At 40.0% G+C, this 285,800-nt stretch overlaps 3 protein-coding genes across 13 annotated transcripts; 1 reads left to right on the top strand and 2 right to left on the bottom strand.

Moving 5' to 3' along the window:
- Positions 1 to 39,478: 39,478 nt before the first annotated feature.
- TNFRSF11A (TNF receptor superfamily member 11a) lies at positions 39,479 to 65,974 on the bottom strand. Its single transcript, XM_074897870.1, has 10 exons — positions 65,777 to 65,974; positions 53,181 to 53,262; positions 52,586 to 52,711; positions 51,912 to 52,055; positions 50,800 to 50,893; positions 50,347 to 50,441; positions 49,361 to 49,468; positions 47,386 to 47,438; positions 44,857 to 45,724; positions 39,479 to 40,708 (listed from the first exon to the last, which is right to left on the bottom strand). The coding sequence occupies exons 1-10, from the start codon at positions 65,834 to 65,836 to the stop codon at positions 40,329 to 40,331; spliced, it is 2,010 nt and encodes a 669-aa protein (XP_074753971.1). The 5' UTR covers positions 65,837 to 65,974; the 3' UTR covers positions 39,479 to 40,328.
- A 7,712-nt stretch (positions 65,975 to 73,686) lies between these two features.
- RELCH (RAB11 binding and LisH domain, coiled-coil and HEAT repeat containing) lies at positions 73,687 to 155,962 on the bottom strand. Of its 7 annotated transcripts, XM_074899562.1 has the most exons (30): positions 155,372 to 155,962; positions 140,826 to 140,915; positions 132,625 to 132,696; positions 132,461 to 132,516; positions 132,237 to 132,350; positions 130,202 to 130,405; positions 130,022 to 130,113; positions 128,732 to 129,040; positions 124,677 to 124,752; positions 124,210 to 124,305; positions 124,051 to 124,074; positions 114,448 to 114,560; positions 109,794 to 109,884; positions 105,027 to 105,098; positions 104,059 to 104,199; positions 103,216 to 103,380; positions 102,159 to 102,306; positions 98,692 to 98,848; positions 98,001 to 98,124; positions 96,852 to 96,900; positions 96,350 to 96,429; positions 95,398 to 95,504; positions 94,691 to 94,790; positions 90,902 to 90,984; positions 89,915 to 89,978; positions 88,304 to 88,442; positions 87,287 to 87,403; positions 86,561 to 86,649; positions 81,886 to 81,956; positions 73,687 to 75,472 (listed from the first exon to the last, which is right to left on the bottom strand). In XM_074899562.1, exons 1-30 carry the CDS (start codon positions 155,892 to 155,894, stop codon positions 75,352 to 75,354), a joined length of 3,687 nt encoding a protein of 1,228 aa, XP_074755663.1. In that variant the 5' UTR covers positions 155,895 to 155,962; the 3' UTR covers positions 73,687 to 75,351. The 7 variants fall into 7 exon arrangements, with proteins under 7 accessions (XP_074755663.1, XP_074755664.1, XP_074755666.1 ...); XM_074899563.1 differs by lacking the exon at positions 124,051 to 124,074; XM_074899565.1 differs by lacking the exons at positions 90,902 to 90,984; positions 124,051 to 124,074 and adding an exon at positions 90,164 to 90,246.
- Positions 155,963 to 156,282: 320 nt separating this feature from the next.
- PIGN (phosphatidylinositol glycan anchor biosynthesis class N) lies at positions 156,283 to 263,292 on the top strand. 5 transcript variants are annotated; one of them, XM_074897869.1, is made up of 29 exons: positions 156,283 to 156,308; positions 171,697 to 171,951; positions 175,967 to 176,088; positions 177,156 to 177,254; positions 181,927 to 182,033; positions 187,957 to 188,081; positions 189,327 to 189,457; positions 193,261 to 193,377; positions 198,969 to 199,009; positions 200,860 to 200,919; positions 201,964 to 202,056; positions 203,906 to 203,961; positions 218,904 to 218,982; positions 221,312 to 221,491; positions 224,720 to 224,856; positions 225,879 to 225,978; positions 226,105 to 226,197; positions 227,610 to 227,701; positions 232,079 to 232,190; positions 237,866 to 237,974; positions 241,596 to 241,698; positions 244,123 to 244,225; positions 246,381 to 246,467; positions 249,145 to 249,200; positions 249,620 to 249,695; positions 251,037 to 251,070; positions 253,862 to 253,904; positions 255,613 to 255,665; positions 262,888 to 263,292. In XM_074897869.1, the coding sequence occupies exons 2-29, from the start codon at positions 171,725 to 171,727 to the stop codon at positions 262,908 to 262,910; spliced, it is 2,658 nt and encodes an 885-aa protein (XP_074753970.1). In that variant the 5' UTR covers positions 156,283 to 156,308; positions 171,697 to 171,724; the 3' UTR covers positions 262,911 to 263,292. The 5 variants fall into 5 exon arrangements, with proteins under 5 accessions (XP_074753970.1, XP_074753966.1, XP_074753969.1 ...); XM_074897865.1 differs by having other exon boundaries at positions 250,997 to 251,070; XM_074897868.1 differs by lacking the exon at positions 262,888 to 263,292 and adding an exon at positions 256,055 to 256,210.
- Positions 263,293 to 285,800: the final 22,508 nt, after the last annotated feature.

Below are 285,800 nucleotides of genomic sequence, written 5' to 3'. Positions count from 1 at the left end.
GTCTCGCGCTGTGCTGTCCGCCGCGGGCCTGGGCCTGCAGCAGCCGCCACGCCTCAGGCCGGGTGGAGGAGCCGGAGCCGGGGCCCCCGTCCCCCGGTCGCTCTGCGTGCGGCGGCGCCCACCCCCTGAATAGGCGGAGGCTGCTTCCTCCGTGAGGGCCGCGGCCCCACTCCCGCTGGCACTCGGGAGGTGCCGCGCCGCTCGCAGCGGCCGCGGGCGTCTCGAGGCGAGGCAGCCTTCGCTGGCTGGGGCTGCTGCTCGTCTCTCAGTAAGTGGAAAGTGGTCGCGCTTGACCGCGGCTCGCGGGGGCTGAGCTGGGCGGCCCGCCCGGCCCCAGCGGGGCGCTGCGCGGGGCGACCTCGGGGCGACCTCGGGGCGCAGAGTGGTCCCCACCCCCAGCAGGTCGGTGTCAGCGGCCTGACTCGTGGCTCGGCCTCACGTTTGCCTCATGAGAAATGGGAACAGCTCAACAGTTCTCCCGAGAGCAGTCGAGGAGCAAACCTCCTTGTCTTCTAGCTAAAAATCTTCCTGAGATAAGGCCCTGTGTTGGCTGCTGACTAGGCTTTGGTGTGCAGAGCCACGTGGGTTTAGCCACAGCTGGCAGGACTGGGCCCAAATCTGTACCACGCCGGTGGAACAATGCTAATTACAGAAACATGGCTGCTACGGGCTTTTAATGCAACTGAAACTACTACTATTGTAAAATGTGTCATTATTAAATTACTATTGTTATAGTGTCATGTGGCTTTCTACCAGGCAAAGTTTTACAGCAGGGAAGTACAGGGAATATTACAGAAAAGTATGGCAAAATGGCTTGGGGATATTCCCTCAAAAAGCAGCAAGCTTGCTTCATTCTCATTCCCCCTGTTCTGTTCCCAACTGTTGCGATCCATGACGACTAAGAGTCTACAATTATAAGATTAAGCAGTACTCTGAGTAATCAGAAAGTTGCAATGCTCCTTGCTTCGGTTCCCACACATTTACATAAAGACAGTATATTTGAAAACAGAATCAAACCCATGGCTTGCAGAACAACACAGTGAAGTTACAATTATGCAAAGCAGCATCCCTGAACTGCTCGCAGCAACAACATAGAAATTGCCAGTGCTAACTCCCCCTTATCTGTCCGTCCAGAAGCCGATCGTGCTACACTGAAAGAACCTGCTTATTAAACAACTAAGTAAATGTCATGCAGATTATAATAATCTTGTACGCATCACTCAGACTTGCCACAGAGCAGTCCTGAATCGTGGTTGTAGACTAAACCATATCCCGCATTTTTATACATACCCAGCAAACGTATGTATTTTATTTTAAAAAATTCAAGGACTAGCTTGTTAGATGTATGTTAGATTTATGCATTCCCAATTACTGCTTGATCCTCTTCTAGAAATGCAAATGGACCTGAACCTGACTCACTGCAGCTCTCCTCCTTCATTAGCATCACAGTCACTGTCATCATGGCCTCCTCCAGGACGTGTGGCATCAGGATTGGGGTGGAGAGTGGGAAATGGGTCAAGTCTTACCCTTTTATCGTGGACTGCCAGCCGTTCTTTGCTGGTCCCAGGACTGGGAAGGTGAAAAATAGGCACAGGAAGTCTTATAAACCCATTTTATCCTCTTGTTTTATGCTTTTTGCTGGTTATGGCCTGGCTGGACCTGTGAATCGTTCCAGATCCCTACAGTTATTAGTCAGAGCAGCTATCATAATACCCCAGGACAATATTTTCTTACATTGTCATTATGAAGTAGTAATTCTAGAATTACAGCAATTCTTGTCATGAATTTTTTTTTTTTCAAAGAAAAATTATCGTGACTGTCTCAGGGATGTGCCAAGCTGGAATTGTGGAAACACAGAAACAAGACTTGAAATTTCTGTTTAGAAATTTGAACAGATATTTGGTCTGAATAGAATTTGCAGGACCAGAATTGTTAGAAATTATCTGAATGTTAGAAACATTTCCTACTTTTAACAGTATGTGATTTAAATAAAATGTGACATAGTTCCAAACAGATAACACCACAGAGAGTGAAAAATGAATGTAATTTGCGGAGAAAGGGAAGACTGGGGTAACAGAAAGAGAAGGTTCACTGATCCATTAATGAATCCATAAAAGTAAAATAAATGGTACACACATGAGGGTAATAGTTGAAAGTACACTCCCCGAGTCCAGAAAACACTTCAGCCCATCCCTATTTGTGGTAGTTCCCAAGCTGATACTTAGTTTTACAAATAAGTTTAAGAACCGGATTAACTCAGTTCTTCTTAATTTCCCCTTTCTTAATGGTTTAAACTATGATATTCCAGAAAAATAGATTTGAAAGATGTGGAGTCAGGAAAGGAAAGAAAGGAGAAGGAATAGCATAAGAAAGCAAAGAGAAGACAGAGATATTCCAAGTGGACTTAGAAGTATTTCAGTAGCTGAGGGAGGTGCCAGCAAGAAAGAGGACAAAGTGGAAAGAGAACTGAAACTCAAGTGCCCACAGGAAATGAAAGTGAAACTCAGGGGTGTGAATGGAAGGACACTGAGGAAGTGCATGGACACCGACAAACCGGCACAACAGAGGAGGCTACTCTAAAATGTGACTTGCCTAGGGCAACTGCCCTTGAGGTTTATTAATCTGATTTTCTTTAAAAAAAAAGTATAGCTTGCATAGATCTTTAATGACTGTTGGGCCCACGGTTGTGCTGACTTTGGGCGAGCACGGTACAGAGCCTCAGAGGGACAAATAGGTCTGTAATCTCTGAAAGCCAGATGAAGTTGGATGCAACACACAGCAGGCAGAGGAGCAGGCAGGATGGTACTGCCAGCGCACCAGGGGAAGACTGCAGCCAGGGCCTAGTCTCTTACCCCAGGTCAAGGGCCAGAAATGTGCCACGTGAAGCAAGATGCTGTGTCCAAGAGAGTCACCGCTGCCACAGCTGGATTTGCAGTATCACAGGCCTAGTGACCTTTTTGAGTCTTCTTCCACCTGCTGTCTTTTCACCCCTACAGCATAACCCCTGTTCAAATGATCAGAGCCTCCTGAGTGCACAGAGGCTTCATTGCCGGTCTAGAAGTGTTGTCCTTACTGATAGAGCCTTCCTTGAACCTGGTTGCTGCAGGCTGCTGGCTCAGCTTTTACGCCTGGCTGTGACCATCACAGTTTGGATGAATGAGCTGTGGAGAACACCAAGAAACACACAAGCCAAGGAGCCCTCATTTCCTGTGCTTTGTGCGTCACAGCACAGTGTACAGGCAGCCACAATGTGTCTTTTGAGCGTGACAGCCACCCTCACCAAGTTCTTACAAAAAGGACATCGTCATTTTGGGGTTTTTGATCAGCAGGCCTAAAACTTCTCCAGCAATGCTTTTAGAAGGGAGAAAGCCATTAAGAAGAACAAAAAGCATGACACTGGGACACTGAACTGAATGTTGAAGCTAAAGGAGGAACTAACAAAGTAACCTTCAACACTACCAACTTTTTTTTTTTTTTTTAAATGATCCTATTTTTTTCAATATTGACTTATGATCAGGGCAGTCAAAGGTTTTCCGTTAATTTCAGCAACATATAAAACCAGTTTCATGTCTCAGTTCATTTGTTCTTTAACCAACACTAAGGATCTGCTAAACCTGGTTTGTAAAGATGTGAATGAAGTTAATCTGTGGCCCATTTAAAAATCAGATAGGGATGCTGTAGGATGTTTTTATATATATATATATATTTTAGGATATATATATATATATTTCATATAGAGTAGTATATAGATTTCATATATATCAAGTTATCTCTTTTTTTTCATGTTGATACTATTCCCCAGCTACTGGGTCTGCTACTACTGTTTTCACTTGTACAGTGTTTTTACTTTTTAGCTGTAACAAATGCTCAGTGAGGATCTTTGCACGGATTCCCACACTACAAGGTAGAAGATATGTAAATAGGGAAACAAAAAACTTCCTTTCCTTCTTTCCTCCCTTTCCTCCCCGGTCCCAGACTGTAGGAAGATCAACTAACTGCCTCTTTATACAAAGTTGCAAATGTGTTTAATTCAGTCAGGAATACGGACTATTGTCAGGTCTCTCAGCCAGACTCCCAAAGCGTAAGGGAATCATTTCAGGCAATGTCACACAAATGTCACACAAAAAACAACCTGAAAGAAAATATCAGTTCCCTGATAAAGCTTTGGAGCAATTTTGCTGACTCATGATTTGTCATTTATCTCATGAGAGTTGGCATTCTTTTGAGTATTTTACCTTTTGTGAAACAGGAGGTGGTTACCTTTTAGCCCTAAGATCTGAAAGAAAAGGTCTTGAGAACAAGACAACTTGAAATTTGCTAAAAATAAAACCTGACAGATCAATAGGTTGCTATTACTTATTTTTTTATTCTTACTGCTTCGATGGGTTTTGAATACTTGAGCTGGTTTATTCTTTCTTTGGGCCTCTTTTCCAAAAGGAGTTGAACAAGCTTATATTTGAAAACTAAAGATATGTTTAAGAAGTGACATTTTTTCAAGATGCATTTATGGAATGAAGATGGGCATTTTTATTACTTTATATTCAGTATGACTGGTAAAATGCAGATGACCCATAGTCCTAATTATGTTCCTGTGCAGGAATAAACGTATAATTTTAAGCACAGTTTAAATAGTTCAAACATAGTTTTATATTTAAAGTTACTGAAAAATAAGATCAGTGTAGGCAGAGGGTGTGTTCCCAGGATCAACTTCATTATGAAAGACTATTTCTAAAGTCAAAGTTGTTGGTTATTCATTTGCAAAGGTCACCTATCCCAGGCCTCTTTGGCAAGCTTGCCAATAAAGGTACTGTTATGAAACACGGTTGCAAATTTCAGCTCACCGTTCAAGGGAAGATGAACTGAGGCTGCAGTCTTTCTTTTACATAAGTGTCAAAGGTGAATCACTTCTATTTTCAGCTGTATGCAGCTAAGAAATGTATGAAACATGGAAACATTACCAACCTGCTAAGACAGGGGGGCTAGTTCAGCCATGTGCAAATGGAGCAAGTTCCCTACCTGTGTGGCGCTCCAGCCCGTGGTAAGCATGGCAGCCTGTGTCAGTTGCTTTTCTCCATGTAAAATAATAAATAAAGGTTATCTAGAGAATTTAAGGGGATATAAGGATACAGTAGCACTGGGATATTCTTATCCTGTGGATCTTCTTGCCAGCAGTTTCCCTATGCTGATGGAAATTCTCAGTGGGATTTGCCATCACACATCACAGCCTCCACTGATTCAGATCGTGCTGAGTTCAAGCCAGTATCAGTTGTGCGGTACCAGGATACACTGCACCCAGAACTGAAATTTGCACAGCAAGCTACTACCTGATATAGGTGACAATTCAGTTTCAGGAAGGAAAGCAATGGGATTTTCAACACCATTCAGTTTTAGGCTTTCTAATATTCCAGCAAGGAGAGTGGTGAAATGCCCGTGACTCCAGGGAGTTACAGGTGAACCATCGCTGTGTGCTTTCACAATGAGCAGCGCGTGAACTCATGCACGTGGGCAATCTGCACACGCAGCTCAGCTAACACCAGGGCTTAGCTGTCATGGGAAGTCCTACTTAAATAAGACCATTAGACAGAAGACTATTTAAGCATATGCCCAAACCAGCCTCTGTTCTAGTTTGCAATGAAGTACGTCCTTAAGTGCGAGGCAGTGAAATTTAAACACCTACACAAAGAAGAAAAGACTTAGGCCACCTTAAACATCTGATGAAAGTTAATTGAAATCTGTTCTGAAATGAGGGCTTGCAGGAGGAATGTGGGTGTGGCTCAGGCACGCAAGAGCCTAAGTACCAGGCCTGCCTGATATTAGTCATGTACGTGATAATTATGTATGCAGTGAGCACTCAGGAATCAAACACTCCTGAGAGGTTTATCGGCTAGATTATTTCATAATCTCTACTCTTGGGCCAGGAGGAGGAGAAGAGCAACCTGCCAATCAAGCCATAAGGAACCACCGTGTGCAGTGGACATTCTTCAGAGCAAAACACTCGCCAGTACGGACTCAAAGGCACTGGGGAAGAAACGCTACATCCTGACCTTTAAAATCTGCAGTCACAGCCACAAAGACCAAGGGATGCCAGCGTGAGCTGTAGAAGAGTCATGAGTCACTTGTGAGATTTGTGCTGCAGAAGGAACACGTTATCCTTTCGCTCTGCTGGTAGTGCCAGTCTCTTTCTGTCTTAAATGATCCATCTGCTGCTGCCCAAATTAGACATACAGCTCTCACCGTCACTGTGCAAATTGGTTGCAGACAGTGCTTAGAGTGTGACGTTCTCCACAGCTCGAGCCTTGCTTAGCATCTCACCTACAGCCAGGGAAACCCCCTCGTGCCGAGCATGGCTTATGTCCCACCAAAGCCCTCAAAAGAGGTACTGTTGCTGCAACTGCCAGAGTCAGTTTGTCAAGGCCAGGATCCTGTAGGTCTTTGCCAGCAAGCTCGGCTGAAGGACAAAAGGAGAGATCTTCCTCTAGGGTGGGAGTTGCTGTCATGAGCCTGTGGATGAGATGGGGTCCGGTGGAAAATGAACACCTCAGCTTAGTTCTACTGGGGGTGTGAGGGGGTTGGCTGACACTGCTCATTTGCCTTCTGCTCCACTCAATTTGTTTGGCTCAGGGCACGCAACATCACTGTTCAAAAAATGCTCGAGCTTCAGCTGACCTTGGTACGGTGCTGCCATTTGTTTGCATCCAGTGCATGCATTAAGACGAAAACAATGCAGGAGTGCTTACCAGAGCAGGTGTTACACACTGCCATTCAGTTATGTTAAAGTAGGTTGTGAAAATATGTAAATCCAAAGAAGCAACCTTCACTTTACTCATGCTTTCTCCCACTATATATATATATTTATATTGAGGTGCCCATAGTTCAAATTATCTGTCCTTGAAAATTTTACTCTTTGCCCTTTGGGGATGTCCAGTATGTCACACCACTGAGGTGTGAATCCCTGCTTGTAAAGCAGGAGTTCTCCATTTGGCAACTTCTTGAGAATAAAACAAGGAATTGGAAATCTCTTGATGGGTAGGTGTTTCATACTGGAGCTGTTTCTGGCTTTCCACTTCTGAAGAATGAGTAGGTTGCCTTGAAATAATGACATTTGTGGAAGCTCTTTAAGTCTGATGTGTATTTATTAGGACTTTGCGGCATATAAACAGGATGGTTTACAATCTGGGATATATGAAGAAAAGCATCACAAAATTTATTCTGAAAAAAAGTAGTTCACTGATTCAGTCAAGTGGATACCTCCTACAGAAAAAAAAAAAAAAAGAAAAGAAAAAAAGAAACCTACATAAGCTTTTGTTCCTACTGAAATTAATAGCCCCACTTCAGTGGTTTTTAAAGGACCAAGGCATCACATTTGGTGTTTAGTGTCAAAATCTCAAATCCTGGGCAAGCCTGAAGTAGGGAACCATTGTACAGAAAATATCTGGGCACTGAACATCAGCATGGATTCTTGGAGCTACTAGCGCAGCCCAGGGGAGGGCAGCACTGCCCTCAGCTCAGCCAGTCTCCAGCCTCACCCCCTGGGGCATTGCAAACTCCCACAGAAAGGTCCTCCTCTGCCTCTATGGTTTGGTTATTTTGGTGGCAGTGCCCAGTCTCAGGAGCAGCTGTGTTTCTTTTTCATAAGGAAGAAGAGTAATTTTTAAGTGGAGGATACAGGGCATACATATTCCATATGTCAGTGAGTGCTCATCTCATTCCCACTCCAGTTCAACAAGGGCACTCCAGAATATGCTTAACTTGAACTTGCATGTAAAAGTGATGATGCTTGTGCTTTGTTTAGCAGAGGGAGATGTTTCATGTGGTTGAACTTCAAAGCCTTATCCATTTGTCCTCAGTTACAGGCTGTCCTTAATAACTGAAGACAACCAAAGGGTCACAAATTACCCCATTTCACCCTGCCCCCATTTCATCCCTACTTCAAGGGATGTTTTCAACAGGCTATAATTATCATCCACAATCATCTAAGAACTCTTGAAATGATAGTTTATTCATGCCTAGCTTTCTCTAACATGTACTGAAAGAGCAATCAGTATTTGAAAGGGGAATACCCTTCCTTTCCCAGAAATCTGGAGAGTATTGCAGGCTCAGAAGAACTAAAAAGCCTGCCTGAAAAAATAATTGGTAAAAGGCTGGCTTTTAATTAATAAATTTTAAAAATTGTTTGTCAAAAAACCTCTTAGCATCTTCTCAAGTAAGCAATTCAAGATGTACTGACTTTTTCTGCATTTATCCTGTTTTTTGTCCTCTCTGTGTCATTTTATTCACAACCACTCTTCTTCCTTAGATAGTTGCCACTGGATATCAGTGGGCTTCAGATGCCTTTTGATGGTCTTTGAAAGTCTGTTCTTAGCCCAGCTGATGTTTTCTTGCTGTGACCTGTGCCAGATCTTTTAGTCTCTCCAGCTCCAGCCATCCCTTTTGCTCTTGCAACATTGGCCAAACAAGGTTGCTCAGTGTCTTTCCCACAGAGGTCCAAATATTGCCCAGTGCAAGGGAAGACATTATCTGTAGAAGTCAGGCTGCCGCAAGGACAACATGGATGGGGTCTGGGGTGCTTCCACGATGGCTGGAGAAGATGCTTCCAGTGCTGGCTGGCTTGGGACCAGTGTAGACTATTGTGTTTGCCTCAGATCCCCATTCAAGAACTTCCTTTTCTTCTACGCTACACTTGAATCATCCATTTCGGTGATAAACTTATCTGGCCAGTGGCCAAGGCATTGATCGAAGCCTCTGGAAGTAATAATATACATAATAAAACAGTAATTAAGAAATTCTCTCTTGATCAGGGACACATGTTGCTTTCTATATCTTTAATATGCCTGGTGTACTTTGAGACACTAAAAGAACAGCAGACCGTAATACTTCAAGTTTGCCTGAAGATGATGAAAAAGCCCTGATGATAGAAGGCTTAAATTGGAAAGCATTGTGAGCATGCAGTCCACAATGCAGCATTCTTATCTATCTTGACAACCAGCTTTATCACCTTCCAGAGAAAAGGTGGCAAAATCAGTTAAATCAAACGAATTACTGTTGCAGTCTTTTGCAGGATCCCTAAAAAGGCTCTCCAGTTTCTTGGGAAAGGACATTCTGTACCTGCTTTTTAAATCGTTTCAAGAGTTTAACTTTTTACCAATTTAATTACTAATCAGTGTCAGAAGCCAGTTGCAAGATAACTCTGCCCAATTCTTTCTTTCTCTTCCCTTCCCACTTAAAGGCTCTCTGGGGACTGCCCTTCTTCAGTCCTGAACAGTCTGTTTAAATACTTTAAAAAAAAAACCCCAACTTTGAAATGTGAACATCTAGCTTGGGTACGTAGCTTAAATCCGCATCTAATGAATTCCAAGGGGTTCCCAGCTCCCTCAGTTCCTCTGAACATCGCACTCTGACTAATTTAAAAATCCTATTGTCCTAGGAGCTCATGTTTTTTAAGCACTTAGAGGGCATAGTAATGAACGTGAGAGAAAAGCCAAAGGAATGTGACAGAGACATGAATTTCAAACTGCAAGTGCCAAAAAAAAGTGAACACTTCTCTTCCTTTTAAGTAAGCTTGCAACCATAAGAAAAAAAAGAAAATAATTGTCAAAACTGGTTTGAGACATGCAGCTTAACAAGAGGTTTCCTCTTGCTAGATGTCTGGAAATGCTTGGATTTTTCTGTCATCTGCCAAAGTGCTTTACAAACATTGTTTACTTAATCTTAAACTTCTCCTGGGGGACTGCTGGGAAATTACTGCACTCTTTTTCAAGGTGTAGAAATTGAAACAAACATGGTTAAGCCTCATCATTTAGGAATTTATTCCCAGTGGATGTAATCTATTCTGCAGTTCCCTCTTCAGGAGTGATGGCTGGAGGGACCAATTGGAGAGGACAAGAACTAGGAAATTAGAAAGTTTCCAGAGGAAGGGATCTTTAACAGTGAACAGAGATTAAGGAAGAAGAATAGGGAAACTGGAATCATGCTCTGAAGGAAGCAAAGGGCAAGTCACACAGCGCGGCCTGTGGCTGTGGCACTAACCCTCTCCTGCCTCTGTCTTCCTGTCTGTGAAATGGACCTAATACTTAGGCAGATTTCCCCAGAGAGGGGATGAAAGCACCATGAAAACACTGAACAAAGGAGGGCATTTAATGACAGAAGTGAGAAATACAGCTGAACCTCATTGCCTCTGGTTAGCCAAACATCTACCCTTGCCACTGCAAAGACATATATACCTAGTACATGTGTTTTAGCACTGTCAGTTCTCTTGTTTTGTCTTATGCCAAAATATTTGTTTGCAATAAAAAAACTTGCAGGTCGAAAAAGCTCAGCGGCATATCTGAAGAATACACGCTTACCCTGCTGTGCAATGTCATCAGAATAGTAGCAGTTTACTTGTTGACTATAAGACCCGGTGGGCAAGGTCTAATAGCTTGCTTCTCACTGGCTTGTCTCTCGTGTGGCCACCTCAAAGCTTTAGCCCAAGAAGCTTGGCAGAATTGGTCCACAGTGTGCATTTAATTGCAGATTAAAAATACAACTTCAGGAACTTTGCCAATGAGATAATGTGAGACAGCGCTCTTAGGCGCTCAAGTAGATTGATTTATCCCTAAGCAGTATCTGCCCTTTTAAAGATGATGAGAGCAGTCAGAATTTTTGACTTAAAAAAAAAGAAAAAAAGAAAAGCTTTTGAAAATTATCCTGCACTGCATTCAGTGTGAATTAGTGAATGATGTCAGACCTGAAAAGTATTTCTTTTCATAACCATTTATTTGCAATAAATCCTCTGTCAAATTGTATTGTAAGGAGGCAGCAGAAGCAGGGCAAGCAGGGCATTATGCTAGTTCTGCATTCCTAACCTGCATTGCCTGACCCTGTCAACAGTCAACACAGAGATCCATTTCACTGCGCTGTAGCCATATAAAAAGGACCTTAAAACGGAAGATGATCAGAACAAATGAGAACATCCAACAAAATGAATTTGCATTGAAAAATGTTGTTTTGTCAAAGATGAAATGATTTGTAGGGATGCATTAGTTGTGATTAAATTCTTGATGGTGTCTGAAAACTAGCATTACCTTCTTACTGCTGACCAGGACGCAAGCAGAAATAAAACACTGGGATTTTTCAATCTTGCAATAGATGCTTCAACACAATTTTGTTCTGTTGCATAAAAATTGCTTTGAAATCTAATGCAGATGATAACACATTTTCAAATGGTGGGAGGGAATTTGTGTCCTGAGGCTAGCTACAAATTATACTCATGTCTTCTTTAAAGCCCATTTACATGACTACGAGGGTACAAAATTGCTGTTGTATAAATGAGACTAACTCAGAACATGGGGAGTATCATCTCAAATGAAGCTTGCATATACACCCACAGTGTAAGTATTAGATACATTTGCTTTTATAGATGTGGCTTTCTATGCCAAGAAGCCTATAAAGAAGACAAGCATAGGTGTCATCAAGGAACAGCTAATAAAATAAGAACCGCTGAAAGAAATAGACCCTGCCCCATCCTTTGGATCATCATCTTACATATCAGAACTCCTGTCCTTCTGGAAAGTCCATAGAAGTAGCAAATTCTGGATACTGTTTATTCTATAGGTATAATGGCCATGTATATTTTTGGTGGAAAATGCTGCCCATTAGCCTCATGCTGTCTTTAGTATAAGGGAGTGGAAAAGTCTCAAACTTTAAAACCTCAGACCTCACTGGTGGGAAAAGTAGCTGACAGGAAAGCAGGTTACATCCGTTACAAGAGGCAATTTTGAAGAACAGAGTTGAAAAAAGAAAAATGCAAAATGGCCAGGTTTCAGCCACACTGAGACAGACAAGATGGAAAGGCTGTGAAGGAGAAGGTTAGAAGAAAGCATAGGACAAAAAAAGCTGCCAACTAATTTCTAGTGCTCAGGAGAGAGGCTGAGCACCCATCAGCTGTGTAAGGGTGCAGGATGACAGTGTCAGCTCCCAATGTTTTCCTGGTCCCACTGCAAAATGGTTCAGGCTGAGTGAGTGTCCTGGTTTCAGTTGGGATAGAGCTAATTTCTTTTTTTCCTTCCTTCTTAGTAGATAGAATAGTGCTGTGTTTGGAATCAGTGTGGGATTTGATATGAGAAATTATTATGTTGATAATAATTTGATATGAGATTTTAGTATGTTGATAATGTACTGATGTTTTTAGTTGCTGCTAGGAAATCAAGGACTTTCCAACTCCCCATGTCCTGCCCCATGTACACAGGAAGCTGGCGGGGAGCAGAGCCAGAGCAACAGACCCAAACTGGCCAATGGAATATTCCATATCATACACCATCATGATCAGTATATAGATACGGGTTGATCAGGAAGCTCACTCTGGCTTCTGGGATTGTGGTTTCAGGATTCTCTCTTCTCCAGGGTCACTATATAGGAATGGGCTGGGCATTGGTCAGCAGGTGGTGACCAAATGCATTGTGCATTACTCATTTGTATTTCCTATTATTACTATTATTATGATGTTTTATTTCAGTTATTACATTGTTTTTATCTCAACCTACAGATCTCCTTGCCCTTACCCCTCCAACACTCTCCCTCATTCCTTGGGGTGGGGGAGGGTGAGCAAGCAGCTGCTTGGTGTTTGGCTGCTGGCTGGGTTTAAATCATGACAGCGAGCAAAAAGTTACTGTATTTTTTTTTTTCCAACTTGGTAGTTTCAGTTCTGTATCTGTTAATTTTCTGATTTGCTCTTTGAACTGTCTTACTATCAGACAGACTTTGTGCTGGGTCGAAGCAAGTGCCTGGCTGGAGCTGTGCTTGTTCTAGCTCTAACTTAGACCAGCTTAAACTGGCATGGAAGTACACCCAAGATGTTTTCTAAGTCTAGCATAAAATCTGCAGGGTTAGGTCAGAGTTAGATGCTTTAGAGCTATTGCTAGCTGTATACTGGGAATCTCTTCATGGTCAAAACTTGGTCTTTGCACAGACCACCCAGCAGACACCACAGACATATTAGTAATTAGATATCACATTTGAGCTTACTTAAACTAGTAATTGATTTGGCAGAGGCCTCATCCTGTTACACATACTTTGAACTATTCAGTCTCTATTTTCAGTGTTCTTTGCTTAAATCCAAGCAAGTCCAGGGTCTTTTCTGAATCCCAGTCCACCTGTAATACTGAAAGATTAGAGAATTTTAAATTTAATTTCTATTTGTGTTCCCTTTGCAGAGACATTAGTGGAAAAGTGTGGATATATACGACATTTGTATGTGCTAATACACAGGTAAGTTATTCTGCTCTACTCAAAGAGCTGCAAGAGGCAGAGTTACTTGATTTGGGTAAGTTATGAATACATTGCCATTCCAAGAGACATCCATTCCCTTTGGACTAGCACAGTAAAGTTTATTGCATCCTTGTCTGAATAACCATTTTCATCTGCCAGCAGGCAGGGAAGACGCTGCTCCGACACAGTAGTGCTCCAGTGGGACTCAAGAGTAATCGGCTGAAAGCAGGAGCGCTCACTGACATGGAAAGGCTGGTAGGAGAAGTGGTCAGGACAAAGCAACATGGATACGCATCAGTAAAAATGATAAAATATAATAACTGAACAGTTGGGCAGAGGTAATGGATATATCCCATGGAGCTGAAGGGTGAAAAAGTACACAGTACAGAGGGATGGCATACTATCACAAAGTTCTTTGGTCCCAATCATTCGTTTTCACTCATATTTTAAGTGGTGCAATGTGAGCACAAAATGGTTGCTACCACTCACCTTTGCTGTTTTTTAGACTGGTTATTGACTGGTGTAAATGTTAAGTGGTTCCAAAAAATGCACTGCTAATCCACTAACAGCACCCAGAAAAAAGAATTTTATGTCCCTCAAACCCTTTCATCATAAGATCTTATAACAAATTGCAAAGAGCAATATGGTAAAGCTCAGAACATCTAAGCCAGGCAGCTCATGCTGCAGATAGCAAGTTGAAGTATGGAGAGATGTTAAGTATCTGGTTTAAGCTGCAGAGGCTTGAGCACAACTCAGACCAATAACTCCCGACTTAGCTCAGCAAAAGCAGAACCCTGCTTCCCTGACAATAACTTGAAACAGGAAACAAGAAAAGAGAGCCGTTTTGACCAAATTTTAAGCAAAGTCAGCTGGTGTGTAGCTACCTCGCAGTAGGTACTTTATCACATGGCTGGGATGTGCTCTTGGGAATGGGCCTAGGCATTGATCTGGCTGGAGAAGTACTCACTAGGTCGTGCTGATGAGGAAATCCAGACTTGCCAACTAACTATTAAGAGAAATGAGTGGGTTTTTTCCTGTCTTTGAGGAAGAATCCTTCCCTGTCATTTTTAATCAGCCAAATTATAGCTGTCATTGTGTTCTGCAGCTCATTAAATACTAGGAGTCTGCTTCAAATATTATGAGGAAATTAAAGAGACAATCTTGATAAGATCCCTTCTTTCAACCAGAAAAAATACAATTTCTCTTCTACCATGACACTTCACTGAATCAAGCCTTTGTTTCATCCAAGCTCATTTTCCCCCTGTTACACCTTTCTAGTAACATCTAAGGACTTTAATAGAGTGGTGCTGTTCTCAGGAAAAAAAAAAAAAAAAAAAATAAAATCGATAGCCTCTGCTATCAGGCATGCTGACCTCTCACTCCTACAGCCTAGATGGTTGAATACTACACAGCTTTGCCTCAAGATATCTCTCACATAAATATACTTTTGTCAAAGACACACAAGCATGTACTCCTGAACTGGAATTTCCCCTCTCTTGCTGGAGTTTAAGGAGTTTTGATTATAAATGTGGCACGCTCCACTGTTATAATTTTTTCTCTGCATAATGATTTATCCATCTACTGGAGGCAGCTGTCATACAGACTCTAGTTCAAATACAGCATATTACAGAAACAGACTCTACCTTTCATACTGATCATATTTTTTCTTGCTTTGCTCTTGGTCTAAGGAAAATATAGATCCCAAACTACCTAGATTATAAACCATTCATACTAAAGCATACATTTATGTATAAAAAGCACAGGAATAACCAGTGAATAAAAGACTTCCATGTTTGAATTTGACATTAAAGTCTTACTCCAGCCATAACAAGAGTTGGTAATGGATAGATTTCAACTACTCGTAGTCTTCTTAAATATTTAATTACAGAAGGCCTTTGGGATCTCCGTCAAGGGTGTGGATCCCATTGTACTCAGCACAAATCCAGAACAAAAGGATGGCGAGTTTACAGCATGGATATAAGGCCAAATGCAGTGTACAATGAATAGGGAAATACATGGAACCAATGAAATTATATTGATCTTGTGTGGTGTCCTGGTTTCAGCACCCTGCTGGCTTAGCCCTTGTCTTTTTATCAGCACTGTAAAAAAGCAGGTAGGTACCTGCTTTAAGGTAGCTAGTGAAAGCAGTTAATAAAATTGCCTTGTACACGCCTTCAGTAAACTCCATTAAAGTAGGAAAAGTGGCATCAGAGAAAACCAGATAGTATTTGATTCATTAGCTGTTCAGAAAGTGGAGACAGCAGTGTCTAGTGGAGACCAGGTCAAGGGGCTGGCCCTTTTGGTGGGGACAGGGGTGGTGATGTTTAGAGCATGGGCACAGGAGAAGGCAGAGAGAGAGCAAAAGGAGTTCAGAATCAACATCAGGGCAGAAGGCCAAGTGGGAGCAGTTAGAGACGGAAGATGGACAACGTATGGCAATAATATTGAAGGGGATGGAAATAAAATGCTGTGCTGTTTAATTGCAGGAGAAAGACCACAGAGGAGGGAGGTCAGGTGGGGCAGACACTGGAGAGAAACTCAACTCTTGCAGTACATTTGAATCTCAGAAAAGACACACAAGAAGATGCGTGCAAGGACACTAATCAAGGATGAATCTATACTGCATGACATCCTGGGAGCAATACAGCTATGCCTATGTGGGGCACCCTTGCCCACTATATCTCTGAAGCTTTGTCCATGTTCCAAGTACATTTCCAGGGCCTGCTATTAAATACAAACATACTGTTTACTCTCTCTCCCCCTTAGAAATACCAAGTCACCCTGGGAAAATACAATTAACTTTTATAAAATCATCAGCACGCTGCTTGGTAATTTTAGTCCCATCTAAGTCCTGTTATGCAGTTAAAAACTGGGCTACCTACTTCCTGTTAAAGCAGAACAGTCTCCTACCTTGAAAGACACACCACATTCAAGTCCAAGTATAATGGGGCAAACTAATAGGTCTGATGGGGCAGCAAATCTGAGACCTATCTGACACTAGCCACTCAGTTTATCAGTCTTGCAACTGTGCAAAACAGGCTTGTCAATAAAATATGTTTCAATTTAATTTTTCTCCAAGGCAGAAAAATTAGAGACTGAGGGAAAAAAAAATATTTTTTTGGCGCCTGATTGTCTATCTGTTCATTTTCAAAATCTGCTTTTATTTATCCTCTGGTTTTCATTGATCTCTGGTGATAAATGTGCCAGCTGAGAGAACTTAGTTCTTACAGACAGTTTTTCTTCCCTCTGCCAAAAATGATCAGGTTTCCTCTGTGAGCCGTGCTTGGGAGTCTTCAGTCAACTTGAAATATATCTCAATTCAGTGGATTATAACCAAATTAAATACAGCTTTGCTCTGAAATATTTTTTTTAGGGTCTTCGGAATGAATTTGCATTCCTTTACTCCCCAAAACACACAGGTTTATTGACAGCATGTGTTAAGACTCTGAAATTTAACACAAGTTTCTTACTGCACCTTATCATTAATCCCTCCTCTCATCTTTCTCAGCAGAGCAGCTGCCCACCTGCCTGCTCTCTCCTTCCCCTCCTGTTTCCAGACCCAAATTCTCCTCCATCACCCTGCTGGCACAGTCACCTCCACGTGCCCAGTCGTACATGTCCCCAGCATGGGGCAGGGCTGCTCCAAATGCACCTGCAAGGCCCTTACTGGTGCATCACCCCTTGGTGGTTTTCAGCTGGACTTTGCAGGCTCCTGGGCCGCCTCTGGGTTTGCTGCTCAGAGGCCTCCCAGTCCACTGGTGGGAGGTAAAAATTAGCCACTTGCAGGTCTGCAAATGAAAAAATGTGAAAATCCACTGCTTAAAACCAACCCACTTCCTCCTTGCTGCTGTGGGTGAATCCCTTTTCCAAGGCTGTCTACCCCAGTTTATCTCCTCCTGAGCCTCTGTGCACCTTTGAGTATTTTCTGACTGCAAGCATCTCAGTCAGCTCAGTCCCACCCTGAAGAGCTGAAAATCTCTTTTATGGCAAAGGAGTTAATTCAGTAGGAAATCCCAAGGAGCAACTGATTTAAACCTTCTTTAATTAATTGTTTAAACACGGGAAAGTGGGAAAGTGCTTTTTTTTAGCCTGATGCATCTATGTACCCCAAACAGACACTCAGTGGTTGAAATGGCTTGATAGGGCATACAACAGCATGTCACATTTGTAGTGTGAGTACTGGCACTTCTCACGTAAAATGCTGGAATCAGTGAGACTATGTACTAGCGCTTCACCATTTGCATACCAATACTTCAGAGTTTTCACACGGGGAACTTCTGTATTTCCCCTGTGATTAACATATATAAACTGTGGGTACATGCTAGGAAGCAAACACATGTTAAGAACGTGTTTCTACCTGTGCCTGCTTTATGTGGTCTCTGTTTTCTCCCCTATAATGAAACCTCCTAACCTATTTAAATTAGGAGGTTTACATTTTAATGGTTCAAACTGCCCAACATATAAAGCAATGGGTAAGTTGATTGTGCTTCAGTAAGTCAGGAGTTACTTGAGGGTAACTAATTCTGACACAGTCTTTACTACAAAGGAGTTGGTAGCTCAAACCACAAAGGACTTGTAGAGAAATGGTTGCATTTGCAGCTCTATTACCATTATCGTCTAGTTGGTTAGTATTAGCAGTAGCGTAAACCAAATTAATTTAATTTGGTAATGGTGAAATAATGAATCTATAAATAATGCACCTTACGTAAAAATATTTAAAATTTAAAAATGGTATGATATTTTTACCTTTCCTGAAATTCCTGTCAGTACAGAAATTCAATTTTAACATACTGGTGAAAACCCAGCAAAAAAAGCAGTACAATTATTATTAACAGGTTAGTAAAAAATTTCTATGACACCACCAAATGTTTCACTTTTAGGTGGGAAACATGTTCAACTCACAACTTGACTGTCTGCTTCTGGCTGTTTAACACCAGCAATCTAAATATCCTTTGGTGGGGCTAAAAGGGCTTTTTGTATGCAAATTTTCACGGTTCAATTCACTAAGAAACTGAAAGTGATTTATAGCACATGCAGCCATGGGCACTTGAGCATCACACATCTCACTGGGGCAAGTTGAAGCCTGAAGCCTCAGCACTGGCAGAGCCGGACACGGAAGGGGTCTCTCGCCCCTTGGCTAGCAGGACCTACGAGCAGGGTGCCCCAATCCCGGCCTCATGGCAAGCGGTGGGAGGGCTGCTGCTCCCGAGGAGGAGGACATGGGACCAGACGGCGGTTGTTTAGCTTGGCTGTCCTCGCCTCCCACGGCGGCCGCTCTCTCTGGCAGCATCCAGTCGTTCCCACAGTAAGCCTGGTCTTAGCCTGGGATGCTTGTGTTCAGTTATTACTTTGGACATAGCTGAAGTTTTCCTGAGGAGCTCAAGCCACAGCACGGGAAGCACATATTTCAGTTTGCAGCCTGGGCCAGAGCGGAGCAGGATTTCTCTGGCAGGAGGAAGGCGGCAGTCGTTACACCTCAGGCCCGTCTCCTGGCTGGATGGTGAGGGGTGGTGGCAGGGGAGGTGCGAGATCTCTGCACAGAAACCCACAGGAATCTCCTCATGGAAAGCTTTCGGCTGCCTGAGACTCTGGATTCTAGCCAGGTCCCCTGGAAGTGAAAACAACTACTTAACAGTTTCATAGCCTTCTTTATGTTTATTTGTAAAGCATTCTGCAACAGGTGAGTTAACATTAACCCTGTTTCAGAGAGAGCAGAAGCAGAGGTGTCCAAAGGCAACCAGCAAATTAGTGGCAAAAAATGTAAAGAGAAGCCAGGACTTCTCATTCAAAGGCTGTGTTCAGAAAAAGAAATTAATTAAATCCATGAAAGGTAAGAAAAGTGCATTTGTCTGTAAAAATGTTTTCATAGGATCACTTTTTGAGCTGTGACTCCAGCTGATGTTGTTTAAGTCAGTGAGCAGACAGCAGCTTCGCAGTGAGCTCTCCTTCCCTGAGGAACCACCTTGGGAAGAGCCATTTGGACAGAGGGAGACGTGGCTTGTATGCTAACAACCTGACTTCATTTCTTATTTGAGGGTGACTCAAGCCTTCAGAGGTCTATACCAATTAGCTCCTAACTTGTTAATGATGTGGTAAGTCACCACATCTTCATTCTGTCCAAGAGATATAGAAGACAAATTAATGGCTTGCTTTATTGTTCCTTGAAGAAAAATAAGAGTATTTTGTTCCATTTTTAAAAAATGCAGTCTCTTAAGTTTTATAAAATTTAAATAATGGGTGGACTTATGTCCTTGCTCAAAGTCCCATAAAAACCAGCACTACACACATACACCAAAAAACCTGCAAAATGGTGCAGAAACCAACACAACACAAAGTATCAGCAATGGTTCTGAATCACCCAGGGAAATGCTTGTCAGAATCACTCCTAGAATAAGAGTCTGTGGCTGCTCCACTCTTTTTATTACCAGAGAAGAGTTTGATGGCAGTAGAGCAAATCACATTTTTATTATTTGTTACACAGGTCCCCTGTGGCGCAGCTTTATGTAGCCATCATTGTTCATTTACATGCGGAGATACCACATTGCCAAACTCAACTGCACCCTCACAATATCAGCAATATGCCTGGAGAACTGAAGCAATAATTTCATTAGCTCAGCCAGCAGAGGGAACTGCTAATCAGCACTAATTGCTCACACAGGCCTAACGCATATCCTACCAAGTTTCATAAATACCCGGTGAAGTTATGTACTTCACGTTGCCTACCCTGTGTCAGACTGCAAATCACCCAGCCTATTCCAGCACCCTTATCTCCCTACCCAACGCTTCCCCAGGCTTTTATCTCCCCTCACCTTGACCTTACGGCTTTCTCCTGGAAGGAGGACAAGCTCTGAAGCCAGTTTTGCACAATGGCATTTTTGTGTCTTCCTGATCAATTGAGTACTCGGTTAAGTTCAAATCCCGGCTAAAACACGCAAAGTCTTTTTCCCCTTCATCTTCCCCTCTAGTTCTGCTCACGTCCCAGATGTATTCTGCCAAACAGCAGTCGTATAAAGCAAAGGTTAAGTCAGGCAGCTCATATTTAGTCACAGTTCAGCAAAGCCAGAGGCGGGTTTAACCCGCAGTGACTGGCTGCGAGCTTGTGCTGCAGTGCCACAGACCCAACGCTGCAGCTGGTGCCCCTGCAGGTACCGCTCCTCTGGAGCCCCTCTTGTAATCCCTCCCTGCTTCCCACAGAGGAAACACACATACAAGGTGCAAAATACTCTTGCTGTTAGTGCTGCTTGTTAACAGTCACTTCAGAAGCACTGTAGTTATCAACAGCTAGCAAAGCTCTGGTTTGTTTGCATCCCCCTCCCGGCCTCACCCCAGGCTGAGCCAATGCACTTCACATCTTCCAACATAAAATACCTCCCAGCGATATCAACTTGATTCCAAGAGGGCAAACCAAAGCAATTCCTTATGCCATTTGTGAAAACAACCCAACCTGCTTTATCCATCGCTCATCCTGGTGTTTTATCTCCCTTCAAGGGCTAAAACAAAAGGTGCTTGCAATACCTCCTCCCTGCCGACAGCCGCGGCTCCTGTTCTGGCAGGAGCAGCCCCACCAGTACACTCACACCAGCTAGAGCGGGACATGAAAAATCCTCCACCGAACTTGGGCAGATCCAGCAGCTTGAGAGCAAGGAAGGCATGTGGAAGAAACCTCATTAAGCAGCTTCTGATGATCTCAGATCTTGGAGTTCACCAAGCAATAAGAGGAGCTAAAGGCAGCTCTCTATACCAGCCACCTACGGACTACCAACATCAAATGGCCAACAAGCAGCTGGAGTGCCGGCTGTCAGCCACACCTCAGTTACAGAGGCCATATAGAAACTCCTATGGCAGCTCCCTGATACCTCATTTCCTGCAACCTGAATAGCATAAGAAAAGGCTTGGGGAGCTGAAGACCTGGCCTGCTTCATTCACATAAAGTCAGCAGGGGAGTCTCGTTTGGAGGAATATAATGAATTAAACTGGAAGAGGTCCAGGATTCAAGTTACACTAATTATGGGTTTAAAATTAATGTAACACTAAACACCTGCTTCCTTCAATCCTGAGAAAGGTGCCTTAGAAGAGTGTTATGTCTAATCTGTGCTTTAACAACCTTGTGAGGAAGGTGCTTTTACTATGTGAAATTAATTGCTTAGAAGCCCTCCCTGGGCCTTTACATGGAAATCCGAGCCTTTGAAAAAATGAGGGAGTGAAAAGACAACAGCTGTAAGGTGAAACTCATGAAAGAATAAAGGCAGCACCTTGCAGAATTAATTTTTCTTTTCCCTGTAATACATCCATGGTTAGCTTAGCAATTTTCCATCTGTTTAACCCTTCCTTTTCCCTTAACATTTATTTACATGTCTCAGCTATTCCTTTTCCAGCTTGGACTATTTTTCTTTTCCATGTTTAAAACAAAAACAATTTAGGTACACAAAAGCTCAGAGCTGATGAACCTCACCCAGCCTGCCCCCTTCTTGCACTCGTCAAGGGAGCTTCTCTCCCTTTTGGGGTCCCTGTGTGGTCCTCCTCCAGGTACCCTCTGGCTAGGCACAGCTGGCATCAGCTAAGCAGCAGCCCTGCCCATGCATGCCACCTGGGAGGAGAAGAAGAGCCACCCACACAGCACTGTAGCTGGAGAAAAATTGTTTAGGAGGCTGCATGCACCAAAAAGCCCTTCAAGGGTTTCTGGGGACACCTTTGACCACAGTCTGGTGATGCAGCTCCCACCCATCATGTGGCAAAGTGCATGCTCTTCTCCTATGTGACCTGGCATGCCTCTCTGTCCCTCACATGGCCTCATGAAAGGTCAGGGAGGGGACACATGTTCCTGCACACCAGTCTTTAAAAGTTGTGTGACCTGCACACAGTCGTAACACCTGAGAAATCATTTCACTTTGGGACTAGTTTACAGCTTGTAAATAACACTCACCCAGGGTAGTTATCCTAGAACAGTTATTCTGGGACATATGCAGTCATTGTCATTCTTATTTCTTGCAGCAGCTTGTGCTTCCCACATTTCTGATGCCTCCCATGTGCTGTACCACACCTGCGGGGAGAGCTGTCCTGGTCTTTCAACTTTTTGGGCACCTGCAGCAGCTGCCATTTTATAAAGGAAAATAACGAAACATAAGAAATTTTACTTTCTCTTTGCTGGCTCAGAGTGATCCTTAATCAGGTGGGAACAGGGATTAGGTGTCTAATATTCTGAGTTTGACAAACTTAGCCCTGAAAACAGGAGTATTGTTGATGTCTTAGGAGTCACCATGTTCCCCATGGGGCTGTACTTAGAAAGTGGAAACCGTCTGACTGACCTGCAAACATTCTCTTACTCTGGAAAAATGAGATAAATCCTCCTTGTTCTGCAAATGGATTTTTCCCAAACCGAATAAAATCAGGTCATTACTCCCAGCTCTGCGCTAACTGTAAACAGCCCTTGCGCCCCACTGCTGCATCCTCAATATGTTGTGGCCCCAGAAGTACATTCTTGATAAAAAGGTCAAGCAGTCCCCCAGCCATTGCTGCAGGGGAAGGGGAGCAGGGAATCGCTCCCTCCCACCCCAGATGCTGGGAAGTCAACAGCCCCAAAATGGCTGGGGGAGGAGGGTGGGAACAGGCCATCAGGTTTGATCAGAGGAGGTGGCAAATTACAGAGCTGAGAAGGAAACAGCCCTGAGTGGCTTAACTCAGGCAAAGTAGTTAAAACACTTAATTTTTGCACTTGTTGATGCTATTTCAGTGCCTCCGTCTGTAACATCTGGTTGCCTTAGATACATGAGGTAACTACGGCAACTAGATATTACAGGGAGAGGGATGAGAAATAGATCAACATTACTGAATTTGGCAGGCTCTAAAATAGCTTTTCTCTAAAGTAGAGGCAGGTGCAGAAGGTACAACAGTATTGTGGGGCAGTGAATGTCAAAGGTGGCCCTGGCAGGAGGATACCCTAGCATTAGGCTGTGTAAGCATCTGGGTTCATTGTCCCTTTACATCTGCTTGCAGCAGGATCACTGGCCAGAGAGTATTAGCAATACTTGGGATGCTCAAAGGAGGATGCCCAGAATTTGTATTGGAGCTATTTTCACAGTAAGCCATCCCATCCCCACCTCCCTAACCCCACCCCCACCCCCCCAAAAAAAGGAAGGAGCTGGGAGCTACAAGTTGTCCTCCACAGTTTTCTAACTAAAGGGGGGGGATATAGGAGGTGAAAAGATTGTGGTGACCAGAATCACTGTGAGCCTGAACACACTCACATCCTAAATATCACCACTTTAATAGCACAAGTGACATGATGCCTTGGTGATGTAATGTACTGTAGTTCCACAAAACAGATCAGAAAATTATGCACAGTACTGTGGTGCTTTTCAGAATAATTCATTAATCTGTTAGAAGGTGAGCAGCTTTCAGGCTGTGTATGGTGGTTTGTCATCCTGTAGAAAGTCATTAAAGTGCACTGAAACATCCCAGTGACCTCTTTGCTCTAGACAGTAGGGAGGAGTGGGTGTTCCCAGATTTGAAAGTGAACCATCCAAGACTGCCAGAAAGACATGTTTATGCCCAAAATGTCTGTCTGACTTTTTCTGGCTTGCAGGAAAAGCTGTGTTAATAAATCCGCATGAAAAGCTGGATCCGCATGCTGTCTGAATATCCTTCACCAGGATTATTCCTACATGGAAATTTTCTCTACGTAGCTAGGACAAAGCCTTCATTTCTTATTTGACTCAAAACTACAGACATTTACAGAAGCCAGCACCACTGCTCTATCTGATGCATTTCCTTAAAAATACCTAAGATCAGGGTGTTACAACAGCTAACCAGCCCCAGTTCTGCAAATGAAAGGCATCATTCATTAATCCTGGCAATATTGTCTTCCCAACCACAAAGGACGCTGCCTTATTATATTGATTACATATGAAATCTGAGTGTCTAAACCAGAAGGTCCCCACCTTTTCACCTCAGCATGCTCCTCGAGTGAAGTCTGCTGCACAGACTTTTCTTTTCCTTAGGATGTTTTCCTCATTAAACAGGCTAGTTGGTAACTTACATAATGCCATATTTTTCCCAGCAAATTGCCCTCTTGGAATTCTTTGCTATTTATCTGCAGAGATGTGAACTAGTTAGATGAACAGGAATGAAATTCAGTCTCAGTAAATGTAAAGTAATACACGCTGGAGGAGTAGTGAGAGCATTTGCAAGCACCTTAAGGGCTCTAAATTAACTACCTCAATTTCATAAAGCAACCCAGGTGGCAATACATAGCTCAGTGAAAACTGTTGCTCAATATGCAATCAAAAATGCTGACAAGATATCAGGAATTTTAAAGAATGTACTGCAAGTTGGTTTTTTTGTTTTGTTTTTGTTTTTTAAAAAAGACCATTTCAAATGATCAAGCACTGGGCAGAATCAAGTATAATATTGTCTATTCACTGGTCAAAAGATTTCAGAAAAGGTATCACAAGGGTTTGGAGGAATTTCGTTAAAAAGAGGAAATAAGAAACCTTTCCAATCAACAGGAGATTTGAAGGAGTGAGACTGTAATTCTTTAAGAAGCAGGAAACTAGGAGGGGACCTGAGGGCAATCATGGAAAATGAGAAATTATTTGGAGAAGAGAGATCAGGAGCTTCTCTTTTTCCTTCTTTGTAATACAAATAGGGAATATTCATCAAATTAAAAGCCAGGAAGTGCATGACATATAAAAGGAAATACTTCTACACGGTCTGTGCAATATAAATCCCTGGAAATTGCTGTGGAAACAGTCTAGGAGGTTACTGCCTGGACACCCGTTCCTATTTTGTACCTGTACTGCAGTCCTTTGAAGGATCATGTGCTGGCTCCTTGGTCACCCTATATCACTGGCTGAAACCTTAGCTTAAAACCTGAACGAAAGTGGCCGTGTAGCAAGATGTATGAGGTCTGGCAGCTAGCAGCTGGGGTACGTGCTCCACTCTACTTCAATATGGGGTTGAAAGCCACCAACAGAGGCATAGTAACAAGCACGTGATGATAAAGAGCTGCAGCTGCTGGCTCAGTGAATATAGGTCAGAGCTGCAAAACCTTAATCTACAGAGGAAGTACGAATGTCAAAAACATAATCAGATTCAAGCAGGATTGCAAGTTGTGTGGGTAACCAGAGCCATCAGAGTTCATCTAAATTACCTGATAGAGGATTTATCTCTTTCCATGGAGATGCAAATGGGACTAAGCAGCAAGACCTCCTGAAAACACAGTGGCCTTGTTAGGTATTTTAGAGAAATTGCAAACTTTTTTCACCCAACGGGCAACACACAGCCAGGACCTTTCAACGGTGGTGCAGCAAGCTCACTGCCACTGTCTGCTGTTCAGACACCATTAGCTGGGCAGTGTTTGAAATGAGAGGGTGGGTAGAGGAATGGGGTCACACCACATCAGCTTGGCACAGAGGAGCAAAGTCATTGTTCTGAGGGACACAATCCACCAGAATACTGGTGCATCACTGTATGTTAAACACTGATGTACATGTGAAACATCACTGTGTGTTAAACAGTGATGTATATATGTTAAACAGTGAGCATCACTATGTGTTAAATAGGAAACAGAGAAGAAATCTTAAGCCAGACAGAGATTTCTCAGAAGCCAATTAGCTTTTTACCCGTGAAGAAGTCCTCTTTTGACAATTCAAACCCATCTTTGGATCTTTCTTCCCTGTGAAAGTGTTGGAGGTGATTCCCTCACCATCACCAAATTGCCGTGTTAGTGTTGTGGCAGCTGTGGAGGACAGGCGAAGGCATGGTGCCTGCTGCAGGCAGGAGGGGTAGAGGGGCTGTCACCAAAGCGGATTGTTTGGTAGGGGAGCAAAAATTTCAACTGAGGAGACATTATGACTTTTACTCAGAAAGTAAAATACAGGCTTCAATTTTGTGAGGCCTCTACAAGAGCATTTTTCTTGACATGTGCCAAAATTCATATGTGATCAAGCCACATAAGCAGTGCTGCTTGGTGCAGAACACTTAACGATTTCAACGGGAACATTGTATAATAATATATTTGGGCTGCTTGCAGAATCCAGGAGCCCTGTGCTGCACATAACATCTTTGGTACTGTGTCAGCCTTAATAGGGGATAAGCTGCTCTAATCAGACGTCCATTTAGGAAGGGAAAAGAGACCCTTCAAGTCTTGCTCTTTGCCAACACATGTCTTTCTCACTGTTAATCTGAAAAGTGACACTGATTCTTCTCTCTGTAGCAGCGCTATGATTACTTCATTTATATCTACTGAGGTCTACAGCAAATAGTTTGTGAAAAGAACCATGAATTTTCACAGCTGACTTGAAAACTAGCATGGGGACAGACAGAAGAAAACCTAAGTCTACTTGATTCTTATCAAAACAAGGTAGTGTCCTACTGGGATGAGGGTTTAAGCCCTCTGTGTGAGCTGTCTCTCAAGGAGTAGGGTGAAGTAAGGCCATACCCCTGAGATAAGGCTTTTTTCTTTATGGTGTCATACACAGTGGTTGGACCGCTATACCCACCTGCCCTGGTTTCAGCTGGAATAAAGCTAGTTTTCTTCCTAGTGGCTGGTATGGTGCTGTGGTTTGGATGTAGGATGAGAATAACATTGATAACACACTGATGTTTTAGTTGTTGCTAAGCAGGGTTTATACTAAGTCAAGGACTTTTCAGCTTCTCACAATGCCCTGCCAGCAGAGGCTGGGGGTGCACAAGAAGCTTGGAGGGGACACAGCCAGGACGGCTGATCCACACGAGCCAAAGGGGTATTCCATACCACATGGCATCATGCCCAGTATATAATCTGGGGGCAGCTGGCCGCAGGGTGCCACAGCTCAGGGATTGGCTGGGCATCAGTCAGCAAGTGGTGAGCAATTGTATCGTGCATCACTTGTTTTGTATATTCTATTATTACTGTTGTTGTTATTATTATTATTTTCCTTTCCTTTTCTGTCCTATTAAACTGTCTTTATCTCAACCCACAAGTTCTACTTTTTTCTCCATTTTTGCCCTTCCCCATTTCACTGGGGGAGGGGACTGAGCAAGCGGCTGTGCGTGGTGCTTAACTGCTGGCTGAGGTTAAATCATGACACCACTTTTGGTCATTCCCTGACACTTGGGACATTAAGCCCCACTTTAGTCTACAGAAGCAAAAGAGCAGCCTGGGCTTTGTGCGATGGGGCCCAGTTTTTATAGAACTGGCTTATTGAGACTGGTTTGAACACAAAGAAGCCAACTGATTTTATTTTTTTTTTTTTTTCTTGTTAAGCTATTAGGCATCAGCAACAGAACTGAAAAAAACTCCTAACCATCTCTTTTTGTACAAGGAAGTGTGGTGGTCTGTGGTGACAGCAGCATGGGCTGTGAACAAAACAGCCAGTGCATCAGAGGAGGAGTGAGGCCGTATCTCAGGCAGTGCCTATGTGGAGATGCTCCATCCTCCTCTGTCAGAGGAAGGGAGCCCCTAAATGCTGCGAGGCATGACTGGCTCAGTGAGTGATTTAGATGCTGTTGGTTGGTTTAATGGTGGCTTGCTGTATAGAAAAGAAGTGGAAGAAATAATGTGCTCTAAAACTAAGTGCAGCGTAACCAGGTCACACCTTCACAAGTGTTGCCCAGTGCACTCCTGACTCTTAGAGGACACACCTGGAGACCCAGGCCTGGGCACAGCCACGCAGCTGAGAGGATGTGCTGCCACTTCTCCCTCTGGAGAAGTTTCTCCTCTTTTGGCAGACAGACTTCAGAATGCTGGTCTTTCTACAGGAGCACTGATTCTGAGGGCCACGTCAAACAGGGGCCTGAATAACCACCCGTGACAGCTTTGCTGGGGCTAGAGAAGCCCTTCTGGCTGCCCTCCTGGCTCTCCACATTCCTGAGCTGGACCTTTGCCTTTTCTGACTTTGAGGCATGCTGCTGCATGTGACTTGGCCATCTAATCCACTGTATTTGGGTTTACTTCCTTCCCTGTTTGCTTCTTCTTGCTCCCAATAACTAATTCCTTGTCCTCTGTAGCTGGTGCTCCTCAGCCTTTCATCTTCTTGTCTGTCACGTACCTCATCTCTTCCTCTGTTTCATTTGGGATACCTGATGCCTCTCCCCCTGTCTCACCATTTCTCCTTCTGTCCTGCCAGACTCCTCTGTGGTGACCAAGGATTTAAGGCTCACCAAACTCCCATGAGACACCAAACTCCACACCCTGGGGTGTCAAGGAATTGCAGATTGAGAAAAAATCTTCAGCAAGGAAATATTTCTGGTGCCTTCGGCTTTAAATCTGTATGCATGTAACTTTGGTGAAAACAGAAAAAAAATATTTCAGAATTAATGGATTTTCTTTAGAGTTTAGTACTATGTACTTTATATTTATTATCAATATTACTTACCAGCACCACATCACAACATTCACTCTTTAACCAACAGTATGTAAAGACTCTGCTTTGTTAAAAGCTATTGTAGGCAAAACCAAGTCCTGTCTGTGTTGTTTTCAATTAAGTTTGAATTTAAACACAAATATTCTGTAGTTTTTTAACACTGCATGCGGTAGCTATTAGTGCAATGAAAGTGTACCAGGATATTACTAGGCTGCCAATATTTGCTTTAAAAAATGTAACTTTTTCTAGTTGCTGTGTGACACTTCCATGCTAATTTTGGCTCAATACATAGTGTTTGTTCACAAATCAACAATCTTATATTAATGCTTTCCTTTTTAGGATATATGTATAATCTTCACATATAAGCTAATTTTTATCCATATATTGTATTTTACAGAAATGGCAGTGGGAAACACACACAAGTGTATTCCGTATTTAATACTATAAATATCATTCAGACTCAAAGGTGCAGAGTCTATAGTAGATATTTCATAAATTGAATTATTTTCTTTGTGTTGATTTCATTATACAGAATGCAGTTTTCACTTCAGGCAACTGTGTCCAGGTTAGACTCAACAGGCAAAAGCTACGTCCATATTGTAATTTTCAATACAGTAATTTCCAGGGATTCTTTTTCTCTTTTAAGGAAAGTTTTCTTCCAGAATTTCTATTCTCAAAGGCAGCTCAGAAATGAGAAGACTTCTAGGAAGGGATTTGAAATGGAGGCAACTCTTGCCCCCGTATGACAAGAGTCAGATAAGAAAGCTTTAATACTAGCACAAAACCCTCTTTGACTTCAAAGGTTTAATTTCTAGCTGGCACAGGACCGATAAAACCAATCGTTTCCTCTTCAGATTTTGTTTTCTACTAATTGAATGTCTGTTCTTGTAAAGCATGTTAGTGAGTGGCACACAGAGCTGGCTGTGGCCCAGCTCACCAAGCTCCTGAGTTTATCCATTTGATAAAATACATAATTGTGCGCCCTGTGTGTGCACAGCCCAAGGTCCCACTGACTTTGACAGCTGATAAGATCTCATTTTAAGACCATCAGCATCTGTTCAGAAGTTATTATTCCACCCATTCTGATTTCAGTTATGTTATTTGTTGCGGCCGTTTATCCTCGTTGGCTAAGGATTTCAAAGCAGCTTCAGGGATTTAGATAAATGTTCTGGTTTATGTCCATATTCTTTACATTTCCTTGAAAAATCCCAGTTACCCTATTTATAGACCTTTGTTAAGCTTCTTGACAGCAACCTCTTGGGCTTTTGGCACAAAATTTATACATTTCACTTAAGGATTGATCAATGGGTGAAACAGATTGATAGATATATTTGAAGAGCACAGGAATAATGTACTGCGCATATAGTGGCCCGTAAAGAAGAATTCAGGCTTGAACTGTGGCAGTGGTGACTTAATTTAGGCATTGGGAAGAATTATTTAGTGATACAGTGACACCTAGGACTGTGTTGCTGTAGGATACCGCGGTGTTTCCACCTTGACGTTACTTTAAAGGGCAGGTTAGGTTACACAATGTTTTACGTCTAGTTTCAGGCTGGCTCTCCGGGGCCTCTCTGACTCTGCGGTTCGGCAGGTCTCATAGCGAATTCCTGTGCGGTGGTTTGGCGGGGCGAGGCGAGGCGGCCGCTGCCGAAGGCCGCACCGGCGGAGGCGCAGCCTCAGCGCAGGGGGCCCTTGGGCCCAGCGCCCTGCACCTGCCCTGCCCTGGCTCGGCCCGGCCCGGCCCGGCCCGGCCCGCCTGCAGGTGCTGTTCAGCGGCGAGGCAGCGCCGTGCCTGGCGCGGACCGGAGGCTGGGGTGGAAGCGCCCGGCCGCCCCACCTGCCTCCCGCTCCTCCCGTCCCGTCCCTCCCGCGGCGGGCAGCTGCCGCCGGCGCCGCGCAGGCCCGTGGCGGGGGCGCCCCCTAGCGGCGCCGTGCGGGCGGTCGGGCCGCGGGAGGCGGGCGGGCAGTGCCGGCGGGCCGCGCGGCCTGCGGAGGCTGCGGGCCGGCGAAGGGAAGGCGGGCTGCGGGCCGCGGTGCGCGGGCTACAGCGTGAGAACGGCGGGACCCTCACACCTGCACCACAGAGCCTGTCTGTTGGGCTGTCGTCAGAAGAGACGGAGTTCTGTGGTTTGGGTTTTTTTTTTTTTCCTTTCTTCACACCGTTCTCCTGCCTCCCAAACTGACATAACCGTGCCTTAGGGATGGAGGCTGGGGAAGCGGAGGGGGCCAGGGCTAGCCTAGAAACCTCTCATGCCAGGGCACCGGGGCAGACTGGTGCCAGCACTCTGGTGGCAGCAGTGACTCCAGGTCTGGGTTGTTTCCAAATAGCAGCTTCCCAGGTGGGCAGAGGAAGGTCGCAAAGACTGGGGCTCAACGGGCACACCACAAGGTACTGCCTTGTCTGCCCTGAGCCGCAAGACTCAGTGGTGGCACCTTTGTACGCTACAAGGCCAGCTAAAGCAATGGGCATCACCACAGTGCTTCAGGAGGGATTGCTTGGTTGATCCCAAGCTTGAGGAGTTACCTAAATACTCGGCGCAGTCCGATTTCACATGTATACACCTCTACATGGCTGCTAAAGGTGTTACGTGCATCTACCCCAATGGCCAGAAGTAATCTGCTTATTTCTATACAGCACAGTCAGGTTAAAAGCATTTTCTCTGATCTCACACACAGTCAGAAGTCCACAACCATACATGATACTGGCACAGCTCAGGGTAGCCAGCATCCACAAAGGCATTTTTCATACACACTGGCTGCACGGAATACATACCACACTGGGACTTAAAAGTTTCCATTTTGATCACATTACTCAAACATGAGAATTAGTCACCCACCATACTGAAAACCGTGACCTTTGTATTTACACCAAAAAAGGAATGATAAGCTTAGGAGAGGGAAAGAAAACTAGAGAGGAAAAAAACTAAGTACCCCAAGCCCAAGCATGTCTTTGCTGTTTGAAACATAGTCAGCTGCTGTTACTGAGACGAGAGCTAATGAAGTTGTTGCTGTGTTTGGGATTGTTTAGTGTATCTGCATGAACTCCAAGAGACTCATGTCAGCGGTACTGCAATCCATGCAGCGGGCATATTCTGGTCACAATAAATCAGGGCAAAGCTTTGGGTGTCTGTCCATTCAGTAAAGGAACCGCTTGCACGTTTTATTTAGAAATACACTCCATTTTCACTTTAGGGCAATCCTGCCCTTCAGCCATCTCTGGCAAAAGAAAAAAAAAAAGTGCTGTGAGAGAGCAAAATGGTGGCATGGAAGAGTGCTTACTCTCAAAGTCACTGCTCAGCAAAACATGGAGATCCAAAAGCAAACAAGTCTTCAAGACTTTTAAAAATGGTGAACAGAACAGAATTCTTGACTGTGTTTTTCCTCATGTTCAGTCTCTTTCTAAAGAAGAACAAAAATATTTAACTGATTTCTAGTATTTTTCATCAACAAAGCACCAGCTGCAGAATTTACTACAGAGCAGATAAAAGTATATAGTGTGGTAGACCCAAATGGGACCTGACAAAGAACATGACTTTGAAGAGAACAGACTTAATGTGCATCAACATTTAAATATAGCAGGCTGACCTGACTGACAAAACCTAAGCATTGAAGTGGATTTATGTGCTTCTCTTTCATATTTGGAGCATCGTTTCAGACAAAGGGGACAAACCCCTTGCAATGATTATTTGTGTAATGAAGATGATGAACTGGACAGGCTTCTAACGTATCCACAAAGTGTTGCCTATCCAGCAGACAAGTTGGATCCATGGGGCGAGCATGAAAAGAACAGGGCTTGCAGGAGACATTTATGAGCAGCCTGCTGAGACGATCATTAGAGGCGCTTGCATCCATCCCGTTCTACGATACATTCAAAGGGTGTTCTCAGAAGGAAATTTGGCTGTGCACCAGCGGGCAGCTGCATTTTTAAGTGGACACCCCTGTTAAAGAAACATTTTCTGTGTTATAGCATGAGCTCTACCATCTGTTGTCTAGCTCATTTATCGCCAGCTAAGCTTGCAAAAAACCCCAATGAGGAACTGAAATGATGCAAAAAGCAAATGTCCTTGGGGAAACAGTGTTTTTTATTTCCCACAGGGAGCACGAACTTCTGTGCTTTAGAAGCGCCTACAACATTGAAAGAGAGAGAAATAAACTGATCAAAACCAAAGAGAATAAAGAAAGAAAGCAAGCTGCTTCATAGAGGCTAAATAATTGAGATCTGTAATGGCAGGCCTGCATGCTGAAAAACATGTTCTAAATCCTCATTTATGGTGCTTCAAATAATTGAGACTTGGTTTAAATAGCCTGCCATTAAAATCTGGTGAAGATCAATAGGAACAGGCTGTTAGGTCAGCCGTTTCTGCATTTGAAATGGTTGGTCCTTATGTGCTGCCTTCTGATTTGTCTCTTCTGTGGCTACCAATGGCCAATTTCACTTCATTTTGTATATACTGATTTTTTGGTTTTGAGAGAGACACACAGGGCTGATTTCATCTGATGGAAACCCTGGATCACTTGCCAGCTGCTTCTTCCCCTGTGGGAGGGAGGGGACCCAGTTGTCACAGGGTTACACCTTGTGCTGGGCACTGGGCGTAGTAGAGCCTCCAGGATGCTGCTGCCCACCTTGCCTCCACCAGAGGGGCAGGGGTCCCCTCCAGCAGCAGCAAGTTGCCATCTTGTCCCCCCATTCCCACAGGGCAGTGAGAAGAGGGAGCATGGCTCTTTCAGCCTCTCCTCTCTTTACCAGCTCCAGGTCTTGCCTCTCACCCTCCCCTTCCTACGGGTGGGAAATTTGAAGGCCCATCCTCAGGCACATTATCCTCAGGCTTTCAGACCTATAACCAGACACAACAGTGGGAAACTCGCTGAAACATTGTTTGTTTCTGTCATTTCAGAAGACTGGCTGAGGAAATAGCTGTATCAGAAGAAAAGCAACAGCTTATAAGCTTTTGAGAAAAGACATAAAAGGTAGAAGAGGAGGAGGGGTTATGCTCTCTGTAAAAGAGTGATTTGAGGACACGGGCAAGAGGACAGGTCAGCTGAGTGCTTTTGGGTCAAAATCAGAGGTGTCACCATCAAGGGAGTGCTTGTGGTGGGTGTCCTGGATAGATGACCTGACAGGCAAAGAGAAACAGATGAAATCTTCAGACCACTTGAAGAACCCACAACAGCAGCCTTGGCCGCAGTGGTAAGATCATAGAGTTTAACATCCTAAGGAGTGTGAAGAAAGCAAGTAGAAGAATAAAGCCCCAGAACTTCATAAGAGCAGATTTTAACCTGCTCAGGGAGCTGTTAGGAGGTATCCCAGAAGAGTCTGCCTTGGCAAAAGCCAAAGGTGTTCAGGAGTATTGGGAGATTTTCAGAGACAGCCTTCTCCAAGCACAAGAGCAGTCCATCCATCTAAGCAGGAAAAGGAGCCAGCACAGCAAGAAACCAGCCTGGTTAAGCAGTGAGCTACTGAGAGAACTGAGGTGCAAAAAAAGGAACATGAGAGAGATGGAAAAGGGAACAGGCTTCCAAAGGAGAATATAGAAATACCTCTCGGGCACGCAGAGATGCAGAGAGAAAGGCTAAACCCTGCTGGAGCTCAAACTGGCAAGAGATGTCAAGAGTAGCAAGAAAGTACTTAACATACTGTATGCTTGTTAGCAAGCAGAAGGACAAGGAAAAGGTAGGTCCACCACTGAGTGGGGTTGGCAAGTTGGTTATAAATGACAGAGGAAAACCTGAAGATTTTCCTTCATACTTTCTTTGCCTTGATCTTCACAAGTAAGGTCAGCATCCCAAGTCTCTATGGAAATGATGATGAAGCAAACAATGAACTGCTGACAGTGGGAGAGGGCTGAGTTAGCTGAGGTATGTGCTGGCGTCTTTCAGTTGTCGTCCTCTCCTTCATGCCTGGAAATAGCTTCCATAGGGACCCGTTCCATAATTTTTCAAGGGACTCAAGTGAGGCTGACTCATCGGTAATTTCCCAAATCTTCTTTTTTTTTCGCCTTTTTGTAGATGGCTGTAATATTTGCCCTTTTCCAGTCAGCTGGGACTTCCCCTGAACTCCATGACCTGTCAAAGATGTTGAAGGTGGCTTTGCAGTCACGTTGGCCAATCCTCTCGACAGCCTTGGATGCATTCTGCCAAGTCCCTTTGACTTGTATATGTCCAGCTTGTACAGGTGGTCCCCAGTGCTCCCGAGCTTCTTTTCCCTCATTGGGAACCTTTCTAACAGTTTCCTGGGAAGCTGAAGCCAGGAGAAATTTTGTGTATGATCATCTGCATATAATGTATAGAAATCTGAGACTGCCAATGGAAACATGATGCAACAGACCTGTCAACTTTGATGCAAGTAAAAGCTAGTGCAATGTCCAAGGATTGATCAAGTAGTCAGGCAGGCTAAGGAATGAGCCAGAAGGGCTATGGTAATCCTCAGCCAAACCAAAGAAACCATAAGCTGGCTAACCAAAAGAAGAATTAAAAAAGCAGTGTTAAAACACATCCCATTGGACACTCTAGCATACTCATCTACCGCAACATGGTTCCTGAATGTTATGCTGTCATTGCCTTGTTCATAAGCCAGAGAGAATTGTAATAATACTTTTTCCCCTATATTTGTGCTCATGTACACTCACATTTTACAAAAAAACCCCACAACAAATGTTTGACAACGTGACAAGAGGACTAGATGGTCTGAAGGCGAGACCAGAGGGCTAACAAACCTTGCTGCAGAGATGACAGAATCACTTGGCAGCCACAACCAGCTTGGATGCCTTGAAGAAGGAAAAACTGGGCAACCAGACTTACCGAAGTGAGAGCAATCGGAATTGCAGGTATATGCCAGGGACTGTCAAGGAGGGGATCCTCATGGAGACCCCCTAGGGTACAAACACTGGGTGACAGCAGAGGCCTTTGAAGGTGTGTGCAAAAACCGTACATTGTCTATCGAGGAGTGCAGCCTTGATTGCTGGGTTTGAAGGCATAACAAAGACTGAAAGTAACATATTCAGCTCAAAGAAATCATCCCATACATGGTGAAAGTGAGGAGGTAAGAAGGTATAAAACCCTCTACAAGAACAGGAAAAAAAGGAAGAGGAGAGAGGAATTTCTCCTGCACCATCTGCTCAGGTAAGGACACTGTGTGTGATCAGCAGCACCACTTAAACAACAGCAGTTCCTCCTCTGGATCTGAGGGGAAGAATGCTGCTTTTTGATTCGCCCCTTACAGCATCTTGCTAACATGGACTCAGCAATCATATGTAAAGTAGTACCTTTTACCACGGAACCAGGTTAAATAAACAAGGTTGTTAAGGAGCTGTTTGTATGTGTTTGGTTTTCTGCTTCAACCTTCCCATTCAACAAGGTGATTGACACTGCAGCACAAAGGCAGAGTAAACTGGCATGGCAGAGCCCTGAGATAAATCATTTATTGTATAGCAACAATTCATTCTTCATTCTGGAAATTACGATAGCACCAGGCAAGAGGAAGAGAGGTTTCACGACTACCTTTTGGTCTGAAATGGGACTCGTTCCTATCAGCACCTGGGATCACAAGCCCCTTGCTTCACCAATGACTGCCACTCCCACAATATTACCAGTTTGATTTTTCCAGATATACGACTGCAACTCAGCCAAGGTGAATGGGAATCGTTTGTATTTAGCATCACGGGGAGCAGGGGGTGGGAATCCTCATATGCTGCCAGGCAGAGCTCTCTGGTGCCCTCATCTCCAAGTGAGAGTGCTGTCAAGCAGCGCTCTGCGGGCAGGTTGCCCTAGCATGTGCCTTTCAGGTCAGCATCAAAGTGTTTCTGATGACTGAAAAGAGCAACAGCCATTTGGAAGGAGGTTTGAAAACCTAGCATGTAAGGTTTGGAGTTGTTCAGTATTCCTTGCAAGAAACCTCACACAGCTTGGTCAAATACACTTCAATTTTCCAGTGACTATTATTAAGTGTCTATTAATAATGTCTATTACATACTCCAGAAATAACTTTTCCACACAAAGAATTTGCAGCCTTTTTCTCATGTCCAATATCATGTGCTGGCAGAAGCGAATTCTCCAATTGTTGTAGATGGTTTTTAAGGGTGGTGGTAAGGGGACATTGCTGCCTAATTTGAATGGGGGTATACTGGGTAAAGCTACCGCTCTGTTAAAGACCTGATTTGCACAAAGACATCCTTCAACAGGGTTCTGTTTTACAATAGACACAGGGGTGTCATTGCTCAGATACCATCAATATGATAAAAGGAAAGGAATCCGGATGGACAAGTAGAAATGACAACATTTTAGTGATGCTATTCGCAGGTATGCTGTAAGCCTTGCAGAGTGATTTCCAATCTCTGTGTGAACACATAGCAAAGTACACAGACTAACTGCATATTTTCTATATTGATCTTTAATGCCCTATTGTTTTCCAGAGAATAAGTAGGGCTGCTCCAGGCCCCTTGAACAAATTATTGCTCCTCGTTTTCCTACGGTTATATGCAGAATTACTGCTGCCTTTCCAAGCCTGAAGTGGCTGAGTTTCAAGAGCACCTAGATTATTTCTCATAGATAAGGCACCTTGTGAATCCTCAGACTGAAAGACTTGTAAAAATACATGCTGTGCTGGAGGAGACTTCAGGAACGAGTTGGAATCAGCACCCAGTTCTCAGCAGTAAAGCATTACCACACCAGATCTACGAGAGCTCCTGTTTGGTTCCACGTGTGTGCATGGATGTGCTTGTGCATTATTGTGGTACATACTGGGGAGGGAAAATACTTTTTGTTAAAACAATTCTACATACAAAAAATGTTACAAAAGCCTAATCAGGAATGGTTTTATATTCACTTTTTTTTTTTTTTTTTTTTTTTTGTCAAAATAAGTACAGGAATATAATAATGTATTTGATTTTTTCCATTAATTCAAATAAATTCTTCACTTTTTCTCAAGTAGATTTTTAAGCTTTTTATTATTATTATTATGTGTATTACAATAGCAGCCAGAAGCCTCCAAATTAGTGCCCAATCCATAGGGCCCCATTGTACAAACCGATGTTAAAAAACAGCCCCAGCTCCAAACTGGCGACAAATGAAATCATGAGGATAAAGAAGTCCCTTTGGGGTCCATGTCTAGGCAGCCAGGCAGAGACCCAGGGAACACAGAGCATGCTAATGAGTGTGATATGGTTTCTTCACTTTTGGGTAGACTCTGGAGGAAGAAAAAGAATCGGATCTGTTGGTGCACTGTGTTTCCCATAAGGGGGTGGCCATAGCACTGAGATCATTATGACCCATTTCTACTTGACTTATGACCCAATCCTTGCTCAGTAGGATCGTGAAATTCAGTGAGTGAAAAATGCGTCCTCACTGAGGGCACATAGTAAAATTCTCATTGTCTTCTCTGAAATCAAGATTTTGAGCCTGCTCTCTGGTGGTGGATACAAACCATAGGAAGAAAGAATCTGCAGAAGGAGAAGGAGGAGGAGACAGACCAGCAGACAGGTAGTTTGCTCACAGCTGATCACAAGAATTCAGTCCCTCCTGCTCTGTAAGTGAGGCTGGTTGAATGCTATCCAGTGAGCCTATGTCCTGGATGAATGCTTTCCAGGAAAGTATGACTGAAAAAATGAAGATGAAATGGGAAAATATCTGTACCACCTTGCATGAAGGTGATGGTTGCTGAAGGAGGCCTTGTCCCTATTGCATAATGCCTAGGGAATACAGAATTAGACTAGAAGAGGCTGGAAAGAGGTTGTAAAGGATCCAGCAGGAAAGACAGAAGAATACCACAGATAAAGAGAGCCTCAGTTATGCATCTTCAAAGAGGCAGAAGTAGCTTGGGCCATCACTGAACAGGACAACCTACCTGCCTGGCCAAGTCTAGGCTGGGATGGTCTACTTTTCTGAAGGCCATCCAGAGGTGAAAGGGAGACTGGTTGCTCATGAGCCCTTTTTGCCAGCCACCCAAGAGTCATGCGCGTTTGTACTGAACTTTACATCCCAGATATATAAATAATGCAGAATTATGGACGAGAACCTCATCATGACACAGTGGTCACCTTGTCAGCTTTACAGGTGCTCTTCATTTGCAGAGCAGTTCTATGGCAAACAGAACAGCTATGCAGTGAACTCCTTGGCTTTAAAATCTCCCTGGGGAGGAGCCTTCCCTACCAGAGACCTTTTCAGTCAGGGCAGATGACATCACAATAGGTAAGAGATCCTTTTGCTGTCTGGCAGGAAACACAGCACTGACCCTCCTGAAGGCTCAGACTGAAGACCGCCTCCTGCAGCACTCACATGTGCAGGACAATGTCAGAAAATTACCCCTTGTCAGAAAACCATGAAAAGTGTTATCTCTTCCTCTTGCGGAGTTCCTTGAGACTCTGTTCCCTTCACCTTTCTCTCCACAGTGGCTGCTGGAGGAGACTGTAGGATACCGGACCCAAACCAAAGCCAGCTGAGTAGCTGAGACTCCCTTCTAACTACAACTACTATTATTCTTTAAATCCAACTGTTTGGTCCCATTGCTTATCAGCTCTCAGTGTGACAGTGCTACACTCTGACTTCAGCTCAGACAGGCTGAGCTCTGAAAATAGCTTCATGCTACCTAAGTAAAGCTCTGCTTACTAATGAAAGTATCAGAGGGAATGACAAAATTATTTGGGCAGATGAAGGAATGTATGTTTGGCCTTGACCAAATTCTCCATCTTTGGGTAATCCCCTCCTTTCCTGTCATTCAGGAAATGTCCACAGTTGGTTACTGTAGACCCTTCCTACACCTGCTAGCAGCTCTGCGCCTTAAACGTCAGTGAAGTTATTCATGCAGCAGTGTGCTAGGCACACATCACTCTCATTTTCAGGGGTTTGAATTCTTCTGGCAAGGTGCAGTAAGGCAGAGGTGAATCAGGGCCCAAAACTATAAATGTTCTTTGCTCAGGATTAATCAGATATGCTTGTAAGGCATATCAGCTCTATTTTGCCTGTTGTTGTGCACTTGGGGTAGTCTTACATCTATTCATACCCACAAGTTAATAAGGGACAGACCAGGATCTGGGCTCTGGCACTGGTTTGAGACTGGAGTGTTCGCTCCCTCGGGGACAGACAGGAAGGGCTGATGCCACCTGCGCAATCCCCATGGGGAGGTGAAGGTCAGCAGCGGCACTAGGCTCAGCGGCAGACGGGGCTGACACTTCCTTCCACCACCAGAGGCATCGAAAAGGCCCAAGACCCAGCAAAATGGGTGTGCAGCTTAGCTGCAAAAAGAAACCCCCGAGGTGGAGCTCAGGGGCCCCTTTCAGTGAGGTTCTCTGCCATGTCGTCCCCTCTCCAGAAGCACCCTGTTCACCCAGTCAGTAACGCTGCCTGTCCTTCTCGCAAAATCCCCAGCCCAAAGGATCTCCTCAACTCTCCTTTGTCGCTTGCCAGGGAGAGGTGCCAGGAAGCGGAGGGCAGGCAGGCAGCCCGCTGCCCCAGAAGGGAGAGGAGAGTGCCCTGTCACTGCTACTGCAATGGGTGCAGCACGCCCAGCTTCACGCCTGCACCTGTCCCCACTGGTAACCTCCTCAGTGAGAGCATCACCACCACCACCGACAACGTGCACCACAAGGGTCCTTTCCAGCTGTAAAATTTCCTAGGAGGCACCAGGGGCAGCCACAGTCTCCGAATCTGTCACGACACTGGGATTTCAGCAGCCCCACGGCAACCCCACACCTCCTTGCATGGGCTGCCCATTGGCACCCCAGCGCGCAGCAAGGACACCGGCTTGCCTCAGTTCAACACCTTTTCCGAGAAGTGTCCCAGCTTCCCCTCTTCCTGCACGGGCTGCAAGGCCTGGCCGCGGCAGGACAGGCCCCGCTCCTGAGCCAGGGGTCCGGTGGGCCACCGCACCCCCCCGCTCCCTGCCGCCGGGCAGGCGCCCTGCAGCACGGCACACTTCTCCTTGTAGTGCTGGGCATTGCCAGCAAAAGTCTCACAGCGGCTGAGGTTTTCCTCCTGCACGGGGCTTCCCACGTTCTCCTCGCTCGGCCCTGAGGCCGTTGGCCCCTCCTGGGAGTTTTGGCTAAGGTAGACAACAATGATGTCGCCCTTGAAATTCATTACTTGTCCACTTGAGATAAAGGTGGAGTTACTGTTTCCAGTCACATTTCCTGGGGAAGGAGGGGAGAGAAAAGAAGACACATGTGATTAATACTTTCCCCTCATGAGATGGATGCTTAGCGCAGTGAACTTAATCCGCTTTACTCTTGGTGGCTTTACTCTTGTTCCATTATTTTTTCCCCGTGACACGAGGTTGCTCTTATAATCAATGCCTTCCACTGGACCTTTTCATTATTTCCATTTTTACCTCCTCAGGACGAAGCCTGTCATCCACGGGGAGCCTGTCTGGAAGGCTTGGAAACATTTTCTCTCTCAGTTGCACTCTGGGAAGCAAGAGAGATTGTGACAATCTCATGCTCCTCTTGATGCCTGATGCACAAGCTGCATCCAAACTGCCTCTACCCATGGTTTGTGAGGAAATGGTCATTATTTCTAATTATGATATATTTTTTCAGGGTCTCAGGCATCACACTGGGTTTTTTTTTCCCCCTTGGTAAACAATCAATCCTACCATGTGGGTGAGGTAGCAGGCTTAGTGAATAAATACTAAAAGACTTAACGTCAGCCATACAGTCACACAGTGTCCAAATGATACGGAGTTTATACAGTTATCTTATATTGTCCCGATCCTCTGTGTAGGTACACTCTGCTACTCACCTAGTGCCCTCATGGACTTACCTGGATATACTGACTCCAGTGAAGAGATAGAGTCTATGTTATAGCAACCTAATGGAGTTATGGTTTCAGTCAGTCTGCCTGTGGTTAGAGGTCTTCCACTATAAATTTAATCTTTCTGCCATCCAAGGACTGGGTCACTGACTCAAGTGACAGCAGGACCAGGCTCTGGGAATTAATAAACTTCCCTCAGAGCAGAAAGAAAATAACTAAGAGCAAACTTTCGACAACAAACAAACTTGTTAAAGTTTGACAATTAAACCAAAGCAACCAACTAAAAAAAAAGGTCTTCCTAGCCTACGAACACAATTTCTATGAAATGTTTTTCCTGCTGTCATTCACTTAATTATTACTTGCAGACTGATTTGACCCTTTTAGACATTTTGTGCCTTCCTCATTACGTTCTCAACACTTGAGACATTCCCATTTTCAGTGCATCTAAGCATGGCCCAGCTGTTTTTCTAGTGGTCACGGATGATGTTTGCACATCAGCAATGGAAACCAGGCTCCAGATTTGCTGAGTTAGGACCTGTGTCTGCTCATAAATGAGTCTGGGTAGCACTTGAGTGACTCTCTAATAGCCCCGCCTCAAACAATCCTGTTTATTTTCGCTAAACCACTGCATTGCTAGCTCTTTGCTTTCCTTCCAGGTGGTGTCAATAAGAGTTTTTTCTCTGGCATTTTTTTTCCTACTGTTTGCTTCCCCCGAGTTCAATTCAGTTCGGCTGTTTGCCATTAACAAAACTGTTAGGCATAATGGGAGTACAAAAATAACTGTTTGACTTTATACAGATTGCCTGTCACTCATAAAAAGTACTGTGGAAAAGTTTACCAGTGCTTAGTATGAGATCAAGAATTTAGAGTGAATTTATGAATCAAGAACTTATGTGACAGTGGGGGGTGGGGGGGAGCAGATTAACACATTTATAAAGTTTAGTTGAATGTGTCTGGCAAATTTTTGTTGCTTTCTGGAGACACCGTGCTGAAACAAAAGGATATTTGAGGCCCAGAAGCACAGAATATGGACACAAGAGCTTCCTGAACTGCACTGAGGGATGTGCTTCCAAAGTGGGAAGTATAAGGGACATCTTCAGAGGATTAGTGAAGGCGTCATTCTCAAACATTTCAGCCTTTTGATCTCTTCAGACTACCTGATAGTATTAGTTACAATGACAGATTAATTTTTCACTAAGGACTGGAACAATGCAGGCATTAATTTTCTCTGAGCCATCTATGGTCTCTAGGTGGTGAAAATGTGTGTCACTGCCGAACCGGGCTGGTTTGCGATCTGGAAGTGAAGGGCTCTGCAAATCCATTCCCAATCGTGAGTCACTTAAGTCTTCCTGCACTAATGCTTTATGCTGTAGCCCTACACATGACTTGAGGGGGTCATGAACTGACACTTCATGTTCGGACTGCCTCTAGGCTTGAGAGGTTTGAAAGAGTACTTGAAGGCTTACCTCCATCTCTGGTGCTGATCCCTGTAAATGACACCTGTCCAGAGGTCTAGTTTGGTCCTCAAGGGTCCTCAAGGAGGGACAGCATTTGCAAGTTCTGTTGTCATTTTGAGTGTTAGGGAACTAAATGATTATCCCTGGCCCTTTTCTTCCCATTTTTTTATCCACCCTCTTTTGTATTGTTCTGTCTTAGCATGACTGTGCGCAAAGCCTTGGTGGCTTTAGTTGCTTTGAGAAGATGTACAGAAAGTTATTTTGCATGCACATTTATTCCATCTGGGCATTTCACAAGGCCCAGCAAAGTGACCAATGCCACTGCAGCTCCACGTGCAGCCACAGTGTGGCCAGGGTGCTTCAGTGTGGAACCTATGGCCAAGCCCTGTCCCACTCCTTGTGCAACCAGGTGCTGCCAGCAGGGCATGGCTATTCTGTGGGCAGAAAAAAGTCTCTGCTAGCAAGCCATATTACCTACAGATTAACTAACCCACACTCTCATACTGTCCATAGCTCAGTCAGTACCTTCTGGCAGTCATGCCTGGAAAATGGCAAATTAGGAACACAGTATCTGTGCTCAGGTTTCACCAGATGGCACTATAGCATGTACATAACCAAAGGCACAGACAAAATTAAAATCTCATATAAAGAATTATGCTGCAGATCTAAGATGGCACTTTCTAGCATGTCTTTTATATCCAAGCTCTATTGTTCCTTAATATTTTCTCTTCCTCTTCGTGTCAGATTTAGAAAGAAAACCAGTACTTTTGCAGTGCCAAATATGACTTGGCTTTCAGTTGCACTTCAGAGTCACCTTCCAACAACAATAAAAAAAGATAATCTGTGTTCTCTTTACTATTGCTGAATTTTGTACAGACCAGGCAGTGAAACTGTGTCAGGATTTCAGGAAACTGAAGAAGCAGAAAGAGTATCTGCTCTCCGAAAGATGAATGCTACACACTTTCAGATTCCCACATGGCATGCATGTTGGGAGAGGATGGGCCTTCAAAAGTGTAGCTTTTGGGCTTTGGCAGACTGACAAGAATGTCTCCGTAAGAAACTTCAAGGCACAATATGGTTTTAAAGGAGGTCAACTTCTTATGACTGCTCTGTGTATTACAGTAATACTTAGATGTCCCAGTCAAAACTAAGGTCTCATTACGCTTGGCAGAGCATCGACATAAATAAAAATAGAGCATCTGACTTTAAGAGATTATAATCTAAAATGACTAATAACACATGACAGGCATATTGCAGACTTTTATACTGAAAAAAAGTCCGAGGGCAGAAGGTTTCATCCAGAAAAGGCTCATAACTTCCCTTCTGCTAGTTTTGCTTCAGTGATCTTTTTTTTTTCACCGCTTTCATTTGACAATTTTGATGTATTTACTCAATTAGTAAATTGGCAACAGTGTTTCAGAGTGGTTTAGGGGACAGAAAACTTGTGTATGGAGAAACAACGTCTGTATAAAATTATTTTTAGGTGAATGCTTATATCCGAGCAAATTAAAACAAAGAGAAAGAGCTAAAAGCAGAAATTTGAACATAATCTCTTAGACCCAGTTGTGGCCACCAGGTTTTAGCTCCAGCTGGAGTTTCACTGACCGTCATGTAAATGGAATGGAATCGGACTTAAACCTAATGGCAAAAATGTGCTGGATGGAAACAGCAGACTGCTGGATGTAATATCATCTGTTTGAGCATTATGCATCCTTTCTTGACTCAGCCTCTAGGTCCCTATACTCTCCTCCTTCTAAGTTTTCTCCAATACACACACTTGCTGTCACCAAAATACTTCACTTGCACAATTGCCTGGCCTCTGCAGTGACAGCCAGAAGATGGGTTCTGCATTGCTGGCTACATCAGGGCAGGACAAAGGTCCTTCACAGTGCTCATACTATTTGCAGAATTCACTACAAACCAAATGTTCTTACTACTTCAGTTTTGTTTTTCAGATTAACTTCAGGGCAATTAAGCGAAAAGGTATCATTTTATTCTTCTCCCCTTCTCCTAAATCAGACCTGCTGAATTATCCTATACAACTGTGTACAGGTGAAGCCAAATGGGCTTACCAGATGCTGGAGGGAGGTCTGAAGTGCTGCTGTTGTTTGTCCCTGAAGTGCTTCTGTTTGTCCCTGAAGTGCTTCTGTTTGTGTTCTGGTGCTTCATGTTGGTACTATCCAAAGATGCATCTTCTACCCCATGATCACTTGTTAGAGTGCTCTGACCAGCAGAGAGAAAATTCAAGCCACAGGTGCACTGTGCATAGGACTCAGTTTCTGGAGATGTGGAGGCACTGTTGGCCGCAGCACAACAGGGTTTGCTCCACTTTCTGGGAGATTCCCTGTATGAAACGCCACACCTCACACAGATCTTCTCTGAGTCATAGTTTGTTGCAAAACGATCTGTATCTTTGTTGCCTTTTTCCTTCAGGCAACTGTGGGCATGTTGGCAAGATTTCTGAAGAAGTCTGTCTGTGGCAGTGTGTGCCCCATCTATGTTGGAGGAAGAGTGAGAGCCTTGAGAGACTGATACATCCTCTGTGCTCCCAATCCCTGAAAAGTACTGATTTAAGCTGTCGTTCTCCCCTGCCTCCATTGGTTCTGAAAACGATGACACAGTTTTACTGGCAGTCCGACTCAGTAAAGATAAATAATCAGCGGTATTGAGATCCTTATCCATGTATTCATCTTCTGTGGGAACTGTTGGGAAATGGTCATCTTGAGTCTCAGTTACCACAGAGAACTCTTGGAAGCTCCCTCCCACCTCGCATGGTGCTGTGCCAGGGCTCCCATTCCTGCAAGGAGCATGGCCACTGCTGCAGCATGACTTTCCAGGGGCAGGAGAGCCAGTGGGGCCCAGGAGACCCGTGCCTTCAGAGGTCTGGGGGACAGCAGCATTCATGTTGTTCATGGTGACAAATGCATCTCTGGGGGGATCCTGAAAGAAATTAAAAATAAAAACTTGTTTCATTAATAGATGAGCAGAAGGTTATTTTCTAAACAAAGAAGGAACAGGCAGATCTCAGTTATTCCTTGTGTGGACCTGCTGAGATTGAGCAGCACTGATATATTTGAGTCTTGAAGTGTAATTCCATTCTGCAGTGAAACTGTGGCCAGTGATGTTGGGCTCAGCAGGCATTCAGAAAAAAATCTGGTGACTTGGGGAGCAGTAACATTTAATTTTCGGAGACAACTATTCCTAGTTCTTAAGAAGGCACTTAAGAGTTAATAAATCTAGTCGAGTTGCTGGATTCTGCTGTTTCTTATGGACCATAAGTAAGACTACGTAACTGCTTATAAGGGTTTGGAAACCCCCGGTGTGTCTGAAGGGCTGTTGATCCATGAAGGCCTTACTGGGAGCAGAATATTTAATGATTGAAGAAAGAAATTGGGTTGATTCAGAGGGCATAAGACAAGCTAGAAAAAAAAAAAAAAAAAAGAAGTCACATGGGCGAGGTTTCTTTAACTTAGAAAATGTTAGGACAACAAATTCAAAGGCCCATGATATCATATTGCCAGTACTTGTCAAAGTAAAGCTGTATTTTTGGTTGCAGCTCCAAAAAAAAAGGTTGGGAAATACTTCCAGGGTTCCCTTCAGTTCATGCAAGTTGTACTGTGAAGATGGGTATTTAGGAACTGATACCTTTAATTTCTAGTGTCTGTTCAGATCTTCCAGGGTAGAAGAGAGAATGTAAATGCTGCCAGCCACTAATTGCTGTTGAATCACTCCTCTGTCCTGGAGGCGCTGAGGAGCTGCCAATGCAGGAGGTTGCATGAACACTTACAAGACAAAAGAGGAACTGCCTGTTCAAAGAGGTGGGTTGGTTTGGTGTGGGTTTTTTGTAGGAATAGAATTTGAGCCTTTCAACAGCCTTTCAAGAGCTCCTGGATGGGGTGGTGGGGAGAGCATGCACCTGGAACACCTCAGTCCCTGTCCATGGTGTGAAGGAGGCAGTGCACATGAACTTGAACTTGTGCTCCTACCTCAGTGTTTCAAGCATGGGATCTGGTGTTCTTCCAGAGCAAAACCTCTTGTAAGGTTGTACTTTTTTCACATCCAAATGGACAGGAAGGATTCCTGCGAGCACTAGAATTAAGGTGTCTCAGAGCCAGTTTCTTTAGCTGATGGCTCTGTGCTCAATGCCTTGCAAGTCTGGCATTCTTGGCATTGCCCCAAATCCAGGTTTCTCACCCCTGTGAACACTCTGGTATGTAAAAAGGTGTAAACTCAACTGAAGCTTATCCTGCTCTTAGGATTTAGAAAGGCTCTGTCTTAGGCAGAGTCTCAGGTGTTCAGCAACCAGTGGGCTCATGTTTAACTTTCTCCTCATAAATACTTAATCATCACAGAGACTTTTACTGCTGTTAAAACTGGCTGAAACCAGAGAGCAGGTTCAGAGGCTATTTGAGAACAGTGATTTCATATGCCTCACATTTACAGAAAACCAGACTGAAAAAGCCAAAGCTGCGAGCATTTTTTGAGGAACTCAAAACTTGTTTTCTAGCCAAACATTAACATGGAGACTGTTTCAGGAAGGGTGTCAGGAATGCCACAAGGAAAACACAAAACAGAGAGAACACTAGCGTCTTTGACTTTACCTTTGTTCCTTTTATTTGGCTGCATACTTCATTAGCCCAGTTCTGTAGATCTGCTGTAGGGAAAACAAAAAGAGTAGCTGTAACATATGGCAGGCACCGAAGTTAGCCACAGACCTAAACACCCACAGTCATTCACAATCCGCAATATCATATTAAATAAAAACCAGCGAGACTGTTTTTACTGACTGTTCAAGTGTCCCAGAGTCAGTCTAGCTGAGGATTCATTGTAACTGGAACAGGGATATATTTCTGTGGAACAAATGCTTCAAAGCTCCTAAAATAGACCATGGTTAAACTGTGTTCCACATCAAATGGGGTTTCTCTCCTGGTCATATGTCACATCAAGCTATGACTGGCCCAATACCGACCCACTTGCAGCCATACGGTCTATTTCAAGAGAAGTCACATGGATGGCCCAAAGGCCATTCTCAGCCAAGAGTGAGGAGTCTGGAGAGAAGAGGGTAAGCCAGGGGATGGCAGGCTCAAATACAGCGTATTCCACTTAATCAGAGTGTACTTGATAGGGAAATCCACTTGATCGGAGTATTTCCCAAGAAAAAGCTTTAAGTGCAACAATGCTTTATGGTAAAGACTGCCACTTAACAGAGTTAGCAAATCTTGTTTTTTGTTTATACTTCCATGAAACTTTGTAGGGCTCCGTTCTCATGTACTCTTGAAGCTTAAGCTGATTTTGTATATCTCAAGATAGATGAGCTATGTAGCCACTGCCAGTTCCCAGCAATGACTCTGTTCCTCTGATGTTGAGTCTGCACATTTACCACCAGTTCCCCCCCACCCCCCTCCACCCCTAGCAGGCAGAGCTTCCTCCTGAGCCTGCAAGCCTCTGGGGCTCTGGTTAGCAGGATTTATCACACTAAGGCAATGAAGGACTGTCACTGCAGAGCAGCAGAGCAATAGAAATGTCAAATAAAGAACATTATTTGTTCTAACCTGCTTTGTTCTAGCTCCTAACCTGCTTTGCATCATAAGTATTTGGTTTGCAAGGAGAGTCACCATTTCCTCCAGCCCATCCCAGGAATTCCAGATTTAGCACAACCCATGTTTAGTGTGGCAGAGGCAGCCCATTTCTAAAACACAAGCTGAAATATACTTTACAAGAGAGGGTTGCTGTCTTCCCTTCCACTGCTCCTAAAACATTTCATAAATTGCTAGGGCTTGGGAAAGGAGATGATGAAGAAACACCACCAGGAAAAGCTTTCCAAGTTTACGGGGTGGAAATAAAAAATGAAAAGAACAATATGGGTAAGTCCTTAACCAAGGAGATCTAGGTCTTAACACAGAGTAGAGTAACTGTTGAAGGTATTTCCGTTGTATTGATAATATATTCAGCATACCACTGTTATCCAGTATGTCTTTGCTAGAATTTTTCTATTTTTCTACTTTTACCGTTTATTCTATTACCTTCTAGTATTTCTTCCATACCTCATCAGAACTTCAGCCTTCAGCTGAAAACATTGCCTCCATCAAGTTTTCAAATACACATCATATTTTAACTGTCCAGATGTAGGTTTTAGGGGTGGAGGGAAAGTGGGAGGAAGGAAATAAAGGGTGGTGAAAGCCCCTTATGTCCATCCCTGCTTCCCTTCAGGCCAGGGGTCTGCTGTACCACCCGGGGCAGAGCAGCCACACTGCTATAAAAGCCCCCAGTGCCTGCCCCACTTCATCCACACTACGACTGCGTCCACTCTGAGGGCAATCGCCCACCATCAGGGCCGCAGGGGATACCAAACGATGTGCATTATGTGTAAGTGTAATACGCTGCCTGCCTAGAGGAAAGGAATTTGAAGCCTGGCTTTGAGCTAGCTAAAGCATATCCTTACAGACAGATAGAGGGATAGCACAGAACTTCCAGAATAACTCTTCGGTTTCCTAATCTGGTGGTTACCCATGAAATCAGAGTGCACAGAGCGCCATGCAGTTGTCACATTCATGAATATCATTAGCTATCACGTACCTGTCAGCTTTTTTCCCTTATTCTTGTAGTATATGATGAAGATGACAATGCCAATTAGTGCCACAAAAAACAAGATGACAATCAACAAATATAAGATCCTGTTTGTTCCTGCAGGATGTAAAAAAGATGGTGCCATCAACATACAGCTTGTACTTGGCAGTACTTGCTCATTTTGCCTGCATTTCCACAGGAGAGGGGTTTTTTTTTCCTTCCTATTTTATTTTCAGTTTCTCTAATAAGGACAAAAGCTCATGTAGTTCAGAACTACACTCATGTAGTTCTGCAACAAACAGCCTTACTGAAGGTACCCGGTGCTGAGACGTATCCATAAAAATCTTGGTGTCAGAGAGTTGTGATCCAGTCATGCTTCTCTGAAAGTTCCCTTGCAAGCTGCCAGCAGCCCACAGGCTGTGCTTGCTCTTCCTCAGGGGATGGAGGACATACATCTCATGGACACTACAGAATTCAGCTGGCAAAATCTGTCCTTTATCTCAGGTTATGAAGAATCACTGCATGCCAGGCAAGCAGCCACCCTGGTACCATATCCACACTGGAGAAGGAAATGGGCAGTGGGCAAGAAGGGAGAGCTACATTCAGTTGAGACTGTATCCATTGCTGTAAAATAAGCATGGAGAGAAGCTGCTAGCCTTTACACGGATAATGCGTATGTGGAAATCAGCAGGCTGAAAAAATTAAAGCACTGTAAATGCGATGGAGGTCATGGGTATAACAGCAATGCTGCTTGCCATGCAGTTTCAGTGTGAGGTGTAAAGCTCTGCTGAGTAGCAGACATAGGCTCTAGAGCCACCAGGCTTAAAGTAATCTTTAAAGGTGGGATTTTCCAAGAGTGCTGCTTGGTCTACAGCTGTTCCCCCTAGAGACATCATCCACAACAGGAATAGAGTTAAGCCAGCCAAAAACCCTAGTAACACGTCCCGCCTCCTCCCTGCTACTTTCTCACAGATAATCTGTACAAGGACACATACTGTCTTCCGATGGCTCAGGCATCTTCCGTTCTACACAAACTGCATCTGACTTGTCAGTCCCAGGCATGATTTCTGCCATCCCTAGAGCTGTACAGCTAAAAAAGAAAGACAAAAAGGCTAGGTTCTCAAAGAGGAACTTTGTCGTGGCTCCTACATTTGTGCAGAGTAGTAATGTACATTTCTCCCACATTTCTCCACCCTCAAGGACCTCAGATACATTCTTTATTTTCAGTTGTCTCAGCTCAGCAGTTCTGTTGTTACTGCTCTCTCTTGCTCCCCCGCAAGGAGAATTCAAGTTTCAGGGTGAGAATGCCTTTATGGCTGCACAGCCAACAGAGATGGTCTGTGCGCTCTCTACAGACAGCCTGAGACACCCCACAGAAAGATACTTTCACCCAAGCTTTTCCCTGCCTTCTGGCTGTCATGGTCCTTTTACAAGACACAGGGACTTACTTGGTCCAGGATTTACACTCGTCAGTGGATGAAGCAACCTTTGAGAAGTAACCTCTGGCACATGGTATACACATTGTGTCCTTGTCTTGTTGCACTGTGTGTAGTAAAGGAAGAAAAACTTCATAGCTGAGTTCCCATGGGTTCCTTTCCGGTGAGGGGAAGGTCAGTATGGTCCCCATCCCCCTGCTCCACCCCCCACCCCCCCCAATCCCCTTGAAAGCTTCCCTGAAGAGAGTAGGATCTTAGATTATATTAGAGTAGCAATGACAGTCACACGTAAGAAAAAAAAAAAAAGTATGCTAGTCTCACCTGAGCACTTCTTTACATGATCAACATGACAAATGACCGGGAGCCATTTGCAGTTATTGTAAAATAACACACAGCTATTATATCCTTCCCCTTCCACTAACTTCCTCGTGTCGACGCTATGCCATAGACAGCGACGCTAACTGGCACTGTTACTTCTGTGAAGCCACAGTAAACAAAATGCTGTACCAGGATTTGCTAGACTGGAGAAAAAGCAGCACCACTGTGCTCCAAGCCTATCCAGCATTTCATCCTCCATTACTTTATTATGTGCTGCTTTTTTGGGATTCCTCATGCTTGGCACAGCTGTTCCTGGTGTTCATTACAACTCTGACCTTGACTGTCTATTTTCCAACCACAAAACACCTGCATTTTGATTTCAATCAGACTTAAGACTAAATTAAATGTCTGTAATAAATCTTGGCATTACAAGTCATCTAAAACAGAATACCTGTGCTACCTGAAAGGTGTTATCACTTTTAACTTGTTCACAGCATTATAAAATGGCAAAGCAAAGTCACAGGACAAAAACCTATTTCAAATCAGACATGAGGAACAATCCCCACTGGACTGCTTCTCTGAATACTGGAGCAATGCATGACCCAGTGACTCACAGTCAGACACCTCAGCAAACATTAGAAATGCACTGAACACCTTGCGACTATTGCCATGTCCACGTGATATCTTGCAAAAGTCACTTGATCTAAGATAGTATTTAAACTACAGAGGTAGATGCCTTCAAAATGCAAGTAGTCCAGGAATATTATATGCAGTAGTAATGACAACATCCCCTTTCTGTATCTTACCAGGATGCTGGGCTCCGAATCCTGGAGCACATACGGAATTTCGCTGACAGCAGTCGCAGTCTTCATTCCAGTGGTAGCCCATCGTACAAGCACACTGCCGCTGAAATGTGCTGTTCCCTGGGTTCACTTCTCTCAAAGCTTTCCCTAAAAGAGAAAGCAGATGGGAGTAAAAATCTCTCTAAAAAGAAGCTTCAAGTTTATGAGCCTCCTGATCTACCTATTTGCTTTGCCTGAATGCCTGATGCAAAACCATTCATGTTAGAAGAAATGTTCTTTTTCAAGAAGCATGGGAGACTCTTGATCAGCACGGTGCTCCTCACTGATGGCACGCTTGAGCAATACTTCTTATAGCTGCTGTACTTTTCCTTGTAGACCTTTTGCAAGGGTGAGACAAATGTCTTAGGGGAAGTGAATGCACAGCATGCTGAGCAAAAGGACAACCTTTAAGGTCCAACTCACAGGATTGAATGGCTCCAGTGAAGATAATCATTATCAGCTGCATGGAGACTATAGTCTCCCAGCACGGAAACTCTGCTGTCTGGGGACCTCCCTCTCCACCAGGCTCTTCTTCAAGCCCAGCCTCCAGTATCAGGTACCTGAACACCTAGATCCACTTTCCTATCTTCGTGCTTCCCTAATTTGGATCAAAGGGTTCTTCAGTATGAACAGCTCACCTTGATCACATATTTTATGTAGTAAGCATTTATCTTCTTCATTCCAGACATCCATATACTCGTTTGGGCCACACGGCTGGCACACACTATCAGAAATACCAGTGCATCTAGCAGACATATACTTTCCTGTGAATGAGAGAAGGACAAGTAGGTTGTTTGAAAGCTACACACAAGTTGTCTAAGGAGCTTAGGGAAAACAACAGGTTGGACTAACACTGCTGTACTGCTGTGGACAATCATTTCTGCCTGCCACCTTTTTGGTTGCTCAGTCTGGCCCCCATTCAGTGCGGCACTGAAACATCCATGTAGCTCATGCCCTGGGAGCAGTCCTATCTACCCGCATGAGAATCAGGCCGCTTTCTGTCTCCCACAGTGGTTAAGTGCTATCCCAACACAACAGCTGCCAAGGCTTTTGCTGAGGTCAGCAGGACCACTCCTGCACTAGGAGGCACTCCTAAGCCTGAAATCATGCACCTGCGAGGGTATGTGCCAACAGATCAGCAGAGTCACAAGAGCAAGCTGCCTTACTGACACACAGAACTGTTTCTAATGAGCTTTTCAGTTATGAAGCTGGTACAGCCCAGTGCCCACATACCTGGCTCACACTTTGTGCAGCACCGTCCAGAGTATTCATAGTGTTGTTCGCTTTCACACGGTGGAGTGATTTGTAGTGACAACTGGGCCAGAGAAGGAGAGAAAGGACATGAGAACCAATATAACTGGAGAGCTTCAGACCTACCTAGTCACAGTGCTGGCAGAGAGGAGGAAACTTTTCTTCTGTACAGCATTTTGGATAGCTAAGCAGTAAAAATTACCCAACATCTATGACTTCAAAGGAGCTTTGTAGACATGCTAAGAACATGTACTTGATGCTGTACACACAGTCAGGTAATAAATAAATAACACAATCTTGCAATTTGTCATGAACTTTTGGCCTGCTGTACAACCTTTTCTTACGGCACTCCATTATTTGAAATCTATGACTTTAAAACAATTGTTAAGAAAAAAATTGGCATAGAGATACTTCTGTAGTCTCTTCCACAGATATGACCTCAGACCAAGACCTGAACAACTGACAGTTTTAATGTATAGCATTAAACAAACAAGTAAGGTGAATGATTTATACTCTGGAAAAAGAAGAAGTTCCCAGCTTCCCACTGGGATACACAATACTCCTGGCTAGCCCCAGGAAATACTGGACTTGAATTTTGCAGCTTTTTATGGCTCCCACCACATCGTGCAGAGATGGTCCCATGGAACTGAGGCAGCTATCCAGAGAGGTGATACAATTAAGCCAAGAGCTTTTTGCTTTTCAAAGAAGAAACCAAAATCAACAGAAGCCACCTCCCGCAACCACCTGAAGCAGTTCCATGAGAGGGCACCTGCAAAGCAGGTAGGAGTGTTGCCTTTAGCTCTGATGGGCCTCTGAAACCCCTCTCAGCTGCCTGCACACACAGTGGTCATACCCACAGCCCAGCACATGTGGCTCCTTTGGCCAGGCTTTGGGGCATGGCTTGTGCTGGGGATCCTGGCCAGCCAAGCACTGTGCCCAGCCCCTTGCTGACCCTGCTTTGGCTGCCTGAGAGTCTCCCAGCAGCTATCCTCCAGACAACTCAACACCTTTCAACCAGTTGTTGATCTTGCAATAGATAAGATGATCCAAAATCTGGCCCATAGCAAGGAACACCTCATTATTGGATACAGTTGTTAAAAATCTCATTTACTTGGAAAAAGCTGCAGTAAAGCTTCTGCTGCTGGTTAAAGGGAGCTTTTGCCATCTAATAGCATATGACAGCCCTGTGCCTACTGATGCTGGTTTCCATTCCTCTCCTTAGTGTTCTCGCCTTGTTTCCTCCAAGTCTTTACTTCTCCTCTTCACTCTTCTTCTAGTTTCAACAATAGAATAGAAAGTATTTTTCCCTAAGCACCTTGTTCTCTTCTAATGCTGGGAAGGGTCTTGTGACTTGAAGACAAAAAAGGTTGAACTTTTTCTTTAAAATGTCACCTTTTGGCCTGGAATTTGAGCCATGGGTTGGTGCATGACTAGTGTTTATCAAAACTGTGCTAGCTGTGTCTAGAACAGAATAACTACTTCAAGTCAGAGGTCCTGAGTTTCTGTATTTTTGCAGGTTATAAACCACTTATAGCTATTTTTAAAAATCATTACAACAATCCAAGGCCAAATTAAGAGTCCAGTCTTGCAAGAAATCCGTTGTCCCATATATTTCCTTCTCTCTTTGCACTCATTAGCAGTACCTTTCTTGTGATTAGATTATATGTTTTTTTGGAACAAACATTGCATTACGTGTTTGTGCAGCACCTCCCAGGATATCATTCAGCGCTGGTGAGATGAGAGGCGATCTAGGAAATGGAAAGCCTGGCCAGCCTGGCAGCTGAACAGTGACACCGCTCAGTGTCCCAGGGGAAATGCTGAAGACACTTCTGTAATTGAAGGAGCTCATTTTTTACTTCAGGCAGCATCTGCCAGAACACTAAGCTGGCCAGCATGGGATTGAGGTGACGTTGCAGGACCAAGCAAACAGAAAGAAGGTCTAGAGAGACTGATTCCCTATTCCCAGCCATCCGAAAAGGCAATAAAAGTAAGGACACCAACAACAGGTCCAGTCACTTGCTTTTTGTCACAGAATGTTCTCTTCTTCCTTGTTTCCCCAGTTTGATAGTTCCTCTTTAGAAGACTAAAAAATTACTGAAGTGTCAAACAAGGGCAAAGTCATCCTTTTTAAGGAAGGATATGCAAATCTGCTAAAAAGCATTCAGCTAAAGGGTCAGGAATAATTTCTGAGAATCACAACTCAGCCTGAGGAGAAGCAGCAATCCCCTGGTGCCAAGGCTAGGGGACCAGGCTAGTTGCTTGGCCACTTTTTGAAAATTGTTTCATACCTCCATGCTTTACCGTATAAAGAGGGCTATTGTTACAATACAACTCACAGCTGCATAAATCTACGCTCTATGTCAATAAGTAGTCTCTCCTGTGACCGTGTCCTTCCCCTTTTCACACAAGCCAATGCATTCACAGAACTGTGATACTCCCTCCTGGATTTATGCTCAGCAGCATAAAGACAAAGCTCTTGGCATTCATGTGCTAACCCTCACGTGAGCCCAGCCTCCTCACGAAGGCGAGGGATTTTGGCCTAGTAAGGACTGGCTGGACCTGCCAAGCATGAAAGCTGGGGGGAGAGAGGACAGGAAGGGAAACAAAATCAACCTGGGATTTTGTTAGGGTGGGAGTCGAACTCAGGCCCTCTTGCTAACATAGCCCCACTGAAGTCAGACAACCCTTGTTTAATCCTCTGCCAGGGGACCATGTGTTGTCTCATTACCAAACTGTGCATCTGCTTCACTTGGGGGCTGAGAAGTACTCATGCTCCTGGCAGCACGATGACCGGATCTTCGCCATCATCAGCACATTCCCGCCAGTGTCCTTCTGAGACAGGGAAGTGCAATTCATTTGCAGATGAGGAACTCGCACACAGAGGCCAACTGGTTTTACAGAGGTGACAGGAAACCAAACCAAGTCTCCCAAGTCTCAAATTTGCCCTGTAACCCCTGGAACATCCTTCCTCTCATGGGGTGCTGGCCTATGGGTCAGAGTGATTTGGACATTACTGAGCTCTTATCTAGAGAGAGAAGGGGCCTTGATGAATGAGAAGGTATCAACCTCCTCCGAAGTGATTAAATAAGACAAAACCCAGCCTGGTCATTACTTTGATGGTCTCACTATTGATGAAGCTGCCCATTAAATCCCACTACCACATGCAATTGAGTGTTTCAAAGAGCTCTAGATATCCTGTGTAAATTTAACTTGTCACTTTAAGAGCATGCAAAGCACACAGATTTGCATCAGTTCCTAAAAATCAGCCAGCTTTCCTGCTTGATTAACATTACTTCAGAACCAGTATCTGTGACAAGGGAAGAGTCCAGGGAAAAAAAGTCAAACCTCCTGCAGGCTTGGTGGATCCAGTTCGATAAAGCACACCAACACCCATTTACCTTTAAGCACGTGAGTAGCACCATTGACGTCTTTGGAAAAACACGCATGCTCATGTCAAGGTTTGCAGGAGATGTGTTTTGGTGTTGAGCTGCATGCAGTCTTTTCAGCTTTTTTTTTTTTTTTTTGAAAAGGACACTAAGCAAGAGTGTGCTTGTGCTTGTAGGGTCGGAGAGCTGCAATGACTCAGAGCTACAAAGCACCACTGTGTTACTCAGACCTTGAAAAAACACACACACAGGTGCTTCTGAAGGGGGAACCAGCACCATTCAGATTCCTGTCCTCAGGCTTAAGGAAATATTTATTCTTGGTGCCATTGAGCAATCGGATGGCAGCAGAAGCTGTGTGTCATGGATGCTAAAATTACTTTCTCGCTCAGATGAATATTCAGACAGACATTTCAGAGAAGATAGAGTTGCATGGGCCTCTTTCCTTCAAAAGAAAAAATCTGGAAGAACAAGCTCGGGGGTTTCCACAGTCTTTTTCCCATGCCACTTCTGAACAAAAACCTGAGGCCTCAATGAGGATTGTTCATTAGCAATGATCTTAGTTTTGCAAAAATTGAGATGTAAAGGGACATGTCAAGGGGTAACTGTCTTAAGATGACACCTTAAGACACTTAGTTGTTTCTGGAGAGTATTCAAGTCATCTATCATCGTTTCACTGAGCAAAGCACTTATTTTTCTCTATTTAGTATTACACAACCAAAGTACCTATGGGAGAGACAATTACGGTCTGTCTTGCTTTGCACACCAGTTGTTCTTTATACTTTGGAGTCTGAGTTTATTCAAATCACTTGCTTTTGAGGTCCTTAGATTTGCCTGCTGTAGAACTATAATATTTCTGTGGGTTTTAGACTTTATTTGCCTTCATCAAGAGGACTGAGCTTTGACCAATTGTTTTCTGATCTGAAATAGCCCCTGCAAGCACAGCACCCTGGTATCCAGCTAGGACAACCTCTGCAGTCATCTGCTGCTTTTTCTCCTTCAAATACGAGCCACTCCCTCTCCTCTCACAGGTACTGACTGTGTGTCCACAGCCTTCCAGGTTCCTACCTGATCTGGGTCAGCAAAACCCAGATTTCTTCAGCTTGTTGCCGGTTTCAGAGGCTTGCTTAAAAAATTATTTAAGAATAAAAAAAGAATATAGCTCTCAAATGGGCACTGCTCCATGGCTGGTGCACCCAGGTACTCTATTGACAGGTACTCTATTGAGGCGCATAATAGTAACGTGCACAACAAATGACTCTAGAAATTTTTACAGTTGTGCATTTATAAGGGGAAAGAGGAGTCTTACGTTATAGACTTAAGCATAATCGCATGGATGCTGAGTGCAACAGTCCCTTCATAGACAGTCTCCACAGTTGATAAAAACTCAATCAAAGCAGCACACAAGTCACAGCTTTGCAATTCCAGTTATTCGCTTGCAGGTCTGTAATTCATCATGAAAATCTTAGATTGTGAATGAAATGCTTTTGGTGATGTCAACTTTCCAGTGACCAGTAAACCACATCACAGAACTACCACCACGTGGTCAAATATAGCCGGGAAATGGCAGCAGCTAAAAACTAAATATTATTTCACTCTTAAAAATAGGTCCTTGAAACCCTGCTAGAGCCTGAATACCTAAAGAAGCCAGAAAGAACATGAGGGATAAAACCGATAATAAATAGGTCAAGAGAAAACTGCAACTTGCAGCCAGAAAGCAGGCAAACAGCAGTAAAAGCCTCATCCTGACTACTCCCCTTGCCCCCCTGTTTTAGAGCGCAGCAAAAGGCAAACACCTGAGCAACTGGTGCTGCTCCGCCAACGGGAAGGACCGTTCATCAATCTCAAACCCAACAGAGTTATTTCTAGCCGGCAGACTACGCAAAGGAGAAGTGCTGCACTGACCACTCTTGCAGCAGGGCGGTGGGGGTAAGGCAGGCAGGAACCTCAGGTACATCAGATGAGAGATGACGGAGGTGATGGCAGGGCTGAAATGACTACTGACTAAAACTGTGAATTTGGCCAGCTTTCTTCTGTGGACTCAAAACTCACCACCACGTGCACAGTGTTTGTCATTCAAAAACTAAGTCTTCTTCATACAACAGTCAGAAGGGTACACTTAACATTTTCTTTGATTGGGTGGTCAGTAGCCTCTACATGTTGCCAGGAGTTTGGTGCAAAACCTCGTGCTTTAACCTACATGTCCTCATTGCCATAGCAATTCAAAGACTAACAAAGCTGCTAGGTAGAATATTTTAAAGATGAATCAGAGGGTAAAAACCCAAAAGCTAACCAAACCAAAATATTTCACAAAAAGGCTTGACAGCAAGACAATAGTCCATAACAAGCAGAAATAAAAACTGCAGAATAATGAGATTACTAAAGCTAATACCTAGACATGCTTGTGAAAAGGCCTGCAAAGGCAAATCTCTTCTAGATTAAGCAGGTGCAACAGCAGCACTCCATAGGAAAGTTTAGCAGTCTCACCACTCCAGGTACACTCTCAGTGACTCACCATGAGTAGCTCTACATCCATTCCTGCTTAATTAAACTAATAATAATAAAAAAGCACTAAATACACAATCATTTATGGGGAGCATGCTCCTCTCTCATTTTAGTTCAGTAGATTATTTTTCTATGTTTCATCAACTGAAGCAGAGTCTTAATGAAGAAATGACCATGAGAGATTAGGATTTCAGTGGGGACTTTCTACGTTTAAAAATCTGTATGTTTATGTACTCTTGCCTTCCAGCATGCCATCACAGTGGAACATAATGTATTAATCTCTTATGGAGTGAGGTGAGATCCTGCAATCCTAGCTGAGCTGCCAGGAAGAATGAGAAAGCCTGTAGAGAAAGAGGGGAAGCCTGCTTTTACCGCCTCATGCTCTGCTTTGGCTTCCTCTCCTGGGTTTTAACATTGCACATGGAACAAATGCTGAACATTCTGCAGGCAGAAACATGAAGGATAGTGGTAGGGCTGTAGCCGTTACTTTGGATGATGGTCATATAACACCCACAGACCATTCTGTGTGAGTTGATTGGATCTGCACCTTCTCCATCATGAAGGAATTGCTGCCGTCATTAAAGGTCTCAGGACTAGCCTGAGAATTGGTTCATTTACTCTTTAGGTGTCACCACAAGGATTCAGCTCTGCTGGGGACCATGGGCCAGTCAAGTCAGTGTAAATATTCCTCCCCGATTTGAATGGGCTTTGGCTTGTTTCTGTAAGCAGCCTGTTTTACATGTGGTACTGCAGGGGAGGATTTTTTTTCCTGTGAGAGCAGATTCAAGGAATCTTCTCATCCTTGCTACCAAACAAGAAAAGTTACTGAAGAACATGATGCTCATAAGGCAAAACTATTTGCCATGGCAAAATAACATGCTCAAAATAGATTCCCTTGCGTGCTACATAAGCAATTTTTACAACTTCATATGAACCTAGTAGCACATTTTTCCCTATCTGTATTCCAGATTAATGGGTTGCCTAACAAAACTTCACAGTATTTTTTTTTCCACACAAGATTTTTTTTCACTTCCCTCCACTTTGACCACTGACTAAATATATTCTGCACCCATCTGCAGTCACAAATGTTGTTCTTTGTCATTCTTGAACAGATTCTATATACTTTTTTTTCTTTTGGAGTAGCCACAAAGTGGTGAGGGTGAATGACCTCATTTTTTTTTTTTCCCTCCTTGGCTAATTGGCTCTTGCAGGGTGGATTAAACCGGCCAGCTTGGCTCTTTTACCGAACACAGCCTTTCCTGGTCTCTTTTATCTAGATTTTAAGAGGGGAGCAAGCCAGTGGATTCTGCAGAGCCAAGAGGCAGCTCCAGGTCTCAGCTCTGTCTTCCCATTGTGCTGCCATCCTCTGCCACAGCCCCTGCTCCAGCCTCTCCTTCGGGAACATCGCAGGGAAGAGGCAGGGAGCCACCACAGAAACATTTAGCCAAGCAGTGTGGGGAACGTGACTCTGACACCGGGATGCTGGTGGGGCCATTGGCAGAAAAGGACCCAGAGAATAAGGGTGAGTGTTGGATGCTGCAGCCTGTACAACTGTAGCTGGCCACAGGGGGATGTATCTGCTCCCTTCCTGGGCCCGCATGGGCAGACCTCCCCGTGATGTTGGTGGGAAATGGATGAGGCTCTATCCTGTGGTGATTAATGACTATTGGGCTTTGTTTGCAGCCATGACATCCTAAGCGCTGTACAAACACCGAAGAAAGCCAAGCCCTTGGCCCAGAGGACTCACGCCCTGAAAAGACAAACAAAACAGGTAACCACGGGAAGCACTGTGAAGAGCAACTGAGGTGGCTGCATAGGTATGGGACAAAAACCAGGATGTCCTGGAGTGCCAGGCATAAGTTCAGTGCTGCTCCTCCGGTGTGGTGCTGAGCCCTCCACAAGGCACCACATCACAAATATGATTGCACGCTGTGGTGACACACAAACAAATGAAAATCGGGAAACTTGCATTTCCCCAGAGCTGAAGCGTCACACCAAACGCTGTTGCTGTGGAGCAGACACAACAGCAGACTGCCCTGGGTGCCAGCACAGCCTGCAGAGCAGGATTGCCTCCTGCAGCCTACCCTGCGACTTTCAGCCGTTGCTGCTCGTGGAGGCCCAACAACACTCTTTCTTCTAGTACATGAACTTTGGACCATTTTCAAAGAAGAGTAAGTCATAAAAAGGGGCAAGTTCTTGCAGGCAGGCTATTGTGTTGTACAGACTGAGGCCTACCCAAGTCCATAGTGCAACCTGGTTAAACAGCACTTAATTTTCACATTGCATTTATAACACACAAATATTTGCCTTTGCACTTTCCGTCAGTAATAATGAACGATTCTCAGAGCAGCTGCTTCTCTGTGTAGGCAACACCGACCAATCCATCCTTGAACCAGAGGGTGAGCAAGCCGCAGCAGACGCCAGTGCCACCTGGCAAGTTGAGTTTCCACTGAAAGGAAGAGGGCAGCCTGTGCAAGGAGCATGGCTGCAGCTGAGAACGTGATGAACCAGCCATCTCTGTTTCCCTCTTCTCCCCACTGCCTGCCTCCAGTAAGCTAATCCAGCATCTGAAGGAACCACCTCCTCCAAGCGTCCAGCAGCCTTCACACCGCAGAGCAGCCCCTCGCAGCATGGGGTGCGGGATGGAAGGAGGTCTGAGTTCTGTGGTCACAGCACGTGGTGGCAGAAACCCTCCTGGCTCTGGTCGCCACAAGCACCTCCTGGAGACCCAGTCATACAGAGAGGAAGATGGCAGGGAGAAGCAGGAGGAGGACAGCCTTGCAACAGAGGTTACCTTTCTGTTGTGTCTATGCCTGTACCTAGTAGAGCAGGGTCTTCCATCACTTGAACTCCAAGGGACAGACAGATAAACATAGCAAAGTGACTCAAATAGCGCTAAGGTATAAATGCCACAGGGCACCACTTTGAGGGTTTAATGATTTTCTACGCTGCAGTTATGCATGCATCCCTTTTACTGGCTGCACTGGTTCTTGCAAAGTGGTCAAATTACACCCCACTTTTCTGAGGGTGCTTGGGATGTGACTAACAAACAGATCCTCAGGGCCACACTTACTCTCTTCTGCTTGACCTGCATTTTTTTCCTTCTGGCACAGTATGAAGAAAGCCTTGTGCCATAAATGACATCGGTCAGTACCCTCGAGATGGCTGATAAGCTTTGAATTCTACTGACTTGTGAAATGTGGTAAAGGTTTGTTTTGGTCCCGTTTGTGGGAAAGAAGAAATTAGATCAGGAAGATGATGCTTAAAGTGAAAAGAGAAGCAGCAGAGGTTTCTCAAATTGTGGAGTGGTTTAGTTTTATATGTATTATATTCCTTTTATATGAGGTGCTATAAGATTTTTCACATGTTCTGTGGGAAGCTGAAAAGCAATGAAAAACTCTTCCAGTTTCCCTTGCAGGAACCATTCCTGCAAGGGCATTTTGACAAGTGATTTAACTGAATTACAGTAACTTTGAAACCCATGCTGTTAACAACGGAATAAATATAGGAGGTTAGATTAGATATTGCAGAAGCTTTGCTCTACTGAGTAATTCCTTTGGCCCTGATCAGAGCAGGAATACTGGACCAGGAAAGCCCATAATATAACACAGCATGGACGTTTTATGCTCTTTTATCCCTTCTCATTATGACTGTGTATTTTAGAAAGTTAAAAGATAATCTATTACTTTGGCCAAAATTTTTCTATAATACAAAAAAATCCACATGCCTGCAGTGAGCAAACTTTCCTTATAAAGTAAATATTACGGAGCAGTGGAAGAACCCATCCCCTTGCCACAGAAGGGAAGAAGAGTCCTTGGCGTTAAACCAGGCAACTGGTTTATTGTGTATTTGCAAATGTACATTCTCACAAGCTTTAACTCCCATCTGACAGAAACATTTATGCTCTTCACTGGTGTTAAGCAAGAAAAGGGATGTGACTATTCTGTACAAAGAAGCAGAGCAGATCACACCTCAGAAAGAAAAATACCATGTCCTCTGACAGGCGCCCAAGACAATCACTTGGAAAGATCATCTTGTGGCTGAAGCACAAGACAAAGAGGGCTGAGGGCTGCTCCCAGCAGTTCTGCTCCATGCTCGGTGTGTGACCTAGAGCAAGTCACGAATTCTCTGTTCCTGTTTCCTCTTTGGTGAAAATGATGACGGTGATCATGACTGTTCTCAGCAGAATTATGACTGCTCATTAACTTACATTTCCAAGTGTTTCTCATTCTTTGCAGGAAATACACTGCAAGTATCACTGCCCTACCACCACCCCACCATATTACCAACTCTAAACTAACACAAGTGCATGACAAACTTCAGCCCTACCATACTTATTCCCACAATTTCTTCCATCACAAACCAGTACTCTTATAAGAAACCACTGTTCAAATCAGTCAAATAAAGGAGAACATGAAAGGCTGTCTGGAAGCAGCATCTCTCCAGTCTTGCCTTGCTTTCACATTCTTGACTTGGTGGGTCCCGCTCACTGTTGCAGACAGGATATTAGCTTAAGGGGCTCTTTAACAATGTATGTAAATTTACACTACAACTTTCCTGGGGAACCCCTACTATATTTTGTATAGTGCTATAATGTATTTACTATAATGTAAATTTACACTACAACTTTCCTGGAGGCCCCCTACTATATTTTGTACTGCTACTTGTCTAAAGCATTGACTATGGAAAGCTGCACCCTGTTCAACCACTTAGACTCAGAATTAAGCACATGTTGAATGAAGTGGAAAGACTTTACACATCAGCCCTAAATAACTCCAAGTTCCCTGTTTTGCATCCTTTGAAAGGCTATGAATTGAGAGGTGAGAAATAATGAGGTGCTCCTCCTGGCTCCTACATCAGGGTACCCAAAATATGCTGGGAGCTATAGCATGGAAAGCTGAATTTCCAAGGTTTGGTCAAGAGTTCAGCAGGTTCCAGGCAATTAGGAGATTCCAAAGGGAAAAACTGTCCCAAACCCAAAAGGCACCAGAAGAAAACAAATACATAATGGTTAGTGACCTAAAGCAAAGGTAAAAGAACACTGAGGTCTGCTCATCATGTGGCATTGATCACAGTCTTAAACACCAGGGCAAAAGAAAAGAGTCAGATACAGAGGACACTGCTGAATGGGACAAAGCACCTGAAAGCTAAGATATAAACATTACTTTTGAAATACGCAGGCTTATTCATATACATATGGAGGACACCTGGAAAGTAGCAATTTAAGAGAAGCCTAAGGAGTGAGGGTGGACAAGAATGAAACATACATTTTAGCGGGGAAAAAAGGCCTGTGTGGTTTTAGGCAGCATATTTAGGACCAGGGATCCAAAGGAAAGGCTCTCAAGGACTATGCGGTCAGACATTAAATTGTAAGCTGTAGACAGCAGAGGGTTTTTTGTTTTATCCTTTTTTTTTTTTTTTTTCCTTGAAGCTGCACCTTGCTCTCAGGGAACCCAGCCATGGCCCAGTTATAGCACTACTTTGAGGGAAGCACTTCAAATGACACAACTAATCAAGAATAATGACCCAGAGAAATACTAGAAGTTGAAATGAAAGAAAAACAAATGGTAGCTAGGCTGCCAAACACTGATTAATGGAATAAATAAAGTGCCTGTAGCGTGGGACTTGCAAACAGCCTGCCAGTCTAGAAGGGTCTAAATAACCTGAAGGGAGAGGAATAATTTTAAGCTGTATAATTAGAAAAAGCAAAGCAAGATTCTGCAAATTTAAACCACTGGAGAAAACCCAGTGTATGCCATTCACAAGGCTCAGCAAGAGCTGTCTGTACAAAGTCATCTTTCTGAAAACAGGGGAAGATCAGCAATGATCCCAACCATAAAACATGCTGACCATTAGCCACCTGGCATTGCATGAAGCTGCGAAAAGAGCACGCTCTGTTTGCAGACAACCACAGAGCCCAACCACACTCAGATCTTTCCCCCGAGAGGGGGAAACCTTTGGGAGCAGGTGACCTGGGAATGGGGTTTGGTTCCCAGCTCTGTCATGAGCAGCACGTGAACCTCCAAACGAGTCACGCAGCCAGTCTGGGCCTCAGTCTTGCATACATGGACCTGGCGCCACAACATTGTCCCACCTCCCGGCCCCGCTCTTGTAGGTTGCCTACATGCTGGATGGTGGATCAGTCAGGGTGAGGGGGGCTGCACCCCTCCGGGAAGGCCTAAAAGCTGGAGGTGGGCTGTGAAGACCATACACGCTCGTCCCATCTCTGAGGGACAAGTGTGCTCACGCTCTCTTGAATAAATCTGTTCAGTAGGGTGGAGTCTGCCTTATTTTTACTCTACATGCAAATTATATGCCTCAACAACCTCACTGCAAATATTTTCTGGTTTCTCACACCCTGCCCTGGGCAGGAGCAGGCTGTTTTCCCTGTAGATCCTCTGGCTTTTTTTGGAGTTTGGGCTATTCTGATTTTAAAGAAGTGAGAGAAGGTTGTGAGATAGGACGAGTTGCAGGGGAAAAACAAAACAAAAACCAAACAACCAGAGGACAAAAAAGGCAGGCAAAGCTCTTCTGCTAAACCGGGCTCTGCCAGTGCCGGCGGTGCAAGATGCCACGGGCTACAACTTCGGTGCCTCCTCTGAGCCCCATGCGAAGAAACAAACCTCCCCGGGTGAGATGCGACACCCACCTTCCCCCTCCTCCAGCTCAGCCCTGGCAGCGCAGCCTTACCTGTTTGCCAGCGGCAGTGAGGCAGAGGAGAAGGAGCCAGCAGCCTGACGGGACGGGCATGTCTGGGTGTCCGTCTCTGCCGCCTCCTGTGGCTCCTTTTCCTGCCACTGATGAGAAACTAGATCCTTCCAGCCAAGCCCCCGCGCCCCGGCAGCAGAGCGAGGCACATTTGAGCTAGCTACTTCTCTTTCTTCCTTTCCTTCCTCTCAGCTACACGAGGGGAGAAGAGAGAAGAAGAAGAGAAAAAAAAAAAAAAAAAGCGCCTATCTGTAGTTCCCACAGCATTTCCTCAGACTTGACATGCAGGGTTTTTTTTCCCCTCTTCTTGTCCCTCCCTTTCCTTTCTCCACCCCTTTTTACAAGAAAGTTTAGTCACCATGCCCACGTCCCTCCTCCTGCCGATGGGGACTGCCTTCCCGGTCCTTCTTGGCAGGGCCATCCATCCACCTGCCTCCCACCCTCTGCACCCTCCCTTCCCAGCCCTCCTCTTACCTGGTGCCATCCCTCTGTGTGCATCTGCCCCGTAATCACTGCCTTCTCCTCACCACCGCTGGATATTGCCTTACGCTGTCAGAGGACAGCTTGGACCTCGGCCAGCCTCCCACCCTCCTCTCTGATCCGACCTCCTGCCGGCACCTGCCCCCGGCACTGGGGAGAGGCTCCCGTCACGTCACGCCCCATCCCATTCCCTATCCCATCTCTGTTCCCATGCAACAGCACTCTGGGTGCCAGCCTCGGCATTTTGGCACAGCTCGAAGCCCCCCACAAGTACTTTGCTTTGGCTGACGGCGGGTGGGATTGCTGCCAGGGGAAAGAAAAGCGGAAGATGGGAATCAGGAGCTCTTCAAAAACGCCCCACGCTGTGCACGGGGTTGGTACTTGCGACCCGACTTGGGACAGTTTGAGGTGGCTTCTTGACCCCCAAAACAGACTCATCGCCAACACCGCTAACCCAGCAGCAACTGCCCTGCCCAACAAAAGAGCAGCTGCAGCTGATGGCATGCTGTTTGAAACCGGGCACAGCCCGCAACGCCCCTCATCTCGCAAAGGGAGTGGGAATCCTCTGCTGTGGGGCAGGAGGGCAGTGATGACCTATGGGGAGCTGGGAATCTGGCAGATCCGTGTCGTTACAGCACCTTCTCTGCCTCCCCGCGCTCACATGCTGCTGTGAAATAAGCTGGGAGCGTGCTTCGGACTTGAGCAAATAAGGAAGTTGTTCTTTCCCTTGTGTATTTAGATTTAACCCTTGACCAGAAAAAAATAAAAGTTGCTCTATGTTTGCAAATAAGTAAACAAATGCAAACAGAAAAGATGAAGAGGATATTAAAAAAAAATCCTTTACCTGTGCTGCTGTGGTCTGATTTCTGCTCAGAGGAGCGATCCTCAGAGCCAGGAGCACTGAGGACAGAAATGGCTGCCGGCTTTCTCTCCTGTATGTGTGGAGGGCCTGCCGGCATGGCAAAATGAATTTATGACCTTCACCTCTACGTCGTTTCCAGGGACCATAAAGCCAGACCTTTTTAATCTTTCTAAAGTTCCTTTCAACACTTAACACCCTCAATATCCTCTGCAAACACTGGGCCCTGCCCGATCTGTGCTCAAACAGGCCTCCGTGCCCACATTTCCCTGCCTGGTCTCCAGCATGATGTGGCTGTTTGGGTACTGGTGGCCCTTCCATGGGTTTGATGCTCCACAACGTGCCTGGCTTAGGGCCAGCAGCTGCTCCTGCTGCCCATTTGCCTCAAGAAGACCTAGGGCAAGGGACATACTGATGGGTTTTAGCAAGCTATAGAGCTCACAACTGCAGTGTCAGAGCCCTGTTGACCTGCCAGAGGAGTCAGTGTCTCACCACGCTTGGCCTGGACAGGCTATAGCTCTACTACCAAACAGAAACTGAGTCAGGGGTGAGGGGTGGGAGGGATGGCTGCAGCACCCAGCTTGCCTGATAGGCAACATGTGTAAAGCCGACTTCACCAGGGTCTTTGCAAGGTAAGGTGTGATGCAAGGGTAACGTACGTGCTGGGCTGCTGGTGGCGGTGCTATTCCCTGTCAGACCTGGAGGGAGCCTGCTGAGATGGTGGAGCAGAGCGGAGTTGGAGATCCTGCCAGAGCCACGTCCACCTACCACCAAAAACTCTCAGCCCTGTGCTGGCTGGAGTGTTTTAAAATGTTCGTATTTAAGGTACAAGGAAATGTTTCTTTTTAAACAGAACAATCTGTTAAGTTTCTTCCCCTTTTCACATTTAGCGCAATAGCAAGGCTATAGGCTGTGTTTATTTATCAGCTGCTCATTCTAACCACAGATTTACAGGAGCAAGCTCACACTGTCATGAGCAGTTAGACATGTTACCAGCTCACTCTGAAGGTGTTGAGTAAAGGCATTGAAGGTAGTGATTAAAGCCAAGCCCTGTTCAGCTCAGAGAAACTTCAGACGGTTCAGTATTGCACGTTAGCTTGATTACTTTTGTATTCTCACCCCTGGATCCTGCCTGAAGTATTTCTAGTTCTCTCATTTTCTACCAACTATGTGAAAACAGCCTCTTTTTGAAAGCTCAGACATTTTCCTCTGAGTTAAATTTTATGTTTCTGAGCCAAAACCCACAGAAGCCACTACTGGGTGCTTTACAGTCTTAATTATGTATTGCAGTAGATCGTTAGAAATTGAAATGTGAATGCTCGAAAATATGAACTAGAGAATGCATAGGAGGAAGCACTGTCAATGCTCTTATATTTATCACATATATCATTCTATGTAGCAAAAGTAAAAAATAAATTTTACACCAAAACTGGCATGTCACTTTTTTCTTTTATAGGAAAGATTTTTTTTTTTTCTATTACAGAAAGGTTTTCTGCTACCTTTGCAAAACACGTATTTTGAGTAAAACCAAAATGCTTGAAATCTGAGTGTCAAACTTACGGTAATGTTCGGGTGCCTCCTGTTTCTGTTCATCCCTGTGGTATGCAAGCCTGAACTGGACTGGCCTTTGGGATGCTCTTTCTAGAGGAGAAATGGAAAACCATGTGCAGCCTTAGAGGTGTGACAGAATCAAAATACTCCCCTGGATAATATCAGGATCCCTTCCCTGGTGAAGCCCCCCCATGGAAAACAAACTGTGAGCACAGCTGACTGCTTAGCAGGTCTGCAGTCAGTATGGATCCCTTCTTACCTCCTTCGTAGAGAGAGAAGAGTGGAAATTACATACTAAATAATATTTTTAAAGAAGTACAGCATTCAGTGTAATACTGCCAGTTTTGAAACTGTCTGAAAATGAAACCACTTCAGCACAAGTGTAAAAATGCCTCTTTTCCAGGAGCTAGGATAACAGCAACTAACTCCCAAGCAATCCCTGAATTTGACTTCCATCTTTCCAAAACTTTCAACCCACAGAGTAAAATAAGGAATGGTTTGGTGGATACACCAGATGACTGGGCATCCGACCAGCACCTCATGTTCACATCCTGAGCTATTCCTTCACTTCATCCATGACGCTGAGCTCCCCTGTCCCTTACATGCACAAGGGCCGCAGCTCCTCGTGATGCCCCATCTCCCCGGGAGGGAGAACTAGGAGGCTGAGTATTAACCCTGGGTCCTTGAAACAATGTGAAGGAAACCTGTGCAGAGAAGCAAAACTGAAAGGCACACATATGCCTTTTCATATCAATCAGAAAGGCTGTGAAGGTGCTCCCATTCCCCAGCTTTCCACATCCTGTCTAGGGATGGGACATGAGATGAAGGGTTTTGCTGGATCAGTATCAATGTTTTTCTTCCACTAGATGTACAGTTTGGTTGCGGTTTTGGGCTCTGAGCTTTGTAAATATGAGCACCTGTGTGTCAGCAGGTGAGAGAAACCCAGTGTATGTACAAAGTTAAGGGCATTAGGAAAGAGCCCTCTAAATCAGGGGAGTGCTGGTGGGTTACAGTGCAGCTTATGGAGTATCAGCAACCCATGCACATAGTCCGTCATGAGGCCAGGGAGAAAGGCTGCCTCCAGCTGCCTCATCACCCACCACAAGGAGAGGGCCCTACTAGATCATCCAGTATATGGAGCTTTCTATACTGAGCTAAAGAAAAAAAAGGTAGAAAAATATCTGCACACTTTTAGCATAGGGGTCTCTAATTTCAGTTGAGGTCTCTAGTTATAAAAATTAACCCGTTAAAAAAACAATTTTATTATCTACCTAAAACAAAACAAATCACAAAACCATGCCATCAACTTGAAACTGTTTTCTTCCTGTGAAATGCAAGTTTCCACAGCAGATTATTGCCCAATCTCTTTGAGATTTTCAAACACTCAAATATTTTTCATGACAGAGCAACTACAATGAAGCTCCTTAGTCACACTGGTGTGGTTTACACAACATACCTTTTACAATCCCACAAAAATGTACCAGTGCTGAATGCCTGTCAGAAACCTGAAGTTTGCAGCATCCAAAAAAAAAAAAATCTCACAACCAGCCACCACTAACATGTCAAATATTTGAAGTACACGCAAGCACACACTGAACTGATAGGTTATCACCAATCACTGTGGCAATAACAATGCCTACATACTTCTGGAAAGAAACACAAAGTTGTGGTGAAATTTTAACTTTGAATATTTGTTCATGCTTATAAGGCATACCAACCTGATGACCTCCAGGACTTTGGTCATATATTCATCTTTAGGACAAGAGCAACACAGGCACGAACTGGGGAGCTTGCTCTGTCCTGCCCAGAGATGAGTCTTCTAAGGCTAGCAAACACCCACCAACCCCACAGCATAAGGACTGAGACTGTGAGTCCTTTGAAACACCATGCAACACCCCACTACCAGTTCCACTGAGTCACCCTGTCATTTTATCTAACAGCACACGTAACAGCCTGGAACTCTGAAAACTCACCTGAATATTGCGATGACTCATGCCTGGATCAGTAATGTGCATTCATCCCTCAGCAAAGGATCAAATCTAAATGATACCTTACTGCCTATTAAACACTACAGCTGCTTCTTCCCCATTCCCACTTCCTAATCCCCTCGTAGCATATTTAAAGGGAAGGTGTCACAGACCTAGCAGAATAACACAGAGGATTCTACAAGGCACATGCCACAGCAGCTGTAACTTTAGGAGGACTCCATCATACTGCCCCCACCTCAGCTGCAACTGGAGCTGAAGAAGTTTCTCAGGTTTGGGGGAATGGGAAAAATCTCCATTAAAGTGCAGGGCAAAGAGCGATAGCACAAGACCACAGCCAAAATAATTTTGGGGCACAGTAAGAAGCACATGCAATACCAGTGCTGGGAGAGGAACCTGACAGAGCACTGTCATGGCATTGGCCCTTTATGCCAATTGGTGAGTCACCTTTTCAAGTCACTGACTTCTACAGTGGAACTGCTCATGCTCGAAGTTTCTAGGAACTAGAAATCTTCAGGCTAAGGAAGCCTTTCACTACATTGCAAGTTCAAGTTCAGCACGTAGTGCAGATGCCTCCAAAGATACAGGCTGTTTACCATTGACTTGCCTGTCTGTTATAAATGACACAAAAGCAGAAACATCTTCTCTTACAGCTTACCTATAAGCATGAAACCTGACCAGCCTGAAACCCAAGGGCAGAACACTTTTGAAACAGCTTCTCTAGAAAATGATTACTCATTCATGGTTACTCACTGAGATTAGTTAACACATAATACATTAGCATACAGCACTAAAATCCAGGACTTGGTTAGCACTCCTCTACACCTTTGCTGACCAATTTAATAGCCTAAGCCAAATTAGCTACATATCTGAATGTGTTTGCTAGAAATATTAGCCAAATGCACTCAGTAAACCACTAAACCACTTTCCTTGAATTCTTGTTGCCTGGCACCATACTGCAATTCATTAACATTTACACCTGATGCATGAAATTCTGTGATTCAAGATCAATACCATGCCAATCAACTTGTTATATCAGCATCTTAGTGATTTTCTACCCCATGAAGCTTTACTGGTACTTTGTAGTTAAATATCAACATCAGTAAGTTTCACATGGGAAATGACAAAATATTTTGAATGCATGATGTGCACCTTTTGAAACAGCACCAAAATGCAGAGCCACTTGCTCCTGGAACAGAAAAATGACATTAACACTGTCACAACACAGAAAACAGAAATATTCCACACTTCTGCTTTTTATGCACCATTTGAATCATCTTATCATCCATATGTAGCAATGAATTCCCACAATGTATTACAAAATCTCCTTGCTCTTCACTACTTTTTAAGGGATATTTTTTTTCAATCTTAACATTTTAATGTGTAAACATCAGCTTCCTCATCTTCTCTAGTCACTAATTCATTCACAAACTTTTAGTTGTCCTAATGAGAACATACTTTTACACACAGCAATAGCAACATTTTTTCTTTTCTTGGTGGGAAAGAGGAGTGGAAGAGACTGACAGAAGAATGTGCAACTCTTCTTAAAGATCTCCCTTTATTCACCTTGGTGAGAAGGGAAATAATAATTTGCCTCATTTACAATTTTGGAAAATAATTCATTTCAGAACAAAAGAAATGCATAATATCAGTCAGCCTTACGCTTCGTCTACAGAAAATGTATTTAGAGCACGAACAGTCATTTGGGCAGCCAGGTACCTTCAGCCCACTGATTGTCTTCGCTTAAGAGCACAAGTCGATCCTTTAAAAAAAGATACTAAGATTCTGAAATTACAGTAGGGGCAGCATGAGACCTTCAACATATCCCCTATTTAAATCCAACAAGTTGGAAAAGTTCAAACAGAGATAATAAAGCCAATTTCAGGGGGTTTGTATTTTTCTTAACAGAATCCTTATTTTGGAAAAATCATAAGCAATTGAAGACAACCCTTTGGGAATTAATTGCTTTCCATGCTGGATATCCAGCTGTCTTATTTTAATAATGTATTTTCTCCCAAAAGGTTTACTTAACTTGTTTTGCGTAACAACAGAAGAAAAAAAATTAATTTAAAATACTTTGGTTATTCTTTTCTTTAAAGATTTCTCACTTTTGTTTGTTTTTTTTTTTTTTTTTCCACTCCTGAATGACAGTGCCATAGCTAGGAGGAAAAAGAAAACCCACACAGAACAGCTTCTTGCCATCTTCTTGAAAATTTGTCAACATTTGGTAAACCAATAAATAAACAAGCTCCTGCAACCAACACATACTAACAGAGACCTGAAATCTAGGAGACAAAACTCCTGAAGACAACCCACGTAAGGCTTGTTGCCTACACAGATTTTTTTTCCCCTCAGCAGTTACCATGATAGGGAGCTGGTATTCCTGGCATTCTCACTCAAATTCCTCCTGGGATCAACAACGTAAAGTAAAATACTGACTAGCAAGAGCTAAACTTTGTGAGAGGCTACACAGACTGGATCTAGCTGGGCAAAGATGCTACATTTATACTAACAAATGAGAGTCTTATCCCACAATCATCTGAAGTTAAATTGCTATCACAGTTTTTTGGCTTGTGGCAATTAGCAGGTTTCCAAACACTGGCTGAAGTTCAGTGTGGGCTAGGAGCCACTCTCACAGGCAGCCTGAAGGCAGCTGCCCTGCTTTGGCAAGTAGGAGTTTAACCATAAAGAACTCGTTTTGGTATCATGACTACAGAACTATCTCTGGCACTGCAACTACTGGAACAGATATAGAAAAAAAAATCTTTTTAAAAAGTTTGATACAGGAGATGAGACCCTGCATGAAAATTGCAATAAAGTCACATGACTAGAAGCCAGAGTGTAAGAGACACACCAAGATGCGAAATTTAGCAAGTTCAGTCCACCATCTGTTATGTAAAAAAAAAAAATAGTTAAGACTAAAGAATTTCTGTGCATTAGATCTCTCTCCTGTAATGGCTGTTTTGATGCAATAATCTTTTTCAGAGAAGACTAGAAGTAACAAGACAAGGCAGGTATACAAAACTTTTTATTGACAACAGAACAATAGAGAGGAACGTCACCACTTCCCATTCCTCAGGAATGTCTCCATTTCACAGTCAGTCTGCTAAAAGTATACTTTCATGGCAAAAAGCAACAGGAAGGCATGGAGCTGTCTGTAATCTCAAGAAAAATGTTTCATCAGTGCAGTGTAAAGGGACCGACAGCGTGCAAGTGTGCAGCAGGCCCTGTCACAACACAAACATGGCAGGCAACAGTATATGCAGAGCCAACAGGCACACACACGAAGCAGTTAGAAGTCTGAAATGATCTCCATTACTTCCACCTAAGGGCAATACCTGAACTGCTCCTTCATCCGTATTCTGTTTGAGAAATGAATGCTTTCTTCCCTCACTCCTTTTGCTTCCCCTGTCCTCGAAGATGTTAATACTTCCAACTGAATGGTACCGTGTCAGAGAAGGCCTGAGCTTTTTTGTTTTGCCACCTCATACCAGTTCATGCATGCACTTGAGTTTAGTTTCAGAAGCTTACATTGACATAAAATAGGGGAAAAAAAAGTGTGCTGCATAAGAATAAAAGGATTTGGTAGTTAATGCTTCCTTGCTAACAAAATATTTGGTAGTTGTTGAAGATACTCCTTGTAATGTCATTTTTATAAAGTACGTATGCAGTCTACTTAACATGGTAAAGAAACTGCATGTCAAACTCTCTTAACATAATTTTAAATACTATGAAATTAAGCTTGAACTGAGATTCAATCTAAACAACAAAATATCTTATTTTTAGCTTTCACAGTACACAGAACTGCACACTGAGTGCAAGATGAAAGCACTTTCTCCTGTGTAAGTTTCCTCTGTCTACAGAGCTGTACTGGGACCCCTGTGCCAATACATCTATTAACATTTATTAATTTATCATGTTTTTCCTTTACTTAGTGGATGTGTAGACTGGTTGTTAAAGTGCTTTAAAACAAAAGAAAAACCCCAACAAAAGAACACATCCCTCAAAAAACCACAACAGATGTGAGAATTTTATCTGAAGGACTTTGTACAGCATTTACAATGTCAGCATAAAGCATCTGGAACATGAGCATTCCCTGCAGACTGATGCAGTGCAAGCAGTCTCATACATAAAGATACTGCAATTCCTCTAGATTCAAGATGCACAATACTTACAAAAACAACCCTAGAAGCACAGACAAATGCTGGTGGCTCTTCCTCTTCTTCTTAGAAACATAATAAAAAAATCTGCATTACTCTTTCATAATTTAAATACATAAGTAATCTCCACTTTTATTACTTCATGACAATGACTTCAAATTTACATTATTTTAAGTACCGTCATAATAGCTCCATGTATAATACAGATATTTGCTGATATCCTGTCAGAAAATAAAAAAAAAAACCCTTCCACTATATAAAAAAAAACTATGCTGGAGAGACAAGAACACAGAACAGGGACTTGGTACAGACTATGATTTCAGTTTTATATCAATCACAGTTAACCCAAAATTAACAGATACACAGCGATATTCAAAAGCAGTGCAAATATCTTTGGAGGTTAGAATAAAATTTTACTACAAGAACGTAAGACAGAAGAAATTAAAAGGCAAGTACTTCAAGTACAGGAATCAGTCTCTGTGAGGTCCATCTTAGTGTTAGCTGGGAGTTCCTTTTCCCATCTTACTTCTTCCTCTGAAAGACATTAGCCAACATTGCACCTGATGTAGTCAGCTGGCCCATTTTGTTCAAAAACTTGGTCTTTGTATCTTCACTCACAAGGCTTGCTGCAATTGACATTGAGCTAGGAAAGTAAAAAATTTAGTGACTATAAAGAAAAAAGAACACTGCACTGTTATTTAATAAACAACTGAACTGTCTTTGGATTTTAGAAGTTTTGACATCACAAAAGACAGGTCCATCAAGATTTGAAGAAACATTACCACTAAGCCCAAATATACACTGTTAAATTACCATGTCCTCAAAGTCCTAATAAATATTGTAAGATATTTTTGTGCACACTACTTTTTACTATCTTTGGAAGTCACATTGGCATTTGTTAGTTATTTGGCAATTGCTCCAGTGACGAGTACTTCCGTGAAAGACTGGCTTTACCTTTTCACAGAAATGTCAATCCGTATGTTTATTTAGTATAAGAACAACAGTACTAGTTCAGACCAAGAATCTATCTAGCCCAAGTATCCTGCCTGCAACAGCAATCATTAGCAGACATGCAGGGAAGAGTAAAAGCAAGGTAAGCACAAACCAGTGACCTCTCTCCTTAATTTCCAACTCTTATTTTCCAACTATTTCCACCTGAGCAGAGTTTAAAATTGGCATGGTCTGTCAATCTAGTAACTGCCAATGGACCCCCCTGTAAATTTCTTGTAAACCCCACCCTGGAGCACTGAGTCCTACTAGGTCTACTCCTCACTGGGTGAAGAGCTTTCTCCTTCTTGTTGTTGTGAACGTGACTCCTGCTACCTTCACTTGAGCGCTCCTACTTCATATGGAGTAGAGAAGACAATGGAGAGTCCACAGTCTTTCCCATAAACTGGATTAGAAGGAGCAACCCAATTAATGCTGAACCGACAAGATGCTACAGCTTTGAACAACACATTAAGAAATGATCCCCATGCTGCAAAATTCACTCTTTGGTTTTGTTTTTTGTTTGTTTGTTTTTTTTGTTTTTTTTTTTTTAAATTTACAACACATCACTGAGCTCAACTTCAGATATACATAACTGTTCAGGAGTAATTTGTCTCAAGACACAGTCCAACAAGGCAAATGTATGATAACGGGAATATTAATAAATATTCCATACTTTCTATATTTGTATTTAAAATGGCAAACATATTTTTAAACATCAGACAGGGCCAACTTTACAAAACATTTCCAGTGAAATACTCCCATGTAAGCTCAGTGTGGACTCTGCCATTCAGAATTAGATCACAAGAACTGTCTTACTGGCACAGACCAGCTTTCACAAACTGACTTTTTAGTCTGCAAGATTATAAAAAGTTGGTAGACACTTTGGTATCAAGGCAGGTCAAGTTGAAGTTAAGTCCAAATTGCTTCAACAGAACTTAAATTATTTCTTCAAAACATAGCAGGGATGCATTCGGTATTTTTTACCATTTCATACCACAAAGACGGGTACTTGGCAGTAATGAATTCTGGTTCTTTTTTGAAGAGAGTACTTGAAAAAACGAAAGGGAAGCTTCTCACTAAGGCCATGCTGTGGCTTTACAGACAGCTTAATTGCATTGTAACTACATCCTCTCAAATGCATCCCCTATCCCTTCTACTTTTTAAGGTGTCTTCTCACTCTGTTCTGCCTTTCCACAGTGCCTAATGGACCTAGATCCTTGAAGGGGCCTCAGGTATGCCTCACATAGCATACCTGAGAGTATCACAAACCATACTCTTATGTAATTTTTTCAGTACATCTCCTGTTAATGGAACAGGTTATTCAAATCAATTGTTTCTCTTTAAATCTTACAATTACTTGGTATTTCCTGAAAGCTCTGCGAAGTTACTCATTAACTAATATTTAGTGTTTAAGCATAATTTTATTGAAAGTACAATGTCTGAATTTTTAGTAAAGTTAGAAATTTTGAAAATTGTTCTCAGGTTATATCTCTTTTTTAGACAACATCTGATTAAAACTGACATTATTTTAAAAATAATAATCTTTTGATTCTATTTAGCAGTCAGTGATGACATATAGCTGTTTTGAAATTATTTATAATATTTTAAAGTGAAGTATTTCTTTCACAAAGCCAGACATCTTTGGCTTGATTAAACATCTCCAATCAACTAAGGAATCGTGTATTTCCAGTTGATAAAACTTAGCAGGTAAGTTACTACTACTGTAAGATGGATTTCTTGTGAAATTTCCCTTGATTTCATGATAAAGCAAGGGCACATAAATTATGTAAATAACAGTTTATACTTGCAATCAGCTGGCTAACAGCAAGAAGATATTCCAGCCTATGATGTATCCTAGAGTTGTGTGTAACTAGGGAAAATTATTTGGGAAATTCAGTACATTCCAAACATTAGCAACATTAATAAAATGAAATTGCTCACATCAGAAAAGAAAGCCTAGGAACTGGTGACAAACATGTAGTTTTAAGCAAACTGTGCTGTCATTATTCTAATGATCCTGAATAAGCTTGAGGAAAACCAGGAAATGTTCAAGTGACTTTCAAAACATTTTGGGGGGGTAGCAGGCATCTGATGTTAAAAAGAATGAACTGGAGTGTCTAGAAATTCATGTTTTCTAATACTATGTACTGTAAATAGAAAGATAATCCACAGCACTCGACATACTTAGAAGTTTAAATATGCCTCAAAAGTACTTCTATTACTATTCAAATTGAACGTTTAAACATAATAGTAGAACCAATATGAAATCAAATAATTTCAGTCTCATGTCTGTAAAAAATAATCAAGAGAACCCAACAAGGCAATAACATATCTTATTTGAAACAAGCAGTCCTATAGAAAAGTCCTTGCATTTACTCACTATTTAAAAACCAAAAGAGAAACCAATCCACAAACAAAAACGATGTGCAAACATCAAATGTGTCTAGATGATTTACATGCTGCACAGAATTCTGCAAGTTTTATGGGGAAGCTTTAGGACAAAACAAACATTCATGATGGACATTTTATAAAAAACCAGTTTGTAACATAAGTTGTTACACAAGATTGAAATACCTTGTTAATTGCTAAAGAAAATGTTAACAAAAGTGGCTATCCAGTATGTAAAAAGAGGAAGTTTAATCTTTTTTATAAAACTATTTCTGTGACCCCGTACTATTTGACCAACCTTTTCTAACAGTAAGAGGCAAAGACAAGATAACTAACAACATCTTATGACTGGTTTTGTATCCAGTTTAATTTTTGTGCATGCATCCTCATGTTGTGAACAAAATGAAGTAATTTAACTCCTAGTTGTATTTATATTTTTGTCAAATATATATTTAACACTGAAATTAGGAACCGAAATTGGAAAAGGTTTAGCAAGAAAAAGGAGATATTAATGTATATGAAAAAGCTAATTTCTTCAGTGGTAAAATATCTCGTGTTAATTTTTTGCAATCATAGCCTGATTTTGTAAAACAAAGGGGAAGGCTAATTAAAGAATGAAGCAACACACTGGGAAGAATTACCCTTTTTAAGTCTCATTTTTCAGCAGCTGCATTCCAAAAGAAAATACACTGGATACTTTATCATGTTTGGATTTATTTGTTTCTGTAATAGCTTAATAGGACTAACTGTGATTTTGAAATATTTTCATAAGAGGGATTTTAAGTAATACAGACCTCTTCCAGTTAGGTTACCATGTCTGTACTGATATAAGCTAAAGCAAGGTAAGTCTATACCCTACTAAAAGTTGATCACTCAAACTGTAGCCACGCAGAGAACGGCTTTGATGAACTAGGTATGTTAAGACATTCGAGAGGCAAAATTACACGTTTTTAAAAGAAAAAAAAAAATTTAATCCTGTCCAACTGAAGAGCACCACTTGAAAATTAGGAAGAGTTCAGCCAAGGAATTAGGTTTCACAGTTCAGTTAATACACGTAGAATAATAAAAAACATTTAGGTAAAGGTTAATGTTCTTTAAAGAGACTGGTTTGATACTGTTTACATTTGCTGCATTCTGGAAGAGGAAAAGAAATATTTTGGAACACATCTGCCTGAGAAGGAATTAATTTCATATTTTCTAATGATTTCTCCTAAAAGGCTGTCAAGTTGCTCAAGAAGTGATAAATTACTTCAAAAAAATTTTCAGACATGAAAGTCTTATCTTACACATTGAGATACATACACTGCTTTCATTTTTTTCTTTACATATTCAAATTCTGATGTGGTGGCTTTTTTTATTGCACAAAGAATGAAAATTAAGAAAGAATAAAAGAACATTAGTTAGTCTGTAGATTAAAAAAAAAAAAAAAAAAGAGTCCTTAAAACCCAGGCAGGGGAAACATTTGCAAAGTAATAGATGCCCGTGTATGCAACTGATTCTAATTAAGCAAATTGTTAGTCAAAATATTAAGTCACTGCTTATGTGGAGGGATGTCCTCACACAGGTTGGTTGGTAAGCGTCTACAGCAATTGCTTAGCATCAGATCTGCAAAGAGTCTGTCTATTAATTCTGCCTTATCACAATTACCTATTGGGTATCTACTGCACAAGGTACATAGTACAGGGAAGACCTTGATAAAACTAATGCTTACTTGCAAAAAGTAGGATGGGTCTAATGAAGCAACTAGCAAGTTTCTGTCTTGCCAAGAATCACTATAAGTAGGTTGTTTTCTGAGGAAATAGCTGGCTTAATTGCCAAGCTTTAATATAGCTGAAGGCAAGCTAAGCATTCACCATTCTTTAAAAATAAAAAGCAAATACACATATGCTGAAGAACCTAAACAATACAGGAAGGGGATGGGCATTCGGAGTATGGCTACTGGGGGACACAGAGGTACGCATGACACAAAGCTCTATTTAAGAAAAGGCAGAGAGGATAAGGGCAAAAGTACAAAGCTTGAGGAAGTAACACAGTGAAGCTCAGGGAAAATATGGCATGAGCAAATGCATGTTTTTGCTTCTTAACTGACTGGCTATTTATGTTGCAAACAAGGAATATGCTTGTGGAGTGATTAAGTCAAATAAACCTGCTCTTATTTTGTGGATAACTAATATGTCAAAGAAACGGTTATTTCATCATGAAAACAGCCACTCAACTGGAATACACTTAGTCAGTACAGTCCCTACTTCATAATATTGCTACATGAACAGGGAAGAGGAAAAAAGGTGACCAATGGTGCATTCTTCAAATCTTAAAAAGTTTTGTATTTCCTCTCCCTGAGACAGGACTTCTATATGACTAGACAGAATGACTTACCTTATTAGAAAAGATACACTATGGATTGTGATTTGTTGTAGAACCTGGACATTCTTAGTCTTAAAATTATTTCACTTCCAAAGTCTAAAGTTCATTTCTAGTACGCTTTTAAGAGTTGACCTGATGGTAATGTCTCAAATTGATTCCTTTCTTACTACACTCTGTTATCAACTATACCAATAAACAGGCTACTTACCCCTAGTAAAGCCCGAGATATTTTATTTGATGCACGAGAGACTAACTCTTTTTCCACACCATGTCTCTTCTGTTTAATTCTTGTACACCTTTCCTATTTCAGTTGCTCTCAAACTACCAGTTGCTTCCAGGATTTTGCCTGAGCTCTTTCAATAGGTAAATTCTATCAATTTGGTACAGATATGGAAGCATGACATAAACAAGTTTGAGTTAATTGTCTTGGATTACCATGGCAAGCTATCAGGACTGTGGACAGATTCTCTTTTTCAGATACCTATTGTTTCTTCTCGAACTTTTCCTGGCAACACTGCTAAGGATTTATTAAGTCATAATAACCCATGAGAAGGTATCTGCTGGTATGCCATTCAAGGCAACAAGCAAGCAAAAGAACACAAACACCTCATCATAACGACGTTTAGCTTTCCAAATCTGTGGGTCTGTTAGCTTCTTTTGTTACCAGGAGAGACACACACACATGAGATACCATCTCTACCACATGTGGTGAATTGATGCACATATACCATGTATCTGAAGTCTCACTGGAGAGCTGGGTTTACTGTGTATTTCTAGAATGGGTGTTTTACTTAAGTGCAATATAGGTGGCATTTACCCGAAGCCAACATATTTACTAAGCAGTATATTCACATAGGTAGGTCAATTTATACACTGGAGAAACTGTTCTTGTGTGCATTAATCACACTCAAGCAAAGACAGCAGCCTGGAGCAGGTCATTACCACAACCAGAAGCCTGCAGGCCACTCCCATAAAAGAGGGTTTCAAGGTGCGTGCCACATGTGTTGGTTTAAGCACTTAGGCCAAGCACTCCCTGCTTTCCTTCTCAGACTCAGGACAGAAATTAAATTAAATGGATAAAAAATTAAGAACAAAGTAACATAGGAAAACAAGAACATCATTGCTGTGATACAAATAAATATGTGTTGTCCTGTGTTTTACAACCACAAACTGAATTAAAGTTCCTAAAATCTGCTTTCAAATACAGAGTATGTCAGTGCGGGATTACTGGTCACAAGCCTTGGACGCCATTATGGAATACACTCTTCAGAACATTACTCTGGAGGCACAGAAAAAGAGAAGTGGAAGTCTTACCCCTGCGGTTCTTGGACGGTCTTATTTTCCACTTTCTGTTCGCACTCTTTTATCATGGAGCTTAAAATAACCTAAGACACATAAGGAAGAGATATACATGACTTTTTTTTTTTTAGGTTAACAATTCATAGGAAATCTACTCCACAAATGACATTAGCAGAACTGTTTAAGAAGTTTCTCTGTTGTTTTTCATGGGCATTTAAATTCCAGCTATTTTATAGTGCCTTGTGACTAGAAACAACAAAACCATTCAAAATACTTTAAGGAAGAAAATGCTTTTGAAATAGTTACAGAAGTTCAAGACTCCCTCCTGCTTCCCCTAGCTTTTTAAAATAGAGCTAAAGCAAACCCACTTCTGTGACATATCTTATCTTTTTTCAAACAATATTGTTATTTATTAGCAATTAACTTTGACATACATTCAACTTCCCTATCTTTTCCTTTAGAGAGCTTTCAAGTACCTTTTAAAATTTGTATCTTTACCAACATTATTCATGAAAGAAAAAGCAGGAAAAGAAGAAAAAGTGTGATGGCATCCTGAGACATTATGGAAAGGAAGTACCAAAGCAAACTTGGTATCATTTCACTGTTGTCTTCCAGGATTTCTGTGAATCAAGGCTTTTTTTTCTTTACTTAAGCAGTTGCACTGTTAAAGGTTTCTGCAGAATATTTAAGACTAAAAACACCCCCACATTGACATTTTACATTTCTCCAGCATACCAAAAATAAAGGAAAGTTTCCTAATAGCAGACTTTGAAAGAAATCATACAATTAATTGGACAGATATATAACTCCCTGCCCTGCCTGCAACAGTAGTGTTTTAACACATTAAGGCAAAAGCATTTGAAACACTTAGGCAAAACAGTTGCAATGCAGAGTATGAAACTATAAACATATATATACATAACCGTACCCACTGCATAAATGTAAACTTTCTCCGCTCACAGCTCAGGAGAAACTAAACTTAAAATCTCAAATCTACAGCAGTTCAAATTAGTAGTATCTTACCAGAATCTGCATATATACAATAAAGGAAAAAAACTAATTTCAATCTTTAAAACACAGATCAGTCACTACTGTTTACTACCAAGTGATTACTATTTTTAAATGTATTTATATACATAAAAAAGCTGGTTTCTGTCAAATCCCTACTAGACAGCTGCAATAAATGAAACCATTTATTAACCTAATAAAATGTGGTCCAGTCTGTAGATCTGTGCCACTGTTCACTCTACATCTCCAAAAGTATTACTTCAACACTTGAAACAGTTTGGGTAGCAGGTGTTATATACTCTTGGAATGTTTCAGAAAGCAGCATTCAAACCTGCATGAGTAACAGCACTACAACTCTTACTGCTAAATTTGCTGTCCTTCATTTGCATAAAATATGATGCAAATAAACTCAAAGAGTACAGAGGTACAAGAGAAATGCATTCTAAATTTGAGTGAAAAAGCAAGCTTTTCTTTCTGTAACAAAACTGAAATTTCTAAGCACAGCGGCCATAATTTTTGTTATGTATCTGTGCACTGGAGTAGAGTACTTCTACTGCTTTGTACATCTGTACAAATATCAACGATATGAAGTCTTTATCAAGGCAGAGAATAATTCAGCAAGGACCCAGATTCGTTTGAATACTGGCATGGAGCCCCCAGCCATTGCACAGCTCCTTCCAGTAAGACTGCATAATTCTTGGATGAAGTAGAACCATTCAGTCTGCCCAGGGAGGTGGTGGAGTCCCCATCCCTGGAGGTGTTTAAGAGTCGGGTCGACATAGCGCTGAGGGATATGGTGTAGTTGGGAACTGTCAGTGCTAGGTTAATAGTTGGACTGGATGATCTTCAAGGTCCTTTCCAACCTAGATGACTGTAATTCTTCCCTCTTCCCCACATCAATTTGTCTTAAAGTTCAGGGTGAAACAGAGTTAAGGTATAAATATAGTATCCATATGGCAATTTTACATGATGATATTGCACATACTGCTTACATTTATTCCTTTGCGTTCTCTTTTTTTTTGGTCGTAGACTGACTATGAAATCATTTAGACCTCCTTTAAGAGAAATATTTTAAAGATGTAACTCTAAATACAGAGACATTTACGAGTCATAACATGTGCTTAAGTACTATAAACAATACTGCAGATGGACTAAATATTTTTATCAAGTACTTATATCTCACTATCATGGAACTCAAAATCCAATTATTTTGAAAAGAAATAGAAGGCAAGTGGAGAAGGGGGAAGAAGGGACTCGACATGGAATTAGAGAACTGGCAAAGTATCGGAAATGTCTGCACAAGGGGAAATGCTTATTTTAAAGATGAGAGGGTCTGGCTTAAATGCCAAACTTGCACTTTTCTTTATAAGAATTAAAGGTAAGCAAATATGAGGGATAACTGGTAAATGCTACCTGACAGGATCATAAGTCAATTCTACAAATGTTACATTTTCAAGATCAGCATAAACTCTACTGATGTTAGAGCCACAAGAGCTAAGGCTCTGTGAATGAAAAAATGTGTTTTTGTAACTGGTATGCCATTTGAATCATGAATAACACCACTGTGACCAAAACAAAGAGAAAATGGTTAATTCTGTTTATGCAAATAAACAGTAAATCACATTTACTTCAGAAAACATAATTTTAAGACAGAAGGCTTTAAAGACAGACATTAGAACTAAATGGGCCTCAGGTCTCTATCACGGTGCCTACAAATATCCTGTTGTAGCAAGCAGCTGATTAAGCACCAGATTTCCATTTCTACAGAAAAAGTTGTAGTGAGGTTTCTAACCCACTGGAGCAGAGAGTAAATATTTTTAAATTGATCTTTCTCTCTGGATAAAAAATAAAGCATTTGGCAGCATGCTTGAAGCCAATTAATCACAGTGATGTAGACTGTGGTAAAAGCAGATTGAGAGCTGCCTTTATTTATTTATAATCCTATTTAAGCCCTCAGTTCCTTCTCTGGCCACAAGACTAAACTCAATCAAATAAACTCTTGTTCTAATTCAGGGCATCTTTTGAACTGACTATGCCTTAAACCTTAGAAGTTGCACTACTATACAAAAATGAAATATTAGTACATATATCAATTATCCTATTAGTGAATTTTGAATAGGAGAGAACATGGAAAATTAAACTAAATCCAACTTTTGCCTACTGCAGCTTTCAGATATATTCTTAGACTTCCCAAAACACAATACATCTCCCAGCAATCTCTGAATACAGAGTATCATTGCCAAATCTCCTTCAATGCTGCCTGTGGTAAGGAAGTGTAATTCTGTTGCCTCTGACTGATGCTCAGGTCACTACTGTCCTTCCTGACTCAGCCGTCTGGAGTCAGATTCTTTCCTTTTAGGTCTGAATGCTCCTCAAATTAATTCACCTCCAGTTCCACATACTGTAAATTACATAAAACAATATAATAATATACAGAAAACAGAAGAATGATACTATAGCCCATTAGACTGAAAATATAACTAGGAGAAGGGACTTTGTTATAAAATGTAAGAACTTAGAATTTCTAGAGAATATAGTCATCTCAGTTAAGTCACTTTCACAAACATAAGGGAAGTAATTAGTTTTCTTAAGTACAATGTAATCCATGAAAATGCAGTGTCAACCTTTCAAAACCAGAAAGATGTTCCTTTGGACATTTTGATTAAATCTCTTCCTCTATCACTTGAAATGTCCATACTGTCAAGATTTTCCCAACATGCACCTAAACTACATCTCTTGTTTTCAGCTACTGACTTAGTGTCTACATGTTTCAATCTCTGTTAGCGTTCATCCTTTTCAAGTATTTACAAAAAACTGCATAGACATATGTCCAAGATTTTCAGGTTTCTCAAGTCAGCTTCTGCTAACTCTTCTTTTGGAACTTTCTGTAAGCTCCTTCTACCACAGGAGATTCTGTTAGCTCCACGTTGTCCTGCCTGCTTATTATAATCTGCTTTTTACAATTCAAAGAATGGTTGAGACCAGCAGAGACTTCTAGAGGTCTCTGGTCCAACCTCCTGCTCAAAAAGGGCCATCTGGAGCCAGTAGCCCAGGACTGTGTCCAGATGGCTTCTGAGTATCTCCAAGGGTGGAGACTCCACAACCTCTGTGGGCAACCTCTGCCAGTGCTCAGTCACCTTCACAGTGAAAAAGTGTTTCCTTATGTTCAAAGGGAACCTCCTGTGTTTCAGTTTGTGCCCGTGGTCCCGTCACTGGGCACCACTGAGAAGAGCCTGGTTCCCTCCCTTCAAGTATTTATAGATCCCTCCCAAGCCTTCTTTTCTCCAAGCTGAACAGTCCCAGCTCTCTGACGCTCCTGTAAGAGATGCTCTAGTCCCTTCATGGCCCTTTGCTGGACTCTCTCCAGTATGTCCATGCTTCTGTCATGGTGACCCCAGAACTGGACATAGTACTCCAGATACGAAGTGCATCCCACATATTTCGGGACTATACTTTCCTCATTCTTGCCTACCATTTTTCTCCTGCATTCCACCAATTTTCATCTGCATTCAAGCCATTCTTTTTTTTAAATCATGTGACTTATTCCTTATTAGAAACCCCCTCAATGCTACATTTTCCTACCACTTAGGAGTAACTTTCCTTAACTTTAGATTTTAAATACCATTACATTTCAGCTTTTGCTGCCACCTGCATCTCATACTCAGTAAGTATCACTGCTCACCTCATGCTCCGGTGAGAGATGTTCCATGTCAGTTCGTAAACACTTAAGTCCTGGTAAAAAGTGATTGACCATTAAATCCTCTGAAATAACTAAAAACCAAGTTGTTAAGGTATTATAAGGATTGTCTTCTGAAATTATACAATTCTGTTTGCTGTCTTCTTATAATGTTATCCTACTGAACACAGGGACTAGCAAAACCCAAGAAAATAGAACAGCATTTGGCAAAAAAAGAAAAAACATCTTAAACATATTTAACAATATATTTCATACATCTGAACCGTTCTTTTCACATTTTTTCTTAATTAATTATTATGACATGTGTCTTCCCGAGCAACTGCTACGCATACTGAAGCCCTGCTTCCCAGAAAGTGGCTGGACATTGCTTGCTGATGGGAAATAGAGAATAAATCTTTTGTTTTCCTTTGCTTCTGCTCACAGTCTTTGCTTTATTAAACTGCCTTTATCTTGACCCACAAGTTTTTTTTCCATCTTATTTTCTCTCTGTCCCATCCTGCTGAGGAGGGGAGTGACAGAACAGCTTGGTGGGCACCTGGTGTCCAGCCAAGGTCAACTCAACACACCCACCTTCTGAAAAAACCTCTTTATACTGAGCAGACCATGTTTTATAACACCCATTCAAAGATAAACTTAGTTACCTCTCAAGTATTAATCTTCTCCCCACACCAGAGAATTAACAGCTAAACTTCCCCTATAAAAAAAGGATACAACAACAGGAAAGAGCACTGTAGGCTTCAAACAGGTGGGTAGCAATATCTAGCCTCTTCGAATCCACAGACTGCTGGTTGTTCACCAAGGCTAACTTGTGCAAGTGTGGAATAACAACTGTAAAAGTAAACAGTGGAATAAGTATTCGAAACTGCTGTCCATAGACTTGCTTAGCATTAAACAGTTGCTAAATGGTAACTGCAGGCATCTGAAGGATCACACATCAGTGTGGAGTAAGAACTGCAAATAACAGCTTTTAATGGAACCGCCCTTGTGGATTTAACTGACCCACTCAAACTTGAAATAAAACTGTGGTAACACCACCTAAAATAATAAAAAAAATAAATTGCAACATTATTACTCTCCTGCTGCTAAAGCTGTCTAAAATATGCTTGTGTTTTATAAATACAGCTGATAAGCTAGTGACAAAATGTATGCATGTTATGAGAAATCTTCACTGACTTCAGAGGAAGCCTAATAAGTTTAGGCTGCTAAACTCCACGCCTGCAGCTGGGAGGCATGATAGCTCCTCATGTTTTGTTTACACGTATCTTTAAGACAGATGAGCAAAGTCAATTGTTAGACTATGTGCTTTACATTTCAGGGCCATAAAAAAAGCTGTTTTGTTAATCTGGGATAGACTTACATTTAAGATGTGTGGAATACTTGAAATTTATATGGCAGCAGGGAATGAAGCAATGGGGGAGGGGGAGGCGAGAAAGGCATTTTACACGACAAGTAATTAAAAAAAAGATAACTCAAATTTGCTCTGCAGCAAAGTGACCAGTCCCCTCTGGCTCCAAAATCACTCATCACCATGTGCTGGTGTTCTATACACACAATGTTAGGTAAAGATCATATTAGCAAAGTCTTAAATACTGGGAGATATTAAACTCTGAAAACAGGAGTTTTCATCAAATTTTTTGTAAAGAAAAAAAAAAAATTCAATATAACAAGCATACTATTAGCTTTGGGACAGAAATAGGAAGACTGCATCTTCCCACTGATGCAACTTACATTCATCTCTAAATCTGGGCTCAGCATTAGGTCCAACTCTTCCGAATGTTTTTATGATTTCTGTATGTAGAGAATGTTGGTCTTGATATTGAGGGTCCTCCAGGAAAGATGCCAGCTGCATTTTTACTCTTTCCAGAAGCTTAAATATTCCCAGAGAAATAAAAATTACACAAAAGAATGAAGAAACTGTTATGGTCAGTTCAGAGCATGTCTATAGTCTTCCATATTTCAGATGATAAACCTTGGATCTTCTGTTAATTTACAATGGTTGTAAACTCTCTGGTGCAGCTATACATTTTAAAGACTGTTAACAGTGTTTTAATCTGATCTATCTTTAACTATAGACAGGTGGTTCCATGTAACTGATCTTTCCTCCTGAGGTTTACTCAGTTTTGATACTCCCATTTTACCCGCTATTAAAATTTCCCTCTTATTATTAATATTTTTGGAGTTTCCCTGTTTAATTAGATCTGAATTCATGGTTGGTTTTTTTTTTTGTAAAATATCTCAGTTAGTATGCTGAAAAATTTTCTGCTGAAGACAGATGCAAAAGTAAACACCATAAAAGTAAAAATCAATGAAATTAAAAAGATTTCTTCAACTACATGCTAGAAAACCTGAAAATACAAATTTATCTAAGATAACATAAGTATTTAATTTGCATTCAAAGTTGTAAAAATAAAATTTTCTGATACAGTTTGGAAGGCGGTATCACCTCTGTACTCTAGGGCAACGGATACAGTAATTTTTGTGTGGTAACAAAACAGTATTCTTCCCAAACTGATTATAGGCATGCATTCCAAGCTACAAAATTGTAACTTATCCATCTTCCAAGTACTTGTGAGTCATCACTGACTTCTTACTCACATTTCCTCAAACACATTCTTTTAGAATATGTTGAAATTACAGGAAGAATGCAAGCTCTGCAAAAAGTTGTGAGGACCTGAAATCTGATTGTACAGTTACTGTATAAAACAAAATGCAGTATTTCTACTGTTTACAGCAGAATCCTGGGTGTCTTTTTCAGAATTCTGATCTATTACCAAAGTTTCATCATTTAAAAAACAAGGAGAAATTGCATATCTGTATTATCCTGAAGGATTATTTCAGTTATGTCATTATAATGTCTTTTAATGCCATCTTGGACACCATGGGCTAAACCAGCAGATAAAACAGGAAGAGACTTGTGCCCTTATAAAGTAGTTTGAAGCCAAGAAGGATATCCTAAAGCATCTAAAATGGCACAATATACTTATGTGAAGATAACTGAATCCCACCATGACTTTTTGGTTAGCATCTTAAAATAAAGCTAATTTTATTTGGAAATAATGGACTCTGATTTCTCAGCTGTACTGGAGAATGTTTTAAAAAACATTTTGAGCGTAGGATTTCCCATCTTCTATGACAGGCCTCCCCCTCTACACACCTGTTTTTCTTTGTTTTGCAAAACTGGAAAGCATTTTGGAAGAGGATATAACAAAGGAAAAATAATTTCTAAACTTTTTTTTCCCCTCCAAGTTTATTAATAAATTACTATATTTCTGGATTTATTCAAAACAATCACCCTCTTCTTATGATACAAAAACAACAGCCTGACAACAGGTGTCTTACCTCTCTCTGAGTAACAGTTTCCATGATGGTCCCAAAAGCAGGAATTGTTGCAATCCTTACAGAACTACAACAGAAAAACAAGAGTTTTTAAGACGTATTAAAAATTAAGAATATAATTAATTAAATATAAAGCAAACTTTAAAAATTAGTACTTTACGTTACATTAGTTTCTAGCAATGACAAAACAAAAAAAAGCAGACCAGGAAAAAGACAGACAGGATTAACTCAAGGTCTCAATCTGAAACTCACAATTCAGGATCACTGGACAAGGTAACAAGAGCCGGAGCAACCCGCTTGTCAACTAAGGCTTCACTCATGCCTCGAAGAGTCAGCTGTAAACCAGTCAACATGCAATAAAAAATGGTTTGGTAAACTTAAAGAACTGGGTTAGCTGTGACTGAGGATGGGCAGGCAGACTCTTGGGGTTTTTCTTGGTTTAGTCACCCACGCAAGACATTAAAACGATTAAGACAGCATTCATGCTCTAACATTTATTAGTAACAACCTGTTAGTGAGATTAGCAAAGCATCCCTCCTCAGCTTGAAAGAAATATCACATCGTGTCCAGGAAATTAAGTACTATGGTTGTCTTTCAGAAGTTACATACAGTCAAAACTGTTTTGCATTTCAGTAATGTAGATGATACTTAATTTTGCAGTAGTAAAGCTGATAGCAATACAGAACATATTAATATACAGCTTTCTGCTAGAAATGATGTAAGCAAATTTCAAAACTGAGAACGTGACTAAATATAAAAAAACCCCATAAAATTGAAATTACATTTTTCTATTGAAAGTTTATTCATTTTATCTAGTATATTGTAGCTGTTGCAGCAAACCTTTTTATTTACAAATAAGCAATTTAAAAGTTATATTTGTTTAAAAGTAATTCAATTTTTGTTCTGCTAGAGTAAGAGACAGAACTGATGGTTATTTCTTCCTAAGTATTAAGAGGGATGCTAAGTATATAAGACAGTCAGGAAACTTACATTTCAGGGTCACTGGAGAGAGTAATGAGAGCAGGAACAACTCTCTGAGCTACCAGAGTTTCATGTACCCCCTTCACCAACAGCTGAATGATCGGAGCAGGGGGGTATCACAGGTGATGCACGGAAAGAGCGAGCACAGTATCATGGGAAGAAGAACGGCACAACCAAGAGAGAGAAAGAAAAAACACAAAAAGCAAACCAAAATTAGAAGCTAAGCAAATACTGCTACACTAGTGCTTCATATATGCAACGGCATGAAGAAAGCTGAAGTGGTCTGGCAATCAGCACAAACCTGACAAATTCAACAGTATGGTGATGTTTTCCCTATTTTCAGCTATTTTAAAACTTGAACTCTCTAATGTTTAGCAAGTAATTATGTATTATAATTCAAATATTAATATAATTATGTATTATAATTATACATATAATTATGTATAATTAAATACGAAAACAATGCCAATTTGAGTTTAACAGTTTAATCTAAATGCTATTCCTAACTCAGTGGAATGGTATTTATTATGGAGCTGTCACATGCAAAATAGATGTCTCCAGCTAGGCCAAATGCATGTAGTTTTGCCCCACTGAATGCTACATTTCAGACCTTTTACAATGTGACAAACAGCACCTTCTCAGATGCCACTAAGCTTTCCTCAAAGTCATTCAGGCCTATTTTAGATCTAACCGCCATCCAAGCAGCATGTATGCGAAACTCCTCAAGTTTCCCTTGGTGGTCTATGCAGGTAGAAAATGGAGAATCCTTGGATTATCCATGAAATGTATTTCACCAAGTCTTTTTGCAAACTAAGGAAGAGATATATTTGTTGCAATACATTCCAACTGTTAAAAACTGAGATTGCAGTGAAATTTATTACCCAGAAATATGTGGAAATTGTTTGAATTTAGATGTTCCCAAGTGATTTTTTTTTTTACATTACTTATGTAGCTATACATAAGCATACATTTGCTGCATATGTAGCAGATGCCTTTTACATATTCTCTACATATGAAAACCTACTAATTTAAAAAAATTACACATTCTAAACTTCCTCCATATTCAGCAAAGCAGGTTTTTTCTGTCTGCATTAATAAAAAAGGGAAATCCTTGATATTTACATTTTGTATCTCATGTAAGGAAGTCCGCATATATTTGCTGGTTTTAGGAAATAAACATAAAAAGATTAACAGTAGTTTCTGTGAGAAATTTTAAATGTGTTTTTAAAATTTAGCTATATTCTAGTTACTCAAATTACATCATGAACACAAATTAAATTCTATGGTTTCCCCCTCAGCAGTGTAACAAGAGAACACGTAAGATCCATAGGCCATGGGGAAACCAGTAGCTATCAGTATATCGTGCAGTACTAAAAAGCAGACAGCATTTACACCCTCTAACTAGAAAAGGTTTTACATTCTGCTATTTGTTTGAGCACTCCTGCTTTACCAACTCTAAATTTAAAACAAAGTAAGTTGTGAAAGATTGGAAGGAACCCAACTTCAGTTTCTTTATCCTTCTAATCTTAATTTGAGAAAAGTCTTGAAGTAATATAGTGCTTAAAAAAAAAATGTTTGGGATTTGTATAATTAGCAAACAATTTAGAATGATCTCAGCTGTGTGGGCTGCCACACTTCTAATTATGGCAAAGCATGGTAAACAGAATTGTCTTACAGAAAATAAAACATGCTTTATAATTCGAGTGTTGTTCTGAAGATAAGTGTTCCTAGCCTTGAACCTAAACAGACCAACAAAGCTTATAACTCAACTATGTGCTTCATGTTCAAACCAGCAGCGATCAAATCCGTTTGCATCAACATTCAAATGGAAGGCTACTGACTGAAAAACATTAACGCAGAAGCAACAGAAACAGCTGGATGGGCAAAGCCATGTAGCAGTACGTAAGGTTACAGTGAGACACACAATGCAAATTTTTATCCTGTTTTGATTTCTCTAGATCAACGTGTGAACATTAGTTATGCATACTACATCTTAAAATTGGTAGCACAAAGCTTCCTGGCCCCAAAGGAAAGAAGAGGTAGAATGGCTGCAAATCACTTCAGAGTCCTTCCAATCCTTAACAGACTGTAAAGCTTTGGTAATGCAACCTAGCAGGGCCAAATCACAGCAGTCTCTGTGCTGCTCAGAATCTTCACAGTTCTTATATAGCTGTCCTGTACTGACATACTCTTTATCCTATTATGTAATTGCTGGACTTTGCCATGCAGCAGCCTCTGAGATGTCAGAAATTCCTTGAATGAAGGAGTCTTCTAAAAGTAAAACTATGACCACCTCTTCACATAGGTGACTTCCCAAATTTACATACTGTCATGTATAAATATGCATGCTATGGCTATCAAGGAAATGGCTACATGATACCATTTTCAGGGGAGAAGAGTGTCTGCAACAAAGCTGCCTATGCTTTAGTAAAAATTGAAGTATACTAGGAACAAGCAGTCAAATAGCATACAAGACTGCCAGAAAATAATCAATATTCAGTTGAATTTGAAAAGAAACTCAGCCTGTTGCAGCTGAGGTCTTTCATTAATAAGCTGAGGCTTATTTTACAAAAAGCTTTATTATTACAAATATAAAATTAAGCAATGTTCCTGTTCGATCAAAAAAGTCCCAAAGACTCAGAAATATTTTAAGGGTGACCAAAAACTGCCAGGAAGAAAAAACAAAAAACAACAACAACAACAAAAAGACAAGGTTGGATGTTTTCAACTGAAGTCTTGGGATATGTCTTAAAGTGGTGGTTTAGTGCTTTATCTGCAATGACTTGCAGAGTTGCAGTAAAGAACACTAATGATTATGCCAAGTGCTCTTTTGTCAGAGGCAGACTTGAGATTTGTTTTTGCAAATGGATACAAGGTGGCAGGTTCAGCTAGGGGTACACCGCAAAGCTATCTAAATGAGTCAAACATGGCAGAAACAAGTAAACAAAAAGAAAAATGGACTGTGATAGTGTGATTACAGATATGTCTTTCTAACATGCAATGAGAAAATTAATCTCTTTGTTCAGCAAGTGGAGTATGTCCCAGAGTTTTTGTATATGCCTTTTAAAATTAATACTCAATGAAACAAAGGCATGATGTAGAAACAAAAGCAAAATTCTTAGTTAAATGTAGCAGTCTTTATCCTGAACAAATTTATACATGTTCACAGAAAGATGAAGCTGTCACTAAGTGTCAAGTACAGTAATAAAAAATTATTTTAATTTTTACAAAAAAACCCCATAATTGGATAAATTTAGGTTTTTACCACCATCTTTGCCACCAATGAAAACTAGTTTGAATTACAATGCAAGTGCATTGTACGGGCATGCACAAAAAGTATTGAAAACCAGTAACCTGTGAATCAGGCTACTGATGATTTGTTGACTAGCAAAAGCAAATATTAAAAGTCAGTTTATGTTTATCTACAGACCTAAGCAAACACATTTGATAATTTATTTAATTCTGGTTTGAACACAGTTGAGCAATGAAATGCATAGTCATAATCTGCAAATATTTTTCAGCATGCAAGAATTAGAATGCAACAATCAAATCAGCAGCAGATCACAGAACGCATATGCAGTTACTACAGAAACATCTTGCAAGTGGCAAATGACAAATTGCTTAAAGATGTGCCGTTGAACAGAGAACAGATACAGAAACAACTGCACAACTTCCTGCTCCATCACACAGTACACAACTTACATAAGTCATTTATAATTTTTAAGAATGCTGCAACATTATAATTTTTAAAAATATGCACTAGTTTTATAAAGGTGTAACAGTTTGGATAACTCTTACCTCAAACATTCTAGCAGCTGTACATCGAACAAGAGCAGAAGTATGGACAACTCCATACCATAAGACAGTTAAGAGCAGCTCATGATAAGCTGGGTTTGCACTAAAAGAAAACAGTTGGGCAATCAAAAAACCAACCCCCCCAAAAAAACCTCCAACCCCAAAACTCCCAAACCCTGAATATGTTCTTTGCCTACAAAATGTAGTCTCAGGAATCCATTGCTCAACAAATCTAAAACTCTGACATTTATCCTTTCTGAAGGATACATAACTTCCATCTCATTCTGAAGGACATGCAACATGTTGCTGTCTAGAAAACAGGTCGCATTTTGAAGTTCATTTAAAAAAAAACCTCCCACAACTTTAAGGATATAATTTTCAGTAAATTATGACACTGAACTGAATGCAAGTACATATGTAGAACACATCATAATAGCATGGAAAATACAAAAAGAATTTCTGTTTAATCTTCAATTACTGATTTTTGCAGGGGTTTTTTGTTTGGTTTTTGGTGTTTCTTTTTTACAGAAGTTTTTTACCACTACATTTTTATTCTAAAGAGTTTAAATTTTGTGAAACACCAAGGAAAAAAGCAAGCATGCCTTTTATTTACCTGAAGCATCACAATTAATATTACAGCCAGACTAGCAGCTTTTAATAAAAACTTCTAATGAATTTAGACCTAGTCAACTCCAAGGTACAGTCTTTACCCCAGTTCCACAAAGGAAGCTTTCAGGCTATCAAGAGGAGCATGGGATAGTGAAAGCATGGTCATTACATCTTCTAAGAATCCAACTAACAGCTTGCGGTCTTCTTCCTGAAAGAGCATACAATGTCAAATGTAGCATAAGTATTGCTGCAGTTGTGATGAGCTACAGCTAAAGAAGAGACGAACTATGAATGAGAGCAAACTACATTTAGCCTTTAACAGTCTTCTTACAAACTTCAAAAATGTGGTTTAAGAACAAGAACCTTTCACAGCAAACACAAGAAGAGGCGGTATTTCATCAACAAAGCACATACTTGTGCATAAATGACGCAAACGGTTTTACTGAAGAAAATTTTAAGAGAAGTACTTCAGCACTTTCATGGTTCCTGACAGTTTGTGATTACTCACAGTCCGCCAAACATTTGTGAGATGCAGTATTTATTTTCTCCTGTAAGATACATATATGCCAGTCCATAACTGCTGGTTACTGGAGAATTAGGTAGTATTAATTATGGAGTGTTTATTTTAGTACTAGGTAATACTAAAATTTTAAGACTCCAACTGTGCCCAAATGGCAATTTACCTGCTCATGCAGTTCAGTATATTTGGCAAAATTATGTTTGCAGGGGTCACAGCTGAATGGCCTAGAACCCATTTATGGAATAACAGTAATATTTTTGATAAAGGCACATGGCAGCTGTCAATGTCTGAGAGTTAGCAGTGGTGAAGGTGCAGATGTAATTTTAACATTTACTGAATGCAGGTTTTAACACTGATGACTATCATCTAAATGTAGGAGACAATCTAACAAGAAAATTTTGCCTTTAAATATGTTAACAGTTGCGTGTTTCTTTACTTATCTTCAAAGCACAAGAACACTATAAGGAGTTTTGGGTACAATACATTTTATGTATTATTACGCATTTAACAAAGAAACAGAAAAACAAACCTACCTGAATGTAACACGTAAGGACCCCTGTTGCATAGATGGGAACTGTGGCTTTTGTTAGCACTCCATTACCTGCTGTGGAATCTAATGAAACACAGTGATGAATTAGTTTTTATATATACATATAATACATATACGTGTATGTGTAATATAAATACTATGTATTTTTTTATATATTTACATAAGGTGGACTTACATGTGTATATTATAAGTATTTTATATATTCACCTTTATCTATATATACATGAAGAATTTATATACATATATATGCATATATAGACTGCCACACATGCTAAAATATTGCTTAAGTGGTATTTGGATTTGAGATTTTATTTGTACTTTACACACACACACAATCTCCAACTTCAGAATGCTCCACGCAGATCAAGACTTCAGAAAGAAGATAAATTTGAGAACTGCAGTCTGAAAATGCTACTTGAACAGATTGACAGTTTTTTTCCAGTTGTGGTTAAGATCAATTTTTATTCGAGTAAAAAGCTACTTACCTATGTTTTCCTCAGACAGTCTTAAGATTTCCTGGAACTGTGGTTTTACCTATACAAATGATGATGAATCCCATGTAAGAAAACCTGTTACCAGTGTCAATTAACTTAGGAAAAAATTAAAATTAAAAAACCCCACAACATGAAAAGGAAATCTTGAAGGTACAGAAAGAAAAAAACCTTCAAAAAGCATAGCCAGCTTTTATGAAAATTGAAAGTATGACATAACAGAGTAAAAATTTCTACTGAGTACCCACACCGTGGTAACAGTATTTAGCGCTCCTGATACCAACAGTTGAAGTCTCTTGGCAATATGCTTAGTTGGGCTTTAGGGTTTATGGCTTTACCAAGCTGTATTTAAAAAAAAAAAAAAAAAAAAAAAAAAAAAAAAGAGTTGTTTGTTTTATATTTTTGCTGTCCATGAAGTGCTCTCTTCCAAAATACAGCTGTGACAATCAGTATCAGAACAATTTTATAGAATCAAGGGTTCTAAAGATAACTTACAAAAGGGGCTTTCAAACACCAGAGGCTGGTTTTAATCTTGTCTTCTCTGGAGGCCGCACATAATGCTAACCCTGTTTTGTAATTTTATCTTTGGGTAATCCTCTTGTGTTTTATGTTTTTCCTTTAAAATATTTTGGCATTATACTCAGAAGTTATTTTATTGAGAAAATGATATATTTCCTTGATAAAAATGTTTAGATATCATCTCTAGAAAATATTTCGAGAAGCAAAAGCGTACATTTTAAATTTCCAATCAAGGACAGGCTGAAGTCTTCCTTATGCCACAAACACTGAACAGTATGCATTCTGAAGAAAGCAAACTGCTAGGTTGCTATCATTAGGATGATGTCTCCCACTCTCTATGCCATTCACAAAGCAAATAATGAAGAATACAGTTTAAAAAAAAAAAAAAAAAAAAAATCTTTCCTTGTTGGGCAAGATGAAGCCATTCCAAAATGGCCAAAAACAGAAATCAAAAGGATGCAAACAGGGGCTTAAAGATAGCAGGTTTAAACGTACTTACGGAAAAACAGTGTGACATGCAAATATCAGCGGTCACATAAAGTGTGGGTATTCAGACAGCGTAAAAAGGCAGAATGTATATTATCATGGTACTCTTTCTGTAGAATATTTAAAGTTATATCTTACCTTAGTGTTTGTAAAAATTTTCCCAAATGTCCTACAAAGTCTCCAGAAAAATCTAGAGAACTCATGGACACAGGCAGTTGATGCTACATTGATCTTGCCAACTATCTCTATAAGCTGTGGTAGCCTAAAAATCAGAAAACAAAAGGATATTAAACACTGCTCTGAATTTTTGCTTCTCTCCTGTTGTGTTTGTATAGATTTATATATATTGCTTATATTCATAAATATATACATACACACAGAGCACTACTGGTTTTAACAAAATCATCTACATGTTCTGTACAATTCCTGACCCTTGAAGAAAGCAAGGGTTTAAGTGTGTAGTCTGTATTTTTTCAACCATCCATTACTGCAGAACAGCGTATTTCATGAGATATTCAGAATACAACAATCTTCACTTCAACAGAGAACTGACTATACTAGTGCAAAGATGAAAGAAACATTTTTTTTGAGCAAGTAGTTATGTACACATTCTGCTAGATATTTGATATTTTTGGAATAAAAAAAAAAATCACAGTAAATTCATTATTAAAATGTCAAAAAAATTTCTATCTGTTCCTTTTTAATAATTCTTAAACACAATCATAATTAAAATTCTTATGTTTAATAATTGTTAAACATAATCATGCCTAAGAAATATTAAATTTGATACATTTTAAAATTAGGAATGATAAACTATAAATTAACTCACAGTTGATTGACTACCCATAGCAAAGTCTCCCAGCCTGTGGTACCCTCATGTTCTAGCTGATAGTCGTACAGTTGCAACAATACTGCTAACTGTTCGCGGCTTCCAATGATGATGGCCACATCCTGAAGAGGCGACACGGGTCGAGGAAATCTCGTGACTGTAACAGCAGAGAACAAGTGATCATGAATGAAAGAAGATTAAAGTATCTTAGAGGTGAGTTCAGTAAGATAGCTAAGGAAGTCTGAAACTCTTTGGTGCCTTCTGTGTAAGGTTATCAAACTGTTTTTTAAAAATCACTAAGTTAAATCCATCTCTAAAGAGAGATTACATAACTCTCACTTAAAAAGATAAAACACTGGTGCAGGGAGATTATGGAATTATTTCCACCATGACATCACCACGGGCAAATCTTGCCTGACCAACCTAGTGGCCTTCTATGATGGAATGACTACATGAGTTAACAAGGCAAGAGCTATGGATGCCATCTATCTGTACTTCTGTAACACCTGTGACATGGTCCCTCCTCACAACATCCTTCTCTCTAAACTGGAGATATGGATTTGATAGATGGGACTTTTTGCTAGACGAGGAACTAGATGGGTGGTCAGATCCAGAGAGTAGTGGTCAATGGTTCAGTGTTCAGATGGAGTCCCTCTGGGGTCTGTGTACCCTCATAGTCAATGCACCCCCAGTAAATTTACTGATGACACTGAGTGGTGTGGTTGACACACCCAAGGGACAGGATGCCATTCAGAGGGACCTGGACAAGCTCAAGAAGTGGGCCCATGTGAACTTCATGAGGTTCAACAAGGCTAAGCACAATGTCCTGCACCTGTGTTGGGGCAACCACCAGTATCAGTACAGGCTGGGAGATGAAGGGCTTGAGAGCAGCCCTGAGGAGGAGGACTTGGGGGTACTAGTGGACAGAAAAACTGAACATGAGCCAGCAATGTGCGCTCGCAGCCCAGAAAGCCAACCATACCCTGGGCTGCATCAAGAGAAGTGTGACCAGCAGGTCAAGGGAGTTGATCTTCCCCCTCTACTCTGCTCTTGTGAGACCCACCAAGCACAGCATTCAGCTCTGGAGTCCTCTGTACAAGAACAACATAGACCTGTTGGATCAGGACCAGAGGAGGGCCACAAAAATTATTAGAGGGCTGGAACACCTCTCCTGTTGAGGACAGACTGAGAAAGTTTGGGTGTTCAGCCTGGAGAAGAGAAGGCTCCAAGGAGACCTTATCGGACCTTTCACATTATTGGAAGGGGGCTTATAAGAAAGATGGTGACAGATTTTTTCATAGGGCCTCTTGCAATAGGACAAGGGGTAACGGTTTTAAACCAAAAAAGGTAGATTCAGATTAGATATAAGGAAGAAATTTTTTGCGATGAGGGTGGTGAGACACTGTAACTGGTTGCCTAGAGAGGTGGTGGATGTCCCAACCCTGGAAACATTCAAGATCAGTTTGGATGGGCTTCACTGATTTAGTGAAGATATCCCTGCTCATTGCAGGAGAGTTGGATTAGACCTTTAAAGGTCCCTTCCAACTCCAACTATTCTATGATCCCAAAGAACACACCACAGATTTATAGTAGAGTGACTTGCAGGCAAGGTTTCCTGACTTTTATTGTTAAACTTTAATCATCTAACTGCTCCAGCCTTTATATATGAAGTATATATTTTTGATACACTGCACTCCCTCCCTCAACTCCTTAATTATCTGAATCATCAAGGGAGGAATTTACATGTAAAAAGTAAAACCTTGAAACATTTTAGACCATTAAAATACCTGGGGATTGAAAGTCTGCTAAATCAATTGCTTTTATTATTCTTAATGCATGTCCAGCATACTTGAAATTATTAATCAATGAGCAACAAGAACATCATATTTTCTATTGCAAAATTCAAGAAAGCAAACTTGAAGTTCCTGCAGTGCTACTGAATTAGAGAAAAGTACATTATTTTTTCCTCCACTTTTGAGGAAAAAGAAACTCTCAGACTGGGCTGAAGCCCGACATTTTTGAACTCCTTATTTAAGTAGTAGCCACTCAGGTAAAAAGTGCTCATCTTCAGATGACTCAAGTCAGCTGCATGAGTTTTACCATGGCGTGTTTAACTTTTTCACATTAATATTGTACAACAGCATACCACTAGCTACTTTCCAAATTCTCCTTTCAAGTTTCTTTGCATCTTGACACACAGCACTTACGAGTATGTATCAGGTATTACCAATAATATCTTTTAAAAGTGTAATATTCTGCAGACTAGGATTGCTGATCTAAGTGTAACTTCAGTATTTAGGCCATTCAGTCTTCTCAGTTATTACATAAATACATAACAGATAGTAAAGCTCCTGCACTAGGTTGTATTTTTCCCACTTCACTGACTTTTTTTTTTATTTGTTAGAATTGACTGAAGCTGAGGCCAGCCTTCTTGAGCTATTATTTGCTATTAGTGTAAATCAATTCTTCAGAAACCTTTAGGAAGTCCAATTAAGGATTGCTTTGCTTTCTCAAAAGCTTATTTTAAGTAGGGAGAAATAACGAGAGATGAAAAAACTTTTTGTGTGATGATCAGGTCTCTCAACCATAGAAATGGGTGGGAAAAGACAGCATTACTTAAGGAATTGGTATGGGAGACCAATATGAAAAAACATTTAAGAGGCAAATCATAAGGCAAAACCGCATTTTTTTCACAATTTATGTTGTGTATTAGGACAAGAAAGTATTTCATTGCAACACTCTCACTGGATTACAAAAAGCTGTCACTGGGCGTAAAGCAGCCATTTTGCCTGTAACACTGCTAAGTAAATATAGAAAAAAATCCAAAAGGATACTATGTGGTTGTCCTTTATTCTACTGGCAATCATTTCACAAATACTCATGACTTAGATATTTCTTCTGCATCAGTGAGCAGATATTTGTAGTTAGTTAAATATCTGATAGGGGTTCATGTCAGACTGATTTCTTTCATAGGAATGAAGTAGAAGTAGAGGGAGAAAAAGATGTTTTCCCAAAAAGGGAAAAACAGAGCAAAGAAAAAAGTCATGACAAGTCACGACAAAACTTTCTATGCTGGAATCTGCCTTAAAAAAATAAATTCTCTCTGTCAACTCAACAACATTAAAGAAAGGAAATTCACAACATGACAGAGGTTCCCCTGAGGTTCCTCTGTACTTGCTATATATGAAAATACAACATAAAGAACAGGTGGGGAAAAAAAAAGGCTTTGGGACATAAACTAGAATATTTATTGTACAGTGTGCTATAAAAAAATTCCAAAGTTTACACGTAGGTTCTGCAACTTCTCTTCTGTTTATGTAGTAACCTTAAATACACACAAATCCCAAGTAAATGTGGACTGTGGACTATTTTCTGACATTCTTCCTTTGCAGTAATAGTCATTTGAGATTTGTCACCAAATGATACTTGTTTAATTCCTGATATGTGGAATTTTTATAATAATTTACCTTCTATTTGTGGTACTTCTCCCTGAAGTTTAGCCTTGCTTGTAAAAGGTGCATTCTGTAGCACCAGTGCAAACAGTGAAGGAATCAATGACTGTAGCGCAGACAGATACATGTGGAGCTTATGTTCATCCAAGCCATGTTCTCCTTCCTGAAACAAACAGGACATTTACTTATAGTTTTTGGTTCGGATGATGTGTTGCTTGGGCATGTGTTCTCTGGCAAGAGATCAACACATCTGTGACGAGCTTCTACACAGAAACATTAATTTATACAGTAATTTATCCTGATCACAAGCTTACTTTGTGTCAGCATTTAAATGCTCTTGTCACCCTTAAGTCACTCGCTTCTGCTCAAAAGATACAAGCAATACAGCCTTTGGCTTTTAGTGGTTCATGTCGATAAACATACAAATATTAATTTCATAAACATTTTCAGCACATTTTGGAAATAAGACTCCTTGGTCTTAGGGACCAATACATCTAAAAACTGAATAAACTAGTCATACTCTGAAAATAAGCACCTTGGTTAAGTGTATTACATCATTATGAGATGTGTGGTTTTCCAGAACTTACCAGATATTTACCAAATCAAGCATGCAAACTGGCTCATAACTGCAAACCACTTGACTAAACCATTCAATTCTACCTTTTTGGTTTGTTTAATAAATAATGCACTTTATTAAAAAACACACTGTGTGACATTTTAAAACAATTTAAAAATATGGCAAATGCACTCAGAATAATACACGTTATCTGGTCACAGACTCAAGCATTTTCTGAACAGCACTTTGATTATTGGGCTATAAAGTAAAACACTGTTAAAGAAGCATCTGGGATTTTTTTGTGGGTTTTTTAGGGTTTTGGCAGTGGTATTTTTTCCTTTCTTCCACAGGACAAGTAAAAGTTATGGACTTATAACGAAAATCTCCAGAAAACTTTTCCCCCACAGAACATGAAGTATCTATTATTTACATTTCTGTAGTTAAAAAAAAAAAAGTCTGCATATGTAATAAAGATACAAAGAAAACTCTCCAATGTAGAAAGAGCTGAACACATACCCTGAGCAATTTTTCAATTTTATTAAGCAGTGTAGGTATAAGATGAAATTGTAAATTTCCCAGTTCTGTTGTCCAGGCAGCATAAGCAGGTAAAAATACCTGATGTGTTGCACTAACTACACGTTCTGAAGGATCTCCTAAAGCTGAAAGCAGAAGTTCAAAGCCCTGGCAAAATAAAGAATATAATTACTTTTCCTGCCATACACAGTTTTCTCCACAAAACATTCAGTCTAGAAAAAAATTATGATCCATTTTAAAAATTTTACACTAATAAAAATGAAACAACATAGTACATGAAGGCTTTTCCACATATATTCCCAGCCAACCTACAAAGATAAACAGTAGGTTGCCCAATGACCCTGCTAGTATTTCTCTACAGTCAAGTTATCAGAATGAATACAAACACATTTTACACTCCACCTTCAAAAACTCAAAGAAAGGATTAGAAGTTCTGCATTTTCACTTATCTGAAACACTATTCAGCAGTATTAAGTTGCACTACAAGTAGGCTTTGTTGTAGTAGATGAATCTTTGTTAGCAAGTGATGATATCGAATTGGCTAATAGTATCAGATAGCCAATGAAGTGGTATGTTCCTGAAGGCGAATTATGAATTATTAGAGAAGCTTTTGTATGGAACTTATACCTGAGATTCTAATGATACTTTTATGTATGTTTTCTTTTTGGTCTTGGTGGTACAATACAATGAACGTTCATATAAACAATCAAAATTTTTATAAGTATTTGAAAAGATTTAATAAAAGTAGATGAAATTATGCATCCCTCATTCATTAAATAAGTACAGAAGACACTTCATACATACAAAACTCAAACGAAATTATACCTGTTGGTATTTGTCTGGATCATCAATATATCCCATAATGATGCCAAGGCTTTTGATCACAGCTTCTCGTACCAGATCTGCCTTATCTTCCATTAGCATTTGCTGCAGCATGGAAAGGACTAAAGAACTACGAATTTCTTTCTGTTTGGAAACAAGAAAAAATACTTCTTAAATGCAGTGAAACAAGAAATGTGAGTTTATAGCAATTTTTGTAAATAATCTGCACTTCTATTAGTGTTTACAAACAAAATCCCTTCCTCCAACCATGGATCCTTTTGAATATTACGCATTTAGTTTCCACAACAGAAGATGAATGGTTATAAAATGTCAGTAGTCTCATGAGAGAGCCTTTTGTCCTACTAAGCACAGAACTCAGGTCCTTCAATTTGTATGGAAACATGTGCTAAAAATAACTAAAAGCAAAAGAACTACTATAGGCCTAAACTTTAAACAGTCTTTAATCACTCCATTGCTAAATTGGAGGAGCAGGTTTTTAATTTGGATTATTTGCATCCTTCTCTGAAATTTCTAATTCTAGTTTATCACTGACTTATTAGTCAGTTTATCACTGACTAATTTTGCTGCTTTTGACTGGCAGCACTCTTCATGTAACATTCCAGTGTCTGAAGAACTCTATTATTGGGTGCCATTTTTTTCTGAGATTATTTCCTTAATTGGTCCTATCTTTACTTCATCTGCATTGAAAGAAAGGATTTTCTCATAACATACTGTTCTTAAAGACATTTTATAGCTAGACTGACCTGTATTCCTTTACAGTAAATAAACTACCTCCTTAATGTCATTTATTGGATCTCACATGTATGATATAAAGTAGAAGACAATGTGATTGTCAATACATAAGATGTATCCTTGAGAATATTCATAATTATAAAGGTCATTCATACTATGCAACAAATTTTGACCTTGCTTTCATTAGGAAAGTATTTAGGATCACTATTAATACTTACTGGAAGGTAAGGTGCTAGAGCTCCACAGGATTCTGCTACCAGTAGCCGTCTCTCTGGGTATTTGTGGTTGATCTGGTAAAAAGAAACAAATTGGCTATTTGCTTTGCAGTAACCAGTATTCAAAATGTGGTTAGAATGAACAGCAGCAGAGCAGTATGTCTGCACCTCTTAGATAAACATTGACTGTGCCTGTAGAAGTTGCATATGGGTACTAAGCACCCTCAAATTCTTGTGCTGAGGCATAAAGACAGGGCAGATAGAGCCTTCACTAGTTGTCCTATAAAATACAGGTTATAATAAGAGAAAAATCTGAGAAGTATTTATGTATGTGAAACAGAACGGTGGAAAGCAGTGTATGGGTAACTTCTGAGCTGGCATGTCATGAAATATTTTGTCTTATGTAGCCCTTCAGGAGTGCCGTTTCTCTGAGAACGACACAAGTGCCCTCTAGTGCTCTGAGCCAACCAGTGTAGCACAGCTGCCCAGATCCTGCTGAGCAACTGGGGGTCAAAAAAAGGCACATGGACTAAGTTAAGAAGCATTTGCATGTTAAAGTTCTGCTCTCAAGTCCAGCATAAACATGTTGTGTCTGTCTTTGAAGTGTGACTGAAAACAGCTCCACGAACCTCTCGATCCTGTGTTGTCTACCTCTCTTTTCAAAGGCCACTAAAAAACTGTGCCTTACAAATTTGATACTGACAATTCTGAACCAAGCCTGCATCCTGGAGGAGTCAGATTTAATGATTATCCAATGAAACTCATTATATGTTTCAATACACTTTGTGAATTAAAAAAGTTAGGGTAAAATGATGAGAGGGAAAAGTGAATAGCTTGTTCCTGTCAGATAAAATAGGATATACATGTGGTAAGACTATTTCTTTCCTGCTATGCAGCATATAGCCTTGGTAAGACAACCATCTGACCACGAAAAAAGACCAAGGTACTCACTGCCTTCTTTGTCTCAGTCTTTACTGGGAAGACTTGTCTTGAGCAATCTCAAGTCCCTAAAACCCATGGGAAAATCTGGAGCAAGAGGACTTAAAGGTAGAGAATTACCAGGTTAGGAAACATTTAAACAAACTGGACATTTGTGGGCCCTGATGGGGATGAACCCATCAGTGCTGGGGGAGTTGGCAGATGTCATTGCAAGACCACTTGTGACAAAGAAATGTTGTGTCAATTGGTGAGGTTCCTGAGGACTGGAAAAAAGCAAATGCCACTGCTATCTTCACAGTGCAGTCTGTCTCACATCAGTTCCTGGGAAAGTGTTGAAACAACTAATTCTGGAAAACATGAGGGACAAAAAGGTGGCTGGGAACAGCCAGCATGTATTTATACAGGAAAAACCATGCATGACCAACTTGAGAGCTCTCCCAAGATGACTGGCTCAGTGGACAAGGGGAGAGCAATTAATATTGTTTATCTTGACTTCAGCAAGACTTCTGATACTGTTTCCCATAACATACTGATTCACAAACTGATGAAGCCTGGGCTAAGTAAGGACAGTGAGGTGGATGGAAAACTGGCTGAACTAATCACAGGCTCAAACAGTTGCAGCTGGGTGTCAGTCCCCAGTGGTGCACCTCAAAGTTGATTCTGGGGCCAACAATGAAGATGTATAACATCTTCATTAACGACCTGGATGACAAGACAGAATGCACCTCAACAAGTATGCAGATGATGCAAAACTGGAAGGAGCAGTTGATATACCCAGATGGGTGCACTGCCATACAGAGGCAGCTGGAGGCTGGAGAAACAGGCAGACAGGATCCTTATGAAGTTCAAGACAGGGGCGTGCAAAGTCCTGAACCTGAGCAGACATAATTCCCACACAGCAGGACAGACTAGAGGCCAAGTGGCTGGAAAGCAGCTTAGCAGAGAAGGACCTGGAGGGCCTGACAGATACCAAGCAAAGTCAGCAATGCACTCCTTGCAGCAAGGGAGAGCAATGGTATCCTGGGCAGCCCCAGGAGAAGCATCACCAGCAGGTATGTCATTAGCCCTCTTTACTCAGCACTGCTGAGACCACATCCAGAGTGCTGTGTACAGTTCTGGGCTTCCCAGCCACAGACACAAAGACATACTGGAGCAAGTCCAGTGGAGAGAGGTGAGGATGATTAAAAGATAAGAGTATATGATATATTGGGGGAGGCTGAGAGAGCTGGGATTGTTTGGTCTTAAGAAGAATGTGCTTGGGAGCTATCTTAACCATATGTATAAATATCTGTAACTATCTGCAGAGAGGGAAAGAACACAGAGGTGCCCAATGAAAGGACAAGAGGAAATGGGACATAAACTGATATACAGGCAATTTACTGGGAGGGTGGCCAAACCTTGTAACACATTGCCCAGAGACGTTATGGAGCCTCCATACTCAGACATATTCAAAACCGGACTGGACCTGACCTTGAGCAACTTGCTCTAGCTAACTCTGTTTTAAGCAGGGAGCTTGAACTACAAGATGTTCAAAGGTCCCTTCCAACCTCAGTCATTCTATGATTCTCTCAATTGTACTCACCTAGGAGAAACTACAGGTGAAGACATAGTAATAAGTCAACTTTGCACAACTTCTTACCTCAACTTTATTTCCACAGCACACTGAACAATGGTACCTGACCAATGATGTACTCTTATCTTCAACTTTCTCACTGTTCTGATCTCAAACAACCAAGAACTCTCTCAAGAATGAAGAGTGGCAAAGATCATTTGTAAGAGACTTAAATGAAGAAACCACAAGCCTCAGGACTAAACTGAAATCTCAAGCATGGGAGAATGTTCTTTGAGTGTGTCTATCATTACTTTGCATTCATTCATCAGTAGGGCACCTGTAATACTTTTTGGAAGCATTGATGAGAAACAATATGGGCATGCAACAGGCTGCTTTAATACCTATAGTATCTTTGACTTATGTGCCATCTTTCCAAATGCAATTTCCCTACTGGTAACAGAGATACACTTTGCCTTCTGGAACTCTGCCTACCTGAAAGAAACAGCAAAGTCTAGTTTCAACTGGTTTAGGTAGACTGGCAAGGCAATCTAAATATCACCCCTGATATTGCAAAGACATACTGACACACTGGAGGAAAAAAGAGAAATTTCTACAAAGTTTGTGGTCAGGGAAGAGTATTAGCACTTAGAAACTTAAACATAACTGTAAACTGTTTATTACCATTTCTTTTCCTTTAAGAAGCAGGAGTACAATTTTGGAAGTGGATTAACTGTTCACTAGTTCCGAGGGAACTTTTAGCATTCACAGAGCCTTGAGCTGAACTCAGATGACGCAGCTATCTAGTTCTACCTGCGAAGAGCAGGTAGAAATATCTCAAAGAATAGTCTGATAACTCTAAGCTCCAGAATATGTGAATGAAAATGCTGAATATTTCGAGGGCCCAGTCCTTTGCATCTGTAAATAGATTTTGGGTGGAGACCAACTGCATGAACACTTCCCTGATCAAAGCATCTACTGAGAAAAGGTGGAAAGCTATGTGTGTTCTTGAGTTCCTTCTACAAACTCAGTCTTGTGACAATGAGATTCCGCTGGTATATTTGCCAGAAAAAATAATGACCTGGTTTCAGTGTCATAAAAAGTCTGGCAAACTGCATTAAATAAAGGCATGATGACATATGGCTTGGCAGCCTGATATGCTGTACTGTTACAGTTGGACTTGTTTCTCTTTTGCATCAGCAATTACCAAGAAACTGCTATGATGAAGATGTGCTCCTACTGAGGTGAGACTGTTTTTTTAAACACTGTTCAAATGTCATGAAAAGGACTATGAAAACAAAACATGGTTTGTTTTGTGTTCAACTACTATTGCCATGAGTCCTTCATTTAATCAATAGATACATCGGTCATACATATAAGCATAAATGCTGCATATAATATGTACTGCTGCCATCAGAAAGCATTAAGACTATTAAAGCTCGGACTTTATTGTGAAACACAGATGGCTGCATTATACAAGAAACAGTAGACAATTATCAGACCAGAAAGACTGTGCCATCAAAGTAAGCATTACCACTCTATCAAGGCTTAGTTATTCACTGTCTTTTAGGCAATGATGAATTCCCTCTTCTTCATTATGGTAGGAAAATGCCATGAATTTTCACCTGAACTCATATTGTTCTGTTTCTATGCCTCAGATGAAACAGTAAGAGTTTCAGTTTGGTTGTTCAGTTATTTCTCTAAATTTAGAATATCTGTCAAAGAGGTCACTGATTCTAGAATTCACATCTAAGCTTCAGGCTGATCTTACAGTTGTAAAATCATGCCCATCTACAGGGGACTGACTTCTGATTACTTTGATCTTTAATTTTCTCTTTATGGGTTTCAACTAGCTGAAATGCAGACACTGTTTCAGGGACTTAATACAACATAAAAATCAGCAAATGAAATCTCTGAATAAAAATGGATTTCCAATAGGAAATTACAGCACAAATTATAAAGACACCTACCTGGCAAAAGGTTAGGCAACACTGATGATGAACATGTGCATATCTACTTTTCAATACTACAAACATATGCAAGTATATGCAGGTAACCACAATCTCTAGATAGTCTTTGACAAATTTTTTGCTTCCAAGTTCTTTTTAATGTTATATAATGTAATGAGGACAAAGAACATCCAAATACCTTTCTGAAAAATACTTCGAACTGCCATTCACTGAAAAATGAAACTAGAAAAACCTCCCTCTCAAACAGATAAAACTTGACATTTACAAATTTTTAACTAATTTTCCAGAGAAAAGAACAAAATTATCAGTTACCTGTTCCCAACACTGTGGTAAAAGCTCAGCTTCTACACGTGTTGGTCCAACGTGTCGGGCAAATGCCACACACCCAGTCAGTATCATCTGTCTGAAAACATAAATTTAATCTGTTTATAAAGTTCTATAATATATAAAATATATTTAAGTTAGGAAACAGATACTGTCAGGTAACAGGTAATTGCCTACTGTCAAAATTTCACACCATACACACTGTCTTAAAGGCTAAAAATTAAATTGAAAGCCACTGGTGTCCCAACAGATGACTTTTAAAATAGATGGACTAGATGACTTTTAAAGGTCCCTCCCAACCCAAACTATTCTATGATTCTATCTTGTTTTCTTTTTAATACACTTTTTCCAGAAATTTGCAGATCCCAAATCCCATGAACCAGAGCCTGAGAATCTCTGATTTGCTAATGTCTGAGATTGGGACTCTCTGACTAAATCTCTCATTTAATCCTTATTAATGAATGCTATGATTCATCATGCAGTAAAAAGATCTAAATTAGTTAACGCTACCATACTACCACAGTGTTTCAGTCAAGTATGCATACTGCTTGCTTTTATTTGGAAGCCTTCATGACATTTAATGAACTTCATTCAAAACAACAACTTAATTCTTTCATGACATGGTTTTGCAACATTATAACTGCAAGTTACTGTAATCTCTCCCAAAATACTGGAGTTTTGTCAGAAATATTCTAAAGCCTACTCTAAAAAGGAAGCAATTAATCAATCAGCAGTATCTATGATCACTTGAGTCATTTGTAGTTATATTCTTGCATTTTTTAACTTTCCTCAAAGACTGCAAGAAATCACTGTTGTTCCATTAACTTCACAATCACAGAGATATATTTAAAACTTCATTAAAATTGTATTTAGCTGTCATTTGTGATCTTCTAACTTTTATTTAATAAGTGTTTATCTTGCTAACATTTTGTACTTCTATTTCTCCTGTTAATAGGACTGGAATGATACCTACTTTGCATGCAATATATACCACTTCTATTTTAGCGCCTACATCAACACTTAAATAACCAGCTTCAAACAATAATACACGGACATAAGACACTCATTTTATCACCTCCACAGTAAGATTAGGACACCACTGAGAATATGTTTATTACTACTTTGTGGAAAGTAAGCCAGAATTGTTACCATTTTAGTGTCGTGTCTAAACTCCTAAATATTTACTGCAGCTAATAGTATGCCCTTAAGGTTGAAAGGCAGAGAATCTGCTAGTTATTTCTTAACTAGTTATACAATATACTCCAGCAAAAAAAAAGACACAATTTCAGAATCTTTTCAAGGAGAAATAATCTATTAAAATTCTTTTTTTCCCAGCATTCTTTAGGCCAACAATCACACAAGCTCTTTGGTTTTGTGTTCTGTGTGGTTTTTTCCTCTCTACCACATAAAGAGAACTAGACCTTTGACCAAGGTAAGAAGCTTGAGGGAAAACAAAAATGTATGATTAGATAAGACTCAAGAAATCAACAGATGATATGTGATAGCAATACAGAGACAAAAGGCTGTGATAATTCTGACAAAACATCAAACAAAACAGTTACTCAAATGCTTGTCTTTGGTTGTACACACTGCACCTAATCACAGACTTGGGCAATACCTTTATAAGATATTAAAAAAGCAAAGAGCAGGATACAGTAATCACTTGAAATAATCTGCATTAGAAATGGGGAAAACCAAAATATGTATTTGTTTTCTTTAAATCAAACCTCCTCAAAAATTAGGAGTTCCATGAAATATCAAGATTAACTCGGATTTCCTTCTGCCTTGCATATGAAGTAGGGAACTAAGATATTGCAAAAATATTAAAAAATAATGTTATAAATATTTTACTGTAATAATTTTTAAAGTATATGACAACAGTCAGTATTTCGGGGGAAGGAAAGATTCTAAGAATCTCAACAATAGGTCATTGAAGCAAAAAATGTTAACACTAAGCTGTTACAAAACTTGAAGTCTATGCTGGATATAGCAAAAACTTTTCTACTTATTGTCATAATGATCTCTCCAGGTTATGCACTTATGATCAGTTAGGCAAGTACATAAAGCCAATCAGTACAATTCAGAGCAGCACTAGTTTGCTGCATCAGTACAGAAACCAAAGTGAAATCAAGAATCAGACTAGAGGAACAAGGCAGAAGTTAAATTTTGTCTGTTCTCCTCTTAACACCTCTAAACTCTTTCTAGAGGTTTTCGAAAGAGACTGCACGTGTTGGTAAGCAATTCAATCTTACACTGCAAAGTTCAAGGTTCTTTTGTCACTCCTAAAGATTATAATAAAAACTTACTTACTAGTGTTTTCTTTATTATGTCAGCAAATTACATGTGTTCTGTAAGAGGTGGCATCATATGATCAATGAAGTGTCACACTAAATACACTAAGCTTAATGGATTTTAGCTTATCATTAAGAATGCTGCTTCTAGGTACATTACTTGGAAATCATCAAGAGTTTTGAACTATGTTTTGACCTTGTTCTAGAAGACCCCAATATTAATCTGACTTATCGCTCCTTAGCTTCCAAAACCAACACAACTGTCCAAAAAGATGTTTAAGTAAAGCTAACACACATGTATTCCTTTGCAGAAGAGAATACGATAGACATTTTGAAAAGTTGAATAGTACATTAATGAACAAAGCCTTGAGGATAAAAGTGGCCTTGTTAAATATGACGTTAGTATACAAGACTATGGTAATATGCTATATCTGCATGTACCAAAGAGCCTCTCACATGGGCAAGAAACACAATACAGGGTTTCCACCTAATTGTTACCATACTTTACAAGGTCAAATATTTAAAGTAAAATACTTATTTTAATGTGTTCAGTAATAGAAATCTAATGTCACATCTCCATCTCTTGCATTTAACAAATTAAAAAAGTCAACTCGTTATCAACTGCTACTTTAATGTATAATGTAGGCCTGTACAGTATAGCAGAAGATAAATAAGAAATAATTAATACCATTGTTCTGGTTACTAAACCTGAATGTCTTTGCTTACTTCATACTGCACAAGACTGCTAAAATATTAAACTTATTTAAATAAAAAACAAGCATGCATAAAATACTTCATGCAAATAAAAAGTATAAAAAAGTCTAACAAGTATAAAACACTGACTGAAATTCTGAATAGGTATTTTCTATCTAATTTGTGTTCAGAATGTCTTTTATTTGACAGAATTTTACTTATTCTTCAGTCAGATGTTATGGCACCTCTAAAAAGATTATGATTTTTATGTGTGTAAATGTATATTATGTATATACATGTTTTGTCCTGGAAGTTATGGCAGAATATTCTTCCCACATTTCTGATGAAGATGAGTTGGTTTTAGATATAAATCTCTAACTCACAACAAAGAATGAACAACTTCAAGGAAAAAGAAGCTTAGATTTTCTTCTTTCTTAGCTGATGAAAAAGACACACGGAACTGCAGCTAAACAGGCATATGGACAATCTATTTGATAGGCCACCAATCCTGTAACAAAACTACAAGAGAATACAAGTGAGATGTAACTTCCTTTCCCTCTCAACCACAAAATTATTTTACCTTCTCAATCTGTATGGGACACTCAAAATATTTCAGATAATGGCAGATGTTTCAGAAGCAGATTTCTAATGAATCTGAAGTTTAACAAGGACTATATTTTTGTAATTTCAATCTGCATGGTGCCACTGTGCTACAAGCTGCTTTTATTTGTTTATGTATTTTTTTGTATCCAAGCCCATCTCTTCCAACTGTACCTCATCTCTAAATTTTACCATGGGAAAAAGACACTGGAAGACATCTGTTTCAGAGAATCTTCAAAAAAAAATGCTTTCCACCTATTTCATAAAGCCTATTCTGTCTGAAGACAGAACAGATCAATGATAGATACAGATGCTTTATGAAACACCTGTATCGAAAATAAAGGAAGAGCTATAGATCAGGTATGAAAAAATCTTTCCACAGTTAAGAGAAGGAAACATACCAGCTAAGGTACTGTCTTTCAACCTTAAGGGTATTCTTACCAAGAATGGTACAAGGCAGATCTCCTGAATACTACGGAAGAACTAAATTTAGAAAACAAAATAAAAAGTGGACTTTGTTTGAAAGTCTTAACCAAAATAAAGCAAAGGTCTTAACACTTGTCAGAACTAAATCACTGCTTCAGTCTTCTAAAATTTTTATTGCTACCATAGTACTGAATCGTAAGTAGGAAGATTTTCTCATGCTATTTTCCCACACTAAACACGGTAGTTAACTTTAAAACATACAGATCACTAAGACAAACTAAGACAGAAGCTTAAAAAAGCTGTTTTATTTTCTATATCAACCATTGCTAAGACTTATGATCTTAAAGCCCTTTTAATAAAGCATTTCAGTTCATCTTTAAAGAAAAAAGGAACTGATATGTTACACTGCAGCTTACCAAGAACATTCTTACATTTCAGCCACTAGAAAGTACAGGTCACAGAAATGGAAAGTCCTGAATTCCACATAAATTTTTCAACACTGTATCAGCAAAACATAAGCTTAAGTGTAACTTGGTTAAAATCATCGAGTAATATCCAGTTTCTACTAGTTCTGTTTCTTTGACAAAGAAAAAAGTTCCTTCTTATCCCGCAACACACAAACACAAACACACCTTTGCTCATCATCCGGTCGTTTGATCAAATTGAACAGTATGTGTAGAAGCTGATCTCTCTCTTTGGGTTCAGGATGGAGGCAGGCTGTACACAGTATGAGTGGGATCAATTCCTAAAAAGTTGTGGGTAGGGGAAAACCAAACAAAGTAAAAACGCTTTGGGCATATATTCATTAATGGCAAAAGAAACTAAGAAGATAAATCTAGCCACATAACATCAAAACAGTTAGAGAAGATGTTTTAGAGACTTGATCTCTTAAGTGACCTGAAAAAAGTGAAGGTCTACAAAAGTTAGAAGTATTTTCCTGCTAGGAAAGATCAAGGGAGAACCAGCACATAAAATAAAATGCTCTTCAAAGATTACAATGAACATATGCAGGTCACCTGTAACCAGAATTAGAGGACAATCATGGTTTAAATTGCCTTCACTACCTACTGAACTGCAGCAAGCTCCACAGACATCTATGGAACAAAGTTCCTAGAGAAAAAGCTATTTCTGATGCCATGGAGTTAAAGATTAAAATTTTCAATTAAGCATGCCCACAGTTTTGTGCATAGGTTTAAATAAGCACTGAGAAACATATATTGGTAAAGGTGACCGCACACAGATACCCTCTATTTTGTGTTGACTGAGAACTGTATGGTTTTTTTAAAGGTTTGTCGGGGGGGTTTTCAATAAAGAGGCAATATCTGAAGCTAAATTTTCTTTATAGAGCAACTGAATTCCCTTACAGAACATACTACCAAGAAAATACTATGTAAAACATTAACTGAAAGAAAACATAAGGCTGTTCACAAAAGGGAAGACCTCCTCCTTTCTAATTATGCCTTCAAAGCTCATGGTATTCATTCCCAGAAGAAACAAATGTTTCTAAAACATGGACTGGAAGTCCCTTTCCTTGACCTTGTTGATGTGAGTCTTTACTCCAACCAAATTTGGAAGCCACATAATTTCTAGGCTATTTAATATCTTAGAGATAGAAACATCACACTGGGAGATCCAGGGAAAAGAACAAGACAAACCTAGGTGTCTGCAGAGAAAACATAGGCAAGTAATCTGGAGACTTTCTCTCCCACCTGCTGCATACTTTTGAACCACTTTTATCATACAAACTTTTTGTGAATTAATAAACAGTGACAAACAAGCAGATGACAGTGGGAAACACCCCTAAAGTTACTGAGAAAGATTATAAAAAAACCTGGAAAAAGCTATAGTTATTTGTAAAAATTTTGCAGGGAGGTGCCAATTTCTTCTTGCAGACATTCAAAGTGACCTATTCATGATGTTCTTGCAACTAAGTCTATTAAACAAGGTGGACATGAGGAAACAACAGTAAAGACGCCCTCACAGCTCAACTTGTATTTCCCTAAACAGCAAGTGCTATGTTTATGTTAAACACCAAATGATACTGTATGTTAAGAGGATTGCCTAAGGTAGTCCTGATAAGCTTTTATTTTCATTTTACAAGAACCCTACTCAGTGTGCTATTTTTCACCCCTGAAGATGACCGAGACACAACCTAAAATGTATTTTAACATTCTGAAAGGTATGTTCTCAATATTCAACCCAATTATAGGGCAAATTAGGTATTTTATGATGAGACAGAGGAATGAATGTGGAAATATCCTATCCACTGTTTAAAAAATCTGAAGTACAGAAGGAAAAGTGAAAAAGAAATTTGGAACAATTTGGAGATTTACAATTGTCAATATTTTAAAGGGATCCAGTTTTTGGGTTTGTTTTTATAAGTGTAGCACAACACAAAATAACATGAATTGAAAACCTGTATTAAAGAAACTTTACAAAGTACAGCACATGAAGAGCTAAGTAACTTCCTTCAGCTGAAAGCTCCTTTCCTTCTAGAATTTCCATGTTAAATTATATTTTTTGTATACCTAACATTCAGGTTTTGCCCAGTTAAGGTTCTAAGAAGGCAGGGGGCTTAACTTATTTAACTTTTTTGTACTTCACAGAAGCATCTTCTCTCCTGCAAACACTGTTTTAACTCCAAAAGATCTGAAGAAAATATTGAAACAATAAAAAAAACCCCTCTACTCTAAATACCACTAGTTATTCATTAAGCCAAGATCTTTTAAAGAAGAAATCCAATTGCAATTTGTAGATACACAACATAATTACTAACTCCATCATAAAGAATACAGCTCATGGAAAAAACTTTGAATCCAAAAAAACCGCTGTGTTACTTTACTGAGATCTAACTTTCTGAAATCTACTCTAAGTTCACATTATCCAACTGCTCTTGCAATTATTCTTAAGTACTCCTTATAAAGAATTTAAAAAAAAACCCCACAAACAAACCCATTAAATAGGACATGTATATATATATTTTTTTTTAAGACCTGGGTTTTTTGTTTCAGTTGTTGAAACCACCACACTGACTTCACTTTCCTAGTGTGTTTGAGCACCTACTCAAAAATCTCAACTGCTCACTCAGAACTACCACTAGGTTTTAAAACAGTGGCATGAGTGCTTTTTTTTTTAAGCTTCTTTTCAAATTTAAGGAAGTTAAAGTTATCTTTTTCCAGCTGAGTCTGCATGAAAGGAACACACCTCCAAATATTTACCTAGATACTACTACCTTGTCTGTGAAAAGCTAATGAGTTACCTAACACCATTGACATGGGGCAGATACAAGGCTGGTTCTTTACCTTGCAGAAAGATGGTTATTATAGCTGATGGAATTAGCTGTATTTTCTTGTCCATTGGTCACATTCTTTCATGCATACTATGGGAGAAGAGAGTGTTCTCTGCATCGCTGCACCAGTGCTTCTACAGTTCCTTCTATTAAGGGGAGTGGAGAAACAGTGAGAAGTCTTGAACAGTGTTTTTATGTGCTGCCTATAGACTTAATGGACAGGAAGGTAAAACTGCAGGTGAAAGGGACTTTGTGGGACAAGAATAACAAACCTGCTTGCATAGATGGACAAAACAGTCAAGTGAATTCTCCCAAAGACTTAGAAAGGGCTAGATTCTTCTAAGGATATTCAGGATGATTAAGAACAAAAACCAACCTAAAGGCAGGTTCAAGCTCATTCTTTCCTGTTGGCTAAGGGCCATGCCTTAAGATGTAGACTTAATAAATCCCAGATTTTTCATTCTCAAGACAGTAAAGAAATGTTGTAGTAAGTGGTAATTTTCCATTAAGACACAATAATATTAGCATTTGGCTGTTTAAATTCAAGAGGAAAGTTCATAACATTGTTATGGAGACTGGATATAATTATCAATAATCAAGGAGAGGACTTCCAGTGCTATCTGAAACACTCTGCCTTCCTTGGGAAGGAATACCACTTGTACTGACAGTCATAAAGCAGGAACATGCATTTTTTAAAAACCAACAAACTCCCCATTTTATTTGGGATCCTTCCTAGACATTCTATTTACCCCCACGTCCCTCTTTTCCCTTTTGCCTCTGCCTTAGGAAAACTGATTAGTTCCTGTTGGTGTTAGTCAGTAATACCAGGAGGAGACACTTCCAGAACTGCAGTACTGTTTTCCCATTAGATGCCAAGCAGACTGCCATTACAACATTGTCAGCACTTGCAACTTGAAATAAAACATCATGTATCAGAGGTCTCACCTCTGCTACTGAAAAGGCAAGTTCTTATCTGCAGCAGTTTGTACCTGTGAGCTACCCAGATGCAGAATAGAAAGAAAAAAGTTATTTGGTTTTTACTGTGAGATAAGCTACACAATGGTGAGTGATGGACAAGGTTATAAAGCTGACCTAATGCACTGCACAGAAGAACTGAAACGGCCCATCTTCACCCTGTTCTACTTCTGTTATAACTGTCCACATTGGTCTCTCCAAAGAAAACCTCACTTCTTCACCACAGTACCTTTGGACAACTTCTCCCTAACTTACAACAATATGTTCTATCTTTGAACAGGATTCACTATTTGAGCCGATTCAAGTTCTCAATAAAGTCAACATTTACATGGGCATATGGAGCTGCTCTTCATTATGGTCAAAAGAAGGTGGCTTTTGAATGATAAATAGTACCACCTCAACTATATGCAAAATAGTTCCTTGTACATATTTAAAGTATTAAAACAAATTACTAAAGCTTTTTTTTCCTAAATGCACCCTATTGCAAGCATTTGTCTGTTTTGCTGACAATTTTCTTACAAGGCAGTGAGGAATTTTCTATCTGTGTTGTTGCCCTCTTTTTTTTTTGTTTAACATTCTGACAAAACTCTTCTTCATCTCAGATTTTCTCACTAATTACTGTCTTCTTGTTGGAGTGCTCATAACCAAAATAATTACTTCAAAAAATAAACTTAGTGTTAAGTGTGAAGACTGGTTACTTCAGTAGCTTAGGACAGTTATCTTTATTATTTCAAATATTACTGCAATAATATGGCAAACAGGTGACAACATAATACATAAACCAGGATGACATTATGCTCCATTTTGTAAATGTGTCCCTTTTCTCTAATAGTTAGTGCTTATATTGTGAACCAATACTATATTAAAATTGTGCTGTAACTTAGCCTCTGACAACTAGTAAATAAAATAATCTTCAGTAGCAACTGAAATAGCTGCAGGTACTAACAAACTACTGATACAGACTCTCTTGCAGAAGAATGTATCTGAAGTTCAGAATTCACCCTTTTAGTTTTAAAATGAAAAAGATATTTCATCATAGTACTAATACATGACTCAGAACTTTGAGCTTATTATCTTATTAATATTAAAATTACCACCATAATTACATTTCACAGGATGAAACTATTATTCCAGGATCCAAATTAAGCCTCTTGTAGATCCCAAAGGGATGCTTTTACATAAGAATTAATGCAGATATAAGTGTGAAAAAACCTTTGTACTTTTTTTTCCTACTGTTTATTTGGAAACTTGTATATGACACTACTGTAATAAAACTAATAACAATTGGCAATTTAATTAATAAATATTATATTCAACTCCTTTCATCCATGAATCATGTTATGTTTAACTACACCATGTTGAAAGAAATCAGTTTTCAGACTAGATGAAAATATTTACTCTCCAAGATGGAGCTTTCATTATAAGAAAACTACACTAGTCCCTCATATCTAGAGAAGGGAAATAAACCACAAAATCATCTAGGTAGGAAAAGACCTTGAAGATCATCCAGTCCAACCATTAACCCAACACTGACAGTTCCCAACTACACCATATCCCTCAGCGCAATGTCAACTCGACTCTCAAACACCTCCAGGGATGGGGACTCCACCACCTCCCTGGGCAGCCCATTCCAACGCCTAACAACCCATTATGGAAATAAATGCTTCCTAATATCCAGTCTAAACCTTCCCTGGCGCAACTTGAGGCCATTCCCTCTTGTCCTGTCACTTATTACTTGGTTAAAGAGACTCATCCCCAGCTCTCTGCACCCTCCTTTCAGGTAGCTGTAGAGGGTGATGAGGTCTTCCCTCAGCCTCCTCTTCTCCAGACTAAACACCCCCAGTTCCCTCAGCCGCTCCTCATACGACCTGTGCTCCAGACTCTGCACCAGCTTCGTTGCCCTTCTCTGGACACACTTGAGTCATTCAATGTCCTTTTTGTAGTGAGGGGCCCAAAACTGAACACAGGAATCGAGGGGCGGCCTCACCAGTGCCAAGTACAGGGGTAAGATCCCTTCCCTGTCCCTGCTGGCCACGCTATTGCTGACACAAGCCAGGATGTCATTGGCCTTCTTGGCCACCTGAGCACACTGCTGGCTCCTGTTCAGCTGGCTGTCAATCAACCCCCCCAGGTCCCTCTCTGACTGGCAGCTCTCCAGCCACTCCTCCCCAAGCCTGTAGCGCTGCTGGGGGTTGTTGTGGCCCAAGGGCAGCCCCCGGCATTTGGCCTTATGGAAACTCCTCCAGTTGGCCTCAGCCCATGGCTCCAGCCTGTCCAGGTCTCTCTGCAGAGCCTCCCTACCCTCGAGCAGATCAACACTCCCACCCAACTGGGTGTCATCAGCTAAAGGCCTTATGGTTGTCTCATGTGGGATGGGGACAACTCCACCCCCAAACAAAAAAGCCCCCCAAACCAAAACCCTGTGTAAACCAGAAGAGAACCAGCAGACAGACTAGTCAACTCTATCTCTGTTTTTCAGAAACAATCTATAGAAGCCTTCTGCAATCTAAATCTTATAGAGTAACAGAAAATATTTTAATTGTTCATTTATATTTTTCTGTTCACCCCTATTCTGTGAAATAGAAAGTTATTTAGAAAATACTGATAGCTGACAATTTTCATGCCCAGAAACTCAAACTTATAATACCTTTATCCTTATCCAATCAGAATGACATCTGTTTGACACAGCCACTGGAAACAGCCATTTAAATATAATGCCAAGCATTCTTTCACATTTTTTAAGACAGACAATATTTTATGTCTTTTTGAAGCATAAGACTGAGGTGAAAATCTGTAACAAGATATTCAGCTCTACCATGTTTTAAGAGGCAGCTACCTAGAAAAAATGACAGAGAATGAAAGTGCCTTGGTGATGTTTATGTGTAGTTATTACATGCTAACTTCAACAACTTTTCTAGAAGAAAATAATACTATAGATTTAGAGTTGAAAATGGCACCCGTTCAGAGCTTGCAAACACAGCATTACTTTTGCTTTAACTTTACACAGAAATAAAAGCAAAACTCTATTCTTAACATATTGAATTCTGTATAAATGACAGCTTCTCAGTATACAAATCTAGTGGTGCACATTTAGTAAACCACTACTGTCATGGTTTTGCTAAGTTTGCATAACACAAACGAAAGTTACAGAAACTAACCCTAGAATAGGTGAGATAAAAACTATAAATAATTATGGCAAAGTGTTTCTTGATTAAGAACAAGAGTAACAAGATCCTGATGTTAAGCCAAAAAGTTTACTCTGGCTCCAATTCTGCGACTACATACCGCAGAGTATGGAAGTTGTACATTCAAATAACGTTACTCCTGTTACCTGACAAAACTATATTGATTTTTACATCATATAAAGGTTGAGAAATCAGTATTCCACTGGTTAGTCATCATAAAAATTTTAAGAGACTGCTTTTCTCTAATTACAGTTTAGTCAAAGGAATCTTCTTATGGTATACCTCTTGACAAACAGAAGGTGTTTTGTTTTTTTTTAAAATCTTAAATGTGTTTTGTTTTTAAGTGGTAAAAACACAATCGAGGAAGCAGATTCCAATGCAGATGAAATTGCATGAAGTCCAGCTGCTCATATGCGAAGCGTTATCACAGGCTGCATGCCCAGCCAAAGGGGTTTTTTTTGAAGAACCTGTTTTTATCATTTTGTAACGGTTCATTCAAATTACTATTGAGCTTGCAGTATCTCCTTTGTTTGTGAGTGCATTCACACACAAATCTAAACATTGACATACACATTTTCAAGCAGTTAAGATAACCTAGACACTGGCAATAAAACTAAAATTAAATTTGTGTGTTGATACATGGAATTTTACTAACTATAAACTGCTTTCAGACAAGTATCCTATATTACGCATTATTGATTTTACCCAGTTGAACTGCTCTTCTAGAAACAACTAAAACGGTTTCCTCAGCCACCCTATGCAATACTGTATTTTTTCTTCTTTCTTATCTTCCATCTGAACCTAAACTACAGACGTTGAAGAACAATTAAAGCTTCAGCAATACACAAAAATAACCATTTCAAAAACGCATCAGGTGTTCTGACACTAACTGGTCACTTGGATGTTAACTGGAATATCTACTAGACCACTTATTACTAAGTCAGGCAGGCTGCTACTGACACTGAGAGGGCTAAAAGCATTGGTGAAATGGCTTCTGAATCTCTGGTAAAGGACAAAACCAACTGAGATATCGTCAACCTCCACAAATCCAGTTTCTCCAAAATGAAAATATATAACACAATATTTTCAGTTTAAGATTTTGCAACCAATTTCAACATGATTGATGTTTAAAGAACAAAGATGGGTACTTTAGGGGATCATCACAAAATTATGTTTAATTTTCATGTCCAACACACTGACAGTGTAATATCTTAAACATTACCACTGTATCTTTTCAGAGTAGTGATCACTTTGCTTTATAACCTGAGCCTGTTACATATCTTTCTAAATCAGTGATCTTTTGGTATATTTTTATACCACTTCTCTGTAAATTTTTGCTAAGACTCTCTCGTGATAAAGTTGGTTTTGGACAAAACCCAAAGTTGTACCTTGCTGAAGGGAGCCTAGTTCTTAGGTTAGCTTTTCATAATACTGATATTAATAGATACTAACAGATGGTCTACCCAAGCTTTCCTTCAAGTTCCACAACTACCATCTAAAAGAACATTACAATAGTTACAGCAACGGGTGGTAACTGAGAAAAGCTATTTTAAAGCAAACTTCAGTTCTTGGAAAATTAAACATCCCATGCAATCCAGTTACACAATTCTCACTTGTGGCTTTTTCAATCAAACTGAAACAGATGTTTTAAGGCAAAAACACATGTAAAAATGTAACTTCAACTGTAAAACAAAGTAAGTAGGAAATAGCCTAAAAGGTCACAAAAATATTAAATGCATTACACAGATTATGCTACAAGCTGTGAAAATAAGCCAAAATACCACAACCTGCCAAGCAGAGGGAAGGAAAGGAATAAATAAGAAATCAGAAATTAAGCACTGATCCAGGAATATTCAGAGAATTATTCTGAAAGACTATTAACAGAACCATTTGTAGAGCACCCAGTTAATACCCCCACCCCCTTGAAAAAAACCCAAAGTTTTTATAAAGTTTGAGGCTTTCAAAATGTAGTACATCTCAAACTCACCATGTCAACTGCTGATCATTACTCCTATATTATACAATTTTAGATTATAGGATCAGTACAAATTTCTTGAGGATTTTTCAAAGCCTTAAAATGAATTTATGCAAAATGCACTAAGTCTACCATACTGTAGGTCCCCTTAACACGGACTAAAACTTACTCAACAAGCTGTGCTGCTTCAAACCTTGAATTTCTGTGTCAGCTATAAAGCCATTGAACTTTTGTTCGATATATTTTCTTAGTTTTATTTTTTTTACACATTTGATACTGTGCAGTATTTACAAGAAAGCAATAGAAAACCAGTCATTGTTTTTCCATCTTCAGTTACAGTCTTCCTTTTCTACACTATATAGTATGAAAGATTATGCAAAACATCATCTTCATTTACATTCAAAATAAACATTGTATTTTCATAATTTAGCTTCATTTTAAATTTAAGAGAAACAAACAAGCAAGACTGCTAGTTTTCTTATGAATGGGTGTTTTTGATCATCTTTGTCTTGGCTGATAATGGAGCTTCTAAAAAAGGAAGGTAGAATAAATTTTTTGGTTCAAGTACATAGTGTTGCAAAAGAACCTGAACATTAATCCTTATTAAAACAAGTAGATAAACTAAATTTAATGTTTGAACTTATATCCTCTGCTCTGTATAACACACATTAACCATGGTCTTTGCTAACAAAAGCATCTGCGCTACCACAAACAGATGGACCTACAGTAACAATTAGTCTTGCTGAATGCTAATGGGTGCCTTAAGCAAAGGAAGAAGTATTAGGGTACCATGCAGATTTACTCAACTCACCTGAGAGAGGTGTAAAACCATTTTCTAGGAGCAGAGATGCATGCACAAAAGTAAGAACATGATTGCAAGTAACAGACTTTCATTAAATTAGACACATCTTCAAAATGAACAGGAAAACATCCTGGCAAAAATAAAAAGTAGAATTTCAGGGTTCCTCACCTCTCGCTTTGCAAGCAGCACATTAGGAACAATATGAGGCAGGCAGCGTCCCAACATTAACATAACACTTTTTTCACTGTCTGCAATCCGAGATACCTAGAAAACCAAGTTGTTTTTTTTTAAATGAAGCACAGGAACAGAAAAGTATCCTTTCAAAGGAATTGCAGCAGACTGTTTACTTACCAGAAAATATTTAATTAACTCACACACAGTAAGCCGTAAGTTTTTGATCTGGCAGTAGCTTCAAAAGCATGAACCCACTTATAGAGACTCAAAACTTCCCAGTAATTACATATCTATTACCAGGTTTCATATTGAAGCTAAAATCTGAAAGCATATCCTTATTTCTCAAGTTTCATGCACATAAAGTTAGCTCTCCGTATATGTTAACAAGTCTTGTTTCAAAGCAATTATTGCTGCCATGTGGTATAAAGGATCTTCTCGTTTATGTCAACTGAGAAATATACCTCTGATCCCAAACGGCTGTCTGCTGACATCCGACAGAAAGACAGTAGTGCTTGATGGAAAGCTGGTGACAATTTCCTGAAATATTGTCAATAAGGGAGGGGGGGAAAAGCATAGATCAGAAACATTAAATGACATTCAAAAAGCATGTTTTTAAGTGAAGCATACTGCAGAAGTTTTTGTTTAAAATTACCTTTGACTTCTGGGGTGTTTAGTTTGTAGCAAGAAAAAAGGGGGGGTCCTAATTAAAAAGTTACTTTTAGTTCTGAAAAATGTAACATCTTTCAAACTGCTGCATGGACAAAAATAGGACTAAGGCCTGAAGAAAAGGAAGCTTTAGCAATACAAGAGGAAGCATACAATTATGCAACCCGGGTGGGGGGTGTGAAAACCACAAGAAACAGTATTTTTGCTTAATGCTCTGATTCTGCACATTGCATAAAAACATTTGTGTAGTCAGTCACTTACAATCTTCAGGATTAAACAGAGGTTCCTCAAGTGCCACTTTGGGATCTAAACATTTGATTCAAATACATAGCAAGAACCTCAAAACTAACCTTAAATTGCTCCCTAATCCCAAATTGTAGATGTGTATCTATAGAAGCACAGTCTCATGGCCATGCACAGCACCAGCCAACACAGCCTAGCTACTCAGAGCCTTAAGTATACGCATAACCCTGGTAAGAGTTTAAACAACCTTTAAGGAGGATAATTTGATAACTCCTATTTAAGGAGGATAATTTGACAGAAATATTCTCAGAAACCTATTACTGGACTGACCATTACATAAAACAGGCAAGCAGCAGCAGTTCTATTTTTCCTGGTAATGACAACTCCCTCTGCCTTATTTGAGGCATTTATTTAGATGCTATTCTAACACTGCCTCGTCCACTATGCTTGAAGAGGAAAAAGAACATTGGTCTTCCAAAACATGCATAGAAAACATCTCACCTTGTGTCATCATCTGTTGTTTGAATCCTCTAATGACAATGTATGAGTTTAAGGGAGGATGCAATTCCTATTTCTAATGTAGAAGGTGGTATATCACCTTTCAACTCTTAAAAATGTTATTTTGTGCAGCTGAGCACTCAAAATCCTATGCACATGCAATTATGTGTACAGACATTGTTGGAAAAGAGCTCTGTTTAACAACATGTTATTCCTTATTCTGTAAAAGTATCCCTGAATGACAGATTTACAGACTCGATACTCGAGGCTTTAAGGTTTATTTACACCAGGAGAACAGGAACAAGCATTGCAAAGCAACAGCTTAACATTAGGAGAGTGGCAAGGCCAGCCCTTGGCCCAGGCAGTCCTTCACCTCAGCGTTTGTCCTGCAGAATGTCAGATCCTTCCCTGCTTGAAATCTTAATTAAAATCCTACATAAGGGCAAAGTTCTATCCCCATTTTGCAGAGACTGAAAACTAAGTATGACAATATGTCACTGAATTTCCCTGTGGGTTAATTAATGGCAAGCTTTGGGCAGCATGGATACCAGTACGATCGCTGGCTATATTTAGAGTCAAGAAAGCTTCTCCTTGATGAAGTCTAGTAAAATCCTTGATGGCTATGCTGAATAGAAATGATGACAGACTCAGGCATCTTGCACACAAGTCAGTGGAAAGTCTTTTCAAGGGCCAACAGAAGACAATAGTGAAGATGTTCAAATATAAGAAAGTATGATGAACAAAACCCCAAGCACTACTATTCCATATAACACTGGGACAAAGGAGTCAATTTACTGAAAAAGTCAGGAATGACTACTATATACAGAAAACACCTTGTATTTAGTGCAAACTACCAAACACCTAAAATGAGTTGAATAAATACATGTGGCACAGTCTATTTAAACTGCTGCTAGTGCTTTCTCCTGCAATCTGTTAAATGGGGCATTTTTCCAATGATGGCCATGTCCTCATTTGCGGGCATGGAGGCACAGCTGCTCTGAGTGCAGTCACACAAAGCAGGCTCACTTGCTCTTCTATCCTCTCTTCCCATCTGGGCAAGATTTATGCCAAGAATTCACTCCCTAGCTACAGTAGCAACCATCTTGTCTTCGAGGATAGAGTCTTAGTTTTTAATATCTCTTAATATGTTCTGAATAGATTGTAGTAATTGTCTTCTACAAATAATCACACCTGGACTTAAATAAATATCCAGCACTTCTATCTGCTTCTCCCAGAGATCCCAAAATACTTAACAAATAATTTAATTATTAAAAATTTTACTGTATTATTACAAACCATATGCATAATCCAGGCAGAAATTTAGTGATATGGATCTATAAAACACTCTATCAAATACGGTTTCCTTTGACCCTTCATTGACATGTTAAACCCAAAACTCAGTACAAAAACAGCTACATATTACACATGCATTACTTATTTCTGCAGTGAACTGCATTTGAGGGGAGTTCTGAAGTTAACTCAATGGGGATTTCAAGGCTTTATTCAACTACTTTAAAAATCAATACATGTACAGTGATATTTAAGAGATCTGTGAGCGGCGAAACAAATTCTGTTTCTGTCATAAACTGCACTGGAGATTCTCATAGTTCCTTCTTCACCCACTGATCTCATTCTATTTTGATACCCATCTTCACTATCCCCAAACCCTCAATTCATGCACTTAATGCCTCTCCGCACTCCCAATTACTCTGAACAAAAAGAAACTTGCCACAAGCTACAGATGAAAGTAGGTAGACAAGTTTATAGCAATCAGTGTACAATAGGTGTAAGTTTTGATTATTACCTAGTCTATATATTCAGCTAAGATGTGAAATAAAAAAAGTAATCTGAAAAGCTGAAATGGAACCACTGCAAATTTTCCAGAAAAATCTAAGCCGAGTTTTACTTTCCTGTTCAACACTAGTATTTTCATTTAGAAGAGAGTCAATCTGTAGTAAGACTCTAAGGTACTGTATTCAGAAATCTTTCCTCTTGTTCAATTCTGAAGTTAAGATATCACTGAAAAAGCATCCCTGCCCCCGGGAACCAATGCAAGAAGTTTAGAAAATCCAGAGAAAACAGGATACCTTGGGTTTGCAAGAAAAGTTAATTATGAGCAGGGGTAGCAACTCTTTTTTTTTCTTCTTTTTCTTCTCACCCCCTGCAGCTTGTATTGATTTTCCATCTCCACAGAATATCACACATAGGTTTCTAATTGGTACTTTCAGATGGAAAATAATTCTAGAAACATATTACTGTATCAACACGATCAAAGGAACACTACGGGAACTGACAAAATACAAAGCAGAATGGCTACCTGCTCGACTAGGAATAGCAACAGGAAGTTCATAAGGTGAGCTACTTGGGCATCTCTGTCCACAATGGTAATTTCAGAAGTTGTACCTACCCTCATTAAGCTTGTGGTCTGTGTTACTCCTGATGGCTACACAGTGATTTATCTATTATTTAATGAACATGTTACTTCCCCTCTTCACTATAATGCTTAAAAAGACTATGTGGATTGAAGCAGCTTTCTCAAGAACACGCAGACACACAAATTCAGTCTCCATTTAATAACACATGAACGCCCTATTTTAAGTAAAAGAATCAGTTACCCAGTGAAAACTTGCCCCAAATTCAAAACTCAAAGCAGAATGTCATCAGGTACCCTTTCTGATACTCTAAGAGAGCGATACACATCTACATAGGAACTAAAAAAATTCCCAATCACTCTTCAAGCAGAAGAGATTTCATTATGAAATTTAAATTTAAAAGAGAATGGAAATACCCTGTCTTCCCATTTACCTTTTTGATTTTAGCTTTTTTATGTTGTACGGAACAGAACTGGTTTTAGAAACAAGTAGGAGGTGAAAAGAAACCCTTGAATTTAATACTAAAAATGTAGGTTTGTCAAATGTACTCCTTCCTAAAAAGATAAGGAACAAAATTAAGATATCAGCACTGTACCCTAAAGGTATGCTAAGTCTTCTATTTGCATTCAAAACACAAATTATCTATGAATTCTGCAGAGTTTTACTGTTAGAAAAATGTCTATCCACTTTAAGAAAATTTTCAATTAAAGCATTCCAGATTAAAATTTAACACTAACCTATTAGGTCTATCAAAGTGGACTGCAGTTTTAGTTGATGGAGCACAAGACGACAGTTTCTGTGTTTCTTTACAGGGCACAGAATTTAGTGTATCATCTTTAGAAGTCCTTGAATCCACTTCAGCTGATAAAGAAAGGCTTGTCTCCTCAGTGTTTCCATGTTTATTGTCATTCTCAGAGCTCTTGATATCCAAGTACCGTCCATTGTCCTCTGAGACTGTGAGAGGCACTTGTTTTAAAGAAGGATGGGACGCTACACCATAAACCGTTGACACAGCAAAATTCTCATTCTTGAGAAAATCTATTTCACTAAAAAAGGAAAAACAAGGAATGAAATATTTTTGTATTATATTTTCGTGATAAGGAATCATGCTGGAATCACAAGACTGAAGCATAGAAATACGGACAACATACTGAAGAACTCCCTCTTCAACTCCAGTATGTTAAAAAATTCCTTTAATGTCACACAAGCTGTTCAGATGAGCACTGGTTTAACAGAGTTCTTTAGTCAATAATTAGTAGTAGGAAAAATTTTGCACTCTGAGTGAATCAATGAAATAAGTGAATAACAATAGTGTTACCTGCTTCTGACTGAAATCTGAGCACTGAGACACAAATGATCACAAGACAAAACTATCTGGGTTGCAAAACTTAAATACTATAGTGGTGAATTAACATCTATTACCCCACCTGGCTTTGAAATGGTAACTATGCAAGTCCATAAAGCCACTTAAAAATTATGCACTTCCACATAAGTTGTATTGGTACATCTCTTAAAAGGAATGACATCTTACAGAATCATGTCTTGTCCAAACTTTTAAAGTCTCTTTTTTTGTTGCTGTTAAAGAAACTGTCATTTCTACTAGTCTTGCTTTGTAGAAGGAAAAACTGTGTTGAAATAAGTATTAAAACAAACATTTTTAACAGTGTTTGCAAGCTGTGCACACCACAGTACTAAGGAGTGGAATAAAGCTGACTAAGGAGAAAGTCTCACACAGAACACACAAGAACTGATTCTGTTTTCAAAGAAGTAAATGAAGAAGTTGCATTGAAAGAACAAAACTGATTACAAAATTAGATTATGTAGATAATAGAAAGGAAATAGTCAGTTTGAAGTCCATTCTTTTTTCTAAATCAAATACCACTTACTGAAAAGGAAAGACTGCCCTGCTCTAAAGAACTCCTAGTAATTTTGTAAGTCTAAGTTTTTATGTTTTCATACATGTGCTTAAAAAACATAGAGAAGTTACTAACATTTATCAGCAGCTGAGTAGATTGATAAGTACATACCTCTCAAGTCTTTGGATTTGTTCCATCAAAGACCATTTCTCACTGTTTAACACACTAATTTGATCTTCTAATTTTTGCACTATTAAACATTGCTAAACACAAGATAGAAAAAAAGTTTAGTACAATAAAGTTAAGCAGTATTGCAAACAGCTGAAACATTTCTTCTGTACAGTCTCTTACTTCTATTGGCTGTGGTGTTGTTTCAAATACAGGGATGCTCCCAAGTACAGGAGTAGCAGCGTCTAACTCATCATCTTCTACACCAACTGATACATCCACCACATCTCTTGCAGTAACATGATGGTTTCCAAAGTCACGATAGAGTTGTAACAGGTCAGGAGGTTTTGGAATGTTCAATCCTACATCATCCCAAAGTTCAAAATCCTTCAAAGGAATAAGAGAAACTAAAATGTACAATATTTTTTATTTTTGTTTCTCTTCCTCATTTGACTGCAGGTCATACAACAAAAAAATAACCACGTCAAGAATACTCTGTAGTAAAAGGAGATGAAAGTTTAAAACAAATATCGAAAAACAGAAGTAGAAAAAAAGATCCATTTCATGACCTAAAGCAGTTTCACCCTAAAGGCAGCTTAGGTAATGTACTAAAGAAAGGACCTCCCAAAAACATAGATTGCTGCTTTTTTTCTTCCTAGGACATGAACACTTCTTAAAATCAGATATAATGTTGATCAAATTCTAGCAGAAGCCAGTACAACTGATAGAAGGCTTCTACTGATAGGGGTATCGTTCTGTTTGTATCTCATTCACAAGTACAGCTGTAATTTTCCAGAAGCAGACAGTCGAATAGCTCCATAGGTGACTGACAGACAAGATGCCTATTCTCAGTGAAATCTGGACCCAACTGTATTAATTGTGTAGATGCATAAACAATACTGGGGCCTCCTGTCTTAAACCATCACTATATGTCCCGCCTTTTCCAGTGACATGTTACCATACTATTATTACAAGACTATTCTGTGCCTGTATATATAAATAAGCATGTGCACTGTTACACAAGAATTGTGATGTTCTCTTTAACAGCATTACATTTCAATTTTTTTTTTTCATTTTTTTTCCTACTGTTCACAATTTGCTACATACACCTATCTGAAGAAAGATTATTTTCTGAAAGAATAATGCAAATAATCTAGAAAAAAAAAAAGTGTTCTGTAAGTTAACTGTAGTATGTTTATGTTTACTTTTCAGAATTAATGACTTCCCTGGGTTTTTTTGCTAATTGTCTCACAACATAAAACATTTTCAGTTGACAACACATAAAAAAATCTATTATTTATCTTTTTTGGGGGCTGTATCCTCACAAGTACTTGTATGAAACCTAGCACTGTTAAATCCTAAGTGGATGATCCAAAAATTTTATTTAACAACCCATTTTCTTTACAGATTAGGACATGAATTGCAGAAAAAAAATGTAGGAGGGCTAGTTATACGTAGAACTGGTTGAAATTCAGTATTTAACATTGAATTCAATACTTAATTCTTCTGGCAACATACCAGAATTGGGTGTTGATGTTACCGGGTGTTTTGTTTACCCAGTAACAGCAGAATGTAATTAGAACCTTCCAAAAATATGAAGACATTTTTTCTATGAAATGCAAGTCAGAGTCATAAAACTGATCATCTTGAGAAAAATGCATCAAAGCACATGCTTTGTTTGGAAAAATCTAAGTTAACACCTCATTACAGAGAGCTTCTCCAAGACTGTATTCAATGTCACAGTATAGTCAAGTACACTCATGCAAATATATATGCCCAGGAGATGACAAACAATGAGTATATTGTACATCCTGTATAAATCAACTGAGTATGATTTAAGGAAAGTATTATGTTGAAAATTTTACATCATACAGATCCCTGAGTTCAACTGAAACGGTGTCCATCAGAACCCAGGAAAGTGTCTAAGTACACATAACTCACAGTATTTTAATTCTTGTTTTGCTTCCTTTCAAGAATGCAAGCATTCTGTCTCCTTCCTACAAATTTGGGAAAATACTCCTAAAACTGCTGCGTTTTCAAACTATGCTTTACATATGAAAATGCTAACTAACATGTTTTACTCTTAGAATACTCACATGTATGAAGTAAACTACATGCACAGGAAATATAATTTAAATTTATCTGAGTTTATTACAAGATCACAGCATGGAAAGCAGGCATGTAAAACAAAAAAAAAACCCCAACAAGAAAACTTTACCTGATCATGATTTTCATCTGAAAATGTTATTGATGTAAGCTTGTAACTATTCTTCAATAAAAATTCATTAACTAGGAAGTTTAGAGCTCTTTTCTCAAGAGGTCTTATTGGCTCCTGGAAAAAAAGAAAACAATAAACTACATCTTTGGTTCATCTTCCTTCCAACTGCAGAAGCATATCCATCTTAAAGTCCATGCAAAGCTCAGTTATCACCAGCCACCTACCTGAATTTCAGGACTTGATTTATAATTTTTTCGTTCCTGCAAAGGAACTTCATTTTCTGGGGAGGAAAAAAAAGTAACTAAATTTTACTCTTTCACATAGGATGAGCTCAGCTACTTCTACATTGTTCAAAGTAGAGACTTAAGAAAAGGTTTATGTACACCACCTGCAGCCTGAGTCAGGTTGGCTCGGAGGGCCTGTATGGTCTCCTTGGCTTTCCGTAGTTCAAACTCCAGGACTGGACAGGGATTTGGATTAAACACACAACAGGCATCCAACCAAGGCAAGGGAAACAAAAATAAAATATAAAAAGCAAGGATGGGTGTGAAAAAAAATATACAGTTTGTATTAAACAGAAAGCATGCAATCTTTATGGAACTTATGAACACATGCAGCAGAGTTGGTCTGAAAGCAAACTGGTGAACATTTTCCATAGTTTCACTGGCCTTAAATTAGCTAAATCAAAATTTCAAGCTGTCTGACAAGGACTCGCTGTAGGATTTTGGGGTTGTTTTGGTTTTGGGGTTTTTTTTGCTTGCTTTTAACTTTGCATATTACTGGGAAACACTTGTTAGTTCTTCCCCACTCTTACAATCAGCTGATACTGTCAATTGTTTTGTTTTCTTGGGGCAATGGGAGTATGTGATCAATCAAAGAACAGATCTAAATGAAGCAAATACATGCTGGCAGCAGAGGAAGCTGTCTCCATGTAGCAAAGCTTAAACCCTGGAGTGAATGTACTGTCCCATTGAGACTACTGATTTTTTTTTTTTAAATAAAAATATACACCGAAATTTTAATAGTTTAAGTGGCAGAACTTGAAACATAATTTATTTTACTACCAAGAATCTCATTTTAAATCTCTACTTTAAAATAATGGAGTTTTAGGAATACCCTAGAGTTGATTAAGATTTTTAATTTAGTTGGATACATTTAAGAGATGCACAAGACCAGAAAAAAAGGCAAAATACACAGATCTCCTGTAGTACTTAGAGAACCTTGAAACAAAACTGTCTTGGCTCCATTATTCTTAAAAGTTTCCAGTGATTCTAGACTATACAACACTTTCAGTGATCTACAGTCAGCTTTAGAGATTCAAAAATATGTAATCCTAGCTGCCGTTATCATCCACTCCACATCCTCACCCTCCTAGTCACCCTCCTCTCATGTTTCAATGTTTCTTCCAAAAAGGGCCAGCAGTACTTTGTTTCCAGTGGAATTTCATGTGTTTTGATGTTGGGGTCATACACATACCACGGCTTCAAATTTTAAAACCCTGTACCTCTGTAAAACAGTAAATGTTCTTTTCACAGCCATTTACAGTTAGAGCATTTAAGGGAGCCTATTCAACAAACTACCAGATAATTACACGCATTTATTAATTCTCAGATTAATCTAACCACTTATATTACACAGTTACCAGAAAATAATCTTGTACTCAACTAGAAGAGATGAGAACAAACCAGCTATCTTACTTAAGTCTTAAAACTATTCCAAACAGATTAGATTATCTAATGTTTACTTTATTCCCATGCAAAACTAAAAAAGCTGTAGCTGCTTTTAATAAGAAAAGATTAATGAGATTTTTAATTGTTGCCTGTCAATAATTTAACATGGAATTTTGAAATAATTTTAAGGACAATGCATGTCAGAAACACTGCATTGGCTTTTGCTTGCAAGTAATGCTACTGAAGACTGCAAATAAAACGGTTTCCTCCTTTGAACATCTGTTAATAAGAATCTTTTGATAATTAGCATGCATGGAAAAAAGATTCACTCAGTTTGCATTTATCCATAAAAACTGAAGGAGTAACTACAGTACACCACATTTGCTACATGAAAGTAACTTGTTTGATGCACAGAATTTTACTGCAGCAATACAAAAGCGCAACTGAGGATATAATGATTAAAATATGTAAAATCTCTCTAGTATTCAGCAATGCTGATCTGCAAATACTTCTGTGCAACAAAGTTAGAAAATGCTCTTGTAGTAAAGTATCTAATAATTTTAGCACTTCCTTGCATTTGAGTTACTAATTCACAGTTACGATACTAAGTTGTAAGCTACTAATTTGTAAGTTTTTGAAAATTGTAAAGAATTCAAATTAAGTAATTCTGATGGAAATAACTATGTGTTAACATTTTATTCTTGCAAAATATTTCCAAAGACCAGAACAGTTGCAGATCAGGAGTGCCCTGCACTAGAATGATAGAAATTAAAAAAAAAAAAAAAAAAAAAAAAAAAAAAAAAAAAAAAGGTTATAAAACCAACACAAACTAGAAAAACTCAGGAATCCCATTAAGGAAAATAGGAATAAGACATGTCTGAGGGCGTAGAAAGCCAAAAAACTCATGTCAGACAAACCCATGTCAGACGGCAAGAATTAATTTTTAGTGAACTGTCATGATGCTGAAAATTATTTGAAGCCATTAGGACTTTACCCATTCAAACTTAAAAGTAAATTACTCTGCTGCATGTTTCTCTGTATACAGTGGAAGATTCTAAACACAGTATATTTGAAAAGTTGTCACTTCACAGCATGTCACAACAGCCACAATTCTACTACAACACAGCACTGTCACAGTTGTAAGCTCATCTCCTAGTCTTACTAATGCCACCATACAAACCTTGATCCATCTAAGTCAGTCACAAATTTAGTTTTTATTTGAAGTTTGTTTTTAGTTTTTTAAATATAAGCATAAATATTTGTAAATATTTACAACATTTTCAATCAAATTTTAAATTATGATTAAAAGCTCTTTATTTCAGCAGCTATACCGAAATGTAATCTTCTGCCAAAGTATGTAAAAATTTTAAGCTCTGCATGTGTACTAATGAAATCAACACTGAAAATTCCCATTCCTTGATATGTCATTCTCTTAAATAAAAAGATGCAACTTCTAACCCCTTTCTTTGTAACCAATGTCAAGTACTGACTTTTAAAATAAATGACCTGATCTCTCTTTCCACCCCTCCTTCTCTTGTAAAGCTTACGTACCTTAGAGAAGTTAAGCCTTCAGAAGCATTGATAAAGCCAGCTAAAGTTTAACTTCAGGCTTGACTGAACTGACAACATGTACAGCTCATTCTAGTACTTGGAGTAAGGAGCTGACACTCCTCAAGACGATGCAATAAGAGTACTGCTGCAGACAGCCTAGGAAAAGTATGAACCAAATTGATTCTCCTCTACAACAGGAAAGCAGGGAATAGAAATTTAGAGCTCTGAGGTTGATTAATCTTCCTACAAGGAAAGGCCACTTCAGAAGAATCTCTTCTGCCTTAGGGGAGAAAACTCTTGCTTTTGCTTTTTATGAGGAACTAAAATCACTACACAGATATCAATCGGAAAAAAAAGTTAAACTTACTTAAAAAGCTGAATCTTTCAAGCAAGCAACTAACCATTAGACCAATATTTTCAGATTAGCAATTTTTAAATGTTTCAGTTTCCATGCAGCTAATCTAATACACTTTAAAAGGGAACTGCCTATCAAGAGTGGGTAGCTTGCCTGCTCAGCTTTGAAACTTTAAAATGAAGCTTTCTCAAGGATCTTACTCTATTCAGTCACATCTGTTAGTGACTTATAAGTTACTGAACCATAGCCTGAGAAGTTAGCTGTAAAGAACAACCTGCAATTTGGGATATTGAACAAGTTGAGAGCTATACGAACAGCAGTCTTGTCAGGCCAAGGCCAAAAAGTTGAAGAATTAACTAGTGCTTCTAAAAATTTTCATTACTTGTTTTTGTATAAGCAGTATTTTCCCGTTATACTAGAATTCTACATATGAATTATATTGTCAGACTTCTGCATATTTCATTATGAAGTACTTCAGACAACAGTAGAAAGGTAGTTTAATGTTGTGAAGCCACTATATAGCATTCTGGCATTTTCTTTTAGAAACAGTTCTTCTCTGAAGTATCAAGGGACCCTGTGCTTACCTAGCTTTCCTCAAATTTGGACACACTGTTACAAGTTCTGTTGTTTGTTTCTTAACTGTCATTTTCAATTCTTCCTCCTTGCAAAATAAATGTAGACCTCTAGATGTCCTAAATTATGCCCTCTAAAATATGTATGACATCCCAATACATTTGATAGATTGGTGCACACATTTTGAGTTAATCAGAAGAAATTTAAATTCTCTGACTGCAGTTAACACTGAAGCCACTATCACAATATACTTCAAGACCTGAGGTTTCCTAATTCCCCACTTCCATGATACAAGTTCTAAGAAGAAAATAAGTTACCATATTTACAGTGTAAAACACTTCAGGACCTGAACTGGAAAGTTTGTATGACAGCATGAGATATGCCTATTAAGCTACAAAAATTATGATCGCCGTGAGAGATCATGAACAAGGTTAACAGAGAACTTGTTACCATTCTAATAGTGGGAAGCCAACACTTGACTCAGCCTCATTAATGCCTTTAAACTAATGCGACAGGACCAGCTGCAGAGAGACTTGAACTACAACAGACTCATATTCAGGTCCAACCCTTGGAGACTATCAACCTGGAAGGAAATTAAGTAGCCTTACAAATGCTTAACAAGATTTAAGACAGGAAATGGGAAGACAAAACCGGACCCACTTCCAGGATGAATAAATTGAACACAGAATGTTAGCAAGCAATTGTATTACAGATGCTTTTTGTGTTTAGTTTTTGTTTTGGGTTTTTTTGGGTTTTAAGATTCTCCTCTGATTTTGACTGCACACAAGTAATAGTACTTACTAAAACGCAAACAAATAGGCTCTATAAAAAAGCAGAAACTGCAAACCTAAGTCTAGATAAATGAAATCCTCAAAAATAATCAAGTGGTTTTTCAACTCATCTCTTTCCTTCAAATGCTGACAGGGACAGTGTTTATTCTGCTAATCAGAGATACATAGTCTAGCCAGAAATCAATGTTAATGCACGGAGATCTAAGAACACAAACGAGAATTAATTTTATTATAACTGAAAATAGTAGTTGTCAAAGGCAGATTAGCAATACTAAATATTTTGAATTATGGAAAGTAGGGGGTTTAGATCACAAACAAACGTGTGCACACAGTCAGTTTAAGTTGTGGGAGAAGATTCAGATCCTTGGACTGAATGTCAGATGAACTATTTACACCAAATGTTGTGGGTATTTGACTTCAAGCTAGGCATACTCTTATTATACAGGAATTGAACGGGTTTTACATTTTCTGGTTGTTTTATGAAAATGAATATTTAGAGGAGGTTTACTAAGCCTAATAAATCCTTCAGTACCGACTTTATCCTAGCAGTAACTGTTTCAGCAATACATACATGGATTTAGATTCAAGACTTAACGAGTCTTAAAAGAACAGGTTGTTTCCGTCTAGCAAACTGCAGGCTCTAAGGATGCATATATTTTTTGAAACTCTTCACAGATTACAAATGTATTACCCAATTTGTTACAGAGCGCTCTATATTTATGTTAAGATCAAGTAGAAAAGGAAGAAAATTGCAGTTAGTTTTGTCATGCTCATTCACATCCTGGCTGGCTTTTGTAACCTGCATCCTCTCAGTCAAGCTGCCTATAACATCATAGAAGAGACTCACTTAGTTTCCTTCGATCAGATTTCCCAAGAGACAAGTTCACACACAGTCTTCAAAACATGTTTCTTTCTAGGCCAAATTTTGATTCTAATGACAGATGAAATGAACTGGGCTAACAGATTTAAAATACTGAAATCCATTTCAAACAAAAGTCTTCATAGTTATTTCCAGGAATTTTTGGATTGGTAAAATTAAAAAAATATGGCAGCTAAGTCTAACACCATCCACAATGGCAAAACAGAAATATGATGGCTTTGGGTGGTATACATGCACACTTTTTGATTCAATGCTTTTTAACTTTGTTGTGATATAAAACTATTCATAACTGATCATGTTATAACTTCAGTTTTAAAGTTCTTCTGATTCAGGACCAGCTTCTTTTAGTTACAGATGTGCATTTATTTCCTATCCTTCATTTGACATTTGACTAGGGAAATTGATATGGAAATCATGTGTACTGTCCAAACAGTAAAAACCAAAGATAACTGCATGAGAAAGGCATTTATAAAAAGAAACTGTACAAACCTCACTTGGAGAACTATCAAAAGAAAAATATGACTATCAGATCATGGCCTCAAGCTTTCAAAACAGATTACAATTTTAGCTCCTAAGCATCAAAGCTCTTCACTGAGAAGAAAGAATATGTGAAGAAATAAGCGGGATGGATTTCCAGTTATGTTTCAAAGTGCATTTGCAGCTAAGAACTGCTTCAAAAGCACAAGTTATAAACCAGAGTTTGTTCAAAAAAGGAACTGGATATGAAAAATTTTTGAAACATCTACTGACATTATTTTTTATGTGCAGATTAAATACCAGTTTTCTGAATTTTATTGCTCAGGTAGATGGTTTTAAACAGAATTGAAGCAAAATATTTTAAGCAATTACTACTGAAACAGAATTTTAAATATAAATAGGGTATTTTGGAAAACTTAAAGTCTTTACAAACATCCAGAAATAATATCCAGTCCTGCTTTGTTCAAGTTCTTACATTACTTTTTACCAACTCTTCAAAAAACCTCTCTAAAGGAATGCAGAAACTTAATATAAATATCCTGCCATATAATTTGCTTGTCTGTTACGTATGACAGTGGTCCATTAATATACTGTACTCTTCAAAAATCTATCCATTTTATGATGCACTTAATTAAATTTAATATTAGGATGTGTTCATTTCATACTGGAAGTAATCAGTATTTTGTTAATGTTCTGTCAGAGGATTAATGGATCTACCGGATGTCAATTCTGACTGGTCTAGACTGTCTATAAGCATCTCTAATCCAATTCAGTTACTAAAGACAACTCCAAGCAAAGATCAAACTAGTTCTCTCAGTAATACTATTTACAAGAAATATTGACTAGAAACAGGAAAAAAACTACAAAGATGATGAAAAAATTAAGTATTTGGAATTTGCTTGTTTCTTCCATGTATTCCAGGACACAATTTAGAAGTACTTAGGTTCCTTAAACACACTTTGTTTAGAAGATTAGCTGTGTATTTACAACTATTGTCTCCTTGAAACTGACTATGTATATTGAAAAAGACAGATAATAAGAATCTGGAAGTTTCCATACAAATCAAAGAACAGTAAGCACCTACAGTTTCAGACCAGAGCACCAAAAAACCCTAATTTGATTCATGTTCAATGAATTGAATCCAGTCCTTTACCTCAGAAACACTGGCTGGATAAGAAAAATGCAATTTTCCCAACACTTCTGTTTCTTCTCTCTGGGTCGATACTGTTTGCCATTTCAGAGTGACAGAGAGGAAATATCAGAATCAAGATCCCTTACAGAACTGTTTCAACAGCCTTTTCTTTGCTTAAGAATGTGACAATGTTTCTGCTAGGATGAAGCATGGTGGTTAAGAGCAGAGACAACAGTGTGGACCAAAGACATAGCAGCTTGCATCATTTTAGGTTTCATAAAGCTAAACAATGTGAACAAAGGTCAGCATGGACAACCTTCATGTGCTCATGATATTGAACAGTATTAATCAGCAAGAAGTAAACATAATTCTGGAGCAGATTCTAGAGAGCTTTTATGGTTCCTTTATAGAAGTTCTGAATAACCTTATCTGAAAAAAGCCTGGATTATAGAATCATGGCTGACGTGCAAAAGAGATTATTATAATAATTTCTAATATAATAGAAAAGCAGCCTCTGCGTTTGGTGAGCTAATCATAAATCCTGAAATGCCACAGGCTCCTAAGTTGAGAACAACTGTAAGAGGCAAAAACCCCTACCACTTCTTTGAAAGAACCTTATAAAATCAAGAAATTAAATGAGAAGAAAAGCGCTACAATTAAGATTTGTAGCAAAGATGATTTATGGAACTGAGAAAATGCCAAATTTGCTCGGGGTTTGGTAATGCTTCTTTGACCTACACATAAGATATACTTAAGAGATGACTCACTACAGATCTTTGTATCAGAAAGCTATCACCATGTAGTACTCTGTGACTACTACATAGAATATTTTAGCGTATGTTTCAGCTAAACAGCAGTCATCAGTAGGCAATATCAAGATACTGTTCTATTGTCAAAAACTGGGCACAATTTTCAAGTATACTGCTTGGTTCCACCTTGGTGATATCTGGAATCATACAGAAGTACACCTGCCTGAATATTTATAGTAATTATAGTAGAAATGTCTGAAACATGATTATATCATTAAGTGCCTAGTTAAACCACAATAGTGAAGTCCTGCCATCTTCATGAATGTTCATTTAAATATACTTATGCTAGAAACAACCAGTCAAATGGTAAACTTAGCATTCTATGATTCCTAAATCATACAAAACACTTACCTGCTACTCTTTCATCTGTTTCCCTATTGCCATCATCAGAGTATCTTGCAAAATCTAAGGAATCAAGAGTACTGATGCTTCCGGCACGATCTTAAAGGAAAGAAAAAAATAAAGAAAAATTAGAAAAAATTCTGAAGAGTTGACTGGCTTTCATGGAGAAAGTCAAAACATCTTCTCAATTCAGAAATTATAAATCAAAGACCAAGTAAGTGTTCTGCAAGGCTGAAATTTTACTGCATTTTCTAAAAGTAAAGAGTATGTCAGTAAATTGGAAAAAAAACCCCCAACCAAACAAAAAAACAAACCAGCATTACAGCAAGTGCATAACAGACAGTGCAAAAAATTCAGCCTTGCTCCCCCTCAAAAGGCAGCGTTTCTACCCTGTCCACAGCAGATGAGGAACAGTGCAGCGTAGTGCTTCCCCTTTTCTGCAAGAGCCAGGGACCTTTGCTTGGACATACAGGTGAGCATAGACACGAAACCAGATACAAACAGTTCTGCAATAATTTTCAAGCAGTTCTGTTCCCATGTTATGGAAACCTGTAACTGTACCAAATACACTACTTCCCTTCCCCTTATTTAGTATTTGAAGGCATGCTAACATGACCAAATACATTTCTGCATATCTCCTGATCTAGCCACTAACTTCAGTACATGCCCATTTAATACAACATTTACTACAGAATGCATTACCTAGCAAAATTAAAGCAAAGCAAGAACAGTTCATGCTATCACAGATGTGATATTCACACTCTAGAATTAAATTGTTAATCAAAAAGCCATTCAAGAAATTCAGCAACCAGCATGTTTTGATCTGACCTTGACATTTTTCATTTCAAGGGGAGGAAAAAAAAAAAAAAAGGCAATTTTGATAATTTCAAGTCTGTTGAAGCACACATTCACCTTTTTATTAGAAAAATGTGCAAAGAAATTTTTCAGTGACAGAACTCAAAATAAATATAACACATTCCAAACACAATTGAACATGCAGAAATTATATTAAGTAACTTAGAAATTAATTTCAAAAGGAGGGGAAAGATACCATGTACGACTTCAGAAATAATTTTAATTACATTAGAGCTGTTCTCACATTAACAAAGAACAAATTTCATAGGGCTGTCAAAAAAACCCCTCATAACTGTCAGTGGAAATAGAAGCAATTTCATCACTTGTCAGTCAAATTCTGTCATGACTAACATCACAAAAAATATTTAAATCCCCTCCAATTCTGCACTATGTCAAAACCAACAACAACAAAAAGAATCTATTAATGAGTTTCTTTTTTGTACGTTTGAACCTATGTTGTCCATTAAGGTCTTGCGACACCCTCTCTACATACAGGTCCGCACAAGACTGAAAGAACAACACCTGGATTGAGACCGATTAAAGCATCAACACTCACCTGAAAAGCTACAGATAATACTAAATTTGCCTACTCCAGAAGAGTTACACAGTACCAAAACTAAGGTGTCTGGCAACCCTAACTGGTCTTGAGTGACATAAAGTATATGATAGTATACAGTTTATATTTAATAACTTTTTTTTTCTTTCCCATGACTATGCTTTGTCATGCAGGCAATGAAACAGACTGTTGCTCCTCAATGAGTCTCTATTCAGTATTTAATTTCGAAACTCTCTGTTCATTGGCAAATTTTGGTCTTACCTATTGCATTATTTCTAGACATTAATCTGATCTAATAATTCTCTCTAGGCTGTTCTATAGCACTTAGCAGCTTAGTACAAACTCTATTTTTACAGTGTCTTTGCAAAATGGACCATTGTGAAAATAAACCAGATTTTATATACATGGAATCACATTTAGAGTGTTCAAAAGTAAATGTGAATTTTGCACGCACAGCATGAAAGTCTTCAGAGCTGACTTTTCAGAACACCTAATACCTTGTTCAGTAAGTACTGCTCTAATATATTTCATTGGGAGCTGCAAGATTATTTTTTGAAACCAAACTCAAGACTCAGGTTAAGGAGACAGATAACATTCAAATAGAGATCTCAATGAAAATCTACTTAAGTGATGGTCTTATATATAGCATTGCTATGGCAAAAGTAGAAACCCAACCCAGTTTCCTCCTGCAGTCTTTGCCATGTTCACTGATCAATTTTCTACTTCTGTTATGAAGTAGGTAACATCAGACAAACAATGCTCAAAATTTCAGGTTAAGTCAACCGCATCATAAATACTGGTGTCCAAGGCCATAAGCAACAAACGATTTTTCATGTAACTAGTGGCACGCTTTAGAGGCAAAGGCTCTCCCCTCACAACTGATTAAACAAATCCAGGCATAAAACACAAACTTACTTGCCAAAGCAGCCAGAAGCTTCTTGAAAAAAACAGTTGTCTGGGGAAAAGCATGGAGTAATCCAAGTTTGTATCAGGATGTACACAACAGAAGCCATTTAAAATCATACCAGCAGCTATAAATACCACAGTTCACAACTCCCAATCAGTGAATATCAATCAGCTTTACAACTTTAATGGTCCTTACACAAACTAAATAAAACCAAGGGGTTTTACAATTTTAATATCCAGAAACTGCCTTAAGCGTCACATCTACATGCACTGCAGCGATCTGTAGGGTTGAAACTTGTACATTCACCATTCAGATTTCCGCTTATCATTACAGTGTTCATGATAACAGCAAACATCTGACACACTCTCTAATACAGGTTGACATTATAAACAGACACAAATATCTGGATTCAGACTGATTAAACCAAATAAGACCTGCTGAGCAACACCAGCCTCGTGGACTGTTTCCGCTACCATTACTCCCCTTCCCCAGTAATGCTGATCCTCCTTCCCATTACAAAAGTTCCTGCCCCAGTTATCATTATCCCCCAAGCATGCTGTTATTACTAAACCAAGCCAATCTGGGTGCTTAGAAGTCATGATGTCCACAATGTTCAATATGAAGGTAAGGTATAAAATTAAAACTGTCTTTATGTATCACATTGGTGAAACCTGAATCTACACAGAGAACTGAGTACAGCTATCTAAATAAATGCTGAAGGAAATAAAACAGTAATGGACAACCGTATACGCACAGTATCTTGGCTGAAGAGTATATTCTCAATTGATTATCCCACTAGATGATGCATATTGCAGAAGTCAATCAAGTGGGGAAATTACAGTTTCCATAACACAACTCAAACGGTTAGCTTGAATAATCCAACAAGACTTCTATCACAACCTTGCTATAGGATAATGCCTTTAAAATATGTGGTGTGGCTACAGAAATGGTTCCTGCTGTTAAGGTAAGACACCACCAGTGCTGGAGCGCTACAGCTGAGAGTTGTCCTGGCCAACCTGGCTCTACAGGCATCAATGAATCATCAGTGCTAAGGTTATATACCCTGTCAAGTCCCAGCTATAGGAAAAGCCCACTCACAGACACTGTTGCACTGCCACAGCTCCCATGGTAGCAGGTGTTTCAAGCAGCAGGAAGGGAGGTGATGAGGGAGCTGCTCCCTCTGCCTTCGGTGCTGCTCCATCTCCTAGTTTCTGCCACCCACCTGGAAAGACAGGATTCCACCACAGCCAGGCAGCATGAGGTTCAAATGGCAGCTCCACCCCCTTGCACTCATACTGCAGAGATTGCGGTGCCACATGGCGCTTGCCTGTCCTGGCTACACCACAGTCTCTGCTCCCAGGAGCATACAAAGACCAAGAATTCCATCCTTATCCTTGAAATTCAAGAAGTAATAATGATCCTACGCTTGTACAATACAAATTCACTCTGCATCTCTTAAGTGTTCACTTATAGTGAAAAATATCTGTAAACCTGAAACGAGGCTGTTGCCAAATTTAACCTGGTGACCAAAATAGTTGGCTAACCCCATTTTAAACTGATCAGAGAAGTACTTGGCTACTGGAAATCTGGGGTTGATTTGCACTCATATGGAATGAGATACAGTGCTAAGTGAATCCCTCCCAATCAAGATCTGACCAGCTTATGGAATATCCAAGATATTCCACATATTGGGTCAAAATCTTTTCCTGTTTAAGCCAGGCTTTACACAAATTACATGGTTATATGTAGGAAGAAACAGCCATAGGCACACAGCTCTCACACATCATAGGCAGATACAACCTTTTGTGGAAATAGCAAAGTCCAAAGTCCACTAGGTTGGATAATAACTTATGCCTACCATGGTATTACAGAACCATCATCTAGATTCTTCAGGAATCCATCCTCCCACATCACTATTTGGAGAAGAAAAAAACACCACTTGGGATTAAAAAAAGAAAACAAAAACCACTCTTTGAAGACATTATACCTGATAATTTCATATAGTTCTACTTGTCATTCACTGTAGCCTTACCAAATAGAAACATGCAAGATACCACAGACTTGGGAAAAACTGTTATGGATTGTTCATGCTACTGGATACAACAAGATTTATAAAGAGAATTCTGAATATTTATCCAAGCAAACCCAGAAGCTTTGCTTCCAGAAGCATGGATGATTTTTTTTTTACTTTACAGAAAGTTAAAATGTTTTAACAGTGGTGTTAGAAGTACCACACAAAGAACTTGATCCACCAGAAATAATTTTATTTGACAATAATACACTCTCTTCACTATATTAAATTTTCACTAGATAGGATTTCACTAGGGAGAAACCTTAACAAGGCCTCTCAGTCCAGTCTCAGGTACAACTCTACTTACAAACCATCTGAGGTTACTGCCTTCTAGCTTCTCCTGAATAAAAACAGATGTTGAAAGTTACATAAGTTAGTGACTGATGCCATCAAAAATTATTTCTTAGCATGATCCTCTTGATGGCTATTTCAAGAAAAAAACCCAATAGGACTCCAAGATGCAACTCTCTGCAGTAGAAGTCATCCTCCATTCTTAAACTGATAATTGAAAATTTTTGTACAACAAAATTATTAAAATAGGTAATTGCTAAGGTTTAATTTTCTTATGAATTAAAAAAACCCCACATGATAATTCAACCATCAGACATGCTACACTTTAATATAAGGCAGTATATCAGACTCCAAATGTTATGAACTAGCCTACAATGAAAGTAGTTGGGGATTGTGAACATCAGAAAACCATGTAATTCCAGTTGTATGTGAGAGAATTCAAGCAAAATTTTCTAGTTCTGAGGTACTTTTTCTGATCTATGAAAACTGAGAAGCTAAAAAAGCCCCCTACTTAAGTGTTTTTTCAACCTACAAGACATGGACTATTACTGAGACAAGCTTTAAGATAACAGTGATGTAGTTCCATGTAACTTTAGAAAATATACATTGTCTTTCCCGATTAATTGTGCTATTGTTATGAGTCAAGCTCTCCCTCCTCCCAACATACACGTACAACCCTTCTTGAATCGAGGAAGCTCTGATGGAAAATTTTCCATCCAAAAGAAAATTATGTCATAAGGAGATCAAATCTGAAACTTTAAGGGGTCTGCAAATCAAAGGCTGGAAAAAAACTTCATAAACATCTGAAAAGAACAACAGTAAAACATATTTTATAGGGTACAGCTTATCTTTAAATTTAGGACATGCAACTTAATTTTTAAGTTCAAAGAGATACAGGCAAGCAGCAAGTACTCAGATAACAGCTGCTGATTGAGAAGTTTCCTTAGAAACTACTCAGGTCTGCCACTTTTTTCTCTGTGCTACAGGTACAGTAAAAGAACTGTTGAAGTTCAGTCAAAAGGAAATGCAAGTGTATAAATACATATTTTAGATCTGTTCCTGTTGGCAGTAAAGAATCAGGAAACTAGGTATTTTACCTATGTTAAATATTCAAGACCTAGAGTAAACCAGCCCTTATGGCCACTCAACAGATGCCCTGCTTTCTTCTAGAGATACTGGTCTAGAAAAACATGTCCATGAAAAAAATTTGCATTTTCAGCTGTTCTGCACAATAACACAGGCACAAAACAGGAGAGGCCAAGGAACTGGGGTTAGAGACTGTGTGGGAGAAAGAATAAACTTCCTCTTTTATTTACTTGCACATGCTTAAGCCCCACATCAGTACTGAACTGCACATATGCATATGTGAATAAATCGACTTGCAAGAGGAATAGCATTCACATGTGGAATAATGTAAAAACCTGAAGAGCTGTAATGGAGTCCTTCTGACATTAAATCAAAGAATCAGACATCATTAAAACACTTTAACAAGTGATCATCAATTCACAGTTTGTGGCTTCATTATGTAGCAGCTGAAATAGGTATGTTGTGCAATACATATGAATAAATGAATTAAACTGTTTAATACCCCATAAATGACACTGCAAATTTCTTTAAGCCTTACTAAATTTCACAAGACAACTCTGGAGCAATATTACTTTGACAAATCTTAAATGGCTGCTGCATTTAAAACTTCTGCTACGTTACAACTTGTTCCAAGCTTACCAATGCTGGATCACCCAGCCAAGCAGAACTTGATCCAATGCAGCAGATACCTGATCTAGCATAAAACCTTTATGGTAGAAACAGACTTATGTAATAACTGTTAACAGATTTGAACTTACAGAGTAAATTGTACCAGATCAACACATTCCACATCGCTGTGGTAACTCTGAGATGGAACTAAGAGTCTTTAAATAATTAATTGCATCAGGCACTAAACTGTAAGCACCTATCAACCTTATTTTGCAACTGCAAGTGCCTCTTTTGCTCTCTCCCAGACGTTCTTACACAATGAGACCTGCTGAATTTTCTAAGTCAGTATGTTTCGAAAAGAAGTCCTCAGAACCATCATCAAATGAAAAGGAAACTAAGTTAAACTACTAGAATAAAATTAACTTTCAAGCTATCGGAGCAATCGACTTACGAACTACCTAGAACAGACATTCAAGATGATCAGATAATACTAGTCCATAATGGGCAATCCAAACCACATTGAAAACAGAAGATCAATGCATTTACCTACTTCATATTACTAACAAGCTATGAAAACTCATAGAATATATGAGGGTAAAAACTCTAAAGCTACTTGGAGAAAACTAACCTATGCTTGTTGGCCAAGAACAGCAGGAAAAAAAAAAAAAAAGAAAAACAAACCCAATCACCAGATACGTAAAGCAGACACTTTGCAGATACATTGCAGTAAAAAAATATAACCCTCACTCCCATGAGAGGCACACAGCAGAAGCTTAAGAGAAAGATGAAACTACAGGTAGAAAATAGATAGATCTTGCACCCTAGCACAGAAATGACATGCTCACACCGAGTGAATTGGGTTAAGAGCTGATTTCATGGGGAGCAATACGATAACATACTAGTTAGTGGGGGACTTAATGCACAGACAGGCTCAGGCAGCATCCAAATTAGTCATGTCTGAATAATTAAGCTGGCCCCGCACAAAGCCATATGAATGTTGCTGCAGTGAACACTGAGGTCCAGGGGCATTATGAGGAAAGCATCAAACCCAGCCTGGCTTCCTCCATATGTGCTGTGGTGTGCTTGAGCTACCAGAGCTTTCCAATACAAAAAAGCTAAGGGAGAAGCATGGCACAGAGGTACTTCTTCCAGCTCAAGACCACCGCTGGGTTCAGCAGAAATCAGAAAGCATTAACAGCATCAAATTAACTCCATATGCTCTATGTTGCAGCACTGCATTTCCCGAAGTGTATCAATTAACTTGCATTACAAGGATTTTTCCATTCTCCACAGTAATGTGGCTTTCTGTTATACTATCTGCCATCAAGCAAAATTATTCAATCTAGTCCTCAAGTGGCTGCCTTTGCTGAGGGACTACTTAAGTTGTATAGATAATACCCACCTTAATTCTCAACCATTGTGTTTCTCAGTTTTCTTCATATTTCTATTCTAGTGTGTTCCCTTTTCCCTGATTTCTATATTTATCTCAGGACAGTAGTAAATTTTCCAGTTAAGTTTTAACAATGTGTGTCCACATAGATTCTGTAAAGAACTAAAAGAATATTTAAAGAAAAAAAAAAACCCCACCTATCAACTAGAGACTGAAGCATCTCTCCTATGAGACAAGACTGAGAGAGCTGGGGCTGTTAAGCCTAGAGAAGGGCAGGCTCAGGAAGCATCTCATAAATGTGTATAAATACCTGAAGGGAGGGTGCAAAGAGAATGGAGCCAGGCTCTTCTTAGCAGTGCCCAGTGATGGGACCAGAGGCAATGGGCACAAACTGAAACACAGGAGGTTCCCTCCAAACATCAGGTAACACTTTTTCTACTGTGAGGGTGACTGACCACTGGCACAGGTTTCCCAGAGTGGTGGTGATGTCTCCCTCCTTGGAAATATTTAAAAGCTGTGTGGACATGGTCCTGGGCAACTGGCTGTAGTGGCTGTGTAGGTGGTCCTGCTAGTGCAGGGGGACTGGACCAGAGACCTCCAAAGGACCCCGGCAAACCTCAACCATGCTGTGATTCTGTGATCATTTTTGCCATGATTTCTCTTATTCCAGCAGTTTTACCAAATGACAAAACAGTTGATACTCTCTCCTCCAACACCAAACTAAGATAAAAAAGTACTTGTTACATAAATAAAAAAATTTATTCTGTGAGTTTTTACGTAACAGTATTTCCTTCAATTCAACAGGAAAGTAATCAGTTGCATCACCACCACGCAGCATTATATTGCAGGAAGGGAGGAAGTAAATTGCCTCTCCCCTATGGTGCACCAGGGGAAAGAGTTCAGTATTTCTCAAGGGCTTTTCCAGCTTGGTTTGCCTTAAAAAAAACTTTACAATTTTTTTTTTTTTTTTTTTTTTTACTTTCGTCCAATAAACTCAACATATTTTGTGCCATGTCTCAGGCATATGTATCATAAATAAAAATACAAGGTCTACAACCTTTTACTGAATCAAAGTTTCAGTCTATGCTAGAGGAGAATTCAATTCAGTTTCTCAAACCAGCATCTTTACAATACACTAGAAAACCAAATACAAACAATACATTGAAGACAGAGAGTTACAACTGTGAATGCACAACAGCATATTGTTTTATGACTTATCTTTATATACTGAAAGAGATTTTTGATGCTATATTTTAAATAGTTCCACGTATATAAACTAACTCAGAATTTGTAACAAATCTCATTTAATTTGAAAGTATGAGAACTTCCTAAAAGATTTTTTCCCTATTTTCATTAATTCTGAGTTTATAGAACATAAAAGTCCAGTATTTACAAATTTTAAATTAACAGAAATGATGGACTGCACACAGTTTCCAACACAGCTGATAATCAGTATCTACTTGATCAGGACTTGCCCACAAATACTAGACAAATCTTTTTATATCAGGTCATGAATCTTGCATAAAATTCCTAGCAAGCGCTTTCGCAGCTAAACAGAATTTACAAGTCACATATTCCGTCAAGAAAAAGATAATTCTCAGAGGAAGAAAAGCCACAGGAAACTCTATATAACTTACATGGAATTGAAATTATCTACAGGGGAGCTTAAAGAAGCTTCCAATGGTTAGTTCTGAAACGCAAAGCTCTAGCTAATCTTATTGCTGTTTCCCTTTTTCTCTTCCCCCTCACACACACACAAAAAATCTATCCTTTCCCTAACAGCAAAACTCTCAGAAGGAAATGTATGCTGCTTCAGCACAAAATCTGCTCACTTTGCTGAAGCTTTTGACCAAGACATGGTTAAACTCACGTATAACTGAACTAGCTGCAGGGCCTATATATAGGGTTCACTTCTGCCTTCCCCAACAAAGAAAAGTTACAGAACAAACTCAGGGCTAAAGCAGCTAAATTCCTCACAGCATACCTGTAAACCTCCTAAGAGAACAAAAACACACAAATAAGTTACCACAAGGTAAAATATAATGTGGACATATGGTACACTTGCTACTCTGTGATAAATTGGTATTTGTTTGCCTTGTACTAATGGCTACTAGTTTGTCCTTCTTTGCCCATCAATGTCACGCTTATTTTCATGCTACCTTATCTTGCTACTTCTTTGTGTAGTTATACCCTTATGGGATGAACCTGTCTTCTGAACTACCTACCATTACATCCCAAATCACCCCAACACAGATATCAGGCAAAGCTTAAACTATCCACTCATCCATCAGAAACAGCTTCCAGCAGACCCCGTTTCACTCATTTGACAAGTCTCGGTAGCTTGCAGAAGTCCTAAACCAAGAAACTCCTATGTTACAAAGAGCACCTCACAGAAAATTTTACAGAAATACCAGTGTCAGTAAAATGGATGGGGGTTTAAAGCAGTCACAACTGGAGAAAGTTCACGTGGATTCTCTATCAATAAAGCTAGCATCAGAGCACTATGAAACCTCCCAGGTTTCATCCAGGTATTACTGTTTTCTGGCAGGTCTGCAGGGAACTTGGCTCCCATTTCCTTCAGCATCACATATAAACCTCTTATTCTTTCAAGTGTTTTCTGTATCTCTTTTAAAGAGACAACATTCAGTATCTCCCATCTGCTGACAACAGCAGCTTTGATTATATATTTATCCACACCTTTCCTTCCTGTCCTTGCTGAGGAGCACATTTCCCAAATCAGGTAGCAGAACCACTGTCTCACCCACAAGTCATCATTCCACCTCACAACATCTGGAGAGGTAGCCAACAAGACTGTATATTTTTGCTTACTTCCATAAAATAACAAAGTAAAGACTTGAGCTGACAACAACAAAACACCTACCAACCAAAGAAATAGTCATTAGAAGTTATTTGTCTTCCTCCCAATCTCCTATCTTATTTAAACTGCCATTTAAGCTGAGATACAATGAACTGGTTTGAGGTAGCCCTGTTCTGCTATATATTCAGAAATAACTAGAAGCAAATAATATTCTGAAAAACATAAGCGTAACATAAATGTTCAAACCGCTTCTTCATGATTTTCATTAGAACTATTTCAAATTTTGAGAATCTTGAGCTTTTGTAGCCATAAACAAAAATTAAATTGCAGATTTTAAGACTAAAGTTAGTTCTAACAGTGTGAACTACATCCTTTCAGGATAAGGCATTCGCCAAGCATAGCAATCAGAGGGCATCATATGTCAATCGGATTAAAAAAAAAAGATTTCTTCACCCACTATGCCCAAGCTTGAGTTATGGTCATATGTATATATGGGAAAACATCTGAGGTTCAGGAACAGGGATGAGACATTTGAGACACAGTTTTATTACTAAATTTCAATTGCCTCAATTTGTACTGTACTTTCTTATGCAAAGGTGATAGGGAAGGGGACACATTTAGATTTAATATGTAGGTGCTAACCAAAGCCTTGTAAAAGATCTGGAATACCATATGAAGGAGGGATTTCCAAATCATACCACTCACATGAGCAGCATTAGCAAAGTGGCATCAAAACGGTCTAGCAGATGTGGAGCTACTGATATTGAAACCAGTGGAAGAAGCTGTCGTAGAAGTTTGGGAAGATCTAGCAGAGATAGCAGACATGAAGGATGACTGTACACAAGTGCTGTGCCTATAAAGAAACACTGCTGACTCCTTTACAAAGTGGATTTGCTTCAAACTAGAAGAGCAAAGTTGATAAACACAATATACTTTTTTATATTTGTCATTACAGTATAATTAATCTCTGTTTGCAGCTGCTGGAAAATGGGTGTTTTTGCAAAAAACTAAGAAATCCTAGTCATCTGACTATCATTTGCTTTTGTAACTAAGTGCTCTGAAGCATGGTTCAAAGACAAAACTGCTTCTAAGTCACTAGCTGACCACATGATGCTAATTGTTTAAATCCTGACACTTCATCAAAATCTCTTTATAGCAGTCTATAAAGAGAAAGATAAGAAAAAAACAAAGGAAATTCCATCATGTACTCATAGTTTAGCTTGCCTAAAAGGATTCTGAGAAATGCCAGTGAATGCTTGCACTGAAATTCTCCCATTCTGTATGAAAGCTTTCCATCGCTCTGTGAAAATTCTCAGGCAGCATTCCAAACATACTTCACATTCAATAAGAATTGCCAGTCACGCTTTTTCTGCATCCATTCAAATTATCAAAAACCTCAGTGTAAAACCATAGAACTTGATCTAACTTGGGGGCAGGGAGGAGCAGGTGCAAAGCTAGTGCTGAGAAAAAATTCCAACTTTAGTTATCAACAGAAATAAAAAGCTTTCTTTTTTAAAACTGACCACATTAAGAATTTTTTTTCACTGAGGCATAAAATTCAAGTGGCCTTGAGATGACAATCATGCCAAACTCTGCTGCTCTCTACACCAGTAGTTTCTAAATAGAAAACTATTTGTTTATTCTCAAATACTTTTCAGCATGTTAAAGCAAGAGAAGGTACCTGCACTACTCCCATGTACATCCTCTGCAAACCTCCATGTGATGATCCAAAAATGAGGGCAGAACAGACTGGACCTCTCAACAAAACTGAACTTTCTGACTAACTCACGAAACTGTTCAGACTCATTGTTGGATCTGACCTGTGGCTTAGTCCTCTACCTAAATCCAGTAATACCACATGCTTAAGAGGAAAGTGAGAAGAACTCTTGCAAAGACCATATAATTTTCAGCCCATTAGAGTCTTCTGCAATCTATTTTTTAACATTTGGAAATTGGGAGACTATCAGCTCCTGTTGACCAGAATCAGGCCGAACAGCACTGTCACAATTGCTGGCTCAATGCTAGGCTCCAGACAGCAAGGAAGTCTGATGGTAATAAGTTAAGAAAATCTACTTGAGCTATATAAAACCACATTTTTTCTGCATTGTTCTGCATCTGTCACTTTTCAATGTCAATGTGAACTGCCTTTTGAACCACCGCTGAGACAAAAAAATCCATTGAAAAGCACACTCCAACATGTTGTAGGCAACAGATTTCAAGACACTTACACTTAACCTTTAACCTAAGGTCTAGTGTGACAATTATAGCACACCTCAGTATTACTGAACTGCTTCAAAATAAGTTTCAGTCCCCCCTCCTCTCTCCCTTCCCCCTTTTTTTAATAGTGATGTTCCATTGCCATCTATCATTCAGCAGGTCAGCAAAATAATCATTAATATGTTCTCACAGAAGTGTACACTGGTCTAAGATTGCAAGAGGTCATTTTTTTTGCATGCATAACACAGTTACACAGGCTGATGTTGTTCTAATTCTACTGTGTACATGAACAATAACTGGAAACAATATATCATGTTAACATATGTTAACAAAATGTTTAATCAATCCAATGAATTGACTGGAATCCCCAAGGAGCTGCTTTTAATGAAACAGAAATTTATATCACTTAGAGGCCTTGAAGCACAAATTTTTCCAACATTCACCAATCTTATCATGAAGAAGACTACACTAAAGCTCTCAGCAGGACAAAGCCAATTATGAAATTCTAAGTATGCATGAACAATGTAATCAGAATATAAACAACACAGCAGGATTTTTTTAAAAATGCATACCATTTTAAAAAGATACTGAAAAGCAATATCAAGTTGAAAGTTTAGATGTCTCCTATTATCCCAGCCATCTAGATAGCATTAGTTATTTCTGAATTTTAAGTCTAACTGCATGTCTTAGCAACATCAGAAACTTTTTAGAAAAAAACAAAAATATGGAACTATTTACAAAATGCCTTTAGGTGTCTTAAAATACAAATAAATACGTTTTTCAACAGTCTGCTAACCACAACTCCTTTCAATACCTTCCCATGAGTTCATTAAGTCCTCAAAAGTCAGGTGGCTGGGCAGCTTCTTCCTCTCAAAGCCACTTCCAGAAGCTACCTCCTTTTTAGAACTCTACATTTCTTGACAGTAACATTGATAAGACACACAAGTAATTTTATTTTAAGCCATCTGCTCTACTATTAAAACTCAAAAGCTTTTAAGGCCAGCTACGTGATGATTTTCCAAATATCTGCACTGCTTTTTCTCCCAAAAGTTATACTAACCCCGTATATTTAACACTCCCCAACTCCAAATTCCAAAATGCCCCAAAGACTGCAGGCGCTTGGTAAACATGCAAGCATTAATTATAGGAAACACTGTATTAGTTGCGTGTGACCTGTGAAACTCAGCCCTATCCCTGGATGACTTCACCACTCCAGAGCATCAGCAGAAACAACATGCTGGCTTCTGACATCCCGTTTTTGACAATTTTTTACTTCAAATGTCATAGCCACAGCTTACACCCAACTCTTTCTCCTAGCAGCATACGACATCTCTTGACAGTAGGTGCTAAAAAAGGCACAAAAAACCCCAAGGCAGCTGAAAATTAAGACTGAAATCTCCATTCCTCTCATTTCTTCTGCATTTGGCACATACATGACCTTCACGGGAAAACTGATGCTCCAAAAGGTACGGGAGCGGGACCGAGTTATCACCGCTCCTGGCACCCCATCTTCTCAGCCACCGGCTGCTCCGTTCCTACAACATTCCCCAGTCCCGCATGCAGGTTACAGAAAGCGAGACGCGCCGCAGAACGCCCTTCCCGGTCATCCAGCTTCCCTACCGACACGCACGGGCAAGGGCCGCACCGTGAGGCATCCCCGCCCAGCCCAGCGGCGGCTGCCACCGCTCCCCAGAGCCCCCCCGGCACTGCCCGCCCCCGGCCCGGCCCCCGCTCCCCCGAGCCAGGGTCACTTACTGAGCTGGCCGGAGCCGGGTTCCCTGCCGCCCGCTCCCGCGAGCACGCTGCCGCTCAGGCCGCCCAGGGCCCCGCCGGCGGGCGGCGTGCCGCTCTGCCGCTCGAAGTTGCCCGGGTTGGAGAAGAAATCGCGGAGCCGAGGCAGCTCCCGGCCGCTCTCCAGCAGCTCCGTGTGCAGCTCCAGCGCCGTCAGCAAGAACTGGTCCCGCAGCAGCTGGGCCGCGATCGCGTCCATCGCCACCCGCGGCGGCTCCCCCGCGCCGGGGCTGGCGCCGGCCCCGCCGCCCGCCCCCGCCCCGCCGCCGGCATCGCCCGGCGCCGCCGCACGCAAGCCCGGCAGCTCCTCGGGGCTCCCCGCGGCTGCCACCGCCGCCTCTTGCTGCTGCTGCAGCGGGGGGTACGCCGGACCGCCCGGCTCGTTGCTGCTGCTGCTGCCACCGCCGGGCCTGGACTCCTCGGGCTCGTCCTCCTCAGAGTCGCTGAGGAAGGGGTTCACGCTGCTGCCCCCGCCCGCCGCCGCCATCTTACAGCACGACACGGTGCGACTGCGGCCAAGGCGCTACCTCGGCAAAGGCTGCGCGGAACCGCCACCGCCGCTTCTGCCGGGGCCGGGGCTGAGGCCGGGGCCGCTGCCAGCCCTCTTCGCTGCTGCGGGTGCCGGCGGCAACAGCACCTCCCTCCCCGCCGCCGCCCCCTCCGCCACCTCCCACCGGCCCCACTACCGCTTCCGGATCGAACTCTCGCGAGAGCTCCCCCGGCCAACGGCGAGCAGCGCCGCCGCACCCGGGCCCGCCCCCTGCGCGCGGGAGCCGGGCGGCAGCTGCGGGCGGGGCCTGAGGGAGGCGGCGGGGCGTGGCCAGGGCGCGGGGGGCGGGACCGGGGCGCGGGACCGGCGCGGCGGAAGCGGAAGTTGCCGTGGTGGCGGCAGGGGCGATGAGTGAGTCCTGGCGCGTGCGCGCTGGCCGCTCCCCGCGGGGACGCGGGGGGCCGCTGCCGGGTCGGTTTCGCGGGCTTGCGCCGGTTCCCCGGTTGTGGGGGTGGGCATAGGCGTGCGCCCCTCGGCCTTTGGGGTCTCGCGGCGGCCGCACAGCCGGAGGTGTCAGGGCGCTGTTCCGGGGAGGAGGAGGAGGGGTGCGGGGCCCGGCTCCGGGGCCCGGGCTCTGAGGCTCCTGTCGGCTGGCTCGGTGCCCTGGTTGCGTTGGCCGGGACAGTGTGGGGTCCCCGGGCCGGGCGGGTGCTCGGGCGGCCTGAGCCCCGCCGCCCCAGTGGGCGTGAGCCATAGTCCAGCATCAGGTGTGCCTGATAGGCGTTAAGCTAAGGAGGGCGCGACTGCAGGTGGTAGTAAGTTGTGTACTTGGAAGTGTGATGCGGTCACTTTTAAAATGATGATGTAAAGGTGTTACTTTGTGCGTGACCTGGTAAGAAACTCGAAGTCAGTGTAGCAACATTTGGTGTTTGCTACTGAAAGAAGTTCAGTTCACTAGAAATGATAAAGAGCGGGGTCAGCCTTGGTTTCTGTTCTGTTTGTTTGAAAATAATGCCCCGTTCTCATTAACAGGAGCTCTCTTTGTCTCACTAGGGGTTATTTGCTTTACTGAAAGCAACATTGGGGCTGAAATGCAGTAATAAAATAGTAATATTTTGCAGTGATACTGAAATCTAGAAACAATATTCAATACTGAAATTGCAAACTATTCTGTTCATATCATAATACTATGCTATAGAAGACTCATGCTTTCCTTGTGACTTTAAGTTGCATAAATTTTTGTAAAAAATTTTGCGTTCTGTTGTATAATAAACTTTGAGGGTTTTTTACTAATTTACAGTTTTATGTTGTCGTTATACAGAACGAATTGTGGAGTGTGAACTGGTTGTAGCATAAAGTAAAATGGTGGTATATTGAAAGTGCTTTAAAATTCGACTCAGACCCCAATAAAAATATTTTACTTTTGGTGTTCCGGTACAATTAAGAGCCCTTAAAGAAATCTTTTACTTTTTCCTTTATTCTTTGGAGAGTTAAAGCATGTTAAGTATCAACTTGATAATAGTTGATATGCCGGTGTTGTGCCTCTTCCCTTAAAATGGAGGGAAAAACTTACAGATGTCCTGTGGCAGCCTCTAGCGGCGATCGTCAGTGTTTACATGTGACTCGAAGTCGTTCAAAGAGCGTTCAAACGCTAAATTCTGCCTTTCCTTTAAGGCACTCGTTTCTGCCGGCTTCTGTGTGCTGTTACAGTAAGGACTAACTCTTTTCACTCTTCCTCGCCTGAAATAAAGTAAAAGTAGTCTTCGGTTTCAGTACTTAAAAAAAGGGTTTTTTGGATTGCTGAAACTGAAATATTTACAGATGTCACTCAGTTGCTCCAAAATAGTTTATGGGTGGCTGGAATAAAGTTAACACAACTGAAATGTGTATTCCAGAGCTGAGGACTGTAGGGAGAGAAACGTATTTTTAACAATATGCTTAAGAACAGTTACTTACAGTATACTAAAGGGGTATTGTTTTGAGAGACCTGAGAAGAAAACTGGACAAGGAAGGTATCAAACCCTGAAGAAAGTGTCCTTCCTTGAAGGAAACTACCTTGGTAGTTTGTGCTTAAAGACCTCTGCCATTTCTCTGGAACTGTGTCTCCCAGTTTTTAGGGCATGTTTTTTAACAAGAATAGCTTATATCAGTAGTTAATAGTTACTTGCATGTTAAGTACAGATGTAACTTTACCCAGAGAAACTGATTTTTAAAAATGTTTGTTAAATTGGAATTTGAAGTAAAATGAGTACAGCAGTGTGAAGGGGCTCCTCCAAATATTTTCAGTCTCACCAAAAATGTGATGATGTCCCATGAAGACAGATGAGGGCCTAAATTAAATAGAACAAACCCCCAAAATCCCTTTGAATCAAAGTTTGGCTGTGTTTTTCTATCTCTAAAATTGTTGTTTTGAAGCATTACTGTGAACAATGGCTATTTGGAAGCCCACCATCAAAAATACAGTGAGCAAACACACTCAGAGCCTAAGGAGTATTTCAAAAAACTTGTTCAAGATTGGTGTGTGTATTATGTTTTTGTGAGAAAATGCTGTACAGTTGGGTGAGGAGACATAATTTGGGGATAAAAGATACGGCCTTTTATGACACCACAAACACTAGAATAATGAATTGCTTGGGCTTCATTCTCCCTAGTCTGGAAGATAGAGTGTGTTGTCTGGAAATACAGTCTGCACAGAAAGCTGCTATAGAGGGTAATAGACCACTCAAAGATGGTGTGTCTTGCCATCCCTCACCAGGGTAAAGGACAGTGTAGATGGGGAAGGGAAACAATGCACTAAAGCAGAGCATGAAAATGATCATTGTAAAGTCATTCTTGACCTCTGAGGTCTAAAGGTACTAAATTCTGATTAAAAGGTGTTTTGGCTGAATTTGTGCCTTTTATTGAATCTTTGTGGAGGTCAAGACTTGGGCTGTTTTTTAATGCCTGACATTGAAAAGGTCTTGTTTATTCCCATTGCTGCAGAAGCATTGACCAACCTGCAGAGATGTTGCTGTGCTGACTCCATGCTCCTGCTCTGTGCTTTTGAGGGTTGCCTGATTCACCTGATTCATCTTCAATTTAGTATTTGTACAGTTTTGTGAAACCCCCCTTGTTTTCCTTATACAGCCTGCTGTTCTTTAATCATGTTCAAATGTAAGGGGGAAATATGATAGAGGTTTGAGATGACCTGTAGAGGAAGTCATGCAATAAACTATGGTGTTAGTGAAAGGAGTACAAGGCGTGTGAGATGCAGACTTCGGAGACAAAGTTAGGAGTCGGAGGACCTGCTTTGAACATGCTGACTTAGCACTGTTGTTGGGAGGAAGTGCAGTCTTGTCCTGGTGCCAACTCAGAGGTTTGTTTCAGGAATTATACTGGGGAACTAAACTACAGCAAAGTTAGCTTTGCTCTTCCTTTTTTTTTTGCTGAGGTTTTTGGTTGATTTAATTCTCTGGTCTTGTTTTGCTGATTAAGGATACCAATTAAACTCAGACACCAGAGTGAAAAGAGTAGGTGTGTTTTACTAGTGGTAACAGTGTAATACAGAAAGCATGCAGTAAGAAAAAAACAGAATAGTGCACTTAAAGCAGCAAACAGGAAAATACAGGGTCATTACTACACAAGAGAGAGAGAATAGAGATTAAGAAAACTACATCACCACTTGCATATATTATCATCATCCAGACCCGCAGTGGCTGGGGAGCCCCAGTTACAGCGAGGGTTTGGAGAGCCTGTCCCGGCATGTGGGAAATCCTACGCGGTGCGTCCACCCATAGGTGAGGCACCCAAAGTCACTGTGAGCGGGTCCAGCCTTATACACCAGAGATCGACAAACCAGAATAGCTGGCACCTTTGTTTTGAGCAGAAAATTTCTGGTTTCATTCTCCTGTTGGATTCCACCCAAAGCCTGGCCAGGGCTCAGGGGGGGAAACCAAGGGAGTTTCTAACAAGGCCAGATACTTGGGTTCTCAGCCTTGAACAAGGATAAACAAGGGAAGCTGGATACATTCTCTACTCTCTACTGATTATATTTTGTCTAAGCTGCATCTTTCACTAGCGAGTTTACATACTTTGTTAATGATTACATAACAAGCTAGCAGCTTCGGCTTGGGGCCTGTTGTTCAGGCTTCAGTACTTCAATGCTTTAGCACTTTTTACATCAGCATAAGTGGGTTGTTATAACTTAGTATGATACCTACTAGCACAATGGTTTTCAGTTATAAAATATACAGGATTCATCTTTAGGTCAACTCTGGCTTGGGCTTGTTGTCCAAGCCTTAGCACTTCAGCTTGGCTAGACTGTTGTTGTGCAGATGGCTGTGCCAATCCAAGGAGGAGGTTTGACATGGGAATAGAGGATAGGAGCAGAGGAGGGCAGGACAGTTCTCTGCAGCTGTACTGGCTTAGTTGTCCTTGCAGTATTTGTGATTGAAGACCTCTTGTTTTTCTAGCTGCTACTCACATGTCAGCTACTTTTGTAGCAAAGCCTGATAAAATGTATTTCCCTTGCTAGTCTTAAATATTTTGGAAAAACATGCTTTTTATTACAAGCAAATTTGTATGGATACAGGATACAGGTGAGTAACTGCTACACGGAAGTGACTTTTCCTGTCATCTCAAAACTAGATGGTTGTGTCCTCCCTGAGAGCAGATACTAAGATAGGTGGACTTTGCCTTTGCGTTCTTGACGTAAAACTATATTTGGTGTCTCTCTCATAATAGTAATTGTATAATCTTTGTAATCTTCTACCTGTCCATGTTGTATTGCTCCCCTCTCTTTGCTGGCAGAGAGATCAGGAAACTACAAATGATTCTTCATTTGTGGGGGGAAGACATAATATGAGAACTAGAGAGATGTTGCCTGCTCTCCAGGTTTCTGGGTCTCTTGTCTAACAGTTTTTGTCTTTCTCCCTGAGCTCTTAAACTATTGCTTTTTTTTTTTTTTTTTTTTTCCAAAAGTGATGGGGAGCTTTAATTTTAAATCAGCCGTGCTCCACATTGCAAAGACGCAGAATACTAGTTGTTTCCGGGAAGCATTTCCTGTTTCTGTTAGTTATTAGAGTCAGTCAGCAGCTGAAAAATAAAGGTGTCATATAGAAATGAAAGTGACTTTGTTTTAAAAACAAATACAACAGGGTTTCAACAGAGAATGTTTACAAGTTGATATAAATTGTAATGAATGCTAATTACTTTCTTAGCGATTGCTGTAGAAACAAAAATAATTTTGTTCTAAAGTGAATGGAAGTATTTTGGGCTTCAGTAACTGGTAATTTGAGTGGGGTTTGTGTCTTACGCATGCTTAGGAAAATGCTTTCTGTGTGAACACCTTGCAACTATGGCTGCTAGTGGAAGAGTTAAGGAGGAGGTGACTCCGTTGCATAAAGATTTCTTACTAGACCTCAGAGTATCCTTGGACAAATACTGTGTATACTTACATTACTAGAGAAGTTGAATGCTCTCTTGAAGGTGATGTAATCCATCCTTTTAGTGGTTTTCTGCACTTTACAACTTGACAGTCTGAGCAACCTGACCTGTGGAAGGTGTCCCTGCCCATGGCAGGGGGGTTGGAACTGGATGATCTTTAAGGTCCCTTCCAACCCAAACCATTCTATGAACTGCATTTTTTAAAATAGTTTGTTTCATTTAGTGATTGAAGATACTGTGGATATTTTCCCCCTTGTGCTTATTTCCTTATGACAAAGCAGTACTTCCTGACACCGTGTTTTCAGGGTGGGGTTTCCCAGGGACTTGGTCTGTCATGGTGCTGAGCACTGGGTCGCACCCGCGAGCACGATCAGATCTTCGTGGGTCCCGGGAGCGGTGCAGGACCCTGGAGAGCGCCCGCCTGCCGCGGGTGGGAGTGGGGTGGGGCTGCGTGTCCCTGTCCCGGGAGAGCAATGGCCATCGCTCCCCTCTGCGCTCACAGGTTCCTCGTCTCAGCTCTGCTCACTGATGAGTTGTGTTGTATAACGCGTCTCCCATTTGGATTGTTTTCCTTAGGTATGTTCACCTCGGGTTTTAAATGAGTTTTTGTTCTCAGCGGGAAACTTAGCTTACCTCTGTCTGTGTCAACTTTTCTCTGAACTGAAGTTGGGTAGGTAAAGATATATAAAATATCAATTATGCTAGCCAGTTGAACAGTATTCAGTGGAATACATTATATTCAACTGACTAGCATAATTAAATAGCACTTTTGAACACAAAAGCTCCAAAGTCCTTTTTTCAAAAAGTGTTTTTGAAAGGGTGGGAACCTACAAATTGATCATTTGATTTCTCTATTCTTTTCTTTGAAAGTATTGCTGTGTGCTTTGAAGGTTGTTTTATAGTCCTTTTTTTCCTTCGAACTGAAGCTGATGGCAAATTGGCATTCAGAGGCTTATGTGCAAGATTCAACAGATGTGGCTTGTTGATGCTTGACATAATTCTTGTTTATCTGTAATGGTTGGTATTGGTAAGAAAATGTGACTTAATAAAAGACAAACAACTTCTGTCAGCTTTTTTAAACCTTTCTTATACTAGCTTCTATGGAACATATTTTAAGCACTGTTTGGTTTTTTGTCAGAGGGTGTTTTCTTCTCTGTGTGTATACAGAATACATTTGCAGCCTGGTTCTGCAAAGCTCAATGCATCTGAAAGTTGTTCTTTTTCCATCCTTTTCCCTGTGTGCTCTATGTTAATATTTATTGTATGACTTCAAAGAGTTTGATCCTTGTCCCTTTTATTGCTAAAGGGAAGAACTGTGTTGCTTGTATCGCTGCATGTGCTTTATTGCAAATCTCTTTAAAAATCTCTCAGGGGGCCTTCAGGCTTGGTTTGTCAGGGAGGGCTCCAATGAGACAACAAGACTGCTGTGGCAATCTGTCTTCCATGCACTTGTGTTCTCTTAAGTGCCACTTGTCCCTTGACACTAGCAGGCATGGAATTCAGTGGGCTGGGTTCTGTTAGACACTCAGGCTGATGTTCTTTCCCCAAAAGTATTCCACAAAACTTGTAATATGAAAAATCTGTCTACAAGATCTCTAAATGGGCAAGAAAAAACAATGACAGAAAAAAAAGTCCTTAGTTTTTGCAAGAAAGAGAAAGTCAAGTAATGCATGATATTCGTGGCAGCAAAAAAAAAAATTAAACAGTTCATATTGAGATGGAAATATTATGTTAACCTGTAGAACAGTGGTGCTTGAAGAAGACTTGCTGCTAGAGTATTGCTGAATGACTCAGAAGTCAGGAAATACCCAATAAGATTTACAAATACCTTTTGAAAAGAGACATAGGTCCCCAAAATGCTTCTTGCCCAGTGAAATAGCTGATTCACAGCAAAACCACTCAGGGTTTATTGTTGGGTTTTGCTTTTTCTGAGTTCTGAATTTCTAGCTGTCTGCATACTGAGCAGATATAATACTGAATTTCTACTCTTCATTTTTTTTTTCCACTTGTCTAGCAAGTGTTACCAAAGGGTGATGCTCTTGTTTTCTCTGGCATGCCTCAAAGCAGTCATCATTTCTTAAAGAACTACCTTTGTTCTCTTTGTCAATGGTATCCTGTTGTCAGTGTTGTTCTTGAATATGTTTTTGTGCCTGGGAGAATTGTGGATATGATTTTCCGTGTTTACAGGATAGTTCAGAGAAAAATGTGTAGGCTGACATTGGGGTAACTGATTTTGCAGTATGTTCAAGTATTAGGACACTTCATGCTTTGTTGGTGCCTTGCAGGCCATAGTCAGATTTCCCCTTGAAAAGTTTTGACAGAAGAGACTTTTCTAGGCAGGCAAAGTAATTTTGGTTTTCAACTGATGTTAAAAAAAAATGTAAATATTCTTTGAGCTCTTTGCCTCAGGTTTGGATGTTCTTTACTGAACCACATTTAAAATTTAAAACAGATGTCATTTGTTATTATCCCTAAAATGCTCAGTTAAGATGTTGAATATAATATAATTTTAAACAGATGGTTTGAATTAAAAAAGCCACTTTGGTGCAAGAGCAAGTGGAGGTACTGTAGTTGCAGTTCCATTGTCTGGCAGAGCATGTTATGCCTCAATAGAGATAGAAAATGAAATTTTGGAAAGGAGTAAAAGGGACTTTATCATTATCCCACTTCTGTTCATAGTATGATTATACGATGAAGTCAAGATGAGGGTTTTGGGTTTCCTATGTTTAAGTGGTGTGTAAAGATATGAGAGAGTGTTATTCTGAGACTGGTAAACCTCTTGTATAAATTAATTTGTGCAGTCAGTAGGTGTATGTGCTGTGACAGCAGAAATTACTTGATTGCGTTTCTTGACTCTTTAAAAATTATCACTAGTAAGAGTATGTTAAGGACTGCTAGTACCATCTTAGATGATGTATCACTGCTATACTATGCAAAATACTGTCAGGCCACACAACTTCCACTTTACTCCCCTGCCCTAAGCAAAAGGATCATTTTTTATGTATGGACAAATTGTACAGTCACCACTTTGACAGTTTAAATTACAAAATACACAACACTGTTTAGCTGAAAAATGTATTAGCCAGAAACATAGCAGACATTCCCATCTATTTCTTTTTTCTGTAAAAGATACTTACTGAGGCCATTGATGCTTATTGAAAATGCATTTCCAATGGATTTTCTTCATCTTAACCAGCAGACTTGACAGTATTAGTGAAGGATGGTGTCTCTAAAAGAAATGAATAATGTACCTTGAGCTTCCTTTCTTGACACTTTATTATCCTTAAAAAAATATTCCTGCCAATGGGGCATATTCCATGTAGTATTTTGTCTGTGTTTTATTGCATATATGAAGAAAGAAAAATATAAATGGAAAATGTTACATTTCTCATGAAGAACTGTTTTGTAATGTGGTACAAGTATGGGTTTCTTTGCTTTATAAATAATGCTGAGAGATTATAACTTCAGAGGAATGCAGTTTAGGTGTAGATTACTTTGGGAAAAATGAGGATTGCACTTAATTATGTCAACCTTCCTGTTAAACGCTGGGGGACCTGATGCAGCTTGGGGCTATGGATGTAGCTTCTGCGGCATGAGTCAAAAAAAAGAAAAAAAATAAAAGTTTTGTCAGCAAGTTATAGATCAACTTGGAGAGGGAAAAACCCATGTGAAATAAACTGTCTGCTTCTTGTCTCTCATGGTTGGGCTTAAGTGGGTCATTGCAGCTGTCTTGCACCCCTGCCACTGTAGCAGTGGTTTAGTCCTCACACTGACATGACTGTTGGTGGGGAACTTGCAGATGATAGCAGGATGTTTTGGTAGTGTTTTGATAGGCGTGACTACAAAGAGAAGGTCTCTTCATCCCACCACCCGCCACCAGCTGGGAGCTGAACTTATCTTTGAGGCTTCTGGGGGGAAAAAAAAAAAAAAAAAAAAAAAGAACAAACCAACCAAAAAACCCTGTTCTAATCTGTTTGAATCATTTTATTCTGGAAAAATAATTGCGGTCAGGAGGTCCTTGCTCCTTTTCTTTCTTTAATCTCCTAGACTTTAAGAAAGGTGTCTGCTGGCTTGCTGGCTCTGCCTTCTTGTCTCTCAGAATGATTGCTCCCCTGCATCTGCTCACTGTCTTCACTGCTAATATACAACATCTAATAAAGTGAGAAGCTCTGAAGTCTGCTGAAGCCCCCCGCCTACCAGGACAGTGCTAATTTTCTACTTGCTCTGTTCACATGCACAACTTGTATTTAACAGGCAGTGAGTAGCTTGGTGGATCTTTAGTATTTTTATGTTAAGGATCTGAAAAGAGTCCTTATTTAAGAATCCACTCAGCTTTATGGTGTTGGCTCCAAATTATTTAAACAAATATCTTACCATGATAGTTTAAATTCTGACATACTGGAGGTTGGACAGTATCATTATTGGCTCTGTATTTAGTTTAGAGGGTGGTGACAGGAAAAAAAATATAGAAAGAATAAATCTGAGTTTGATACCTAGTTTACTAGTTGGGCTGAGTCTGCAGAGGAGGTGAATTGCCTGTCTGAACTGTATTATATAACATGTGCTATGTTTGAATGGGCAGTGAGAAGTGGCATGTGGCAAGTAGGTTGCGTCATGCTCTTCTATTATCTACAAGATTAGAAGCTTTTTTCTCTCCTCTTGGTGTGATAGGCAATGGCTTAACAGAAGTCAAATGATGCAGTCAGGATTTGGGCAAAGCTTGTGACTTGATTTGTGAAAACAAGGACTGTGTGAGGTAGCGTGCTAAGTCACTTGCTAAGAGATTGTCTCAAAATATCAGAGGACACAAAAACGCTGAGATATTCTTAAGTTTTCTTGACAGAAAGATGTAAGATATATTTTCAAGTGGCAGTTTGTTTATCCACTTTTTTGATGGTCAGGCACCTGAGGGCAGAGACATTTTTGTACTAGTAATAAATACTTAGATCTGGCTCCTTGTCCTCCAAACTGAAGAGGGGGGGTGTTTAATACACTTATGTTTTTCTTCTCTTGATGGGCGTGGCTTTTGCTTTTTCTTATAAGATAGTGTTTAATCTACTTTTTTCCTTTTATCCTTGTTATTTCTTTAGCATGCCTCGAGAAGTTTCTGCCTTGAACCATCAAGCACCAGGCTCTACAGAGAAATGTGCTCATCATGACCTTTGTTAACAGAACGGGGAAGAGGAAACTAAGGGGCTCTTTTCTTTTTTTCCTTTGCGTGGTATCCTGTAGAAGCTGGATTTAATTTCTGTCTCATGTGAGATACAGAGAAATAGTACATAGATAAGCATGTTTCCTGCTAGGGCAGATGCATACACAGTGCTGGCTGTGCTTTCTCTGTGCCTAGAAGGCTTGAGAGTAGACACTGTAGGTGAGGGATGTCAGAGCACCCAAATATTACTAGGTGAGCTGCTTTCTCCTCTTCCTAGCCAGAAAAGCATGCCAGAAGGCTGCTGGGCACCAAGGAGTTTGATACTGCTGCTTCTATTTGCAGCTTCTCCTGCTGCTGACAGGCCTGTCAGAACAGCTACGAGATCCTGTTCAGCCTCCTGTTCACACGTTAGACCTGCAGGTTCAGACTGGCTTTGGAACCACCCTGTCAAATGGTGATGCAAAAGCACAAAGGGGGAAGAAAAGAGGAGTGGAAGAGGTCTCTCTATGGCAAAGGACTTGGCTGAGTGAAGATGTGTGCATTTTCAAATTTAGAGGTGCTGTCAACTAGTTCCAGCTGTTCCTTGCACTAGTTATGTGAAGGCTGTGTCGTCTGCTAAGTGACATCCCTCCTTGGACTTGCAGCCTGAGACCTTGTATTGCATCTTTGAGAACAGAGATTATGTAATGATTCCACTTCTCTTGGAAATAGGTGGGGGGGAAAGGTGTAATGCTAGAGCATATCATAGGCAGAAAAACTCAGATGTCCCAGGAGATCTACACTGAGATTTTGCCACAAATCTCATTTTTCCTGTTTCTCTTTTTACTGACTCTTGAAGATTGTGTCCAGATCCTGTAAGAAGAGGATATTTTCAAGATAAATATTTAGCTTTTCCTTTCTGTATTGATGGCCCTTCATGTAAGAGATGACCCCAAGTGTCAATTTACACTTGAAATGAGAGATACTTATCTTTTTCTTCTGTTTGTGCCACAAACACTTGTAGCTGCAATTACACAGCATAAACATTGCTTAGCATTAATCCTCCTTTTCTATGGAGGTCCACTGACAAATCCCAGAGGTCCCTCTGTATTTTACCTTCACTTTCTTCCTTGATGGCTTACCTTTCATGGTTCAGTGATCCATGGTCAATCATTTTTTAATAGTAGGGTTCTGGGGGGTGGATGGCTGCTTCAAGAAGAGATATTTTTTCTCTGTTGCCTTGACATCCTTTAAATTAATGACTTCTCATATCAAGTAGCTAGAAATGCATGGACAAAATTCTCTTGTTCCTCAGCAGAATGAAAGGTAGTAGCCCATCCTGGATTCAAGAAGCTTAAATACCTTCAAATGTGAATTCATGTGACTTTGGCATTCCCTATTAGAAAAGAGGGTTGTCCTCTGATTTGTAGGACATATATTCTAACATTTGAAATCCAAAAGTTTGCATTTAAATGTTGATGTTGATAGTGAAATGCTGGCGGTCTGGCCTTGTCAGCTCTTTTGGCCTTAACATAGGTTGTAGCTGGGGTGACTGCTTTATCTCTCTAGGAGTGGTAAAGAACCCTCATTTTTCTTACCAGTTTATGTGCAAACTGGAGAAGACTTGTGAATGGTACCTCTGTTCTTTTTGATTTCTTTGACTTCCTGTCTTGCTGGCTTTTTTTAGTCAAAAGAACTGTGTGAAGTACCAGTTGAGAAAAATTCAGACAAGAAGTGAACCAGTATCAGCCAAGACCTGTTTCTGCACACCAATGGATCACTTACACAAGCTCTTTCTTAAAATGCAAACTGATTTTTATACAGGAAGGGGCCATTTCATCCTATTGTTCAACTATCCTCCACCCATATCTGTCTTAGACGGTGGTACTTGTACATTCAGAGGAACCTAGTGAAGGCATTTTTTTGGTCAGGGAATACTTCATTAATATCTGAATCTGTTTTCGAGATGTATTTGTCAGGTGTCTAATAAGTAATTTTGTAATTCAGTGAATAAGAGTGACTGACTGTGTTTTCTTGGTTACCTTTTTATCTGCACTAGGGGGGCTCAGAAACTGATCCATACGTATGGTTGTTGCAGTGTCTGTCAGAGGCAGCCAGTGGCTGTCTTCAGTCTTTAGGAAAAAGCTTTCTGTTAATTAACTTGTCCATTTTCATTCATGTTGCCGTACCTTTTAGGCAAACTAATGTTTCCGTATCATGGGTTAAAATAGAAACTTAACTGCATTCAAGGACCCAAGCCTTGCCATTCCCCTGAGCATCATCTCCCTTTGAGAGGACTAATGTGCACAGTTGCGTCATTGTTTTCTGATACAATCTCACTGCTCTGCTTTGTCATATAGCTCCTGCCTGCCCTGTTCATCTGTCAGAAAAGAGGATCTCTACAAAAAATGTCATCCATCCATGTGCCTGCTTGCTTTTCTTTTGCCCTTCTCAGTAGTCAAATACGTATCAGTTGCAGGCTGAGAAAAAATTGACGTCTGCACCAAGGGACATAGCATGTGTTGAGAGGAGCAGACACTGAGTTGGGAATGGACCTGTGGAAAGTTGGGTCCAAAAAAAGCCTCATCTTAGCTGTTTGTCCTACAGGGGTAGAATAGGTGCTTTCGTTTGGAGGTCCCAGAGAAATCCAGACAGTGATAAAGAACTTCCTTTTCCACTGAAAACCAGTTACTGGAAATGTTTTGGCCTTCCATGGTACTTTGGATGTTTGAAGAGGTTGTATTTCACAAATCATCTGTTTTAAACTTTAGTCACTTTGGGCTGACCAAATTTAGTTGTAACTTGGTCAAGATGAAAAGGTGTAGAAGGTCACTGGTGCCTCTCTAGAATTGCTGTAGACTGTATTTAAACCTTATTCTTTGAGTTGGAGCCTTCTCCAGGCTCAGATGAGTGCTTGTTTGCAACAGCTTGCCCAGTGTCTTAGTATTTTGAAAGCAAGACTGCCATTAGGAAAGGTACCAGGAGCCATTCTGGCATTCAGCTGAGATGCAGTCAGGAGCTATTTGTAAGTGTAAATGTGAGAATAAGATGCTCTTAAAGATGTTATGTCACAGTGATGATACACAAAGTCATGCATTAAAGGAGTGATGTAAGCTAAGGAGTGGCTGTGAGGTGTGTGGTAGAAGCAGGTGCACTGAGAGCTGCCTGTCTTGAAGTCATCTGGTGGTGATGAGCAGTTGGAAATGTACCCAGATGAATAGTCTAGTGTAATGTGGTAAAACTGTGGTTGCAAAAAAAGTCTCTCTTTTTAAAAATTAATTCTGTAGATCACTATAGTCTATGACAGCATTAAATTTGAATTGTATTGATTGCACTCCTTTTTCTGCAATCAAGGGCTCAGGCCTGGAGAGAGTTAAAGCAAAGAGAAATAGTTGGTGCTGAAAACAGATTAGGTGACTAATACTTTAAATAGAAAAATTTAGAATATGTTGAGCTGTAGAATTGTAGCACTGGGGGTATACAACAGCGTATCTGAACTAACTGCTTTGTTTAGTAGGGTGTTTAGTCTAATCAGTTTAAGGCGTGTATAGTTTGCTTTCTCTTATCAAACACAACTACATCAGAAAAAAGCGCCCTGTGGAAAATAAATCTGAATAAAATGAGGTCTGGCATTCAACTTAATGGTATTTCTGTGGCTGTGATTTCATGTATTTAAATTCATGCAGGAGCCATGAATACTGAAAAATAAAAAATAAACAAACTGATATTTACAAATATTCCAGGTCTCTTGGAATCTCACTTGTAGACATAACAGCATGTAAGTTCTGATTAATGAAAAGTAGTTTCTCTTTGATCACTTAAGCGTGACTACTATGTGTCTTCTTGAAACATTATATTTATCTCAATCTTGTTCCATGGTTTTCTCACCAAATCTCTAAAATGCGAAAATACTATATTAATGTTTCTGATGCGGACTGGAGTTGTTGCATCTTTGTTTCAGCAGGGAAAGTGAGTGGAATTGGAAGTTATGTTTGTTGCATACAGATCTGAATTTTCTTTGGATTAGTCATAATATATATTAACTTTAAAATCCTATTAGTGTGGGTTTTTTTGGCTGGTTTTCCTGGCCCTTTAAAATATTTATTTTAAACATCTTTTAGAGTTTTGTTCAGAGTTAAGGTTATGTGGTAGTGAAGCCTTTTTTCTTTCTTTGATAAGAATAATAGTCTTAACCATGTAGTGGCTGTCTGTGTCTGTCCAGCTACTGGAATTCTGTAAGTAACAAGATGAACTTATATACTGTCATTTAGAAGCACTAACTAGATTCTGAAATGGAGTTTATTTTAGAGAGGTGTGTGTATTTATAGGGGTAATTGAATATCTGAACCTCCCAGGCTGTTAGGAACATCTCTTTCTAAATTGGGGAGTGGAGGTGGTGTTATGGTTGATCATTAGCTAATATTTAAATAACGAAGTTAGCAGCTTGGGCAGCACTAGTAGTACTTTGTCAGAACTAAGACTCATTCAGGGTCAGATCCCACACTTAGCTGATTTGGATTGCCTGCAGTAGGCATCATATGAACCCTTCAGTACATGTGACAGATGTGTACATTTCCAGTGAACCTGTTAATAAACATATATGTATCCCTAACCTGACTTTAGAGGGTGACAGGGCAGAAAAAGCATTCAAAAAGAGAATATTATTATCCATGAACAATAATCCTTCAACTGGTGTTTTCTGCACTCAGTAGAGCAACTTTGTTCCTTTAAAAGCAGTTGTCTGTTCCTAGTCAGAATATAATGAGCCAGAATTGATAGTAAATGTAGAAGAAGCAACTCTGGGTGGATGTTTGCTGTAGGATGACTTTCCTTAGCTGTCTTTGGCTCGCGTTTGCCTGAATAGACCTCAACACTGTCAGCCAGTAGAGGGTAGTATGTTCATGGAGACATCGCATTCTCAGAGTCTTTATCACAGATGTAGGTAACAAAAAACAGCTGAATATCAGACAAACTGGCTTGATTCAATGGTCTTTTGAAGTCATCTGATACCCCACTAAATACCAGAGGTGAGCTGCTGAGACATAATGACTATCTGAAAGTCTGAATTAGCTGTGCAGTGCCTTTTGACCAAAACATCTGGGAAAAAGCTTGTTGGAAACAGAGACTGATTATGGATCCTGGGTAATAACTGTGGTTATGGTACTCCTGTTCTATAGAAAATGAAATAAATATTGATTCTGATAAGTCTCATCTGCCTAACTTTTTTTTCTTACTCCCTCTCAGCGTTGGACTTTGCCAGCCCACTGTTGCCATGGGTATACCAGTCTTCATACTTGCTGGTCTCCTTGTGCATTGTGTGTTCTTGGTCTCCATTTTTGAAATCTACTTCAGTTCTCCCCTGGTTCACGGTATGACTCCTCAGCAGACTCCGCTGCTGCCTCCGGCAAAACGTCTCGTACTCTTTGTTGCTGATGGTTTGCGGGCAGATTCGCTGTATGAATTGAACAGCAACAATACGCCCCAGGCACCTTACCTGCGGTAAGTCCATCTGAAAACACTACTGATCCAGGAGGTTTCCCTTCTGGAAGCAGCTCTGTGTAATGTTGAAAAGAGAACAAGAGGGACGATGGCAGCTGTGGTGGTTTGGGTACGGCCTTCCCTCTGCCTTTGAAGTAACACTTTTCAGAGTTACACTCTACAGAAATGTGTGAGTTTGTGTTGGTGTCCCTTGTTGTAAGTAAAGCTGCTAAACCATGAACAGAGTAAATTGAGTCAATATTGTCCTCTGAAAACTACAGCTAGCCAGTATCTGAGAGGGGTGTGAACTTTTTCCACATCAGCATGTTATCAATTCTGAAGCCTAACAGAGTCGTTCATTTAAAATGCTTCCTTGATGCTCACTTTAGGAGTAGTAGTTCATTAATGTGCTTGTCTTCTAAGCTACTGATGAAGGTTTTTAAGGAGTGATTAAAAAAGATGGCCTGAATGGATCTAACAGCAGGCTGCCACTTCCTATTTGTTCCACACTTCCTGCATGCATGGCCCTGCTGCCTCCCTTGTGCTCTCTGGTGTGTGTCTGATTGCTTAATAGAATGATTTGGTTTAAGACTGTGAAAAACTAATCCTGTCAAAAGAGTGTTAAGTCATATCCTTGAGTGCTTAAAACTAATTTTCACCAACCTTTCCTGTTTCCTTATAGCAAGATGACTGTTTGATCATAGGACAAATAATTTCTTTGACTAAAAGAAAAGAGATCGTGTTAAATAAGACTACTTTTGTGTAATAGCACTGATTGGGCTTGAATGTCAGAGCAAACATGAATAATCAATCTTCTGAAGCTGTTAGGACATTTGCAGTCTGCTACAGAAATCTGAAGAGCCCTTGCTACAGCACTTGCCAGCTTATAAGAGTTTAATTCTGCCTGCTTCTCTTGTTTTGTAAGGTGCTGTCTGCCACTGGCAGATGTCTGCCACATCAGTGAGTTTTCCATGTTGTCTTTTAGCAGGGGACTCCACACTTTGTCCAGAGCAGTTTCTTCATAGCAGTAAAACTGTTGTCTTTTGCACCATCAACAAGGTGTGACTGCCATAATGGCCCCATCACTAGGAGCAGTGGTGGGTAGTGACTAGGAAAGAGTTATAATGGGTATTTTTGCCATTAAGTGGTTTGAGTTACTCAGTTTCAGCCATTCAGCATTATCATGCCTATCTAGAAATATTATAAAGTTAAACCACATATTAGCTTGTCCAGTGTTGGGAAGTTTGCACATTTGCTGTCTCTGCTTTACCTTGTTTGTTGAGTTATGGGCTTTCTATTTCAAAATCTGTAGAAATAAAACATTGTCACCTGCTGTGAAAGTACATGGGTGAATGGAGGGGAAAGAACTGCCTTGTAATAAGCAAAAATGCTGGCAGGTCATGGAGTGGAATAAAATGCCAGTAAGGGTTTGAAGTGTCATCTGTATTTCTCTCATTGTCTTTTATGCGTATAAATGCATACGTGTGTAAGCATGTGTATGTGAACGATGATGAAAAGAAAAAGCATATGGCATGTTGTGCCTTCTGAAAGGTGGAGGGCCAAGCAGTCCAGGGCATATCTTCAGCTCTATTACATATCGTGATCCAGTTTTGAAGCAGGAGGCTCAGTGTTTTGTCACCAAAACTCTGAGCTACACAGCTTCTGTAAGTTACTTTTGTAAACAGGTCAGAAAGATCAGATGTTGGTTGCTTTAAGTGTTTCTTTTTTTATTCTGCCAAGTTATTTCTGTCTGAGCTTTCCTTTTTCAATAATACTAACCCAAAGTATATCTAGTTTAGTATAAAGTTCACTTTTTTGCACATTCATTCCTAAGTGCCAAAGTGTTTGGTCCCTTATCCACTTTATAATAGCAGGCAATGTAACAGCCAGATTATTTCTCATGCAGGTGGAGCACTTTGGGAACTATTGCATTGTTAATGAGGAAAGATTATCTTTAAATGAGCAAGGACCATTCCTGTAGCAATGTGGTATAAATAGAAACAACATTTTAGTAGGTACATAAAATTAATAATAAATATCCATTAGGCTTAGAGCAGATTGCTGACTGATATATGCCAAGTAACTAGTCTTTCTTTTAGAGATATTCATGAAAAATCTGTTTTTCAGCAGTGTTGCGATAGCTGTGAGGGGACACTAGGTGGTCTGAATTGCTGTGGCGGTGATTTTGGGGGAGATATTTTCTTTCTTGCTTGTTACGTTTCAGCCATATTACTACATCATAGCATTGTTATTATAGGTAGCTAATGTTTATACTGTCAAGGAAATTAATGGCTCTTCTGAGTAAAAGTATTTGATAATTCAAAATAGCTAAATGAATTTTGAACAGATAAAAAACATTATCTGGCTATATTTTTTCTGCCTAGTATGTGTTATTGTTGACTTCAGATTCTGTGATACAGCCCCACAAAAGCAAAGGTAAAGGATTACTTTCCAACTCAAAACAAATCAAATTCTAATGAAATTTCCTACCTGTTGTGACAATGAAGTGTCTGGAGGGCCAAAAGGGTTTTATTTTTGTCTTAACTTACACTTATGCTAGTGCAATACGTGTTGATCAGAGTCTTCAGTGAGAATAAATTAGAAACCACTTTAACAAATACTTAAATCCTTTTCTCAAAGTAGTACTTTTTTCAGTACAACTTGTCTTAAAACCTAGCTGAGATGAGAGCTAGGAATAACATGTTGGAGCGCTGTACCACCTTTTACATTTTTCACTGTAGTATATCAGCTATTCCAAATAGTCCTGTGAGCTTTCAAGTAGACCTGAAAATGTGAAGTCTAAGATGAGTTTAAAAAAAACCCCAAGAAGCAGCCTGTGAATCCTGCAAACTTAGAATAAAGCCTGAAATTTTACGTTGTGGTTTGATTCTTACTTCATTAGTGATAAATATATTTAGAGCTGTGAGCATACCAATCTTGTAATTAATAATTGTAGAAAATCTCTGTTAAAAATAAAGCATGATCTCAGAATCTACTTGAGCTACAACACATCCAATAAGTATAGCAAATTTAGTTGCTTATATTAAGAACACCAAAAATACAATTTACCACTAGATTTGACTCTTAGAAACTTCTTTGAATTTCCTCAGAAGATTCTGCTGCTTTTTTCCTAAACATTATTAGAAGCTATATCTTGGTGTGTTTTGTTTTCTCTTTCTCCTCTTGCTCAACAATGGGCAGTGAATCTTTCTCTTCTTCCAGAAGATGGAGACAAGAAAACAGCATATGGTAGCGCTCACCACCTTCTCTACAACAGGCTCCACCTGTTTGTATCTTCAGCAGACGAATAGTTTATGAGGCTGTTTCTTACACTTGGACTTTGTCCTTTATTTCCTTTGCTTTTTATCTGTTATAACTATTGTATGTGCATTATCTGTAGACAATTTATAATTTATGTATTTCTGTACATGTGGTGAGAAGTTATTCTCCTTCACTTTGGTGTAATTGCAAAAAATACAAGGTTTACATAAATTTTTCTTCGTGTTGATGAAATGATTTGCAGCCTAGATCTATGTGGTTTTTAAATTCTCTTGATGCCAACTTCTGATATTCAACACAGATGAAGGCAGACATGGTCACAAGACCTAATTATGATTGAGCATATTTAATGAGTAAGAGAAGACTGAACTAGACACTTTCAAGCTAAATGGAGGGAACAGTGAAAAGTAGCACCAGGCAGAAACCATCTGTTAGGGGCGAAAAAAGTAAGCTATAGCAGAAAAAAAAAAAAAAAAAGTATGTTAATTCTGAGCGTATTAGAACTCCAGCTAAACTCATTTGCTTGCAGTGCTGATGGGCCACAACAGTAATGTTCACTGTGGGGTGTTATAATATAGAACTACTTGCAGGTTAATGTTCTGCTTGTTTTGCTGCACAGGAGGTGGTAGTGAAAATCTGTTTTAGTCTGGGTTTTTTTGCATTTCCTACCTCATATCTACCTGTCACTTGTTTTATCTGCAATTTGTTACACTTTCAAGAAGTCATAAGTATTAATTGTCTTGTATCCTGTTTTCAGGGGTATTCTAGAGAATAATGGCAGCTGGGGGATCTCTCACACTCGGGTCCCAACAGAATCCAGGCCAGGGCACGTGGCACTTATAGCTGGATTTTATGAAGATGTCAGTGCTGTTGCTAAAGGTATGCTGGTCCTACAGCTTTGAACACTGTCCTCCAAAATAAGGTGTTTCAGTGTTGTGCTGGGCTTCTAGATGACTGTTGATAAATACCTGCATAGTGTCTTGTATACCAAGATTATATGGAAAAGAATAATGTTGGATGGATTTCCCACTCTTGATACTGATATCTATGAAAATAGTTTACTTAATATTTTGTAGCAGGGTAAAATTTAGCACTCAGAGTCTAAAACCAGAAGTGTCTTATGGAGTGACCTCTTCATGTGACAGGGTTTTTAATTACCATTTAGGATGTAACGGGAGATGGCAAAGTAGATGTCGCAAACCAGAAGTGAACTGCAGTGTCTTAGCTGAACCATTGCTAGGCTGAGTTGTAGAATCAGTAGCAAAATAAAGTGAAAACCCCAACTGTGTTTTTTGTCCAGAGCTGGTTGTTATTGCATGCTTGGTGGTTAATAACGTGGAACAAGCTTTCGCATTACTGACTTGATCTTTCGTATGGTCTTCTGCCTTCCCACAGGCTTCCAGGCCTGAACACTTGTAATGTTGTGTGTTGCCATGTGCCCAATCAAAAGGTTCATTCTTCTGCTGACATCTGCTACAAATGCAGGGTTGACAGGAATTGCTGTTAAGAGCATCTCTGTATTTCTGTCATGGAAACAGAAGATCTTGAAGGTTTGTGATGAGGTGGAACGTGACTGCTGGAAATAAGATATATGAGTGTGTAATTTATTGCCTAAAATGCCAAAACCTGAGTTCACACAACAGGGGATTTAGAATTCAGGAGAACTTCAGCTGTTTAGAAGGTAAACCAGCTGTGTGTTTTGTCTGAAGCCCTGCATAATGAGATTGGGTTAGGATTCCAGCTCACTTCCTAATGAATGGGGCCTAATTGCAGATACAGATTGAAATGGAACTAAAACCAAGGCTCTCAAAGTGGAGTTAATTGTCAAATAATCTAAAGGAAACTTTAAAAAAAACCCAAACATTTTGTATGGACTATCAATTTTAGCAGTCAATGAGATCTTCGGGCAATCCCATTTAAATCCCATTTAAATGTTTGCTTAACAGGATGGAAGGAGAATCCAGTGGAATTTGACTCTGTTTTCAATGAAAGTAAATATACTTGGAGCTGGGGAAGCCCTGATATTTTGCCAATGTTTGCAAAAGGTAATGTTTAAATTTTGTGAATCTTTAACACATAGTTAGCAAGTAGTAAAATAGAGACACAGTTTTTGAGTTAGACAAGGTGGTGAATGAAGTATTTCCAGTTTGTGTATTTGTGTATACCTGGTTTCCATTTAAATAGGCCTTACCTAATTCTACCAGCATACTAAAGGAAACACACCCTTAGTTAAAAGGACCTAATAATTTTTATTTGGTTGATGTTTAAAGCTCTTGTTTGCAAGCCTCTAGCTGCGATTTTTCTTCTTCTGCATGCAGCTCCCAATGGGTTGGGTCATAGAACTGCAGCCATGCTTGTTGAGTGTCTTAGTTGGAGAAGTATCTTATTGTGGGCTATCCTGCTTCTACTCCAGAACAGTAATGTATAAAGGGAAGAACTGTATGCAAGTAGGAGCTGCCTGGGACCATTCGTGAAGCTGAGGTCTTTTTCCCATGGTGTGCAGTGTGTTAAAATCTTGTCAGCGCAGTTGGTCTTTGAGCATGCAGAGATTACTGAGCAACACTTCAAACATTTAAAGGATCTCCAAGTTTAATTTCATTTTGTTCTTGGGAGAATGAGGGCATATACACCCTTTTCCATAATCTCAGAATAAAACAGACTGGAGTGAAAAGGGGTCAAGCTAGGGGTGTATGATGCTGTTCTAAGTATTGACATTAACAAATAAAAAAAAAAATATGATAGGCAGGATAGGAGTAAAATCTAATACTGGTTTACAAAAAGTGTACACCATATTTCTTATTATGGTTCTTGAACATTTTCCAAACTCCAGTCTCTTCTGCAGCTTCTCTTGATATTACACACACACACACACACCCCCCTCTTTTCTATCCTTTGCTTGATCCTCATAAATTAATGGTAAGCTTTAAAAATATCTCCTGATAATTTCCCATGACCTCAGATTACAGCTTGTGTTTAGGAATATTTTGATCATGCCTGGGGAGAAGGGATAGGTAGTACCCTTGAACAGATTTTTTACTTTTTTGGAAATATGTTCTTGGGAAAATATTTGGGGAATTCAAGAATTTCCCAGAGCCATGTCCTTCTACTAGTTTTGTTTGAGTAAGAAGATTAAGCAGAGGGCTTGGAAGCAGCCTTGATGTTATCTGGAGGGATGTGCAAGGGTAATACCATACTGTTGCTGTGTTTCTCAATATGGCTTGTTCTGAGTTTCTCAGTATGGCTCATAAACAGTGGAGCTTTCTTTGACAGGGGGAGGGAAATCCCTCCAAATTGAGAAAGGTTTAGTGCAGCACTGTATCTGAGAAGTAGATGCTGTATGGGAAAACAAATCATAGTTTTTCATGATAGAAGGGTAGATCAACTTCTTTTAGTAGAAAAAGGTAGTTCCCCTTTTTCTGAAGAGGAAAAGTTTTATAATACAGAAAGGATTTTATAATACAGAGTTTCCAAAAAGGAGAAATTTTATAGTATGGAAGGAAATGGAATCAAGTGTTTGTTCTTTACAAAAAAGCCAAAAAGGAGATGGGGACCATAGCCTTATTCCTTCTTTCCATGTTGTAAATTAGTGAAGTCACAGGACTCTTCTTGTGTGTATTCTGTAATGCCAAAAAATGTTCAGAATTTTATTAACTGTTTCACTGCTTTCGTTGGATGCGGGAAGAGTATATAACACCTGCTGGTTTTTGGGAAGGAGAGAAAAATCCTGTTTCCTGTCGTTATCTATGTTTGTCAGGTCCTTTTCCTGTCATAAAATAAATATTTCAGTGAACTGGTTGAGGATTCTACAGGAAAGGTAAATAAAACGCTCACAGATCTCTTAAAATATCAAAATAGATATGCATGAAATGTAAATTTGTCAAAGTCTCAATGACTTGTGTGATTAGTGCTTTAATCTGAGAAAATGTCAGAAATACCTTTGGAACTGGTGTGCAATTTACATCATAAGCAGGATTAAAAGGTGTTAATTTCTAACAGTTAAATTTACCTTAAGCTACAGTATGTTAATGTATTTGCTATGGTATTTTTAGATTATGACCTTGAAATTATCTGAAAATAATGTACTTTGAAAATGCTTATTTTATTTCCAGAATGGTCCTTAAAATTTTGAGGTTTTCTTCTAGACTTGCCAGAATTTGAGGTTTGACTTGAACAGTCCAGTCCTATACTGTTTTGTCATGGGTCTAGGTTGGACTATAAGTCAGAGTATTAAATGCCATGCTGAAAAAGTTGCTGAGGCTGTCGCTTCTGTAAAGGAAAGTAGATACTAGTCCTTTGCAGTCAGATTGCCATTTGTTCCACAGATTTCCTTTCTCTCTCTTGGAAACTAGCAGCAAGGCTAGGGTCATTGTTTAGCTTGAGTATGAAGAAGAGTATCATCAAGACCATGAGGACAACTGGGACAAACCTTGGTCAGGGTTATTCTGGACAGGCAGATGTCTCAGTCTCCTCTCTTAGTTACTTGTTCCTACAGTGTACCAAAAATAATTTCTCACATTCCTCACCTGCCTGTGTTTGATGACAGCTCTCTGATGCCCACACTCTGTTGGCTCACTGTCTGACTGTCCTTGTGCCTTCATTCTTTTTTCCCCTTTTTTGTGCCTTCAAAATTTGCTAGCAAAAGTCTCCTGCTGGTCTGAGCTGTGACCCATGAAAGGCTTGTCATACGCAGGACCTGCCCTGCTATCAGAGCAACAGCTTTGCTTTCTGCAGGATGTAAATCTTATTGTAAGATGGTGATAACTTGATCCCTGATCCTAATATCTGAATATTGATGATGAGGGTGGGGTAATGTGCCAGACAAGTCTGAATAGGAACAGGTGGTGTCTGGTGTGGGGGTTTCACACCTCCAGTTACTTCCCTTAGTGTAATGGCAGCACCAAACCCAGTAGAGCTCTGTGTCGCTTCTAAGGGACACTCTTATTTCTAGCTTCCTTCTACTTCTCTATTCCACCTTCGCTTCCTCATCCCAGACTTAGAGGAAGTATTGGGCTTACTGTTGCTTGCAACCTCTTAAACAAAAGAAATAGGGTAATATTTTGTACCATTTTGCATAGTAGGGTTTCTTATTTTAAAAAAACCCAATCGATTATTTTATAAGGTGTGTAAGCACTCCAAAACTTTCCGAGTATGACTTCATTTTGCCACTGTTTCTCTTTATGGCAATGCAGTGTTGAGTGGGTGGGTTTTTTGTTCTGGTAGAAATTAGAAATGGGTAGTAGATGTGTTCCTTTGCTCAGTCTGCAAACTGCATGCTTTTATTTGGCTTCTTTGGCATGGCACCTCTCAAAGATGGGTCTTCTTGGGTTTGCTATGGCACTGTGGAAAAACAGTACAGCAGTCTACCCTTTTAGACCATCAGTCATCCTGATAATGATGGCCAGGGCTTATTTCTTCTTTTGAACTCATCCACCAATTGGAACTCCTGAATTCATTTTTTAATGCCTGGGAGTATTTTCTTCATTTTCTTTTAGACTGTGAGAACTGCAGCGAGTGTTCTGGGTTATAAGTAGTAGTAGTACATCTCCTGGGGGGCAGGGGGGAGCTGCACCAGAAAATCTGTGCCAGCTTTCATCTTCCTGGCCTGAAATACCTGCATCCATTCTGTGGGTTTGGACATAATCTTGGTTAAACAGCTCACTTATACTGGGATGTTAGTTCATTCACAAGCCTGGAAGCTTACAAAACTACATGATATAATTGTGACATCCAATAAATTGGTTATATTCTCTCTGGCCATCAACTGATTGAAGAACACTTTCCCTTCTGGGAGTTTACGTAGTCACAGTAGAAATAGCATCCCTGAGCTGTAACAGCTCAGCCATTGACTGAATTATTTCATTAAACCCCACCTAACTTCAGATCTTTCCAGGACTTCAGAAGTTTACTTTCTTTTAGGTCTTCATCTTTTCCTTCCCCCCCCCTTCTCTGCTTTTCTCTCTTGATAGTGAATACATAATGAAATTGTCCAGATGCTGTGTTTTCACTTCTGCGGCCCTCGTGTTGTCTTTTATGCCTGAATATAGTCCACTAGTTCTCCCTTTTATAGTTTGAATCTGTTTTAAAGATACAGACTTTCAATATTGTCTTTTTGAAGTTGTCCACTTGGCTTTTAATACTAAATTAAAAGTTGCCTCCTAGTATTGATGTACAGTAACTAAGTACATCCCTCCTGTGGCCTTCCTTATATGTGATACATGATATTTCCTGTGTAAAAGGCCTCACTGGTGAGGCATTGTCTTGTAAGATCCAGTTTAACAACCAAAAGCTAAGTACATTTTCTTTAACAATCCTTCACCCCCAAAAAAACCGACGTGTCTTCAAAGATGGCTCTTAATGTGTAGCTTTCTCTGTTAGTGAAATCCCTGTTTCAAAAATAAATTCTGTTTAATTTGCTTTAACTAGGATTTGTTCTACTCCTATCTGCTTTTTCATACTTTTATTTCCTCACCTGAGCATACTGAATAACATTGCTTCTCATTCCTCTGAGATGCTGATAAGATAATGAGTTATCCAGACATCAAAAAAACATAAATTATGGGGAGGTTTAAAATAAGGAGAAAACTTCTTTGACTTCTCTCAGGGTTGTCATTCTTGATAGGTTTTTTCTCCTATTCATTAATATTAATGTATTTTTGACGATGAGAAAAGGAAGAAAACTTCCCTTTGTCTCCCATTCCATCTACATTGTTTTTGCAGGTGCTACTGGAGATCACGTTTATACATTTTGTTACACGGCAGAAAGTGAAGACTTCGGAGCACAAGATGCAGCTGAGCTTGACGTGTGGGTTTTTGATCATGTTAAGGTGAGCAGAGAATCTTTTAATGATACCTGTGTATAAAAAGCACAGCTGGATGTTAATTTTGTAGAAGTAGAAAGTAAGACATTTTTGAAAGACCTATCGCTTGGAGTCAAAATTGCTTGAATTGATTATCGTGGCTAGTGTAATGGAAGTTTAGAGGAAGTATTTGTCATTCGATGTTAATAGGAAAAACCTAACACTAGTAAAAGGACCCTTTAAAAACATTCTTGACTTTGTCTTAAATTTTCATATAATCTGAAGCCCATTTTAGAGTACTACAGACACTTTAAAGTCTTGAATGTGATTAGTTAAGGATTTTATAGCATGGCAGAAATGGTGAGTCTTCATTATGAGAAAGAAATGGACAGTATTATTGAGTTAGTTTTTGTCAGGCTTATACCCACTGTAATATGCAGTGTGGCTTGTTCTGATGCAAGTAGCTGGCTCCTGATTATCTACTGTGGTTCATGCCGTGCTGTGATTGCCAGAGAGTCACCATTGGGGGGGGGGGGGGGCAGTAAGGGGGAGCAGAGGCAGTTTAGGCCCTGAAGCAGTGTAACTTGTTCAGGTGGTGCTCTGCTCAGCTGACTTGGGATGGTTCTGGTTCACGACTGTTGTTTTCTGTGACGCTGTCACTGTAGGTATTAATAGTCCAAGGCACATATTTTCTGATTATTCATTAATTTCTATATTCCTGTTATTCCATGTTACCTCACTTGTCCTGGATTAAGAAATACTGATAGTGGGTTTTGGTGTAAAAATATCTGTATCAGTGGAGCAATTAGGTTAGTTACTTACTGGATCTTGCAACAATGCTTATGGAGTTTAAGACTTAATAAAACTTCTTCTACAAGATCTCTATGGTAACCAGCATAAATCAAATCAACCCAAAAATAAAGCCAAATAAATCAGTAAACCAAATCAGCATCTATATTAGAGAGCCAAGGGTAGGTTTGCTTTGAACAGCAACACAGGCTGGAAAATTTCATTTTAGTTCACTAATTATCAAAGGAGGTGATTTTCTGAGTTTGCAGGTGAAAAGATGTTTTTCAAATGGCCATTCTTTCCCTGAATATGCACTTGTGCCAAGTTGCGTGTTGTAATGCATATGAATAATACAAATCAAATGAGACTGTCAATTACACTTGAATAGCTGTTGTCTTAAAGTTGCACCCTGTTGTCATTTGGAGCTGCACAGGTATGTGAGGGTGGTACTATCTTTCTTTTGCTTCAAAACACTTAATGACACGTCTTCTTTCAAACTGTGATATGTTTAATATATATGTCATTACTCATTACTTTTTCCTTGGAACCAGCACCATTATTTTAAAGACTTACTTTTGCCCATCTAAATTTCATACTGTGAATGGATAGGACCTGACTGACTAATGTAAAACACTCATTTCATTAATAATCTCTTCAATTACACATCAGTGATTGTTTCAGAAACGTGAAACTTGAGGCTGACTGAAACTGAGGTCACTCTGCTATTACAACTCAAACAATTCAGCTATGCTAGTGAGATTATATATAACAATGACAATTTGCTGAAATCTAAATTCTTTGCCTATGTTTTTTGAGTTTTATCTCATTTAGCAACATAGCTTTTAACTCTTATGTTGGGCAAGGTGGTCCCTGAATTTCTGCCTCTTTAGGAAGTTGAAGACACTAACGTGCACTCCCTCTCTACTGTGTAGTCGGCAGGTCTCAAGCATCACGAGGGCCACTTGTGGCTGCCTCTGCCCTGAAAAAGATGGGGATAAAATGGAGAATGGTTAGCTAACGTTAGGGCTACTAATGCTGTCACCCTGAAATTGCTTGTTCTCTTAAAAAGCACTAACTAACAGTAACACAGTTGGTCAGGAAATGTGAAAGTCTGACTCGTTTTTATTTGTATAAATCAGAGGCAGATTGCTTAAATCATGAGTGGAGGAAAAAATGTATGATACTTGATAGTTCCTGTCATGTCTGCTTGTGGTACAAGGTGATCTAGCCTTTTCTTGGGACAGAGAAAACTGAGTATAGACTAGACTGGATGGGGTTTTTAATCTGCATCTGGGTTAAAATTTGGTAATTTTAATGTGTGGTAATAACTTGGGAGTGGCTTGGAGGTCCAAATAGGTATGGAGTTGATTGTGGTTTTTCTCTTCCTGGGTTTTGGGTGGTGGTTGTTGTTTTTTTTTTTTTTTTAGAAGCCTTCAAAAATAATTAAAGGACTGAGTATAATTTAGTGTGATGTGGCCCATTGATTCTCAGTTAAATAACCGCTACCTAAATCATAGCTTGAGCCTGTGCTAGAGAAAAATTAGGGAGCAAAGTCCTGGGAGTCTAGGTTAACTAACAGGAAAAAAAAAAATCTTTTTAATGAATTTCTGATTTTGTAAGTATTTTGTGGAAAACGGTTTTATAAGATTGAACTCTTTTTTTACGGTAAAATGAATAAAATTCCCAGATCTCCATCAGTCTTGGAGATGAGTCCCAGTAATGATCTAACCACAATTTATTATGACCACAGGGTAGGATATGCTCAAGATATTCAGTTGATGTCTCCTGACTTAAATGGACATGTAGGTGCAAATGGCAAACGTTTCTTTCTTTCCTTTTTTTTTCTCCCTTTTCTCATTTTGAGCACAGTACTTCAATCTTCCTTTGGCCTTTTTCTGCTGGAAGAAGGCCAGACCAAGCCTTCAGTCTGTCCTTTCTGTGTAGGGTGGGAGCTGGAGTCTTGGAGTCTAGAACTGAATGATGTTAAAGTTTGAAGCTCTGCAAGTGTCATGACCCGATGTTGATTTCTGCCAGTGGATTTCAATACAGATAGCTCTGCTCTAAATAGCAGTATGATGGTTGAGATTTATTTTAAATGTGTAGCAGTCTTGTGCATGAGCATGCTCAACTGATACAAACCTGTCTTATATGTTTAACCTACCCTTCTGTGTTCATTTTACATCTAAAAAACTGGTGTAACTGTTTAAACTCTAGCATCAGCACAAATCAGTGTGCACAGTTTTAATCAGCCATTTTAATTAACTTGTCCTGGATTTATGTATGAAGGAGCTTTGTGAAAGGAGAGAGTTTGTCTGGTCTCTTTTTCTCTGTCCATCCATGCTGTCAACAATAGTTTTTTCAGCTCTATTAAAGGATCATGCTTCCCTGGAGGGCTCTGGGGGAGCAAACAGTCCCCAACAACTTATGTTAAACATTTATGGAGTCCATATTTTGTTCAGACATCATTAAATCATGTATTTGCTAGATTTCCTGGATAGTTTTTTTTAATTCTTTGCTTTCTCCTATCCAAGGAGGGATATGATGCTAAAAGATTTCACGTAGTTGTAACCAAACTTGTCTTGTAATACTAAATGAAAATTACATTATAATTAACTGTACGGTTTACTCTGAATGTTTTAACAGGAAACTTAATGCTGATCTTACTAAATTGCATATGAGTTGTAGCCAGGGTATTATTTGTTGTTAGTTACTTGAAAATCGTAGAAAATTTGCCAGAATCCTAGAAGAAGAAGCTTGGAAGCAAGCTGTAGTGGTCAATTCCAACTCCCTGTGTGAAGGAGGTCCAGTTAGAGCAGGCTGCTCAGGCCTTGCCCAGTCAGGTTTTGAGCACCTTCAAGGGCAGAAATTCAACAGCCTCTTGACCTGTTCCACTATCTAGCTATAGTTATGTTTTTAAAAATAATTTTTAAAATTCTTTTTATCTTACTGGAATTTCCCACATTTCAAATTGTGAGTTTCCCCTTTTCCCATCACCAAGCTCTCTGAGCAGTATGGCACAATCTTGTCTTCACCCTCCCAGTAGATGGTTGTAGACAGCAGTGAAATCCATCCTTAGGTGCCTTTTCTTGAGGCTGGAGAAACCGAGTTCTCACAGCACTTTGTTGTTTACTCCCATCCCTGAAACTTCTTGATGTCATTTGGCTTAAGTATACAAGGGAGGTAGTATTACTGAATAAAGCAAATAAAAGGGAAACAACAAAAAAAATAGACAGATAGTTAACATATAGTGGTGGCTTGGAAACTGGTGTTGAGTGGTGGTAGGTCTCAAGTTTTGTGAATATTGAGTACCAAAAAAAGGCCTTTAGCAGGCTACAAGGAGATACAAGGATAGTGCTGGGCAAACAGTTCAGCAACCATGAGGGCAGGGTGAAGTGGGTTTTGCTCCTAGTGTTTGGTGTCCTGCTTACCAACTTACCACCTTTATCAGACTAAGGAACTACTTGTGGTGAACTTCCTATTTGGTTTTTTTCAGTATACTATTTTTAAAAAATGTTCCATCAGGCAAAGTTTGGTATTTGCTCTGAGAAAAGATGCCACATCTTAGGTTACACTCATCTTCCTTTTGTCATCTCATTCTTAATTAGGCAGAGGTTGGGCAAGCTCTGCTGGCTGTTCCTGCTCTGGGTTACAAGGTGTCTGGGGCTGGGAGAGTGGGGTGGTTTTGGAACGTCATGGGGACTTGTCTGGTGGGAGGGAAGCTCAGGCCTTGCCTTCCTCACAGTGGCTTCTTTTGCTTAATCAGTCTGTGATAGAAAAATATCTGCTTTCTAATACCAATCTACATTTTAGGATTTAATTTTCAGAGTTTCCTGTTTGTTTTGATGTGTTTTTTCCTATTTAATTAAAAATAAGAAAACAGAATTATACTATATAGTGCAAATTACTGGTGTGCTCTGGAAAGCTTCTTCAGTCTGTGGTCAAATATGTGCAGATAGATGGACCCCTGTGAGAAATGGAAATCTCCATTAAAAAAATAATTATATTGCTATGGAATGTAATCAGATTTTGTTCTTGTGTCTTTATTTAAAATATCTCTGGACTTTGGTCATGGTTTTGTTTGGACAAGAGCTGAAGCTGAGAGCGTGCAAATATTAGTCCATGTGGCTTGTCGATATTCAGGGAGAAAAAAAGGTGATATTGCTTACTGCTGTGGTTTCCTGACATGGCATACTGTGATACTCTTGCTGCCAGTTTGGTCTTCCTCTGGCTACAGTGTCTTGTGTTTACACAAGGTGTGAACTTTAGTTTTTAAGAGCTCCACCACTGTCACAGGTGTGTGGTGGAGTGCTGAAATGCTTCACTGGCTCTACCAGCATTTTGCCTGGAGTCTTGTTTGAAATTCAAAGATACTTTTGTTTATATTAGTGTACTGAAAGGTTCTCTGGATGCTCTTTGAACTAAAACCCTACCCAGCTTTGTTTCCTTGGGCAGTGCTGTTACTAAGGGGATCATGTTGGAATAGCTGTCTGCCTGCATTTTGCATTGCTGTAATGTGACCATATGAGCCATCTCAAGACTCATTCAATCTGAAGGAAAAATTCCCCCTGGCATCTGCTTCAGGGATGCTGAAGTAGGACATGTGCAAGGTAGAAATACATTATTTAGTTCAGGTGTTTGCAAAGCATGTCTTGTTTTGTTGTGTTTTAATTTAGTTTCTGCAAACAAATTGTAGCTTAATATCTCAGTTCTGCAGAACCTTCTTCCAAAGCAAGAATATTTGAGACCTTTGCTTCCAGCTTGAAATCAATAAATCAATGGAAATTTAAAGCCATAAGTGGTGCTTAGGCATGGTTCATCATTGAGATTATACAGGAGCCAAAGCAGGGATCTGGTATTTCTTCCTAAAGAAACTCAAAAGGCCAAAGAAAACAAACCAAAAAAACCCAAAACAAAACCCCAAACAACAAAGACCCCCCCCAGCTTGAGGAGTGTTGCCTTAGATAAGCTGAAACTTTGGACTGACTATACTGATGGTAGTTATCCTTCAAGTAAATTGGGAAGTAATTAATTTTTCTCTTTTGTAACTCTAATAACTGCTAGTGTTTTGACATGAAAACAGCTGCAGTTTAGTTTTGATAGGCTGCCTATCATCTTTTTCCATTGTACTTGGATTAATATCTTAATGGCTTATTCCATACAGAGCTTCTTTAATTCTTCCAGAAGTAATCAAACATTGTTCTCTGCACTGAATGAAGACAAAGTGGTTCTGTTCCTGCATTTGCTAGGCATAGACACAAATGGACACGCTCATCGGCCAAACTCAAGGTAATTGAGAGATTTTAAGCATATCTTTATTGTAGTTTTAAATGCATACAATAACTTTTTAATGGTACTATTTATCAAGCCTGAAACAAGACTTATAGTCTTGAGGGTTTCTAAAGTAGGTCATACATGTCACCATGGTTACTTATATTCTGAATTTTGTGGGGTGTTTTTTTTTAAGGTTTTCTCAAAGAAGTGACGGATTTTTGCTGTATACAGTGTGCCTGGTTATACTCCTGTAGTCCAGTCTGATTTTTAGCAGATCATCTTAGTTGTAGTCAGCACATAATCTAGAGGATATGTAGGAAATTGCAGTTTTAGATATAAAATGGAAACAGTTCTCAGATTCCCTGTGGCCAAAGTGGTATGGTTGAATTTATACACAACAGTAATTTTAGAAATAATGGCTGCAAATTCCAGCATTGTTTTAGATTTTCTTAGGACACTTGAACAAAGAGAAGAGTTTTGATTAACAGTACTAGTCACCAGTTCATCTTGAAGTGTGTTATTTGAGAACTTTCTTTTCGTTTCTTCGTGTGCTTTGAATGTATTTATGAATAAGGATATTATGTCTTTATCCTTGCATACTTTCAAAACCCTTGCTCTTATTTCCTACATCATTCCAAAGTTCATACTTGCTGTATGTCTCTTTTTATTATGATTTTTTTGAAGATAGAGTTTTAAAACTGACTTTAGCAACACCAACAAATAGAAAATTAGTTGGCTGAAAGTTAATTATGGTTACTTTTTCTAAAAATATACAAATTTTGGTTTAGCCTCTGTTCCACAAAACTCTGGGATCTGTGCTGATGTGTGAATCATCTCAAAACAGTCCCTGCATGCTGAGATCTTTTTGTTGTTTAGTTACTGTCTTAAAGAAATTTTTTAAACTTAGAACTTAAGGTGTTTGAGTTTTCCAGAAATCCTTAGTTTTGGCATTCTCGATAGCTGTGGGTGGTTAAATTATAATCTTCAATCAAGGATAGATATGATTTAAAATATAAATAAATATCCATTTGAGTCTGTAGTCTCAGGAACCTTCAAACCGTGCTGTGAAAATTTAGTATCTCAGGTAAGACTTAGAGGAGGAGAGATTTTACATCTAGGATGCCTTTTGTTAGTTTGAGGTTCTGTAGAGGATAAAGCTGTCTAATCAAAGGACTGGGTATTATGACCATGGATAACTTGCTTTATACCAAGTGTGAGAGCCACCTCAAATCTGACAACATTTTTTTCTTATTTTTCTAGGGAATACAAGGAGAATATTAAAAAAGTTGATGAGGGTGTAAAAGAAATAGCTTCGATGATTGACAATTTCTATGGAAATGATGGGAAAACTGCATTTATTCTAACTTCTGACCATGGAATGACAGATTGGGGTGAGTCTTTTTAAACACTGAGTCAGCTGAGTTTATGAGTAACTGTCCCATTAGAGGCTTAGGAGACCCTGCTTTGATTTGGTATCTTAAGTGTTGCTTGTATAGGAAACCTGTGCAAATCAGGAAATGGTTAATTGTCTGCAGGGGCCCTCATCAGCCCTGTGACAGCTAAGTTGCATATCTGGACAGAAAAAAGAAAATTAATAGGGTAAAGTTTAACTCTCTTAGTGGCTGCTAGTAGGAATAAAAAGACCTGAATACCAGTTCTGTTAGAGCCTCCCTCCAGAAAACTAGCCCAAGCAGGAGGAGATTGTGTTATTTGGCTGCCAACAGCAAGACTGGCCTTGTTCCCACCCATGTTGGAGATACAATTTTCACTTTGGTGCTCTGTAGCACCTGGAAAAGGTGGCAAATCTGTCCAGGAGCTGTTGAAAAAATTTTTGGGGGATATAATGTTGCTTGTTTTCACCTTTTAGGCACAGCAGAAAGGATGGGACTGCTGTGTGATCTTTATAGAGGAGGCTGGTGCTGGTGACTATGTGGAGCAGCTGAGAGTACAGAAAGGAGAGTGCAGCAGGTGGTGACCAGGCTGGAACTCACAGAGGCCACTTCTGAAGGGCATGGCCACAGTGGCCAAATGACTTGAGACAGTTTTGCCATAACAAGATTAAGGGCAGATGAGGAGTTTATGGTGGTGAACTCGTTTAGATGGGGTTTTTCTCTTTCTCTGTTTTTTTCAAGAATTTTAAGAACACTCCTGTCCTGGTGTGCAGCCAATGAAAGTGATAAATCTCTCTTCCAATACTCTGTGTGTGTGCAGTATCACATCCTAACTGTGATACTTTTGAACCAAGGATGCTTCAGTCGTGGTCTTGGCAAAATTCAGCATCTTATTCTTTATGTGGAATCCTAAACTTTTTAAGTGGAAGGGATGCAGACTTTTTCTGTCATCAGAGATGACAGAAATACTTGCCTGCCTATTCAAAATGAGCCTGATTACCATCTGCTCATTTGCAAAATAGTCTGTTTTGAATATTATTTACTGTTAAGCTGACTGACACAATAAAATTTTAATTCTGGCATGTATTTTTTTTGTCTGTTTCAATAAATCGCTTGATAATTTTTTATAAGGGAGGTTCATATATTTTATTTATATATATGTGGTGTATAATCATAGGGGCCTCAGGAGGTCCAGCCACCTACTCAAAACAGGATTAACTTTGGGATCAGACACAGTTGCTTGAGCTTTATCCAGCAGGGCCTTTACAACCTCAAAGGATGGAACTTACACGACGTTCCGCTGCTTGCCTGCATTCACGGAGGGGAAGAGGTTTTCTTTATCTGCAATCTGAACCTCATTTGTTTCAACTTATGCCTCTTCTCTCTCATCCTTCCACCATACACTGCAGTGAGACCCTGGCTCCATTCTCTCAAACCCCTTCGCAGTGGGGTACAGGCAGGATGTTCTGTTAAGACTGCCCGAAAGCCATTTCTTCCCCAGGCTGAACAGGTCCCTCCCTCTCCTCACAGGAAAAGTGCTCCCCTGACCAATTTGGGGGTTCCCCACTGAGATGATTCCAGATGGTTGAAGTCTTTCTTGTACTGGAGGTGCCCAAAACTGGATCCAGTGTTTAAAGATTGTCTCACAGGTACTGAGTAGAGGAGGATAATCCCTTTCCTAGACCATGCTCCTGTTAACACAGCCTGGGGTGCTGTTGGCCTTCCTTACTGACAGAGTGTGCTGCTGGGGTGTTCTCATTATGTTCTAAATCCTTTGAAGGGGAAATAAAAAGTGATAGGAGTAACTCTTCAGGCTTTGAGAACCACTGGTCTGTCATAGTTTTGTCATCTCTTGTCTTGAAGAAAAAGTTTAATCTTCTGCCAGAAGTCTTAGTAACTTTGAAGTTGACATTACTGAGTCCAAGAGCAAACCCAGAGATGATGCTCAGGCCCATAGCCCAAGGTCTGAAGGCTAGTTCAGTAGCTTTTTATTTGAGCTTGTAGTATCAGCAACTGCTGCAGTCTTTCAGTGGTTATTTGCAGAATGATATATGCACCAGTTTTAAATTAAAAATTCATAGGGCAGTGGGGTACCTATTAGGGAAGAGACCATGTTCTGAACTTGACATAATGAAAGAAACTGTGGTTTGTGGCAAAGACCAATAAAATCACTTGCTTTCTCAGTCTGACTCCATGATTTTGATTTAAGCAGATCTCAGGTGGAACTGCTGACCGCCAGCATGGGTGGTCCCTCATGTTGTCCACCTGTACCTGCTGCCATCCTGTACCACACAGTAACACAAGTACTGCTGTGTGGTACACTTAACCAGACAACAGAAAACTAAAGAACAGCAGCCTTTCCTGCCCTTTCCCCTATTTGGATGTTGCTGAGGTGTAGAGCCGGGAACTCACCCAGCTGAAAATCAGATTCCCCCCCATTATAATTCAGATCAGGCTGAAATCTGGTTTTTATAACAGGAGGAGGGTGGGTACAGCTGCCTCTCTCAGCTTTATCTGCCTTGAAGTATTCATGGAGACAGAGTCTCAGTAAAATGCTGATGGAGCTGGTGACTCCACTAAAATGAAAGCTCACCAAAATTTGTACTTTCCTTCTGTAATAAAAAGAAGTAACTGATATCTGGAAGGTGGAGGAAGCACTCTCTCTATCTGCTCTTGTCCCAGGCTCTGGCAAAGAGCACTTGTTACTGCTTTTGAGCCCAGATAGTGCCTTTCAAGGGATTTCTGAACATCGGAAATCTTACTCCCAGACTTGTATGTTAAGTTTAGGACAGTTTAAAGGAAGCAAGGCTGTCTCTTCAGCTCTGCCATGGTGATTGTTGTACAGCCTCAATGCTATTCCCAATTTCATACCCAATTTTATAGTGGTTGGTTTTTTTTTTTAAAAAAGCTCTTCCTAAAGCAATGTGTTATTCTCTATCCTTCATAATTCTTAAAATATATATATACACACACAGAGGGAAGAGTGTATGTCTACAGATGCAAGGAAAGTGTATAATCTTGTAGACCATGCAGTGACCAGCATAGAGTTTGTGTAACAATGACATTTAGACTGGGTTGTCTCATTGCTGTGGTACCTCACCCACAGAGTTCAATGATTAACATTTTAACATCTGCTTCGGTGCAGCTTCTGTTGAGGTGTCACAGTTTCAAAGCTTCTTCCTTTTGGTGGCTGATCTATTAATCTGGAGGCAATTAATTTCCCTGGGAAGGAAGTCATGTTTTATCAATTTTTAAGGAGTGTGCTACCAGGCTTTAAAACCTTAAAAATGAGCTTCTGTCACTGGGACAGTGATAACAGTTGCAGTGCGTATTGTCTCCTGGTTTTGAGATGGAAGTCTAATCTTTATTTGGGGTTCAGAGATCAGTTCTATATGATTTTTTGGGCACACACCTAATTTTACACAGATCAGCCATCCTTGGTTTCCAGGGGATGCTCAGGATAGGCCCATGTTTTGAGCAGGTAACTCCACTACACCTTGAGGCTTTCAAATATTTTGGCTTTAGTTTCTGTATGTTAACAGTTTGCGGTTTTTAATATGCCGTTATATCTTGATAGGCTTGACTTAAGTGGTACTGATTGCCCAACTTGCAACTTGAATTTAGCCTTTATTGTTAGCGGCATAAAAATAAGTTATGAAGCTGAAATAGATTCCCTGTAGCAGGATTTTAGTATGTATACTGCAACAAGAACTTAGTATATGTGTGCAATGCATATATAGGTTTTGTTTGTTTTTATACCGTGTGTCTAAAAATTTACACTTTTTTGCTTTGGTTTATCTTAGGAACCCATGGAGCTGGTCATCCCTCAGAAACTTTAACACCACTGATTGTTTGGGGTGCCGGGGTGAATTATCCACAGAAAGTCACATCCCAGTTCTTCGAAGACAATTTTTTGAAAGGTAGGTAAAACATAAAACTTAGGTGCAAGATTTTGGTGGAAAGGGTGATGTTTTATCGTCACACCTGTTGATCTTCACTGACTTCTGTTCCATTACAGTAAATATAACTTTTTTTGTGTGGTGTGGAAAGAAAAGGTGACATGGAGAATATTGCAAAATTGGCTAGATAATATCAGAGTCAGTTTTCTTTCCTAATCATGGAATTGAAGACTTTGTGGGTACAAAAGTCTTCAATTTTAGGAGGCTACTCACACTCCTAAAATTTAGTGCCAGAGGAGACTTAATTCTTAGGAAGACTCCCAGGGGTTAAAAGCTATTTGTGCAGAAACATAAGAAGTTGGCATGTCCTAAGACTTTTCTAGCTTCACAGTACAACCCTGGGGACTTTCCAGGGGCTGTCTTGTCTTGGTTGCATCCTTGTAGCTGTTGTGGAAATGTAAAGTCTTTCTCAATGAAAAACTATGACTCTTTACTGTTGTTTTCCCCCTTTGTAATTTATTTAAGAAGAGTAAACTTCTTTAAAAATAATTAATTTTTAGTATTTCAAATATATAGTGTAACAAATACTGGGTTTCTGAAATATCAGTGGATTTCTAGAACTGTGTGATCAAATTATGCAAGCTCTTCTCTTTCATGTGCCCCATTCTTGTAGCCTGCTCTGTTTCATAATCTCTCACGTTGAATCTCTCACGTTGTTACTCGCTATCAATGAGGTAGTGACTTTATTGAATTGTTTGTCAAACTACATTAGAGAAGAGAAAATAGGCAAAAATTACTTCAACCCTGATCTTGAGAAGGTAACAAACAGGACTTCTCAGATACAGACCATGCTAACATTCACTCTTTGTGCTTAACTGCTGCTATAAAACTGTGACATCTCTAATAAAATGGAAAATTATTTGTAGAATAAAAAATAGAAAACAGTAAAATCAACTGATTTTGGTGTCTGTGATGGCTGATCTGCTAGATTTCTAAGGACACTTGATGTTTCTAAGGGTTGATCTGTAATAGTTGATTTTTACAGCTGTCAGTTGCCTTGATTCTAATCAGCTTTAGTACAAACCTTAGTGTTTGACTTCAAGTAATGATAAAAATGGTGTGAGAGCATTTCAAAAAAAGTGAGTATTGAGCTGACTTCCAGGTACACAGTAGGGAAAGCCTTTTGGCTGTCATCTGTTACCAAATGTATATTTTCTTAAAGGAGGGAATATGTCTGCACCCTGCGGTGCCTGCTTCATATTTTCCTACTGATGATTTAAAAAAAGCCCAAACTAACAACCAGACAAAAAATAAAACACCCCAAAGCAAACATCAGAAACTCCTCCCTTTGTTCTGGACTTGCTCTGCAGCTTTCCAGCTGGTGAGCATGTTGTTGGTCTGTTTAGACACTATCTTTACAGGTTCTTAATTGCCAGGAGAGTTGAATCTCTCTGAGTATCTTGGGAATTTGAATCTCTATTTGAGTAATAAGTATCTTCTTAAAAAGCGACTATTTTCTCTATGGTAGTACATTATAGCTTCTAGTAGTCTATATTCCTTAAAAGTACAGAAAAAAATTGTTGAATTGGAACTTTGCACTTTTGAGTCAATACAGTTCAGCTACTCCATTAAATTACAATCCCAGATATTTTCACAAAGACAACATATGAAAAGAAAGATGCTTAAAAGAGGTCTCTTGAAAAGTTCTGAATTTGCCTTTCCTCCTTCGTACAAATGCAGCTGAGACTGTGTTCAGGAGAGGAGAATTTTTCAGAATTTCAGTGTCACTGATGTATGCTGGTGTCCGACTTACATTTGTGATTGCATGCACCAGTGTTCAAGTTCTTATATCTATTGACAACCCTTCCTAATTTCTCTGAGTTAAGAGTTCATGGAAACAGCAGAATATTTCTAATGCTGACAAACTTCTTATGCTCTGTTCAGTACAAGTAGGCTTTAAGCAGCTTAGTCAATTTTCTCTCTTCTCATCATTGACATTGAGGGTCAGTACCCCCAGAGGCAGTGCCAACAGGCAGGACTTATTGTTTCTGATCTGTCATAGAAAGTTTAAGACACTTCTTATACAGCTGGAAGGGCACAGTGTGTGCTCTGGGATGACAGCCTTCTCAGTCCCTTCACCCGTGCCCTGCCTTCCCTCAGGCCTGGCCATGCAATCACCTTGGAAACATTTGTGATGGCAGCCCTGCATCCTGTGGACATGTAGTATTATTACCCGTTTGGCCATTGGCTTGACCATTCTTCAGAAAGAAAGAGAATATAGAGCTGCTTTTCTGCTCCTCAGCACATGCTGTGGATGGTCTTGGGCACAAGTCCAGAGGAGCTTGTAAGTGAAGGCACAGCCTTCTGCAGCAGGATGTGGGATGGTTGTTTTCACTGATACAGGTCCCTGTTTTGGAGCCTGCTTTGCCATGACTGAGGGATCTCAGTGTACCCCTTCACTGCTTTTGCTTCTGTGAGGTTTTGTTTTTGTTTTGGTTTTTTGATTCATGTAGCCTTATCCTCAGCCTGTCCTTGAACCGATGCTTTCCTGGGCTGTTCACATCTGTCAGCCCGGTAGGCTGCAGTAAAAGCACAGCAGCATAAAGGGGAAAAAAGTCCTATCAAGCAGGTGGAAACCTGTGCTGAGCACTATACTGGAAACCTAAACAGTGAGCTAGAATCATAAATCAATGTGGGCAGCACATACACCCCAGGTGCCTCACTCCCAGGAGTACAGCCCAGACCGGCTGGTCTGCAGGTGTGTCCCAGTCCTCAGGAGCTCATGGGCTCAGTGTCTTATGGCTCCTGGTCCAAGGCAGGTGTCTTCATCTCTGCCTTTTGGGAATGTCTGAGTAGGGGAAGCAGAGGTGTAAAAGCTTTTAACAAAGCTAGTGTTTCTCTAGCAGAGTGTCCTGGTTTCATCTGAAATAAAGTTAATTTTCTTCCTAGTAGCTGGTATAGTGCTGTGTTTTGGATTTAGGATGAGAATAATGTTGATCATAAAATCATAGAGTGGGTTGGGTTGGAAGTGTCTCCACTTGGACATTGAGCCATTCACTGCAACTCTTTTAATGTGACCATCCAGCCAATTCCTTATCCACTGTCTATTAAATCCACGTCTCTCCAATTTAGAGACAAGGATGGCGTGTGAGACAGCTTCAGATGTCCAGGTAGATGATGTCAGTTGCTCTTCCCTTATCCATCAGCACTGTAACCCCCATTGTTGGAGGCTACCACATTTGTCAGGCATGATTTGCCCTTAGTGGAGCCATGTTTACTGTCACCGATCACCTCCTTATTTGCCCTGTGATAATACACTGATGTTTTAGTTGTTGCTAAGCAGGGTTTACACTAAGTCAAGAACTTTTCAGCTTCTCACACTGCCCTGCCAGCGGAGGCTTGGGGGTGCATGAGCGGCTGAGAGGGGACACAGCAAGGACAGCTGACCCAAATGTGCTAAAGCGGTATTCCATACCATATGATGTTGTGCTCAGTATATAAAGTGGGGGGATCTGGCTGGAGGGTACCACACCTAGGGGATTGGCTGGGCATCGTTCAGCAAGTGGTGAGCAATTGTATTGTACATCAGTTCTTTTGTACATTATCTTAGTAGTATTGTTATTTTCCCTTCCTTTTCTGTGCTATTAAACTGCCTTTATTTCAACTCATGAGTTTTAACTTTTTTTTTTTTTTTTTTTCTGATTCTCTCCTCTATCCCACTGTGGGGTGAGTAAGGGAGCAACTGTTTGGTGCTTAATTGCCAGCTGGGGTTAAACCATGACACAGAGCTACAGTTTCTTCCTATCTTAAGCACACTGAGTGTGTGTGTAAAGAATTTTCCAACATTTTTCACTGGAAAATGTTATTTAACGAAAAACAAACAAGCATTTATATAATACAAATACGGGTGAGTCTCTATATCTCTAGAAATAGAAACCCATTTCCTTTTCTGGGAAGCAAAAGAAGCAAAGTTGTTCATTTTAGTGTAAGTTTAACACAATTCATGATTAATGCTGGTAATACTTCCCCTGTTGTTGCCATGGGAACTTGCTGTAACAGTATGTCTTGCTGCTGTTAAGGTACATGGCTGCTCTTCTGTGTGCTCCTGGGACCAAATAACAGCGGACTTGTATTCAAACCCCTGAAGCTAGCAGTGGTATGAACTGATTGCTGAAGATAAGTTTGGTACATGCAATGCTGCAAATATGGATATTTCCTGTCCTCAGGCTGTTTTCAGCTGAGACAGGTTTGGGTCTCGCACAGACAGTGTGCATCGAAAACTGGAGAAAGGGTCGTATGGTGTAGGATTTGAATGCCTGTTTGGAGAAAATAAATGCGGTTGAGCGATGGTTTATGGGTATTTTTCATGAAGCCTGTTTCTGGTGCATTTAAACTTCCACTTCACATAAAGCTAAAGGATACTTTTGGGCAATGTGGCTACAACATCAGTGGTCTGAGGTGATAGGTGGTCTTCTGCTTCTGTCTGTGGTGTTTCTGCTGTGTTATTTCAGCAAGCAACCTTAGCAGGGAGGTGACTAGCCCAGGTAGATCTCTGTCTACTGAGGAAAGTGGCTGTGCTCCCATTGCTAACATTGATTCCTAAGTTGAGGGTAGGTGGTCCCAACGTCTTTACTGCTGTATTTGACATGTGTTCTAGGTAGGTCATTGACGGTATTTGAAGTACTGTATCAGCAAGTCTGTTTCAGCCCCTATCATGTTTTACTGTGTATCTGATTTCTTTTAAGCTTGAATTTAAAAAAAAAAAAAAAAAAAAGCTGTGTGTCATCTTTTCTGGGTGTTTGGGGTGGGTTTTTTTTGTTGTGGTGTTTTTTTTTTTCCTCTCATATTATTGCTGTTGGTAGGGGGCAGCAAATTTAAACATTAGGACAAGAAGACATGGAAAAAAAAAAAAACAACAAACCCTACTAAGTCTGGTTTTAAATAACTCTCTACCCTCAAAAAAGTCAATTTCCTCTTTATTTCCTTAGAGGCTAATGGAGATCAGGAAAATACAGTTTTCAGCCAGCTTTTCATATGGTGCACCACAGCTTTAGGAGCTTGTACATTTGACTCTGTCTCTGCCTTCATTGTAGTTGTTCTAATTGCAAAATCATTGAACTTTTCCTCTGAGTTCACTCTTGGCCAGTATTGCTTATGGCAGACATGAAGTATGTTTGTACCACTCTGTACCAGGATATTTGGGACCTTGGGTTAACCTTTTTTTTAAAAACTGCGGAGGAGATTTAACAGCCTGTCCTCTGAACCTGAGTTTTAAACTTTTAATTAGCACAGGAGGTAATACATCACTTTCTATACTGTGCTGAAAAAAATAAAAACCTTGGACATTCTTCAGCTGATATGGGTCACAATTGCAGGCAGCAGTTTATCCTGATGGATAAAAGAAAATGTGAGCTGAAATAAATGCGTTTTCTTGGTATTGCATGTTGAGTTCCATCTGTAAGCCCTCTTGAGCTAGCATCCTAAAACCAAATCATAATTTTCTTTAGTAACAATACTTTACAGAAAATGGCAACAAGACATTAAATGTCAACTGAATTATCCCTTTCAGATCTGCGTAGATTAGCTGTTCATGTGTTGTTTTTTTGTTGCAGAATGGAAACTGGAGAACTTGAAGAGGCTGGATGTCAATCAGGTATCAAATATACCTAATTTAATAGCACATAAATTTTCACCTTAAATTATGAGGTTTGTGTGATTTAAAATAATGTATAGAATTTGAATGAATGATCACACTGACGTAGCGTTTCCCTGCAATGTATTACTTAAAAGTTTGAGTTGCAGGAACTGCACCCATACTGAACATAATACAAAAAAGTTTAAATTGCTTGTTAACATGTGGCAGCTACATACAATTTCTGAAGATGCATTATCACACCATTTTTAGTTAAGTAATCATATGCCATTGTAGAAAGAATACAGTACAATATGCCAGGTACCCAAAAGTAACTTGAATAGCATCTCATATGTTTTCAGAGTGGGATTTGGTTTTGCAAACCTTTAGAACTAACTTGTGATGCTTCCCCTTTACTTTCTGCTTTGAAAATGTTCTGGAGCTGAGCTTACACCTCCTTGGTATCTCCTGTGAAGGTGCCCAGCAAAACACAAGGCATGGTCTGATGACCATGTTTTCTAAGTCTGTGAGCATCTGCTGTATGCTTTTTGCTACGCTTTAGTCGTGTATGTTGAGCTTAGTTTTTCAGAGATATCTATTTCAAAGTCTCTATTCTGACACTTTTTTCAGAAGATGTTGTCATTACTGAATCAAAACCAATTCTTGCTATAGTGTTAAACTCTGTTTTTTTCAACAAGGTCTGTGATTATGGCCTAGACACTTAGCAATTTAGACAATTTGTACTGTAAGGGAAGAAGAAAATGTGAATGATTTAAGTCTTGATGGTAAATTAGCCAAGGTTTTTTAAATCATGATGATAAGACGTGTACATATGTGCACCTGAAGCTTGTTTGCTTCTTACTTCCTATTATCCTATGAAACCCAATATATGAATAACAGACTCCAAACCTGTTCATACAAGGGAAATAAACTCGTGCTAGAAGGTTGAAGTTGGGAGTATTCTTGATCAACTGCCTTCAGCAAAGCCTTGGTACAAAATTAGAGATCAATTTTTCTCTCAAGGTTGGCAGGAGTTACAGGAATGTTATTTTGAGACTGTATAGAAGAGTCTCTATGTTGCTTTGTTCTGGGTAATGGAGTCCCCAAAGACAGAGCTTTTGTCCTGTTGTACATGTGGGAGGTAAAAATAACAAACTAGACTTCTGTTTGCTTTAACACTGCATGTATATTATCCTCTATAAATAATGGTTTGGAGTCTGCTTCAGGTCTGAGGCTGGAGCAGTACCTGTGGTTTCAGTGTAGTTTCTTCAGATTTATGCTGGAGAAACAAAGAATTTTGATGCATAGTTTTATATTAAAGGAAAATATAAACCTAATGAGAGGCAGTGTTTATCATCGCAAGTAGGTGTAGATTGAAGGGCCACCTTGAGGGCTGACTGGACACAAATAAAAGTGCAGAATGTCCCTCTGAAGGGGAGAAGGTGAGCAACTGGCACTGTGGAAACATGGGATAAGAAGTACTGTGAAGAGCCGTATACTCAATGTACTGCTTAAAACTTTAAATATGAAATTAATTCTTCTTGTGGTATAGTCATAAAAAGTGGTATGCCACTCGAGTGCAGTGAAAGAGGTACTGAATTCCTGTTAATAAATACTGTGGAGGTTTATATTTGCTTTTTAAACTAAATGTATTTTTGAAGCTTTATCAGTAGCGGAGCCTCACATTTTGAATCTTATCATGCCATGAATGGAAACTAAAAAAAAACATATTATAAAGGAGAGTTGTATGTTATAACTTCACAGTATCGTACCATTTACTTTTGCAAATGCTGATACATTAAAATTAAACTGAATTTATTAGCTCTAGAGGCCAGAGTTATATTAAAATGGGAATGCTTCTGTTTCCACAGGCTGATATAGCACCACTGATGGCTTCCCTTATTGGTGTACCTTTTCCCCTAAATTCTGTGGTAAGAACTACAAATGTCTTTCCATATTGTGGAACTCTACTCACCATAGAGGAAGAGGTGTTGGGGACAAGACTTTGAGGCATTTGAAGGGAAAGATTATAGTTTTGGAAAAGCGCTATAGGTTATAAGACTGCTTGTAGTTTTAGCATTATGTGTATGTGTCTTCAGTTTAGAGTATAAACTCAATCTTTTTATATATTGAATAGTGCTTTCAATTGGAAAGGCAGCTGATCCTTTTATAATCTTTATACTCTTGAGCTACATAAAAAATTTTTGTTACTTTTTTTTGGGAATGGTAAAAATGCAATATGGTTTGCATAACACTTGATTTTGTTCATGAAAGCTGAGATTGTAAACAAGCTGGTTCCTGAAATTTAATGTTTAATTATTTCTTGTTTTAACTAATGTACTTTCTTCAGATGGTATCTTTTGCTCTAATTTAGTGAACAGTGACTGCCCTCACTGTGTGATGGCTTTTTCTTTGAATTTCTTTCATATACTATTACATAGTCCAAAGGTTCTCTCATAAATGTCTAATTGACAATTAGCATTACATTAGTGTGCATTCATGCTGGTTGTTTCACATTTAAAGCACCTATTTACAGCACATTTTTTCAAAATATTTCTTTTTGGAGACTCTGCTCCAAATTCTGTCCCCGTGTCCTGCACTCATTGCTAAAGCTGCCCAACATAGGGTGGCATGGGAACTTTGGTACTGGGTAAGTCAGGCCCAGGTAAGGCTTTGGATGGAAGACTTTTAGGTATTTCAAAATGTCTTCTGATTAGTGGTTGAGGTTGTATTAGTATATAGTTCAATAACAACTTTTGTTATTTACCTTTTTTGCATTCCTGTAGGAGCTGGGATATTATAAACAGTCCATGTGATGTTAAGAAATTATGTGCGAAGAGTATTTTCAGAGGAGTTACAGTAGTTATTTCAGCAGTAATTTGAAGTATTCTTACTGCTTATTTGGCCTGTGATTCAGTTAGAGAAATTCCTGTTTCTCTGTTTGTTTAATGTATATATGTATTTTTCTTCCTCAGGGAACTCTGCCTCTGGAATATCTGAACAACAGTGCTCATTTCAAAGCTGAGAGCATGTTTACCAATGCTGTTCAGATTCTTGAGCAATTTAAGGTAACTAAACATATGGTAAAGAAAGGTATTTCTTTGAATAATAGTTGTTGCTATGTGTGAAATAATTATAATAGGATATGTGCTGTATATAGCATGCTGTAATTCAAAGGACTAAAATGAATGCACATATTGGGCAATGTTGATTGTGAGCTGAAGGAATTTGAAAGACTTTAATAAACACCTTTTTTATAAGGAGAACAAGTAACTTTTTTCTTGATTCTTTTGATGTTTATCAATATTAATGTAAACCTACTTGCACTATGCAGGTAGAATCTGAGTTCTGATACCCAGAAAGGGAAATCTTGCCTTTGCAACAGGGGCTGGGAGACAAGGCTCTAAGTCAGGATCAGTACACAAACAGACCAAAAAGGTAACAGGCACCTGTCCATTAAAGAAATGAAATTAGTAGCCTAATTAACTTTTAGCTAATGCTGTCATATCTGTGGTTTTGCTCTGCAAGTGTTCATCTCTGGTTTCTCTGTCTTAATTCATCTAATATCAGATATTATCGTATTATGAGAACACATATGTGGTCCCAACAGAAAAGAGTTATGTTTCACTAGATGCTTTTCAACTGTGGAATAAGAAACAGTCCCAAAAGCAAAAGTCCCAGTTTTGGCAAGACGCATGAATGCTCTGAGGGAAAATTATCTTTTCTATAGACAGGAAGCTGAAAGAACTTGTTGCCCTGTCAGGAAATGTGTGTGATGATGGTGGAACAAGGCCTCAGAGTACCTTCAGGAGATTAGCACCATCAGCACCTTTTGTCCCTTGAATGCCAGGTTCCCAAATGCAGTTTGTGTGGATACCAGGTTGTCAGTGTCAGCAGAAGAGTCACTTCTAAATCTATGGCGGAAAGCTGTCATGCATCAGGGGAAGTGACTGGCTGGCTAGCTATGAAGTTGAAGCATGCTGGTATAACCTCCACAGTTGGAGGACCTGTGCACTAGAATTAAGCATGTAACTCAGCTCAATTGATATCTTAGGCATTATTTTAAAAAAGTTCTGGTCCTTCTTTTCTTTGTGTTTATTTTTATTTTGTCATCCTCTAGTGTTAAAGTATCTGTTTTCTTGTTGCCTGGCTTGTTTGTAACATTGTTTTGGAGGGATTGTGTGTGAATTTCCTTTGCATTTCTCTGCTGAAGCAGAAGTAGCACATTGGCTTAGACATGCCAAGTGGGTTTTTACTTTTCCCCTGATGGACTGACTAGACCACAGTTTGTACTCCCTGGAGAGGATGTTGCCTTGGATGGCTAGGATGAGACATGCAGGTTGCTACTTCGAGTTGTCAGATTTTGGGAGCAGTACACTTAGAAAGTTCCTATCTGCACTTTATGCCGACAGTCAAGTTTGAGTCAGGCTGCTGCAGGTGACCTTTAAGATGTTTTGAAGGGCCTTGGGCAAGTGTCTGCATCAAAACCTATTTTTATGCATGTGCAGGTTAATTGATCTAACAACATTGCCTCGGCAGTGTTGCTGCAGTGTACTAGTTCCCGTCTGGCATAAACAGTACCAGTTTCATCCAGGAGAATTGTCCCTGAAGTCTGGTAACACTTCTAGCTGTATCTTCCCTTCATCCTGCAAATTGTAGAAGTCCTTCTGTGAAAAATCACTGGCTGGGTAGTGGTTTGTTTTACCTACTTTAGAGCAGGTATGGGTTTCTAGGAATTCAAAGGAGTTACACATATGGGAGTATAACACCCAGGTTTTTGGACAATATATTGACAGTGTGATTTCATTCCTTTTCCAAAGTCTTAGAACTCTTCTGTGATTTTTAGTTTAATTCCTGATACAATTTTTAGTCTTGTTGCAACTTGCATATAATGGTTTAATGATTTTTTTAATACAGGTTAAGATGAGTCATAAGAAGGAAACTACACTGTCATTTCTGTTCACACCATTCAAGTAAGTGTCTGTAAAAGCTATATATATATTTTATCTGATTGTTTCTCTTATCCCTTTGGTGTTTCAGTGAGATGCAAGAGCAGAAATTCACTCTCTTCGGTCTTTTTTTTAAATGATAGTGTTTATCTGACTATGAAACTTTGCACTAGAACTCTATGCAATTCTATTTAAAAATTCTGATTAGAAGTAGATTTTTTAAAAAATCTGTTCCTTACATTTAGTTTTCTGTTAAGGATTATTTGGCTAAATTTTTTGGCACTAGAGTTCTATATAGACTACACGGTAATTTTCACATTCTTTTAGCATTACTTGGGAGATGTAAGTCCATATAAGGTCAGGAAATACAATCTGTTCTTGTTTATATGTATATAAAAGTTGAACTAAGAATTATTTCTTCTGTAATTTAAATTCTAGTGCAACAAAACACCTTGCATCCAGGAGAGAAGCTCAAAATCTTTAGAATTTGTGCTGCCTAGTGTTAGTGTTTCCAGGGCTGTGAAGGAGTCCCTGTAGTGATTTGTGTATCTGCAAGCTCTGTGTTCTACTGTATAGAGCAGTTACTGACCCGTTCACCCTTCAGTCTTATCCAGTTAAAGCTGCTTTTTCCTTTTTCTTTCCCCCGTGAAAGGTTTTTGAAAGCTTTGCTATGGGTGCACGTGATACTGTTCAGTTCAGCTTTCAGTTTGTGGAGGGCTCCAAAAACGATTTGTCACCAGGAGCAGTTGTTTTCCTTTGGGAAATAAAACTGATGTTAATTAAGATCTTTAAATCATAGGAGCGGTAAAAAGTACTTGAATCTCTTCCTGTGAAGTACGTTTAATCGTTAAGTAAGATTGCTGTCTTTCTGAACAGATTTACTGTGTTGTTTTATCCCACTAGCTTCTTAAAAGGGAAAGGTTCAAGATAGTCTCTGAGACATGAGTCAGGTCAATCTTGGGTACATAATGAATGTTTTAGATCAAATTCTGATTAAGAATGGCAGGTGCATTATCAAAGAATTTACTGGTCTGTATGGAACAAAAATGCCATATGGAAAGGATGGTCAGTCTTCTTTGATCCTGTGGAGAACGCTTTTAGTCTGATTTCACAGCTCCTGTATAAATTTTACTTTTCCCCGAGAAATAAGACCGATTCTGTAAAACAGCATGTGTTTTCCTTAATGCTAAACTTATCTTTAAAGGAACTAGGTGTTATTGATTGTCTTGTGGACCAGTGTCTCTTTTTTTATATGTTGGATTGTTTCAAGTGGAAATGCCTCAGACATCACTTTGAAAATATGACTAAAACTTGGTATGAACATGGTGCTACTTTGGTATGGTCCATTGCAAAGATAAATTTATTTTATTTTCTTTAGGTATTCTTAAAACTTGTCTGAATCAGAATTTGGGTTAGTGGCCTTTCCAGGAAAGGTTTTTGTATGAGACCAAAAGAATTCCTTGGCTGTGTGAATTACCTTACAAAATGTGTCTATGCTTGCATGTTGTCTGGGTAGAGACTTTCATTGGTTCCTCAAGATTATATTATTTATCTTTACTCTAGGAAAAAAGCAAAAGACTCATACCACAGATGGTCACACATTAATGCAAATACTCATCCACAGTGTGCTGGAGGAGTTTGGCCAGGTTCTAGTCTTCACCATTCTCCTTGACCTTCAAAACTTGGCCCATGTCTAGGAAACTACCAAGGGGCCTTGTCCAGCCAGTTACTAATAGTTGGGATGAAGTGGTTGAATACCAGTTTATTTTTAGGCAGACTAGTAACTTCCTAGTGCTCCAGCTTGCAGAAACTGAAGGAAAACCTGAAGTAGTTTTAGACATGACCTGTTTACAGATCTGTTCCCTCCCTCATGAGAAGGTGACTGACTGTGTGTGAGCAGTGAACACAAGCCTGAGCTTCAGCTGCAGGTCACAATCTGATGCATTAGTGTAAGGCAGTCCTCATCAGTTCTTCAAACACATTTGTCTTGAATCAGAGTGAGATACTGAGGGAAAGGCATGTACCCCGTTCTGCTGACTTTGTGGCACTGGCTTTTTGGTGGTAGATAAAAGGGTATGGAACAGTCCAGTTACTCTACCTTTTTCAAGAGAAGTTAAAAAGGCAAAGTTGGGGATAGCTTACTCATGTATCTGAAGCAAGAGATCTCTTGGTATACTGTGCTACATTTCAGAGGAATTGGTAATGGTATGGCAGTTCCATTTCTGCACAGCTGTATACTATTTGGACTTGTCAGACTAGGTTCAGTGGAAGGTTTGCCCACTAATTTGTGTCAATCTATGGTTAGCATTGTCCACTGCTGCAGCTGAGCATGGTTCTGTGCTGTGTTTCTGCTAGGCACTACTGTCCTTTAAGACAAGAATAGCTTATTCCACCACTGTTCACTGAGTTGAGTTGTTGAACAAAGGAGTTATATCCTTTTTTTAATCCTTCTGGTGCCTGAAAACTGTAACTTGAAGCTCAGAAAGTGTGTGCTCCAGCATAATGCTTTATTCCTTCCTTGTTTATTGGAGATTAGTGAAGAGTAATTCATGTCTGAATTCCTTTGGGACTGTCCAATTTACGTAGAAATTGAAAATGTAAATATTCTGTTCTGGAATATTACAGATTTTTTGTATATTTCAACATCCTGATAACGTGAAAATGAACAAAGATATCTCTTAAGAATTACCTTTCTTAAACTGTTTAAATTAAACGATGCAGTTGAATGAAGTCTGTATAACAGAAAGATAGCTATGAGTTACAGAAGAAACCTGAATCTAAAATTTCAGATTGAGACATTCTGGTTTCAGCGTTGATACAATTACTACTGAAGATGTATTTATCTGGGAGAGAGGGGAATATGTTCACAAATACTGTGTTCTGCAGAAACTACACCTTAACCTCAGCTTAATTTTTCAGCCAGAAATATAATTTAAAAGTTTGGTTTAATGTCTTGTGGGGAAAATCCTATTTCTGCGCTTGATTTTCAAACATTTCCTGACTAGGAAACTGTTCATGACTTTCAGATACAATGACTTAAAACCTACCGTTTAGTGGTATGTTGAGTGTATTGCACCAAAAGCATTAAACTAGTTTGTATATATATATATATTACAAACCTATTCTTATTCATTATTTACACAACATTGGCAACAGTGAAAGTTTCTTGAATTGATGCAAGGCTCCTGATTTCCACAGGGAATTTCATCCCTAGTAGAAGTGTGGCTGGCACAGTAGGCAAGGAATGATAGAGGCCATTAGAAATGTGCCCTTTCCTACCTGGATCTAAATTGCATCTCTCTCTGAAATCCACCTGTCAAGTGTATAGTGATGAGGGGGATGGAGCTCATCATTGTGTTATGTGATGGAAACTTCAATAGTGTCTATCTGACCAGATCTGAGGCAGGTTAGAATGTGGGTAGCTGTATCTATTAGTAAGGCTGTGTCTGGCTGCCAGTAATACCATTTTCATTTTGTCAAAGTACCTTCATCAAGGAACAAATCTGTGTAAAAGCGTGTCTTGATGCTCCCTGTGAAACTGTTGGGAATGCTTTTCAGAAAAAGCTCAGCTGCAAGAGCTCTGCTGATTCTGTCAGGCAAGGTGCACAGCCTGTGCCCAGGGGAATGAATATGCAAGAGCAGAAGAGTATCCCTTGCTTGTATGCAAGTTACCTGCAAGGCTGATATTGAATAATTTTTTAGAATACTTATCTGCAATTCCAGTGGGGTACCTGGAGGGATTCATTGTCTGAAATGAGTTTCCTTCCCACTTCCTTCCACGCCCGACCTTTTTTCCTAGCTATGAAAGACTTTTCAAAAATTATTTGCTTACCAAAATCAGAGTGTTTTCTTATCATGATTCTGTAGTACAATGCTTTGACCTTTATGTGTAAGAAATTCAGGTACCACGATGCCAGATGCTTTGGGGAAAGAGTGAGGGAGGACAAATCTAAAGATTGCCGACAGAGGAAAACTGATGTCCATGTGTGGTGGTTTAGGCCCTGCCGGGACCCAAGACCACGTTGCTGTTGTCCTCCCCCACCCTCGGACTGGACAGGGCAGGGAGTGAGATACAAACCCCAGGGTTGAGATAAGGAAAAATTTAATACAACAGTGTTACAAATAATAAACTGAACAACAACGATAGCGATAGCAATAACAATAAGCAGTAATAACAATGAACAGGACAAGAGATATACAGAGATATACCACAAGGATACAGCGGTACCGTCAGGGACAAAAGCAATCCCAGAAACTGCCCAGACCTGATGTCAGCATGGTATCAAATAACCTGGCTGGAGCTCCCTCCCCACTGCTGGGGAAACTTAGCCCTATCCTGGCTGAACCAGGACACCAGGGTAGTGAGCTATCTTATTAGCTTTCTGACCATTTGATGTACCTTAAGGCAACTGCAGAGCTGGCACAGTTCGAAGGGAGTGTGCCAAGGGGCCAGATGCTACTGTTGGAAGAGCATTCCTAAAGCTGGCATCTCTGGGCTGTGAAAGTAATCCTACAGGGAGTAGCAGGAGGACCACTGTAGTGAGGTGAGTAAATGGGACATCAGTTGCTGCGCGAAAATCCTCTTAACCAATTAATGCAATTTGATTATCCCGACAGGTACTTAGAGATTCAAGATATTAAATTACAGAAAAGCACAGGAGCGCTTTTTGTGTATGCCTGGTATATACAGTGCTTTCAGGGAAGACTGCTTCCAGCTGTTCAGGATCTGGTGCCTCACAGTAAGATGGCAAGAGCAGTAGTTTAAGAACCATATACAAAAACCAAGAGATGAGCAGCTGAATTATAATTAGTGCATGTTTTCCCCTAGCTGTGCTTTTTTCTTGAATGTCTTGAGCAGTTTTATCTATATGGGTTTTTTTAACAGGAAACAGCTTAAGTAGCTTAAAGCCAAGTTTGTATCCTCTCATATATGAAAAAATCCCATACCATCTTAATGCTGCATTTTTAAAGTCACTTAATTGTTTGAATACTACATTTTAATCATCCCAAATACATATTTTTGTGTGTATAATCAGGTTATAACTTGCATGGTTATACAGAAAATCACTGCATTTTTCATGTGCAGTGTACGACTATTTAAAAATGTGCCTCTCCCTCACTTTCCCTGCGAAAATGTAATTCTTTCCCTTTTCTCTACACTCCAATATGAACTGAGATATAACTCCCTTAAACATTTGCATGGATTTGATGCAAGGAAGTATCAATCCTGTCGACTGAGTCTTTCCACCTAATTGTGCATCATGTATTTGTCATGGTGACAGAAAAGAAAATATTTATTTTGTAATGTAGAGTGTCTTTGAAGATGTACAGCAACTTCAAAGAAAAGTCATATGCACAAATACCTCTCCTTTCTTCCTTTCTCCGATGACTGGAGATGCAGCACTACATTGTTCCCTCTGTCTGATGGCTTTTCAAAACTTAAATAATAGGTATTTCCACATAATTGACATTTGGAGGAAAGTGAAATAAGTGATTGCTCCTTCACCATTAAATGGAACAGGGTCCCATAAGATGTCAGTAAACACAGTACATCCTTTGAAGCATCTTGTTCTTGTTTTGTTTAAATGTCATTCATTTAAATAAATGTTAGTATGTGAGATATTTGTGATACATGTGATAATGCATTACAGAAGGAAACATAAAGGATTGAATGTGAGGAGGAAGGGGTGAAGCTATTGCAGTAGGGAAGGGTATTTCTAACAGTGATTACTCTCCCTGTTCATTTGTCTGAATACTTTGATTTTCAGAGGAACCTTGATTTAGCAGAGGGCACTGATTTATCAGGGAAGATATTTCAGGCCCTTTATCATGTGGTCAAGAGTGAGGGACAGCACCTTCTGTCAACTTGTAGCAAACCCTGGAAAGACAGCCATTTTTTTCCATTCCCCATTTTGTCCCTGCTGTGTTACCAGGTGGGAATCTAGGCATCAGCCTGCTTCTGGGGCAGCTGGTCATGTAGGCCCGTATGGACACCTTTAGCCTGTTGGTGTTGGGGAGGGAGACTGGCAGGCTTTGCCCCTGTGGCTTTCAGAACCTGTGTATATCTATTGGAACAAAAAATACAAATGCAGTGCTTTAGAGACAAAAGTGCTCAACTAGAAATAGTGGTTTCGTATTATCTTGTAAAAAAAAAAAAACCAAACCCAACCTGATTGAATAGTAGATGTATCATCTCTTTCAGGAGAGATCAATGCCTGTGCTATAAAACGTGTTTTCTTTGGCAAAAATGTCAGCTTCTCTTTCACTGAATGGGCTGTGTCTGAAGCACTCTGTTAAATGCTACTCGGGGAGGATGCAATCCTCTTAGAAAGCAGGCGTCCTGCTGGTTTCGGGATTCAGCAGTGCACTCAGGAGCTTTTAGTTTGTACATGAAAAGGTTACTGGCAGTGGCTTCTGCATAGGAGGACGATGCGTAATTGGATTTACTATCAAGTAGGAAGTAGGTAAGGTCTTTAGAAGGAGCTAAGAGGCTAATGTATAAGATAAAATATCACAAGATTTGTGTGTATTTCTCTGTTTCCTTTTGGCCTTTCCTTGGAACTTATTATGCGTCAGGCAATGAGGATGAGGGAGGGGGTACAGGCAGCTGGTGGGATGGGATGGGCAGAGGATGTTCTGCACCAGGGTGTGAGGTAAGAGAGACCGTTCAGGGCTCTTTCTGGATCTCAGTCAGAAAGGCCTGATATCAAAAGAAGAATACAGAGAGCAAGTAGATCATACATCCTTTCAGATGCGGGGTACCCTACATTTGTGCGGCATCAGATGGAGCCTGGATGGGTTTTCGCATGGTGCTGCATAGATACTGTCTGTGGAGAGATTCCCTCTTTTTGATCATTCAAGCTATTATTTGTTTTTCTTGTGAGTAATCAACTCTAGTCTACTGTCAAACAGAATGGAAGTTCACATGAGAACTTTTTGCTGCACTTCTAGGTAAAGATGAGATCAGGCAGACAGTGTAATTGGTGCAGAGTGGGAGCAGCGTGGAGGCTTCTTGGTTGCTACAAGCTGGTTGGGTTTGTCCTGCGGCCAAGGATTTGCACAGCCTGGAGCCATGCTGGACAGGCAGCAGGCCTGGGCCTACTCACGTTAAATGTCACATGAATCACTGACTTCTTGGTGTATAGTAGTCTCCTGGTAGAGATCAGTATGGGAGGTGGCCTGCCCAAATGTATTTCGGTGGCCATGGGGCCTCGATATTGAGTACCTGCCCAAACACAGCAGATGCTGCCTGCTCTGGATGCAGCTGTTTGGGAAATGATAGCTACAGTTTAGGTTTGGCACATAGGATCATGGAGCAGAAGAGGACCTGTGTCACAACACTACATATCCACGGCACTGAAGATATCTAGGTCCAGATCGGTGTATGACATAAATCTATTTCACATTTTGCAGAGGTGAGGACTGACTTACAGCATAGGTAGAGAGTTGTTATTTAGGGTCAGCATGTGTCCCCTGCAGTACTGAAATAGAAATGGTACATTTAAAAACGGTGCATTTACTTTTTTCAGGGATCTCCTTCTTCCCTATTGAGCAGTTTCCCTTTACAAGGCTGCTGCATCATGTCCTGCTGGCTCTTCCAAGGAAAGCCCGCACCCCTGCTATTATAGATTCCTGCTTCCAGTTTCTCAGACCGCTTCAGAGCATGGCCTCTTCCCTCCTGGCCTCTGGTTGTCCACAGTTCTTGCCGTAGTCGTTTGCATGCAAAATCTGCTGTGTGCAGCCCAGTTATCTTAATTGTTTCTCTGTTCAGTGAATTGGCAGCTGGCAGTTAGCTTACCCAATTCTTTTTCTCTCATCTCTGCTGTCTAAAGGATTTGCATAAATATCCTAAGGCACTCTGCTGTTGAATATATGAATATGCTGCATCAGGAACACTGATTTGTGGAAATTAAAAGGCTTTTTTAATTCCTAGGATTTGACAGTCCAGGATTAGACCATTAGCAGTCATACCACTTCCTGTGGTTTCACTGATGTCCCACTGTCTCCTCCTTTGCATGTTTGTAAATCTGAATACAAAAGCATATATGTACTGGTAGCTTTTTGCAATGTGTCAGTAAAGATGGTTTTTGCTATCTTTGGCCCGTGGAAGTATGTCTCCTCCCTTCATTTCATTATGCTTTAAGGAATAAAAACCTCAGAACTTAAGAGCCTCTTGACTTTCTTACTCATTTTCTTTTTCTTGGAGTGCCTGATGCATGCAGCAGTGCTTTTTAATGCTTCTTAAAAGACAAAAAGTTGCAAAGATAACCAAGTACAACCCTAAAGCTAGATTGACTGATTTACAATCTAACACATTAGTCAGAAAATCCAGAAACACCAAAACCTACTTGAAATTTAGACACTCCGAGACAAACTCCTGGCAGTGGAACAGCAGGAGAAAAGAGAGCAGATCAAGACAGGAGAGGGGAATATTGAGGGACCTGAGCTTTAAGAAGCCCTAATAAACCTTTTAGTGTAGGTTTATGTGGAGTACCTTTTCTTTAAAACAGCACATCTTTAGCACACTAATAACATTGCTGTAATTTTTTTATCTGTAAACCACATGCATCTTGCTTCTGAAGCTTCATAGGACTTGCCTGTTTTATTAGCTTACCTGAAAATAGTTAAAAAGTCAAAATTCAGGCCATCTAAACAGATTAAGGATCACAGAGTTACTTGCCAAATTGTTTATTCTTTGAAACTTCATGTTTCAATCAAAATCAAAACATTTGCAAAGGCCTGTCTCTATATCTCATGCTATGTACTTTCAGTCTGTCTTTGGCAGGTACAGTAAAGCAATTATTTCAAGTAAGCACATTTAAAGAACTGGAATTGAACACATTTTGAAAATGGGAAAAATCAGCTTCTGGATAGTAAAATTCATGTAAATAAGTAATTTGGTAAAGTCCATAGAACTGTAACGCATCTTTTTCCTGATCATTGCCCGTAGTAGCGTCATGTACGCCATACTGCACAGCAAGTTCAGCAGAAAGTAAACATCATGGTACCAGACTGATCTTTTGAAGTATTTATTTGGTCAATTTTTCCACCTTTTGCTAAATGAACTCATGACTTTGCATCACTTGCCATTCACTTTCTTTCTGATGAGTCTCTGCTGTTGATAGAGAAGTGTGAAGGTTTTATAGTGGGCATTTCATTCTGCTCCTGCAAGGCTGCACACCATACCTTGAAAAGAAACAATAGAACCATATAGTTGGGCTAGTTTGTGATTGCATGATTGTTAATATTAAGTCTCTGCACTCATGGGTTGCTAACTGGGGTGAATTTGATGTGGAGCACTAAGCATGCCATCAAGTTTCTGCTAAATTAGTAGTGTTCAATGCAAGATCTGTATCTCTATTTTCCCATTACCCATGTGATGCTTTCTGAGGTGCCATCTCTGTTGTACAGTGGGAATGTTTGAAGGTAGCTCTCATGGGAGACTGACTATTTTTGAAGCCTGTTGCTACTCTGAAAAAGGCTTTGAGAAAGTGTTCATTTCTTGTATACCTTTTGAATAGCAGCTGTGCAAAAACACCAGACCAGTCTGACATCTGCACTTTCAAGATGCCATTTTGCCAGCAGCAGTGATGTGGATCAAAGTAGTAATAGTGGGTCCTAGAAGTACTATTTCAGCTGATTGCAGAATTGCTGAACTGGAAGCTATCTTTCCTCCTTAGCATGGCCCTCTCACAGAGGAATGGGTGGCAACAGAGTTTGAACATAGTCAGCTGCTTCTGTTGCTGGCAATTTTCTCCCATGGTGAGAGCGGAGAGGCACTGGTGCCTGTCCCCTTCAGTGTCCAGCTGGCAGGAGGACAGGGGTGGGTAGCAGAAGCCTGAGCTGCTTTGTGGGATGGTCCTAGTGGAGGAGTTTCATGGCGAGAGGGACAAGGTTAATGTGGATGACTTCTTTCAGGTTGCAAGTTAATGAGATGGTAGGGTACTTTCTGGAGAAGAGGATAAGAACCTGTGATTTCTCAGCCTTTTGGCAGAAGAGGTTGCTGAAGTTGTTTGAACAGTGGCAGTCTGCCTCTTTTACTGCTAACAATTTTGGAGTTAGAAATTCCATAGACATGCAAGTGAGAAGGTCTACCTTATGTGGTGTTCAGGAGAAGGTAACCGATACAAAATCCTAGCAGGTTTTATTCAGATGGCCTTCTCCATCTTGGGGCTATCATGAGATTCAAGGGATGCATATCCTTATTCTCCAGCTTTTTTAGTTTTCCATCAACAGGAGGAGTTGGTCCTTTTCTCCCTGTCCCCCAAAACAGCCACCACGAAAAGTTATAAGACTGAAGTCTGCTGAGCAGCTACTCCTGATTTGCTGATGGATATGGGCCATAGAAATGGGATTGCTGTGTCTTCTCCAACACCACTCTCAAAGGGTTGTAGGATGCACAGTAATTTTTTTTTTCTGATGGAGGGAGTGAAAATGCAGTAATAGAAGGGTGTAGATGTACATGAGCACGTACGTGACATTTGTGTGTGAAGCAGCTGAAATAAATTTGTTTTCACCTGACAGTGAGCTAAGCGAAGATCCCAGCCTTTCTTTTTATATGCTGCATCTGCAGGTCTGTGATGCTTCCTTGACTTTATTATTAAATCTGCACCATTTTAAATGTTAAGCTACTACAGATCGTAAGGGTTTACTCTTTATAGCAGAATTGTAGAAAATTTACTGTACAATAAAATGACCAAAAATCATTACCCAAATAATCAGGCATAATAAAATTAACAAACTAGCAGTGGTGGATACAGATGTATTTGCAAAACATCTCCTTCTCTTCCAAGATTTTTATTTCATGGTTTGACTGCAGCATGCTACCTATGCCATTGGGGATGCTAATTACTGTAGTGTGATGATAAACAAGAATCATTGGCCAAAGAGATGTCCCTTTGACATTGCTGTGGTGAAAGTACTTCATCACAATCTTGTTAGTGCTGTCAATTAGCTTATATGAAGTGTGAATGATGTGTTGGAAGGATTAATTTTGCCAGGTATACTTATGACAAGGGTAGCTAACATCTCAGAAGGGATAGTTTATAAGCACTTGCATGATTACCCCAATTGTTTTATTTCATAATTAATTACGTTTATTCATGGATGAAGCTGTGATTTCCATCTGGAATTAGAAAGTTAATATCTGTTAGCCATTGTGAAAAATAAAATTACTCTTCTAGAACCACCATTGTTTTCTCCAAAGAATGGAATCTTAATGCATGTGTGTTTATAATGTATGTGACCACAGAGTTCATGGGTTTTCTTTTAAGTTAAACCTCATAGTAGTACACTTTATAGTGCATATGTTTTACAAGACTTCCAAGAAAAGATTAGGAGAACAGAGTTGAGTCCACTGACTGAATTATTTTTGTGTGTGTTTGTTAATTAATAGGACAGGTATTTTTGTGTTATGGAAAAAGACTTTTGGTTTTACTAGTCAAGACTATTCCATGTTGAATTTGGTAGAATTGGATTTTTGTGATGGGTAGCTAGGAAGAACATATACATACACACCTTAGTTTTCTTTCAGAGTTCAGAATCTTTCTAATAATGATCAGTAAATTCACTTCATTATTATTAATATTAATTGCACGGCTGTGTGCATTAAGTGACCTCCGGAATACGTTGACACACTAGTAGTGCCTCTGGCACGCTGCATAGTAAAAACAGGGAAATAACGCTGATCAGTTTATTCTTTTCTAATACTATCTGTCTTGTTTTCAAAACCTTTTAAATAGTTTAAGTTAAAATTAAGTGATGCTAAGGATAGTTCAGTATTTAACTTCTCAGATTTAAATTTTCCTTGTGGCTTTGTTGTTTGGTGAGTCTTCTAGGTTTTATAGAATCACCATTTCTAAAGTTCCTGGCTTCTTTCTGTAGGTTACTTTCCTCTTCTGTTCAAGGTTCAGCTTTGTCTTTTTATGCTTTCTGCTACATCTAGCAAGGGGCTCCTTTTAAATCTTCCTTCTATCCTGTCGGCTTTAGGAAGTGAATCAGGGTCCTCAATAGATGATAAACTGCTTATGGTGAACTATACCTGTTCCTTAACTGAGAGGTAATCAGTTTATTTGGTAACACTTCTTTCTAGTCTGGTGTGAGATGCAAAAATTCTCTGATCACTTATTTGAGCTTTTGCTTAATACAGAGGCAGAAAATATTTTAAGATGACAATCAACCCTTGCATTCAGGATGGAGCTTGCATTTTGATACAGTTATATATGAACGGTCCTTAGTTTTTGGTGGAATTCATAAACTTTACAAAAACAATCTGTAGACAATTATAAATTCAGCATCTTGAAAAGCATGCATGTGGAAGTAAGGTAAAATGTGTGGTATGATTGCTATTGAAAATTAACAATGCACCTGCTAATGGTAGTCCCGTTTGACACAATAATTACCTTCTGCGTTTGACTTACTAAAGCTTTACTGTTTTAAAACCCAATTTATTCTGTTACACCATCCATGTACAGAGATCCCAGGTGCTGTCATCTAAGAATGAATAGGTAAAGACTATTGTTCATTAATAATAAAGTGATTCATTGTGAGTAAAAAGATAATTAAGGGGTTTATAGCTAAATGACTGAAGATATAAAGTGAAAGATAATTTTAGCTTATTAAAAATCTGCATTGAATATGACAAGGATAAAATCCACAGAAAATAGTATGTGTAAAACAGTAAAAATGAGACAGTGAACACAAGAACATCTTGGATATATTTAAGTCCTAAATAAAGCTGCTTAATATTTTTAAAATCCTTGCCTAAAAGCTAAGATAACTTTTTTCCTCCTATTAATCTCCACGCATGGTGAAAACTCCCACCTTGGTTTGGTGCTTTGCTCCCTTTCCCCTGCCAAAAAACTTAACAAAACTTGAGGGTTATAGATTTCCTTGAGGCAGTACTTGGTTCGCCTACCTGAAGAATTGATTCTAACTCAAGTCATCATCAGCTTTTGTGCACGCTTGCTGGCTGCATGCTGGTAGCCTTCAGCCTGTGGAGTTATAAAGCTGGCTTTCACAGGGATGTGTCATTAAGGTACAGGAATAGCCAACATTTTCTCTGCTATTTTTCAACTCTTGTTTTCTAAAATCCTCTTTTCTCCTTCAAAGTTAAGGTGATCAGTTAGCATCACCTTGTCATCATCTTTTCCTCCCTTATTCCTTTTCCACAGGACCTGTATGTTCCTATATGCTTATAGATGTCATCCTTCATAGAATCATCTAGGTTGGGAAAGACCTTGAAGATCATCCAGTCCAACCATTAACCTAACCCTGACAGTTCCCAGCTACACCATATCCCTCAGCGCTATGTTAACCCGACTCTTAAACACCTCCAGGGATGGGGACTCCACCACTGCAATGGGCAGCCCATTCCAACACCTAACAACCCCTTCTGGAAAGAAATGCTTCCTAATATCCAGTCTAAACCTTCCCTGGTGCAACTGGAGGTCATTCCCTCATGTCCTGTTGCTTGTTACTTGGTTAAAGAGACTCATCCCCAGCTCTCTGCAACCTCCTTTCAGGTAGCTGTAGAGGGCAATTCAATTATTTTCTAGATTGAAAGGAGTCCAACATTTTTTAACACAGTTATTTCATTTACTTTTCTTAAAAGTAAGATACATTTATCCAGTGTTTTAGAAGTGTTCTGCACAATACTGCTGTGCTCTAAAGTCAAGGAAACAGTATCAAAATATACCAGGATGTTATTAGTAATAAAAATTCAGATTGCTCAGGCACAGAATCCTTTTAATATATTTCAGGGCTCAAAAGATGATATGTATGTATTGTTGATGATGTATCAACAGCTTATGGTTTATAGACAGAAGTGGTTCCCAAGTGTTTGGGAGCTGCAGGGATGAGCATTTCTGTGCAGCTGTTACAAAAGATCAAGACCTGCCCCTGTGGTTCAGCTGGGTGACCACACAGGTGATTGCTGCTGATTTAAACAGCAGGAGTGAGACCCCAGGGCTGGTCCTGTTTTGGCACAGCCTGAAACACAGAGTTAGTGGTTGGATATGAGGCATGTGAAGGAGCACATGCAAGGGAGGGAGGTGTGCAGCTAGGCTATTGTGTGCTGGGGATACTGAGGAGATGATGCTGTGCCACAGCAATGTTGTGGAAGATGAGACAGAAAACTGCTGCATGTGTGCATTAGCTATCAGAAACTTGTGACCCATGATAGTTTGCCTGTGGTGCCTAGAGTGACAGTGACTGTGTTGTGGCTTATAACTTGCCCAGGGTAAGGCTAAGATCTTTTGACCTGCTGCCATCCTTAACTTGGAAAAAAAATGGTACAGGAAAAATGGCTCCTTCCCCCTTCATCTGGTGGAGGTTGCTTGACTGGCTTGTTTCTCCATGTTGCCACTGTCTGTAAGGGGGAAAAAATGTAGCGATTATTTAGGTTGATGATAAAATTCATTGAAATCAGAGATTTTTATCACTGATCTCAGTGTAGCCAGGTAACTGCATTATGCCCTGCTCTGGGGAATCTGCTAACAGCTCCCTGTGTAGCAGGAGACAAGCTCTTACTTTTCAGAGAGGAGATTGTTAGGCATCATCTACTATTAGTGTGGAACCTGAACAATTTTTCCTGTGCTGACAGGCATATATCAAAACCGTTACATTGCTCAATTCTTGTATGTGCAGTGCTTCTTGTCCAGAGCAATGGTCAATAATAATGCACAAGGGAGATAATTTCCAGCAGTATTAGATGGAAACACCTACATAAAAGAAAAGTCTCTTAACGCAGAGATCTTGGGTTAAGTTAGCAGCGGTGTTGACACAAGTGTGAAGATGAATGTAGAAGAATGGATTAGTTTGTTACCTAATTACATCTAATGAAGTTCAGAATATTTTGGTATGTTTCATTCCAGAGTAATTTTTTTTATTACAAAGGTAATTTTTTTCTGCCTCTTCCTCTGCTCGTGAAAAGAAGAAACATTATATCTCTTTATATTGTTGTACAGACCACTTTCTGATTCTGAACAGATCAACTTTTTAAAGAAAGCAAGACTATATATACAGCAGCAGAAGTACGATGAAGCGGTAAGTCTGTTTTGCTATATGTCTTCTGGAAACTTTTTACAGGAACTTCTATTATATGTAAATATTTAGATTTGTTTAACTTGAAATGAAACTGGGAAATAAAACTTTTTTCCTTCCTTATAATGCACATCTCACTAACACAAACAAAATCCCACTGTAAGTCTCCAAAATTTTGCATTTTGATGTCAGTTCTAATGAATAATACTGACTGGCTGTATTTTTTCTCATACTTCTTAAACTGTTTGTTACCATTTCAGAGTATACTAACACACTGTGTGGTTTTATTTTCCACTGTAAAAAAGGGTAAACTGAGAAAAAAAACCTGAGGAATGTAGTTCTTGTTCACACTTCTTAGGCTGATAGTTGCATGAGAAAAAGAATTATGATGTCTTGCTCCACCATAGATCCTGCTTTGTTTTGTTCTTTTACCTGAACCAGCTGTTCATGTTTTTAATTTCACATTTCAGTTTGTCAGAGACTAGGAGCCATATGTGGAACCATTCTGTGCTTCCCAGTTCCAGTATTACTTTTCTAAACGTTTGCTACCACTCACTGTGCGACAGGGTACTCAAGGGGTGCAGTTCTCCAGTGCTTGTATTCTGACATTTACAGAAATAATTTGTAGAGTGAAATGATACAAAGTCTTTTATTTTAATGGGTGTAGTTTGGTCATTGACTTTTGTGTTAAAAAGTACATGACAAAGTTGGATATGTAAGATTACATTAACCTGCCAGATGCATAGAAGAATAGTTCCATTATATGTTAGGGTTCAGCTCTTCTTTTTCCCTAGTATGTTTCTCAGGGTAATAATTAACTATTTTGTGCACAGGACAGCTGAATCTATTTTATACCTTGTGCCTTTTTATTTACCTCATTGTAAATTGGAAATAGCTCAATTTAAATCAATGGATCTATTTTGCTGTGGGAGCAGGTTTTCTTTTTTGGTTCCTAATACTACTACTTGGCTGTCACACATTCACTTATAGGAGACATTTTATACATTTCAGCAGTAGAACTTGTGAGTTTGTGTTGCTGGTTATATATACATTTTACCCCTTGTTCACTTGAGTGCCCCAGGTGTTCAAGTTCACTTTTGATCACTAAAGCATTGGGCTTGTGCCTGGGCCCTGGTTATCATCAGCTTCCTATATTGCAGTGCAGAAAGGTCAGTACCAGCTGCTAGAGTATAGATGGTTCTTTGCCTTATCAACTCTGCAGCTCTTTGTATTTCAAATGTGCATTAATAATTGTATCCTCAGGAATTATGTGATTTTGGGTGAGTTTGCCCATTGTCAGACTCGTGATTTCTTAAGTAGTTGACATAGGTTTTTCTGTTGATTGTTGTTATTAAGTCCCAGTTGGATACCTGGACATAGAAAGAAGCATCGTCATATATGCTCAACTTATTACACTCTTCCTTCCAGATCTTCTAATCACCAGAGAATCTTCTGTGATCACAAATTACACAGCTGAGCTTCCCATCTTTTGGTAAACCCCAGGGGTCAGCACACCTCTGTGTAAGGAGTGTCACTCACGGTGGGAAGAACCAGTCTTTATCATGGTGTCTCCCCAGTGGAAGTACTGAGTAAGGGGACCTGTGATTAGACTGGGTATAACCCTTCTTCTGTCAAAATGATTTGTATCCTGAGAGCCCCATGCAGCTGCTTTGTGAATGAAACTGGGGCTCCAGTTCACTCTCTGAATTCACCTCTAGGCAAACATAGTGATTTAAAACTATTAGAGGGTCTATCTCTAACCAGAAGTAAATTTTCAGCATTAATTGCGGTAAAGTCACAATGCAAAGTGCTAGGAGTATCAGGTACTATTGAAGTGAAGGACATCAGACCCCAGGAAGGGGGGCATATCAGGCTGTGAAGAGTGACCATGTCTAAGTGCATCAGTAATCCTCCTCCTATGTGAATGTTGTGCCTTCAGAAGCACATGACTGTTTTTTGGGGGGTCACTTATACTGGAATATATATATATATATATATGGTCAAATGCTCATGGGAAAAACAAGTGGCATGTTTGGTAGAAGTTGGTGTTCAACTTGTGCTATCTGTGTAGCTTTCACCATCTGACCACTGTTGTGGCTGGGGGGGTGGCAAAGGAGCCAAATGATGGTTGACTTTATGTCCAACAGGAATCCAAAGCAGTGTGTACTCCAACAGTTGGCGCTGGCCAGAACACTCTACCTAAGTGCAGAGAGGACACATATGCCAAAAGTGGCAGAGCTGCTTAAGCTCCAGTTGCTGTCAGTTAGATCGATTTGTGGAATTGAGCTTACACTATTCTAAACTGTTACTTATATGTTTTGTCTGCCTCTAGGTATCTCTGTGCAAAACCCTGATTAACCTTGCTTTGGAAGGCTTGTCTTATTACCATACTTATGATAGATTATTCTTGGGTCTAAGTATTGCGGTGAGTTTTGTGGGCTGGACAGCTTATGTGATTTTGGTGATTATCAAGACCTATACCAATTTAACCAAGACTATCCAGGCTAATAAGGTAGGTTGGAAATATGCAATTATTTTTTTCTATCAGTTTTTAGCATTATATATATATGTTCAGTCTCTCTGTGTGGAACAAATTGCACGCCTTCTAATTCCTTTGACTACACAGGGAAACTGGCAAGCTGTGGACTTTTCTAGCTACTGTAATCCTGCATAGTGTTACTGTTTGGTCTGTTTATTAGGATCAGCATCATATAAGCCACGTGGTCTGAGTATGCAATACTGTACTTTCTCAGTTTCTTCCTTCCTGCAACTATGCATTTTACCAGATGCTAATGCAAGTGTAGGCAAACCTAGTGATTTAAAACTATTAGAGGGTCTGTCTCTAACCGGAAGTAAATTTTCAGCATTAATTGTCGTAAAGTCAGCATTCTGTTGTAAATACTTGTTTGGAAGAATACAGACTTCAGGCTTCCATTTTGATTTTTGTTCTTTACTGTAAGGCCAAAAAAAATTATCTTGTAAATTGTTGTTCCTGTCTCTTTGTCAATGTGATATCAGTTTTCAGAAGCTGTGCAGTCCAATCATGGAGTTTTTAAAATGTATAACTTGTTTGAATAGAAAGGTGAGCTATGGTTTCCCAGATTGTTTTGCTCTCTTGTTCTTTGTGATTTGCAGGGTTGCAGCAGAACACATCAAAGATGAAGGAAGCTATTTTTGACAAGATTATTATGGTTCAATTTTTCACAAAGTACAAAATCCTAGGAAATTCATTTACTTTCAGTCATTCATCAGGAAAAAATACCTCAAAAATACGAACAGGCAAAAAACTAGCTTTTCACTAGAGGATTAAAGCCTTGAGGGGGTAAAGGAAAAAAATCTCCCAAATGTCAAGAATTTGTTTCAGAATAAAAGGAGTTGTTTCATTTGGTAATGTGGATGAGAATGAGCACTCACTTAGCATCTTTACTGCCTTCACTATATTACTCGGAGAAAATTCCTATCATGCTATCTTGAGGTTTTTACTACTGACTGAAATGAGATAGTCTTGGCCTTTAATGAAAATGATCAAACAAAATTGAAATGGAAAATATTCACGAGTGCTGTACTGCATGATTTAGGTTTTCTTTCATCAAATAACTGAGAAGAAATAATCCAAGATTCATGTTATGTTAGATATGAACAAAATTATTACAATAAATAGACTGAGTATTGGGCATATTAATAACTACATTAAGCAAAAACTTCACCTTTTTTGTTGACATCAGATTTTAATTTAGGATATTGATTTTACTTGTTGAAGACAAATTTTATGCTAGCGACACTGGTAGAAGAAGAATTATGTTTCTTAGTTCTTTGTCTAGCGAATTTTTCTTTCCTTAGTTTTAGTAAGAAGCCTTTTTCTGTAGAAACCTTTTGTATTGTTCCTAAATACTTAGGGAATCACAGTGTGAGGCTAATGCTTCATATATGGAAGTTATTTGGTTTACAGCTAATAATGGAGCTACTTAAAGAGTTTTGCTGAGAAACTAATCTACCATTGACAAACAGTCTTCTGCAAAGCACAGCCTTATAAAATGTGAAAGGAGCCTCTGAATAATGAAACTGCATATCCTGTATATATTATCTTTAAAAGTTTTGACTTGTTATGCTACATATAAAAGAACTCTTTTTCTTCCAGAGTAGTGTGTTGTTTCGCTTAGCAAGAAGCCTAACCTTCTAATCTGTTTTTAAACATCCACAGAAAATGCAAATCTGGTTTCCATTTTCAGTGCATGACCAACTATATTGGATTCTATATTTATGTCTCTATATGGAATAAAATGTTGATTGTGTGTACTCAGTGATAAATTATATTGTGTGCATATCATATCTATACATATTCATTCTGTCTATATGCCAGCGAATGTAAAATTTAAAACTAATAAACCAAAATTGCATTAGGTTAGCTTTCTATATGACATTTTTTCTTACTTTAATGGCATATCTTAGCAGAAATTCTATTTTAAAAATCATTTAGAACTTGCATTTGCTGTCAGTTTAGATCAAGACAGTTGTATGTCAACTATGGAGGGGTGGGGAGACCGGGAAAAATGTTAACCTGTTTATGTGAACTACTAATTGCATGTCTTCTCAGCATATTTAACATAGTCATGTATCTGTCTGCATAACTCATTCAAAAAAACTGTCATTCATGTAGAAGAAAACAGTGTCTTCAGTCATTACGTACACAATACATTAAAGACTGCTCAGTCACCAAAGCTGCCTTTGCTATGTCAAGTTGAAATACATAAAGATAAAATTGTTTATTTAAAACTTGTACGTAATCCTCCCTTACCAGTAATTCTGATATCTGAATGTCCCTAAATAAGGAAGAGTAGTTTAATAATCAGGTAAAAGGCAGATACAGAGTGATTGTTTTAATTCTCCTCTTTGCACAAACAAGAGATTGCTTCTATCTGATGATTAAGGACTAGCCTACCTGTCTGAGATTACCCAGTTAAAAAATTTATTTGCTTTCTGATGTTCTTCCTTACAGCTCTCTCAGTCTGAGAATGTGTTTGTTTGAGTACATGGTAGGGAGAATGTTCTAATCTCATAACTTAATTTTTTATTTTTTTTTTAAGGAAAGCCCAAAGCTGACGTTGTAGGTTATGATTAAATACAGTAACAGTTCTGGCTATGCTAGGAACCTTTCAAGTGCTGTGTGACTCTAGTTCTCTGTTGTTTTTTGAAATTATAAGTTCTCTGAGTAAGGCTGTCTCTCCTGTAGAAGACAAGCCTCCTTCAGTAGCTGCCCCTTAGATCCTGAAGTGTTGTGTTTTTTCCAGTAGGAGTTAATGCTTTATATTTTAATTTTAGTTAGTTCTCTTACAAATGTCTCAGGCAAGAGGAGCAAGAGAGAAGTGCTAATGCAATTTTCATTAAACATTTTGACTGTAATGCTATGAACTTGAACTCAAAAGGTTATATTCCAAGTCTGTTTTCAGAATCGACATTTAAGAGAATCTTTTTTTCCAAGACCTTTAACATATCTGACTTTCAATGGATTTCAAGTATCCATTGAACATAAATAACATTGCATGTATTGGGCTTCCTACTGTTTTTTTTTCATCTGGCTGGAAAAAGCATCCAGAACTGTGTACATAGACACAAGGCAGCTTCAGTGACTGTGTTAAAATAACATTTGCTTTACTGTGTAACTAACAAATAGAAAATACTGTGTAGTTTAAACCATTTTATTGCTGCTTCAGGTATGTTTGTCCAACCATTTGTTTTTCAGGAATCTACTGTTCTCTTCTACAGTTTTGCCGTTGTTGGAATGATAATAGCTTTTTTCCTGTTGATTCAAACAAGTCCTTGGACATACTACATATACTGTCTCTTGCCTGTACCAGTATGGTATGCAGTTGTGCGAGAGTAAGTAAATAATACATTTTGAGAAGAATGTTTCATAAAACCAGGTCTGTACTTTCTTTTTGTTGACAATTACGTTTTTCCCATAAATTTCGGAGAAAAAGTTAGATGTAATGTTATTAAACTTCCTGAGACATTCCAGAGGATTCTGGTTTATATGTGACTTGACATATGTTTCCAAATTGATGGATACAGCTGCCAATACTAGAAAATATCTTTTCTATTAGCAAAAATTAATTAATGTTTTTCCAAGACAAAATGTTTTTAGTACTTTCATAACTGTAACAGATGGGTGCTAAAATCTTAAGCAAATACCTGTGGCAGCTGACTTCTTTTGTAAAACAGAACAGGTTGTTTCTTTTCTTCAGTAATTTTGAAATAGTCTCATCCTGCAAAGTGTCAAGTATGCTGAACTCTAGCTGCTTTTGGAGAATGTGTGCTAGTCATGTTGAGGATTGTACTCTGATACTGAAGCAAACTTGTCTTGTTTAGGTCTCCTTTTACTCCAAATCCAAAAATACTTGTTACTTTCTGATTTCTATTATTTACCTAATCTACTGGCAATTTTGTAGATACCAACTCGGTATTATTCGGAGAAAATGAGACCAACTGCAGTTAGATAATGAGCTGCCTCATAAAACACTGGAAAAGCTAACTGGGGATTTTTTTTCTCCCTCTAAAGTTTCTGAATGTTTCATCAGTTATGATGGGCATTAAGCACAGCATAACCAAAAATGTTCATAAACTCAGAGACAATTTGGATAAAGAATAATCTGCAGCTTGTCCAATACAGGCAAAGATGTGCCAGAAATGGGAGGGAAAAAGCTGGAGGGTTTTATTGTAGATTTTATATCAAGTAAAACTGGGCAGAAGGAGCCTCAGGCCATCACCCCCTCTGTTTCTAAACAGCAGTCATGATCAGCAGTACCTGAAACATTTCTTGTGCCTTGACACCATCTTCGTGTAAAAGCCTATGTTATTTCTGGTTTTTAAAAATAATTAACTTGTTCCATCATTTTGAACAGACTTCCTGTTATTCAAGACCTTGCTGCAAATCTCTTGTCACTTCATATCGGTCAGACTATGGGATTCCTCTTGGTTTGTACACTGGGGATTGAAATACTAGTAAGTATTTTATCCATATCTATTAACATGGTGTCTCATTGCTAGCATTTTACCTATTTGAGTAATTGTAAGTTTTATTAATGTGCTTGTTTTTCAGTCTTCTGTTGGATTATTTTTTTTACTTAGGTCTTCAGCTTTTTCTACCGCTCTACGCTTACTATTGGTCTTCTTGTATTTGCTGGCTGGCCAGTGATCACACAGCTGTGGATTCAAGCAAAGGTACTGTATTCCTTTGCCTTAAAAAGAGCATTTTAAATGGCTAACAGCTGATTGTATCTTAGGATGTTGGGACTGGTCTCTTTGGAATGCTCCTTTAGATTCTTGTTCAGTTATGCTCCTATTCTGATCTCTGTCATGAGCAGCATGTAGCAAGGTAAGTGAGTTTAATATGATCTGGATAGATCTGTTATACAAAATAAGTAATAAGGCTGCCTAAGAATTTTGGGGTAGCTAGGAGTTAGCAGTTTTCTGTTAATGATAACTAAAAAATGCTTGCCTTAAAATCATATGCAACACACATAATTTATCAAATTGTCGCAGTGACAGAAGTGTTGACGTGCATGGTTCATTGGTGAAAGTGCCAACATTTAAGTAATATGATCATTTATTGAAAAAAAATTTTGATGAAAACTGAAAAATGCTTGTCAATTCATTATTGTCTGCAGTAAGCTGACATGCATCATTCCTCAGAGGCAGCTTTCTGTTCTCTTTTCCCAGGAAAATACTTGACTTCTGTAGACATGCGTGTGAAGTGGCACAACCTTTAACATAAGACACATTTCTTCCATTAGTTTATTCAAACATCTCTTATTTCACAGGATACCTAAAACCTAGAGTTCTGGAATAACGTTACCTATTTAATTAAAACAACAAAAAAAATTGAGTCAAATTGCTATGTCTTGCTCTGCAAGAACTGTCAAGATAGGGGCTTGTATTTGTTTATTTACTGTTTTTTTAATTGTAATTCAGTAATCAAGTAAATTGCCTTAAAGCTGGATATACACAGATGTTTCGTAGCACTGAAAATTTCCTTTCAGGAACTTAAAGCTGACTAGAGCTTGAAACCCTTAAGTGATATAGCTAGCTCTTAATGTCTTTATTTAGAGTAAAATACCCGGCATAAGTTGGGATTTTTTTCCTCCTAGCAAAGAATTTAGAGAACTGCTTAGGTGATTATGGTGGTTAAATCAAATTACATTCAGATTCAAAGACTGGAAAATGCTACCATATTACTAGAGAATAGGTTATTAGTTAGCTGCTTGCAAACTTCTGATGAGATTAGTTTTATTCCTTTCTTCCGTAAGATTACTCATCATCTTTCTAGCGACTGCAGTGTGGTTGAAGGCCACACTTTGAGAAAGTGCTTTTAAGTATGAGCTTAGCTTTAATTCATATTGTCTTTGATAGGATTTTGACAGCTGTGTAAATGAGATTCTTTTCTGTATTAAATAGAAGTACTATAATACCAATGACCTTGTGCCCTTTTTTCAGTTAATTTTACTCTTGATAGATTCAGGGGGGTTTTGCCTGTGGGAGATGCTAGTAGCTGTTAGTTCAGTATTTTTTTCTGATTAGACAATTGCCTGTCCACATGACCTCCAAAAAATCCCATTTGTTTTCCGTTTTTTTAGACAACAGCATTGATCTGGACTCTTCTGTGTGTGCTCCTGGCAGTATTTCCTTTAATGCCTGTTGTAGGAAGAGAATCAAACATTCCTCTCGTGTAAGAATCTTATGTTGTTCTTTAAACTTTTTATTTCCCTCTTTGATATTCAAAATTTAGGCTGACTTTTGATATATGTGAGGAATTGTATTATTGAAAGTTGGCTGAGACAAGTATTGAAATTCAGAATTTAAATAGCATGATTATAGAGTCCTCAGTTATTCACTAATGTGAATGAAAATAGATTTTTAATTCTTTTGACACATCCATTTGCTTTTTGCCTTATTCTCTAATTTCTTGTCGAGGGAAACATTTCTCACAATACAAAAATTTGCAAATTTTACATGAAAATAAAAGCCATCATTAAAGGAGGACCGTCACTACGGTGCAAACATGGTAAATAGCACTGACGTATGTGAATAAGAACATTTATTCAAAAGCAATTTACTTTAACAGCATCTTTCTGAATTCCTCCATCTAATTTTGAATAATCTGTCTTTGAATAGCACTCTGTACCTAATGATATATTCAGGGAAACAGAACATACGGGACAGGCAGAGATCTTGTCTTCCTCTGTTTCTCCCTTGTCTCTTCTTTTTCCACTTCTGCTTATCTGTTCTTCATTTTCTTTTCTGATGTTGCTTGTGATTTTCTGCAGTTGTTGATTTGCATTTTTTGTAGTTCATCTTTGTCATCTGTCCTTCTCCTCTCGTGAGCGAGTCTTTCATCATACAAACATTCTGTCACATCTGGATGCAATCCAGGTGGTTGGTCTGCAGGTGTTAGGCTTGCGGTATCATTGTAGTTACTGCAGAGAGAAGCTTGAATTGACCCGGGCTGCAACAGCTCCTTCTGCTGTCTGGCAGAAGGTACTGTGCCCCATCAGAGGCAGAGTGCCTGATCCTTGTTAAATGATTCGGTTTGAGCAGTAATGTATGATTGCAGGTAGAATTATAAGCCCAAATATTTCTAAAATTATTGACATTCTCCCTCAATATTTTTCACTGTGATTTAAATCTTATCTGTTGAAAACCCTTCTTAGTCTTGATGCTTGGGCACTGTTGGAAATATTCAAGATAGATTTGCTTTGGCTGTATTACAACCTCTCAGCTGTATATACACATGTATATATTTCTGCTGGTCCAAACTGAGGTTTTTTATTCCTTAGAACATTTAAGCACAGCTTAGAAATCAAAATGGAGTTAAATTACTTTCAGATCTTCTTCCCTGACACCTCTTTATATTCACCTTACCCAGGTGGTACATCTTCCTATTTGTTCTTCTAATGAAACATTGTACCTCTGAAACAGTTTGCATCTGTATGAATCTTATGAAGGGAGTTTTGAAGCTGAAAAGGCTTGAAGCAACAATTAAAAATATATATGTATATGACGCTTCAGTATATTGAAGATAAGGAGATGCTGGGAGAGAAGATACAAGAGGAAGAAATAAGGGTGCTGGTGAGAAATAGGTGCATTTATTAAATCTGTTCCTGAGCAATGACACTGTATGTCAGGTCAGGGCTTCTTCAGTAGTTTAATTAAACTTGTATGGTATGTACAGGGAGCTCCTGATTCAACTCAGTCATAAAAAGGATGCATAGAGGAGGTGAAAGCAGGGTCAGGTGCCTCAGGAAGAATGTAGAGATGCTGTTGGAATATGCAGGATAGGTTAGGAAAGCCAAAGCTCTCATGGAATCGAATCTGGTGAGATGTAAAGTGAAACAAGACACAAGACAGCATACAGCAGAAAAAGGAAGACTAGGGAAAATGTGGTCCTGCTGCTGATTGGAATGGGGACCTGGTGATAAATGGCAAGGAGAAATCTGAGGCCTTCCTTTGCCTCTATCTTTACTGGTAGGACTGACTATCAGAAACCCCAGCCTTCAGACTGCTGAGACCTGTGGGAAAGTCTGGAGCAAGGAAGACAACCTTAGTGGAAGAGGATCAGGTTAGGGAATGCTTCAACAAGTTGGACCTGCATGAGTCTATGGGCCCTGATGGGATACACCTGAAAGAGCTGAGGGAGCTGGCCAATGTCACTGTGATAATCTTTAAAGAGTTGTGGCAATGGCTGGTGGGAGAGGTTTCTGAGGACTGGAAGAAAACAGATGTTCTCACTGCTATCTTCAGAGAAGGGCAAGCGGAGGATCCAGGGGACTACAGGCTGGTCAGCCTCACCTCAATCCCTGAAAAGGTACTCGAGCAACTAATCTGGAAACAAACCTTTTATAAACATGTGAAGGACGAGAAGGTGACTGGGAGTAGTCAGCATGAATTTATGAAGGGGGAATTATGCTTGACGAACCTGGTAGCCTTTTAAGATGAAAAGACTGGCTCAGTGACAACTGGAGAGCAGTGAATGTTGTTTATTTTGACACTAGATCAGTGGACAGTGAGGTGGACTGGAAGCAGACTTAACTGTCAAGTTCAAAGGATTGTGATCAGCAGCACAAAGTCCAGCTGGATGCCAGTCACTAGTGGTGTACTGGGGCCAATACTGGTTTAACATCTTCATTAGTGACCTATGTGATAGGACAGAATTCACTCTCAACAAATTTGTACTTGTTTGTCACCTCAACAAAACTGGGAGAATTGGTTGATGCAACGGACGGATGTGCTGCCCTTCAAAGGAACCTCAACAGGCTGGGGAAATGGGCAGACAGGAAGCTTGTGAAATTCAAAAACGGGAAGTGCAAAATCCTGCATCTGAGCAGAAATAATTTCCATGCACCAGGATAGGCTTGGACCAACTGGTTTAATCATGAGCCAACAATGTGCCCCTTGCAGGAAAGCCAGTGGTATCCTTGGCATCATCAGGATGATGATGAAGAAGGTGATTATTTCTCTCTACTCAGCCTTGACGAGATGCATCTGAAAGCGCTGTGTCCAGTTACGGTCTCTCTGGAAAGAGAGATGTGGACATACTGGACCAGGTCCAGAGAATAATCATTAAAATGAGTAAGGGATTAGAGCATCTGTCACAGGAGAGCGAGCAAGAGCTGGGACTACTTATCCTGGAGGAGAGATTGAGTGAGTTAGAACTGGTTATTCTGGAGAAGACTCGGGAGGATTTTATCAAAGTATGTAAATACCTGTCTGGGGGAGAAGAATAAAGAAGACAGACAAATTCTTCTCAGCATCCAGTGAAGCAAAAAGAAATGGGCAAAAATTCAGATACAGAAAATTCCATCTAAACATAAGAAAAAAGCTTTTTTATGCTGCGAGAGGTCAAGCATTTGAACATGTTCCCCAGAGAGGTAGTGGAGTCTCCATCGGTAGAAGTATTCAACGCCCAGCTAGACATGGCCTTGAGCAGCCTGCTGTAGTTGGCACTGCTTTGAGTAGGGAGTTGGACTGGACTGATCTCCAGAGATAACTTCCAACCTCCATTCTGTGAGTGAGTAGCCAGCAACTGTGTTCCTGTACTGATTAGATCATTACTTGAAAATTGCTATTGAGATATGCCTGTGTAGAATGATTTTACTGAATATGTGAGGTATTTGTACATTTTTGTGTTATGCCTGAGAAAACACAGTGAGTGGAGCAATCACAAATGGGCATTTTTGTCAGTAGTCTCTCAGTCGAGTTGCCAAGGGACAAGTAGAAGCAAGGACTGTGTGGTTTGACTACTTCCATATCAAGGTTGTAGCATGACAGAAAAATACATGCAAAACTTCTGCTGCCTTTACAGTTCCTCTGCTTGTGTGGTGATGGAGACAGTTGGAGGTGATATTAGTATTGATCTTTTAGTGAATCATGTCTATTATTTTGAAACAGCATCATAATTAGCAGATTTATTCAATGTCAAGCAGTATTTTTTCTCTGCGTTTACTTGATGAATGACAATCTTCCTGTTAGTCTTGCTGTTGCATTTAAACAAAGCTATACATTTGATAGTAATGGTGGTGTAATTACCCTGTTAGATGATGAACATGACAAACCTTGAAACCACCAAGTTTAGATCATCAGTCACTGTTACCATTGTGTTCAAATTATTCGGATGTAGTCGGAAGTACCTAAAATAGTGGATAACAGATCAGACATGTGGCCAAAATGCAGATTTTTTTGCCACTGCCATGGAAAAGGCATGACTGTATTTGTGGATGGCAAGCTTGTATTAAAAAAACAAAAACCAAAAACCAAAACAAAACCAACAAACCAACAAACACCCACACTGTGCCCACTGTCGTCATCGTGTGTCCCCGTCCCCCCCCAAAAAAAAAAAAAAAAAAAAAGGAAAACACCAAACCACACTTGATTCTAGGTTGGATTTGGGGGGTTTTTTAAAGTTGGGTGTTGAAATTTCCTCAACATATTAAGTCTGGATACTGTAGTGAATTATTTCATCTTAGTGAAGAACACTTTTATGAAAATTTCCTGAACCTTTTGATGATATTTCCTGGGATTTATTTTGTTCTTTTTTTTCATTTTACAGAATAGCAGCTGGTTTGCTGACTCTCTTGATCTCTTGCTTCTCATTGGCATCTCTCTGTAACAGCAAAAATAAGTACAGAAATAATGAAGATCTGAAAGTACATTTTTATCAGGTCAGTTGCCACTTCTCAGTAATTCTGAATGTTAGAGGGTTTTTACGTGGAAATTTTTACATAATTTCTAAGAACATTTTCCTACCAAGGCCACAATATTCAAGAAGGAAATTATTGTTCCTAAGAGTGTTCTCCTTGACTATTTCAAGAGGACCATGGACTCATGGTAATATGCTTTTTTAAATATCATAATGCTGTGTTCTCAAAAGCTCATCCCGTGCGTATCTATATGTATTGATACAAAGATGCGCATACACATTTTGATGCCCTACTCAGTGAGTTAGAGAGTTTGTCCTGCCTGCAGTCTGTGTATGTAACTTCCAGTGACCTTTGCAAGAATTGCACATGCACCCTAAGGACGGGCTTGCTGGTTCAAGGGGTTCTTTCCAGTTTCTGGCTGTTGAATAACAATGCGAGACTGATACTGAGCTGGTTTTCTGTTGGTTAAATCTTATTTCAGATGAAAAATGAGATTTTTTTTTTTCTTTATACCTTCATGAAATAGGTAGATCTTTTCTTAGTAGGTGCTAATTAAGTTCTAGAGAGCTTTTAAGATTCTAATAATACCTTGCATGTCTGCTGTCGTGTTTAGGGGTTTTTTTTAACTTATTACAAGATAATGATTTTATTTCAGGAGCAGTTTTATTGGTTATGACTTATTATGTGCTGGAGTTTCTTACTGAGCTAAGCAATGTATTCATTGTATCAGTGATATAGGAATGGAGCTCAAATTGTTTAAAAGGAGGAGAGGAAAGAATAATGAATGCTTAAAAGGCCTCTACCTGAGCATGCACACATCGATAATGTAGCGGTATTTTCACTTTTCCAGTTAACATGTGGAAAAGAGATAATCGGTTCCTTCCCTAAGCGTTTAGGACAGATATTTCCAGTATATACTCAGCAGTGGATTTCTCCATTCAGTGCCTGAAAACAACTTGCACTGGATGGAGGAGTGAGAGAGCAGCCAGCTGGGCATCTGGCAGCCAGCTGACACCAACTCACCACACAACTGCTGGAGCACCTCACATGGTGTAACTTTGTGGAGAAGCTCACAAATGATGATGATGATGAAATAGATCTGTAGTCAGAAAGTAATGCCAGGCTACTGTTGAGCTAACTGGAGAATCAGGAAATTCACTTGCAGTCCTGAGATACTTAATTAGATGAAAATGTTCAACCTGATTTTTCAGGGAGTAACGTCTTCGTTTTTCTTCCAACCCCTTTAAGAATATCATGAAGATCCTTAAATGGTTCCTTAATCAGAAGATATTTTACAGTAGTGACATCTAATTACTAGTCTCTATTAGATTTTTGTTTCAGAATCTTACTTGGGATCCACCATTCACACTCTGGGTAAGGAAAGGACTGGGAGGGTAGATTATTCAGATCTAGAGGGGGAGAAGGATATTACAGAGGCACTACACATGTTTCTAAATAAGTAACTTGTTTTGAGGTTAGATTGTGTTTAGTTGCTTTGAAGTGTACAGGAATACAAAGGAAAACATTTGTCGGAAGACTGGTATTTTTAGGCAACATAATTCCCTTGTTCTGCTTTTACTTTTGAGTTGGAGTTTTCAGTGGGGACAGGCAAAGGAGTAATCTTCAAAAATGCTGATTTGGACCATTTTGAACACATGAGTTTAGAGTTACAACTCCCAAGCAGTTTTAAGCATGAGACGAATTGTTTAATCAGATGAAACATACTTATTTTGCAATGACAGTGATCAGGGCACTGACATTCATATACATAAGCACACACCATCAGGTTCCTGCTTTGTATATCTGACAAGGCGTTTCTTAAATAGTTTTTGTATCTCATATGTGGTGTTTGGAGGCAGTCACTGAAGGTTATGCTTTCCTCTGATAACATTGTTCCTTCCTAGACAGGAAACTCAGATTGGTTGTTTGATGTTTCTTCATTTTGGGGAATGAGAAGATAAATTAATTTGCTACAGATGTTTCTTCTTTGTGTGCCACTTTTCTACAAGTATTGACTGAAGTGGAAGGGAAAATATGGCGTCCCTTCCTCATACACTTTATAGTTTATCTTGGGAATTCCCTTAGCCACTCTGCTAACATCTTTTATTGGTTCAGCTCTGGCTAAAGCCTTTAAATTACACAATGGAGAAGGAATAGCTGGTGTTTCTAGGTTTTCTTCTTTTAGCAAAAAGCCTACTGATCTGGCCAAACTTCTCTGATCAGGATCCCAACTCCCTTGTTTCCTTTTGATTCCTTTTCCTCTTTGTTTTGGTAGTGTCTGTGCAAGAAACTTTTTAAAATCTTTCATTTCACCTCACCTCAGATTTTTGCATCTGCTTATTTGGGATGAGATCCATTTTCATATAAGAAATAAGATAATATTTCCCAAAGGTTTGAGTAGTTTTTATTTGCCTGAGTTGTTCTTCACAAGTTGATTTCAGTTGACATCTGAATAAAGAGACTTCGCTTTTCAGTTCTCCTCCTGCTTCAGAAAGAGGGATTTAACATAGCCTAGTCTTTTTTTTGTGCTTATGGTTATTTTTTTTTCTTTTCTGAAGACAACTTTCTTCTCCAAGTGAGCTTCATCTTCCATCTGGGAATTAGCCTGTAGTGAAGATATCATGCCTGTTAGCGAACAAAGCTTGTTCCATTACATTCATTGCTCTCCTTGCGGTCAAAAAGAAATCTGAGTTGGCAGAGACCATCAGAGTAGGCAGAAAACCCATCAGTTTGTGTGTAGTCTTCCACAGAAGAGATAATTCCCTGAACTATGTATTTTTGTGTTGGTTTCTCCGTGGATGGGACAGAGTGTACACCTTAGCAAATGAGTATGAACTACATACCTGTATGGGTTAGAGAGGCCATTTACAGGCCTGTCATTTATTCACTGGGTTTTGTACCTACATGCTGTAGATTTCCAACATGGGTATTAGACTCAAAGAAACAAAAAAGTCCCAGACAACCGAACAGCATGATCAAAGAAAGTTTTCAGCAAAAGTGAATCAATACAGAATTTTAAAATGTAAAAATGCAAGCTTGAGTAACTTCTTATGGCTACATTTACATTTCTGTTACAAAAACTTCAGTTATGTTTAGACCTAATTTTGAAGTTTTGGTATATGTCACTGTTTGAGGCAAAAGATACTAATTACACCCTCACAATTTCTAAAAATTGCCAAGAGTTTCTCAGGTTTTCTCTTGATATTGTTAAACCAGGAATAATTTTTTTGCTGTATTTTGTTTGCTGTGGCAAGAAGAGAATTGTCTTTTGGTAATGCTACTTCTGTCTTCTGGTAAGGTGGGTGTCAGTCTCTTTTCCCAAGTAGCAAGTGATATGCCAAGAGGAAATGGCCTCAAGTTGCACCAGGGGAGGTTTAGATTGGATGTTAGGAAAAATTTCTTCATCCACAGGGTTATCAAGCATTGGAACAGGCTGACCTGGGAAGTGGTTGAGTCACCATCCCTGCAAGTATTTAAAAGCTGTGTACATGTGGTGCTTAGGGTCATGGTTTAGTGTTGGAATTGGCAGTGTTAGGTTAATGGCTGGACTCGATCTTCAGGGTCTTTTCCAACCTAAATGATTCAGTGATCTTTGAGAAGTCACTAAGACCAGGAATGGTGAAAACAGGACTATTTATAATCTATCAGCTACACTACTACAGTGGTTACCGTACAACTTAAATTTTTTTGCTGTAGAGAATACCAGTTTCTCTTTGCCAGTGGTTTCATAGGTGGAGCCCAGTTTCTGCTTCACTACCAAAAACACTACTGTTTCCATTGGTTGATAATATTGGGCTACATTATTATTCTAGGAGGCTTGAATTTCACGTGGGTCCAAGGTGGTCAGTTTATTAGTTTTCTTTAAATTAGGAGGAGAAATAAACAGTAGGAATCCATGTCATATTGGTGGAACTTGGGGACAGGAGTGTTTTCAACTAGTCTTGTACAGTGTCCAGCTGATGGTACTGGTTCTCCTACATTCTCTCTATGAATTGTTATCATGTTAGATACTTAGAGATCCCAGACAGAGCTGCTGGTGAAGAGGTGTTGGGACTGCAGATGTCACCCTTAATTTCCTCTTTCGAGCTGCAACCTGTGGATGAGTGTTTCTCAGAGGCCTACTCTCAAGCCATTCAAGAATAATCTCTGAACTTCAAGGAAGGTTGTGAAGGTGGAAAGAAGACAGATTCTTAGCTTTAGACCTCAATTTGTGTCTCCAAGTTGCTTCTGTGCTGTTCCACAGTCCTGGAGGTGCTGGTGAAAGCTGAGAGCAGTTTGAACATTACTTAAACTGTTAACACAGGAGTCTCAAAAGCAGATGCTGAGCCCTTCCCTAGACACTGGGATAGATCTAGCAGCAGTAAATTGGGTTTACTAACGTGCCCAGGTCATCACAAGTCTTCCAAGGCACAAGATACATTATGGGATATGACACAAAGTGAGTGCAAAATGACTTCACAAATAGCTAGGGGCTAGCAGAGGGATTACCAGAGCTCATGACACTAAAAGAAGTTGAAAAGATATATCAAAGGGGAGAGATCTGGCCTGAATACAGCAAAAGCATCACAAATAAACATCAGAGGTCTGAAGGGGCCAATTCCCTGAGCTTTTGGAGGGTTAATGCTTTGACCTAGATTATTGATTTCACACAGCAATGCAAGTTACATGTTCCTGTGGCCTGAAATTAAATAGAAGCAGCAGATACTGAGCACAGATAAAACCAGGCTAAAAAAGGATGCTGATGCCAAGTGTATCCTCTGTAGGTACCACTCTAGCTATCACTGTGTCTGGCAGGGGAATGGCAGCTATTCATATGGTAAAAAATGATGGATGTGAACACTGCGTAGTTGCTTTGCGCTAAAAAAGCCACAACAGCAATTATATCTTGTAATGCAGTTCAAAAGCACATGTTTGCAAAGTACTGTGCATGCTTGATTTGCCTTTTAGTGGAACTGTGGAGTTGTGAATAAATAGCAGTAATTGAAAGCTTGGCTCAAACGTTTTCTTGGATAATTGTCATCTTTCAAAAATAACTGACTCATGGGGTAATTTTCCTAAGGACTTTTGCACCTACTTGATTGACTCAGTGGTGTCTCTGGAATTAGTCAAGAAAAAAATCCCTTTTCAGCTTCACTGCTTCTCCAAGGCAGAAGGCTCTGCTTGAGGTGGTTCGGACAGTTTTGTTTTAACAGTCTGCTAAGATTGCAGCTTCTTTCCATCTTTTAAATCCACCTCCATTCTGCTCTGTTGCTGCTGTCTCTTCTTACAGGAGCTGCACTGCCCATGCAAAGCTCTTTCCTTAAGTGTCCTTCCCTTGCACCCTGTACCTGATCCTGCAGCAAAGCCAGATCTTCTGCTAGTTCTTTATGGATGCTGTTTGAGGACAAGTGTGCCTTAAAAAACTGGGGGCATATATTTTCTGTGGTTTGCATGAGTGTTTAAGGAGTTACTCTTGACAATGGGCATATCATGTCAAATCAGTGATCCAGGCCACTTGTTTAAACTATTTTAAAATAGCACAAATAAATAATAAGAATTTAAAAAAATAGAAGGAAGTTTTAAAAAGCAGACTTCCTGTTCTTATGATGATTCAGATGAGGTGTTTATGCAGCTCTAAAGTATATTTACATATTTAGTATGGGATGGCAGAGATCCATGCATTAATTATGTTTGATTGTCTGATTTCTTCATTCTAGATGTTGAGTGTTGCACTTTCAACATATGTTGTGAGCAGCACCCATGACAGTCTCAAGAACAAACAAGGACTGCCCATATTAAATCAAATTATTAGCTGGATGACTCTAGGTAAGAACATGTTTCCTCCCAAACTTGTATGCTGATAGTTTGTGAGATTTGGGGGTGGGGGCGGTGACACTTTTTTATCAACATCTTACTTTTGCACATATTCCGTTATTTGACTCCTAATAGTTCTTCCATGTGTTCACTATTATTTCCTAAGTGAGGGTTTTAGAGGAATGTCTTCTAAAGTATTACTGCTTTGTAGGTGTATAGTCAAATGCAAACAGCTTTGATTCACAAGTAGCTTTATCTTTTGTTTTGAATATTCTGAATATCTTGAAGACCCCTTTTAGGGGTATAATGGTATAAATTCCCCTTTTGTTTCACTTGGAGCCAGATGAGGGTGATCTAAGATGTTCTGCAAGCAATCCAGTTAAGCATAGGGAAGTGAGAAAAGGCGGTTGCTATATTTCAGTAGAAACAGAAGTTGCAGCTGACAGCGGAGACCCTTAGGGTATGGAAGTGCTTTTCAGAGCTGCCTTGCAAGATACCTGTGAACTAATGATGCTAAAGTATGTTTGATATCTGTTAGAACCTAATTATTAAAGAAAAAAAACAATTTACAAGTCGATGGATTTTTCATCACTCTAAAATTTTAATTTTAGGATGATTAAACAGAGCAAATGTAATTATCACTGGGGTTGTGGAATACAATAAAGCAATACCTTTCATATTTGAGCTATAAAGTAATTTCTGTAGGGCTCTATTAGAAAACGTTAAGCGTTGTTAATCCCCAAGTGATCCGGGATGTGGGATTTGGTTTAGAACTAAACATATCCCACAGCAGCTATTAAGCAAGAGCAGGAATTTAAACATAGATTAACAGAAGAATTATGACTCTTGCTATCTAGATGCTGGATGTCTTGTACTGGTGACGTTGTTTTATCTTAAGCAGATCTTGTCAGTTTTAGCAGTCCTGCTTCTGTCTGAGCAAATGGATTCACAATTAATACAACTAATTGTGATCAGTGTGTGTGTGTGTGTGTGAGGAATGCTCTCTTTGTAAGGTATTTTTCTTTGGAGCATTTTTCTTTCCATCATGCTTTCCTAACTCTTCATAGCGTGCTAAGCTAAGTGGGGATCTCTGTGTGGATTAATTCGTTGCAGTTGTAAACTCGATGCAATCAATGATGTCCTGCTTGGCTTACTGGAGCAGGAATTAAGGGTAGAGGTTATCTTTCTTTCCCGTGTAAGGGTGAGACAAAAACATTTTTCATCTAAGAGGTGATTTGGGCAGTCAGAGAGGTCTAGAGTTATGAGGAAAAAGTATTAGAAATTCTCTTTGCTGTGCGTGATGTTTCTATGATAAAAATCTAACTGTGAAGTAAACTGTATGTACCCAAAAAGTCTACTTGCTGCCACGGCAATATTGAGTATTTCAGCAAAGTCTTTCAGACTGGAAGTAATCGTTTTAAGTGAATATGATATACAAGGTAGGAGCTCTATGTGCTTGCTAAAGTTGCTCTGCATAATTAAACACAGAACTAAGCAGATAAAAAGCTAAGGCATCTGACAACAGGTCCTCAATACTCCTGTTGGAGAGAAATGCCTTGTCACCACCATAACCACAACTAGCATCTGCCTTGTCACTAATGTGTACTACAGATGTGGCACTGTAAGAATAAAGGTGCCAAGGTCTACTGTGGCTTTTCAGAGTTAGTGACGTTACAGGTGGTCAGACTTCATCTTTTTGCTTAGTTGGGGAAGAATGGCACATTACTTACTGAACTCTCATTTTGCACCTCTGTGTGTATTTATATAACCTGAAACACAGTTATCAGTATTTATTCATAATAATACTGATATGATTATTATTATCATGTCAGTGTGATAATGAGACAGGCCTGTGTCCATCTGGCTTTAGCTGTTAACACTGTATGGTTCATGCAGTAACACAGAGGTAAAACCAGGAGGCATAAAGTTAATTAGCTGCTTCCCATGTTCTTCAGAACCATCTTTATGTTAACAGATATCTTTAAATTCATGTATATTCTGTTTTAAAGTTTTCATCAGTGAAATCTATCATAGCAACTTGCTAAATTTTGAGGAATTTGGTGTCAGAACTGTGTGCAGGGGACACATACAGAGATTTGTATAGGTCATCCAGAAACCTGCAGGTCTTTTGATGGTTAGTATCTGTTGTGTTGCGTCAGAGATGGAAGGGAAAGGCTAATTATCACCCACCAGTCACTCATCTGTTCTACTCTGTGATTGCGCTCAGAGTGTGATACATATCTGATGTGTTGAGTGTCATTCACAGAGGCTAGTTCCCGCACTGAATTTCTTTCCAGCTGTTCTGATTTGCAGTGAGGTCCCTGGAGTTCCTCCCTGACTCAGGCCTTCTTTAAGTATAGAAAACTACAAGTGATGCTAAAGGACTGGAGCACCCTTGAATTGAAGTCACTTATTCTATAATTACAGCAGTGGCCAAAGCTAAAAGCCAGGAAATAAAACATACTGACCCACAGGTTTCAGAGACAGCCTCATCTCTCTTTCATTGATACGTTTACTATAAATTCTAATGTATACTATGACGAGAAGCACAGGCGAGCGCTTTCCATACATTATAGTTTTATTTCTGTTCCTTCATAAAGTGATTAATTAAGACTGACTGTTGATGTAGTCTTTGAGTCAGTAATATGAAGGCATTATACCACAATGAAGAATCACGTCAGTGTTACTTGTCAGTGCACTTCTTTATTAAACACATAAAATTTTCATTCTAAAAAAATCAGGTTTAAAGATTAAATCACAGCAGTGCTTTTCCTTCTTCCCCTCCTTCCTTCAAGCACGGGCTACTTTTCCTCTGCTTTGCTTCCTCTTTACTCAATCTTCCAATAGTCCATTTCCTCTCTTCCCAGTTTTCCTCACCTCCTGCAAACTGTTGGGCGCTGTCCTCACTTGAAAAAGTTTCCTGGCTAGAGGAGCCTCTGTAGGGTTATCACAGACTCTGCTAACCAGGGCTGTCTGGGCAACTGGACAATGGACTGCACTAAGGAGTGACATGCAACTCTTAAGATCCCACACCTGCATTGGAGAAATGCATTACAAGTTTAAAACAAGAGGCTTCAATCATATGACAGATAGGTCCCCTGTAGTTCCTTAAATCTTCCTGGTTTAAAACTTTCAAGTGGAGAAGCTAGTAAGCTGATAGTTTCTGTATCTTTACTACCAGTATTTTCAGTTGCACTTTGAAATGTGGCAGGTTTCCTAATCTAATCCAGTGGAGCAGAGGCTCCGTAACTGCAGTCTTTTCACTGCCAGAGGTCCTTGGGGCCATGGTAACTGGTTCTCAGGGTAGTATTAAGGAGTCAAGTTTGACTTTTTTAGAGTGATGCTTCTGCATCATATTAAAGACTTATTAACATCAGTTCATGAGAAATTACAAAGGCTGTGAGGTAGAAAACCAGGGAATTAAAATGTTAGAGAACTAAAATTACTTTTGAGTAATATTAAGCATTCCAAACATTAGGTTTTCTTTAGCAAAAATAACTTCTGAAAATAGAAGGGCATATATGAGCAGTATTGAATTTCTGTACATGAAGTGTCAAGATTTGAAGAGTGTTATCTTGTTACCAAGGATAAAATGTTTTGCATATAGTGACTGACAGATTTCTTTTATTGCAGTTTCTTCCTCCGTGTTGCCATTACTGAGCCCCACGTTCCTCTTTCAGCGACTGTTCAGCATATTGCTCTCCCTGATGTCCACCTACCTGCTCCTCAGCACAGGGTACTTCTTTCTTACTGTATTTGGATTGGTCTTGCATATGAAAATCAAGGGCTAAATGTGAAAATGCTGAATCTCATGAACTTTTCTGTTAAAGGTGCAATGTGCGCTTCCAGCTGTAGTCTCACCATTTATGTGTCCTCCTTTAGTTTCCTAAATAAGTTTCAGGGGAACTTCCATATTCCTCCTTGTATTATAAATACAGTTTTGTTGATATTCCTTTCAGCTAGACCAAGCAGTGGCTGGAAGGGTATGTATTTAAACAATCTTGCCCCAAAATAAGAAAGTCTGGTTGGGTTTGTCTTTTGTTGTTTTGGCATCTGCTTTTCTGCATGCAAACAGAAAGAAATAACTTCTCTCCCAGATGCTCAGCACTTGTGTCTTTATGGCTTAAATAACGTGCAACAGGAAACAGGTAGCCTTTGGCTGAGAGAAAATTTTATTCAGTGAGATTTTCATGGAAGTATTTTTTTTTCAAAGGGATGCTAAGTCCCCACAAAGAGTAGGGCTTGCTTCTTTTTGAATAAAAGACAATTCTTTAGAGCTTGTAAATGAAGAAAACACTGTGTCAGCCAACCTTTTTTCTTCCAGACTTGGTAGCTTTTAAGAGCATAATTAATGGGGAGTACAGGAACCATTCTTTCTGCCTCCCTTCCCACTTATCCTCTGGATTTAGTTACACTGGAAGATTAAGTGAAATAAAATATCTTCCAGCAGATATTTTGCAATAGTTGCCTCTTGTGGATAACCTCATTTTAGATGGAGCTTTTTTTTTTTCCCTCTCTAATCTCCTGCCTCCCCTTCCTCCCACTTTCCCTTTAAGATTTTGATCTTAATCTTACTCCTGTCTGAACACACACTTTTCCACTCAACCTTCTTAGCCCATCCTGGCTACTGGATAAAGCATGAATGTTGTTCTCTCTGAGGCTGGTAACCTCCCTCTTTGTGTTTTGGTTCTACACCAGACCACTTAAACGCTGACAGCTCTCTGCTGTCTTCATACAATGTTCAAATAGATGAACAAATATTGGAACAATTCTTTTTTAAACAGAAAAACCCAAACAACTCCAAAACAACCCATCATAGGAAAACCAAGGCACTCAGTGCCAAAGGAATACATTCTTTCTCTCCTCAGTGCTGTGTTATACCATGTAATGATAACCCAGCACATAGCCCAGGTAATTACAGCACCTTTCTAGATGCAGTTAAGTGGGAGTATTGAAGCCAGCTGAAGAGCATGATTGCATACAACCAGTTGTCACTGACTCAGTTGAAGATACTCAATTTGTAGACAAGTGTAGACTATTGTGTGGATTGTAGGTACTTTTGTTACTGACAACCTAACTGTTGTTTTCTTCATGTTTAACTGCTTGTCATTCTGACAATTAAAGCAGAAATGTCTATCCAAAATTTTGCTCTAGTTTGAAACTGCTTTGTAGCTACACAAGTGGGGAGGCACATCAGAAACAATACCAAAATTAACTGCCATGATTTTTTTTATTTTTAGACAAATAAGTTTGTGTCCCAGGAGGAAAAAATATAAAATTGAAAAAATTTACAGTCTTGTCAGTATTAGTGTCAGTATTGTAATTTTATCCTGAAAGAAAAAAAAACCTGAGAGGCACCATGAAATGCAACTGACATGTAGAAGGCAAGGAGAAACTAATATTATCCAATAGCAATCTACACCCATAAATTATCTGGGTGTTTTAATCTCTCATGTAAATACACTCATTGTTTGCTATGTTTGAGTGTTGTAGGAGCCAGCAGTACTCTTCTGATATTAGGAGGGTGTAGATAGAAGAGCTTAGCAGCCTTGGTTGGAGTGTGACGTCACACTGCTATTGCAATGGATTGGTATATAGTAAAGTACATTTCACTGAAGTGAAATGTAATACTCTTTTTATTATAAAGATGCTTCTTTCCTTGGAGGTAGACTGAGATCACCAGAATGAGTTTGTGTGATCAGGTCCTAAAGAGACGCAATCTCTAATTGCTGTCTAGGTTGGACTGTAACCCCTCAGTTCCAAATAGCTCTCATTACAAAATTTTCCATTGTGCAGAAAATGGGTGCCAGATGTGTTTCTTTTTTTCCGTCTTTCTTTGAAATTTTATTCCAGTTTTGTTAAAATTAATCATGTCACAAAGGGCAATCATCCAATGTTGTGGCAGCCATCGGATGAGAAAATGGGTGCAAAGTATGACAACGCTGAAGCAGCCTCTGTTTCTCCTACTTCTACCATTAATTACTGTGTGGCTTTAAACTTCAACCAGTCAACTGTGGGTGCTCCTCAAAAATGGGGAGAGAAGGGGGAAAATGCCACTAGGTGTTTGGTATATCATTTGTGTGAAAAGAAACATGTCAGTATTTGATGTTAAATAGTTGTTAGTGGCTGCAAGTACTGTGATTATTATGTTACTCTTCAGGTATGAAGCTCTGTTTCCACTGGTGCTGTCTGGTTTGATGTTTGTGTGGATAAGTATGGAACAAGAAGCACTGCAGCACTATGGTCTTTCACTCAAACCAAAGGTAACAGTGTCAGATAGCTATAGCACGTTAATTAACTGTTTTATCTTTCCTTTTCCTTGAGAATATAATAAATATTCTGAATGGTTTCATAGAGCAACACTTTGCATTTCTTTAAGTTTGGGAAGCCAGTATCAACTGTTTTATGAAATGAGAATGTGACCTTGTAGGAGAGATTTATAATTTATGTTATTGAAGATATTCTACACCAGAGCCATTTCTAGGAAGGTAGGAAATCAGTTTGACTTAGTGGTACATTCTGTAGGCTACAAAGCTCTGTTCATCAAGCGTAGTGCTAATTCGGCATCAGGTACAGTAGCTCTTTATATATAATGTCACTGTACTTTTTTTATTCTGATGGCAGGGTTATGAGTGCGAGACTGAAAAGAAATAATTTGTTTCCTGAAATGACCCACATGAAATTCCAGAAATCTTAGTTTGACTTTGTCCTTCTACTCTTTCTTCAAGAACAGAGTTTTATTTCTGATTAGGCAGACAGGGAGCCGGAGACTGACTTGGACTACCACCTCCTCGGATTTGCCTGGAGAAGAAGGAGTTATGTAACCAGTGCAACTTCCTTCACCTTAAAATTTAGTATATTGTCAGCAATTTTCAAAGCCCGTGCTGCTCACACTGCTATTTAGCTTTTAGATTAGGTCAAGGGTTAAACAAACTGTGGCTATGCTGTTGATTTGGTTAGATTTGAAGTGCCAGTTGCAGAGTCATCTGGGTGCTTGGAGCCAGGTAGGTGTGCAGCACAGTTCTCTCCCACTCTCCGAAATATGCTGTCCTTGGTGCAGGTCACAGAGAACCTGGGTACATATGCATGGGAGTGGCCAGAGTCACTTGTAAGACAAGTGGCAGTACACATTTTTCCTTCCTTTTGCAGCTCAAAATAATTAGGGAGAGGTGCCGGGAGGTGAAATCTGGGTGAAGGCAGTCACCACAGTGGACCTGGCACATACTGTGGTTTTGTGGTTCTCCTGCAAGGGAGACAGTTCTAAAACTTGAGAGAGATCACGTTTTACCAATTCAAGGCTGAATACCAGAAATGAAAACAGGAATTGCTTTTTATTTATGCTATATATGATATTTTGTGTGAGCATGTTTTGTAGTGTCTTAAGTGATAGAGAAGGAATCTGTATGTAAAAATGTACACTTAGTGCGAGGCTGTGATTGCAACCAGAGGTTTCTAGCACAGCATAGTCATCTGTGGGATGTACTTTCTCTTCCACTCTAGAACCTTGTCTACCTTTTTTCATCTTGTTACAAGTCATCCGTGATACTTGCCTGTCTGATGGTGGTCTGATGTTCTGTTGGTTTTAAAATAAAATTCTATTAAAGCAATAATAAACAGTGATGAACACTCCATTAATAAAAGGTAAATGAAAAGAACATAGGTAAACTGTAATTAAGTTTTCTGTTGTCACTCCCTGTATGTCATTTGACTTTTGGTTTCAGGTGGAAGGAACAATAATGCTTACCCCTGCTTCCCATTTTTAAGTTAGGAAGATCATCTCTAGAATGCCTGTTAATCTATGCCACAAAGTAAATCTTGTATTACAGAACCCATCCTAGTTCTCTGATAATGTGAGATTATTTTTAATTAAAATGTTGTCAGTGTTGAATGTCTATTACTTGAATTTTTTCTTTTCCCCAGTGTAAAGTAGTTCATTGACCTATGAAACTCCGTGAAGACAATTTCTCTTCAGGTCAAGTGATATTGTGCTGAGAACTGAGTGAAGGAGATGAAGAATATTTTAGTATTCTCACTCACAACACAAGTCAACTGAGGATAATTGCAGTCTTTTATTTCTGTGGGTCTTTATCCACATGCTCATGTGAGCAGTGGAAGTGTGTGTAGGAGGAATATTTATGATGAAAAAAGATGATGATAAGTCTAAGGCATAGAAGTTTGCTTTTAGTGTGGATAACAGCGGAAGCTCCACTGTTCATTTCACTTGTACAGTCTTTCTGGCAGATTCATTAAAGTATAATGAAAATATGGGAAAGGTTTGCAGTGCTCATCATAATACTACTTTAATAACAGCTGATAGGGAAGTAGGTTTATTTCTCATTCATTTCAGTAAAAATATGGTGGTTCTATCAAAGTACATCAATTGATATTTCATATTGATTTCTTCTGCTGTCTTTCTAGCTTGCTGTTTTCAACTTCACCTGTGCTACTGATATAACTCAGTTTCGACAGCTCCACCTAGATGATGTCCGCAGGGCTTTCTTCTTTGTATCCTTTTGCAAGTTGCTGTGTCCCAGGGAGAAGATGGGTTTGTTTCAAAAGGCCCCGCAGTCAAAATTTGTAGACTGCAAACAACTTCCTGAAGATAATTCGACCCATGTTGCTCAAAAGAAAATTGGTCTCACACGTTATGTTTTCTGATAAAGTAGTGAAAAATTCAGTATAAACTGCACTGTTTTGGAATCAGGTTCCTTAGCCACTTTGAAAGGTTTGGTCTCTTATGACCACTACGGTTGAGGTAAACTTTCTTCTAAGGACTCATTTTCAGTTTGGGGGGTTTTATTACATTTTGGCTGGAGGGAACTCTTCCAGCTGGTTTGTGAAGGTTGAATAAGGTGATATTAGGGTTACTCTCATTTTGTCATTTTTAGAGTATGGCCAGTGTGTTAGGAAGAAAATGTTAGGGGGCGGGCATTGGCCGTGGCCAGGCAGGTGGGATGAGGAGGAAGGTTCCCTCAGACTCTTAGTGAAACGTGTTCACAGAATCTGGCCTAGAATTATTTATATCGCATATGGTTTCTGCCGTTAGAAATTATATGGGCCTGGGTGGAAAGGGCTGTTTGTTCACTTCATGGCAGTTATTTATTTTGCATTACTGTAAGTGAAACTACAGCTGATTTTTTTTAATACTGTACAAACTTGATAACATTGTAATTTTTCTCTTCTGCATGGGACTGCAGTTAAGTGAGAGGTATTTGGCAGCAAGACTGATGGGTGTGCAAGTGAGAGAGAAATTATGAGTCAGTCTAGAACACAAGGGTTTCTAGTGCAGGTGGGTTATCACAGCTGGAGCTGAGGAGGGAGTTGTCTCAATACTGGTTCATGGAAAAACCAGGCTTTATAGTTCATAGAATAACCAAATATGAGTGGATGATACACTACTGAAATTTGGGACAACATTGTTGTACATTAGGAACCTGCAGCAGAGGAAGTGTGACAGATACTGACCTCATTAAGAAGTCAGTTCAGTGCTAAGGAAGGAGGCAAACCAGTTTGCTAGGTGTTGAACTTTTGTGTTTGCTTTAGAGTATGCCTGAAAAGCAACTGAGGCACTCTGCAGTAAATTTATCAATTTCATTTGCTATTCTGCTATTTTAACAAAAAATAAGCTGACTTCGAGTAAAGCTACTGCTGTACCAGATGCTAAACATTAGCCAAAACAAAAACCAAACAATCCAATTGTATTTTGTACAGCTCCAGCATAGTACTACTTTAATATAACACTTGAATGTAGCGCTGTTTTAATCTCATCTTAATCTAAAACACTTGAATGTATTTTTATTCAACTCCTGAAAAAATACACAATTTCTAGCTCTCATTTGCAGAGACCAGGTATGATACACACCTGCTCAAAAGATGTTATGTTTTTTTTTAATTTAGATGCTATTTAATGTTTAGAAATAGTGGTATTAGAAGAGAAACCTTTTCTAGTAGAGGAGTCATGTTGCAACTACAACCCTGTGAACTGTGTATTTTAAGATTGCCTCAGGGTTCCTATATAGCGTCCAAGTCACTGTGTGCTGAAGGACCTTATAGCTTGACCTTCCAGATGAAGATTCAGATTGCTTATGCTTAACATTCTGATTAGACCTATGTGCTAGTGGCATTTTTTTATTTTATTGCAGAACTGTTGTTCTTATAAATCTTAACTGGCAGAACTGTGCAATGCTGTTAGACCGCTGTGTTACTAAACTTGAAATTATGTGATACTCTTGGGAAGCATAATATCTTTCTTTATGCTGACCTAATCCTTCCAAAATCTAGCATGCAGAATCCCAGCGATTCTGCGGAACAGTTGGTAGCATATTGTTTATGCAGAGACTTAAATGATCCCATGCAGGAGCTGTAACAGGAGAGGAAGGACCAGAGGGAGCTCTGGCAACAGCAGCCATCATCACTGACTAACCCTCTGCCTGATGCAAAAAAGCCATGAGAAAACATTCTTTGACTGAAGAGATGTGAGCCATAATGGGCCCCAATGAGCTCAGGAGGGAGAAGAGTATCTTTCATGGGCTCATATAGCAGCGAGTGTTGTACCTAGATGAAAAGGGTAGGGTTTATTAAAAAACTTCAGCTATACAGATCCTGCCAGAGTTGTCCTCCCTCCCTCAAGTAAGGAAAAAAAATGGGAGTCCTGTGTTGCAATGGATAGAGTCAGCATAACCTTTGGACAAACAAACCTATGGGAGGGATAGCATAGGAACCTCCAGTCTTGTTTCGTAGCCAACTACCTCTTCCACGATCAATTCCTCAATAAAGCCATCTCTCTCTGTGTGTGGTACACATACATCTGTCACTACTTTCTATAAAAAAGTATGTGTGTTTGAATGCACAGCTGGGATGGTGGTCCAGGGGTGTTCCTATCTTGCTAGATAAGGGCCTGGAAAAAACAAGTTGCAGCTTTCTGGCAGGGGCCTCAAAACAGGCTCTAGTATCTTACCCAGGCAGTCCCTGACTTTTAAAGCTAACATAGTCATGTGTGAAATCTTGGGAAGTGCTAGGCAATATTTTATATTTCTTAATGCAGTATAGAATCGTAATAGTGGGTCAGCTTCTTGTAATTTCATGATAGGATTCTGAAAGTGAATGGGAATGAAGGGGGGAAAATGCTGGTTGTGTTTTACTGCAGCCATTTCTGTGGTATATTTTCCTTAAATACCTCTAGGTTTTCTTTATAGTGACAGCCTTTTTTGGCACTGGAAACATAGCTTCTGTTAACAGGTAAATTTTATTCACTGATTTGAGACACAGGGTACAAAAAATTCTTCCTGCACTTGGTGTACTAATTATAAATTTGGTTAGCAAAATCAGGGCAGCAGAATTAAAGAAATAGTCAGTGGAATGATGATAACAATTTATTTCATTTCTGCTCTCTGTAACATGTTCCCTAAGAGTCTGAACTTGTTGGTTACAAGGTCGTCTCAATTTCCACTAAAAGTTATTGGCAGCGTGAGCAGAGAGAGCTCAGCTGCTCACCAACAGCTGACACAAGCTGAGAAAAATCGTAAAGAAAAAAAAGTGAGGTAGGCAGTCCCTGATAATATTTGAGCAATAGAAGAGAAAGTTGTTTCAAAATTTATATATGCACAGTGTAATACAGGGGTAACTAGATGCTCTGTTTTTTTTTCATGTTTCTCTAGTTTTGATCCTGCTTCTGTCTATTGTTTCTTGACTGTGTTTAGTCCCTTCATGATGGGAGGCCTGCTTCTGCTGAAGGTTAGTAATCTTACCTTAGTAAGGTAAGAACAGTTTAATAAATAACATATCATGTACAGGGTTGTTACTTCGCAGTTTACAAAACCATGTATATGTATTTGAGCTTCATCAGCCTTCTAAACCATGTGTGAAGCTTTCAACTTTTGTTGTGTTACCAGAGACGGTTCCTTCTGTTTACCAAAAGAGAGAAGCTAAAGTGCATGGAAGTATAATTTAGCTGAATTAGATCTGTTTATTGTATTAAAACGGAAATTTTAAATGTTGCAAAGACTTACATTATTTTAAAAATTATAAGCTTTCCCTATAGTATAATATCTACAGCAACATTACGGATATATATATTTTTATTAGCTCTATCTACATTACATTAAGTACAGGCTTTGAATGCTCTACTGATTGAGTTGTCATTTTACAATTAATATTATTTTTTAATAGTCTATCAAAAATTGGATTGCACTTATTGTTTGCAGGCAAGATGTGGGAGGTCTCTTCTAATGTTTGAGTAAGAGATCTGCCAGAGGAGTAAAGAGGCAAACAGGAAGGGAAACATAGAATTTATGGGTTAATTGCTAAAATAAGCAGTATTTCCTGCCTCTGCCTTTCTGCTGCTTCTGTCCCAAGGAAAGCAGACTTAAGTTACAGGTGTACTGCATGTTACACTGGAGGACATAAGTCAGTAACGCAAATCTCCTAGATGCAAGAGAACAGGTTTTAGCAATGCATTTACACCACTAATTTAAGGATTACAAGTCAACTTTGGAAAGAGCAAAAGGCAAAATTCATGTTTCTTACTTGTTTGTTTGTTCTTAATTTACTGAACAGTTTACATTTGCTTGGCTTGGTTTTGGAGGGACAGTGTGATCCTTGCCTTACTGAATGCATTCTATCTTCAGACTTTTTTGTGGTTGAGATGAGATCGTCCTATTACACTTGGAGCTCTGCAGCCTGTCCCATGAGACATTGGATCTGAATAGTTCTGTCTTCTAGCCTTGTTGAAGTATTTATCACTAGTGCTAAAATGGATTAATCAAGTGAGGATCATTAATGTGTTTTAATTATGGTTTTCCATATTGCCTCATGGCTTATTTCACTGCAGTTCAGCTACGACCATAGAAGGGGTTTTTTATTCATTTACTAAATGTACTTCCTGCAAAATGAGTTTCTACCCTTTCTTGCCAATATTTTATTTTTGTAACATACACATTCTGTGATAATTTCAAAAGCAGGAGAATGTTTCCACAACTTGCCAGGTTGTTTTGTAAATATGGCTATAAACCAAAAGTAGCTTGTGTTTTAAACAGGTTGTAATCCCCTTTGTTCTGGTATCTTGTGCTTTCGAAGCTGTTCAAGTCACAACACAACTGTCTTCTAAAAGGTACAGTAAATGCTGTTTCTGCATTAGTAAGGGTTTCAAATCTGTTTTGCAAGAATTCAGAATTGTCAAATCTCAATCTAAATTAAAAAAAACCAGTAGATCATATTGTTACTTTTATTTGTTTTATGGTTTGAGTTTTTGTTCAGTGGTTTTTGCAAGCTCAGGAAATCTTTTCTTAGTGATAAATGAGTGTAAATGGAAGTGTTGGCCCTGTCTGAAACAATCAGATATTTAATATTCTTTGTTGACAATACATAGAAGGAGCACTTTTTCCCCCATAATGTAGAAAACTGAGCAGAATTTAAAGTCTGATTTTTTTTTTGTGTTGCAACTCTGCCTCTAGTATAAGATTTTTAAAGTAACCCATTTATACTATAACCAGTTTATAGCTTTATAGTAGTGACCTCATAACAAATGGCATTTAAAAAAAAAAAAAAAAAAGGCTGGATGCCTGTCCATTGCAGTTTAGTGCTTCCTAGGTGTGTTCAGTGTTAGGGTTTTTTTTCAATGACTGCTAGTCCTTTTCCCCATCTCTAAAGACTTTTCAGAGAGAATGTGACACAGGTGCCCAGCCTTGCAGAGTGCTGTATCCAGACTTGAAATACCCTCACACTTTTCACTGTCTCAAAATTATTATTTTTTTAACTGTTAGCCCTCCCTACCCCTTTCAGTGGACCCAGTGCACGTGACTGAATCCTCTCCTCATCAAGTGAGATTACAGATGGTGCTGAGATGGAGAAGGTCCCTGTCAGCCATGCGATTTTGAGTTTGTTACCATGGGATGTTGTATGGGGTTGACAAAAACTCTTGCTGTCTGTGGCGGGGGGACCACATGGACTCTGTCCTGCATATTGCTTAGCTGAGCAGGAGAAAGCTGCCTTTGCTCAGCGTGGTGACCTCTGCCTTTCTCTTTGTTTTCATCCTGCCTGTGCCCTGCCTGTTGTCTCCTTCTACAACACCTCGTGATACTAACAAGGGACAGGGCAGCCTGAAATCTAACTTCTTGTTGGAGGGGTGGCAAAAGGTTCACCATCCCTTTTACCTTCTCTGACTCAGCTGTGGGTGCAGTGTACTTGGGCTGTTCCTGGACCCCCAAGGAAGAGTATTCGTCCTTCTCACTCAGACTTATATGAGAGCAGGTCTGCATTGAGGAATTGGGGTTGCTCAGAAGACCAGCTAACAATTTCCATTTTTAGGGCTCAGGCATCATAAAGGTCAGCATTTCCTAACTTGTGAATGCTTGCCTTGGCAGCACTGGTGATATTGCAAGCTGTTATGGAATGAGCATCTGAGTGTGTGAGAGGGGAAACAATATCAACTTCTTAAACCAGGGGACATGAGTATGTTTGTGCTGCTTTATGAGGCTGTGGTTGTAAGTCCAGCTGGTATTTGTGCCGACTTCATTTAGCTGTGCTCAGGTAACAGTAGCAGTGATACTGCCACAGCATCAGCCTGGGAACGAGACAGAAACCACAAGATGCCCCCAGGATCCCTGGAGAGGTTGTGCTCTGATTGTCAGCCTGTCCTGATGTCTGTGCTGCACTCTTTATTGCTCTTGCTGCCCCTGCTAGATAAATTAAGTTCTCACAGGAGACAGTCTTGTCTTTGCAGTGTATAAACATGCCCCGAAATTAGTGTTGTCCTTCTGTTGTGAAAGGCTTCCTGCAGTTCAGAAGGGCAAAAAGTAGATTTTTGTGATTTGGACAAATTGCTCCTGAACTCCCTGTTTACAGATTAATTTTTTTTACTGTTCATGGGGAATGTTCTGTCAGAGTATGTTCTTGGAGCTTACCTATGAAAACAGGCCTCTAGCTGAGTGCCTCCTAGGCACTACAAGATTGCAACATCCTATCCAAGCCATAGCCAAGTGGAGGAAAGCCTTTCAGTGCATCTGAGTTACAGCTGGTTTGTTGCATCCTTATTTACTAATGAAGCATAGCTGACCTTGGCAATATCAGAAACTTCCTCATCGGGAGTCATTGGGTGGCCCTCCAGTACATGCTCATGTAGCGCTGCAGCAGGACATTTTCCCCAAAAAAGCCTTGTGGATTTATGATGGTAGTACTGATAAATTAACTGTATTCTAGTTAAAGACTTCTCAGTTAATGGGTCAGCTGTTTGCAACATTGCTTCAGTGTCATTAACTTAGAAACTAGTTTTAACCAGTTATGGCAATTGCTTTCATGTAATTTAGGATTTACATAGTTTAATGAAAAGAAGATTAAGTTAATGGGGGAAAAAACTAGCTCTCTGTTCTCTCTTCTTGTTCTTTTTACTGGCCGCAGCATACATTCCAGAAGTAACCTGCTGCCTGACAGGCCCATGGGTTTGGGAGCGTGCTACCAAAATGCTGGGTGTTCTCAGAGCAGTTTATGGGCACCCAGAGGTCAGGAAGTGGGGTGAGCACCATCATTAGCAGCCTGCTACCCACCAGGGTGGTTGTCAGGATAGGACTGGTCGGCTCGGGTGTCTGTGGGCAGGCGCTGTTTGTAAGATGCTCTTGTTCTCTGGTAAATGACTCGTATTAGATTCCTTTGTTGCAAAATTGAAACTCTGTTAATGTGAAATGTCTTTTTCAAGCAGGGTGGGATTACAAATGCCAGATGTTCTAGCCATATATTTTAACTGTTCTCTAATAAACTCAAATCTATCTGACTCATTGAAAGGCAAGTGCAAGAAATCATATCTTATTTTAATTTCTTTATGGGGATTTTAATAAGCTTTGTAACATCTGTGGCCATGAATAAAGGTTGATGGTCTGATTCTCTGTGTTTTTTTCTTTTCTTTGCAGCCTTTTCCTCATTGTTCTTGTTCTTTCAGACATTATGGCTTTGGTAAGTTGTTGTTGCACATTCTCTTCAAATAAGATCAATAAGCAGAGGGGCTCTCCTAACTCCATCTGGAGGGATCTGAATTTGTTTGAGACTTCAAAGTTTTTGTAACTAGGACAGTGAATTGGTTTGAAATCCTAGCATAATTTAGAGATAAAACTCCTCCAATCACCGCTCTTTGAATTTCATGTAATTAATGCTTCTGAAGGAGCAATATTCTCATAATAATAAGAGACAAAAATGAAGTTATTCAGAGTTTTTTAATGTGCTTTCCAATCAAATTCTTAGGAAGAATTTAAATAAGAATATCTGTTTTAGCTGTATGTGAGGTTTAGTTAATTTTTTGAACCTTTTACTCACCCCACCTTCTCTTGAAAAAGAGAGGAAAAGGAGAAATGCATTACCCACCAACTCTGTTAAAGTTGTCAGAATCCAGGAGATTAGCTACATCCAGAGACACTTTGTGCCCTTTGTAATAAGCTGTTAGGAAATGCTGTCTTCAGAAAGCTTGCATCCACAAACCAAGCCAGCTAAAACAACTCAAAGCTGAAAAATATCCCAACATAAATTTTACAGATTAAAAGTATGTTTTTGTTGCCCCCTCAAACTGTCTTCAGCCCAGCAAGCAGTGCCACTGGGTATCACAGGGTAAACAGAAACCTTTCCAAAGCAGCAGATAGAGCTGGTATTCTCACTTTGTACATGCTGGTTTAGTTTCATCCTTTTAGAGTAAGCATTCCTGATGTGATTTCCTTGTACATTGTGGTCTGTTGATCTCACCTGATAGGAAAAACAGTGAGCAAAAAGCCAAATAATGACTAATTTGTCTGTAGAGTAAGACATAGAGAAGGTGTAGTTTTGTGTAGTTTCAAATAAATCTGTGTTACTAATTTAATTTTGGTAACTTCCACAGGAAAAGGATTGAAATACCAGTAAAATCATACTCATAGCATTTCACTAATAAAATCAAACTAGATCAAAATAAGAGTGCAGGCATGTACTGGTGTGTAGCAAGCCTCAGTATATCCAACTTAGATATCTTATATCTCACATATTCTCCTATTTTGGTTTAACTATTTAAAAACAATTGGCAAATATGTACTTGGTGTGCAAAACAAAATATTATCAAAGAGGTTTGATGTGCAGGAGCTGTGTATATGTCAAGAAACGAGAAAGTTGGCAGGAAAAAAGAGAACTGTTTTGTGGTCTTGAATCAATGTAGCCACCAGCTAGAATTTGGGGGATTCACTAATAGACAAGTGCTATCTTCTCCCAACATTATTCCCATTTTACAGCTGGGGAACTGCCAGAGTTGCCCAAAGAAATTTGTGGCAGAATGCCATGAGAACAATATGCAGCCTTCTCTCTGGCACTAGGCATTATCTGGGATCCTGTTATTACAAGCAATAAGGTGACTTGGCTTTTCTTATTGAAAATGTTCTCTGCTGGTAATCTTCTGTTTCTTGCAAGCCCAGTTTGACAGAACTTAGTCCATCTTCAGCTGTTTGTTTCTGATACCATGTTAAATCTATTTCTGGCTGCTAAGACTATTCTTTACTTTGGTACAAATGAGTGTTCCTGAAAAGGTCTTGCCCTTGTTCTACTTGAAGAATTAGAAACTTTGAGTAAACAGCTTGAAAACATGGTTTTTAATTTTGTGTTCCAAATTGTGCAATGTTGATGTACTAATCAAGGTTGTTTTATTTCCTAGCATTTTTTCTTTTTGGTTAAAGATTATGGAAGCTGGCTGGATATTGGAACAAGGTACAGTATTTTTTTGCCTCCATTGCATTTTTAAAAGGCTCATAGGTTAATATTGTTGTTTATCTACTCAGAACACTTGTAATTTTTTCCAATTACTTTACTTAATCTAATGCTTCGGTGGTGTTCCCCGTACTTAAAATGCATGTGCACGCATATGCGCACACATATATACATGTATCCCAAGCTAAAATGTGTCTTAAAATCTGTTCAGAACAACATGGAGTAAGTAATTAATCTAGCATGGCAAGAAACACAGTTAGTAGGATTTGTTTGATTTCTAAAGAATGGTAATTATGCAAAAAATATTTTAATTACTGTTTTGCATTTAATTAGTTGTAATCACTGTTACAATAATAATTCATCAAAATTGTTTATTGTCTTGAATCTAGTTATGCCTCCATATGCAATCCCCAGAACCTTGTGCAAATATCAAGACCCATGCGTTTATCTTCACCTTTACCTTGGGGAAGAGTAAATCTATAGCATTTAAACATAGAAATCACAGCTAAACAAAGAGAATTTCTTTTGCATTGAGTCGTACCAGTCTCCACAACATACATCATGGGGTAGGTTTTTCAACTGTGTCTTATTTGTGAGTAGTCCAGAAATAACAAATACAAGGAATACACATTCCAGATTTACCTTCCATGAGCTGTGGAAATAGATAATATGCTCTAATAAATTTAGTAGGGAATGTGTTGTTAATAATCCAGCCAATCTGGTCACTTGACACTAGTATTTAAACAGAAGTTGAATAATGACTCAGTGTTAATATTCTCTTCAGTCTGTATTTGCTCTGTGCTTTGCTGAGCCCCAACATTCCCTCCAGTGCATGCGTGCATGTACACACATGTGCACATGTTCTGCCTGTTTTCTTTGAAGGTTCCTAATGCGAGGAGATACAGTTAGATCAAACAGTGGAAGCGATGCTTTAACATCACACTTCCTTGCTATGGTCAGTTTATGGTAAATCAGATGGCCTCTCCTTTGATTTGAATTCCTGTGCAGATTAACAAGGATATTAAAGACCTTAGAAAAGCTCTGTTCTGCTGGTCAAGAAGCTAACTGGGTGTTAGCAAGCAAAAATATAAATTACTGCAAGTACCCAAAAACTTCCTCTCTGATATATGTTCTTCATAGCATAGAGATTTACAACGGTGATAGATTGTTGGATCCATTTCAGCTGGAAGTTTGCCTTATCCTGAAGAGTTTAGGGGAGCTCCTTATTCACAACCATAATTCTGCCTCTTCATATGTGTGTTTTGAGCACTGAAGAAAACAATTTAAAAGTACTTTCAAAAGAATAATTTGTGATTAATTTTTAATGTGGTAATGCATAATGCTCAGGCAGCCTTAAATTTGTCATTACTTCACTTTTGAGTGCTTGACTTTGCCACCTACGTTATTTTATTGTATATATGTTTTATGTGTGCGTATGTATGCACATGAGATAAAAATTACTAGGTTGCATAAGAAGAGGTGAAGTCATAGGTGCAGACCTGAAGGTGGTCCTTTTACCTAGTATGAGCAATATTTTGGCACCTGAGCCTTCTTCTCTGAGCAGATTTCTAATGTATGGTCTTCAAGCTTGGCAAAATTAGCAGGCAACAGTAGAAGATTTTTTTTTTTTTTTTCTTGTTCATTCCTGAAAGGGAATATGAGCTTCATGGAGTTTTGGGCAAATCCCCAAAACAGTGGGAGAGCAATGCTAACGTGGCTTTTTCCTGTCTTCCTGTTGCAACTCCAGTGACAGGTCTGTGGCATTCCCACTGCAGTGTTTGTTGTTGCTTTGACAGCAAGGTCTGAAAATATCCCATCTCAGCTGACATTTTAGGTGTTGCCAAAATTTTTGCGAGAATGCTGGGTCAGTTAAGGAAATGATGACTCCTTTTTTTCCAATTGTTTGTGTCTCAACAAAACCTGTGTAGGATTTCATGGAACAAGGAACAAAGAATAGGAGCACCCTTAGGGACAGCTGCTCTCACCTTTTTTTTTTTCTCCTTTTGTTTTTGAGGCACTGATGGGAAGTGTGTGTGTGTGTGTGTGCATGTGCAATTAGCAGGGTTCGTTTTGTGTTACTAGTTACTACATCATTGAAATCACAGGTAGAGGAGCAGTAATTTAATTGCCCAGTGAAGATTAGTTCCTTTAATGTCTTGTCAGAGTCCAGTGGTATATGTGCCACATTTGCAAAGCTTCTGATGTATATTTCCATGTTAATTCTCTTTTGTGGTGATAGCTTTCCATGGATTTTCTAATTACCACGCTTCAAAACTTTTGTGTGTCCTCTCTCTTACTAAGGATGTGCAAGTTCAGTAGGAAACCCTCATTAGGCAATACTTAGATATTTCAATACCATTGCTCAGAAGTTTCATGCGTAAGAGCTGTTTTTAAATCCCTTGTGATAAAAAGACCTTCACTGCTTTTTTATGGTGATGTGGATCTCTGTTATTGTCTGGAAGTAGGGTTTGTTTACTGAACTAACATACTTCCTTTTTTTTTTTTTTTCAATTTCACCCCAACTTCTATCTTTTACATCTCATTCTACCATGCCTTAACCACACTCCATGTCATTTTACTGTGCCTTATATCTGCCTTAACAATGTGATGTCTTTATTCTTCCAGCTATATTCACCATGCCACTTAAGTACTGTCTTTGAATTTAGAGAGATTTCTACTTTTGCCACTCATCCAGATCATTAGTGAAACGCTGAGCAACAACAGGTCCAACATACAGTACTGTATTACCACATTCAGCAGATTATCAATGCACCATTGATTCCCTTCTCTCAGTAAATTATCAATTACCATAAATATTTATGGCTTCTTAGAAAGTTTTAAAGCCCCTTTGCTTAATGGTCATGCCAAAATCAATGTGAACTTGTTTTTCAGAGAGTGCTTTTCATTGTTTTTATATAATAACAGGATAATAATCTTGCAGTGAATGCTGAACTCAGCAGTGTCTTATGCAAGCTTCTGAGGTCTGCTAACCTTACCCTCTACCTATATATCTTGAGGTCACCCTAAGTTGCATCATATGCCCTAGGCAAGCATACCATTACACTTCATAAATATAATTAAGCAGTTTTCCTAGTATTTTTGATGTATTAGTGTATGGTACATGATTATGAGAAGCTTGTTCAGACAGATTATTTTTGAATAACAGACAAATGGAATAGCCAGTTTTTCAGCTTGTCACTAAAATAATTTGTCTATGGCATAAAAGGTATGTTTATCTAGATCTCTATAGATAGGTATAGCCTTTAAAGCCTTTATATCTATACAGGATATCCAATTTGTAAATAGCTGTATATTCAGATAGTCAAGATTTTAGAGTTTATCTTGACTTTAGTTTCTTTATATGTCACTATTATATAGTTTTACACAGACACATACTGTACTATTCCCTCTTTTATAACAGTTGCTGGAAGATAAAGATACAGTCTAAACTGTTCTGCAGTTTCAAAGTTCAGGGGACATAGATAAAGTACAGGAGACTGGTTTTTAGGCTTTAGAATAACAATCAATTTCAGGTTTGGGATGCTGGGGCTCCTAGGTCTGACTGTTAACACCAAGATTTTTTTAACTAGGAAGAAAACAGTGTTTACCAACAATTTCTGAAACAGGAGCTAGGAGCGATGTGCTTTGTAATTTGTTTTGTGTGAAACCGAGGAGAGAGGGTGTGGATCCTGGCTGGAAATGCAGGAGACTTAAAATTCAGAATCTGGATGTGGGGTCTCAGTGTGCTCTTGGGAACAATCCCCACCGTTCAAAGTAGCATGTCGTATAGAAGTAAGGTCCTGAGACTCTTCTGAAGAGTGCTCTTCCAAGTCCTTGCACAAGTTGTTTTTGTTTTACTTGTTTTATTTCTAGTGTTTTAATTGCTATGGTAACTTATTCCATCTTCCTGTCTTCCCAGCTTCTAATCAGGTCTGCCATCTTAGGAATTAGCCTGTCTTGGGAGAAAGGCACATTTTGGAGCAAGATTGATTCCCCCTGCTGCCCTCCCTCATTTTTTACTGATCTTTGATTCTTCTTGTCTTTTATTAATACTTCTCACTGATGTACAGTGTCACAAACAAAGCCAGGAGATGGTAGTACCTCATATGTTCTCCTTTTGGTTCCTTGCCACCAAAACAGATGTCTTCCTCCACGATAATTTTTCCTAGCACCAGCTTGTCTGTTGACCTTGATCCATACATAGGGCACTCACCTTTCCATTGAACAGTGCCACCTTACCTTAGATCATCTGTGATCCCCTACATGGATCTAACTTGCCTGGAGCCTGGAATTTCAGTCCTTTTTCTTACTAGCTCAGGTTTGACTACTGATGGAGTAAACTTACTTTGAGAATTACCTGCTTCACTGTAACTACAGATCCAGTCAAGGGTGCAGTTCTGGGTTTGTACAGGGATCAAGATTTTGCCACTGCTGTTGTGACATATACCTGTAAGAGTCTTGCTTTGTTTGTTTAATTACAGCATTACCCCAGCCTGAGAATAATTTACCAGGCAGAGCTGCCTGCAGGCACTGCAGTACCAGTTGCTGATAGCCCTAGAGATGCTGGCTGTTTTTAATTATGTGACAAGTAAACTGAAAATTGTTTTTAATTGTGCTCTATGGCATAATATATATATATATTTCTTCACTCTGAACATCTGATATTTTAATAAAGGAGCATAACTATTCAGCCTTTTGCAGTATAGCAAGGGAGAAGTGTGGACAGCACTCTCTTTTTTACAAAAATACAAAGGACCCAGTCCCTCAACTGACAGGTAGCTAAGCAGAGTTTGTGGAGACTTTTCTTCCTTTGAGAAAGCCCTTCTCTGTGCCCTCCAAAATCACTGATTAGCACCTTCATCTGGAAGAGCTCCTTTGGGGTGGACAGGAGCTTAGATGTCTGTGTAAGGACCATGCTGATAACAGCAAGTCGCCCATCCTCTGGTGACTCTCTCAGGGTGTCTGTAGGAATAAAGGCAGGGTCTTCATTTGGCTTCTGATTTTCAGATTTCTCATTCAAGCTTCCTTTGAAAACGAGTAGGATAGTGGTGTTGCTACTTACATGAAAAACTGCAATTGTGGTGCCAGGTGAGAAGGAAAGCTGAGGTGTTACCAGTAATGCATGAGACGTTAAGCCATCCAGCTATTTAGCAGAGTGGCTGTTCCCTTAAGAGCCCTTGCAAACTTCTGTATCTGTGGTGCTTTGTACAGTCCCCAAGGGCACTTTACGCCATGAAGATAACTGCAACGAGGGTTTGTCTTCCAGTTGGCAACATGTCCTTTCCTGTGGAGAACTGAAATCAAACCTGTAACACACCCAGGTGGACTCCCAAGGGCAGCTCTTGAGGGAGTTGTGTTATCTTTGTTATTGTAAATGCGCTGTGAACTACTAAGTCCGAAGTGCACTGACCAGGTGAAAGCAGGCTTTGTGCCTGACTTCATGCTCTTGCTGTTTCTTCTTACAGCTTCCCCACAGAAACAGGGTAGGAGTATGGCTCTTGTAGGCATGCTGCTCTGCTTAGCTAAAGCTGGAGGAGGGAGATGCTTGTAGGAAAAGCATGTAGGAAAGACGGTTCCTATCTGATACTTTAAACCTTGAGCTGTTCTCATTAGTGAATATTTTCAGTTGTGCTGCATACAAGTGGGAGTTTACACGGGTGTAAGGTGCAGGCTGTTGAGGTGGATTATGCTTGTTGAGGTCTGAACCCATTCATGCTGGTGGATTTTTGTAATTAATTTCTTAAAACTGTGTATTTTGAGGAAGGTATTTATAAGACCGTTTAGTCAGACTCAACTGAAACAGAAAAATCTTGTTGCATGAGACTTCCCTTTCAGTGTTCTCCATCCACTGTGGTCAGACCTCAGCTCCTTTGGTTGCTGGTATCCTGACTGTGGGAGAACTCCTGTTCATTAGTGAACTTTCTGGATTATTTTTATTTTCTCACACTGATTATTGGCCTAGCTTTGTTAAGAGCTGGTACTTCTCCATTTCACAGAGCTAAATTGCACTAGGCTAGCGCCAGTCTCAGGGTCGTGAGGATTGATAGTATCAGCTTTATGGGCTTTACTGCTCTTCTGTGGCTCAACTCTCAAATGGAATGAGTCCTCTGGCAGAAATTCCAGGTCATTAAACTGGCAAGTGCTTCTTGCAATCCTTTTTTGTGACTAAACTCAGACTTCATTGAGTCTGAAGTTACCCTGCTCCTAAAGAGCCATTTGCCTTGAAATAGTGGGTATGGGTGCATGAGAAGGTATGGGTACCTCTAGTGTCAGAATGACTGTATCTTCAGTAGTCCCAGGAAAAAACCAAAGAGCTGCACTGGATGTGTGATGGATACAACTGCAGCAACTCTAGCCTGAAATGTCACTGGATTTGAAAAAATCTGATTTCTTAATGGCTAGTGGTTTACATTTAACAGCAGCTTGATTCAGACATTGAACACAAGATGCTGAATATCCTAGGTCAAGTCTCAGTCTGACCCTAAATAGCCCATCTGTAACACTAGTGAACATCAGGTACCAGAATTTGAGCGAGTGGAGAACAAGCTCTCTGCTTCTTATCTTTTTAATCATTAGGGATTTAAGGACTTCCTAACTCAGAAGCTGCATCTTCATATTGTGTTTATTAGCCACTCTTGAAGTAATTTGTTTAATCTCTTTGAAACCATGTGTTACCACAGCAGAGAATTCTGCAGTTTTTAGAAATGTTGAGTGAAAAATAGTTGGGTTTTTTTCTTAAAGCTGCTCATCACTGGAATAGTGTTTTCTCTAGAAATAAATAATCTGAGTTGATATTTCTCTGGTATAAATAATCTGAGTCGTCTTACTACCAAGGAGTGTCTGCCTGATGGCAAGTTCTCCCTAGACTCTGCATTGTCAGTTCACAGCAAATGCAAGTTTTGCAATGGTTTCAGTTACATATGTTGAATTACGCACTGGAATGAAAAATACACCCAGTACCTCTTATTCACTTGGTATACGCTTAGTTGTGTTTTCTGTTTTTCCCACCATTTTATTTTGTCATTTTATTTTGATTTTTACATGATAGTGCTGCTATAATAGTTGTCATCTAGGAGCAGCATATATGAAATTACATATTAGGCCAATAATTATATCTAGTTAAAAAGAACTCAAATTCAGAGGGTTGTTTATGCCAGGGGATTTTTTTACTCTGAAAATCTGCATTGTTCTCTCACTTCTTTTATCTGTCTTCTCCTTGCAGCATTAGCCACTATGTGCTGGTGATGTCATTGACCATATTTATGATGCTGATGAATGGACTGGCCCAGCTGCTAACTACACAGAGACTTGAACTTCCCAGAAGGACTAAACACCATTTCACATGATAAAGTGATAAATGTTCCTGCCTTGTTCCCATCCTCAGGCTTCCTCTGAACCAACATCCACCTCTGGAATGTAAATATAAGTGAATGGACTAAATTGCCAAAATCCCATCCAGAATCAGAGTGCTCTGCTGATACTGATTAAATGCCATCGCATGACTGAAATTTGCATTTCAAGATTGCCATTTAGACATCAATGGGGCTAAAAAAGCCTCAGCTTTATTCTCCCAAGTGTATATACTTATTGAAAATAAAAGTGGCAACAAAATTATTTTTAAAAGAAATAGGCAACCAGCTTTTGGGGGTTTTTTTGGTTGTTAAAACTTGTCTGCCAGCTGTTTGCCTCACATGCTTGCTCTCATTAGGAGTCTTCAAAGTCCTAGCTTCATTTCATGTCTCACATAAGCATCTTACAGACTAAAGCATAAATTAAATCAGTCTGGGCAGATTGCTGATTTGTATGTAGCCGATGTGGCATAAGCATTTGAATATCTCTGAAACTGGCTATGCTTTTTGCAAGCTGTGTCAATGTGCATGTGGGAATATGTTGAGGCAGGTTAAGACTGGTGCACTGTGAGGCTGTTGCTGTAAGATGACAGCTTTTAGTGAACCTCAGCGTGAATTGCTGCCGCTGACTGCGCTCTCCTGCTGCCTCCTGTGCTTGGGCGGGCTGAGCAGTATGCCAGCTCAGGTAATTGATCCAAATGGAAAGTAACCTGATTAAAAAACTGTAAAATAGCTTTCAAATTCTCTGATCCAGCTCATGACAGGGCAGGCAGGAAGGTTAGGGCTAATTGTGTCAGTGGCAGCCCAGAGTTGGATCAGCATAAAGAGGTCATGAAACCGCAGGTGGAGTTGGTGGTTTGCATAGAGTGATGCCACATGGAGGCTTTTTCCCTTGTTTTCCTTCCCACTTGTGTTCTGCTCCTGATTGCAAGCATCAACCTGGGTAATGGTTGCGCCATGAATCAAACACAGACGCAGATCCCCTGATGGTACGCTGATTACAAGTGAGAGCAAAGAGCCAGGGTGCTTGGAGGCTCTGCTGTTGTGGGTGCTCCTGGGGACCCAGTAACTATAAACCCATTGCAGTAGGCTTTGAGATAGACTTGTAACTTTGTAGACCTCCCAACAGTAAGCGTCAGCTTCCTTATCACTAGCCTACAGTTGATTAAGGAGCACAAACTGCAATACCCACCTACACCTCAATGCTTCATCATTCCCTGAAGTCATCTGTTGCAAGAATTACACAAAAATTGTACCTCCTCAGCAGGAGGCCTGCACAGAGCTAGGTGTCCTGCCTTTGAATCAGCTTCTTGCATATACACCATCAGTAAAAGGGCCTTTGAAGTAGATCCCTTTGGACAGTGAGGGAAGCGAGTGAAAGAAAAAGTTTTCTTCTTTCTGACCCACTGTATGACGACATCACTAAAAACTGTGCGATGTAATATCCCGTGTCACACTCCCAACTTGCAGCCAGGCCTTCCTATCTGGGAGCTGATAATACAGTACGTGACGCTGGCAGCCAAGGCTAGACATTCGTCACGAGGGCTGCTCCAATACTCTTGCCAGCCATCTGGCATTTGGCCGTGGTCATATGTCTGTTTAACGCTCTGGAAACTAGTCATCCCTCTGCAGGAAGTTTGGCTGGGAGAAACCAGTCACAAACCTCCATCTGCTTGTTGAGTGCTAGAAAAATATTTTATCATGGGCCTTGCAGTCATCCATGCAGCTTAGGAGTGCCTCTTGAGAGTGTCTCATCTCTGGAGAGAGAGTCATTTTTCCACTAGGTAGTGGTCTGGTGGTCCTACTGGACATGCTGCTAGCACAGCTGGCCTCAGTCATGGAAGATACTTCACATTCGTTACAGACTATACCAGCAGACTTGCGTGCCAAGAAGGTGGGCATGTGCCCACTGCTGGTAGTCATACTATACAGCCAAGGCAAGGAGCAACTGTGAGCAGGTGAAAGGTTGCTGCTACAGCAAAAACTATGTGTAGGCATGGGAATCTGCCACATTTGTTCTCCTTAGAATACAGGGAGTTTCTGCTATGAGGAGCTATCACCACTTCAGCCCCAGGCTACAAGTATCTACAGTGTACCGTATCATTGCAGGGTACTGTATCAGTACACACAGCTTTGTGTGACCTAACTGATGACTTGAGACCTCTGTCTACAGCGCTGTCATTTCTGTACACAGAGCTGTAGGTGCTTGTACCATTGAGCATCCCAGCCTCCACTGCTGGATTGATTTCTTTGCACATCCACTGTTTGTGGAGAAAATTCACTGATGAGAACAGCTGAAGAGCTGGTGTTGGTGTGATGTGAAGGAATTGACTGAAAAAGTAGGAATGGGGGACCCACAGGGCTGCCACCCTGAAGGCACATCTTCTGCAAGCATGTCAGAACTGCTTGTTATCTATGACAAGGCCACGTGGATGTCCTACCTACTAAGTGAAAACACTGGAGGTACATACTGTCTGGTGCTGCAGGCTCCTCGGGAGAATGCACCGGAGCTCGATCCTGATGTCTTTTCTTACCACAGGGGGCTGGTAATAGAACAGCATCTCAGCCCACTACGTCTGGTGCTGTTCATCTGTGGTAGTAGGAATAATCCATATACTCTGGTATGCAGGCAAGTGGAAATGGCTGTCCAAAGTACAAGCTGTATCAATTATTCTTTCTGTTTCCATAGTGTCACTTTCCACAAAGTAGGTTTTGTTTTTTACGTTCATTCTTGTAAGAGCAGAAAAGGGATGATGAGACAGGGGAACATTTGCAATATACTTGGTTTTTCCCCAGTGCTGCTCTGCAGGCGTTGGTTCTTGTTTGCCATTTGCTCTGATTGGGCCACAGTGGTAGCCACCTTAGCTGACCTTTCCCTTTCCTCCACTGGTGCCTTGCATCGATGTGCCATTTGTGAATTCAGTTTCTAGCCAAGGCTACAGGACTGTTGGGAGAGCAGTTCTTGTGGTGAGGCAGGATTGGCTGTGCTATTCCCATGTCTCCCCAGGGGAGGCTCTTGCTGGAGCCTTGGCCTCCGCTTTTGGGTTTACTCCAGCACAGGGAGGTGTCAAAAATTCTCCCACTCAGCTACTTTACACAGCCCCATGGGGTGTGTGACAAAGTCAACTCTTCCCTCCCACGGATGCACATTCCTGTCCTTTCCAGAAACAAATGTCATCAGCAATAAAAAGTCTTCCCCAGCCTTAGAAGCTGAAGTAGGCAATAAAATTTTGCACTCAGCTGAGTTTAAGCTTTCTTTTCCTCTACTTGTGGGTCTTCAAGCATCATCTGTCTCCATGGGGCCCAGACAGAACTCAGGTGACAGAAATGGGGGCTCTAAGCCAGCAAAGCCTTGCAGGCCAGGACAGGTATCACCCAGCCCCTGTTTTCTGCTAAGGGCATGAAGGCAGAATTACCCTGAGCCCTCCTGCTTGCCTTCTTTCACCTGCAGCAGAGTTGCAGACTCTCTGACTCCTAGAGCAGGTGAGGCTCCAGACAGTGAAAACCTCAGGTGGGGAAAGGCAGGTAGATTGAACTTGTTACTTATACCTGGGGCTGCACATTTTATTTTAAGAACTGTACTCGTAATGTTAAAATCTCTGTAAATCTTATATCTTCTCACAGAGCTATGGACCCCTGAAGAGTTAACCATAAACCTGGACTGCCCATCAGGTGGTGTAATGTGAGAGAAGCTGTACTGAAGAACAGCTGATACAAAGATCTTGTAATCTTCAGCACTAGGAATTGTTCTCTGCTATTGTGTTATCAAGGCTGTACACAGCAGCCTTTTGATATCTGTCCAGGGAGTGAGCTGTTTCTTCAGAGATGATGAAGCTTAGATTGTATCAAGACCTCTTATGACTCAAACTAAATGACTTCCCTTTCCCCCTCACAGAGTAAATCAGATTTTACAAGCTTTGGCAATTTCAGTGCATGCCGTGGCTGTTAGTTGTAAGGCTGCTACAGCCTTCACATTCTTGAATGAGAACAAAGATGTGAATGAACATTCATGGCCTTACCCAAACCTTGCTCTCTAGCATGGCCCTTGAACTGCTGTGTCTGGTTTGGCCAAGCCACAGTACAAATGTCGTTTCAGCTCCTACCAGCCCAGCTAATCTGTAAGGGTAGGATGCTCATTGATTTTCATGTCCACATGAACCCTGCCATCCCTTTTCCTGGGCCTTTGGTGTGGTGGCGGTACTTCTCTCAGATGCCTTTGGCAAAGAGGATGAGAGCAGGAGCCAGCTGGAGAGAATATTTTGGGGAGCTACATGTGTGGTGGGGAAGGGAGAATGTCTCTGTCTTGTATCTGTGCTGGAGTGTGCTCTGCATCACAGTGGTGGAGCAGCTCTAGGTGCCCCCTTCTTCATCATCATATGGCTTCATCCAGCCTGAAGGCAAGAAGCTTTGCCTTTTTTCTCCTGTGTGCTGTCTTTGAGCAGCTGCTTTGTGAGATGCCATGGCTGGGGAAGGTTTGGTAACCTAACTTGCGCTGCTGCCTTGTGTGTGGGACAGCCCCAGATCAGACCAGGTCATTCATGAGACAGGGCTTCTGGTGAGCTGGAACTGATCGCCACAGCAGCTGGTGGTCACCAAATCATTTATAATTCTCTCCTCAACTAGTCTCTCCTGTACTGGTTAATAAGGGTGTGCAGAGTTGAATCCAGTTCATTGGCTTAGAGGCTGTGAATTCAGCTGCTTCTTGCAAGGGCTCCCTCCTTGCCCCAGGGCAGGGCACAGCCCTTGAGCATTTGAGGACTGAAAAGGGGAAGGAGAAGTCTGAAAGCATGGCACTTGCCCCCTTCCTGTGACCTTTGAAATCAAGCTTGTCGATGTTTTCTTTATTTGTTTATTTATTGACTTAACGCTAAGCTTCAATACTTTCTGTCTTTGAAGGTGGATAATATCAAGTGGAAAAAGTGGAAAACACGCTTTATTTTGCTTGCATTTTATTTTCCATGTGAGTTGCAAGAGCAAATGACTTTTTTTTTCGTTTTATTTCCTTTAATGTTACATAAGGTGGAGCTGACATACAGGTTTACCATTTATTTGGGTCAGTACCGCTGACAAACCTGTTAATGGCTGTATATCATCCTCTGCATTCTCTGAGAGCGGGCGAGAGAAAGCACTGCATCAAGATCCCCAGCTGAATGTGCTTGCAGCAGGAGACAACCAGTGATGGAGCCCGCTTTTGCTCTGAATTTTTGCCATCTGTGGCCCTGCTTCTCGGGGTATCCCTTGCAAGGAGGTCCTTTCTGACCTGAATTGTCCTGTGATCCAGTGTGCGGGCTGCCAAGTCCTGCACGCCCTGTGGGCTGGTGGCTGAGCAAGGAACAGGACAGTCAAGGTCAGGCCTGGGGAATTTGAATTTAAATCATTGCAAGTGCAATCACACACGGATCCAACATTTTTGACTTGCAGCAGGATGGGAGGAGACATACGAGAAGGCCATGTGTTCTTAGTACGGCTCTTCACTATTCTTGCTGCCTCCTCTTCCTCCTTAGGGGGCTTACAGTATTGCTGCAGCAGTACCTGCCCGAGTCCAACCACAAGCTGATCCAAAGGGCATGTGTCCAGTAATTGAACCACTGGCATTTAGGGTTGGGGAAATCTCTGACCAAGACCTAAACTCCTCTAATTAAACTTAGCTTATTGCTCTTGCAGAAGTAGTAAAGGACAAGGCATTCTGAGTGCAGTTCTCATATTGACTTTCTGCAGAATAACCTTTATATATCTCAATAGACATGGCCTTTTGTACTGGACATCATTATTCTGCCTTCTTGTCATGTGAGACAGTGCAGGACAAAAACTGCAGAGTAATTTCAACAGGGGCTGAAATTTGGTGGTGTTAATCCCGGTGGGCACACAAGCAGAGATGGGCTCTGAAAATACTGAAAATGCTCTGAAAATTTTCTTTTTGTTTCAATTTCCATATTAAGTTAAAAGACACTAGAACTTACTGTACAGAACAATTCTATCCAGAGCTATATTTAGCTGCTCAGATGTTTGCGTCTCCATCTCACTAGATCTCCAGAAATGAGTGGATATTTTCCATCACGGGCTTTGAGAAGGAAGCTTGTTGTATCTGACCTACTGTGAAAGGAAAATATCCGTTTCACTGCCATGCATTTTTTCATACAAGTGGTATTTTTCTGCGTCTCTTCTAACCTACATTAACACATATTCTTTTAAATGCTACAAAGTTGCTTGCTTTAATGTAGCTTGGCAATTGACTGATATTTATGGCCAAAAGTAGAAATTAAATGTGTGTGTCATTTCTAAAGAATTACATAGTGAAGGAAAAGCTCCTAGTATTTGGGATGACAGCCAAATATTCATCTGGGACCTAAATTGAACAGAAGCCTTCTGAAACATTGTCCCAAGCTCCTCCATTTCCTGGGGCTTTATTTCCCTGCCAATCCTAAAACAGTCATGCAGTGAATACTGCCCAAGATTTTTTTTCCCTGAATGTGGCTTTGGCAGTTTCCCTTGAGGATCCCTCCTCCACCTGTGTCCTGGGTGGCTCAGGACTCAACCTGCCATCCTGGCTCTGCGGCAGAAGCTTGGGAGCATTTGCAGTGTCAGTGCCTGAGCCCAGAATGGTTTCGGAGGACAAGTTTTGTCCTGTTTGGTACGTTATGATGACAGCCAGTCTATCATGGGGGAGCCAGTTTTCTTGGTTTCCTGCTTTTGTTTGTTTGTTCAGGATTTTTTTTTTTTTATAATACTAAAGTTTGGGGTTTGGTTTTCTTCAATTAATGATTGGGAGACCAGCTATCGGCATTAATTAATTTTAATGTGACTCAATCTGAGAAGTGTTCAAGCTTCCTTTTAGAAAGAGTGGCTAACTGCTTTTTTTTTAGATAGTTTGCTTGAGCGAGAATAAATTTTTGCAAAAATTGCTCTACAGAGCAAGGGAACAGACTGTCATTTTCCCTTCCCAATATTCATTTCTTGCAAAAGTACCTGACATTTGGAGAAAAACAGCCTTTTCATTAGTAGATGCATGGAAGGCCCCACGGGCAGGAGCGTGGAATAACTGGCTATGCAATCTATAGAACTGCAACTAATTGTATTTTAGGGCTCTATTTCAGTGAGGCACGATTGCTGCCTATCATTCCAATACAAGATATTGGAACTGAATGGCAGTAACTATATTTTCTCTCCTCATGGCAATTTTAATTCTTTGTGAAAAATATGGGAGCTGTGAGCTTTCTGAATACAAAGCAACAGGGCACACTTAAGTGGAGGTGACATTCCCCTGTAGTTCACAGCAATTAACCTCAGGGAGGGAAAGAAAAATTAAAATGGTCACTTGTGTTTAGGAAAATTACCTTGTGATACATTGCAAATACCCTCCTTGTAGGCAGTTATTTAACTTAATCTCTGCCACAGTTATGCAGATATGCTTATCGTGCATTTGACAGCTTGCTCCCTTTCTCACTCTCAGAGTGGCGGTGTGTGTAAAATGGATTGGTGTACACGATCCTAAAGGCAAAATACGTGATACTTGTCAGGTTAGAGCTAAAGAGCGTTATTTATTTGTTTATTTTGCAAGTCTGTGGATGCGCCTCACTATTAAGAAGAGGAACACAGTAATGATTCTGTTTAATTAACAGAGAAGTAACTTTCTTGCCAGTTCTAAGTGCTGTTTGATCTATCCGAGATGTCACAGGACCAGAGAACTCCTGTAAAGGGCTGAGAAAGCATTATTTGTGCTTGGTGCACGGAGCATTATGAAAGCAATTTACATATTTGCACACTGAAGCATAACTACCAGCACATAAGCAGGGTGATAAATGATTAACTATAAAAGATTGACAGTTTGGGCAAAAATCCAGCAGAGCACTTCAGCATGTGCTTAACTTCAAACAACCTGGCTCTGCTGACTGTGGTAAGGCAGTGTCAGGTCCTCTCTGAAGTTCAAGAAAATGCTTGTGCACTTCAGTTGCACATGTGTTAAAGTGACCTGGAAGACCAGAGTCTGGCTAAGAGAGCTTATAAAAGGGGAAAACTTTCTTGTACGATGCTTAAATGAGAATGGCAGCAGTAAGTTGGACTGTAAACAGATAAGAGCTTGTCATGGATGGAGCATCCCCAGCTCCTATTGATGAAGTGGGAGTTGTCCGTTGCCTAGCATTTCTCAGATTTAGGGCAAAAATAGAGGTATTCAAGCAAAAGACTAATCTAGTCTGCCCATTTCAGAAAAATGTTTTGTTTTGTATGTTTTGTTTGGTTTCTCTTGGTTTTAATTTTTGGGAACATAAACATATTAAATATTTTATTGTTGTTCTGTGAAAATCTCATTCTGCTTTGGCCAAATGTTGCTTTCACTAAATGGCTTAATTGGAAATGGAATTAGGCCAAAAAAAAAGCAAACCCCCAATCTCCAAAAAAACAGCGTTTTTGTTTTCCAGTAACTTTGAAACTCTTCTCTGGCATTTATCTTGCACCAGTCCCACACTACCCACCAGCAATCCTGTTAGTAACTTTGCTTCTTCACAAGCCACTTTCTTAGTGTCGGTTTCACAGTTTTGGTCCAGCTGGGATCGGGGCGATGCGCAGAAGAAAGACAAACTCACACCAGTTTGTTGAGGGGGGGGGGGGCATTGCCAAGAGCAAACGCCGGCACACTGTGTGCAATCTCCCAGTTTATTACCGCTTGTTTACATAGGTTTGTTTTTACTTCTACATCTCACTGACCTTCAGGTTTTATCTGTTTACTGCTCAGGGGCTCACCATGCATTCTGCAGGCGGTATTCCGGCCTGCTGTTTCTGATGCTCACAACACCGTGTTCCGAATGTTGCCTCAGTTTCCCACAATCATTCTTCTAACCTCAAGGTCAGTTTACATTTTACTAACCACCAGTCCTTAATTCCCACACTTAATGTATTGGGAAGTTGCTGGATCTGGAGGTGGAAAAAGCTGCTCTGAACCACAAGTGTTTAAAAAAAGTTGAAGGTCCAAATCAGGGTCATTCTGATGAAGTTGATTTTGGACTCCATGTTACAATGCAGGAATGTTTTCATGTGCCTGGGTGAAATATAGCAGACTAGAACTACAAGTGAAGTCCACTATTTTCGCCTTTTATCCCTTCCAAAGAAGAATATTTGGGCTTCTATCACTCTCAGAAACATATATTCCTCAGGTTATTGCTTCTATCTCCAGCAGGTACCTGAAAGCAGTGGTTAGCCTACATTCATCAGGCATTCACTCAAGTATGCAGTCTTCACAATGATCCCTGTGGGCTTTTACATGGCCACAGAGCAGTACGTGCTACTGTTGCATGTTCTTTGTTTTGGGAAAACTTTTTGACTCCATACTTTATATTTTTTTCATTATTTTACCTCTGCTGATATCATCTCTCTTAAAATATGTCAGAAGTTCATGGTGGTTGGGTGAAACTTAATTAAAGCGTGTCAGTGTGATGGTGTCTTTCATTCAGGAGACATGCAGGAAGATGATAATCTCCTTTTTTGGAATAAAAATGAATGGATTCAGTGCCCAGTACATAGGGTCTGGATAATTAGCAAGAAACAGATAAGGATGATAAAAAAAATTTTCTAGGGCCCAAATTCACATCTGAGCAATAAGATGCTGTTACTGGAGCATGTATTTTTCAGAGTAGCCAGGAAACAAGCAAAAAAAAAAAAAAGGCTATAGAAATTCCTGGAAACAGAAAGAAGTTGGAAATATGATCCAGAGAGAATGGCTAAAAAGTCTTTACAGGCTTGAGTGCAGGCTAGAAAATGATAAAGAAATTTTCTCCAATTTGATTCAGACTGTCTTCATATATTTATTTTTTTCTTTTTTGTAAAATCAACAGGATTGCATAAAAATACCTGAATCCCTCAGTAATTTCTCCTAATGGAAATAACTTGAAAGACACTGAACAATGATCATCATGACATACAACTGCTATGGAAGTAGCCATATTTCTGCAGTCAAAGGGGAGGGGGGCCTGGAGATTTCTTCATCTCTGTTTAAAGCATCAAAATAGATTTTATGCTTCTGTAATGCATAAGCCTTGGATATAAGTCAACAACCACCAAAATCAGCATGAATTTCCCAAAGCCTGTGGAAGCCAGTGGATTGAAAGGTCAATTATAGATAGATCAATGGTCAAAACATTCCCTGAAGAATGTAACTTAAAGGCTGGTTGTTACAAAATTCAAGTGCTTATATTTTTTGTAAGTCTATTATCATTCCTTTTTTAAAGCCAGGTTTGATATACTGGACCTATACACAAGTTGTGGCTTTCTGGTCTGCTATTACAGGTGCTACATTGCTGCAGCTTTTCTAAGTAATCGTTCTGGTCTCAGCTAAGAGACAGACAAGCTGACTGTGTTCACATATGCAACCCACCACACTCCCTCCAGCCAAATCCTCCAGCTGCCTTGGTCTCAGATTTGAAATCTTAACCTTCACTCAAAACTATATATATTGGTCAGCTCGCATGAGCATAGGCAGCAGCAACACCTGACTGGTTTAAAGAGGGAAAAATCGCTAGCATTCATTTTTGTAATCAATCCTGATTCCTTGGGGAGAAGGTACATTGGGGTGGATTTTATCACCAGCAAATTAATTTGAGAGTGGGTGAGGGATGTAGAAGAGGAGCTCACAACTCTTCCATTACCATTATTGAATGGTTTGGGTTTGCTCCTGTTACTAAAGGAAACCATACATATATATAGTATTTTTTCTGTTCTTTTTCTCTGGACTTGGACAATTCAGAAATCAGTAAATCACATGAATTCATATCCGGAGAGGCAAATTTATCGTTTTCTGTTTTAAACCAGTTCTTCTATGTTTTGTCTTGCCTGCAAAATCCTTCCTGTTTCTCAAATGCAAGATAATGCAGGCAGACAGTATTTCTAACATAATCCAGAAAAGATGTAATGATTAATGTTTAACTGCTGTTTTCCATTCCATATGCTGAAAGTAAGAAAGGGGGGGGGAATAGATGTGTTAATGATGTCCTATCATCATCATATTCTCTTCAGCTAACATGGGAGGAGGATGCATACTTACCTGGACAGAGACTAAGAATATTGACTTCAGTTATTCCTCAGCTGGAACTGTTTTTCAGTGTGTGAGCACAAAAAGCTTTAAGGAATAATGCATAAAAATGCTGTTATCTTTTGAAAAAGCAATATTCAGCTGACTTGGCCATTATGTAGGTGAAAGCATGATGGGTACCAAGATTGCTGAGTAAATTTGCATGAGATTAGTTAAATCATCTAACCAGAATGTCCCCCCTGTCTGTTTCACTCTATGCTCAGATTGTGGGAAACTTGGAAGCAAAAGTAGCTTTGAAGATACAACACTGCATGAGCAATGCTATTATTTTTTTTCTGTTAAAGGAAGAGGCACAAAAAGGTGGGAAGAGGCTGACTAGTTGTGAGAAACGCTGCTGGGGAAATCGGCAGCTCTGTGTTCTGTCACAATGTGCAACCTCAGGCAACTTGATCTATGGGATCACTTTTTTGCACTTGATTTAATTTTGAACAAATATCTCATGACACCAAAATTCCTGCTGCAATCCTCAGCATTCTGTAGGAGGTACAACTCATGTCAGTATTTCCCCTGTGAAATGGGAACTGTTTGAGAGGATAACCCACACCTCACCCTTCTCTGAAAGGTTAATAGCCTACCCGGACATGAGGAGCGATTTCCTCTCACTACCTTTGTACCTTGTGTGGCAGGAATCTACTCTTGGTTGGGGTCTCTAGGAACTGCAGTAATACAAATAATACCCACACTACCACCCCCAGCACTGGCTTTCCAGGTTTTGATGACCTGGTGCCAACACATTCCAATGATACTTGCTGGAGCCAAGGCATAGCACTCAGTATGTGCTTTCCAGGAGGATGGGGTCTTTTTGCAGCTGGTTTTGTGTTGTTCTGAAGCTTTTGTAGGCAGTTTAGAGAATATGTCCCCAGGACATTGTGTTTTGAAAAACAGGCATAGGGATTGGGGCGTGTTAGCTCAGCTGCGGTTTTACTGGCAATATGGGACATGAAATAACACAAAGTTTTCATCTGGCCACAGAAATGGCTAAATAGAAGTACTTTACGACTTCAGGAGTGTTACATTCTTGTCATGTTTCAGCATTTGCAGATACAACAGATGAAGCAAATTAAATTATGCATGCTCTAAAGGAATGCATTGTTAGCCACAGTCTTTGTTAACTTGCCTGCAAATAAATAAACACAAATAACTAGAAGATGTATCTTGAAGATTTGGGCGGTTGGGAGGTTTTTTTGCCTTATGCTTAAACAAGTAATATATGTGTGTGTGTGAGTGTATCTGTAGGGGACCCGTTAGCCATACCTGCTGCCCTTGTTACTCGGCGGGTCTCACAGAGTAGGAGAAAACATATGGCTGCACATCCCTCATTCGCATTCCAGTTGTATATAGCTTTAGCAGTTTGTTTATGCAACTGAATGTATGCAATCATCAATAACACAGTCTGCAATAAGTCCCAATTAACGTTGCCACAGGAATCTTCCTTCATGTTTGTGCTGGCTTCTGTAGATTTAAATGCTCAACCTTAATGATGCATTAATGTTGTTTTATTTTTTTATGTTTAAATGCTGTGTTTGCATTATAAAATCCACAATTTATTTTGTTCTTTTTGCCCAGCAGGAACACTTTTTCCACTGACTCTTTAATAAGAAGCCTTCATGAGTACAGAAGTCATTTATCTTTATTAGTTGTATATTTTGCTCATCACCTCTCTTACATTTATGAATTAAATATTTACTGATTTTTTTCACAAAGAAGAACGCCCCACTGCTCAGTAAGAACAATTACCACCAGCTATATACAGAGAACCGTAAGCAAAACAAACGCATTACTTCTGTAAGTTATGTCAGAAGTGACAGGAACTGAATCTGTCTTTTAATGGAGATCCTTGTGGGGTTAGGGTTTTTTTTAAGAAATCTGTAAAATATGCTGTGAAAGAAGGGCTTCCATCTGTTTGCTTTGTTTTTCTTTTTTTTTTTTTTCTTTTTTCTTTGTGATGCACAAGCAAAGATGAAGGAATTTTTGTTCTCTTCCCCACTTTTTACTTGTAGTCTCGTTGATGGACTAGGAGTATTCATTTCAGTGTTTATTCTGTCTGGTATCATGTGAAGCCTATTCAATTATAACTGAAAGGAATTAGCTTACTCTCATTATTTTATGAATTCATTTTAAGGCTCAAGGAACCAGTGTGATCAGCTACCAGATATTACTGCGTCAAGCCCACAGCTCTAACTGGAAATCGCTTAAGAAAGGTTTGCAAACCCAAGCAGAAAATTTTGTGTTCATGTAGCATACATGACAAATCCTCATCACCTTTGAAAACATGGAGCTTGTTTCCAACCTAGATTATGTACCTTCAAACTGCAGCCACAGAATTTGATGCTGAGTCTGTATAGCACGGAACCCCCTCATCAAAGAAATCAGGCACAGAAAATAACTCTAAAAATTGTTTCCCCTCCCCAGCAATATCCTGTATTGTTTGAGGTTATGTCCAGTGAGCAGAAGACCTGGCAGAGACTGGGCAAGGCTGTGCCTATGTCCCTGTCCCCTTGGTTCCTGGTTGTGTCCCCTGGGTGCCCAGGCAGGGGGCAGCCAGATGAGTGGCATTTGCCGACCCAGCAGCCAGTTGTGCCCCGTCTTGGCTGCATGCTTTTCCTCGGGATCTCTTTTTCTCCCAGGCTGCCATGTCTCATCAGCCTTGTAAAAATTCAATTATTTTTGAGACTTATACCTCTGAGACTCTCCTTTGAATTCAGCTGAAATTGGCTTTGAGAGGGAGGCAGAGAGGGATGGAGGAAGCCTTCTCTCCTGAGGACGTGGGCTAATAACTCTGGCCTCTCTCTTTCCCCTCCCCTCCCTTATCGCAGCCCTTGGCAGTTGGAGATTAAGGGCAACTTATGCCCTCTGGTATAAATCATCTGAGTAGATCACCCTTTTTTGGGCAAATACTATTTTGGGGAGGCAGCCCTCTGCACCTTGTGATCCAAATGGGCCAAAATTAAGCCTGTCCCACTGTCCACTGCCTACTCCCTTGAAGTTGTCAGGGTGCCCTGAAGCTTTGATTTTTCTTCAGGATTGAGGGAGTTTGGGAAAGAAAGGGAGCTTCAGTCTCTGTGAGCTTGATGTGTGCGAGAGGCTCCCCCACTGGGCTGGGCCTACAGCTGGAACTCGGCCCCTCGATGAGGAGCTGCCATGCACTGGCCTTTCCTGAATGCACCTGCAGCTGTAAATGCTCTTTTTCTACTTTTTTGCAGCTGGGCTGGCACCACCCATGAAGCAGGATCACCCTAAGGAAGGACGCACAAGAAAACACGGGAAAAGGCCCTTTTGCCCAACATTTTTTGCTGAGGGACAGTTTGGGTTTAACACTAGCAGATCTAGTGAGCTCAAAAGACTTCATACTGGATGTGTTTCAGTGGACTCCCATAAAAAACACTTGTTGCCAGTGCTTTGGGGTTTGCTTTTCTTTTTAAAGGAAGAGAAATATAAGGAGGAAGAAGCCTTTCCTCAGCAGCACTGTTGACATAGTCACAATTTTCATTATCTGCACTTTTCTTCCACAGCAGCAATAATGTCAACTCCCTCCCACTCCTCTGAGCTCCTCTGACACATCAGTCAAATGCCCACAGCGACAAAATGTCTTTTGACAGGAACAGCAGCTCATGGCCCACAGCTGTGATGGCTGTTGTGACGATTGGCAGGACAGTAAAGGGGGCAAAAACCAAGGTAGCGCCAGGCATCGAGCCTTGCTCCATCTTCTTCAAAGCACTTTAATCCATTCTTCTTGCAAGACCTCTCCCGCTTCATTTCTGATGGATTAATGCCTTCCTGGGGCTGCAGTGCTGTGTTTGCTGTTATCTCTTTGCAGTGAAACAATTCTGTAGCCGTGGACTGAAAGGCAGCAAAATTGAAAGAGATTTTCAGTGTGTCTTGGCAGAGAAGGTTTGGGTTAACACTTTCTTGCCAGGCACGGGCCATCCAAAACCATGCTCTAATTAGTCTTACACCTGTGTTTAAGATCTACTGATATTGCATCTTCATTTAATTGTTTCTATGGCAGGTAAATCCTTTCTTTGCAAGATGCTTTCCTCTAGCTAAGGATATGTAGCCCTCCATGGAGATGACCGTGCCGCTGGGGTAAATACCCTGAGGGCCAGGAACAGCAGTGCCAGGAGGTCCAACTGGAAGCACTGCTGCCCTTCCATGTTAACAACCCCGGCTTGTATGGTAAGATGACCAACCCGCATTCAAATATGCATGTCCTGTCTCTCTCCTCTCCCACTGGCATTTCTAGGGTAAGGCGTTGCAGTGGGGGGAAGACCCCATCCCTTGTGCCAGGGTGCTAGGATGCTCTCAGGTGTGCAGAGGAAGGAGGTCAGCTCCATAGCTTTCGCTGCTACACTTCCCCTGCCCAGGGTGAAAACAGGGTGCTCTGGGGACAGTTTGGTTCCATCCAGTCTGTGCCTGCCAGGGAGAGCCACAGGTTCTGCAGCAGGTTCGTGGCTGCCTGTCAGAAATGGCCGGGCTTGATGTCAATCCAGTCACAGCTTCACCCATATCAGGTTCATGATGAAAGATACTTTCCCAAATTTTCCTCCTTCCCAGGACTGACTCTTTGAAAACCGTGGCTGGCTTTCAAAAGTTGGCAGTTAAAAGAGATAACAACATGCCTGCCCATGAAAGCTAAGCATCCCAAATGAGCTCATGAGAAAATCTGATCTAACCTGCTTGTCTGAACAGTATTTATAAACACTGCTACCCAAGGATTAGACAGCCCAGCCCGGCTGCACCGATGTAGTCAGTAAAAGCTGCTGTTTATATTTCAAACTTTCTGATGTAGCAGGGTTTTATAAAAAAGTCATAAGGTCACACTTTCTACTTTTTTTTTGGCAAAGCCTCTAGAGGAACAAGCAGTGCTTCAAAACACTGCTGCCTCCATTTATTTAAACATTTCAGGATGTTGATGTCATGTCCCCACCCCCCATCCTAAACCTCAGCAAATATCAAGGTTTGTCTTTGGAGCTGTAAAGGAAACCAGGATTCAGTCTACAGACCAGAGCCTTGCTGAATGTAAATTCCTGCAGCTGCACCTAGGATGGACATACTGAGCTGATTTTCACCAGCTGATGGCTTTCAACAGGAGGGGAAGTCATTGCTTTGGGGCAACTTGCATGTGGGCATGGGGACCGCAGCCCTGTTCCCAGTGCTCTGCCAAAGCAGCCCTCCAACATGTGTGTGACACCCCAGTTGCTCTGCTGCATGTAGGACTGGGGTTTCCAATCAGGTCTTGCCAAAACCAGCTTTTATACCCTTCCTGGGTTGTGAGTCACTCAAATGGGGTGTCCCCAGGCTGTGGGTTTCAGGTGGCCTGTTTAGGGGTTGGAGGGTGATAGGAAGCTGTTGGGTGATGAGAGTCTGTCTGCTGAGCCCAAGGGGTGGGAATTGCTGGGGGCCCTCCTGGTTCTTCTCTTCCTGCTGGCTCCAGCGTTCCTCCTCCCACCATGGGCTCCTTCAGGTATGTGTCCTGGGATTTTGTTGTATGGGGTGTTTGTCGTAGATTTTGTTGTATGTGGCTTTTGTCATGAGGCAGAAAGGCTTTCAAAGCTTCTAGTGTATCTGTGCTGGGTATCCTTTGGGTGCAGTGTCCATTCCAGTCTCTTGTTGCCCATCAGAAGGTCTCCTATGCCCAGCTGCTGTTGAAGGAGATTTCCTCCTCTGCCCTAGTACCTAAGCAGAGGTCTGTGCTGCTGCTTTTGTGATAGCCCGGGAATATCTTTTTTCAGCTGTTGTTTGTTGTAAAAGCACATTAATCCTCTGATTCCACCCTGTAGGAATGGAAACCCTGGTTGTTCTACATTACTCAACAGTCAGCATTTTCACTAGATGAGATTGAAGAATAAAGGATGTTTACTTAAGACTGTAGGAGTGTGATACTAGGAGAAAGTTAATAAAAGAACTATTAATATTGTACTTAGATTTAAGAACTTTTTTGGCTATTTCTGTAACCCAGCTAGCTTTTTGGGGTAGTTCATTAGCTGCTATCCCTGGGGCTTGCATATTCTGCTGCCTCTTTCTCTGACTGTAAAGGTGTCTGATAGAGAAACTATCCTAGTTGTCCTGTTCCTTCATAGAAAAACGTTCTCTTCTTCCCGTCTGACTGCCTCTTGGTGCCTGTGACTTACCCCCGGAACCTGACTCTGTAAGGACTTGCATTACTTCTGTCTTCCCCCATCCCCCTTTCAGGTTACTGAATTTACATTTCTATTCTACAAGTAATTACCTCATTCCTGGCTTCAGGCTGCATGCTTTTGCTTAGGAAAACACAGTGGTGTGACTCTATTAATGATATATTATGAGAAATATTAACAGTACAAACTCCTTTTATGATTTATAATTGATAGCTCACCACAAACTTTGCATACAGCCTAAATGCATAAACATGACCAAAGGGTGAGCTGAGGACGTGGCTTCCAACTCGGTGCGATTCCTGGCTTCTGTTTTAGTAGATTTTTCGGGACTTCACCCCAATCAGCTACAGAAGAGATGTTGGGATTCCCACAGCCGATGAAGGGCAAATCCCGTACCCATTGCCATGTTCTTTTTGGCAGCGTGTTGCTGCTTTTGCAGCATTTTTTTCTCCATCGGTATCTTTGGCAGAGGCAAGACCACAGAAGTGAGGGACCTCTGGCGCCTGGCTGGGGGCCTTGAGGAGAAGCTTCTCCAGCCCTGAGGTGTTCAGGGCTCGTTGGTCCCCTGCCAAGACGATGGTGTTTTCCTGCCGGAAAGAATGGGCATGGGCTAACAGGCTCTCCTAAGGAGGAAGGAGTTTGCTATATTTGCCAAGCCTATTTCTCCTTGGGCTTTACATACACATGGGTGTGAGTGTGCACACACACCTCTATCTCTCTCTGTCTCTCTCCACCTCCAAAGTTGTCCACAGGACTTCCCTGATGATCCTATGGATGGATGGTTGCCCTCCACTGAGGCTGCAGAGATTTAATGCTCCTGACTTTGTTGCTTCAATTAACCTTTTGCATTAGATGGAAAATGCCTTATTCTCAGTCCAGCTCCCAGTGAAACCAAGTGACAAAAGTACTGCTTAACTTCAGTAGAACCAGAAAGCCTCAGAAATCCCACCGAAACGACTTACCAGATCTGGGCCCGAAACAGCTGAATAAAAGTAGCAGTTTGGGCTAATTTTAAAGAATCTATTTTTTTCAAAAATACTTCTAAGGAGTTTGAAGGGTGTGGAGACTTTTTGTTTAATCTACCTTGAATTAGAAAGAGATGGCAGTGAAGCTGGTAAAAGTGTAGTTTTTCTCTGAGAAATTATCTTATTGACTTTGTTCTTTTAGTATATATATTAAAAAAGAAACTCTAACGAAAAGCCTTGCCCTTCCCCAAAGCCCAACTTCTTCAGAGTTCACTTTATGATCTTTAAGAGGTAGTTTGGAAAAACACTTTTAACTGAAAGGCAAGGCTAAAAAGGAAATGTTTTGCTAAAAAGTTATTTCTATCTGAAAAAGTAGCTCTTCTTTGCCTAGTTTCTATATTTAAATTTTTATCAAAGAAAAATCTATTTTTGCAGGAAACTTTCTGTGCAGAAATGTTGATTGTCGAGACTGACTCCCGCACCAAACCAGAGGGTAACTCTTCACTGAGCTATATTCAGAAAAACAAGCCTCCAATTAATTTACTTTTTACTGAAAAATACTCTTTGTCACTTGTTGAGCATGTCTGGCAAATTTCAGGGTAACAGTTTTGTACTGTAAAGCTGTGTGGGGGCTAAAATAGAGCTTTACATTGCAAAGCAACTTGTGATCTTCTGTCATTTTTGTACTGCATCTTTATAATGGATGTAAATCTGTGAAGTTAATTGTCAAGATGGGCTTGAAGGACTCATTTGTCCTATCCCTATACATATATGTGTTTGCTCTTCTTTAGTAGGGATGATGTTCATAATTTGCAGCCAAGGCTTGATTCATAGATGATAAAGCTCTGAAATGTGTATGTTTGCTTGATGTAACCCTTCTAAAAATAATTCACAGGACTAAAAATCTCTGTCAGAAAGCCAACTAAATGATACAGCTAATAATCTCTGCCAGGGCCCCAGGCACAGGCTGTCACCTAACAAATGGTTGGGTTTTGTGGACCTTTAAGAGCAAACATCTGCAGTACAGCTCATGGGTTAGTAATACTATGATGCAATTTAGCGACATTTTAGAATCATGGGGGGGTGGGGAGGGAAGTCAATCTGAATACCTTGTCGTTATTATCTGCTTGAATACAGGAGCACTGAGAATGAACTCTCTTATCAGCCTTGAGGTTTTGACTGTGATAAAACAGCAGAGCAGTACTTTCTGTAAGTTACATGCTAATACTTCCCTTTGTGAGGGTAATCCTATTTTAATGTTTCTAATTTATAATTAATCTAATTTCCATTAGAAATCATACCACCGTCCTTCCCCATAATCTCACAATTCATTTACGATAATAAAGGCTGAAAATGAACTGCCTTCTTATGACTGAACAGATCTGTGCGTGCTGATGCATGGAGACAGGCCCGTCCTGGGCAGGGGGTTCCTCAGCAGCGGGCAGCCCCCTTCTCAGTCCCTGTTGATTAAAAGGGTTCAAGAGCTGTGAGAAGGCATGGGGCTCCCTGTCAGATCAGGACCATAAAGCCTTTCTAGAGTCCTTGCTCCTCTGCGAGGTGCAGATGGGACTGAGGGCCGTGGTGGCCCTGATGTTCTGCTGTGAGGGAGCGAGCCTGGGCAGGAGGGTGATAACCCGAGTACGGTTTTGCCACTTGGTTGTTTGGGTCCAGAATAGGCACCCCAGATGCTCAGGTTGGCTCAAAGGCCCCCTGCTATGCAGCACCCTGGGTGTGAGAGGGGGAGCCACAGCAGGGCTGGGAGTCCCGACTGGGAACACCCTGGTGGGCACCCAACCATCAGGCTGCAGTGGGAGGAGGGACCACAGCAAATGAGTCTGTTTCTGGCTGCTGCCACTCTGCATTAGCACTGGAGAGAGTCCTGATTTGGAAGGATGCAGAGATACAGTACAAAACCCCTTTCCCTTCTGAAAGCCTGCTGTAGAAGATTAAAATGTTCATCCTGTAAAATGAGGGAATTTTCTTGTCTCTCTTGATCAAAAAGTTTTCTTCCTTGATCCACTTGCTGGATGCCAGCATTAATAGTAAATTGTTGCCCCTTTCATCCTCATGGGTCAGTCTTTTAAAATCTAACTCAAATGGCAACCTGGTAGGGAAGCATGTTTTAGTATAGCAGTTCTTCCATATGTTTTCAGAAACATCAGCTCGATGGATATCCACCTATTTGAGTTTTTAAATATTTTTTAAAATAAAAAAAAGCTTGGACAAACCAGCCTAAAATCAGCTCTAAATTCAGCATAAAAATGAAAATTGGAAAATGCATTCAGAACTTTCATGCGGGAGCTATGGACACGCACACGACCAATATGATCAAGCAATGCCAATTTATTGAAGGTAAGCAAGCCCTTTTATAGGTTTCTCCTGTGCACGCGAACGGTACGTGGTGCAATCCTTATGATTGGACAGTTAGCTTTGTCCACACGCTTCAAGCCTTCTCCTGATTGGGTCACTCAAATGTCTATCTCCGCCCAACCCATCTCCTGGAGTTGGTTGCTGAGTTCTTTGTTCTATGTCCTTGCCGAGCATGCACGTGTGTAGGATTGCTCACATGTCCATTATCTCCCAACACTTTCATAATTCAACATTTCTTGATTTTTGCTATTAAGAAAAGAAATGGAACTCAGTTTTTGGTACTGTGATCTAGGGGGAAATACCTTCCCAGAAAAGCTAGGAGGAGGGATCTGAAAGAAGGTTTTGCTTTCATTTGTTCATCTATTGCTCATCTTATCATGAGTCTGCAGTTGAGGAAGCTATGCAGTTTGTAATCTTCTGGTCTGTTGGGTTTTTTTTGCTGGGAAAACATTATTAAAGGGCCAGATTTATTACAACACTTCAATGCTACAAATCATCATTGTCTTGTAATGCTCCATCTTGATACAAATGTGAAAACACAAAGGCTTTTGGGGCTGGACTTGTCTGCTTGACACTATTTTCTCTCTCCTCCTCTCCCCCTCTTTCCTTCCAGAATCACTGTTGCATCTCTAATAGGAAAAATGCAAAGTGTGCAAGTTGTCTTGGCACTGTGGCTCAACATCTTGTCATGTTGCACTATTATGTTGACTCTTCTACACAGGGAGAGCGCATGAAAAAATCCAAGAAGCACTGCTCTGGTTCAAGCAACCACAAAAGCAATCCCTCTTTTTCTGTTGACTGTGGGAAAAGAGATCTATGGAGACAGGCATCTCGGAGCTAATCAGCTGGTTTGACTTAAAGGGTGTTTGCTGTATGGAGAAAAGCCAGTGGCATATTGCAGACCTAACTGTGCTCAGATCTATCTATTGTTTCTCTTGCCTGCTTTTTGGATGAGGAAAGAAAAGAGGAGCTGCACAATTCTCCTTCCAAAAATGGGGTGTGTTGGTTGGTCAGAATTATCTTATAAAATGGGAAGGGATGAAGTAGGGAAACTGGTCCCAATTGTTTTCAAGACTTCTGAGGGATGAGTTTAATTATTTCAGTATTTTGTGGTTATGCCCATTCAAGTATGAAGTACTTCAGCTACGTGTGTCTGTCTGTGTGTTTTTATTTTAAGACATTTATAGAGCTCCACTGTTGTAGTAACTGTGCCTTTCACAATCCATAGTTCGGCACGTCACTCTGAACCCGTATTGGTGATAACTCCTCTCTTTCCACAAACTGAATCAAAGCAAATGCATTTGTTGAGCTTGGAGGGGATTTCTTCCTTGTTTAAAGAAGCGTATTTGTTTCACTATATATTTTATGATCATATTTAATCTATTCGCCCAAGTCTTGAAGAACCTCGGCACAATAATTCTGAAATGTTAAACTCTATCCCAGATGATGCAGCCTATGCTGCAGCGCTCCCACCTGCCTCATATCCACGTACCTCCTGTCACATAGCCTTAGCACACTCCACTGTGAATAAGAAATGGGTCCCAGTCATTTCCAGAAGCAAGGAGTCCTCAACAAAAGGAGATAAGAAGGCTCAGCAAGGAAACAAAGACCTTCATATCCCCCCCCCCCTTTATTTTTGCTACTTGATTACAGAACGGTTCATAGCAGACCTAAGGCTAAATTTTTTGATTGGAGCAAAAGCTTTCTAACTTCTTGTTGGCTGTGGTTTTTGTAGTGATGCTTTATGAAAACAAGGGTACTTTCTCTGCTCTACTTAACAAGAGCAGCAGCAAATCACCAACCTGTTAAATTGTTGGTTTGCTCACATGATGTGTGCCCACTGAAAATGCTACCTTAGGTCAAAATAGGACTGAGTAGTAAAAAGCCATGTGACTGCTAATAGAGAGAAAGGGCATGAAGAACAATGCAGTAGCATATGAGAAAACACTTGTTAATAGGCTTGACTGGAAAAGTATTGAAGCTAATGATGATATCTTCTTCAGCAGGTTTGGATCATGCTTTTACAGAAAAGCATTCAGGCTCATTCTACGGTTGCTTTATATAAAACAGATCTGTGGTTTGATGGTTGCAATGGAGGGATGCCTCAAGGAGCTTTACACAAGTTATTTGGGCATAAGCAGCAGCCTGGTCACTCTCTTTTTAGAGCAGGGGCCTAGGGTGATGCTCTTGGGGCTCATTTCCTACTCTCTGCTCTCAAGCCTTGCTTCGGCAGT

This window comes from Athene noctua, chromosome 2 (genome assembly GCF_965140245.1).
Source record: "Athene noctua chromosome 2, bAthNoc1.hap1.1, whole genome shotgun sequence".
Lineage (NCBI taxonomy): Eukaryota > Metazoa > Chordata > Aves > Strigiformes > Strigidae > Athene > Athene noctua.
The sequence above is the reverse complement of the archived record's forward strand: the minus strand, read 5'-3'. Positions and strand labels throughout refer to the sequence as shown.

Coding starts and splice junctions, on each gene's coding strand:
- TNFRSF11A (XM_074897870.1), bottom strand. CDS start 65,836: ATGCCCGTCCCGTCAGGCTGCTGGCTCCTTCTCCTCTGCCTCACTGCC. Junction 52,056..52,585: donor ACATAAAATATGTGATCAAG/GTGAGCTGTTCA, acceptor TTTCTCTTTTAG/GGAAAGCTTTGAGAGAAGTG. Junction 47,439..49,360: donor TAAGGGAAAAAAGCTGACAG/GTACGTGATAGC, acceptor TTTTCCCTACAG/CAGATCTACAGAACTGGGCT.
- RELCH (XM_074899562.1), bottom strand. CDS start 155,894: ATGGCGGCGGCGGGCGGGGGCAGCAGCGTGAACCCCTTCCTCAGCGAC. Junction 104,200..105,026: donor CTCTAGCACCTTACCTTCCA/GTAAGTATTAAT, acceptor GTTTCCAAACAG/AAAGAAATTCGTAGTTCTTT. Junction 96,901..98,000: donor AAATTTTTACAAACACTAAG/GTAAGATATAAC, acceptor TCATTTGTATAG/GTAAAACCACAGTTCCAGGA.
- PIGN (XM_074897865.1), top strand. CDS start 171,725: ATGGGTATACCAGTCTTCATACTTGCTGGTCTCCTTGTGCATTGTGTG. Junction 221,492..224,719: donor AGACTATCCAGGCTAATAAG/GTAGGTTGGAAA, acceptor TTTGTTTTTCAG/GAATCTACTGTTCTCTTCTA. Junction 226,198..227,609: donor AGCTGTGGATTCAAGCAAAG/GTACTGTATTCC, acceptor CCGTTTTTTTAG/ACAACAGCATTGATCTGGAC.